This window comes from Primulina eburnea, chromosome 12 (genome assembly GCF_022965805.1).
Source record: "Primulina eburnea isolate SZY01 chromosome 12, ASM2296580v1, whole genome shotgun sequence".
Lineage (NCBI taxonomy): Eukaryota > Viridiplantae > Streptophyta > Magnoliopsida > Lamiales > Gesneriaceae > Primulina > Primulina eburnea.
This window is the reverse complement of record NC_133112.1, coordinates 4,309,033-4,564,621: the sequence shown is the minus strand read 5'-3', so window position 1 is coordinate 4,564,621 and position 255,589 is coordinate 4,309,033. Positions and strand designations below refer to the sequence as shown.

General features: G+C 34.9%; 22 protein-coding genes, 1 long non-coding RNA gene and 2 pseudogenes across 34 annotated transcripts in view; 10 read left to right on the top strand and 15 right to left on the bottom strand.

Annotated features, from left to right (window-relative positions):
- Nucleotides 1-10,051: 10,051 nt before the first annotated feature.
- On the bottom strand, nucleotides 10,052-14,742 carry LOC140808170 (agamous-like MADS-box protein MADS3). Its single transcript, XM_073165218.1, has 8 exons — nucleotides 14,561-14,742; nucleotides 13,742-13,826; nucleotides 11,904-11,965; nucleotides 11,570-11,669; nucleotides 11,205-11,246; nucleotides 10,696-10,737; nucleotides 10,522-10,601; nucleotides 10,052-10,182 (listed from the first exon to the last, which is right to left on the bottom strand). The coding sequence occupies exons 1-8, from the start codon at nucleotides 14,740-14,742 to the stop codon at nucleotides 10,176-10,178; spliced, it is 600 nt and encodes a 199-aa protein (XP_073021319.1). The 3' UTR covers nucleotides 10,052-10,175.
- A 32,694-nt stretch (nucleotides 14,743-47,436) lies between these two features.
- On the bottom strand, nucleotides 47,437-49,588 carry LOC140807621 (transcription factor bHLH118-like). The gene is made up of 3 exons (XM_073164561.1): nucleotides 49,095-49,588; nucleotides 48,357-48,671; nucleotides 47,437-47,868 (listed from the first exon to the last, which is right to left on the bottom strand). Exons 1-3 carry the CDS (start codon nucleotides 49,434-49,436, stop codon nucleotides 47,800-47,802), a joined length of 726 nt encoding a protein of 241 aa, XP_073020662.1. The 5' UTR covers nucleotides 49,437-49,588; the 3' UTR covers nucleotides 47,437-47,799.
- An 8,714-nt stretch (nucleotides 49,589-58,302) lies between these two features.
- On the bottom strand, nucleotides 58,303-65,736 carry LOC140806922 (splicing factor U2af large subunit B-like; annotated as a pseudogene).
- A 4,070-nt stretch (nucleotides 65,737-69,806) lies between these two features.
- On the bottom strand, nucleotides 69,807-71,510 carry LOC140807943 (protein PSK SIMULATOR 1-like; annotated as a pseudogene).
- Nucleotides 71,511-78,531: 7,021 nt separating this feature from the next.
- On the top strand, nucleotides 78,532-83,462 carry LOC140808135 (65-kDa microtubule-associated protein 3-like). 3 transcript variants are annotated; one of them, XM_073165167.1, is made up of 13 exons: nucleotides 78,532-78,673; nucleotides 79,514-79,601; nucleotides 79,731-79,937; nucleotides 80,292-80,543; nucleotides 80,645-80,854; nucleotides 80,972-81,097; nucleotides 81,223-81,373; nucleotides 81,463-81,614; nucleotides 81,701-81,788; nucleotides 81,911-81,984; nucleotides 82,077-82,151; nucleotides 82,329-82,608; nucleotides 82,823-83,462. In XM_073165167.1, the coding sequence occupies exons 2-13, from the start codon at nucleotides 79,536-79,538 to the stop codon at nucleotides 83,275-83,277; spliced, it is 2,136 nt and encodes a 711-aa protein (XP_073021268.1). In that variant the 5' UTR covers nucleotides 78,532-78,673; nucleotides 79,514-79,535; the 3' UTR covers nucleotides 83,278-83,462. The 3 variants fall into 3 exon arrangements, with proteins under 3 accessions (XP_073021268.1, XP_073021267.1, XP_073021266.1); XM_073165166.1 differs by having other exon boundaries at nucleotides 80,942-81,097; nucleotides 81,469-81,614; XM_073165165.1 differs by having other exon boundaries at nucleotides 80,942-81,097.
- Nucleotides 83,463-84,653: 1,191 nt separating this feature from the next.
- LOC140807347 (probable calcium-binding protein CML13) lies at nucleotides 84,654-85,322 on the top strand. Its single transcript, XM_073164160.1, has one exon. The coding sequence runs from the start codon at nucleotides 84,753-84,755 to the stop codon at nucleotides 85,194-85,196; it is 444 nt and encodes a 147-aa protein (XP_073020261.1). The 5' UTR covers nucleotides 84,654-84,752; the 3' UTR covers nucleotides 85,197-85,322.
- A 9,296-nt stretch (nucleotides 85,323-94,618) lies between these two features.
- Nucleotides 94,619-95,807, top strand: LOC140808283 (uncharacterized). Its single transcript, XM_073165363.1, has one exon. The coding sequence runs from the start codon at nucleotides 94,794-94,796 to the stop codon at nucleotides 94,968-94,970; it is 177 nt and encodes a 58-aa protein (XP_073021464.1). The 5' UTR covers nucleotides 94,619-94,793; the 3' UTR covers nucleotides 94,971-95,807.
- A 1,932-nt stretch (nucleotides 95,808-97,739) lies between these two features.
- LOC140806531 (heat shock 22 kDa protein, mitochondrial) lies at nucleotides 97,740-99,136 on the bottom strand. Its single transcript, XM_073163087.1, has 2 exons — nucleotides 98,539-99,136; nucleotides 97,740-98,215 (listed from the first exon to the last, which is right to left on the bottom strand). The coding sequence occupies exons 1-2, from the start codon at nucleotides 98,732-98,734 to the stop codon at nucleotides 97,818-97,820; spliced, it is 594 nt and encodes a 197-aa protein (XP_073019188.1). The 5' UTR covers nucleotides 98,735-99,136; the 3' UTR covers nucleotides 97,740-97,817.
- A 749-nt stretch (nucleotides 99,137-99,885) lies between these two features.
- LOC140806530 (uncharacterized) lies at nucleotides 99,886-103,978 on the bottom strand. The gene is made up of 8 exons (XM_073163085.1): nucleotides 103,743-103,978; nucleotides 103,192-103,320; nucleotides 102,934-102,973; nucleotides 102,154-102,229; nucleotides 101,871-102,071; nucleotides 101,558-101,770; nucleotides 101,066-101,472; nucleotides 99,886-100,971 (listed from the first exon to the last, which is right to left on the bottom strand). The coding sequence occupies exons 1-7, from the start codon at nucleotides 103,783-103,785 to the stop codon at nucleotides 101,107-101,109; spliced, it is 1,068 nt and encodes a 355-aa protein (XP_073019186.1). The 5' UTR covers nucleotides 103,786-103,978; the 3' UTR covers nucleotides 99,886-100,971; nucleotides 101,066-101,106.
- Nucleotides 103,979-106,221: 2,243 nt separating this feature from the next.
- LOC140808385 (octanoyltransferase LIP2, mitochondrial-like) lies at nucleotides 106,222-108,639 on the bottom strand. Of its 5 annotated transcripts, XM_073165499.1 has the most exons (3): nucleotides 108,485-108,613; nucleotides 107,909-108,154; nucleotides 106,222-107,026 (listed from the first exon to the last, which is right to left on the bottom strand). In XM_073165499.1, exons 2-3 carry the CDS (start codon nucleotides 107,981-107,983, stop codon nucleotides 106,319-106,321), a joined length of 783 nt encoding a protein of 260 aa, XP_073021600.1. In that variant the 5' UTR covers nucleotides 107,984-108,154; nucleotides 108,485-108,613; the 3' UTR covers nucleotides 106,222-106,318. The 5 variants fall into 5 exon arrangements, with proteins under 5 accessions (XP_073021600.1, XP_073021603.1, XP_073021599.1 ...); XM_073165502.1 differs by lacking the exon at nucleotides 107,909-108,154 and having other exon boundaries at nucleotides 108,485-108,639; XM_073165498.1 differs by having other exon boundaries at nucleotides 107,909-108,626.
- Nucleotides 108,640-109,710: 1,071 nt separating this feature from the next.
- LOC140806542 (structural maintenance of chromosomes protein 6B-like) lies at nucleotides 109,711-151,184 on the bottom strand. 3 transcript variants are annotated; one of them, XM_073163092.1, is made up of 28 exons: nucleotides 150,841-151,184; nucleotides 150,605-150,710; nucleotides 149,294-149,427; nucleotides 148,678-148,733; nucleotides 146,620-146,706; nucleotides 146,090-146,410; nucleotides 144,186-144,305; nucleotides 143,596-143,730; nucleotides 143,236-143,312; nucleotides 143,061-143,136; nucleotides 142,639-142,713; nucleotides 142,354-142,458; nucleotides 138,090-138,259; nucleotides 137,892-137,994; nucleotides 136,990-137,102; nucleotides 123,241-123,457; nucleotides 119,013-119,144; nucleotides 118,754-118,868; nucleotides 118,583-118,668; nucleotides 118,400-118,495; nucleotides 117,962-118,098; nucleotides 117,778-117,880; nucleotides 117,239-117,318; nucleotides 117,065-117,143; nucleotides 116,871-116,928; nucleotides 110,927-111,024; nucleotides 110,113-110,207; nucleotides 109,711-110,002 (listed from the first exon to the last, which is right to left on the bottom strand). In XM_073163092.1, exons 1-28 carry the CDS (start codon nucleotides 150,995-150,997, stop codon nucleotides 109,945-109,947), a joined length of 3,189 nt encoding a protein of 1,062 aa, XP_073019193.1. In that variant the 5' UTR covers nucleotides 150,998-151,184; the 3' UTR covers nucleotides 109,711-109,944. The 3 variants fall into 3 exon arrangements, 2 of the variants coding, with proteins under 2 accessions (XP_073019193.1, XP_073019194.1); XM_073163093.1 differs by having other exon boundaries at nucleotides 123,241-123,445; nucleotides 150,841-151,183; XR_012112582.1 differs by lacking the exons at nucleotides 109,711-110,002; nucleotides 110,113-110,207; nucleotides 110,927-111,024; nucleotides 116,871-116,928; nucleotides 117,778-117,880 and having other exon boundaries at nucleotides 117,083-117,143.
- LOC140806543 (uncharacterized) lies at nucleotides 111,047-116,770 on the top strand. The gene is made up of 2 exons (XR_012112583.1): nucleotides 111,047-111,605; nucleotides 116,587-116,770. It is a non-coding gene; the product is annotated as an uncharacterized lncRNA (long non-coding RNA).
- A 5,639-nt stretch (nucleotides 151,185-156,823) lies between the features above and the next one.
- Nucleotides 156,824-158,800, bottom strand: LOC140808256 (large ribosomal subunit protein eL15-like). Its single transcript, XM_073165329.1, has 4 exons — nucleotides 158,700-158,800; nucleotides 158,400-158,566; nucleotides 157,612-157,809; nucleotides 156,824-157,363 (listed from the first exon to the last, which is right to left on the bottom strand). Exons 1-4 carry the CDS (start codon nucleotides 158,701-158,703, stop codon nucleotides 157,118-157,120), a joined length of 615 nt encoding a protein of 204 aa, XP_073021430.1. The 5' UTR covers nucleotides 158,704-158,800; the 3' UTR covers nucleotides 156,824-157,117.
- A 4,307-nt stretch (nucleotides 158,801-163,107) lies between these two features.
- Nucleotides 163,108-164,378, bottom strand: LOC140807318 (PLAT domain-containing protein 3-like). Of its 2 annotated transcripts, none has more exons than XM_073164120.1 (2): nucleotides 164,152-164,378; nucleotides 163,108-163,665 (listed from the first exon to the last, which is right to left on the bottom strand). In XM_073164120.1, the coding sequence occupies exons 1-2, from the start codon at nucleotides 164,218-164,220 to the stop codon at nucleotides 163,204-163,206; spliced, it is 531 nt and encodes a 176-aa protein (XP_073020221.1). In that variant the 5' UTR covers nucleotides 164,221-164,378; the 3' UTR covers nucleotides 163,108-163,203. The 2 variants fall into 2 exon arrangements, with proteins under 2 accessions (XP_073020221.1, XP_073020220.1); XM_073164119.1 differs by having other exon boundaries at nucleotides 163,108-163,668; nucleotides 164,152-164,365.
- A 639-nt stretch (nucleotides 164,379-165,017) lies between these two features.
- Nucleotides 165,018-169,015, bottom strand: LOC140807317 (uncharacterized). Its single transcript, XM_073164118.1, has 5 exons — nucleotides 168,760-169,015; nucleotides 167,564-167,705; nucleotides 167,003-167,229; nucleotides 166,198-166,455; nucleotides 165,018-165,482 (listed from the first exon to the last, which is right to left on the bottom strand). The coding sequence occupies exons 1-5, from the start codon at nucleotides 168,964-168,966 to the stop codon at nucleotides 165,168-165,170; spliced, it is 1,149 nt and encodes a 382-aa protein (XP_073020219.1). The 5' UTR covers nucleotides 168,967-169,015; the 3' UTR covers nucleotides 165,018-165,167.
- Nucleotides 169,016-177,076: 8,061 nt separating this feature from the next.
- On the top strand, nucleotides 177,077-184,920 carry LOC140807685 (ceramide kinase-like). Of its 2 annotated transcripts, XM_073164640.1 has the most exons (12): nucleotides 177,077-177,382; nucleotides 178,493-178,654; nucleotides 178,756-178,923; nucleotides 179,098-179,190; nucleotides 179,295-179,387; nucleotides 180,098-180,320; nucleotides 180,495-180,579; nucleotides 181,604-181,753; nucleotides 182,508-182,609; nucleotides 183,343-183,714; nucleotides 184,012-184,078; nucleotides 184,185-184,920. In XM_073164640.1, exons 1-12 carry the CDS (start codon nucleotides 177,206-177,208, stop codon nucleotides 184,320-184,322), a joined length of 1,830 nt encoding a protein of 609 aa, XP_073020741.1. In that variant the 5' UTR covers nucleotides 177,077-177,205; the 3' UTR covers nucleotides 184,323-184,920. The 2 variants fall into 2 exon arrangements, with proteins under 2 accessions (XP_073020741.1, XP_073020742.1); XM_073164641.1 differs by lacking the exon at nucleotides 177,077-177,382 and having other exon boundaries at nucleotides 178,500-178,640; nucleotides 184,185-184,918.
- Nucleotides 184,921-188,776: 3,856 nt separating this feature from the next.
- Nucleotides 188,777-191,456, bottom strand: LOC140808279 (putative kinase-like protein TMKL1). The gene is made up of 2 exons (XM_073165352.1): nucleotides 190,728-191,456; nucleotides 188,777-189,893 (listed from the first exon to the last, which is right to left on the bottom strand). Exons 1-2 carry the CDS (start codon nucleotides 191,233-191,235, stop codon nucleotides 189,304-189,306), a joined length of 1,098 nt encoding a protein of 365 aa, XP_073021453.1. The 5' UTR covers nucleotides 191,236-191,456; the 3' UTR covers nucleotides 188,777-189,303.
- A 7,671-nt stretch (nucleotides 191,457-199,127) lies between these two features.
- Nucleotides 199,128-200,528, bottom strand: LOC140807555 (F-box protein At5g07610-like). The gene has a single exon (XM_073164462.1). The coding sequence runs from the start codon at nucleotides 200,388-200,390 to the stop codon at nucleotides 199,197-199,199; it is 1,194 nt and encodes a 397-aa protein (XP_073020563.1). The 5' UTR covers nucleotides 200,391-200,528; the 3' UTR covers nucleotides 199,128-199,196.
- An 884-nt stretch (nucleotides 200,529-201,412) lies between these two features.
- Nucleotides 201,413-204,197, top strand: LOC140808272 (H/ACA ribonucleoprotein complex subunit 2-like protein). 2 transcript variants are annotated; one of them, XR_012112849.1, is made up of 5 exons: nucleotides 201,413-201,663; nucleotides 201,802-201,871; nucleotides 203,180-203,285; nucleotides 203,838-204,085; nucleotides 204,118-204,197. XR_012112849.1 is itself a non-coding variant. In XM_073165347.1 (4 exons), exons 1-4 carry the CDS (start codon nucleotides 201,528-201,530, stop codon nucleotides 203,997-203,999), a joined length of 474 nt encoding a protein of 157 aa, XP_073021448.1. In that variant the 5' UTR covers nucleotides 201,413-201,527; the 3' UTR covers nucleotides 204,000-204,197. The 2 variants fall into 2 exon arrangements, 1 of the variants encoding a protein (XP_073021448.1); XM_073165347.1 differs by having other exon boundaries at nucleotides 203,838-204,197.
- Nucleotides 204,198-205,271: 1,074 nt separating this feature from the next.
- Nucleotides 205,272-209,989, top strand: LOC140807994 (lipid droplet phospholipase 1-like). Its single transcript, XM_073164984.1, has 10 exons — nucleotides 205,272-205,694; nucleotides 205,997-206,064; nucleotides 206,895-206,965; nucleotides 207,088-207,330; nucleotides 207,844-208,007; nucleotides 208,086-208,141; nucleotides 208,702-208,754; nucleotides 208,833-208,947; nucleotides 209,064-209,161; nucleotides 209,724-209,989. Exons 1-10 carry the CDS (start codon nucleotides 205,552-205,554, stop codon nucleotides 209,793-209,795), a joined length of 1,083 nt encoding a protein of 360 aa, XP_073021085.1. The 5' UTR covers nucleotides 205,272-205,551; the 3' UTR covers nucleotides 209,796-209,989.
- Nucleotides 209,990-217,804: 7,815 nt separating this feature from the next.
- On the bottom strand, nucleotides 217,805-219,454 carry LOC140807852 (flavanone 3-dioxygenase 3-like). Its single transcript, XM_073164812.1, has 3 exons — nucleotides 218,925-219,454; nucleotides 218,468-218,721; nucleotides 217,805-218,385 (listed from the first exon to the last, which is right to left on the bottom strand). Exons 1-3 carry the CDS (start codon nucleotides 219,168-219,170, stop codon nucleotides 217,809-217,811), a joined length of 1,077 nt encoding a protein of 358 aa, XP_073020913.1. The 5' UTR covers nucleotides 219,171-219,454; the 3' UTR covers nucleotides 217,805-217,808.
- A 5,418-nt stretch (nucleotides 219,455-224,872) lies between these two features.
- On the top strand, nucleotides 224,873-226,223 carry LOC140807579 (uncharacterized). Its single transcript, XM_073164492.1, has 3 exons — nucleotides 224,873-225,154; nucleotides 225,295-225,627; nucleotides 225,733-226,223. Exons 1-3 carry the CDS (start codon nucleotides 225,016-225,018, stop codon nucleotides 226,101-226,103), a joined length of 843 nt encoding a protein of 280 aa, XP_073020593.1. The 5' UTR covers nucleotides 224,873-225,015; the 3' UTR covers nucleotides 226,104-226,223.
- Nucleotides 226,224-227,004: 781 nt separating this feature from the next.
- On the top strand, nucleotides 227,005-230,073 carry LOC140807919 (uncharacterized). Its single transcript, XM_073164875.1, has 6 exons — nucleotides 227,005-227,443; nucleotides 227,831-227,939; nucleotides 228,063-228,154; nucleotides 228,419-228,677; nucleotides 229,504-229,647; nucleotides 229,794-230,073. The coding sequence occupies exons 1-6, from the start codon at nucleotides 227,097-227,099 to the stop codon at nucleotides 229,887-229,889; spliced, it is 1,047 nt and encodes a 348-aa protein (XP_073020976.1). The 5' UTR covers nucleotides 227,005-227,096; the 3' UTR covers nucleotides 229,890-230,073.
- An 11,939-nt stretch (nucleotides 230,074-242,012) lies between these two features.
- On the bottom strand, nucleotides 242,013-242,966 carry LOC140807356 (small ribosomal subunit protein eS27y). The gene is made up of 4 exons (XM_073164168.1): nucleotides 242,920-242,966; nucleotides 242,718-242,819; nucleotides 242,616-242,644; nucleotides 242,013-242,404 (listed from the first exon to the last, which is right to left on the bottom strand). Exons 1-4 carry the CDS (start codon nucleotides 242,920-242,922, stop codon nucleotides 242,278-242,280), a joined length of 261 nt encoding a protein of 86 aa, XP_073020269.1. The 5' UTR covers nucleotides 242,923-242,966; the 3' UTR covers nucleotides 242,013-242,277.
- A 12,186-nt stretch (nucleotides 242,967-255,152) lies between these two features.
- The window catches only part of LOC140807692 (probable inactive receptor kinase At5g58300), a 2,456-nt gene continuing 2,019 nt past the window's right edge, over nucleotides 255,153-255,589 (top strand). The window contains exon 1 of the mRNA XM_073164652.1: nucleotides 255,153-255,589. This exon is cut by the window's right edge and continues 1,101 nt beyond it. Coding sequence (XP_073020753.1) covers nucleotides 255,394-255,589 — 196 coding nt within the window. The 5' untranslated portion in view covers nucleotides 255,153-255,393.

The following is a 255,589-nucleotide window of genomic DNA, read 5'->3' as shown; positions in this document are numbered from 1 at the left end:
TATTAATAACACGTCTTTTTCAGATTGAAAATTTGATACAAAGCCTTGAAACACTGCTATTAATTAATAAATGATATTTAAGTATTAAATGTTTCAGATCTGACATTAATATATGATTTTTGAGTAACCTAAAACATATAACAAATTTTGTTATTAATGACACGTATTTTTTTGGATGAAAATTTGGTACAAAACATTGAAAATCTGGTATTGATATATATATTTAAGTATTAAATATTTCAGATTTGACACTAATATATGATTTTTGAGTACCCAAATATGTATAACAAATTTTGTTATTATTGATATGTGTTTTCCTGATGAAAATTTTACAAAATATTAAAAATTTGATATTAATATATGATGTTTCATTAAATTTTTTCAGATCATGTATTTATATATGATATTTGAGCTAACAAGCAAGTTTAGAAAATACTGATAGTAATATAGTTATTTTAATTTTATACTTAAAATTTATCTTTTGTATCAGATCTAAAACAATTTGTTATATATATATATATATATATATATATATTTCATATTTTATGTTTTGTACTGCGTCCGAGTAGCGTAAATTTTTTTTTCGTGAGTCAAAGACCGTAGAGAAAGTTCGTTCGGACAAGGATTACACACATTTAACTATATTATTGGGATTTAAAAACAAGTCTTCCAAAAAAAAAAAATAACACTTCTGATATTTTAAAAAATATCACAAAAATCTATGATAATACATTTATTAACCAATTAAATAACGGCAATCCATCCATATTTCCGATTACTCAAATTCTAAAAATTAATAAAAGACCTCAATTATCCCCTTTAGCTAGTTTTTTGTACCACTCCTTAATCTATGTTTTTGAATTAACAAAAATATAATTTTAAGTTTACTCGTGATTAATGAAAAAATAATAATAATTAGATCAACATGATGGCTGTAATTAAAAGGTAAGAAATTGTTAGCTAGTGATTGCGAGTTTCATTGGTCTTAAAAAAATTAGGCAAAAACTTGTGTGAAACAGTCATACAAATCATATTGTAAGAGACAGATCTTTTATTTGGATCATCTATGAAAATTATTACAATTTATGCTAAGAGTATTACTTTTTATCGTGAATATCGGTAGGATTGACTCGTTTAACAGATAAAGATTTCTGATATCGTCTCACAAGAGACATACTCAAAGAATTAAGACCTTCCCTATGTCTTGTCCGACGAGGTAGGAACCAACCGCACCAGCCACTTCCATTCCTCTGGCTTTTGTTATAGCAACAACAGCTGCCCTACCAATTTCCTTTGCTGCTCCATTTATGATGACCTATTTCCCATAATAATCAAATATATATAAAACCTTAGTTTCTTTTTTAAAAAAATTTAAAAGATGGGGAGGAATATTTTTGTTACCTTGATATTGCTTTGAGTGGGCTGCATCGAGCAAGAAACGTAAGGGGAAATCTTGACATATCTGGGGTTGTTTTTCTTTATTTTGGGGTGAAATCTGCAGCATAATGCAGCCTTGGATTCTCTGATTTTGGGTTTCGAAATTGGGCCAAACAAAGCTCTGAATGGATAAGGGCTCTTCTTTTTTGGTTGTCACTTATGGTTCCATTTTCACCTTCAAAGGTTTTGGGGATAAAAGATTTTAAAAAATCATTCGAGAGATGGATCACTTAATTATAATAATTTGGAATTATAGAAAAACCGAGTTGGAGATGTGGGAGATACGAAAATTTTTGTAAAAAAATTTAAAATAAAATTTTATACATCGCTAATTAAATATAAGACAAAAACTTGTGTGAGACGGTCTCACGGGTCGTATTTTGTGAGACGGATATCTTATTTGGGTTATCCATGAAAAAATATTACTTTTTATGCTAATAGTATTACTTTTTATTGTGAATATCGGTAGGATTTACCCGTCTCACAGATAAAGATTCGTGAGACCGTCTCACAAGAGACCTACTCTAAATATAAAATATTCATTCCATTAAAATTTTATTTTTTAGATTAAAAAACGATATTTTTTAAAAAAAAATTTATATAATGTTAGGTGTATACGTGCGATAATATAAATATCAAAACAAGTTGACGAGGTGGACCAGCCCGAAATCTACCATTAGGAAGGGTGGGGCAGACCACCAAATGGTCAACTCAACCCAACCCGCCTTGGAATGCATGTTAGGCAGGCTTGTCGTCTGCTTAATGGTTTTTTAAAAAAATTGGAAAATAATCTTTAAAAACGCTGAAAATATATGAAATGCCGAGAAAATAAAAAATAAACTTTAATCAAACGGTTCAACAACTATTTAAAAGCAGTGTTCTAAAAAGCCCGCTTAAGCATACTTAAGTTTGAAACTCGACAAAAACGCCCCGTTTCGGAGAAAATCGGTTAAACTGTAGTTTGGTTGAATTAAGCGTAATTAAGGATTAATTAAGTATGCTTAAGAATAATTAATGGCATCTATTTATTTTTTATTATTATTTATTTGAAGTTATGTCTTTTTATTTTAAAATAATAAATCGAGTTTATAATTTAGATGTTTATTTTTAAATTTTAATTATGATTGGACATGCCTGATAACGATTTGACAAATATTTAGTATTTTTAATATGGTTTAGTTGCAAAAACAAACAAAGATTGTAATTTTGAGATTTTTATGCTTTTATAAATATGATAATCACTGCATCAGTTTTAAATTTATCATATTTATGTATTATTTTATCTATTTATGGGTTTGAGATAATTACAATTACACTAAAGATAAAAACGTTTTTTCACGCTTAGGTATATGCTAATCTCGCTTAAGCTTGAAAAGCTTGGAGCTCGACATCCGCGCTTTAGGGGCGCTTCATGCTTTTTAGAACCTTGTTTAAAAACACGATAAGAGATTAAAAATGTATAAAATTAATTAGACAATATATGAAAAAATTTTAAAAATATTACAAAGTTAATTATAAATAAAATTAATTCAAAATAAGTTAAATAAAAATTTAAAAATACAATTTTATAAAAAATTTAAAAAATAAAATATTGTTTTGGCATACCAGCCTGCCCCTCCTTAGCTTGGAACTCAAACGGTTCAACCCGTTTGGCTTGCCTTCAAATGGGTTGAGATGTCCTCAACCCAGCCCGCCCCCATCTTTATGGTGTGGCGGACTAATCGGTCGGGTACAATCCAATTTGATAGTCTATGTGAGATTAGTATTTGAATGATAGAATGAGTGATTTCTTGAGAATTTTTCGTATGTCAAACTACAGACTTTACGCCGTTTGTTCTAGTTGACTATGTAAGTCATAAAAAAGTAACTCTAGATCTTAATGAGTAATATTATCTCTATTGGAGATACGGAAATGGTAAGATTAATATAAAGAATTTGAGACAATACCGACAATTAGACCACCCCTATCTAGAATCATGAGCATAAGAGTCTGACCCATTAATATTCAAATAGGTACACTCTGTACTACGAGTATAAAGAAATAAAATTGCGTCTTGACTATTAATGGGTCAGACTGTTATGCTAATATGTTTTTTTATTAACAACATATACTTTTTTATCTTTTGGAAATGAATCAATGATAGTGAAAATAGTTTTTTTTTTAATCAACTGACCTCTTCAATTTTGGGTTTTTATTCAATAAATTTCAAAACATCAAAAAATACCAACATATCATTAAAAATTACGTACGTGGATCAAATAGGTGAAAATGAAAAACTTATAATATATCAAAATATAAAAATTAATTTAATGGACAAAGATCCTGAATTAAAACTAGTTGATTGTTGTTTTATAGCAAAAAATGAGTATACAAGTTTATGGTAGAAAGCAACCAAAGAATGTATCTGGAATACATCCTTTATTATTCATTGCAATACTCTTTATATAGAGTTAAAAAAACAAAACAGAAACCAAAATATCCTCCTAATATCAATTCAAAATAATTCAAAAATTAATTCCTAAAGACTTGGTCAATTGACCAATTATTCAGCAAATCTTTAACCAAACGTAACTAAGGCACATTTCCAACACTCCTCCTTGCCTTAGTAGCTGCATAGACCTAATTTGTTTCTCAACATTTCAAATCTAGCTTTTGGTAGAGCTTTGGTTAATATATCTGCAACTTGATCTTCATTCTTGCAATAACACAATGTAATTTCACCATTCTTGTGTACTTCTCTTAAATGAAACAACTTGATCTTGAAGTGCTTGGTTTTGCCATGAAAAACAGGATCTTTTGAAATTGCAATTGCAGCTTGGTTATCTACATGAATCTGTGTTGCTTCATTTTGTTCCATGTGTAAGTCTGCAAGTATTTTTCTTATCCAAATTCCTTGATTTACCGTAGCATTGGCTGCTACATATTCGGCCTCTGCTGTACTTTGAGCTATCACATCTTGTTTCCTTGAACACCACGAAAAAAACCCTGATCCAAAGCTGAAACAAAAGCCTGTTGTACTTCGCATATCATCAAGAGAACCTGCCCAATCACTATCAGAAAAACCATGAAGCTTAAAAAACTGACAGTAAGAATATTTGATGCCATAATTTGTTGTGCCTTTGATATATCTTACAATCCTTTTGGCAGCTTGAAATGCACTTCACTAGCACAATTCATGAACCTCGAAAGTAAGCTTACAACAAACATTATTTCTGACCTAGTGGCTGTAAGATACATCAAGCAACCAATCAAGCTTCTATATTTGCTTTCATCAACTTTTTCTGCTCCATCATCTTTGCTAAATTTTTCCTTCTCATTCATTGGTGTGCTGGTGCTTTTGCATTCTTCCATGTGAAATTTATTGAGTTTTTCCCTTGCATACTTCTTTTGATTTATGAAGACTCCATCATGATCTTGCTTCACCTCCATACCCAAAAAATATGACATTAGACCAAGATCTGTCATCTCGAATACTTTGAGCATTTCAACTTTAAATTCTTTTATTGCGTCCTCGTTGTTTCCTGTAACAAGAAGATCATCAACATAAACAGAAACTATAATTAAGTCAGCATTTGTCCCTTTTACATATAATGTAGCTTCACTTGGATTTTTAACAAATCCAAGACTTTGAAGATGTTCATCAATCCTATTGTACCAAGCCCTGGGGGCCTGCTTAAGACCATATAAGGTCTTTTTTAACAAGTAGACCTTCTCCTCCTGTCCCTTGACTTGGAATCCTTCAGGTTGCTCTACGTAAATCTCCTCTTGAAGATAACCATTTAAGAATGCAGATTTTACATCCAACTGATAAATCTTCCATCTTTTTTGTTCAGCCAAAGCAAGCAATATTCTAATTGTATCTAAGCATGCCAATGGTGCAAAAGTTTCTGAAAAATCTACTCCAAACACTTGACTATACCCCTTGACCACAAGTCTGGCTTTGTATTTATTCACACAACCATCTGGATTAAGTTTGGTCCTGTAGACCCATTTGACTCCAATGATCTTTCTGTGTTGAAGCTTATCCACCAACTCCCACGTGTCATTTTTTTCAATCATTTTGAGCTCCTCTTTCATTGCTTCAATCCACTTGTCATCCTTCTTTGCTTCTTTATATTCTGCAGGCTCAAAAATAGCAACGTTACTTCGTTCATAAATATCAGATAAGGATCTTGTACCTCGAACTAGAACATCATCTATGTCATCATCAAAATACTGTGATGGTTCTTCCAATGGCTTCTTCACAGACTCCTCCCAGTTCCATTGTTTATCCTCCATAAATTTGACATCTCTGCTCACGAGAATTTTTCCATTTTGTGGTTGGAAAATTTTATAAGCCTTTGAAGAATCACTGTATCCAATAAAAACTCCTGGTTCAGCCTTTTTATCAAGTTTGTCTCTTTTTACCTGTGGCACATAAGAAAAACAGAGACTACCAAAAATCTTTAGATTCTGTAACTTTGGCTTATAACCAAACCAAGCTTCAAATGGAGTTTTTTCTTGTAAAACTCTTGTAGGCAGCCTATTCAGCAAAAAAACAGCCGTGTTTGCAGCTTCTGCCCACAACTTTTTTGGCAATTCTTTCTCATGCAACAAGCACCTTGTCATTTCCATTATACTTCGATTTTTTCTCTCGCTTACACCATTCTGTTGTGTGGTGTAAGGAGTTGTGAGTTGGTGTTCAATGCCATCTTCCTCGCAGAACTTTTCAAATATGTTATTTGTATATTCTTTCCCATTATCGGACCTTATTTTCTGCATCCTGCAACCACTTTGATTTTCCACCAATGCTTTATATTTCCAAAATATACTAGCAACTTCAGATTTGATTTTGAGGAAGTAAATCCAGCAAAATCTGGTATGATCATCAATAAATATAATGTAATACTTACTACCATTTAAAGATGGCATTTTAAGAGGTCCTCCAACATCTGTGTGTACAAGTTGCAGCTTGTGTGTTGATTTCCATGTTGTTTGAGGAAATGGTTTTCTGGCTTGCTTGCCATATTGACATGACACACAATCAGATAGCTTGTCTTCCAGCAAAGGAACACCTTTCACCAAGTTATGTTTCTGCATATATAGAAGTCCATCGTGGAGGAAATGTCCAAGCTTTTTGTTCCATAATTCTGCATTGCTTTCTGTAATTGAAAATGCTATTTGCTCTTCCTCCAAGAGATTTAAAGCAAAACTTTTTGCTTTCATTTTCACCTTGAACACATCTCTACCTTTTGCATCTTTGATCAAACACCATTTGTCTTCAAATATAACTTTGAAGCCTTTTTTGATTAACTGGCCAACACTAAGCAAATTTTGATTAATATTAGGAACATATAGAACATCAGTAATGTATTTCAAACCTGTTAGACTTTCTATATCCACAGTTCCTTTCCCTTTGATTGGAAGAAATTCACCATTTCCAATTTTTACTTTGGAGGTAATTGTTTTATCAAGCTCTTTGAAGAGCTCTCGGTCACTAGTCATGTGATTTGTGCAACCACTGTCGATCAACCAGGAATCATTAGAATAGCTATTTGATGAGAAACATGTTGCAACAAAGAGTTGCTCATCTTCCTGTTGCTCAGTAGAAGCCTTTGCCTCTTCAGATTGTTGGGACTTACAAACCCTCTCCATATGTCCCACAAACCACATTTTCTGCACTTGACATCAGGCCTCCACCAACACCTCCTTTGAGGATGGTTTGTTTTTTTGCAATATGGACATGTTGGATAGGTTCAATCTTTGTTTTTGCCATCTTTACCTCCTCCTAAACTTTCTGCTTTTGCTTGAAGAGCACCCTCCATTAATTCTTCTCTTCTCATCATTCTCCTTTGCTCTTGAGCTTGTAATGCATTCACCAATTCTACCAAGGAAATGCTTGACAGATCTTTAGATTCTTCTAGCCAAGAAATTTTGGACTCGTATTTTTCAGGCAGAGATACGAGAACTTTTTGCACAATTCGTTCATCAGAAAAATCCTTACCAAGCAGCCTCACCTTATTTACTATACCCAGCAACTTGTTGGAGTATTCTTTGATGGTTTCTGTCTCCCTCATTTTCAGCATTTTAAACTCTCTGATTAGATTGAGTACTTGCATATTTTTGGTTCTTTCATTTCCTTGGTACTCTTTTTTGAGGTAATCCCAAATATTCTTTGCTGACTCCAAGCTCATTATTCTTGTAAAGATAGTGCTCGAAATAACAGAAAATAGGCAGGCTTTAGCTTTGGACTTCTTAGTCTTCCTCTCTTTGTGGATCCTAAGCTGAGTCATCGTAGGATTTTCTGGCAGTGGTTGTACATCATAGTCTTCCTCTATAGCTTCCCAAAGATCTAAGCTTCCAGATATGTTGTCATCTTAATAGCCCAGACTTGATAGTTATCGCCATCAAAAATTGGTGGTGCTATATGGGAGAAACTTGTTTCGGTTTCCATTCTTGAATCTGGGTTATGTGTTTGGATTCACTCCACTCAAAGGTCCCTCAAGAAGAAAGCTCTGATACCATTTTGTTGTTTTATAGCAAAAAAGGAATATACAAGTTTATGGTAGAAAGCAACCAAAGAATGTATCTGGAATATATCCTTTATTATTCATTGCAATACTCTTTATATAGAGTTAAAAAAACAAAACAGAAACAAAAATATCCTCCTAATATCAATTCAAAATAATTCAAAAATTAGTTCCTAAAGACTTGGTCAATTGACCAATTATTCAGCAAATCTTTAACCAAACGTAACTAAGGCACATTTCCAACAAATAGGTGAAAATGAAAAACTTATAATATATCAAAATATAAAAATTAATTTAATGGACAAAGATCCTGAATTAAAACTAGTTGATGCATAAAATCCATTTCCATTAACCTGTAGGTAGCTACAGGTTAGGGTGAAGTGAGTCTTAAACAGACCTGCAGCTGGACATCTGACACTCATAACTGCGAGGTGAGAGGGTGTCGTGCATCGCATTTAAGATGAGATTGAACAAAATTACGCGCGTGTTCTATTTTTTAAGGTAAGATGGTGAAATTCAGTAGCCAGTGAAGATTGTGATGATGGATATTTAACCTGCAGAAAAATCATGCATGTCGTCGTACTGCACGATTAAATAAAAATCGACTTAATTGGTCAGAAGTGGTTCAGAGATAATAATATTCATAGCTGCTGAATCATGCGTAATAATTGTACTGGTTTCATCTAGCTAAAGAAAACGTGTGTTTTGTCTTTTAAAAGCTATTGAAAAATTAAAAGATTTATTCTCTTATGTTAAAAATAAATGATTTTCTACTAAAATATTTCTTTCCATATTTTGTAAAAATAATTAATTAAGCAATCTGATCAAAGTCACAGAACCTCGGTTCTCTGTATATATGTGACACACAAAACGAGAATAATCAAACATATATAGAGAGAGCCTTGTATAAGAAAAGTGAGAGAAAGTTTTAAAATTATTCAAAAGGCGATTGTAGCATTTTTGTACGAGGTTTCTATTGAGTGTTGAAAACATACGAAAACAACACTTGTGAAAGTGTTGTTCTTGTTCCAATTTTCGACACATTTTTTTTGTATTCATTAGTTCGTTTTAAGTCTGATTATTATTTGTTTTAAGATGCAAGTTGCCGAAGAAATTGGGTTTTCATGTCATTTATTGGTTTTGTAAGCTAACTATACGTTTCTAGTGATTATTTTGTACCGAGTTATTGTGCAATTATTTATATTTGTATATAAGACAAAAACTTGTATGAGACGGTCTCACGGGTTGTATTTGTGAGACGGATCTCTTATTTGAGTTATCCATGAAAAAATATTATTTTTTATGCTAAGAGTATTACTTTTATTGTGAATATGAGTAGAGTTAACCCGTCTCACAGATTAAGATCCGTGAGACGGTCTCACATGAGACTCACTCTTGTATATATACAATTATTTCCGAGTTATTTTAAATTAATTTATTTATTTGTGTGATTTACTATTCAGCTGTATGTTAACGTAAAAGGTTACAATATTTGAGACAATATTTATATATGATACACATATATTCAGATGCTTTTGTACTTGCGATCGAAAGATGTCCTACAACTTTACGAGAAAATGAATTATTTACGAAACCACACCTATGTATGTATATATGTGTCCTTTGTGAGTGTTGATCGATCCTTCGAGGATTTAATATTCTTACCATGTAAAACGAAGACATATTTTCCTTCAAAAACATACTAAGAAATAGATTGATTATACGCATGTTTGGGATTGAAGCTTCAAACTCAACCTAAGAAACCTGAAAATTCGATCCTATCAAGTCCATTAATTAGAATATTAATTGTTTTTGCAATATCTTAACTGGTTTTACATTTTTTTTTTTTAATCTTTTGGAAATGATAGTGAAAATAGAATTTTTATAATCAATGACTTCTTCAATTTTGAGTTTTTATTCAAAAAAATTTTCAAAGAATCGAAAAATATCGATTTTGACATCAGAAAATACTAACATATCATTGAAAATAGCGTACTTGTCAGCTGAGATGTCGACCAAAATCACTGAAAATGAAAAATTAATATATCAAAATATGAAAGTTTCATGGACAAAAATCCATGACATGTAAAAATTACGTAGCTAGGAAAACATGAAGAAAAGTTGATAGAAATTAATTAGCAAGTCTTAATGTATTTGGACATCACTTTATTTCAAATAGGTAGTGCCCGATCAACTTCTTCTTCTTTCTTGTTTCATTTGCATCCAAATCAATACCTGTTTCACAAAATGTTATTATATTTTATAGATACTTTTCAAATAAATGAATAATCAATTTAATTTCTTGTGGGAAGATCATTAAATAAACAAAACATAAATTATATAGAGCATAAAATTCCAAATGCAACTTAGGGTGCCGAACCGATATAAAAGTGGTAAATCCCATCATATAAAAAATCCCATCAATTCTCTTCTTAAAAATCCATTCTACTATTTGTAATAACAAAACACACAAAGGGGGAGGATTTTCCAAATCAATATATACAATTCCCAAGTTATTTATCCAACCGATGTGGGACAATTAACAACATTATCGAAGGTAGAAATTAAATTTACCAATTTCCGTGGTTAGCGCGCTGATCCGCATGAGCCTCAACGACCAAATTTTCTTCCCGGAGTCGCATTCCTCTCTCAATCTAGCATTTCACATAAACATTTATAGAATGAGATTAACGCCCCAAAAATCAAACAATTAAATTGAAGAAAATCAATTCAAAATTTATAGATAACCTTCTCTTTAAGCTCTTTATTTTCTTGTTCAAGTTCACTGTCCTGATAACATAGTAAAAACAAAACTATGAGAAAAGAAGCAGTAATTCACACACACGGACAATCAGTTGTGTGTATAACCCTGCCAATCTCTGTGCCAACTAATGAGGTGACACTCATTATATATATATATATATATATATATATATATATATATATATATATATATATATATATATATAGGTGACACTCATTATATAGGTGACACTCATTATATATATATATAGGTGTCACCTATATAATGAGTGTCACCTATATATATATATATATATATATATATATATATATATATATATATATATATATATATATATATATAATTGAGTGTCACCTCATTAGTTGGCACAGAGATTGGCAGGGTTATACACACAACTGATTGTCCGTGTGTGTTTATAGGCCGGAGCTCGACCTCTTACAAGTTATAAAATATAATAACATAGAATATGAGTGTGTGCGAATGCATGTGTTACCAATTTTCGCAAAGCTTCGACCCGTTCCAGCAACTTTTTGCTCTGCATTTAGTTTTAGAATTTTCATTTGCCAATCAATAAAACATTAGAAATGAATAGCATAAAAATAAACTCAAAAGCATTTTTATAAACTAGAAATGTCTTAGGTTGTTTTATTCATGCATACAATATCATATAAAAAAGGATAAAATTAAAAATGAAATTCTCATTAGTAATTTAGACAAAGTAATTCAATTATTTTTACTTGCATGTGAAACAGAACTAATCATGCAAATATAAAAGGAAAAATTGCATTTTTCGTCTTATTTCATTATCTTTTTTCCCTTTTCTAACAAACGATTTATGAACAATAATTTGATACGTACCTTACATTTCCTTGCTTTTGATAGGGCTCCCTCGATTTGCTTCTCAAGATTTCGCAATTTCTTCAAACTAAGGGATCCTAGATCTTCTCCAAGCAAGTGCCTTACACGAACAGCACGCGGAAAATGTACGTATTTAGAGATTCAATATAAAAAATTACACAAATTAACAAGTAGATCAGAAGAATTACAGGAGTATATATCACTCCACCAAGTGTCTGAACTTATGCATTTCATGATAGAACAGAAGAAGAGTCAAATTAAATAAGAAATATGTTGAACGGGTAAAGCATCATAATTATTCTCAAAATTATTATTAACCCTAAGTGATACTGACCTGTTTAGAAGTTGAAGAGATTGATATTTGGCGTTTAACTTCATCGCAGCTTGGTAAATAGACTGCATTTAACATGAAATATTTAAGAAAACCGACCCTTGAGATTTATGGATGATGAAATAATTAACTGTACGTGCAAGAGATATATGTATACATCAAGAAAATGATATATCCATAAATCTTATTTTTATTGTTTGTCAAATAATTAACAGGGTATAATTAGGACATGCTTCCCTATGTAGTCAATGATATAACGCACCATCCGAGCTCGAGTTCGAGCTTGTGTATGTCGCAAAGTTTGCGTTTGGTGCTTTGTAAGTGTAATCTAGACTGCGAGATCTACATTGATTTGTTTGAGCAAATCCATAAGACAATGTATTTCAAATCCCAAAGCCAAATCCTTTGATTCAAACTCAACTTTAGAGTCCAAAAAGTTGCATTAAATTACGAACGGACACCAAAAATATTGATTGAACTATGAACTAAATCCCAAAATTTTGTCAGTTTCATTACATTGCATACAGTTGCAATTTTAATGTATTATCATCTCTCTTTTCCTTGTGTCATAAACATATAATTCATAATACTTCTCGTTTATAGTGCTACTAGTACAACAAAATGGACAGTGGAGCGGTTGGCCAGCAACGAATGTTCTCTATTTAGTCATGATGGAAAAATTGTCGATCCAACTCATTTATTTTATATGATAAGACGACTCAACCGACAACCCATCATTTGGCAAGGGGGTTTGACCGTCATTTTGACATGTCGATAAATTACCAACTCACCTATATTATGTGGTGTGACGAACTGATTCGACATATCTAATTCATTTTAACAACTCTAATTGTCTCTGCCATAAGCAACTACATTATTGACATACTAAGTGAGAGAAAATATCATCTTAAATAAATAGTCTAACTTTTAACCCCAAATTGCATCCAATCATTCAACAACATATTACTTCCTAGTTCGGAACCTACAATAGTTTATTTATTTATTTATGTATATTATACATAAAATATAAAATGGACTTTTTTAGCCATTTTTGAGGATGGAGAATCGAGGGGACAGACCCTGCCAACTGCCATCAATGATTTGTTGGCATACAAATGGATATCTTCCTCTATTTGTAATTGAAAGTTATAGTATTAGATTCTAATTATCTAGATCTTTCTGCTTCGTATATATTTTTAATGCTGCGACCGATAATTTGGTGCGACAACTTGGATTGACGTGACGTTGTTTTTATGGTGGGTTGGCTCTGGAAGCTTCAAGGTTATGTCTATTTATATTTTTATCAGAAAAATTGTAGTTTAAGTCTTGTAAATTGAAAATTTTGAGGTTTAGTGTTTAGGCCTGTAATAATCGATGATTTATTGGCTTCTCTGTAGAAGAAAATTAAAAAAATAAAATCAAACTACTGCATGAAAACCAAAAAAATTGACGAGTTACATGCTTGAAACCCAAACATATCAACTCACGAATAAAAATTGCAATTTTTCCTATTTTTATACTCATACAGTCAGTGGCGGAGCCACATGTAATGAAGTCCGGGTAGCTTAATTTTTTTTAAAAAAATTTATATGTAAATTTTGTATAATTTTGGATTAACATGATATTAGCCCGGATAGATCAATTTAAAATATTAAAAAATTGCAGAGTTTAAAATTTTAGTCCGGGCAGAACCACATTTCTGGCTCCGCCCGTTCATACAGCTATACTTTGCAACAGTAGAATAAGATTTAATGTAGTTAGGTGAGAACAATGACATGCGATATTTGCAAAACACAGATACCAAAGTAAGACATAAATTAATTAGATGAAATAAATTAGACCTGGCTTTGATCATGTTCAGCATCTTCTCTTTCAAATGCATTATTGAAATGAAACTGCCTGTACCTGTCTATAGTATTATGTGTTCTGGTACAAGAAAGGAAAAAACAATGAAAACCCCAAGTCCACAAAGGAAATAAAATATTCATGTAATAAACACAAACTTAAATTTGTCAGTACTTCAAATTACGAATGTTTTTTATACAATCAATAAAATCAATGCGCTTAAGCCATTGTTTCGACATCATAATTAACAGCGACTATAACTTTTGATCGAGACTAGTAATGATCATCCGATACAACGTTTCTGTACTTGCGATCGAAACATGTCCTACAAATTTATGAGAAAATGCATTATTCACGAAACCACACCTATGCATGTATGTGTCCTTTGTGAAGTGTTGATCGATCCTTTGAGGATTTTAATGTACTTACCATGTAAAACGAAGACATATTTTCCTGCAAAAACATACTAAGAAATAGATTGATTATACGCATGTTTTGGATTGGTGGGCTCTGGTTTTTGAATATAATGATTTCTAGTACTACAGATATCTAAATTAATTAGAACTTTTCAAATGGATGGACAGGCCACACAAAATCTACATGCAGTACTCGAAAACTTTTTTGCTATAGCTTTTCCAAAGTTGTTTTCCCACAGCTGGCCCATGTTTTAAATCTTCTTATAATATAGTTTGATTAAAGTTGTCGCTCGAATTCAAACAAAATACTAAGAACAAACGCACACACACATATATACATATATATATATATATATATATATATATATGTATATATAAATAATTCATGAATGCTTATACCCAAGACTTCCGAAGTGAAAAAGCTTGCCCTCACTGGAGAAGATGATCAGAGCAACCTCTGCATCACACAACACTGATAACTCGGAAGCTTTCTTCAACAAACCCTTCTTTCTTTTACCAAACGTCACTTGTCTATTCACCTTGTTGCTTATTCTCTCTAATACAACTTTCCCTCTCCCCATTTCTACCCAATACCCTAAAAATAAAAATTATGTAAGTAGCACATTCCTCATTTCTAGTATATATATATTAAATGAGATTCATCAACTGGATCCATGTTTGAATTAAAAGTAATATTTTTCTACGAATTGAGTCGGATAGGAGATATGTATCATAAATTTACAGGCTAGACAATTTCACGAGATTTTTTGTGATATTAAATAGATGGATGACACCTCTGGTCTTTGTTATTACTGTTTTACCATGGGTAATTGTAAGTTAACTGATATGGGATGAATGCATGATACAGATAATCTAGATAGGTTTTCGTATGGGACGTTGAAGAATCCAAGGGCACACGTTTTCATTTTTGCTTTAATTCTGAAGGAAAATATTAATTGATTTGGGAACCGTTGGCCGAAAATAAATTTTGTGGGCTGTCTTTAATAATGTTTTTTTTACAAGTCTTGAATAATGTTTTTGATAATACTAAAATAATAGGGAGGGCTAGCGCGTCACTATCGTCACCAAAAGAGATGCGTGAGCCAAGGTAATTGTGATCATTCTACAATAATTTGATAATTCATGTGATCGACTTAATTCGTTGATCACAAATGATAGGATATTGCATGTGAATAAATTCCTCGAGCCCTCCTCTTTGATATTCGAAAGGACATAACGGAATGATTTATTTAGGTTGGGCGACACAAGTACACAACTGATTAGGTGGAACAATATGATTAGGTCTCTTATGAGACGGTCTCGCAAATCTTTATCGTTATGAGACGGTTCAATCTTACCGATATTCATAATAAAAATTAATATTATTAACATACAAAATAATATTTTTTCATGGATGACCTAAATAAGATATCTGTCTCACAAAATATGACTCGTGAGACCGTCTCACATAAATTTAATTTTGCCGAACAATATTACATGTATATGTAGCCAAACAAATAATTATAGTAGAATATATACTTGGAAAAAAAATTAATTTGACTAAAAGTTCCAGCTAAGACAGTATTCTATCTTGTTGCATGAAAAATGGGGTTTTAGGCCCAATTAATTTTCGAAAAATAAATCAAATATCGTTCATCCACTAAAAGTGTATATTGACTTGAAAATTGAAATCTATGTTTAATTTAGATATTTTTGGAATATTAATTTGCTCAAAACTGATTGTGGGCGAATGAGAAATTAATTATTTAAGTTAGTCAATAATATATCATTTTGTATATTGAAATAATATTACTTAATTATTTTCAAGTCAAGCTTACTCAAGCCAACCAAGGGAGATCAGGGAGATACAACACATCGATTGAATCCAAATCCACGCCTGCTCTTGATTCCATGTTCACCATCGCGAGGGATGCAATTCGGCAGCCATGTTCAAATTTAACGAATGTTATCTAAGGGACGCATTTAATGGTTGTGATCATCTGGAGAAGCACTGTATAGATCATTGATCTGTATATTGAAGCATGCACCAGATTCAATCACATGAATGAATGTGGATCAAATGGTTGTGACCCATCATATGAGATAATGCAAACTATTTTCATTTGGTTCATGATGAATGCATTTCGATTATAGTTTAATTTATTGTTAAAAATAAAATAATAGATCGAATTTTTGAATTCATATCTTACTTATTTACACTTTAGTTATATAAATTAAAATTAATTTTTAATTTATCCATTATATAGAGTGAACTTTAACACTACAAGAATTTTCAGAATCAACAACACACATACGACAACGGTTTTAGCCAAAACTGTTGTTAAAAAACTTTTTAACAACGGTTTTAGCTAAAACCGTTGTCGTAGATAATTTTTTCAGCAAACGACAACGGTTTTTATACAACCGTTGTCTTTTTGGAATCAAAGACAACGGTTTTTAGGCTCAATGACAACGGTTCTGTAAAACCGTTGACTTTGAACGTTTATGACAACGGTTTCATAAACCGTTGTCTATTAGCGTGTTTTTTGGACAATCGACAACGGTTTTAGAAAAACCGTTGTCTTTTGTGTGTCAAAGACAACGGTTTTTAGGGTCAATGACAATGGTTACAGAACCGTTGTCTTTGAACGTTTATGACAACGGTTTCATAAACCGTTGTCTATTAACGTGTTTTTTGGACAATCGACAACGGTTTTAGAAAAACCGTTGTCGATTGGCGTGGGTTAAAAATAGAACACAACGGTATTAGCGACGGTTTACGTAAAACCGTCGCTAATATTAGCGACGGTAATATATAAACGTCGCTACATTCATTTTTGCGACGGTTTATTTGAAACTGTCGCTAAAGTAAGCAACAGAATCAAGTACACCCGTCGCTAATTTGAAATTAGCGACGCATTATCTATAACCGTCGCAACTATTAGCAACAGTTTTACAAATACCGTCGCGAATATTAGCGACAGTTTTACAAACACCGTCGCCAATTTCAAAAATTCCATCCCGCCTAGCTTCCCCTCCCTTTTCTTTCACCACTATCTATAAATACATGCAAATTCGCTCCATTTTCATCACTTACACGATTTTACAACTTCACAAAACTTAAATTTTACCACTTCATAACACTTAAATTTTTATCTCTTACACGATTTTATCACTTCAAAACAATTAAAATTTTTATCTCTTACACGATATTATCACTTCACGAAACTTAAATTTTTTTATCTCTTACATAATTGTACCAATTAACAAAACAGATTTATTAAATTATTAATTTTTTTTTATTTTCCCGAAAATATTAGCGACGGAATTCATCTAGAAACCGTCGCTACGTAGCGACGGGATTTTACATGAATGCCGTCGCTACCAGTAGCGACAGTTTTGTTAACCGTCGCTAGGTTCAGCGACGGTAAGTAAACTGTCGCTAATGGCAACGGATTTTTGTATGGAGTCCGTCGCAAATATCATTTTACAACCGTTTTCCACCGTTGTCGTTGACGTCTACTACAACGGTTTTCCACCGATGTCTTTGAGCGCACCTTTTAACCACAGGGGCTTTAACAACGGTTTTTTAAGACATACGACAACGGATTTTCACCGTTGTATTTGACGTCTACGACAACAGTTTTTCACCGTTGTGTTTGAGCGTATCCTTTAACCACAAGGGCTTTAACAACGGTTTTTCAAGACATACAACAACGGTTTTTCACCGTTGTATTTGATGTCTACGACAACGGTTGTCGGTGAGCGTACCCTTTAACCACAGGGGCTTTTGCAACGGTTTTTCAAGACATACAACAACGGTTTTTCTCCGTTGTCTTTAGTCTTTTTTTTTGTAGTGTAAACACATCCGAACTTGAATTACATCTTGATTAACACGAAACATTATATAAACATACAAAGACGTGAATTTGAATTTTATGGTTCTGCTTATTTAAAACTACAAAAATACATACATTTGAAATACATATATTTGAAATCCATCCGAAAGAAAAAACAAGACACAAATATCTCCTAATTAATTCTTTTCTTTTTTTAAAAGATTGTGTTTGATAATTTTGGTTTTCAGTTTCTTAAATTCTAGATATGATCTTTATTTTTTGGAAGGGTTAGTTTCCTAATGAAAGAGTAATTTGCTAATTTTGTAAGAATCTATTCAATCCTATCAAGATCGACACAAGTCTATGTATATTGAATAAATGATTACTGCACAAGAGTAGAAATTGCCTGAGAAGCGAGAAGAGCAATACACGAGAATTTTTTTTTGAAGCACTCGCAAAGACGAAGCATAGCTATTTTACTATGTTGTTGTTGCGTGTTATAGACATTTGAAGACAACACTCGTACAAAGTGTTGATTAGATAATTGTTTTCTTGCTCTAAATTTCGCCTACACATATTTGCGTTCTTGTGTTTTAATTATTTTTTTGATTGATATTATAGAATGCAATTTACTTCCTCGATATGTTAAGGAAGATATTTTTTCGTTTCTTTACTAGTATTGATTTTGTAAACTCGATTTTTTTCTAGTGATTATTTTGTCATGAGACATCTCACAAGTTTGTTCACTTGTGCATAAATATATGTATGTTATTTTAATCACACGTGTGTTATATTATTCCACTACATGTTGTCACGAAGTGTTAAAACATCTGAGATAATACTTATCTGATACACACAGTCCTTACCATTCATGTTAAACAAAGATACTTTCACCATGAATCCAAATGCAACCTAAGAGTTTGCTCGTTCTTAAGATTTATTCTTGATTATTTCTTAAAGTTTTGAATCTGCATATTTGTACTCAAAGTCTTCCAATGGTCAGAAAGATTTTTAAACGATCATTTGTATTATCTCCTGACATAATGATTTTGTCAACTTCTTTTCATCGTGCACTGCAGGGACGGATCCAAGAATAAAATTTGGGGGGGGGAGGGGGGGGGCTTGAACTCAATATGATAAGTTATATATTATTAAAAAAAATTTACATTATATCGTTCAACGAAGTTGTGCCCTACGAGATTTTAAAACATAAAATTCATCAATAATAGATTTTACATCAATATGTTTAGCTAAATCTCGTTCAATATAGAGTGTCAAACAATCGGCAAGAAAGTCATCCTCCATTTTATTGCGAAGTGCCGTCTTCACATGCTTCATTGCTGAAAAGGCCCGCTCAGTAGTGGCAGTAGACACAGGTAATGTCAAAACAAGATGAATCAATCTAGTCAACATAACATAAACACTTGACCGTCCACTCTCGGTCAATTGCTGACACAACTCAACAAGTGTAGAAACCTTTAAATTCTGCATCACATCAAGTTTATAATGTATCAATTCATACTCCAAAGCAACAATTTCTTGAGCTGTGAAATCTCCAGGATAAAACTTCTTCGCAAGCTTGCAAATATCATCACTGTTAAATGAGTCAAATGAATTTTTAGGATCTAAAGCTGTACTAAGAGAAAGAAGTTCCACCGATGACTCATTGAACCGAGTATTTAACTCCATCAAAATGAAATCTATTGATGCATTAAAAACATCAAAGTGGTAATGATGTTCTATTGATGTTCCATTTTGAAATAGTTCAAGTTATAATCCTAAACAAGAATAAAATAATTATTAAACAAATAAACAAGTAATAGTCAATCAACAACTCAACAACAAACAATCAAGAAACCACAAATCACGCACAGAGAAGCTATATAAAACAAAATAAAAAATGTATAGCCGATTCTTACATGGATTGTTGCCTTGCCGATGAGCAATTCGATTTCTTCGGGAGTCCGCAATTCTATTCTGTCGCTAAAGGGCTTAGGACTTGGGAGAGAAATTTTGTAGAATTGAGGTAGGGTGGATCAGAGGATATGGGATGAATTTGGTCTCATCCTCGTAAATGGACGGGACTTGATTGGACTAAGACATTCATGTACGACAATTTTTGAAACAACCGTCGCTATTAGCAATGGTTCTTCAAAAAACAGTCGCTAATAGCGACTGTTTGAATTAAAACCGTCGTCGATCACATCGACGACGGTTGCTGAAAAACCGTCGTTAAAAAAAAGTGGGCTGGGCTACAGCCCAGTACAGCCCTTGAATAAATCCGTCTCTGGTGCACTGCATTAATGATCATTAATACCTCTTTGTTTTTTATTGTTTCGACTCTTTTAACTTCTGAAAAGTTGATTGACTCTTGATATTTTAGGAAACATTTTTGTCAATCAGAAGTTGGTAAGATAATGTGCTTCACACTTTATCTGATAGCATTGAACAACTTGAGTTTGTTGTATCTATTTTGATATGCTAGTGTCTGACATGTTGGTTTTCGGTTAGAATTGAAATGTCAGACTCTGAACATTTCTTCGATAGAGCGGTCCATTAAAAACATATTCAATTGATGATCTTATGATGATATCTGCATCTTGAGCTTCTGATTGAATAATAAGCGGTTTGACTTGTCAAATGGCTAGAGTTCTATAATTACATGAGAATGACAGTTGTACTTAAAACACAAGTTACTATACAAGTTCATTGTAAACCAATTATAAACTCATTTTAAATATTTAATTTTTAAGATGTGAGACATGTGTATTAAACCTATCTTAAAACACAAGTTGTATCTTGTTAAACAAAATGTATATACACAAACAGAAAGGGACACGGGAACAGCGAAATATTATTGCGAACAAAAATTAGCACAATGCTTAAAATAACGCAAACCGAGGCCTGTATGAAATACAGTATCCTTAAAACATATTTGTCCCCTCCGGTGTGTGCTGCGAGGATGAACGTGGACGTCTGTTTACCAGGATACAACAGAAAACCAGCAGTACCTTAGCACGAGATACCACGAAGGCGAACTGAAATGTACCTGAATGTTATCACGAGACAGAGTAAGGAGCGGCAGCCGGCGGAAGAGCAGCAGCCGAGACTCAGCAGAACAAGCAAAGCTTCGGAATATTAGAATGTAGGAGAGCGTGTTTTGCTTCGGAATATTAGAATGTAGGAGAGCGTGTCGGGTTTTGCTGAAAGACTTGAGGCTGCCTCTATTTATAGGCACTGAGAAGGACAGTTACGGCTGCCATGCGAAAGGCCAAAGGTCTGGCCAGCTGAAACACCAAAGGCCATTACAGTTGGAACTCCAAAGGCCAACTGAAACTGTTCCATAATTTAATTTTCGAAAATAAAAATAGCAAAAGCCAGGTGAACCTCGGTGGGAAATTTTGCCTTGATCGGTCCAACATTCGACGCGCGCAGGTCGCGCACACAAGTCAAGCCTTTTTCCACTGCAAATCGGGCCCATGATTTGCACCCCCCTGCGCCTGTGCGCGCGAGAGAGAGCATCTTGACCAATCATTGTTACACATCCATAAAGTGCAACTCAATATAAGCTCACCAATGCTATGTTTATTTTCTTATGTGGGATATTTCCCACTTACCAACTATTGAGCATTGCTTGTCCAATTTCCCATTCACAAAATACAAGCCTAATAGGCCTCTTAGTCCAACATATCTTATAAGAGATATTGTTATTTTTCACGATAAACATCGGGTTCAGAAAAATTTCATTTTAAAGTCCAGAATTCATGATGTTACTTTTAAGAAGAAAGTGAAACACTTTATATAACATAATATAAATTGTGTTTAGAAAAAGAAATTGTCTAATTAAGTTTTGCCAACTTTCGACATATGTCATAGTTTCCCCATTTTGCTCCACTCGTCGTCCTTTGAGAAACACTCGATACATATTTTAGGGAACAGACAGATTACAACAAAACATTTAGAAATTATTTAAAACGTCACAAGTAACATTTAAGAGTTGACATTTAAAATACATTACATGTGAAGTCCATCGAATTTATGTGCTCTAGAGATAACAAGAAATGTTCTCTTTTCTTCTAAAAATTCATCCACGGAAAATAAATCGAGCTAATTAATTAGGGATATCTAACAATAATAATTTCATCTTTATTTTCCAGTACTGGTTTTTAAAATACGCAATATATAGCAGTATTTATCAGCAATTATGCTTATTTATTGAGTATTTCTACTGTTGCAAGAAACACGTGCATATAATCAATTATACAATAGTTCCCTTGTGTTTCAATAAATGGCTTGGATTCATCAATATCGAGTTCTAATACACATTGTCAACTTTTGCATAGCAATTTTCGATACCTCCATTAATTTGTGTCGGCTGTTGAAAAGAAAAACATATTAAAATTAAAGTAATAATTAATTAAACATATAAATACACATGTGTAACGGTATCTGTGCTATGCTTCGCTGGTTTTTTTATTAAAAAATTAATGTTTTTAATTTGTTTATCATATAAAAAAAAAATTGGAGAAAGTCTGACAAATAATCTTGGTCAAACGCCATTTGTTAGTGTAGGACCACATGTTTAAATGCCCATAAATTTTGATTGTCGGATTGCTTAAAAAAAATTATAAACAAATAATAATAAAATTAGCAAAAATTATCTCCAAAAAATTAATGAGTTTGGGTAACGTATAACAGTGTTTTCAGAACCGTACGGGACTGGTTGATTCGATTTGTTCAATATTTGTCCGACCGGGTTGACCGATAAAACGGTTTTTGGTCGATATCCGGACCGGATTTATTGAGTTACAATCGAACATTGAATATGAAGATGCAAAAAATACTATAAATAGATAATGCCAAGAAAAGGTTCAAAGAAGGAGAAATGTAACAACTACTTTACTTTACACACTTGAAACCTTCTCGGAAAAGATTTCTGAGCACTTTTAATCTTAACAAAATCTCTACTGCTCAATAACCTGATATCAAATAGCATTCATCGTATCTTCAAGGATTATCAAGGGCTTCTGCAAACCATTGGATCGTTTCTGTTCAAAACATTCGAAGAGTTGTTCGACAGTTTGAATATGATGATTCATTACTCTACTTCATTGGTGTTGTATTAGTTGTTAGACTATGTATATCAACCATTTGAATTTAACTATGAGTTTCAACATAGGCAGTGTACAAGTCTTAAGGTTGATATAGTTGTTACAAAGAGTTATGAAACTAAAGTCTTCTAGTCATGAAATCCTACTTAAGTGGAAGAAAGGGTGACGTAACAGCTTAAGTCTATGAACATCCATAAAATTATTGTGTCATTCCTTTTACTGCATTTACATATATTGTTTACTTGCTATATTTGAGTATATAATCTTCGTAAGAACCATGGGACTGTTTTTCGCACAATCTATGGTCCGGCTTTTTCTTAAGTATTGAGAAAATCAGTTTTTGTAAATGTAACATTATCTAAATCAGACACATTATTTAACAGTGTTGTAGAGAAAGTTTTAAAAGAATTTATTTACTCCTCTTCTAAACTCTAACACGATCCTAACAAGAAGTATCAGATCGATTCATTTCTCAATCTTTGATATACATATACTCAAATAGCATCTTTCAAAAAGATTACAAAGTTCTTTAAAGAAGATTACGACAATTGAAAAATTCATATGCATGCACATTTATCTACACAAGACGATGACATATAGTATATAATCGTCGATGATCAATAAAGATCCTAAAGGCAAATACAGTCGCTGTAGCATCTGAGGGTGCTCCACAGATGGTGGAGAAGCACCGGAACGAATGAACCGCAGAGGATAAGAAAAAAAAACAATCTTGACAATGTGACCAAATATATCCTTTGTAAAACTCTTGATAAAATATGTTTAGTAAAATTAAAACTTGTTCTACAGCTAAAGATACTCAACTTTGTGAGGACCATAATAAGGAGAACAAACTAACCGTAGCTATCCAGAAGTTTGACAATATCAAAATGAAGCCTGAAGAAGTTATAGATTTAGAAAAAAATAAATTTATAAATCATGTTATTAAATTCATATATCACAATAGACCAAGAATTCATATCAAAGGCAATAGAGAATCGATCACCTTATTATTGCCTCAAATGAGAGAAAGGTATAGATTTAGAATATGTGTACCATGTATTTTGTGTTATTCTCTGTGACTCGGGAATTATAACCTTATATAACCTTAGCAGTCTTCGACTCATCATAGAAGACTTAATTTGTAACGTCTTGAAAATTTGAATGTCCATGTGAACCACGTATATGCAAATTATTAAATTTCTTTGGTATTTTATTAAATTTTTTAAAAGCATAAAATACATGTTTATTTTATTAATTATGTGTTTAATTATTTTTATGCATTTTATGCATAATTTATGCATGATAGAATTTAATTTTTAAAGGTTCATGCATTAAAGATTTTAAAGTTGCATTTCGAGCTCGAACGAGGAACGAAGACCGAAGATTTATCAAGAAATTATTTTTATTAAAAGATTAATTTTTATTAATTAATATAAGATGTTTTAAAGGTATTTTTCAAAAATGAGATTTTTGGGTATTTTTAACCGCATGATTTTTATTTTTAACATTACGTAAAAATTTATCGAAACGGGGGTCGTTTCGAGGCTTCGGCTAATATTTTTAAATTCTTTTCAGCACAAAATATTTTTCGGGAGTGCGTTTAGATTTAATGGGCCTATTTTAAGATTGTTGAGCTTAAAACCCTTAATTATTTTATTAAGACCCATTAACCATTTAATCAACCAACTAATTATTATGAAATAAATTTGACAACCGTAACCCCACGCTGTCATATACGTTTCTTGTCTATTCAAATTCCCTCCCCAATCGGTTTTAAAACCCAACCAGCCGACACCATTCAACAATTCCAAATCTCCTCTCGGTTTTATCATCTCCAGCTAGAGTCCATCGGTTTTGGCTTGTTCTTGAGCTTCACCCTCCAAAGGCACGCTTGTATCTCCCTTGCTTCATCATTCATGTTTTAGTACTGATTTGTATGTGTTTATGCATGTAAAACTCTCGGTCCAAGCATGTGTAGGGAAGATCCATGAATTTCATGAGTTTCTTGCATTCTTATAATTGCTACTCACGTTTTGTTTCTGTTTTAAGTGTAAGGGGCTGCGACTTAGGATTGTTTAGAGGCTGAGGGTTGTGTCATAATGGAATCTTGGAGTGAAACTGATCGATAATGTCCTAGGAGGTGAGATCGAAGGGAGATTGGCTGGGATTCGTTCGGTAGGGGCTGCTGTCAGGTCTGAGATGGAATGGTTGGGGTGAGGGCTGAATCAAGGCCAAGATCAGAACCTGGTGGGTCTGAGTCATGGTCCTGGAAGAGGCCATCGCCGCTGAAACCATCGATGATCGACTGCACGCCTTGTCGAATATTGGGTGTTCGGGAGTTGTGTGGAGAGAGAGGTGTGCGGTAGTGTCTTGTGAAGGCTGCATGGGATGGTGTCGTGTATTTAGTGTGATAGGTAGGGCCCCAAGGTGGCAAGGGGAGGGTGGTTTATGGCTGGACACGTGAGGATAGAAAGGAACCATAGCATTTAAGAGGTGAGTGGGGTGTGGAGAAGCAAGGGTACAAGAGAGGGGCCGAGTGGTTGGTTATTTTTTTTGTTTTTTTTTTTCGGAATTCAACCGTGAGTCTTGGGGCTGGAATTGAGGGGTTTCAGGATCTTTATAGTGTTCTTAAGTCATGGTTAAAAGTTAGGAAAATTTAGGTTGAATTTCGAGTCGATTCGGGTTAAAACCGGGACCCCGGTCCAAGTTTTAAAATGAATCGATAAGTTTTGTTTTAGGCTCGAATTTACGTCTAGGGAAGCTTTTAATAATGTTTTGGGATATTTTAAGGAGTTTGGTAAGTTTCGGGTCAATTTTAGAGGTCCAGAGTTGAAACGATAATTTTCGGTTTTCTAGGGGCAAAATGGTCATTTTGCACCCGGGGTGAGATTTTGGTCCTGGAAGCGCCCTGAGCACAAATTCATTACATTTTAAATGTTCAAGCATCATGTTTACGATTTTTACGCAATTATGATAAATAAGGGGCATGCTTGGTGTAAAAGAAAGTCACCGTATGCATATTTTAATAAGTGATGAAAATGATGATATTTTTGAAGGATGTGAATTGGTTGTGACTGACGATGTATATGTATACAATGATATGATTGGAGATATCGTGAGGGAAAAAGCCCCAGAGGGAGCCCGTTTACGGGAAAAGGCCCCAGAGGGACCCAGACGATCGTATTTCCATTGACATGAGATATGATGAGCTGAGGCCCGGGTTCAGTGGGCGGGTAATGTTGTCGCTGATGTCCCCCGCCGTCGGGTACCACGGTTTTTATAGATGGATCCATCGATAGAGCTGATACGAAAGTCACAACTAATAAACTGATTTCAATTAAAAGAAACTTAATTCAATTAAAAGAAAATGTTTAAGTTTATGATGACACGATGAGCTGTCTTGACACGTATATGATGATATGAGATGACATGATTTGACACGATATGATTTTATACGACACGTTTACGTTATGCTTTTAAGTTCATGAAAGATATGTTGAGTATGATATTTTTCACTGTTGTGTGCTATATATATGTACTTGTTATTAACGGTACATGTGTGTTGAGTCTTTAGACTCACTAGGCATGTGTGATGCAGGTGAGCTTGTTATTGAGAGGACTGGAGGTGCTGAACACTGAGTAGACAGACCTGGTGTGGTGACACGACCCGAGGACCACATGTTTTCCGCATTTTGTTTTTATGAGATTTGAGATTATATGAACATTTTTATACGATGGTTTGGATACGCTGCTAATTTTCACAATTTTTACTCGTTTATGTTTACGCACTATTTTTATTGTCAAATACTTAAGATCATTTTCAAATGTTATTTCGAAAATGCGAGCTTTTATTTAAAAAAAAAAATATTTCCGCGCTTTTAAAATTAGTAGATGTTTCAGTTGGTATCAGAGCAAGGTTCCTGTATAGGGTTGTGCCACCGCCAGCTTCTGCCGCTCAATCTTCAAGCCTCAAGTCCGTAAGCTTTTATGATTTAAATATTCTAAATGTTTTTAATGCTATCACCTGCATGTTTACATGATATATGCTTACAATACATGTTTATCGGTCGCTATGTTTTGAATTTTAATGTTTTAAGATTTTTATGCATGTTACGACATAAAATGAGAAATTATATGATTTTCATGCATACTGGTTTTGTGGTGGAATTGGACATGATAAGAATTTTGCTATTGGGCTTTAGGAAAAGTTAGAAATGATTTTACTATATTAATTTTTGGTTAGTAGTACTGATGTTCTACTTGTGGGTCATAAGTTAAACTTTAAAATTATGAATGCTTTTGGGACTTATAGATTTCCTAAGAAATTATTGATGGTTCGTGGATGCTAGTTGAGTTAATTTTGAGGATTTCATGTAAGGAATAATTACTCAAAGACTATGACAATTTTTGGAAGTATAAAAACGTAGAATTTACTTAGGATGCACGCTCTACGTAGTTAGACTTAAGGAGTTGATTGCATGAATTGAGAATTTTAAGAACCTAATTGTAATAACCAATAATTTGATTACCCTAGCACAAAAATAAACTTCTAAGAGACTATTTTTGAATTTACCAAATTTTGGGATTTAATTCTGAGTTTTGAGAATGTTAATGTTTAATGAGGATAAAATCGAAAATATTATGAGGACAAAAATACAAATTTCGAAGAGTTGTAGGGTCAAAAATTTAAATTTGGAGAAATTTAGGGCCAGATTACAATTTTCAAAAATTTTAAGGATTAAATGCGAACTTTTGAGGAACACTTGAGATTTTAAGTTTTTATAGAAATGTAAGACGGGTTATGAGAATTAATTTTGGGTTTAATAAACTTAAGGCTATTGAACCTTGTGTACGAAAAACCTATAAAATGAAGTTGGGAATGTCGAGGACTTATGGGTAATTGTAGAATTTCCGAGATTTAGGAAAAATTTGATGATTTTCGAGGAAATTAAGAATTAATTTTGTAATTTTTAAGAAATTTGGAGACTAGTTTATCAGTAAGTGAGAATCGAACAGTTTAAAAGATAGAAATTTTCGATGATTTAGGCTCGCAGGTATATTTAGAACCTCGAAACATTTGGGTTATAATGTTATAAGGAATGGTAATCAAGGACATTGTAGCATGAATCGATATTGGGCTCGAAAATCTGAGCGTTAGTAGAGTAATGTGTGACAAATTAAGAATTTAAAACTATAGCAATTTAAGGTGAAGTTGATCAGATAGTTAAATTATAAGAATAAACATTGAGTTCGCAAAATTTTGGGAACTTAAGTTTGATGTATCATAAATTTTAATCGTGATCTTAAGAGTTAAAATTATACCTTTGTTGGAATTTAATTTTTCTAGAAAGTTGGATGTGATTGATGGTTAAGATATTTGATAGACGCATGTAAGAGGTGAGGTTGACAACTTGTCTTGAGGAATTTTGAAAGTCATTAAGAAACTTGCTAAGCGGATATGTGTATTGGAATTATTTTATCCAAAGTTATTTGGATTATGTAAGTTTGAATTTCAAATTTATGGGATATCCGTTCATACGAAAATTTTTGGATGAAACAAAAACAAAAAGGGAATTAGTTGTGTACAACATAAGTTATCAATGAATGAATATTAAGATTTTTATCGACTAAGAAATCTAAAATCTTGATATGGGAATTCTAGAATTCTATTGATTATAAGTGAAGTTGATTTACTAGAGTTAGTCCAACACTAACATGGGATAACTTAGTAAGTTTTATACGCTGGAATTAATTAAGTATTGAAGATATGTAAGTATGCGACATTTGTTCTAATGAGAAAAGATCAAGGGTCTTAGGCCTGAACTATATTGTAAATGAGAAGAGAATAGTTTAAGCGTGCAACTTATGTTGGAAAGGTTTTAATATTAGGTGAAAAATCGGTATTGCACATTTTGGGTTTTAAGAATTAACGTACTCGAATTTAAGATGTGCAACGATTTTATATTTGGGATGTACTTATAAATAATTAAGTTAGGTAAGTGGGTGCCGTAAGACAAATATTCGATTCAAGCATCTTATGCTAATATTATTATGGGGTTGAGATAAGGTTTAACTTTTAAGTGTATTACTAAGGATAGAAGTCGATCAATAATTTTTGATGCTAAGGTTTCTCAAGTCAAACTGCATAAATGCTAATATAATAGGTCAATGAACATCATGGGTATATAATAAGAAAATAAGACGCAATAAATTCGGACTGTCATTTCTAATATTGGGAATTTTGAGAAAAGTTGAAATTCGAGGTTATAGAAAAATAGAACTAAGTCACTATAAATTGTTTTAAGTTGCGATTTGTAATCAAGGATTCAATAGGCAATTTAATTAGGATTGAGGAGACGTAAAGAAAACTCAACACTTATTTTATCAGAGTAGCGCAGCGGAAGCGTGGACTAATGAGATTCTAGAATTAAGAATCTAAATTTTTTGTTTATCGAGGGTAAGCGAATTTCGGGGACGAAATTCAATTTAAGAGGGGAAGATTGTAATGTCCCGAAAATTTGAATGTCCATGTGAACCACGTATATGCAAATTATTAAATTTCTTTGGTATTTTATTAAATTCTTTTAAAGCATAAAATACATGTTTATTTTATTAATTATGTGTTTAATTATTTTTATGCATTTTATGCATAATTTATGCATGATAGAATTTAATTTTTAAAGGTTCATGCATTAAAGATTTTTAAGTTGCATTTCGAGCTCGAACGAGGAACGAAGACCGAAGATTTATCAAGAAATTATTTTTATTAAAAGATTAATTTTTATTAATTAATATAAGATGTTTTAAAGGTATTTTTCAAAAATGAGATTTTTGGGTATTTTTAACCGCATGATTTTTATTTTTAACATTACGTAAAAATTTATCGAACCGGGGGTCGTTTCGAGGCTTCGGCTAATATTTTTAAATTCTTTTCAGCACAAAATATTTTTCGGGAGTGCGTTTAGATTTAATGGGCCTATTTTAAGATTGTTGAACTTAAAACCCTAAATAATTTTATTAAGACCCATTAACCATTTAATCAACCAACTAATTATTATGAGATAAATTTGACAACCGTAACCCCACGCTGTCATATACGTTTCTTGTCTATTCAAATTCCCTCCCCAATCGGTTTTAAAACCCAACCAGCCGACACCATTCAACAATTCCAAATCTCCTCTCGGTTTTATCATCTCCAGCTAGAGTCCATCGGTTTTGGCTTGTTCTTGAGCTTCACACTCCAAAGGCACGCTTGTATCTCCCTTGCTGCATCATTCATGTTTTAGTACTGATTTGTATGTGTTTATGCATGTAAAACTCTCGGTCCAAGCATGTGTAGGGAAGATCCATGAATTTCATGAGTTTCTTGCATTCTTATAATTGCTACTCACGTTTTGTTTCTGTTTTAAGTGTAAGGGGCTGCGGCTTAGGATTTTTTAGAGGCTGAGGGTTGTGTCATAATGGAATCTTGGAGTGAAACTGATCGATAATGTCCTAGGAGGCGAGATCGAAGGGAGTTTGGCTGGGATTCGTTCGGTAGGGGCTGCTGTCAGGTCTGAGATGGAATGGTTGGGGTGAGGGCTGAATCAAGGCCAAGATCAGACCCTGGTGGGTCTGAGTCATGGTCCTGGAAGAGGCCATCGCCGCTGGAACCATCGATGATCGACTGCACGCCTTGTGGAATATTGGGTGTTCGGGAGTTGTGTGGAGAGAGAGGTGTGCGGTAGTGTCTTGTGAAGGCTGCATGGGATGGTGTCGTGTATTTAGTGTGATAGGTAGGGCCCCAAGGTGGCAAGGGGAGGGTGGTTTATGGCTGGACACGTGAGGATAGAAAGGAACCATAGCATTTAAGAGGTGAGTGGGGTGTGGAGAAGCAAGGGTACAAGAGAGAGGCCGAGTGGTTGGTTATTTTTTTTGTTTTTTTTCGGAATTCAACCGTGAGTCTTGGGGCTGGAATTGAGGGGTTTAAGGATCTTTATAGTGTTCTTAAGTCATGGTTAAAAGTTAGGAAAATTTAGGTTGAATTTCGAGTCGATTCGGGTTAAAACCGGGACCCCGGTCCAAGTTTTAAAATGAATCGATAAGTTTTGTTTTAGGCTCGAATTTACGTCTAGGGAAGCTTTTAATAATGTTTTGGGATATTTTAAGGAGTTTGGTAAGTTTCGGGTCAATTTTAGAGGTCCAGAGTTGAAACGATAATTTTCGGTTTTCTAGGGGCAAAATGGTCATTTTGCACCCGGGGTGAGATTTTGGTCCTGGAAGCGCCCTGAGCACAAATTCATTACATTTTAAATGTTCAAGCATCATGTTTACGATTTTTACGCAATTATGATAAATAAGGGGCATGCTTTGTTTAAAAGAAAGTTACGCGTATGCATATTTTAATAAGTGATGAAAATGATGATATTTTTGAAGGATGTGAATTGGTTGTGACTGACGATGTATATGTATACAATGATATGATTGGAGATATCGTGAGGGAAAAAGCCCCAGAGGGAGCCCGTTTACGGGAAAAGGCCCCAGAGGGACCCCGACGATCGTATTTCCATTGACATGAGATATGATGAGCTGAGGCCCGGGTTCAGTGGGCGGGTAATGCTGTCGCTGATGTCCCCCGCCGCCGGGTACCACGGTTTTTATAGATGGATCCATCGATAGAGCTGATACGATAGAGCTGATACGAAAGTCACAACTAATAAACTGATTTCAATTAAAAGAAACTTAATTCAATTAAAAGAAAATGTTTAAGTTTATGATGACACGATGAGCTGTCTTGACACGTATATGATGATATGAGATGACATGATTTGACACGACATGATTTTATACGACACGTTTACGTTATGCTTTTAAGTTCATGAAAGATATGTTGAGTATGATATTTTTCACTGATGTGTGCTATGTATATGTACTTGTTATTAACGGTACATGTGTGTTGAGTCTTTAGACTCACTAGGCGTGTGTGATGCAGGTGAGCTTGTTATTGAGAGGACTGGAGGTGCTGAACACTGAGTAGACAGACCTGGTGTGGTGACACGACCCGAGGACCACATGTTTTCCGCATTTTGTTTTTATGAGATTTGAGATTATATGAACATTTTTATACGTTGGTTTGGATAAGCTGCTGATTTTCACAATTTTTACTCGTTTATGTTTACGCACTATTTTTATTGTCAAATACTTAAGATCATTTTCAAATGTTATTTCGAAAATGCGAGCTTTTATTTAAAAAAAATATTTCCGCGCTTTTAAAATTAGTAGATGTTTCATAATTCGGCTATATTTCTATACATAAGTTGGATCATACCAATTTATTTAATACTTTGAAAACTCATAATTAATTATATCACCTTATTGAGTCGTTTATTAGATAGTTTGTCCATGTATAAATAATTAAATTATGTGAGCCCAAAAAATAGTTCCAACGTTAACTTCATATTTTAAACCGAATAGATAACCAAGTTCCACGTGTTGATGCCTGTTAACAAGGACAATTATTGCACGCAAAAAATCATTCTTTCAATAAATGCATTCATTGCAATCTGTGTGAATAAAACATGTGGCATCGACTTTGATATCATTTTTCTGATTGAATATTTGTCATTTTATCAAAAGTTATCTAATATCACATGTCGATCGTTATCCTAGGCGGTGCGATTATAACACCCAAAAACGACTTCTCCAGTGATCGCCACATATTTATTATGTTTTTCTTCTATTTAAACATCATGGTTGAATAAAAATGTAATTTAAAAAATTAGATTTTAAAATAAAAAATTCCATGATTACAATATTAAAAATTATAAGATAAAAATTTTAAAATCAAAAATTAAAGTTTGTTTTAATAGCTTGATTTTAAATTTATTAATTTAAGTAACGATAATAGTTTCTTGCTTTAATGTATAAGCTAATATGAAGTTTCAGAAGTACATCTATTTTTTAAAATTAGTACAAGTTCAGACCAAAAAATAAAAATAAAAATCAGTTTACATTAGTTTATAGTGTTCAACTAAAATTACTTTTAATTGAGTAAAATTGAATTTTTATTCTTTTAACTTGCATATTTTTTATTTTTAGTCAAGTTATTGGTACTTTTAGTTTTAGTTCATTAATTAAGTCAACTGATTTCATTTTCGATTTTAATCATTTTTCATTTGAATTGTGACGTGAAAAAAATTACAAATTAGTAGATCAAGACCGTGAATCAACCGGTAAAAAAACTAAAATTAGTGGGCAGCATAAAAGAAAGTATTAAAAAGAAATTTTTCATCTGATTATTGTCTCTACTGTTGAAATATTATTTAAAATGTGAAAATATTTGTGTTGAAAATGTGAATGTTGAATGTTGAAAAATAGGTGTTGAATATTGAAAATTAGTGTGTGATGATGTAGGTAATGATGTATTTTATTTTTGGATTATGTGTAAAGATTTCCTATAAATAGATCTCTCATTTGTGAAGAAAATCACAATTGAGTAGAGAGAAAAATATTATAAAGTGTGTAGTTTGGTAAATTTTGAGTGTTTGAGATTTTTACTTTTTACCATAAATTTTTACTTTTTCACAACACGTTATCAGCACGAAGTTCTAAAAGTCCTACATATTTTTCCAAGCTCCAAACAGAAGAAAAAGGTAACAAAAGTAATTATATTTATTTTACTGTTATTTGTTTATTGTGTATTTATTTAATATACAATATAATGTTATTATTAGAAATAATAAAAATAAATTTTTCATAAACTTGTTATAAATCCTGGGAGGATGTTAAGACGACATCCCACACTCCCGGCAAGGGATACGACAAGTATAAAAGCCTATAAGGTTTTTAAACAAAATAAATTATGACAGTCGTTATAATATTATGATATGATATATATAATTATTTAAACATGTCTAATATTATATATACCATATTATTACCATAAAATTATACAAATACATACATTTATTCTTTTATTCACCAACGGTCATAAACGGTAACAAAACGGCTAGTTTTTGCCCTATAAATATGATCTCTCAAACTCATTCAATCACCCCAACTTTCTCTTCTTCTCTAAAAATTATTCTTCATCAAATTTTCGGAGAAAAAAAGAAGATGGCTTTCGCAAGGTTATTTTTAATTATTTTAGTTATCATACTCACGAGTCTTGTATTTATCGGAGAATATCCTCCTCGTGTGTTTTCTTTATTTTTACGAATACTTGTACTTGTTGTTTATCCATTACTTTGTATTGCAATATTCATTAACTAATAAAATGCATCTTGATTTTTAGTACCACCATGGCAAACTTGACAAAGCTCGAATTCATCGCTCTTGACATTACTGGGAAAAATTATATGCCATGGACTCTCGATGTAGAAATGCATCTTGAGTCATTAGGTCTAAATGAGACCATAAAAGAAAATGGCATATGCACATCACAAGAAAAGGCAAGAGCCATGATATTTTTGCGTCGACATCTCGACGATGGATTAAAATGTGAATATATGACTGAAAAAGATCCCATGGCTTTATGGAAGGGATTAAAAGAAAGATTCGAACATATAAGGGAAGTTATACTTCCGATCGCTAGGGATGAATGGAATACGTTAAGATTCCAAGACTTTAAAAAAGTCAGCGATTACAACTCGGCGATGTATAGAATAATCTCGCAGTTGAAATTTTGTGGGCACGAGATTACAGAATTGGAAAAGCTTGAGAAAACATTTTCCACTTTTCACGCATCGAATATAACTCTACAACAACAATATAGAGTGCGTGGATTTTTGAGATATTCTGAACTTATCGCCTGTCTCCTTGTGGCGGAAAAGAATAACGAGCTATTAATGAGAAATCATCAGGCACGACCTACTGGTTCAACGGCATTTCCTGAAGCAAATGTCGTAAGCAAAAATGAATTTAAATCTGGCAACCAAAATCAAAGTTATAGACAAGATTTTGGTCGAGGACGAAATCGAGGTCGTGGTCGTGGTCGTGGACGTGGTCGGGGACGTGGAAATAGTCGTGGTCGTGGACGCGGCCGTGGTTTTGAAAATAATCGAGATAGTTACTTCAATAACTCATCTCAAAGGAACGTCCCAAATCATCCACCGAAAAGGCATCAAGAGAACATGAGTGTAAATGAAAATCACTCAAAAAGATTTGAAAGTTCTTGTTTCAGATGCGGTACTCCAGGACATTGGTCCCGTATTTGTCGAGCCCCTGAGCACCTTTGCAAACTTTATAAAGAATCAATAAAGGGGAAAGAAAAGGAGACCAACTTCGCTGAAAACAGTGAACCTTTGAGTAATTCAACTCATTTTGATGCTGGAGATTTTCTGATTGATTTCTCAGACAATGATCAATTTGCGGGTGGAATAAATATGTAAAACATTTTATTTTTCATGTAATTGTATGATAATATTTTATCGTGTGTTATATTTTGGCATATGTATTGTATTGTATTTTTATAAATGTATTGTCAGTAATTTTATTTCATTGCATATTTTTTTGAAGTTCAAATATGGAAAATACTATGAACAAAGATGAAGTTTGCATACCTGATAGTGGTACAACGCACACTATCCTCCGAGATAAAAGATATTTCTTGGAACTAAAACCAACAAAAACAATGGTGAATACAATATCAGGTCCTGTAGACTTGATTAAAGGTTGTGGTAAAGCACAATTTTTGTTACCTAATGGTACAAAATTTTTGATCAATGATGCTTTATATTCACCACAATCGAAAAGAAATTTGTTGAGTTTTAATGATATATATTCCCATGGGTATGATACTCAAACAATGAATGAAGGGAATGAGAAATATATGTGTCTTACCACATATAAATCAAGAAAGAAATATGTAGTTGAAAAACTACCAATGCTACCTACTGGATTGCATTATACATATATAAGTCCAATTGAATCAAACATGGTAGTTGATAATTCTTCAATACTGATCAATTGGCATGATCGATTAGGACATCCTGGTTCAACAATGATGCGAATAATTATAGAAAATACACATGGTCATCCATTGAAAGACCAGAAGATCTTTCAGAATAATAAGTTTCAATGTAAAGCATGTTCTCTCGGAAAACTTATTATAAGACCATCACCAACCAAAATCAAAACTGAATCACCAATGTTTCTTGAACGTATTCAGGGTGATATTTGTGGACCAATCCATCCACCATGTGGACCATTCAGATACTTTATGGTATTGATTGATGCCTCCAGCAGATGGTCACATGTATGTTTATTGTCAACTCGAAATGTTGCATTTGCAAGATTACTTGCTCAAATAATAAAATTGAGGAATCAATTTCCCGATTATACAATCAAGAAAATTAGACTTGATAATGCTGGTGAATTTACTTCCCAGACTTTCAATTATTATTGTATGTCTATGGGAATCATTGTTGAGCATCCTGTTGCTCATGTACATACACAGAATGGATTGGCTGAATCATTGATTAAACGTCTGCAAATGATTGCTAGACCAATGATTATGAAAACAAAGCTCCTTATTTCTATATGGGGACATGCAATTTTACATGCTGCTGCATTAATTCGTATCAGACCAAGTGCATATCATAAATACTCCTCATTGCAGCTTGCATTTGGTAAAGAACCAGACATTTCTCATCTGAGAATTTTTGGATGTATGGTGTATGTGCCTATTGCACCACCACAACGAAAGAAAATGGGACCTCAGAGAAAGGTTGGAATTTATATCGGTTATGATAGTCCATCAATCATTCGATATCTTGAACCTCAGACAGGCGACGTGTTCACAGCACGTTTTGCTGATTGTCATTTTAATGAGGAAATCTTCCCAATGTTAGGGGGAGAACAGAAACATACCGAAAAGGAAATTACATGGTATGTATCATCATTGTTACATATGGATCCAAGAACAAAACAATGTGAAAATGATGTACAACAAATTGTACACTTGCAAAGAATAGCAAATCAAATACCAGATGCATTTGCAGACACAAAAGGGGTAACTAAATCATATATACATGCTGCAAATGCCCCTGCTCGAATTGAAATTCCAAAGAAACAAATTGAAAATACTCATGATGTCATTAAACGCCTGAAGCGTGGAAGGCCAGTCGGTTCCAAGGATAAAAATCCTCGAAAAAGAAAATTCATAGAGAAACACGATGATCACAAAATAGAGAATGATGTTCCTGAAGAAACACATGATGATCACAAAATAGATAATGATGTTCCTGAAGAAACACATGATGATGAAAATATTCTGTCAGAACCACAAACTGACGAGAATCGTGAAATATCTATCAATTACATTAATACTGGAAAAATATGGAACCGAAAAGATATAGAAGAAATTGATGATATATTTTCTTATAATGTGGCAATCGACATCATAAATGATAATGAAGATCATGAACCAAAATCTTTTGGTGAATGTAAAAATCGACAGGATTGGGTAAAATGGAAAGATGCTATCCAGGTTGAATTGGATTCGCTAAATAAACGTAATGTTTTTGGACCAATAGTCCTTACACCTGAAGGTGTAAAACCTGTTGGATACAAATGGGTTTTTATTCGAAAGCGAAATGAGAAAAATGAAATAGTAAGATATAAAGCTCGACTTGTTGCACAAGGTTTTTCTCAAAGGCCTGGAATTGATTATGAAGAAACGTATTCTCCCGTGATGGATGCAATTACGTTTCGGTATTTGATTAGCTTGGCGGTATCTGAAAATTTAGAAATGCGTCTTATGGATGTTGTTACAGCTTACTTATATGGATCACTTGATAGTAATATATATATGAAAATCCCTGAAGGATTTAAGATGCCTGAAGCACAAAGTTCAAAACCCAGGGAATGTTATTCTGTGAAATTACAAAGATCATTATATGGGTTAAAGCAATCAGGTCGAATGTGGTATAATCGACTAAGTGATCACTTGATGAAAAAGGGATATGTAAATAATTCAATATGTCCTTGTGTTTTCATTAAGAAAACAACATCCGGATGCGTAATTATTGCTGTATATGTTGATGATTTAAACATCATTGGAACGAATAAGGAAATTCAAGAAGTTGTGTCATACTTGAAGGAAGAATTTGAAATGAAGGATCTTGGAAAAACCAAGTATTGTCTGGGTTTACAAATTGAACAAAAAGAATGTGGAATGTTTGTTCACCAGACAAATTATACAGAAAAGACCCTTAAACGTTTTAATATGGATAAAGCAAATCCTTTAAGTACTCCAATGGTTGTTAGATCATTAAACATAGAAAAGGATCCATTCCGTCCATGTGAAGATGATGAAGATATTCTTGGTCCAGAAGTACCATATCTAAGTGCTATCGGTGCCCTTATGTACCTTACAAATTGTACAAGGCCTGATATATCTTTTGCCGTAAATCTGTTGGCAAGATTTAGCACATATCCAACAAAGAGACACTGGAACGGAATTAAACATATATTCCGTTATCTACGAGGAACGACAGACTTGGGACTTTTGTATTCAAAAGATGCTAATTCAAGTATGATTGGTTATGCTGATGCTGGATACTTATCTGATCCACATAAGGCACGTTCCCAAACTGGATATGTATTTACTCGTGGAGGCACTGCAATTTCTTGGCGTTCACAGAAACAAACGCTCGTAACTACTTCATCAAATCATGCTGAGATTATTGCACTACATGAAGCAAGTCGTGAATGTGTGTGGTTAAAATCAATGACCCAACATATCCAAATCTCATGCGGATTATCATTCGATGAGAAACCTGTGATACTATATGAAGATAATGCTGCATGTGTTGCTCAAATGAAAGAAGGATACATAAAAAGCGACAGAACTAAACATATTCCTCCTAAGTTCTTCGCATTCACCAAGGAGCTTGAGAAGAATAAATGTATTGATGTTCGTCACATTCAATCAAGTGAAAACTCATCAGATCTCTTCACAAAGGCACTTCCTACGTCAATATTCAGAAAGCACATATATAATATTGGGATGCGCAATCTACGAAATTTGTGAAGAATTGTTCATGTCAACATCAGGGGGAGTTTACGTGACTGCACTCTTTTTCCCTTACTATGGTTTTTATCCCAATGGGTTTTTCCAAGTAAGGTTTTTAACGAGGCAGTACAAAACACGTAATGAAGACATCATCGTATCATGATCATCATCACAAGGGGGAGTGTTGAAATATTATTTAAAATGTGAAAAATATATGTGTTGAAAATGTGAATGTTGAATGTTGAAAAATAGGTGTTGAATATTGAAAATTAGTGTGTGATGATGTAGGTAATGATGTATTTTATTTTTGGATTATGTGTAAAGATTTCCTATAAATAGATCTCTCATTTGTGAAGAAAATTACAATTGAGTACAGAGAAAAATATTATAAAGTGTGTAGTTTGGTAAATTTTGAGTGTTTGAGATTTTTACTTTTTACCATAAATTTTTACTTTTTCACAACATCTACATGTGATATATAAACTTAAATAATAAATACTCAGCATCTTTTTTAATAATAAAATAAGAACATGGTGGGGTGAGGCGGGGTTCCAAGAAAGAGCAAAGTCAAGTGGAAGTAAAGGCCTGCCCGAAATTTCATTAAATTATTGCTGGCAGAGAAGTATAGCATTGAAGCAACATTTTTGAAGAGTCGATGACCTCTTTTATTCATGTATCATAACTGGTATTTTGCATTTGCTATTCTACAAGTATTTAGCATAAGGTACTCGAATTATAATACTAAATCGAATATGGATCCCTCTATCACAGATGAAATTAAAGTTTCGGCCTACGGATCCGCTCGCCTCGCCTCTGGTTCCTAAAAATTATAAAGTATAACCAAACGTGTAACCGAAATCGTATTGTATAATGTGAGGCTCTGCGCAAACAACTTGAAGTAAATAATTAAACTATTTTGTTTGTGTACATTAAGTTTAACTTCAAGAAAACTGCATGGAAACCTATAAAAAAAAGTGTAAAATCTGTACCTAGCATCAAATTAGGTAAGGATATGAACAATTTATTTTTATTACATATAATTGAGAAGGGTAAGTGGATATTATTGATTATTTTTCTTTCCAGTATTTCCTATACATATGGTAACAAAAAATCATTTCACTGGTACATATTTGAATTTAACTCAATCCTAAGATTTAAGTCAAATGAACGGATTGTCCAAATCCACGTATATAAGTCTATCTTATGTGCAACAACATTTGAAGTTGGAGATACATTAATGAAATTGTAGAGCAAATAATAAATAAGATGGATTAAAAAGAAAATATTTTGATGCTACCATACATAAATTGTAGCCACCAAGGACCACAAATAATAAGTAAGACAGGAGGAAAAGAAAATATTTTGATGATACCATGAATTAATTGTATCAACCAAGAACCCCATATATTAAACACCGACTAGATAACGATCAAATTCTAATATTTTTAAATCCCTAATAATTGCATTTTACGAGAATTGAACTTGTGACATTGACTCTAATATCAACTGTTGTACCAGATATTTGTCGTTTTACTAAAAGTTATAGCTGATAACAACAGTGTAACTCCAATTTTTTAAAATCATACAGTAGCTCAAACGTCACCATTCAATCATTCTTTTAATAGGTCAAGAGTCACGAATGATAGCTTTTTTGAATTTTTTTCACTCATAACACGTCTCAATCTTCTCCTCATATGATCCCACGAGTCAAACATGTCGATAACTTGGGAATTACGTTCTTATCTTACTTTGTCCCTGCCACTGTCGATCTAAACACGCTTTGTTTTTGTTATTTTTTTCTACTAATCATAGAAGCTAGTCTGGACAATTCTATATTGATTTTAGTACATAAAATCAAACTGATCAGGAGTATTCATTTTTTTATAGCAGTTAACAATCGTTCTTTTCTTACAATCAAAATTATTATATTTAGAAATCTTGGACTAGTAAGCGGGAGTCTTGGGGGAAAAAACGTGCGTACACGAAAATCGAGAAAATCTAGAAAGCTCGTCTAAGACGTGTGGTGCAACCACCGTGTGCACCCATTTACACAAGATCTTAGAAAGACAAAGAATAATTAGATAAAGAGGTTTTAATCATAAACATATTTATTTATAAGTAAAATTGTACTTTTAATAAAATAAGTTGACATATTTTATACTGTAATATTATGACTTGTAAAAATTTTATTTTTCATCAAGAAAAAAAAACTTGTCAACTAAAAAAAAAATTAGACTTTTTTTCTCGAAACTACTAAATATATTGAATATTGTTTATTTGACAATGATTTACTTTTATTTGGTTCACATTGTGAACATAAAACTATATTACACATACTAAAATCTACCTAAGAAAAAGTAAAGGAAAACCGAAAGATTTTTCCCTTCTATTTTGAAAATTTGAGTGTCATTTTGCTTTATTTTCTCGTTTTAATTTTTGCTTATATGGATTTTAATGCGTAAATATAGGTTTTATTCTCACCATATATATGAACGATGCAAAGAAGCATTGTTGGTAAATAAACAATATTATATGGTTTTAGTGGCTTCGGACAAAAAGAAAAGACTAAAAAACCAAGTCAATTAATGAAAATCATAAGTTATATAATTAAAACCCTAAACATTTCAACTTATAATACTATAATTATGATTTTCCCTTATTTATGAAAGAGAAAATCTAGAAAGCTTATTTAAATCAGAAAATGTGTGTTTTTGACTAATTTTCACATGCTACTTCTAATCAATGTTTTCATGGTACTTTTAATAATCGAACCAGTCGACCATTCAAAAACGGTTCAATCGATTCGACCGGTTAAAACCAGATTTAAAAAAATTAATATTATATTTATTTTATATAATAAATAAAGTAGTGATATATTTATTATTATTACTCTGTAGTTTTTACTAAAATTTTAAACTGAAAAATGAAACAATGTCCAAATAAACATCACATGTCAAATTCAAAAGACAAATGACGGGAAAAATATGTAGGAGAGATAAAATGTAGGAGTAGATCTCTTGTGTGACGGTCTCACGAATCTTTATCTGTGAGACGGGTCAACCCTACTGATATTCACAATAAAAAGTAGTACTCTTAGCATAAAAAGTAACACTTTTTCATGGATGACCCAAATAAGAGATCTGTCTCACAAAATACGACACGTGAGACCGTTTTACACAAGTTTTTACCAAAATGTAGATGAAATTAATTTTTTTTAATGAAATCAAAGACCCGGATGGATAGTATTAATCAACTAGTTTAATCGCTTCATTACGGTTTTAAATGGTTCAATCGTTTTTTTTAACACATATCCAGATCGGTTAGGTCAACGATTTCTAGTTCAACCAGTCCGATTCCAAAAACACGGCTTTGAATCACAATTTGTTAAAGACAGAGTCTAATCTTGAATCACGATTTGACATTTTTCAATATTATGGATCTCATGCATATCTACAAGATATCAAATCTTCGTCACATATGTTAATCTCTACTTTGGTATAATATTGATAAGGTGAAATAAAATAATTATATAACAGAAATTTGTTCGATCCACCTCAATCATTCTAAAAGATTCTTAAGCACAAATTAATGACCCAATTAAGTACAGCTCGATGCTTTTAGAACATAAAACATTTTATTCAACTTGCCCGACGTCTAATCCGCTTTGTTTAGGTATGATAGGATTTACAAGGGAACAAATATTGAGTTACATAACTCGATTTTTGAAATGTTGAACATCGATAAATTAAATCGAGTTTGTTTTTCAAATTAAGCGCAAGAAACTCAAAATAATATTTCGTAAAAACAGATTAAAATTTTTTGATAAACTATTTAAAAGATATGCAAGTTGAATGTGTAAAAATGTTTTGGTTGAAATAATTTATCCAATACTTGATATGCAATATTTTGGTATTTGAAAAACACATAAAATAATTTAACAATTCATCTTAAAAAAAGTATCAATAAGTAAATGCAACAAAATAAAGATGCAACAAATTTGATTGTGGATGTTCAAATAATAACAACTCTTACGTCACTCTTTTTTTCACCTATGATTGTATCACTAGAAAATTTTGATTTATATAACTATTGTACAAACTTATTTGAACTTAAGACTTAATTCTTGCTTAATTGAAATTCATATATAGCACACTCGATTGTATGCCGCAACCTCACAATACGCATAATATTTAACATCTCTTAGGACACCCACAATGGGGTGTTAAATGGGTGTTATAACACCCATTTAACACCCCTCTCCATTGTGAGTGGGCGTTATAACGCCTACTCACAGGAGAGAGTGTATGGGGCGTTCAATTCTTTGAACGCCCCTGTGTCAGTTTATTTTTTAAAAAAAAATTGGACAATTAGCGACGGTTTTTGAAAACCGTCGCTATTATAACGCCCACTCACAGGAGAGAGGGTACGGGGCGTTCAATTCTTTGAACGCCCATGTGTCAGTTTATTTTTTAAAAAAAATTGGACAATTAGCGACGGCTTTTTAGAAACCGTCACTGATTTGCTGACACGCGGGCCCCACGTGTTTTGAATTATTTTAATTATATTTTATATTTTATGAACGCCCCTCTGTCCGGTTATTTTTTTAATAAAATTGGACATTTAGCGGCGGTTTTGAAAAATATGTCGCTATTTGTGACGGATTTCCACAAACTGTCGCTAAACGTTGTTTCCTTATTTAATGTTATTTAATGTATTGGTTTAAAGTAGCCGTTGCAAAGTAGTCGTTGGAATATAGCTGTTGCAAATTTCAATATACATAGACACCTTGTACTATACAATTCTTCATTCTACAAACATACCATTTGGCAAACACATACACTTGAATTTGTTTACTCCATTTGGTACAACGATGAAGGTGACGAACCTGCACAACCCGTCCAAGGCTCAAACCGAGGATTTCATGAATATTTCCGAACAAATTCCGAAATACGTGACACTCATGTGCATCACCAACTTCGTGCCGACTTAGTTGAACATATTTGATCACAATACAACAATAATCCTTGAATTAATATTTTGTATCTTCTCTTAAGTTTAATTTATTTTCTTTTTTTTTATGCAAGTGTTATTTATTATTATATGTTGTACCGTTTTATTTTAGGTTTATAATAAATTTTTAATTTTAAATAAGTGACACTCATAAAATTAAATTATTTTACGTACTAAATATATAAAAACATATTATTATTAATATAAAATAATAATAATTTAAATTTCTTAAAAAATTTGAAACTGAATTTATTTAATTTAAAGTAAGAATAAGATGAATGAGTGGACAACGGGACCTACAAATAATGAGTGTGAATGTTAAAATGAATGTGGGAGAATAGATGTGTTAATGTAATGTGTATGTTGCATGTGGACTCTACGATTTTTGATGAGGTGATGGATGTTATAACACCCACCAATGCGGGAGCTCTTATGTCAAAATTATAAATACAATTTAATTTTTTTGTGTAAAGAGTCATTCATCTTAACTTTGAAGCCCAACTCTGATGTATATGTGTGAGTGATTGTGTGTGAAGATTTAATCTTTAACAGTGTGTGTATATCTCAAATGTATCATCACACTTGAGTTTGATATCATTCTAGCTAATTTCTTCATGTAGGTTGTTAATGCTTTGAATCATCTTCCAAAGCTTGTATTTGATCTTCAAGTTGTGGTATTTATAGTCTCCAACAATGATATGAACATTTGAAACAAGAATATGATAGTTGGGAAAGTTTTTGTACCGCTTCTGATATTGAAATAATCATATTCGTGTTGCTGGTTATTTGCTGACTGCTGGTGAATTTGCGGTGCTGAATTCAGTCTCCTAATTTTGGGCTCTATTGGATGCAACAGCTACTGGTTGTCTGCAGCAGCTACTGGTTAAAGCAGCTACTGGTTTTCAGTAATCATCTCTACTAGTTTGGGCTCTGCTACATTTCGACGTCTACTGCTTTTCAGCTCACAATTTCAGCACTATTGATTTCAATAGTCACGTTTCTTGCTTATAACTCTTGATTTGTTGATATTTGGGCAAACTGATGAACATGAAAGTTGTAGTTCTTTTTGTTATATTTATGTTGAATCAAGAATCCCTCAATTTATATATTGTAGAAGAGCATTATGCTCGAAACATTGTTGCCCCTGAGATTCTGCTCTACTGAATTTGAGTGCCTAAACTATAAATTCGATGCAAATTTTCGTCCTCTTACACTCTAATTCAGACATTGATTTCTAAATATGATTTGTAGCATTTTGAATTAGCTGTTTAACCATTTTGACGGCTGGTAATTTGAGTTATCGAGCTATGAGATATCATCGGAATATTTCAACTCGCCAGAAACTAAGGTTTGTTGAAATTTTGTTTCGACTACCTCTCACTTCCAAATTGAACAAGTAACTACACACTTGAGCAAATATGTCATGTTATAATCAAAATCAAGATTTTCAGCATTGCAAAACCAAAGTAATGTGTATATTATATATATATACACAAAAATATATATTGCAAAAAGGTACATCTATAGATTAAAAATGCAGCTTTAATTTTCTTTAATTTAACTTAGAATTTAGTCTATATATTTAATTTTTTATGTGATTATTGTTTTTTTTGTTGTTAAAGTTAAACATTATCCATGTATCTGTATATTTATTATACTTTTAATTATTTTCTATATGGAATGTTGATTTTGTACTACACGTATCAGTAACACATCGAAAAAAGATTAAAATTACAAAAGAAAAAAAGCATACTAAACTAAAATTTGACAAGAGATTATCAAGATTACAAAGCGACAAATATTTAATGACCGTTTGAAATCGATGGACACGCTTTTGTGGCCGTTGTACAACGGTTGACCCACCGGTCCAGGTCCCGACCGACCCGACGAATCGATTGTTGCATTTCTTTGGTCGACGTAAATTTTGTTTAGATCTATAGTATGATCTATACGAGAAACAAATTTTCTGATTGTGGACTTAATTAGAAGACTTAAAAAGTTCGTAGAGATTTACAAGAAGATATATTACCATCTAAACATCGGGATAGTTGGAGTCAATATTCTTAAACGCCTATGACTCATGACCATTCCTAAAGGGCAATATTTCAAGTTATCTTATATTCATGCCCCTTTTATTGAGGAAGAAAAGGAGATATGAAATGCACACCATATGCTAGTGGAGTGGGAAGCATAATATATGCCATGGTTTTGCATCCACCCGGATTTAGCTTATGTAGTAAGTGTAATCTCCATATTTATGGCAATTCCTGGAAGAATGCGTTGGGAAGTTTTGAAATGGACCTTAAGATATCTGAAAGGTACTTCAAACTTAGGTCTATTGTTTGAAAGACAGGATGAAGCAAGCCAATCAGTGGTTGGATATGTGGATTCTGATTATGCTGGGAATGTGGACTAGGAAGTCGTTGACTGGTTTCATTTTCAGCTTGTATGGGACAACAATGCGTTGGAAAGCTTCACTTCAGTTTGTGGTTGCTTACCCAACAACAGAGGCCAGGTATATAGCACTAACCAAAGCTATTAAAGAGGAAATATGGCTCAAGGGAATTACAGGAGAAATTGTGATAGACTAAAAACAGCTTGTGGTGCATTGTGACAATCAAAGTGCAATCCACCTCACAAAACACCAAATGTTTCAAGAGAGGTGCAAACACATGGATGTAAGGTTGCATTTTTCAAGAGATGTCATAGACAAGGGTGAAGTCAAGGTAGAGAAGATATCTACTAATTAAAATGCTTCAGATGTGTTAACAAAGCTGTTGCCACTGGTCAAGTTCAAGCATTGTTTGAATTTGGTAGTGTTGCGGGCTGGAAATAGTGCACAAAGGAAAGGAGAACAGCCAACTTTGAAGACATGGTGGAGATTGCTGAGAAGTGTCTTTCAATGTTGGCTTTACTATTGGACAAAACAAAGTATAAATAAGACTTGTTGGTTGAATGATCACAACTGGAAGCAAGTGTAACGGACCATATGCGGTTGGAGAAGGTGGAAAGAATATTGTCATGTAGTTAGCTTGAGTCAACAGGTTACTGGATGGACCGGTGTACATATATATAATGGGAGAGTCCAGAAACCCGATATAAGAAGGAAGAAGAACTGCCAGGCTTTCTAGTTTTTCTTCCATATCACAATGTTAAAACAAATTAAACACCTAAACTATAGCATATTAATAGGTAAATGTTTTTCTCAGATTTTAATGTAAATATCATGTTATTTCATGCAAAGGTGCCAAATACAGAAAATAAGATATCATAATAGTATTCAAAATATGATATCTGAGCTGGTTCAGCGACACCAGATGATAGGTATTTCAAATTGTTGTCAAATCTATCTAGTGCTCCATGTATCCATTGAAACAATATTGCACACGTGTTTATGCAAACGGACACAAATCAAACTTTTACAAACATGAACAAAACCTAAGACATGCAGATGAGTTACATACATTATATAATTTCATGGATCAATATCCTAAAGGGTTCTCCACTTTGTCTGATGCAACTAAGTGAAAACCGAGGTAAGTGATCACATGAAAAACGATGCATAAAATTGAACGATCATATGGTATCATCTTCGCGCATTTCATACGGCTCGACAATCTCTCTGAGCAATCCTGGCCTACCATCCACTGAGGTGATTCTTATATCTTCTCATAGTCTACAGAACTAATTGTTTATTACATATACAAGTCTTTCTTGCAAAACGGATGGATCAATGCATGCCGCATGGCTCGACTGCAAATATATGACGATTCTAAACATTAGATGAACTGAAAGACATGAATGGAAAGACAATAGATAAACCAAAAAAGAGCTCAGCTACTCAAATAAAGATCCTTCATGTCATAAGAGTTAAAAAAAGAAAAATCATCAACTATCTAATTGTCTTTGAATTCAGTCAATTATCCTATACTTGATCAAAGGTAATTAAAATTTTAACAGCAATAATAAACGTAAGTTTTCGAGGAAAACAACTGAAGTTGACAGTATTACCTATTTAAAGAAATGAAAACTTGTTGAAGTTTTGAAAAGAAGATACTCATGAATAGGTGGAGAGAAAACGTCATGGAGAACAACTAATTAATTCCATCCAAATATAAGTACTTACTGGCATTTGACTGTGGTGTTATTAATAGTGAGATTAAGAAAGAAAAAAAGGATAGACAAAACCCTTATTCTCGCATAACACATGCTTCAATTCTTGCTAACTTTCGACTTAGTACCTCTGCATGAATTCTGTGAAAGAACTTCCCATTTGTTTTTGTGGTAACCCAAGCAACCACATTGAGCTCCCTCTCCATTAGTTCTACGAACACTGTTGAGATTCGAAACCTATGATTTTTCTTGCAAGCGCTGATCAAGATCTCCACCCCTCTCGTTTCAGCATTTACCATGACAGAATGCATGACATTCTCTGATAAATCCGACAGTTCAGCCTTTAGCTGGTCTCGTCTTAGTTTCAGGTCTTGAATATTCTTTTTCTTTTGTTTTATGAAATTTTCTGCCTCGTGCATGTGATCGGATATTGCACGTTTCCCCTGAAAATAATTACTGTTTTAACAAACATTGGAGGAACTATAAGCCCAGCTAGGCTATGATTTTATTCATATTTCTCACTCCCGTTTTAGATTTTTTTCTGCACCTCCATTAAATATGTTACATGTTGATAGCTGATTTGCCACATATATCATATTTGACTAGATTTTCACGCATGATGAACATCAACTCAGTGTAGTAAAAGGGTGTCAAGTGCAGCAAAGTGATTCAACTAAAACTAGAAACAGTACTCATTGAGAATTCAAAGTTTTCATATATCGCTTCAATTTGAAAATTAATATAGAGGCTAGGGTTTCTGGTTTTGAGCAAAAAATATAGCTTCCCAAGAGAGCTAAAACAAAGTCAAATTTAGAGAAAAAAGTGAACTAAAAAGGGGTTTTAAAATTCTTCAGCTAGCTTTGTACCTTGATGCATTCGAAAGGAAGAATGGTTCGAAGAGTTGCATAAAGATTAGCCATCTCATGCCTCCTTCGCCTTTCAAGATCTCTACGTGGCTCATTTTTCCTAATATTGAGTTCATTATTCTTCTCTGCTTTGCTTTCTTGATCCCCGAACTCTATGAAGCTTTGTTTTCGGGCGGCGATTGTGGTGCTGGATGTGGCCTTGGCCGTGGCGGTGGTGGGATTTATGTTGCATTCAAGAAAAGCTTGATCCGAAATCAAATCATCAAATGATAATTTATCTTCTTGTTGAGAAATAGAATCGACTACAAAAGACAGCTCATCTCCTGATCGTAAATCAAACATCTTTAATTTATCCAAATCTTGATTATTTTCTTGGATTTGAAATGAAGAAGAAGATATGGTGGTTGAGGTGTTGAGATCTCTTCCATGGCTCTCTAATAATGAAACAAGACGACTGCATCCGACATGTGACCCCACGGGCCATTCTTTAACATAAATTTAGGGTTTATTGCAACTACACACGCTGTATGCATCATACGTGTGTGTGTTTCTTTTTTCCTGAATTTGGAGAGATGATTTTGTCAAGCATTATTTCTCGGAGGGTCTCACGGATCCTAATCTGTGAGACGGATCAACCCTACCTATATTCACAGTAGAAAGTAATACTCTTACCATAAAAAATAATATTTTTAAGCATGACCCAAATAAGAGATCTGTCTCACAAATACGACTCGTGAGACCGTCTCACACAAGTTTTGCCTATTTCCCGAGTAGGTCTCTTGTGACACAGTCTCACGAATCTTTATCAGACAGATCAACCCTACTGATATTCACAATAAAAAATAATATTTTTTTATGGATGACTCAAATAAGAGATATGTCTCACAAAATACGACTAATGAGACGGACTCACACAAGTTTTTGTCTTATGTCCCAGCTCAAGAGTTATAGATGAAAACATGTATAAAATATAATATTGAAAATTTGGAATTATCGTGTGTTTTAAGATTTGTTCTGAATTCTCAATTTTCTTTAGTGCAAATATAGATAGATTATATATATAAAAAAATTATCAGTGAAATTTTATTAATACAAGTACACTGCATTATATAAAATAATTTAGGGGCCACATTAAATATATAGTTAATTTCTGAAATTCGAACCTTATGCAGTAAGAAATCAAGAAGGCACAGCGATTAAGAGGCAACATCATATATAGTTATCCTAGTGTGATTTAAAATTAAATATGTATTTTGATGCCCCTAAATTTGGTACACATGTGCGAATCCGAGCAATATCAAAACATTTCATGTCCCACATTCCCTAGCACTATCAAGAGCCCAACCCCATGCTCCCTAACACTATGAGGGACCTTAGCCCACATTCTCTATCACTATCCGGAGTCCTACTCCACAACCCCTTGCACTATCAAGAATCTTAGCCTACCAAGGGGTCGGGAATTCCGAGCCCTGGCGCGATTGAAGGATATGAAGATATTTTCGTTAATAGATAATGGTCTCGATAAATACGGGATTCAGTTAAATCTAATCAAGATTAGGTAAGAGTTCTAGCCGCCATTGAGGTAGAGTCATAATGTTTGAAATCTCCTATCTCAGATAGGACTCTATCTCAGTAGGAGTCATACTCTAACAAAGTAACTAATTTCTTCCTTATATAAATATCATATATGTGCTACGTTTTTACGCTTTCACATTATCTTGCCTACTTCACATTAATATATTTCTTTTTCTCCTTAAGTTTGCTCCTCACACTGACTTAAGTATCGAAAGGATAACGTCGGAAAACTCTCCGGCGTCCCCTATCCTTATTTATGTCTATGCAGAGCTCAGAATTCCAACCCTATGAAGATTTGAAGATTCTCTTTTCAAACCGAACTTGAGATAAAATTTTGATATCATCATATTTTATTGGTTTTATTTTTATTTAAATATTTATTTACAAAAACTATTTCGTTGATCAAGACATGCACTTTTATTATTTTAAATAATCACACATTTCTAATTAATGATTGCAAACAATTAAAAAAAAGTGTGAGTTCCATTTTCTAATGTTATTTATTATTTTTTTACTATGAAAGTATATATTCTTCAACCTTTTTTTCTTGCATCGATCCTTGTCTCGAAAAAAACATAATTTAGTGGCAATCATTGGTGCAAACAAATTAAATAACATATAATTAAAGGTCATCACATGCATGCTGCACGATATAGTTTAAATCTTCCTGTTCATATATACAACTTGGTGAGTTGGTATTTGTTTGCTATCAACAAACACGCGTATATATCCAACCTTAAAATTTAAGGGTCATTATATATATAATCTATCAACCGTTCGCCACAGTATTTGACAAGACCATGCCTATACCTCCTGCATCTTTCACCACTTGACCCTTTTGGACTCGGGGACTGATGCCGCGGTCACAAATCACAATTTTGCTGGACACAGAGAGGATTCAGGGTCCCTTCCAAGTGTTGGTCCCACGTGCGGAATTTGAGATAATAAAACCCGAAAATAAAGAATAAACTGGACACCGAGATTTACGTGAAAAACCCCTAAAAATTATTAGGATAAAAACCACGGGCAAGATGAAAAGAATTCCACTATAATATTTTGTGGTGTACAACTCACTCACTGTATTTCCAAAGAGAACACACACTCTCTTAATACAGGAGAACAAACACCTCACAAATATTATAGAACTAATAGATGAGAGAAAACTCGAATAAGGGATGATTTCAGAATGAAAGGGAGAGCTCTATTTATAGAGCCCCTTGTCCGTGTGAAAACGCGTATTCAAATTCCGTCTGAAATCCCTGCAGCCAACCCACGTTTTAAAATTCAGCTGCACAATTTTTTTGACTCCTGACATGCATTTAATGCATTCAATTGATTGCCGACATTTCTCCCACTTGGAGATTTGATTGATAATCAAACACATAGCCACATATCCTTTCAATCTTGTCATTCCCTGCTGCTTACGTTTCTGCTAGGCCATTTGAGAATCTACACCACTCAAACTTTTCAATGTTCACTAGCTTGGTCAGAAAATCAGATATGTTTTCCCTCGTTTGGATCTTCTGCATATCCACGCTTCCTTCTTCTACTACTTACCGCACCAAATGAAATTGTACTCCAATTTGTTTCGTCCTGGAATGAAAGGCTGGATTCCTTACGATGTGCAAGGCACTCTGACTGTCACAAAACAAATGAACATTCTCTTGTTTGTGCCCGATCTCCTCCAATAACCTTTTAGTCCATATCGCCTCCTTGCAAGCTTGAGTAGCTGCCATATATTCTGCCTCTGTTGTAGATAACGCCACAACTGTCTGCAGTTTTGAAACTCAGCTTACTGCTCCTCCTGCAAGTGTAAACACATAACCAGTAGTATATTTCCTCTTATCAGGATCACCTGCATAATCTGAATCGACATAGCTCTTGAGTGTAAAATCCGATCCTCCATAACATAATGCAGCATTCGAGGTACCCTTAATATATTTAAGGATCCTCTTAACAGTGCTCCAACGCTCTCTTCCAGGATTCGCCATATACCGACTAACTGCTCCCACTGCTTGAGCAATGTCCGGTCTTGTACATATAATGGCGAACATCAAACTTCCCACTGCTGATGCATAAGGTACTCGAGACATCTCCATCCTCTCTGCTTCACTGTTAGGACACATCTCGGAGGATAACTTGAAGTTAACATGAAGAGGGGTCGATATTGGCTTACTATCTTGCATTTTGAAGCGTTGCAAGACTTTCTTCAAATAATTTTTCTGGGAAAGCCAAATCTTTCTGTTACTTCTGTCTCGGTGAACTTGCATCCCTAGAATCTTGTTTACTAGTCCCAAATCCTTCATATTAAATTCTCTAGCCAACTGTGCCTTCAATCATTGGACCTGATGTTTGTTGGGGCCTGCTACCAACATGTCGTCCACATACAACAGAAAAATGATGTAATCATCACCAGACCTCTTGAAATACGTACAAGGGTCTGCACTTAGTCTGTTGTATCCAAGGCTCATGATATAGGAATCAAATCTCTTGTACCAACACCTCGGCGTCTGTTTGAGACCGTACAGAGATTTGTTCAACCTGCAAACCAAGTTCTCTTTGTCTTTTTCCGTAAAACCTTCTGGCTGGAGCATATAGATTTCTTCTTCAAGATCTCCATGAAGAAATTCCGTTTTCACATCTAGCTGTTCTAGATGTATGTCAAACACCGCACACAATGTCAATATTACTCTGATTGTTGTAAGTCGAACCACAGGAGAAAATATCTCATTGAAGTCAATGCCTTCTTTTTGAGCATACCCTTTTACCACCAATCTAGCACGATACCGCTCCACTTGGTTATTGCCATTACGCTTGATCTTATAGACCAATCTGTTTTCAATGTCTTTCCTCCCTCGTGGTAGTGTAACAAGATCCCAAGTTTTATTCTTGTCTAATGCCTTTAATTCTTCTTGCATTGCTATCATCCACAAAGATACATCCGAGCTTTGAGTAGCCTCGTGGAAACTCGATGGCTCACCATCATCTGGTAATAGACAATATGCAATGTTGCTTTCAGTGACATAATCTGAAAGCTAACCTGGTGGTCTTCTGTCTCGAGTTGACTGCCTCACATTAGAAACCTCAGACTCAACATGTTCTTGTTCTTCGTGCTCTGGTACTGCCTCACAAGAAACTTGACATTCGTCCGTCTTATTTTCCACCTGAAAAATAGTAGTTTCTGAATTCGGTGTGCCTTTGTCTCCCTTTACTTTATCTTCCTCGAAGATAACATCCCTGCTGATGACAAGCTTGTGAACAGTAGGATCCCACAAACGAAACCCCTTTACTCCATCAGCATAACCCAAGAAGATACATTTTCTGGATTTCGAATCCAACTTTGATCTTTCTTGCTCATTGTACAGAACGTACACCGGACTTCCAAATGTATGCAAATGAGAATAATCTGTCGGCTTCCCAGTCCACATCTCCATCGGAGTTTTCAGATCAATCGCCACTGAAGGAGAACGATTGATGATATAACAAGCGGTTTTGACTGCTTCTGCCCAAAATGACTTGTCTAGACCCGCAGTCCTCAACATAGCTCTTGTTCTGTCCAACAAGGTTCTGTTCATCCGCTCCGCCACTCCATTCTGTTGAGGTGTGTAAGCCGTCGTGAACTGTCTTTTGATGCCCTCATGTTGACAGCATCAAATTCGTCACTGGTATATTCTCCTCCATTGTCAGTCCTCAAACACTTGATTTTCTTTTCAGAATCAAGTTCAACTCGCGCTTTGAAATCTTTGAAGATCTGGAAAACATCTTATTTCTTCTTGATTGGATACACCCAACATCTCCTAGAGAAATCATCAATGAACGAGACAAAGTATCTCGCTCCTCCTAGGGATACAACCGGTGCTGGCCAAACATCCGAATGAATCAGCTCCAATATGCTTTTGCTCCTGGCAGTAGAAGTGCCAAACTTTAATCTGTGTTGTTTACTGGTAACACAGTGCTCACAAAAGGGTAGTGACACTTTTGTAAGTCCCGGCAGCAGCTTCCGTTCTGAGAAAATTTTCAACCCTCGTTCTGACATATGCCCGAGCTTTTTATGCCATAACACCGTTAATTCTTCTCCTGAACCAATTGATGCAACAGCTAGTTCTGCCTCTTTGTGTGTTTCTCCCAAAAGTACATACAGATTTGCAACAACCTTTTCCGCCTTCATAACCACAAGCGCGCCCTTCACAATTTTCATGATCTCATTCTCGATACAAGTTTTGCACCCGATGTCATACAATTGTCCCAAGGACAAAAGATTTTTCGTCAGTCCTTTCACATGTCGTACCTCCTGTATGGTGCGAATGGTGCCATCAAACATTTTAATTTTGATAGTACCGACCCCAGCGATTTCCAAGGCATGATCATTTTCCATGAATACAGATCCTCCTGAGACTGGTTCATAATGATCAAACCATTCTCTCCGAGACGTCATGTGCCTCGTCGCTCCTGAATCCATAATCCATGTATCACAAAATTTTTGTCTGCCTTCTGCAACAGTTGCCGCTTCGCTGAATAATATTTCACCACTGCCTGAAGTACTGGCCACATTTCCTTGAGAACTTTTATCGATACTCGTACACTCTTTCTTGAAGTTCCCTTTACCGCCACATTTAAAGCAGTAAATATTTTTCTTCTTACTTCTTGACTTTGATCTACCTCGTCTTTGGCTCCCACTGGAGTCACGGTCCATAAATCTTCCTCTTATCATCGGTAAAACCTCTGCTTGCTTCGATGTTACCAACCTATCTTCCTTATTCTTGTGCCGGCTTTCTTCTCCGAGAACCGCAGTTAAGACATCGTCGAATCTTAGAAAGCCCATAAGAATATTGTTGGTAATGTTGATGATAAGTTGATCGTATGAATCTGGTAGACTTTGAAGTAGAAGCTCCGCACGTTCATTTTCCCCTATTTTATGCCCCATGGAAGTAAGTTGGGCAAATAGAGTATTTAGTGTATTGATATGGTCGGTCATCGATGAGGATTCCGCCATCCGAAGAGTATAAAGCTTTTTCTTTAGGAAAATCATGTTGTGTAGCGACTTGACCTCGTACATCTTTGTCGGAGTATGCCAGATAACTTTGGTTGTTTTTATCTCAGAGATACTTGACAAAACTTCGTCAGCTATAGTCAATTGTAAATTGGCAACAGCATTATCATTTATCTCGTTCCACTTTCCATCATCCGCAATCTCCACGGGTCTATCTCCAATAGCCGTCAAGCAATTCTCCTTTCTTAAAACTGCTTGTATCTTTATTTTCCACAGCATAAAATTGCTCCCGTTGAACTTTGCTATCTCGTATCTTCTCGCCATTATGTCTACAACAATTTTAGTAGACCAGACAAAATAATCCCGCCTTAAATAAAAAATCTCAAAAAATCTTTTCTGATGTGGAAGATCAGTCTAGGCTGCAACCACAGAGCATACTCAGAATTTTAAGAAATTTTAAACCAAGGCTCTGATACCACTTGTTGCTCCCACGTGCGGAATTTGAGATAATAAAACCCGAAAATAAAGAATAAACTGGACACCGAGATTTACGTGGAAAACCTCTAAAAATTATTAGGGGTAAAAACCACGAGCAAGATGAAAAGAATTCCACTATAATATTTTGTGGTGTACAACTCACTCACTGTGTTTCCAAAGAGAACACACACTCTCTTAATACAGGAGAACAAACACCTCACAAATATTATAGAACTAATAGATGATAGAAAACTCGAAGAAGGGGTGATTTCAGAATGAAAGGGGAGCTCTATTTATAGAGCCCCTTGTCCGTGTGAATACGCGTTTAAAACACGTATTCAAATTCCGTCTGAAATCCCTGCAGCCAACCCACGTTTTAAAATTCAGCTGCACAATTTTTTTGACTCCCGACATGCATTTAATGCATTCAATTGATTGCCGACACCAAGCACATTGAGCTTGGTGTAAGATTGCTGTAATTATTCCCATGGTATATGAAAGGATACTGCCTTTCCGCGGAAAGGCTTTTTAGTCCTCTGTCCATTGTGCGCGCTGGCTCGAAACACAGATGACCTTTCTCTACGAGCCCCAGAGTGAGCACATTCAATTAACAATGCAACAAATATTACAGCATTAGGTTCAACCCCCATGAGTACAAAATTCGCAAGAGCCTCGTTCCCATGCCCATGAAGTGCTCATGTAGATATCATGGCCATCCACGCGAATACGTCCCTCTTCGGCATTGCCTTGAAAACATCAAACGCTCTTTCAATGCAACCACATTCGCCATACATGTCCACAAAAGCTGTCCCAATTACCATATCACATTCAATACCACTTTCCGCACATTCCTTCATCACAGAAGGGAACGTAATACAATCAGGCAATATATCATCGCGCAGCACCGCTTTATACAAAATCCAGGATTCACGTCATAAGGGGTCATTTATTTTCACCGAATTTGCTCTGATCATCGCATTGTACATAAAAAGACTCGGTTTTGGCACGAGATTGAAGATTTTCTTAGTATAGTGGAGAGAGTGTGGTGCAGAGGAAGAAGAGGAGGCGAGAGACGAGGAAAGATTGATTGGGGGTAAATTCGGCAATATCATGATCTAGAAATGGATTTGATTGATTTTCTTACGTGGTCAAATGTTAGTCTCGGACATCGTGTTCTTGAGATCCAGCAGTTGGGATTGGATCAATTGGCGCCAATCATTTTGCAAAGATTTAATAGAGGCGATATAACATTGGACTTTTGAACTTGATAAAAGTAGGGATGGCAACTTTTCGCACGGGACCCTTGGGGTCCCGTTGGAAAAACCCGAAACGGGAATGGGAATCCATGATTTTTTTGGGTTCGGGGATTTTTATAAATCCCCGATGTAATTCAGAACGGGTATGGGATTAATATCCTCATTCCCGAAATTCCCGAACCCACCCCGAAAATAATATAAATAATAAAATAATAGTATTATTAATATTAATAATATAATAATCATATTATTTTTTAAAATATTAATAATCTTATTATTATTATTAATATTGTATCTAATAATAATAGATAATAGTAATTTTGGTTTGAGAAAATCTTCGAATTCGTCATCGTCTTATCATATTAATATTTTTGAAACGGAGATGGGGACGAAGATAAGAAGTTGATCCCCGAAGTTTCGGGTTTGGGGATTCTCCGAACCCGAAAAAACGGGAATCGGGACGGATATGGGAGTGGGATGTAATTCGAGGATGGAGACGGTAATGGCAAACCCAGCCCCGCCCCATTGCTATCCCTAGATAAAAGAAACAAATTTTATCTATCATCATTTATGTACACACTGAAAAAATCTCATGTTTCCCAATAACATATTTGTATTTTGGCTGTCTTAACTTCTTTCCTCACTCTATTACCCTGAGAGTTCATATTGGTTTGTGGACAACAACACATATCTTGATGCTCCATGCTCGATCAAATGTCATCAACATTAGATTATCTAACTAATACTATGTCTCACGTTAATTTCCTGCACTACTGGCGCCTAAGATCGAGGGAAAACAACCAAAATACGAATTATGATTTTTTAACCTCCGGGATGTCTCATCTCACATTAATTCCACCCTGGAGCCAAAAAGATTGGTAAAACCTAGTACAACAAAAACAAAAGAAAAAGGAAAAACTGTAAGCCCCTTCAATAGAACATAAAACTAAATGAATCGTCAACATCCGGGCATTGTTTAGATCTCCAATATTCTGATTATAGTATGATGCAGAACCGATAATTGATGTCTATCCATCGTAATCTCCCTGGGAAAACTTATCCTCGGGAAGAACGTCGCAACGACAAAATTTGTATCAAATTTTCTCCCATTCAACCCCTGTCGAGCTCTTGCAGCACTTTCAATGTCTTCATACTCCAAGAACACCTACACATAAGAAAATTAACATTGACAGAGGACAATAACCGGGTGGTGAACCATATCTATCACGTTGGGGTCAAAAAAATTTAGGAGCTGGTGGGGAGATATAATACAGTTTAACAATAATAGAAATGGCAGCTAAAATTTGGAACTTCCAACAGACATCTAAAATTTGTAAACATTTTACGTGGGGCTGAATAAACCCCCAAGTCTCCCCAAGATCCACCCATTTTCACATGTGAAAAATAAATATACATCAACGTTAAAGAAATATTTACCGACGAACAAACAGTAATAACTAACCTACCTTTCCCACACCTGATGGCTCCATATTGGGGAGCGGACGAGGGATGATAACATTAACCAATGTTCCTGTACAAGTAATGTCAAAAGCTGATACCAATATAGGATGATATATTTTATAATCAGATACCAGAGATTTCTGTATCTATGTGCTTCTCGCAAATAGATTGACAGTACGACGAAAATTGTAACTAATAGAAATTCAAAGTAATTACCAAACTTTCCACACTCATTTCTCATGTCATACACTATATCTTCATAGTCATCATCATTCTTGAGCTCGTCTGGACTAACCGCTTCTGTTAGGCACACAACCTTGGAAGGTACTAGAGTTGGTTGTAACATGAGTCTCTGTAGAGAAGTTGGAAATTGATAAGAATCACAAGGTTAATCTAGGACTGCAGTTTTAGCAGATAGAAAAATCACAATCATATAAAAAATAACAATAACAAAGGAATAACTTAGGCCTGTCATTTAATATGAATTCAATCCTTTAAATGAATGAAATTTGAAAATGATTGTGTCAAATAGCGATGCTAAACAATGGGGTATAATGGTATATAATGAAAGTTCATACCTGCAATGCTATTTGTTGTTGGGCATGCAACAACACACTTTCCTGCTCAGGTTTCAGTTGTGTCGTACCCTGGTTAGCACGCCTAACAGTAAGTGTTTTGTCGCCCATTTTGATCCCGTTAAGAGCAGCACAGGCAATATCTGTCACTGACAAATCCTGATAAACACAAAATGCATATCCTTTAGAGTTCCCTGTTTCTCTATCTTTCACAAGATCAAAACCCCGAAGCGGTCCAAAGGACTCCAGCAGCTCCCTGATCTGTGATTCTGTGAAATAATATGGTAAACCACCAACAAATACTCGGTCAGGACCCTCGAGCCCACCAGCTGATCCTGGTATCAACCCAACAGCCGCAAGATTCAGATTGGGATTAGGTTGACTCGGGCCAAGAGTGGCAGCCATGGAGGGGTTGTAATCACTAGATCTCCTCACTTTAAGTGGTGCTCCCTTAACAAAACACAAAAAAAAATGTTGCTTTTAGGCTGCTGATACAAAAAAATGCAGCAAAGTACAACACGTCATAAAAAAGGATATGGACGTGGAACCGCTAACGGTAGATTTATATGGTCATAGACACTGAAATCCCGGTAATTTCGCAGTCATAACATCTTAAAAAGTTCAGAGCATATCCATCACCTCAAAAATAATGCCATCCAAAGCCATCGCATTACTAGCCTCTTCAACAGATCTCATCTCCACAAAAGCAAATTTCTTTTCATAGTTAATGTAAACATTCACAACAGCATCTCCTGAAATCAGAAAGGATAGTCAGAACGCCTTCATCATGTTTCCTCTCAGCATAATTGAGTATAATCGTGTGTTGGTTGACCTGGACCAGCAGCATTGCCTCCAATAGCTGACATAACATGATTAAAGAAGGTTCCTACAGTCTGCCATTATAGAAATATAAGTATAAGAAGGAAAAATATGCAGATGAGCATGAGAAGGGGATGAAAGGTGACTAAAAGGTTAAAGAAATCTAATTACTTACTAATAATCCAAATGACAGAAATATATGAAGTAATATTCCATTTTCTCGTGCTTAAAAATGTGCAGCAAAAATTGATATACTCAAATGATTGCATTTTGATAAATACTATTAGAAGCTTTACAAATCAGACAAAAGTGATAAAAATTAAAAATTGAAGATAAGAGCTGGAATCATCTGCTATAGTGAGGTCCAAATCCAACCACTGAATGACAAATGATAATGTTATGGTGGTGGAACCATAATACCTGTTCATTAGCATAAGGGGGCAGCCCTCCAACATAGACACGCCGAGCATGTCTGGTAGCCTGAAAACATATCATTTAGGAAATATCTTTGACAACAAAAATAACAAGAATCAAAACAAATGAATAGAGTAATCAACCTGCTGAGTCATTGCCTGAACAGGCATCATAGGGAGTGCTCCAAACTGCCATGAAATCTAGAATGTCAATCTTTCGAAGATAAGTCACAAAGAAGGAATATGGGAAAAGGTTAAAGAACCTGTCCAGACATCAAAGGTAACATGTTTGGAAACATTCCAGGAATAGCAGAGGTTGTCCCAGGAATTTGAGCTGTGAAGGATGAGACAAGTTACTTTCACACATTAACACAACCTCCTCTTTTCTTCTTATATGTATGATACAAGCAATACGTATCCATTTTATAATATCTTATATTCAATGATTAATCACACTTTTGGCAGATCAGTAACACAACCAAAGAAGCTATAATTGGAAGAAAAGAATTTTCTAACGACTATCAAAAATGCAAATCCTGATAGAAGATGAACGACCTGAATTTTTCTTCCTTGTACATATAAGCTACAGTAGCCGGCTCATTGTCAGCAGAGTGGGGCTAGAAGCCCGACATTGCCTTCTTAGAACATAACATAGTCCATACAAAACAACAAACAAACACCAAACACAACAAGAAAACCAGAAAACCACTCAGATTCAATCACTAAGAAATTAATTAAATTGGAAAATAAGAACAGCCAATAAAGGGACAATTCCCAAAATTGTGATGTTGGAATAAAGGACTAAGTAGGCTTACCAAAAGGAAACCATGTATTTGTACCAACTTTCAACACTATATCAATTGAAAATGGATGTTATCATAATAACAAAATTGTAAAACAGTAGCTTGTGTGTACCTGCTATTGCAGAAGAGACGGCAGAAACATTTGGAAGCAATGAGCCAGGAGGTGCCATGTCGAACCCACTCGTCCTTTTGCTGTGAAGTGGTATAATAAATGGCAACAAACAAGTAAGAGAATGACATTAATTAATGGTTGAGCAAGTTTTTTAGACATAAAAGTACTAACAGTTCTTGTTTATCTAGCATGTAATACCATAGAAAATATAACAGAACAAAATACGATGGAAAATTGGAATCTAGTGGGTATTAACTAATGCTGTCATTCATCATTCTTCACATTCAACACGATCACAAACTGGTCACTCAAAAAAGTCCGTGATTGGCTCTTGCAACCAACTGAAGCATTCCACACCACAAAACTTAAACAATGACCAGTGAGGCTTAGGGATCCAGACAAACTGGACCTAAAAACTAGTATCAATAAGAAATCAGATTATTAAGAGATGACACTCTCTTTCAAAAAATGTGGAGTTTCAGACAAGTAACAAAGACCTGAAGAAAAGGTGCCTCAGAAAAGCACCGCTACCTCATGATTAAAGTAGTAACAACTATAGTGATACCATCCAATACTGAAAACTCTAATTCCCTGCTCTTAGTGATATAAATTTTCTGTTTTATTTGAAGCAACCATGTTTGTACCAACTGAAAAAGAATACAATCCACTATATAGCCTATTCCAACAAACAAATTCCTTAACCAGACACTTTCACTAAAATAGTTGAATATATCATCACATACCTCAATGTCAAAAAGATAAAACAGTGAATCATGGATGTCATCTTGTCAGAAAGTAAGGTTAGCTCAGCTCTATATTTTCAATAAAAAGAGTTTGTAGCACACTCTAAGATTTCAGCATGCTTTGTATCTGCTGTACTTTCATTGTGCCAAAGGCTCAACAAATTTAGTGACTCACTAAGAAACAAGATAAATTTCTGTAATAAACTACCTTTTCGAGCGTGAGCGAGATCGCGACCTTGATCTTTGCTCAGATCTAGACTTTGAACGAGACCTGGACTTGTGACTGTGTTTATCTTCCTTATCCCCGTCATAGTCTCTTCTCCTGGAAGCTCTAAAGTTATTTAAGAATCATAAAATAATACCATCCGAATTTCAACCGATAACAAGCTAGGATACTGAGAGCTTGACACAATTCAAGATAAAGTGAATATGAGATGAGATGCAGCAAAGATGGATGGTGGCTAGCCATCAAACATTACTAATTTACCATATTACAAAAATGTGAAATAAACATAAGAAAACCATGATAAAGGATACACAATTTCCCGTGCTTAAAGTTAGGATGAGATAATAAATAATGGGATGCTGTCGTGAATTCACAATATAAAAGAATAGACAAGAAATAGTTCACCGATCATGGTCTCGCCTTCTATAATAGTCATCATCACCATCACCATCCCGAACTCTGGTCCTCTCCCTTCTCTCACTATGGTCCACATGGTGATCCCTATGATGTCGACCCCGATCCCTCTCTTTATCTCTATCCTTATCCCGATCTCTTTCCCTAGTTCCTTCTCTGTCTCGCTCCCTGTCCCTGTGCCGATGTTTATCGTGACCTCTTTCTCTTTCTTTATCTATGCTTCGGGAATGTTCCCTCTCAAAGTCATTCTGATGGTTGTGAGATTTATGCTGCAAAAAGGTAGCAACAGAGAATGTAGAAACAGAAAAAAAAAAATAAAGTAAAAATTTTTTAAAAAAATAGAAAAAATTTAGAAAAAATAAGGGTTAAACAGTAGTAGTTATATTAGCCCAACATAAAATTTAAACAAAAGCTTAATAAACTAATAGAAAACAACCACAATTACGTAATCAGTTTCTCACATAACTATAGAGCCCCAAGGAGAAATACGCTGCATAAATGCCATAAAACTCATGCACTACGCGCGAGACAATGCACAGGACTTGCAAAGGGAAGATGGGAAGGTGCCCCAAAGCATAATACACTAAAATCTAAATATTTGGAAAGAAAACTGTCAAAATCAAATAACATCATATTTATATTTTACAAAGTACTGCACGATAGTGAGTGACATCAAATAACTTTTGTTGAATTTTACATCTGACTCGCCATTTCTTCATTAAAGATGTGCTTAGTTATGTTCTTGAACCTTTAAAAAGGGTGCCAAGACTCGTGCTTCATGGCCAAGGGCCTCACTAATATGACCATGCCTATGAGCAATTTATCATGGTTAAAACAAGGGCATTGGAAGACATTTGAAGTAAATTTAAGTGCAAGACAACTGATATTAAGAGTGACTAAGTCATTTCGAGGTTTAGATGTAATTGAATATATACACTTATTTTCAGTTTCGGGACTGGTTGTAACACTTGTCTTAGTATTAGTGGGCTGCGTACTTTTTGTAAGGTAATTTTGGTATTATTAGAGGGTGGCTCATTTGAATGACCAAATTGGCTTTAGTTTAAGCCCATTAGAGCTAGCTATGTTAGGGAGTTCATAAATAGGTTATGACTTGGACAATTATCATAATATTGAACCATTTTTTCCTCCAATATTCAAGTGTTTCTTGCCTTGTGAGCATTCCTCACGTTTTTTCCTCTAATGAACTTAGTTATATTCTTGAGCCTTTAAAGGGTACAAAGACTCGAGCTTCATGGTCAAGGGCCTCACTAATATGGTCATGATCATGCCTACAACCAAATTTATCATGGGTAGAACAAGGGCATTGGAAGACATTGGACGTAATTTTAAGTGCAAAAGTGATGATATTAAGAGTGGCTGAGTCATTTTAAGGTCTAGATGTAGTTTAATTTCTATACTGATTTTCAATAACGGGACGGGTTGTAATGCGTGTCTTAGTATTAGTGGGTGTGTTCTTTTTAATGCTTTTTTTTTCAATTATCATACGGTGGGCCATTTAAATGAACGAATTGGCTTTAGTTTAAGCCCAATAGAGCTAGCTATGTCGAGGAGTCCATAAATAGATCACGACTTAGTCAACTTTCATAATATTGAACAATTTTTTCCTCCAATATTCAAGTGTTTCTTGCCTTGTGAGCGTTCCTCGTGTTTCTTTATCCTCATAGATAAAATTAATGAACTTATTAAGGAATTTCATTCCTTGTCACATTCACAGCCAGATGCTGTAGGTTTGTGTCTTGGTCGTGGGCATCGGATCTAGGTTATTTTGTGATACCATGGTTCGTGAATCTTCATAAGCAGCATTTTCAGGATCTAACGTAACAATTGTCAGCTTTAACAGGAAAATGGAAATATGCAATATTCTGATTCCAAAATTTCGGGATAATAGTTTTCCACGTACTTTCTATCATTCAATCAAATGGCCATGTAGTGTCATCAACAATCAACATCTAATTAAATTTCAATCCAATCCTAGCGTTGCTGACCTGTTTGGAGCCTGAACTTGATGAGTGGTACACGCCTGCTGCTTCTAGTGATTCTGCATGTGATGGAGGAATTGAATTTCCATCAATTTCATTACTTGACATCTGCTAAGTAAAAAGATCAAAGAATAATTACTCAGCTATATAGGCATAACTAAAATTCAAGTATAAAGACAAGCAAAATTAAGGAGAAGAAACGCTAATGTAATATGCTTAAATGTACTAAGTTTCTACTTCAATCAGAACACAACCTCTGACCACGTGGAAGCTATAATTCACTCCAAACAACTAGTAATTAAAAAGTCGATAGAAGTTCTTCAGGGGGGAAAGAAAAGTTAATCGAAGTAAACAGGTAGAAATGACCAATTAACCGACTTTCGTTCCTAAATTAAAACTCCGAATTCCAAAATAAGCTCCAAACTAAGAAGATGCGAAGTGGCAGTCGCGGATGCATGTGATATTGCGCGGATTTCATCCCCGAAATGGTTGAAAATATCAGTTCACATGGAAAAAAATAACAAAAATCACATTGATTAATCATAAACCAACAGTGATAGACAAACCCACAAATCGAATGAGAAATAACAGCGTGAAGATAAAAGGGAAACAGAGAACGAGGTAGGTAGTACCTTCGCGAAGAATAACCCGCTGGGAGTGATTGAAAGCTAAGCGCTATACTATTTCCCAAAACCCTAATTTGGTGAAATTAGACCGATGGTAAACGGCATAGTTAACCGAAACGATAAACGGAAAAATAGAGCCCCAAACCATACCAATTAAATATAAGAAAATGCTACATGTATAATTTCTAATTCTCGTATATTATATTATCTTCGTGATCAACTTATTTGAGTGTTCAATTTATCGACATTTTTATATGTGTCAAAAGATTCTTAGAGTGGGTCTCATGTAAGACCGTCTTACGGATTGAGACGGATCTTAATTTGTGTGACGGCTCAACCCTACCGATATTCACAATAAAAAGTAATACTATTAACATAAAGAGTATGTCTCATGTGAGACCGTCACATGGATCATAATCTGTGAGACGGGTCAACCCTACCCATATTCATAATAAAAAGTAATACTCTTAGCATCAAAAGTAATACATTTTCATGGGTGATCCAAATAAAAGATCCGTCTCACAAATACGACCCGTGAGACCGTCGCATACAAGTTTTTGTCTAACATAAAAAGTAATATTTTTTCATGGATGACCCAAATAAAAGATCCGTCACACAAATACGACCCGTGAGTCTCATGTGAAACCGTCTCACGGATCTTAATCTGTGAGACGGGTCAACCCTACCCATGTTCACAATAAAAAGTAATATCATTAGCATAAAAAGTAATATTTTTTCATGGATGACTCAAATAAGAGATCTGTTTCACAAATACGACCCGTGAGACCGTCTCACACAAGTTTTTGTCTTTAAATTGATATACCCTGGCTAATATCATATTATTCTAAAATTATACAAAATTTACCTATAAATTTTTTCAAAAAATATTAGGCCACCCGGGCTAAAGTCCGGGCAAAAGCCCACATAGCTCCGTCACTACTGTTTCACACAAGTTTTTGTCATTATCTCATTCTCTTATTATCACTTATGAGTATAATAAGGAAAAAAATGCAAAATAAAGATTATAAAAAATTACGAAAATATAAAAATATATTATACTAACATTATTATCCAAAAAAAATATCATCAACTATATATTAATAATTTTATAAGTTTCATTCAACTAATATTTCCAAAAAGTATTAATAATTAATATATAGTGAAAAACCATTATATAATTGGATGTTGTAATTCGGTATAGCGGATTCTTAGGCACTCTCTATCTATACCAAAAACCCCATATTCGATTATCATTTATTAATCAGATAAAAAATTCTCTTCATACCATATTTCATTCAAGTGGATATCGTATTTTCCGTCGGGTTCGGAGAAAATTGACATCAAAAATGTGTTTTGATTAGTTAGTTTGTCATTTTAAATGATTTTGTAATCTTATGCAACTCACGTTGTACATGTAAAGTAGCCTTTAAATTAATTAATTATTTTTATAAACTATGAAACTTATATTACCAATACTTGTTGTAGGTAAGTATGTGTTTGGGTAAAACATATAAATAAATATTTAAAAATTTCTTAAATAATTTAGTCAAAGTTGCCTAAAAAGAAGTCAGAACGTACTTGAACCTCATTCACATAGCACTTAAATTTTTTTTAAAATAGTTCAATAAAAAAAATCAAGGTTTAACTAATTCTTGTAGGCAGACACCTAAAATGACAATGAAATCATGTAATTGAACTAAAATCACCTGCCCAAATATAGGAGAAATATTTATTTTTTTAAAAAAAAAAAGAAGAAAGAAAAAAATAAAATTGGTTGTGGATATTGAACTAATTAAACTATCTATGTAATGATGGCATAACGATAAATTGAAAGAGAAACTTGGCGTGATTGTCGGTTATAATATAGTAAAGATTTGTAATTACTTTGTTATAAGTTATAGTTATTGTTTCCATCAGGTATAATCAATGGAGTTTTTGATATCTTCGTATGGATGAAGGATACGCAGAGAAAAAGGGATTTTGAACTCTTCACTATGAATGCTTATGTTATATAGACTAAACGATTCAAACCCGTACAAAACCAAAGAAGTCGTGGAAAAAGGACTTAAAGTGAATAGGAGTGAGGCATTATTCCGAGACTTCCAAGAGGCCCAACGATCGAGCATGGTGGCTGGGCAAATGATAATTCATGGAACTCACCGGATTTATGGTTGGCTGACTTGGCTCCATACTGGATACAACTACCAGAAAGGTTCGACAAATCTATTTGTGATGGTCAAATAAAGAAATTCAAAAATTGGTTCCGATACAAGAGATTTTCTCAAGTGAGGGGTCTCAATTTTAACCTCGTAAAGGAAAAGCAGAACCATAGCCACATAATCAGTCACTTGTTTGGCCAATTAGGAAGAATTTCTCGCTGAAGGCTTCTTCTCCGGACGTCGACTATTTTATTTGATCTATCGCTCGTGAGTACCAAATAGGCAATTGGTCTATTGTCCACTTCTAGTAAACGTGATTGACCTAATTCTGGATCATCTTCTGGAATCGTATAACTGGTCAAAGCCAAGTCTAGACGAGCTGGCCAAAAGGCGCTGGCTTTGCCTCGAAGTCGGTGCACTATAGTTTAATAAGTTAAGACTGGATAGTTGGTTCATCTAATAATGAAAATCATGAACAACTTTGTTATAATAAGAGTGGTATGAAAGCATGAGGGTCCAACCAGTGATAGTTTTCGGGATGAAAATTCGGAAGCCTCCCTCAATCGTTTATGGAGAAATGGTCCGCCTATATAAGAATGAAGATCGCACGAGTAGGGTGAGCAAGATTTCGATTAAACTGAATTAACCGACCGAACCGAGTCAATTCGGAAATTCGGCTTCAAATTAAAAATTCGGTTATATCGATTAATTCGGTTTGTTTATGATTTTCAAAATTTTGAAATCGATTAACCGAATTAACCGATATAATAAATAATATTATTTAATAAATTTTTATTATTTATCAATTTTTATATATATTTTAATTTTTACTTTTAAAATCGATATAATATGTATTAATTGTGTTCAAACAAAACTTATAGATTTGTGATGTGTGTGATTTATATTTTTATGCATTTGTGTGGATTGTATTATTCAAGAAAAATTATATATATAATTAAAGTTAAATCACAATTTTTTTTAAAAAAAACTAATCGATTAATTCGGTAACCAACCGAATTAACCGATTTTAATTAGGTTCGGTTTTCATCGGTTGTGAAAAATAATTCGGTCGGTTCGGTTATGGAGAAATATTTCGGTTCGGTTATGGCTAATTCGGTTCGGTCGGTAACCGAACAGACCGAATGCTCACTCCTACACATAGTGAAACCACTTTAAATCATATTCGACGCGCGACGAACTCCATTGCAGATTCATTGACGCATTTTGCTATTTCTCACCTAACTTTTCTGTTTGGAAGCCTGGTGATTTTTTTTATTGGTTTGTAAATCTTATAATCAAATATATTTCTCGATATCAATAATATTACAAGTTTCGCAAGTAAAAAAAATTAATTATTGTTTCAATAATGTGTGTTTTTTTAAGGAAAAAAAATAGTGATTCAATTATACTAAATATTTTCGTAAGTTGTATAGATAATGAATGGATTATTTTTCGAAGAAAATATCTCTCGTTTCGGTATCTATCTGTTGCCCTATATTTATTTTTCTTTTTATGTGCACATGCATCATGGCAGCGGCCACCACCGAACAGAGAAGGGCCAAACTCAAACTTTTGTCTCAATTTTTCAAAGCACCTGCATTTTCAGGCTGGCCACCATGAAAGTCTAAAAAGATGAGCCACGCTTGATAAAATATAGACAATACATTACAAATTTTGATATTTTGGGCACATAAGTTATAATATTAATATAACAAGAAACCTAATCTGAATGATGATGTAAGCAACCTGCAGCACACTACCAGTCACCACATACCTACAAAACAATCATGCGCGATGGATCAAATTTTAAGTTACGGGTCTTTTGTTTACTTTTACAACATTTAATCCATTCCTGCTTGAATTACATAATTACTTTGTAACCTCGAAGTACAAATCTAGCAAAAACTGAGAGCCCTGATATGCGTGCCCATCAGATTATTTTCACATGGAAACATGGTTTTAGCCCGTGGAATGTACAAAAATCATATCACGATATACAGATCAGGGATAAGAATCAAGACCATCCTCACAGATCTGGAACAAGATTTAAATACAGAGTCCGCTGATGTAATAAGATTGAGTTTAAATCGAATGCCTCGTTTCAAGGCAATATAAAATGACTTCGAAAGTTAACAAGAACCTTGTGAAATCAAGAATTCATTACGGTTCTGAAACATGGATTTTGCATGCATCTCCCTTTCAAACCTCCAAATGTAATTCAGACCAACCAACAGCTCAGTTATGGCAGCTTCAGTCTTTTCTTGATTTGCAAAATACAGAGTTTGCAGCAAAAGAACGTTAGTTTTCAGAACTGAATTCTGCTGCTCAAAGCTCCTTTCACTCTGCCATTTGATCATGTTGTGTGCCAATGGTGATAGCCATTTCAATACCTTCTGCAATGCGTCTCGCCACTCGGCTGCAAGAACCGGATCGCTAGCCGAAAACCCCACCCCTTTTAGTCTAGCCCGTAACAAAAATCGAATGCTATCAGGCAGCATCGAATAGAGATCATCTCGAGCATCGGCACCTACTAGTTGTGGTGACTTGATCATCTTTTCCATCACTATGATCACGTTTGCATAGTGCAGAGCCAGTGCAGCTGCCCCTAACGTGGTGGATGGTGGTTTCAAAATCTTGGAATTGGACACGAAAAATCCGCGAGCTTCGTGAGTATTTGGTGGGTTTTTTGCCAAAGGACCAGATACAAGCGGAAACAAATTGGAATTTTCGAAAGGATACACTAATGCTGAGGTAGAAAGACTACGAGGTAACGAAGCCGTATTGTACCCATGGCCATGGCCAACACCAAAAACAAGCTTGATTCTCGCAAGAACAGGTGAAAATGGATCTTGCCAGCAATTTAGTGACAGTGTCGAAGCTTCTGCACCATAAAGATTTCTCCTTTAGGTACTTAACTTCCTGCCTCTGCCACAAAATCTTCTGCCGTAAATCAATGATTCTCTGCTCTTTAATTCCCGCGTCGTGATCTTTACTGTGCAATGATTTCTGCAACCCATTTTCAAGACCCACAAGTTCATCCATTTCTCTATGCAAAGTGGCGGTAATTGTGACAAATCGTTCCATTTCCTTGATCTTGGACGTCAATTCTTTCGATCCCATAAGCCAGCTATGAGGATCATTACCCGAGTTCGCAAACTCATCGAATAAGCGATCAAAGCATCCGAGGCTCGTGTCCTGGCACTTCTTGCTCACACTCGATACAGATTTCGCGATAATCCTCAGGTTTTCAACCATCTCCGCACATACAAGGCCCAATAAGAACACATCGTCGTTCGATACAATTTTACGAACACCTTCAAGGCATATTGACTCACTGCGGAATCTAGCTGTATTCTCATCCGACAGAGACTCCCATAAATGGAGGATCTTTGACATGATACTCGCAATCTCAAAGGCCAAAACCCCAACGCTAGATTTCTTCATCACGAGCTTGTTTTTCAACGGTGGGGCGACGCGCGCTGAATCAAGGCTATAGGACAGTGTCTTCTTCACCTTGATCAACCATGTTTCAAGAGCCATGAAACCTTATAGCTTAAGCGATATGAACAAACAAAACAAAACAAAAACAAAGATTAGAAATTTACAGTACTATTTCTTCAAGTGGGACGATGGATTTTAGAAGACGAAGAAAGAAAAAGAAATATGGATATGAATTTGGAAGGTGCAGAGGAAAAGATAAGATAATGGAAGAGGAGTTTGGTGAGGTGCATGCAGTGTAAGCATCATGGGATGTTGGCCATCAAAGAAACCTTATCAGAGTAGCTCTCCTCTAAACTCTTTAAAAAAAGTAATCGATCTATAAAAATAATTTTTCCGATCAGATATATATCGCATAAAATTGATTCGTGAAACAGTCTTATATGATCGATTGTGTTAAAATACATTTTTGAACATTTTTAATAACACACAAACTTTTGTGACACGGTCTCATAAAACAATTTGATGAGACTGATCTTCTATTTGAGTCATCCATAAAAAAATATTATTGTTCATTGTAAATATGAACAAAAATAACTCGTCTCACAAATAAAATTTGTCGACCGTCTTATAAAAGACCTACTCTTTTATAAACATATAGGTTACACACATTATTGTCATAATTTGGCTTAAAATATTTAATTAAATACTTATAGTAAAAATAATAATTTCTCAAATTTTAAAGAGAAAGAAAAGCCAAAAAAAAATTCATGTTCCTCCGCTGCAAAAGAAATGTATAATTAATTATCATGAAAAGATAAATACAATTCCTTTTTAAAATTAAAAATATATATATATAACTTGCCTCCACCTCTCATGGAAAGTAGGGATATTTATCTTTTTAAATAAAAAATTTAAAATTTCGGATTGTATTTTCTTTATATATGACAGATTACAACTCAAGAAAAAAGAAAGAAGAAAAAAGTCTTTTTATTCAATAAATAAATAAAGATTAGATCAATGATTTTTATTCGTGAGACGAGTCAACAGTGTTACATTTACAATAAAAAATAATATTTTTTTATAGATGACCCAAAAATAATATTTGTCTCACAAAATTGATCCATAAACCGTCTTACAAAACTTTTTATTGATAAATTAATGTATTCATTCTTTTTTTAAAAAATGAATCAACTAGTCTGAAAGAGAAAGCAATGCCAGAAGACCACATGCACGCTGATGCATTTTCAAGAAATGGGAAACTTTGTCTGATTATTATATGTATGCTGAATCTGTGTGCACTATGCTCAAGTATTTTTATTATTTTTTATTATCATATTAGAATAGATTGACAGATTTTATGCATTATTTAAAAAGTTAGTTGAATAAGTTATCCTGATAAGTCAAATTGATTATTTTTTAGAGTATGGTAGTATTTTGATGCATGCATTGTATTTAATATTTATATAAAGAAATATTTTAGAAATATTAAATTTAACACTGCATAATGATCTAAAAATAAGAAAATCATGGTTAAATTTAACAAAAAAATATATTATTTAAATCTTGACCATATTTCATATCTTGAATGAATGAGCATTCAAATTGAGATGATAACAAGTGCTAAATAACATTAGATCTAAACAAATAAGAGACGGTCTCACATGTCGATCTGATTCATATCTATGGTGAAAAATATTGAATTATTCTCTGTTATCACTTTCTTTTGCATGTAAATTAGGAAATATATTTGCCCCGTTGCGTTGAATATTGAGTTAATTAGGTAATGCTTTGATAAACGTTTTCACATTCGTTGTGTGAAAAAAATTAGGAAATATATTTACCAATAAAAATAGGAAATATATGGTGTATATGTATACACGCATACATGTAATGTTTACGTGATTTATTTATTTTTTAAAAAATTGATCAGTCGATGATTTTAGAAATACAAATTATTGCAAGAGTAGGTTTCTTGTGAGACAGTCTCACAAATCTTTATCTTGATCAACTCTACTAATATTCACAATAAAAAGTAATACTCTTAGCATAAAAAGTAATATTTTTTCATGGATGACCCAAATAGATATATTGTCTAACAAAATACGACCCGTGAAACCTTCTCACACAAATTTTTGACTTATTGTAATGGTACATGTAGATGATATTAGTTAATAAAATTTATCATGAGTGTGTGTCTTGTGAAACGATCTCGCAAATATTTATTCATGAGAGGAGTTAACTATGTTTATATTTACAATAAAAAATAATACTTTTGACATAAAAAATAAAAAAAAATCACGAATGACCTTAATAAAATATTTATCTTATAAAATTACTTCGTGAGATTGTCTCACATAAATTTATTTTAATTATTATATCGGCGCTTGTGATGGAATGAAAAAATTATAAGAATATGTTACGTGGATATAATTTATGTGTTTCTACGGGAAAAGGAACTAAAAAGAATTACGTACGGCTATTTGTGGAAATAAATTTGGATATTCTAACGAAGATTAGGTGGTGGTGGTGGTGCAAATTGAGGCGTATATTCAAGTACATATATAGATTTAAATATTTAATTTAATTGATTAAAAATATTGATTCAATTTGTAGCATAACCCACACCATCTAGAAAATTACATACTAAATCTTTTATGAATTTGCGGGACAAAAACTATATCCCGAGAAATCTCGCTTTTTATGATTGATAATTGAACAATAAATCATATTTTAAATTTATATATCTTATTTATATACAAATTAATTACATATAATAGAATAAGAGTAGGCTCGTTTCTTGTTAGATGATCTCATGAGTCTTTATCTGTGAGATGAGTCAGCTCTATCGATATTCAAAATAAAAATACTACTCAGTAGCATAAAAAGTAATACTTTTTCATGAATGACCTCACAAAATACGACCCGTAAGACCGTCTACACAAGTTTTTACCATAAAATAAATTTCAAACGAATCAATTATTAAATAAATTTAAAATCAATTTTAATGAATATGAAACATTATATAAACATACAAATACTGTACATCTGCTTGTAATTAATTTGATGGTCAACATCAAACAAAGTGCAATCTTCAAAAAAAAAAAAAAAACCCACTAAAATTTGACACATGCAATGTTATGCAACAACAATAGTCCATAAACATCAATCTCGACAAACCCATTAAAATTGTAGTCGCCTCTTTTGAAAAGGGACTGAATGCATTCATTTACATGTCATTTTTGCTACATTAAAGGTCATCGACTATGTTCCCTCGCCATTGACATCAACAGAAATAGTAACTAGATATAAACTGACAAAAAAAAAACGATATACTACATCCATGTATTATGGATAAATTAAGACATCTCTATTTTTTCTCTGGGAAATGTTTAGAATTTTCACTGCTTAGCTTCAATTCGTCTCTGACCATCAAATGATATGTGAATAACACGTCCTCCTCTCTTTGTTCGAAAGAAAGGACGCTTCTGGTTCTGTCGGTTCTTGAAACAATTTTTATCTTGTCCATATTACTATATCTCTAAAGTCAATAATATGACGTGTGAAACTACTTAACTCAATCACTTGCTATATTTACTCTTCAGTTTTATATTGAGCTCTATCATGTACTGCAAGAATCAAAATTGATGGTGCGTTTGAATCGAAAGATTTGAAGATAGCGGTCTAGATACATCAAAACTTTTTGATACTTTTATAGATTCGATGGATTTAGTTTTCTTCCATCCTATTTTGAACATGTTTATTTATCAATGTGATGGATTTCAAATTCGACCAAAAAGCGAGTTATTTGAAAAAAAAAATATCCACCAATCCGAATCGCTCGATCCAAATACGATCATAACATGCAATACTGATCGCTCCATTCAACCCGGGATGGAAAGGGTATATAGTTCAAACCGCAAAAAAGTGATCGTGTGTTTGGTTGGGTGGATTAAATAAGGATAGATTAATAGTCCAATATTTATCGTTAAAATTTTAAGTTGTTTTAATAATCATTTTGACCTGGTTTAAGATCCAATTTTATTAATCAAATAGTTATCCATAAAATTAGATCTTAAACCGGGTCAAAATGATTATTAAAACAACTTAAAATTTTAACGATAAATATTGGACTATTAATCTATCCTTATTTAATCCACCCAACCAAACACACCCTTGGTGTGTAGGAATAAAATGAGATCATATTTTGACCTTCTATGGCATTTGAATAAATGTGAGGCTCAATTTAATGTCAAAATCACAATCAATTTCCCCGTGGAATCTTCTTATCTCGCACTCTTCGTCTTGATGGGAACCCATGTAGAGCAAGTGTTCATTACTAGGATCCCACTTCAAAAGGCACTTTCTTGAAAGAATCTCGCAACTCCAATGTCAAAGTTGTGCTTTGGCACCAAAAATTATTATTTTCTTTTTTTCTCGGGTTTTTTTTTTTTTTTTGGAAAATGTATACATACGAAAGGATAGATATGAATATTGATTTCGAAATATATACTCGTGCAGCGATTTGGATCCGACTGGGGATCGATCATCCATGTGCCTCTCTGTATGTTGCACCACAAGTGAAGGTTGGTTGTCATTGCATTATAAGACAATTTGTCCCAAATATTTAGAATTGGAGTTAGAAACATGTAAAAGATAAAGAAGGTGCATTGAACTCTTTATTGTCACCTGTCTATTAATTGTACACGTCCGCCGGCATTTTGGTGCGAGGTACAATAATTTGATGATTCGCACCAGTGGCGGAGCCTAGATTCACAAGTATCTGAAACTGACTTTTTCTTGTGTTAGACATTAATAAGTTCAGTTAAAATCGAATCGAATGTTCTAAAATCGAATTAACCTAACTTTTTTTCGACAAACTGAACCGACCGAAATTCGCTACGATAACCTAACAAACCAAATAAAAAATCGATTATTTCGGTCAGTAACACAAATAACCGAAATTTTAGATTTTTTTTTAAAATAATCATGCTTTAAATAAAAAGTTACAATATAAAATTTATATTAAATAAATTTAAAATTATTTATTAAAAAATATTTTTAAATTTAGTTTGTTAAGATAACCGAAGTTTTATATTAAAAACTGAAATCGAACCGAACTAACCTATATTCTAAAAAATTTAAACTGAACTTCTGAATAAATCGAATGTATGACCAAATGTTTGTCGTTTTACCAAAATCTATAGGTGGTGATAATAGTGCAACTCAAATATTTTAAATCCCACAGTAGCTCAATTGTCATGGTTTGATTGCTCTATATAGTAGGGACAATTCTGGCACCTCAACACCGAACCGAATTTTCAAATTAATTCATTTTATTTTGGTTGAAATCGATATTTTGTTCACTCATAGACTCTAATCGATGTTTTCGCGTTATTTGTTGATATATGCTCTTTTGGTTTAAAAATAACTTAACAGTTTTTATTTTCTTCATTCTTTGAGTTACTTAACTAGAAAAATTCAATGTTCCTAAAATTTTACAACAAAGAATTAATTTAATACTTATTCAATTTTTGGTCATTATAATAGAAAATCACAAAACAAGTCCAATAATAACTATATATCAATAATCGTCAAACATTGCAACCAATTGATTATTATTCCAAGATCTATAACAATAGATTTTTAGGGTAAAATTTCAAACTCGAAAATTCATATACATCGTAAGATAATATTATTGCAACTCGAATAATCACAAGTAAATATTCAATATAATTTTAGAGTCATTTAATTTTTATCTCAAAATTGCATAATTTCAAAACATACGACAATAAACCAACCAATACACATTAATGAAATATGATTTGTGGAGTTGTTTAATTTGTAATTTTTAAACATGAGACTAAAAAATAAAACTAATAAAAATTTTATTATATTTTTAATATGGACTGAAAAAATTTAAAATTTTAAAATAATAACTTTAAAAAAATAAAATTGGTGGGGCTGGAGCCCACCCTAGCCCAAGGGTGGATCCGTCGCTGATTCGAATGTGAGTAGTTCCATCAAGATATAATTTATTAGATTTTTTTTTTAAAAAAAAAACAAAAATTGGCGCCCAAACAAGATTTGTTCGATAATATCCTTAAAATAGCGACTAACAAGGGTCATTAGAGACGTGTGAAACCTTATATTGCATCACGTTAAAAAATATCGGTAACTCTTTGTCACCATGGAAAAAAATTGGCATCCAGACAAGATTTGTTCGATAATATCCTTATAATAAGTACCTTAATAAGGGTCATCAGAGATGTGGGAGACCTTATATTGCATCACATTAAAAAATATGGGTAACTCTTTGTCACCGTTGGATGAAGTGTCGATGAACCGAAAGTCAAATTTTGTAATCCGGATATAAACGTTAAAACCAAAGTTTATTTGATTCGTTACGAATTATATATGTCAAAATCGAACTAACCGAAAAAATTGAAATTTTATTAAATTAATAATTTTATTTATATTATATATTTTTTTGAGATTATAATATACCATACTAAGAAATTTTTCTGACAAGTGGTACACAATATGTATTTAAATATAATATTTTGAATAAATTTAGTTGATTGTTGTTTATTTAATTTATTTAAATTTTATATTTAAATATTTTACTAAGAAAAAAATAGAATATTATATTTTACAATATATTTATATTAATAATTTAAATAATTATATCAAAATCTAAGTAATCAAACCGTTTTGGTAAAAACTGAACCAAAGCAAAAGAAAATAATCCGGATATCAGATTTTATATTTCTAAAACAAAAAACCTTACCGAACCTTAGCGATCGATAAACAACTCTAATTATGTGCAAGAAAATATACTATGTTAACAACCACCGACAATTTTGAAGCTAAAATAAATAAGAGTGTTTATACTGAAAGATTTAAAATAAAGAGTTTAGAATTTTGGATGGAAGGTTTTTTTTTTTTAATTTGGAAGGAGTTATTCGATTTTAGATAGATCTAAAGAACGAATTTCAAATGATACATAATATATGTTATTTCAAATTCGTATCAATTATCATTACATTTATACATTTTAAAAACGAAAAGTTTTTAAATTCATCGAACATAAAATCATCGAATCAATCAAATCGAAATAGTCAAATAAATAGTTTCAAAATAAAAATATCTAAAATTTATATTATTAAATTTATTCAAAATATAATATAGATCTATTAATCCAAAGACCGCCTGACAACATATTTTAAAATATCATTTACTCTTCAATGACCATTTGTGAGCTGTAACAGTGGCCCCACAATTATTATTTTCCTTATTAAATCACTTCTGCCTTCAAATTTTTGAAAATCTCTTCTTTCCCACCTTAATATAATTTTTTTTTAAAAGAAAAGAAACCCATCTCCCTTACATCTACAACGGTCAGATATCTGGAAACTCCACCTCCCTGACTCCATTCTCCAGAATTGTGGCAATTCAAGAATTTTAATCGCTCCTATAGTTTAATTTTATGGTAAGCTGTTGAATCTGTGTTTAGTTCCTGTTTTTTTTTTTTAATGTCGTTTTTGTTCTGCTGGGAAAGGAAAAAAGTGACGAATGTTGTAAACACGTTAATTTTCGCATAATTTGAAAATTTTGTATTAATTTTTATGAATTAATTCAGACGGGGGTTGTTTTGGGTACGGAGAAGGCCAAGGGTTCATGGTGGTGAATATATGCTTTTTGACCTGGAAAAAATTGAGCTTTAGTTTGTTGAGTAATCAAATTTCACCAGATGCTTTACAGTCGTTAAGTTGAGATGAACTGGGGTAGATAGTCTTTGGTAACATACGCTCTTCTATTAGTGAAATTATCTAGGGCTTTTAATTTAACTTTGAATCATATATATCCGCTTTTGACTCAAGACAAACAGGGTCTAACTTTTTATTAATTTTTACTTGAGTAAATGCCAGCTGAGCAATTGTCACTTCTAACTTACGTTATTCTTGTTTTCATTTTTCTGTTAATTGTCCAGATGAAGGGAATTGGGAGATTATATATATAAAAAAACTAACTAACTAACATCATGCATTTTTTTGTTTCACAACATGGTACATATGATAAAGGCAATTTCAGTTTGCTACTTACATTGCATGGCTTATCAAGGAAATCGTTAAAGAATATTAAGCATTTGGAAATTCCTTGAATCAATAAACTCCGATGCTCATCATCATCTAAATGATGAATTAAAGATTACACAATTCAATTGCATAGAAAATCCTCCAAGACCAAAAGCACTGTTGTATGATTGATAGTGATATAGTATGATATCTATTGTGCTTATGACCTACTAATACATGGCTTCTGCGGGCAGGTATAACCCCTTTAAAATATCTATGGGTCAAAGTAATATACTTTCGCAAATGGAAACATCACGTGGAACTCTACTAAAAGAATTGCAGGTTTACTCGCTGTTAATTTCTCACTTACTTATGGTTCCCATCCTTCCTAATTTCCTTTTATCTACGCGAAATACTGAATTGCCTGCATTTGAGTATTATTATTCAATGCGTTGCTGGTAAACTATTCAGATAATATGGGATGAGGTTGGCAAATCTGATTCTGAAAGGAACAGAATGTTGCTTCAACTTGAACAAGAATGTTTGGAGGTGTACCGAAGAAAAGTAGATCAGGCTAACAAAGATAGATCTCAGCTGAGGCAGGAAATTGCTGATGCTGAAGCTGAGCTTGCTGCAATCTGCTCTGCAATGGGAGAGAGGCCAGTGCACACTAGGCAGGTAAGGCGGCTGAGAACTTATAAGCTCTGGGTCATTCGTGTCATTATTTTTTAATGTCATTGAAACAGTACATGTTTGTTCCTTAGGTTGTGAATGTACAAACAGAGTCATTTAGACGTGTGTGTTACAAGTATTCAGTTTCAACTGTCGAATCACTATTACAGGCAGTCTATAGTATGAGCCCAAATTGACCTCAACCATGAAATTTTGTGACTTGGAAATCATTTCCTGAAAACTAGTTCTTAAGACCGACATGAATATGTTACCCCCCGCAAAGAATAGGTAACTACAGAAAAATAATAAAATTTTGACCCAGGACATTTATCTTACCATTATCTAATGTCTTTTGTTCAGGCTGATCAAAACCCTAGAAGCCTGAAAGCTGAACTCGAAGCCATCCTTCCGCAGATAGAGGAGATGCAGAAAAAGAAATGTGAGAGGAAGAATCAATTTATAGTGGCCTTAGAGGAGCTACATATGATAAAAAATGATATCTGCGGGTCAGAACGGTATACTTTGTGTAATACAGATGTAGATGAAACAGATTTGTGTTCTAGAAAGCTTGAAGAACTGCACAGAGAGCTTAAAGCACTGCAAGAAGAAAAGGTGTCCTTTATAAATACCTTCATCATTTGACTCAGTTTTCTTGTTCTCCTCTGATACTTTTTTGTGCGCGCGCTATTTCTATGTATGTCCTTTGGTTTCAGAGCGTACGATTGAATCAGATTTCAGACCATTTGAACCTTCTATATAGCTTGTGCTCGGTACTTGGTTTAGATTTTAAACAAACTGTGAATGAGATTCACCCAAGTTTAGGAGATTCGGAAAGCGCAAAAAGTATTAGCAATCATACCTTGCAGCAGTTGGAAACTGCTACACAGAGACTGCAAGAACTTAAAATACAGAGACTTCAGCAGGTTTTAGATTTTTGCTTAGCGTTATCCCTTTGAGTTATAGTCTACATCATAGTTTGAAACAATTAGTTGACTGCGTGAAACTAACAGTTAAAAGATCTCGCAACTTCATTACTGGAGCTCTGGAACTTGATGGACACACCCATTGAAGAGCAACAGATATTTCAAAACGTCACTTGTAACATAGTTGCTGCAGAAGAGGAGATAACAGATCCCGAGATGCTTTCTGTCGACTTTATAAATCATGTGAGTCTAGGTTTTTTATTTGGGATTTGTATAAATTAGTATTATTTTCATGGTTCACTTTATTTTTCGATTGAGGGTTGAACTGTATGTTGGTTCTGAAAGTAACTCAATGTTGATTGAGTCAGGTCAAGGCAGAAGTTTCTCGGTTGGAAGAGTTGAAAGCAAGAATATTAACGAATCTTATTTTGAAAAAGAAAGCAGAGCTAGAGGATATTCATAGAAAGACACATCTTATTCAAGAAACAGATGAAGCGATGGATACTGTAATTGAGTCTGGTATTTGTTTTTATGTGCAACACAATTGCAAATTTTTCCTTAAGAAGTATGTTTGCATCCTCATCGTTTAGTTTCTTGATCAATGGAAGGAGCAGTTGATGCCGCTTGTGTACTAGAAAAAATTGAGCTTCAAATATCTAGGGCCAAAGAGGAAGCTCTCAGCAGGAAAGAGATCCTAGAAAAGGTTGAGAAGTGGATTTCTGCATGTGAGGAGGAGAGCTGGCTTGAGGAGTATAATAGGGTTTGTTTCTACAACTTGCTGTTGATTACAAGATGATTTATGACCATTCACTTTCTGAAAACAACTCTTAATTTTGTTCTTCATAGGATGATAACCGCTATAATGCTGGGAGGGGTGCTCATCTTACTTTAAGACGCGCTGAAAAAGCTCGTGTGTTGATCAACAAACTTCCAGGTATAGTTGCACCATGCATTTGTAGAAGAGCCTTCTGTTCTCAGTAGCCCGTACAGTGAAAAGTGCGGGAAATGCATTTTTGAATTTGGTATTGTATTTACAATCGTGTTTTGGTGGAATAGGAATGGTGGATACGTTGGCCTCAAAGACCGTAGAATGGGAAAATGAGAAAGGATTAGATTTTATTTATGATGGTGTAAGTATTATCTTTTATCACCCGTAATTTACTCGTCTATCTTAAGATTTTTTTAGGCAAAATTTATCTTGGTGTTGTCATTTGCTGTCTAGGTTCGCCTTCTTTCTATGCTTGAAGGATATATGGTTCTACGGCAAGAAAAAGAATTAGAGCAAAAAAGACTGAGGGTATGCATAAACCTTTTAAATATTTAATTTATAGCTAAACACCAAAAGTAACTCATGACTTCTCAAGAAAAAGGACGTTATTAATTTATTACCCGTTCACCATCTTTTTCCATCTCCATTACTAAATCTCTCTCACACTGTCACACTTATTTGTGTCTATCAATTTTTTCACATCAGGACCAGAGGAAACTTCAAGGGCAGTTACTGACAGAGCAGGAGGCTCTTTACGGTTCAAAACCAAGCCCAGTGAAGAACCAAAGTGCAAAAAAAGGGTCTAGATTGTCTTATGGGGGCCCAAGCAATAGAAGACTTTCTCTTGGAGGGCCAATGCCACAGACGCATAAACCTGATCTGTCCCTTGCAAAAGCTACTACTATTGCTGCACGCACTTCTAAAAAGAATGAACGTATAAACCTGGACCGTCTTAGAGACAATGGATTTGCAGCTCTGTCTTCCGGTAAAAAAAATTTGCTCTGTTTTCAGGTTGTTTCTCCTTTCAGTTAACATCATGGACATCATGGTGTTGTCTTAAAACGTCAAGATGTGGGAATAAGGTTTTTGAAACTTGGCAAAAAGTTCTACATGGCATTTAGCTCGTGTATGGATGAAATGTATTTGTCAAACACGAAATTCACACGGAGTGTATATATTTGTTTCTTTTTTGATCTCAGGGAGTAGAGGTTTGGACATAGCTGGACTTCCCTTGAAGCTTCATCCTTTCGAAGTATTAAATGCTTGTGAACTTGAGTCACCCATAACACGAAAACCATTCTCTCCCATTTCTTCCACGGATTCATCAAACTCCAATGCAACAAATATGTTGGAAGATCTACACAAAAAACATAGTGAAATGTTGCAGAAGACTCTTCTTACAAGCAACAATACACAGTTCAGTACCCCTCCCAAGATTCTTGCAACAACTCGGGAAGAGAATAGAACTCCCCACACAATGCCAAACCCTGTACCTCCCACACCCTCAACAGTGTCCATTCCAATGCAGACGGGTTTAACACCAGCACTTAAAGACAAATATATTGGAGAAGAGATGGAATATTCGTTTGAGGAGAGGAGAGCGGGATTCATACTGCCCAGACCATTACATCCTATGCCTGTGACACAAGTATGAATTATCGAATCTGATACCGTAAACCATTAAGATCGTGCTCATTCTGCCTTCGATTGTGTCTTGAATCATGTGGTGTTAGGTCATTATATTGTCTTTACGCCACTGTAATAGTCTATGTGCAAATGAGCATGGACTAACACGTTGAATTTGCTCTACTTCTATATCCAAAATGAGTTATTTCAAAAGTTACTGGTCTTTGGATTTTTGGAGAATGCATGTATCATGTATGTTACGGTGAATGGTAAGATTATATTTACTGTATAAAATCTTATATATTTTTCATACGTTAACTTTTCCTCAGTTCATCATCATCTTCTTCTTCTTTGTCAGTGTGTCTTTCTTCTTCAATATTAACCTCATCCATGGCTATGCTGACAGACCATAACTTTTCGTCATCGATTCGATAACCTTTTCATGCGCAGGAGCTGCGTTTTTCTTGAAAATTTCTTCATTGCAAGCGATCGGGAATGGCTAGCTTTCGTTGGCCATGCTGCTTGACAGACGATAATTGATCTTCTTTGCTCACTTTGATCGACTCGTTCCACGAAGAAACAGCATTTTTCTTGAGATTTTCATTGCTGATAATTCTTGGAAAAGGGCTGTTTTCGTTTGATTTTGAGCTGCCACTTACCAGTATAATGCTGATGATGAGGTTGCAGAAACAGAAAACAGCAAGGGAATTTGATGCAGCGAAGGTGAGCAATTCAAATGTGGAAGCCAGCATTTCTGGAGGACACCAGAGAAAATCTTCAAAATATTCAAGTTTCTGGGAATTCAGAGGATGAGAATAAAGAGTTTGGCAGAGAATTTTTGAAAGGAAATATCTGAAAATGGATTAAGATTTAAGCCTTACTGTATGGATGAGAAAATTTGTCTCGGAAGCTATAAAAGTCAAAGGTGTTCATACATGGAATCATTTAATACAATGGATTGAATATAAAATAATCGATGAGGTGTGAGAAAAAGGTTGTTGGTTGAAAGGATTTGGGACCATCCATTACATACAAGTGTCTTGTTTCAACGATCTCACGTATCTTTTTTCGTCGGTCAATTCAAGTTAATCCACCATAAAAGTGGGGATCGTGTTAATAAAATTTTCACCACCAAATGGAGTTGCTAATTTTTTTATGAAATATTAAATCTATTTTTTTTTTTTTTGAATTTCTTTTTCGAATTTTTCCATACTATTGTGTACCACTTATCAGAAACAAACTTATGTATTGGACTCCAGTTAAACCCAGTTCTGATTGGACCAAAGGCCCATTTAGGTATAATGGACTAAAGTTTCCAGTAATAGGGCCCATACCAAAACCCACGTTAATAATTTATTTCCAAACTAGTCCTGAGCTTTTCCTTAATTCATAACAACCCCTCAATTTGAAATACCCAATCCACCAAACAGATGGAAACCAGCGAAGAAAATTACGTTCAGTTACTTTTCAAAGAATATTACGTTCGATTAGGGAGAATTGACGATGGGCAAAAATCTGAACGATGTTCGCGAATCTTCAATGAAGGAAGCCTTCACGCTGTTCGATACAGACGGCGACGGCAAGATTGCGCCGTCGGAGCTGGGGATCTTGATGCGATCTCTCGGCGGAAACCCAACTCAAGCCCAGCTGAAGGCTATAATTTCGGGGGAGAAGCTCAATTCTCCGTTCGATTTCCCTAGATTCCTCGACCTCATGTCCAAGCATTTAAAGCCCGAGCCGTTCGATCGCCAGCTTCGCGACGCGTTCAAAGTGCTCGACAAGGACGGCACTGGGTATGTCGTCGTCTCTGATCTCAGGCACATTTTGACCAATATCGGAGAGAAGCTGGAGCCCGCGGAGTTCGATGAGTGGATTCGCGAGGTGGATGTTGGTTCCGATGGTAAGCTCCGGTACGAGGAATTCATCGCTCGGATGATCGCCAAGTGAAGAGGTCCCGCCCCCTTCTTGCGTATGCCCGATTTCATGATAGCCATTGCTGTTCCTTCTTTGTTTATTCTGTTTTTCGATTGATTTATAAGCTTGCTAATCAAATTGTTACATGTTCTTGACCAATTTATGCGTTCCTTTCTGGGTGAAAAATTGTTGTCGCATGGTAGTGTTAAAAGCATGAAAGGTGATTCCAATTCCTCTTGGTGGAGTTGATTTTACATGTAAAAAATGGTGTCTTTTTGCATTCACTTTAAATTCTGTGGGAAAATAATTTGTACAGATCAAAGACAGATTTACAAGCATTTTAAAGCCTTGGTTTTTCAGTAGAATTCAGAAGTAGAAATGCTTAAACTTATATTTGTTAAATAATATATTTTAATATGGAAAAGTAATAGTTGAATATTTGAATGTTGAAAATAAGAGTTGTAAAGTTAGAAATTTGTGTGTGATGATGTAGGCAATGATGTATTTTATTTTTGGATTATGTGTAATGAAACTCTATAAATAGATCTCTCATTTGTGAAGAAAATCACAATTGAGTAGAGAGAAAAATATTATAAAGTGTGTAGTTTGGTAAATTTTGAGAGTTTGAGATTTTTACTTTTTACCATAAATTTTTACTTTTTCCCAACACGTTATCAGCACGAAGCTCTAAAAGTCCTACATACTATTCCAAGCTCCAAACAGAAGAAAAAGGTAACAAAAGTAATAATATTTATTTTACTGTTATTTATTTATTGTGTATTTATTTAATATACAATATAATGTTATTATTAAAAATAATAAAAATAAATTTTTCATAAAACTTGTTATAAATCCTGGGAGGATGTTAAGACGACATCCCACACTCCCGGTAAGGGATACGACAAGTATAAAAGCCTATACGGTTTTTAAACAAAAAGTAATAATATTTATTTTACTGTTATTTATTTATTGTGTATTTATTTAATATACAATATAATGTTATTATTAGAAATAATAAAAATAAATTTTTCATAAACTTGTTATAAATCCTGGGAGGATGTTAAGACGACATCCCACACTCCCGGTAAGGGATACGACAAGTATAAAAGCCTATAAAGTTTTTAAACAAAATAAATTATGACACTCATTATAATATTATGATATGATATACATAATTATTTAAACATGTCTAATATTATATACATCATATTATTACCATAAAATTATACAAATACATACATTTATTTTTTGTACACCAACGGTCATAAACGGTAACAAACGGCTAGTTTTTGCCCTATAAATATCATCTCACAAACACATTCAATCACTCCAACTTTCTCTTCTTCTCTAAAAATTATTCATCATCAAATTTTTCGAAGAAAAAAGAAGATGGCTTTCTCAAGGATATTTTTAATTATTTTGGTTATCATACTCACGAGTCTTGTATTTATCGGAGAATATCCTCCTCGTGCGTTTTCTTTATTTTTACAAATACTTGTACTTATTGTTTATCCGTTACTTTGTATTGCAATATTTATTAACTAATAAAATGCATCGTAATTTTTTTTAGTACCACCATGTCAAATTTAATAAAGCTCGAATTTATTGCGCTCGACATCACGGGAAAGAATTATATGCCATGGACTCTAGATGTAGAAATGCATCTTGAGTCATTGGATGTAAGCGAGACCATTAAAGAAAATGGCATATGCACGTCACAAGAAAAGGCAAGAGCCATGATATTTTTGCGTCGACATCTCGACGATGGATTGAAATGTGAATATCTGACTGAAAAAAATCCCATGGCTTTGTGGAAGGGATTAAAAGAAATATTTGAACATATAAGGGAAGTTATACTTCCGACCGCCCGGGATGAATGGAACACACTGAGATTCCAAGATTTTAAAAAAGTCAGTGATTACAATTCGGCGATGTATAGAATAATCTCGCAATTAAAATTTTGTGGACATGAGGTCACAGAATCTGAGTTGCTTGAAAAAACATTTTCCACATTTCATGCATCAAATATTACTCTACAGCAACAATATAGAGTACGTGGATTTGCGAGATATTCTGAACTCATCGTCTGTCTTCTTGTGGCGGAAAAGAACAACGAGCTACTAATGAGAAATCATCAGTCCCGACCCACTGGATCAACAGCATTTCCAGAAGTAAATGCTGTAAGTAAAAATGAATTTATACCTGGAAACCAAAATCAATTTCAAAGACAAGATTTTGGTCGAGGTCGAGGTCGAGGTCGTGGACGTGGACATGGACGTGGACGTGGAATTGGTCGTGGTCTTGGACGCGGCCGTGTTTTTGAAAATAATAGAGATAGTTATTTTTATAACTCATCTCAAAAGAGCGTCCCAAACCATCCACAGAAAAGAAATCATGAGAATACAAGTGTTAATGAGAATCACTCAAAAAAGATATGAAAGTTCTTGTTACAGATGTGGTACTCCAGGACATTGGTCCAAAGTTTGTCGAGCCCCTGAGCACCTTTGTAAACTTTATAAAGAATCATTAAAGGGGAAAGAAAAGGAGACCAACTTCACTGAACGCAGTGACCGTTTGAGTGATTCACCTCATCTTGATGCTGGTGATTTTATGAATGATTTCTCTGGAAATGATCAACATGTTGGTGGGATAGAAATGAACAATTTTGATGCTGCAGATTTTCTCAATGATTTTTCTGAAAATGAACAATATAGTGGTAGAATATAAAAGTACAATAATTTGTTTTTCATGTATTCATATAATAATGTTTTATTGTACAATTATGATATGTGTTATATTTATATATGTATTGTCAGTAATTTTATTTCATTGCATATTTTTTTTTGAAGTACAAATATGGAAAATGCTATGAGCAAAGCTGAAGTTTGCATACGCGATAGTGGTACAACGCACACTATCCTCCGAGATAAAAGATATTTCTTGGAACTAAAACCAACAAAAACAACGGTGAACACAATATCAGGTCCTGTAGACTTGATTAAAGGTTGTGGTAAAGCACAATTTTTGTTACCTAATGGTACAAATTTTTTATCAATGATGCTTTATATTCACCACAATCGAAAAGAAATTTGTTGAGTTTTAATGATATATATTCCCATGGGTATGATACTCAAACAATGAATGAAGGGAATGAGAAATATATGTGTCTTATCACATATAAATCAGGAAAGAAATATGTGATTGAAAAACTATCAATGCTCCCTACTGGATTGCATTATACACATATAAGTCCCATTGAATCAAACATGGTAGTTGATAATTCCTCGATATTAACCAATTGACATGATCGATTGGGACATCCTGGTTCAACAATGATGCGAAGAATTATAGAAAATACACATGGTCATCCACTGAAAGACCAGAAGATCTTTCAGAATAATAAGTTTCAATGTAAAGCATGTTCTCTTGGAAAACTTATTATAAGACCATCACCAGTCAAAATCCAAACTGAATCACCAATGTTTCTTGAACGTATTCAGGGTGATATTTGTGGACCAATCCATCCACCATGTGGACCATTCAGATACTTTATGGTATTGATTGATGCCTCCAGCAGATGGTCACATGTATGTTTATTGTCAACTCGAAATGTTGCATTTGCAAGATTACTTGCTCAAATAATAAAATTGAGGAATCAATTTCCCGATTATACAATGAAGAAAATTAGACTTGATAATGCTGGTGAATTTACTTCCCAGACTTTCAATGATTATTGTATGTCTATGGGAATCGTTGTTGAGCATCCTGTTGCTCATGTAAATACACAGAATGGATTGGCTGAATCATTGATTAAACGTCTGCAAATGATTGCTAGACCAATGATTATGAAAACAAAGCTCCCTATTTCTATATGGGGACATGCAATTTTACACGCTACTTCATTAATTCGCATCAGACCAAGTGCATATCATAAATACTCCCCATTGCAGCTTGCATTTGGTAAAGAACCAGACATTTCTCATCTGAGAATTTTTGGATGTATGGTGTATGTGCCTATTGCACCACCACAACGAAAGAAAATGGGACCTCAAAGAAAGGTTGGAATTTATATCGGTTATGATAGTCTATCAATCATTCGATATCTTGAATCTCAGACATGAGATGTGTTCACAGCACGTTTTGATGATTGTCATTTTAATGAGGAAATCTTCCCAATGTTAGGGAGAGAACAAAAACATACCGAAAAAGAAATTACATGGTATGTATCATCATTGTTACATCTGGATCCAAGAACAAAACAATGTGAAAAAGATGTACAACAAATTGTACACTTGCAAAGAATAGCAAATCAAATACCAGATGCATTTGCAGACGCAAAAGGGGTAACTAAATCATATATACATGCTGCAAATGCCCCAGCTCGAATTGAAATTCCAAAGAAACAAATGGAAGATACTCATGATGTCATTAAACGCCTGAAGCGTGGAAGGCCAGTCGGTTCCAAAGATAAAAATCCTCGAAAAAGAAAATTCATAGAGAAACATGATGATCACAAAATAGAGAATGTTGTTCCTGAAGAAACACATGATGATGAAAATGTTCTGTCAGAACCACAAACTGACGAGAATCATGAAATCTCTATCAATTACATTAATACTGGAAAAATATGGAACCGAAAAGATATAGATGAAATTGATGATATATTTTCTTATAATGTGGCAATCGACATCATAAATGATAATGAAGATCATGAACCAAAATTTTTTGGTGAATGTAAAAATCGGCAGGACTGGATAAAATGGAAAGAAGCCATCCAGGTTGAATTGGATTCGCTAAATAAACGTAATGTTTTTGGACCTATAGTCCTTACACCTGAAGGTGTAAAACCTGTTGGATACAAATGGGTTTTTATTCGAAAGCGAAATGAGAAAAATGAAATAGTAAGATATAAAGCTCGACTTGTTGCACAGGGTTTTTCTCAAAGGCCTGGAATTGATTATGAAGAAACGTATTCTCCTGTGATGGATGCAATTACGTTTCGGTATTTGATTAGCTTGGCGGTATCTGAAAATTTAGAAATGCGTCTTATGGATGTTGTTACAGCTTACTTATATGAATCACTTGATAGTAATATATATATGAAAATCCCTGAAGGATTTAAGATGCCTGAAGCACAAAGTTCAAAACCCAGGGAATGTTATTCTGTGAAATTACAAAGATCATTATATGGGTTAAAGCAATCAGGTCGAATGTGGTATGATCGACTAAGTGATCACTTGATGAAAAAGGGATATGTAAATAATTCAATATGCCCTTGTGTTTTCATTAAGAAAACAACATCCGGATGCGTAATTATTGCTGTATATGTTGATGATTTAAACATCATTGGAACGAATAAGAAATTCAAGAAGTTGTGTCATACTTGAAGGAAGAATTTGAAATGAAGGATCTTGGAAAAACCAAGTATTGTCTGGGTTTACAAATTGAACAAAAAAAATGTGGAATGTTTGTTCACCAGACAAATTATACAGAAAAGATCCTTAAACGTTTTAATATGGATAAAGCAAATCCTTTAAGTACTCCAATGGTTGTTAGATCATTAAACATAGAAAAGGATACATTCCGTCCATGTGAAGATGATGAAGATATTCTTGGTCCAGAAGTACCATATCTAAGTGCCATCGGTGCCCTTATGTACCTTACAAATTGTACAAGGCCTGATATATCTTTTGCCGTGAATCTGTTGGCAAGATTTAGCTCATATCCAACAAAGAGACACTGGAACGGAATTAAACATATATTCCGTTATCTACGAGGAACGACAGACTTGGGACTTTTGTATTCAAAAGATGCTAATCCAAGTATAATTGGTTATGCCGATGCTGGATACTTATCTGATCCACACAAGGCACGTTCCCAAACTGGATATGTATTTACTCGTAGAGGCACTGCAATATCTTGGCGTTCACAGAAACAAACGCTCGTAACAACTTCATCAAATCATGCCGAGATTATTGCACTACATGAAGCAAGTCGTGAATATGTGTGATTAAAATCAATGACCCAACATATCCAAATTTCATGCGGATTATCATTTGATGAGAAGCCTGTGATACTATATGAAGATAATGCTGCATGTGTTGCTCAAATGAAAGAAGGATACATAAAAAGCGACAGAACTAAACATATTCCTCCTAAGTTCTTCGCATTCACCAAGGAGCTTGAGAAGAATAAATGTATTGATGTTCGTCACATTCAATCAAGTGAAAACTCATCAGATCTCTTCACAAAGGCACTACCTACGTCAATATTCAGAAAGCACATATATAATATTGGGATGCGCAATCTACGAAATTTGTGAAGAGTTGTTCGTGTCAACATGAGAGGGAGTTCACGTGACTGCACTCTTTTTCCCTTACTATGGTTTTTATCCCAATGGGTTTTTCCTAGTAAGGTTTTTAACGAGACAGTACAAAACACGTAATGAAGACATCATCGTATCATGATCATCATCACAAGGGGGAGTGTTAAATAATATATTTTAATATGGAAAAGTAATAGTTGAATATTTGAATGTTGAAAATAAGAGTTGTAAAGTTAGAAATTTGTGTGTGATGATGTAGGTAATGATGTATTTTATTTTTGGATTATGTGTAATGAAACTCTATAAATAGATCTCTCATTTGTGAAGAAAATCACAATTGAGTAGAGAGAAAAATATTATAAAGTGTGTAGTTTGGTAAATTTTGAGAGTTTGAGATTTTTATTTTTTACCATAAATTTTTACTTTTTCACAACAATATTATTATTCTATGAATTTTCTTCATTATATATATATTTTTTAATTAATTTTTCTAGATATATTATTGTGACAATGTCAATATAAGATTTTGATTGTATTTTATTTATTTATTATTTCAATTTTAAAAAGAACTTTTTAACATAATATGCGTATGAGCCTTATATCAATCGAAAGACTTGATAAAGAAGATTTCTGCACAACCTTCCGAAACGGGGTATGTAAGATTTCATGATGATAACTTGTGGCCACAAAAAGATTACAGATGTTGAAGTTGTATGTAGTTCAGGAAAATCATTTTGAAGATGTGAACTCAATAGAGTTGTGGCACCTACGTCTTTGCCACATAGTCTGCACCAAATCAATAGATTTGTGGCACCTATGTCTTTGCCACACAAGTGAAAATAATCTCACACCTTGTGAGCAAGCAATTTTTGTCCGGCATAAAGCAGGTTCATATGAAACATTGCACGAACTGTTTAGACAAAAAACAAAACAGAATATCATTCAAAAGTTTACCTCCTTGCAGAACCGATAAAAATTATAGATTTGGTGCACTCTCTATGTGGTCCAATGTCGTTGTCATTCGAAGGAGCGATGTATTGGGTAACTTTTATCGATGATCATTCTCGAAAAATTTGGGTATGAACACTAAAACCAAAGACCAAGTTACAGAAACATTCAACAATTTTCTAAAGGTTGTTGAATGACAAACAAGCATAAAACTCAAATGTATTCGATCAGATAATGGAGGATAATACATTGGAATCTTTGATGAGGTATGCAAAAGGATCTGAATCACACATCAAACGATGCCACCAAAGACACCACAACTGAATGGATTATCTGAGAGAATGAATAGAGCTTTAACAGAAAGAGTCAGAAACATGCTCTTAAATGCAAAGCTGACTAAGGAATTTTGGGAACTACTGCATATATATTGAATCACTAATCATGTGTTCCTCTCAATTACAATGTCTCGGAGCAGGTGTGACAAAGTAAAGAAGTTTCCTATAATTATTTATGAGTGTTTAGGTGTGCTCTGAATGGCAAACAAACATAATTTATATCATCGTCATCATAGCACATTCTCGCTAGTTGCGGTATCGGTTACATGAATATTAGTTCTCCAAACTAATCCATTTTATAATCTGTCATATATTCAATCAAAATCTAAGATATCATCTTTAATAACATTTATCCAATAATCTACATCTCTTTCTACTCATTTTATTAACATGTCAATATAAGATATGTCGGATTGGTGCCGTGTTTGGTCTCCTTTTCATATGACCAAACTATTTTACACGCATCTCCCTAATCTTATCTTCTATAAGAGTTACAGCTAAATAGATCATAATCATTTCATTCATAATTCTATCCTTCTGCGTTTATATATAAGTATAAACTTTGACTGATGATACCAACTTGAACTCGTGTGTAAGTCAATGATTATAGTTAATTTGATATTAAAATTTCAAATTTAGAATGAAAATTCGAATCTCGGTTGTAACAAACTTTTTTACCAATTTTTTTTAAAAAACTGAGAAATATGATGACAACATTAAGTAAAAAGAGTCGATTTGAAGTAAAATGGTGTGACCCCTCAGACCTGAAAACGATAGCCTCATCCTCTTGTCTCTTTATATTTCTCCAAATTCCAGCCGTGTTTGCTGCTAATTTGAACCTTAATTCAATGTAAAAGGTGAAAATGGATCTATATTGACTTATATTATAATGGAAGAATAGATTAGCCCTTGTCTGGGAATGCAAATTCAACTTGAAAACACGCTTTCGGTTTAATCGATTGAGCAATTGTTGGTTGAATAGGTAGTTAATTTCGAGTACTAAGTATGATATTTGATTAAATAAGGGATTATATTAACTGATTTTGATGTACTTTAATCTGATATTGTTCTTATAGAAAGTTCATTATATTATTTTATTTAAAATACTGTTGTTTGCACTGTTGATCATAAATATCTATTTTTTATAACGTGCCAATCCACAACTGATACTCTTCGGTTCGCATTAAATAAACTCTTGAACTGACGTATTATATATATCTCTCTTTTTATGTGACCATTGTTTGGTTTGAATGGTATGACATTAGTTAATTATTACATGTTGATTTCATGTAACATTTGACTCAAATTCTACATGTGATATATAATGAATAATATATGATAATCTCTATATTATATATCATTATATATTATTCATCATCTCATCTGACAAAATCAAACCGTTAATTAATACTTAGATTTTAAATCCAAAATACCATCACAACATTATTTTCCATTTCAATTAACGTTCATGATGTTGCTTCTTTTTTTCCCCGCATTGTAGATAATTTAAACAATTTTTCCTGTCAAATTTGAAAATAAGAATAAAGTTAAAATTTAAAAATCGTCAAGTGATGATATTTTTGTTGAGTAAGTCTTTCATAAGACGGTCTCATGGATTTTTACTCGTGAGACGGATCAATTTTGTTTATATTTATAATAAAAATTAATATATTTGACATAAAAAATAATGTTTTTTCGTAGATAGCCCATATGAAATATTTATTTCACAAAAATGACCCATGAGACCGTTTAAGGAGTTTTTGTGATTTTTGTGAATGATTAAAGATTAAAGCAGAATGTAAAATTGAAGTGTGTGTTTAAGTTGATAATCGAAGAGAGTATAAAAGAAAACAAAAAGGAAAACGCTAGCCCAGTTGGCTGAAGTCTCATTTTCCAAAATCGCAAGCAATTTCCTCGCTCCCCTTCCGAGCACTGCAATTCAGAAACCGGAGGCGGGCGACTCTGAGTCGCTGCTCGAAGATCTCGAAAAGTCCTTCCAACTCCTATTTTCTGTTAAGATTGATGGGTATCATAAGGAGGAGCTTCTTCTTCATAGCTGGAACTGCTTGCGGAATCTACCTTGCCCAGAATTACGACGTTCCCAATATCAAGAAGGTCGTCAACGATACCCTTTTCACTGCTAAGAAAGTGGAGGAAAAGTACCGGAAGCCCGGGAAACCGGGCGACGACGCCGTTTAAACAACCCCTACATAGGTTTACACGGGTTTGAGAGATTTGATTAATGATCCACTGGATGATTCTTTTATGAGAAAAAAAATAGTATTGTTTTGTGATTCTGTTTTATGAATTTGATCGACTTCAGCTGTGTCTTGAGTTGTAGGAATGGTAACTGAAGAGAAATTGTTTTGAGTTTTTGTTCAAATTGGTTACCCGACTAAATCGACAAAAGGTTGATGCCATGAATTTTTATCAGCTATATGTGTATATGGAAGAAACTCGTGTAATACACTAATATGATCTTATGATGCGACCTTGCATAATGTGTTGATGAAATGTCACCATGATTTGCAATTGTGTGATGCAAGTGAAAAGTGATGACCATTTTCTAGATTTCTTGGGATAGTCGCTGGTTCGGTAACATTTAGAATACCTGTATAATTTATCCTGTGGGCCAAATGGTCATGTGGTCTTCGTCTGCACAATGCAAGGAAAAAGAGTTTGACTTTTTCTTGATTTATATAGTTATTGTTTTTACAGGTAATGTTCAGAATTCTTGTATAATACACTTGCACTGTATATATTGTTTTTGTCAAATGGCCATAGGGTTTGAATTCGTTTAATGCAATTGCCATTTGTTCATTTATTTGGATAGTGGCCAGTTTTATTGGCACACTCTTATATTAAGTCACACCACCTTCATTAATTAGCATCTTTTTGCAGGTTTGAGTGCAGCTAAACTCTATCAATTTAGGTATTATTTATCAGTTGTGATGTGCCTTTTAGGCTCTATATTTTATTGGATTCATAGCAATGGAAGTCTACTTGATTTGATGAAATGCATCCTGATTAATATTTAAGTTTGCCAGAGTGCATAGAATAATAGAGGAAATGATTTCGAGTTGAATATTTTGTTCCCTATAATCTTCTTATTTTGCTTGTGTAAATTAGTATAGGGTGGGATTTATTGTAGAAAGGATGTGTTTGACATATTAAGGTTCATCTGATGAGAGCAAAGGGAAATTACCGGTGGTGGACATAGATTTTAAGGTTTTCATTCACCTTAAAACAGAGTTGTTAGAAATCCACAAGGTGTACATCGAAACTCTAGGCCGACGGAGGCTCGATCTTTGTGTTTAGATGCAAGCCAAGGTGCAGTTTTCTTTAAAGCGCATGCCTTGGCCGTGAAATACAAGTGTCGGCCTGCTCTGATCTGACTCAAAACTTTTTAAATTGTCTCTCTCAACCGAGTTCACGGAGGGGAAAAAATCTAAGTTCATGGGATCTTCCCAAAGGCTGATCTGAGACAAATTACTCGTGGTTTCGAATGCCAAAAACCCTATTGAGTCAAGAAGGAGAGAACGTCGCGTGTTTTGAACAGAAGTTTGTGAATAAAATTTATCTTCATGTTACCAACAATTCAAATCCTTTTTTCCGTGTTTTAAATAATTAGACAACACTGGATATTCCGGTGATGTTCCTTCTTAAAAATAGCCGACTGTTTGAGATTTTGATATTGATATTAGTTAAGAGCACACACAATATTTCTGTGCATCCCAGTCAAGTCGCTGATAAAACCATTTTTCTAATTAAAATTTTGATATCATAATGATATAAATTCAGGCAGAATAGAGATAAATTCTGGAATTGTTGCAACTGTGTTTTAAGTTTTATGTCGAAAATTTTGGTTTAAGAGCACATATGTAAATTTATAAACTATAGGAAGAGAGCAAATAATTTATGTTGTATGTTCTCCTTATATTATGAATTGTAAACATTTTATAAACTACCATACGAAAGGAACCGAGTAAATTCTATAGCATGTATATTGTGGGTTGAAAAGAAATTATGTCTTTCATTTTCCTCTTAAGTTTTCTTTTGTTCCATGAAAATAGCGTAAAACTTGTTTTTCCTCGAATCTGATATATTGCATGGGTACATGTAGTCCACATCGGTTAATTTCAACATATTTTTTTTTTGATTTAATTGGACTACTTCAATTGGGCAGATCTTGAATCAGCTTGCAAATACCTCTCAAGGCTATAGATGCAAGGCATTTAGGTGCACTTTATCTCACTTGCATCATCCTAATTTTGAATGATGATGACAAGTTAAAAGACAAGGGCATTTAAATGATTCGTAACATGCAAAAGTCAACATGGCTGCGACGACGAAGATTGATTTTCGTATCATAAATGTTTGATTGAATGTTTGAGGCGAATGTGAGTGAAGAATACAATTTTGAATCAGCAGCCCATCTTTTGCCGAACGCGACATCAAAAGCACTGGAGATCTGGATGCAGAGTTGCAATGTCCAGATTGTTGTGTGGGAAGGGAGTTTAGCTCTATTCCTGGGTTTTTCACTCGAGGATAATTGAATGTAATTATGATACAAAGTTTGTCAGTTTGGTGGTTATTCTGTAACATACGTTACTAAAATTGAGACTCTTTTTCTCCGTGAGTTGGTCGGAGCATATATTCATGTTATTAGAAGGGATGTGTTTTAACTTTTGTTCTAAGATGAAAGCCAAGGTGCAGACCCCAATCACTCAAAATCATATTAAATCGCAACTAAGTTCAAGTGAATTCTTAGGAAGGAATCAAGATTGTTGTACCATCTTCATGTTATCACGAAACATTCAAATGTTTGTTTCCTCGAGCAAGTGATAGATTGTCCCCCAATACATGGAGGATTAGGATTGAAATTACATGAATGCTCTATCCGATGGAAATCATTTACACAAATGAACATCATTTATCAAACAAATCAAAGCAGATTCACACAAAAAGTCGAGAAAAGGCAATTTGCATTTCATAGTCTCACAAACAACATTCACTTATGATATATTATTATTATTTATTTATTGCTCACTCAACATTCACATTGAAAACATCAACTCTCTCCTCTTCTTTAATCTTGGGCAGGAAAATCTTGAGAACCCCATTTTTCATCTCGGCTTTGATCTCATTTGTCTTGTACAGTTTCTCAGGAAGATCGATTCTGCTACTGTACCTCTGCATAGTCTCTTCGTCTTCGGACTCTTTCTTGCCCTCGCCTTTGATGATCAGAGTATTCTGCTCCACCGAAACTTTGACCTCCTCCTTGCTCAGACCAGGCATGTCCACACGCAGTTGAAGACCGTCAGCTGTTTCTCTAACGTCCCAGTTCCTTCTTAAGCTAGAAGTTACAGGGGATTCCATAAATTGATCCATCATGTTCAGGATTTGGCTCAGGCTGCTGCGTGGTGAGAATGGGCTGAAAAAGTCTGCATGTGTAGGACGGTTGCTTGTCTTAATTTGATTCCAACGAACACAAGCAAATAAACTGTACCTCACAAACAAACTCAATCGCTCGTATAGTTCAAAAGCTTACTCTATTCACAACAGCTCGTTCCGTCAAATCGACGGAGGATGATATAAGTTTCATTATACCTCCAACTAAATAAAATTAACCACATAATACCTAGAAATGCAGTTCCGCCGAAATCAAGTAAATGAGGCAACAGCAAGACCAAAAAAAAGCAACACGAAACAGAGCTTCCAATACACGTAAAGAGCTCCTCACAATGGCAGAAGAAGGTATAATTACCTGTAAAGGGCGAGAACACGCGGCGATCTAGTCGACGGTCGACATCCAAGTCACGTTCATCGCTGTCGTACTCACGTACGGCGTTAGTGTTGAAGAGTCGTGAGGAGGCGGGCTGAGCCACCGCACACACTGGACGGAGGGACCTCGAGAGGATACCGGAAGAAACGAGCTTCTTCAAGGCTAGCGAAGACGCCATCGCTATGCGGTTGAAAGCTTGGAGAAGAAGAAAACTTGCAAAAGGGATAGCCCGATACAAAGCGAGTGTAGTGCGTGAAGTGAGAGAGGGGCAATGGTGGTCATTTATAGGATGGATGGGAATTGTGTGGAAGTTGCCAGATGCGGGAATTCGTCCAGATGGTTCTGGACTCTCGACTGGATAATTTATGGGCCCATCAACTGTTTAATGGGCCTGTGACTGACGAAGGCCTATTGGGCTTTATTGTTGTCGATATATGATATGGTTGGGCTTTTCCCGGATTTCAACTTTGAAGGCTCTTGGATATTTCACTGATATCTTTTCCAATTTACGATTAAATCTGTGGTTATTTATGATTCACTATCAATCTGCAGAGTAGTTTAGGTTGGGAGAATGGAACACATTTTTTTTATAAAAAATTGATAAGGTTCTTTTTTAATAAAAAATTGATAAGGTTCTGTTAAAAATTGAACATTTTTTTCTATTATTTGAAGGAGATATAACTTTGTCACGCGAACTCAAAATAAATACTAAAACCTTCGTAACTTTCCCCGCTAAGGAAACCCCGAAACCCCTTTCCATTGAGAATATGGATAGATATCTGGCAAAACAAAAGCTTTCACAGTCAATTTTGTAAAATAAATCTTTCATCTCAACCCAATTAATGAATAAATATTACCAAAAAATATTACTTTTCGCTTTAAATATACATCAAATTGATCATTATCACAAAAACTACCTACTTTTCCGCTATAACATAGAAATGACAAATCGTCTCATGAGATACTTACTTTTTCGCTAAGATAACATAGAAAATGTTGGCATTCAAAATTTAAGATGATATAAACATTATAATGATAATATGTCATCTAACTTGAGTTCAATGACTTGGACTACTACAATTCAGTTAACCACTTCGTTTTCATAATTATTTGTGCCACGCGCTATAGACGTTATTTACTCAACTTTAAGCCAAGATGATTAAATTACCTCAGTTGTGAGTCTTCTCCGATGCAAGAACCAGCACGGTTCCTTTTCCCCACCAATGTATCGATATGAGGATATATAACTTCAATGAATAAATAACAGGTAGAGGTTTGCAGTATGAGATTAACTACTAAAAGGGTAAAACAACATTGAAAACCGAAAACGAGATCTTAATACACTTTCATTTCCATGTGATGCATCAAGGTACAAAGGATAACGAAAGCCGAATCTGATGCTTGGTGAATCAACAAACAATCGAGGGAGTATCACATTTTTGTAGAGCACAAACTGCTCGAAACAAGCAGATGTTGCTCTGAGTCAAATAAAAAAACTAAGGTTCTATGCATAAAACACACACACACGCACAGAGGTATCATTATAAAATTATCCCTACAGAACCCTACTTTTCAACCGCAAGAAAACAAATGTTACCAACTGCAGCCCTCTCAACATCCTTGCTCCATAAAAAAGGTCAATAGTAGAATATTCTTAAATAGGAGTATGCTCTCATCCTGGTGGCCTGAATGTTGCTTCTGCTATGAAGAAAACCCATGTATAAATAATAAATAACCTTATGAATTTTTAGATCCACAACGGAGGTGCAGAAAATGAACTCGGAGGAATATGAAGTGTACTTGACCACAACCTGTTGAGTGCCCATCTCAGTAAACTAGAAGTTATTCACAATTGCCGACTAATACTTTCATTGATGTTAGGCCATGTATCAGCACGGCTGAACTAATTAAGTCCATGGACAATAAGTGAAAAACAAGCCAATAAGTGAAACAAATCAGGTAAGAAAAGTTTACCACAGCTGTCCAAGTAAGCAACTATCACAAACAAGTGTTTTGATTGAATAACCAGAGTTACCAAATAGATCGGACTCGAATTTGCACCAGAGCATCTAAATAAACAAAATAGAAAAAGCCAAACTCGTGATAATTAGCATATAGTTAACACGCTGAATAAACCGGCAGGTTACCTCATTTTCGTAAAAACAATTGTTCTCCACAGCAGCAGTGCTATGAACGAACACATGTTATCTGTTCTTAAACTACTTGAGATGAGATGAGTTGATCTCATTCCAACAAGACAATAACAAGCCATGTTTTGAGAGGAAACCACAGTAAACTAAATGGATCGATCGACCCAAAGTGCAACAAAAATAGTCATGACGATAAAGTTATACCTACCTCATTTTTCTCCTCTAATTATATTGATGAAAGGGACACGGTATAGTCTCAATAGAGCTGTGAGAACAAAAAACAAGTTCACTCATAATGACAACCGGAATTTGAGACTCCAAATACATACATTAAATTTGGGGGGCATAAAAATGGCTACCTCTTCAGCATTCAGATTTAGAAAATTATCACTACAATCTTTTAACGGACGCGAATAGGACTCCTGGATGACCTCCTGTTACCATGCCTGGTGGGAGAACGAGACCTGCTTCTGTCACGGTCTCTATATCTTTCTCTGCTTCCTTCCCTTCCATTCCTCGAACTATTGGACTTAAAATCAAATACTCTTCCCCCATCCCGGCTTCCTCTTCCGTTTCTTTCACGAGATCTCTCACGATAACGATCCCGTTCTCGTAGACGATCCCTCTCCCTGTCTCGGTTCCTGTCCCTGTCAGATGAGTCATTTTTGTGTCTGCTCTCATATTCTTTCTCTCGTTTCTTCCTCTGTTCTTCAACTTCTTTCTCCTTTGCCAATCTTTCCTCTTCCCTTGCCTTCTCCTTGGTTCCCTGTTGATTACACATTCACAAAGACTATGGTTATGTCTATGTAACTTTTTTGCATAAGTTGAAACAAGACTGGTATCATACGCACCTTATGCTCAGCCAGAAAGTCACGAACCATGCCGTAGCCCATGTGCTGCTTACCCGTAACATGTGACTGAGTTCTTTCCACAGCATCATTTGCCACCAGAAAGGAACCACATATCTCACATAGAGCCATTTTTTTCTCCTGTGCAGCCAGTAACAGTTTATCCTGCTGTGGTTGCTGAGTCAAAACCGTCTTCTCAATATTCAGTATCTCGACCTGAAAAGCATGGCAATCAAAATCAGCAGGTTTAGACCAGAAACTCTTTTAAAATTGAAGAGGAAATAGCACATAATAAACAGATAAACTTAAAAAGCACCTTTCTCATGAGCGCCTCAGCTTCATCAACCTTCCCTTCCTCACCAAGAGATTCGACTTGTTCAAGTAGGTTTTTTATCTTCTCTTCCAGTATAGACAACTGGTCAGATTTTTCGGCAGAAATCGGAGGTGGAGGAAGGATTTCAACATCTTGTTCAAGGCGTTCGCGACCACGTCTAACTTTTCTATCTAAGTCTGAAACCTAAAAGATAGGATTGATTATGGTAACATCTTGTGAATCTACTGGAACATCGAACTTCAAAAGTGTTAAATTGGAAACTTACCAGTCTTTCACAGAAGTGGGCAAGTTCAGCTTCAAATTTGGAAACATATGAATCATGTCTTGGGGAGTTCTCAAAGCTAATAAGAGAGAAACACGTCTCATCACAATTGTGGAATAAGACCATATGCATGACTAATAAGAAATATAAAAAGAATAACACCAATGCCCATGTATCCAGTCTTTCAGAGTCCTCAAGTTAACAGATTAAATTAGTATCAAAGCATCCATGGACCATCGAATAGCCTCAATATGTAGTTTGAAATGGGAGTGCTGACACAATTATGGCTACAAACACTGAGAAATAACATAGATACACTGAGAAATACAATTACGCCTAGGACACAAAAATAAATATACGATGCCTTGATAACTCATCCACATATTTTTGCAAATAATCCTTCGGTTCAGATTTGTGAAGATAGTAAAATAATAAATTCCAACAAGCAGCTGATATTATACTTCCTGAATACGCCAACATTTTGTGAAATAATTAATCAACTAAGATACCAACAATCATTAAAAATCAAAGAAAAAGAGACAAGGTAAGAACTGCACAAGGATCCCCAGGTTGTTTATGGTAACCAGTTCATATGCACGATTTTACATTTAGAAAAAAAATCAAAAGGACATTTAATTCGTTTGAAATGTCAAAATGAAGAGGTTCAATATCTAACTATTTTCAAGCTATTCTCCACCTTCCTCAAATAAATCTTAGAACTAAGCAAGAGCGTAACTGGAAATTCATAATAGAAAATATTCTAGATCAATAACCGTTCACTACCTTTCCTTCAATTTTGGATCATGAATCTTTGGGCACACCCCTGTCGCAAAAGAAACAAAAATGACTTGTAAGCATACTATGGAACTGAATATAAATACAAGTGTAGAATAGTTGCAGAAATGAAAGGAAAAGCTTCATTTTATTCACCAAGAAACAATAAACAATTCAAATAAAAAATATAGTATTTTGAACAATCTTCAACAGAATTTCCAACTAAAAATTGACATAAAGGGCACGAGGAAATGTTAGAAACTGCACCTAGATCACTACGAGTGTTGACGAACAAATCATGAGGGCAAAATCGAACCATATAGAATCCGCAAACTTCCTTGTCGTCCCAATTAATTTCTCGGTAACCTTTTCTCTCCTCATCTGTCAAATTACGAGCTGCAAAAACCATGGGAAATTGTTGAACTATGAAAAACCATTCAATTAAGCAACCAGAAGTACAGGATAAATAGAAATGGAACATCTAAAAAAAGCACAGTAAAATGTTGGCGTACCGGAAAAAACATGGAATCTGTTTAATGAATATAAGTCGGCCAAAAACAAAGCAACTATGAACCAGACAATCAAGATTCAAATATGTCTACTTAATTAGGAAAATACATTCACGAGAATTCCAGACTTAACGCTCCAATTTGGTTCCTTCGTACGCAACCTACTGCTCTTAAAAAATAATTGAACAAAAAATGTAACAAATTTATCAACAAAAAAAAAAACAGATACTAGAAGCAAAAACTATAAAGATAAAGTCACGTCGAATCGGGATTAGAAACGTTAGGGTTTTAAATGCAGTTGCATCAAACCTGCGCCCATGAGTTCATCAAGCAAAGCTCTCTGAGCATCCATCGTTGAGATTGGAGAAGTTGAGACTTGAAATGCTAATAGAAGCAGCAATAATCGAGAAGATCTACAGAAGGACCCAATCTGAAAACCTAAGATCTTCGGAGGTCTATTGAGGAAAGCAGTGTGTTGCGAGAGAGGATTTCTTCTCACGATTTTCAGCTTAGGTTTTGTTTGATTCCTATAACTCCGTACAAGACACGTGTTAGGAATATATTTTATTTTTATTATGTACTCACGAATCCACACACGCATTACGTGTTTATATAATATTTTATATAATTCATTTGATTTATAATTATAAAAATAATGATTGACTATACTATAATTTTGATATATAAATTAAAAAATAAATAAAAAAGAAAGGAATAAAAAATGATTCCAGTAAAAATTAAACATATAACTTAATGCTTAAAAAACAAAAATTCTATCCACTGAACTACACGTAACTTACATTAAAATTTTAACACCGTATTAATATATATAATTATTACAACAAAACATGACACCAAAAATTAATTACTTTAAATCTCTCAAACTTAATAATATAATAAAAATAATATAGATATATTTAATCATCAGTAGATAGAACAAGTGATCATATATCTTTATCTCAATAGTTAGACCCACACAAAAAGTATTTATGCATTCAATGGATCCACTTGTGTTTTTCGAATGAAATTCAGTACAAAACATTAAAAACGGTCGGAATTTTAACATTTATGTTTTCACTCAAACAGTATGTCAAATATGTCTATACAAGGAGACGTCCATTGTAATATAGGACCTCCACGCCCAAAACCAACTTTTCCACTACAGGATTAATTTAGTCGATCACATTCACTCATCTTCGAAACTTTTTTGTCAATGTTCTTTAATCTAAATAAAATATTTATGTACAGATGTACTCGTCCACTATCTTGAAGTTCACTCACCGATATATTTTTATTTAGATAATTAAATTACGCCTCAATAACAATTCTTTCATTTTTATAATAATTTTAAAAATAAGAATAATAAATAAAATAAAATAAAACAAAATAAAAATCTTAAACAAATTTACCTAATTATCCTATATTTATCTCCATTGTTTCCAAATATATTCTCTCGTTAATGTTATCTTTAAATTCTTATCTTCTAGTTTTTTAAAATACGAACATGTTGAATTTATTTTTAATATCTCGTCTCATTTATTTTTATGAAAACTAGTAAATTACTAATATATATTGAAAAATTTTAGAGTTTGAAATTCGAATACAATTTTAAATACTTAAGCATAACAAATAAATAAAGAATTTGTGATTTTATATACATTTTGTACTCTAGTTTTAATATTTTCAAATTAATTGTAATTATTAAAATATTATTATTTTTACTCGAACATTATAAAATATGTCATAGATTTAATAGCATCTAGAACTTTGATATATCTTATAACTCCTTTGTCTAGGTAATTTATTTCAAAACTAAAGTTTTATTTTTATTGTATTAAATAAATTTTTATAATTACTTTTTTTTTCATTTGTACAGAAATATAATATTAGTTATTATCAACTTTTCTATTTTTTTTAAAAAAATTTGTCCCCCAAATCGAATTTCTGACTCCGTCTCTCATCAGTTGATGTATCGAGGTAGGTATGCCACCATTCTTGAAGATATCAGGAGGTTTACATTGCAACGATCACATCCTCAATCACAGGGGTGATTTGGACAAGAATCCAGGTAAACAAAGAACTTTCTCTTTAAAGATGGCCTATGATTTTCCTTCTCCCACTCAGTAACTTTCTTTTCATCGCTACTGTTCTCATGAATATTTAGCATTTCAAGCAGCTTCTGGTGTTCTTCACTCTCTTGAGCTATTACTTCTTTCGCGGGTTTATATTTGCTGCTAGTAGATTGTTGATACAAAATGCCCCCAACCATGCAAATCAACAACCCCAGTGTTCTCACAAAGGTATTATGGTTTATTTATGTTAGTTTGACTACCGTTACCAATGTGATAGTCAATCTTTAAATAATCAAGAACATGTGTCAAGTGGCTTGATCACGACGGAAGTCACATTAGTTACCTTATTATTATTATTATTAAATGTTTGCATGAAAATAAATAATCTTGAGTTATGTTTTTTTTGACACAATTTAAACTCAAACCCAAATCATATATTCTTATAATCGACTTGAATAGATTGATTTAAGACTAATTAGAATTTAATTATCTCCTTTCATTGCAATTTGCAACGGAGAACACCTATGTCAATGTCTAATCTCGCTCACTTAATTGAATGAACTCCATTTGGTATCAGTAATCTATTTAATCACTTCAGTTCAAAAGAATCAAAACAAGACTTTTAAATATTTAGGCACTAAGTTCGAGCTAGATAAGATATAATGCATATGTGCCTGAATGATTCCATTTAAGTATGAGCAAATTGCATATTCAAATTGAATGTGTAAAGAAATGAATGAGAGCTGTATACATAAAGTAACCAAATACAAGAAGTCGAGAACATAGTGTAAAGATCTATGATAATTTGAATATTCAACTTTCTTGATCAAATGAAACTACAGACGAACTATCTTTCCAAATAATATCAGTGTATCCAAATGTGCTTACAAAACAAGAAATCAACTGCTCATGAATTACTTCATCGGGAGGAAGTACCTGTTTTACTTCGTTTTGCAAAGAAGTGACTTCTTTATCTTCAAGCCCACATGGCACAATGTGCTTGAAGTAGTTCATGTCAGGATCGATGTTGAATGCCAACCCATGAGATGTAATCCCAGAAGATATACGTACTCCGATCGCCCCAATCTTTCTCCCTCCAACCCACACCCCCGTTTCACCTTTTTGTCCAGCACGAGCTTCAACACCGTGTATAGATGCTAACTGAATCATTGTTGTTTCGAGCTTTTCCACGTATTGTCTTGCCCCTAAGCCAATATCTCTCAATGAGATAATTGGATATAAAATGGCCTGGTGAGGACCGTGGAATGTGACATCACCTCCACGTTGTGTATAGTGAAGGTCTGCACCCATGGCTTTCAGTTCAGACTCGGAAACCAATATGTTGTGATCAGTTCGCCTTTTGCCGAGAGTGTATGTAGGGGGATGTTGTAGGGACAGAAGAATATCCGTAACCTTGAGTAGTTTTCTATTGGATGTGAGTTCATCTTGCAGCTTAAGTGCCTCCAAATAATTAACTACACCCATCTTCCACACCCCAAGGCGTCGAGGAGCTTTCATTTCCTGCATGATAGAGAATCAAGATGATGACAAAAACCACAAAAAGCGATCCAATGACCACCACTGGTGTGGGCGGGCACTGAAAATGTGGGGAGTAGAGGGAATAATGACATGTTACAGTAAGTTAAGAGGTTCATTCTTGTTTTGTTTTACTAGCTTGGGCTACGGGCAAGAAGAGAAGGGGCTTTCCTGTAAACGTACATCTCTATGATCATATCTGCGTATATCTTCTTCAATAAAAATTTTCATGGAAACATATTTCTAAATAACATACAATAAAAACAAATTAAACTATGTATAAATCTATAACAAACTTACAATCTGACCGTAGAAGATGTCTATCGCACTGTGCACGCGCAAAAAAAATCAGCTGGAAAACGACATGCACTACAAGCTAACAAAATTCATGATCTTAATTGACACTAAAAAATTTACCAAGAATTGAAACTAAAAAAGTTACCCCAACTCGAAACTAAAATCGCCTAAGAGAGAAAAATTTATCACACAAGGGAAGTGGTGCGGAGAAAAATGGACCGAGTATGCCCATATTTATAGACAATTTGCGACGGTTTCTCAAAACCGTCGCTAATGCGATTTTGCTTAAATCGTCGCTATTTCAAGAATCATCGCTAATTAGCGACGGTTTAAACAAAAACAGTCGCAAAATTAGGCAACATTTTTTACCTAATTTTTTGTAATGGCTGGTGCAAGTAGAGGGTTTCACCAATGGCAACAAATATTGGGACAACCGAGCGGAAAACAATGAATGTGTCGACATTAGCATGTAGAAGTTCACTATTTGTGAATAGGGACAAATAAAATATAAATGCAGCAGGCAAAAAGCGCCACATTGTAAGAAGATTGAGCTTATCGTGTTCTATTGACTTGAGCCAGCCACATATCAATACTCCAGCACCACTGGTCAAGTACTGCAGGCGCTGTTAGAGCTCCACAGCCCATTTATTTATTATGGATAACAACGAAGCAGAATGCAATAACCCGCAGCAATTCCATAAACCGATACTTGCTGCAGCAGGCTGGAATACCAAGTGGATAGAGTTTCAGGAGGAACTGATCGCGCCTCTTAAGTGTTTCCATCTTTAAGATTTTCCACATCGTTAGTCATTTAATCTGAAGATGTAGAGAATGAAAAGCACCTCCTAATTAACTATGAGCTTGAAATTTATCAACGATTACCCCCAAAATCACATATCAGCATGAATTTCATCCTACATTTTTGTGAATATCGTAAAATGAGATTAAAAGCAATTTATCCAGCAATCCTTCAACATTCATCCAAAACATCAATTCAGTCCCCGGCCCAGTTCTCTAGTTATTTCAGAGTCCGCTAACAATCATCTTAAACTGAGTTCTGAATCAATTCACTCCAATATTTCTTTCCAATTCAGTCCATTTCCATTCAGTTTGAGCTATAGATCACAATTTAAGAAGAAAGTGTACCTCAAGAGTCACAACGAAAATGTATTCCGTGTCACGCGCCGCCAAACGTCGATAACTCGTCACCGGAAAAAGGAGACTTGGACGTTGGATCTTCCAGTCAGATGGTGCGCCAAAGTTTTTGGGCAACTGTGCTGGATCTGGTTTATTTACAACAACCCGTCTCACCTATTCCTTATTTCCATTTTAAACCCATACACCCTTAAATTTGCAATTAAATCCCTCCAGTTATATTGCTTCAAGCAAAGGCCAAAACCCTCGTGTTAATTTGCTCTCTCACTATTAAAAATAGTTAGTATTAATATATGTTCTTGACATGAACAAAATCTTATCTATTTATATGAATTATACCAATATTAAATATTCACTTAATCAAGTTATTTTTTTACAAAATATTTATTCATTGGTATTTTCGATGAGAAGTAAATAAAAACGAACTTAAATTTTTTAAAAAATTAATGTAAAGATGGTTGGATACAAAATAAATACCTTTTGAATGTTCAAATTGAACTATACAAAAATTCATATGAGATGGTCTTACATGTCAATTGTGTGAGACAAATATTTTATTTGAGTAATCTATAAAAAATATCACTTTTTTGTGCCAAAATTATGATTTTTTTATTGTAAATATGGACAAAATCGATCACTTCATGAATAAATATATGTGAGATCATCTCACAAAAGACCTACTCATCGAACTATAATGTGTTAGGACTGTCGAGCTTTACTTATAACGTGTATATGCGATTATTTTACTTTGGTAGAGAAGATGTGCAGTTAAGAAAATAGCTAGAGATCAATCCATGGAAGAAGTGATAACTCCATGAAACAAGAAACTTCTTCACCCCTTTCAAAGTGATATATAATATACCAAATGTGAAGAATCTTGTGAGATTGCATCGATAAAAATAAATGATTCTCGTGAGATGGATTTTGTAATCTTGGTGTAAAAACAATTTCTTCATCGGGAAAATCAACTTTCGATACAGTTTCTTAAATACTTTAGCTTTTGCCATTCAAAGATTTATTTTTTTATACTACGAGGTAATGGTAATGCATCATTCTCAGTCCCTTAACTTCCCACCTCACTCTGTGAAAAGTGTAAGAAAGAGTTGTTATTTTAACAAAAATTGTATTCTCTTAATTGTTTTAATTTAGAAACAAGTTAAGATAAACCATAAAGAAGAAACAAGTTAAGACAAACCATAAATAAAAAAGAAACACAATTAGGGGCAATAACAGCACAGGGAGATTGCCCTCTTAAATAATTTCCAAATTTATCGAGTTTTTGTAAAAATCAAGTTTAGAATTCTAATAAATAAATAAAGTCGTCTCTTCTTCAGTTTTCCGGACCTACCAATTAATAAAAGAGTCCGAAATTTGGTATGTTAGTCCCGACATGAAATTTGAGACAGTATGTAAACTACGGCTCAGAACATAACAAAGCAGCCAAATGACAATTATCCGCGAGGCGCTGCCATCTGCTGTTTCTTTATCCTTTCATCGTGTTTCACCATGCTGAATCGAAAAAACAATAATCAGACAATATATATCCATAATAACGGCAGCAATAAAACCATGCACGGCCTTCTACTCGATCAAAAAGTTTTTTCCTAGTAGTTTGTTACCTGATGTCATGAGGAGTAATAAATATCCACTGGGATCCTTGTGCCAAAGCAAAATCCACAATAGCATCTAGACTTATTTTTCTGCTGACGGCATCCTGTGGATCGAACCAAGATAGAAAGTATTGAATTACAGAACCACTTTTTTCCCTGTCCAATGACAAAGAAGCTACATACAAATTACGTAATAGTGGCTGAGTAGTGATACATTGTAGATGCAAGCTGATGTTGCAACGTCATATTTCAACATTTTGAGATAAGATAGTATAACTGTAACTATTAGAAACAATTAAAAAACACCATACTGATATGAAAGGCTTCCAAGTCCATGCAAAGAATCCCTTTTCTCAATATGGAATATCACAAGTGGTTTTACTCTTTGGCAATTGTATAATTGGAGACTACTAGTTCAAATAGTATATGCTTACTTCAGACAATAAAGATTAATCGCACGCCCGGATTGGCAGATTATATGTTAGCAGTGTTAAGGTGAACTATATCAGCATCCTGATCGGTGAGCGGCTCGTTTCATTGCTTTTAGTCATTGTGAAAGGTGATAGCCAGGATTGACATCAATGATGATGAAAAAAAAATATAAACATGAACATGAAGAATAAGATATCATGAACTAAATAGCAAGAAGAGCACCCTCCAGAAAAAAAAAACACAATCCAATTGTTTTTCCCCTCTTAACTGTCAGATTTTTTGTAGTTGTAACACACACAAAGATCTGATCTCCACGTGGTTTTAATGTTTAGAGAAGATAGATTGTTAAACATGCATATAGGAAATTATAGTTTTCAGTCAGAATGCACACCATAAATACATCAAATTCATCCATTGCACGGAATGGGGCTTCTGTCATCTCGTGAAGTGCGAGAGCAAAACACAATGTTGAAAAGGAACGCTCACCACCTGTTCAAACAACAAAGAGCAAAATTACAACACAATTTTCCAGTTGCCAGCTACAGGTAATTTTCTTTCTGCAATATTCTAGTGTGACAACCAGGTTCAAACCCAAGAAATCGTGCTTCGGTACGTAGCATTATTAGGTTCCTTCATAAAATGTGAGAAAACACCACTTCATAAAAAGGCTCAAACTGTCAGTCTACTCTTCACACACATTTATGCAAAATCTCAACTAAAGTAACCAATCACCAACAAAAAAAAATTGCAAACAAAAGCATATCCTTGAGGAAGAGGCCTACCCATGTATCTTTAGCACATTTAGTTTACGCAGGATTCTGAAGTTTTTAAGAACGAATAAAATGCTAGTCCACATATTTGATCTTTATAAAGGATTACATTACAGTCTGAAAGTGATCCTTACAAGTGCGGTAAGGTGCAATGCACTCTTACCTAACTATTTATATTCCAAATTGATCATTGAACCTAGCTGCTCGTTTCTTTATTAGGTGAATGTGGGTTCATTTGACATTTATCACGAGGCCGATTACTTACGGACTTAGAAACTTGAAACAATCAACAGCTTTTATGTAATCTTCTGCTAAGGAGATTGTCGATCATGTCACTAGAAGTTAGGGATTAGAATATTGGTAATCTAGGCTATATTTAGTATGCTTATATTTTATTCTAGGTAAGGTAATAATTCCCATGATTATGGTCTATCAATTAGGGCTAAACTTTAGGAGTCTCTGTGTATATATTTATTCCCTGTATTTAATCAAGAAGTAACAAGAAGATTTCTGAGAATTTCAATCTTCATGGTATCAGAGCTACGGCTCTTCTCTCACAAATCGCAATCTCCTCCCCTATAACCTCATTCTCGTGTAGCCATCCTCAACCATGGTGAAACATGGCCTGGCTACCGAAACCTTAAAATCAGAAACTCCAAACCCTAGCCCCACCGAAAACAATTCCTTTGTCATCACAAGCCACAAATTAAATGGCCACAATTATCTTCAGTGGTCTAAGTCGGTTAAAATGTTTATTTGCGGTAGGGGGAAGGAGGAGTACTTGATGAGCGAGTCGGCCATCCCAGAGAAGACGGATCCAGACTTCAAGAAGTGGAACATCGAGAATCACATGATTATGGCGTGGCTTATCAATTCTATGACAGTGGAAATTGGAGAGAATTTCCTGTTATATGAAACAGCCCTTGAGATGTGGCAGGCCGCAAGGGAAACATACTCTAGCTCAGATAATACCTCAGAGCTATTCGCTGTAGAGTCGGTACTATATGACTTGCGGCAAGGAGATCAGCCAGTCACTCTATATTACAACGCCCTTGTACGACAGTGGCAACAACTCGATGCATTTGAAAGCCATGAATGGAAGTGTGCCGAGGATGGTCAGCGATTCCTCAAAATTCAGGAGCAGAAGAGAACATTCAAGTTCTTACTAGGTCTCAACAAAGACTTAGATGAAGTCCGAGGCAGAATAATGGGTGGAAAGCCACTCATGAACCTGAGAGAAGCATTTGCTGAAGTTCGAAGGGAAGAGAGTAGAAAGCGGGTGATGATGGGCACCCAGAATAACTCGGTCAACGTAGAGGGATCTGCACTTGCATCATACGGTGCACATCCTGCCAGCCAACAGAATACTCGTTCTCAACGCAAAACTCGACCATACTGCGACCACTGTGCCAAACCAGGCCATACAAAAGACACCTGTTGGAAGATTCATGGGAAACCTGCTGATTGGAAGCCTTCCAGACCATTCAATGAGCGAACTGATTGGAAGCCTTCTAGACCATTCAATGAGCGAAATAGCCGAGCAAATTCAGCCACCTCCACGGAAGTCACTTCATTCTCAAAGGAGCAGATCGAAGCCTTACAGAAGGCATTAGCCACCACTCTAACACACCACGATACCACGAGCCAACCTGTCAGTTTGCAGGCAAATAAAGGTAACAAGTATTATGCTTTGTCTACTTGGAATACTCTATCTCGTCATTGGATTATCGACTCAGGAGCATCAGACCATATGACGGGAGACCGGTCCCTGTTTCAAGAATACCAACCAAGCCAAACCCAAGTGACCGTGCGGATTGCTGACGGTTCTAAATCCCGAGTTGCCGGGATGGGAAAAATCTGCCTAACCTCAACTATCACCCTTCAATCTGTATTGCATGTTCCGAAATTAGATTGCAACTTGTTATCAATAAATAAGTTAACATCTGATCATAATTGCTCCGCTGAATTTTTCCAAAATATGTGCATTTTTCAGGAATTGGGATCGAGGAAGATGATTGGCAGTGCTAGGGTGTGCTCAGGACTCTACTTGCTTAACTCAACAACAGAACCCACATCAAACCATGTCACCCTTAGTCAGCCCAATCATAAGTCAACCAATTCCAAGGTTTCAAAGTCTGTTTTAGTTTCTAGAGTCAATAAGGATACTGAAGTCATGTGTTGGCACTATCGTCTAGGACATCCAAGTTTTTATTATCTTGAAAAGTTATTCCCTCAATTGTTTCTGAATAAAAGACCACAACACTTTCATTGTGAAATTTGTCAACTTGCAAAGCACACACGCTCAGTTTATCGAAGCATTCCTTACAATCCATCACAACCCTTCAATTTAATCCATAGTGACATATGGTGAGCATCAAGAATAGCTAATATAAATGGTGCAAAATGGTTTGTCACTTTTATCGATGACCACACTAGGCTCACATGGGTATTTCTCATGAAAGAAAAATCAAAACTTGAAAAAATCTTTCTAGCTTTCGAAGCAATGGTTCAAACTCAGTTTATGACAAAAATCCGGGTACTAAAATCTGACAATGCCAGGGAATATTTCAACCTAATTCTAGGAGACTATTTCTCTAACCATGGGATAGTTCAAATCAGTTCATGTGTAAATACACCCCAACAAAATGGTATAGCCGAACGAAAAAATCGTCACCTATTAGAAGTTGCCCGATCCATTATCTTTTCAACTGGTGTCCCGAAATATTTATGGGGCGAGGCGGTGTTAACTGCTGCCTACCTTATAAATAGAATGCCATCCCGAGTCTTGCAGTTTGCTACGCCATATCAAACCCTAATCAAAACTTATCCCCATGCCGCCATCCTATCCTCCAACTTACCAACAAAAATCTTTGGATGCTCCGCATTTGTTCATATCTATCCACACGACCGTAGCAAACTCGATCCTCGATCCACTAAGTGTGTCTTTATCGGCTATTCTTCCAATAAGAAAGGGTATAAGTGTTTTTGTCCTAGGACTAGAAAGATCTTTAACACTATGGATGTTACTTTTCTCGAAGAGACTCCCTATTTCACCAAAACTGTTCTTCAGGGGGAGAATTCGAGGGAAGTACAGCCTTGGTCTTGGGATTCTCTCCTCACTACTACACCAAATTCCCCACTCCTCATTACTACACCAAATTCCCCACAACCAAATATGCCACCAACTGACTCGAATCCACCTCCTACACTGGTTGATGACCAGGTCCAATCCCCACAACTCCAGCCAGACATACAAGTATACACCCGTCGGCCGAGACCCACTCCAAGAATAAGTGAGCCACTGGCACATCCTACTGCTGACCCGTCATCGAACTCGGTTCCGATTCCAAGCACGGAGCCACACACACTGGAACCTCCACCTCTCGAAGAGTCCGAAGAGTTACCTATTGCTCTACGAAAAGGTACCCGGAATTGCACTAATCATCCAATACAGAGGTTTGTTTCCTATGGTGGTTTGTCACAGAAATACAGGGCTTACATCACAAACCTTGACACGGTACCTATTCCGGGATCAATACAAGAAGCTTTGAAGCACCCGGGATGGACTCAGGCGGTTCAAGAAGAATTGAGGGCCATGGAAAAGAATGACACGTGGACTATCACAGATTTACCTCCTGGGAAGAAAACCGTGAGCTGTAAGTGGTTATTCACCGTGAAATGCAAGGCGGATGGAAGTGTTGAACGGTTAAAGGCCCGACTAGTGGCTCGCGGATTTACTCAATCCTACGGAATCGACTATCAGGAGACATTCGCACATGTAGCTAAACTTAACACCGTGCGAATTCTCTTGTCAGTGGCTGCAAATCAAGATTGGAAGCTACAACAACTTGATATTAAGAATGCATTTCTTAATGGGGAATTGGAGGAAGAAGTGTACATGGAAATTCCAACAGGGCTTACTGTCAATGAGAATAGCAATAAGGTGTATAAGTTGCTGAAATCGATTTATGGGCTGAAACAATCACCAAGGGTATGGTTCGGGAGGTTCTCTACCGTGGTAAAGGAACAAGGGTTTCAGCAATGTCAATCCGATCACACCCTCTTTGTCAAACGGTCTATCGATCATAGAGTTGCCATCCTCATTGTCTACGTGTATGACATTATCTTGACCGGGGACTATAGAGAGGCGATTGTGAATATTAAACAGTCATTGGCTCAGTCATTTGAGGTGAAAGACCTAGGGTTGCTGCGGTACTTCTTGGGTATGGAAGTATCAAGGTCAAAGAAGGGAATTGTTTTGTCACAACGCAAACATGTCTTGGATTTACTCAGTGAGACAGGGATGCTTGGCTGTAAACCATCAAGTACTCCCATGGCAGCTATCAAACCAAATGAAAAAAAAGACGAAGAGATCTTGTCCGATAAAGGGAGGTATCAACGGCTCGTAGGGAGGCTTATTTATTTGTCTCATACACGTCCGGACATCGGGTTTGCAGTGAGTTATGTGAGCCAATTCATGAACTGTCCCACTCAGAAACACATGGACGTCGTATATCGAATTCTTCGATACTTGAAGAAGTGCCCGGGTAAAGGAATCTTATTTGGGAAACATGAAGATAGAAGTGTTGTATTGTATTCCGACGCGGATTGGGCTGGAAGCCACACGGACCGAAGATCAACAACGGGGTATTGTTCATTTGTATGGGGAAATCTTGTAACCTGGAGAAGTAAGAAACAACCGGTGGTCTCCCGAAGCAGTGCAGAAGCTGAACTTAGGGCTCTGGCATTAGCTATTTGTGAAGGAATATGGATACGTCGTGTCTTGGAAGATTTGGGAATAAAACAGGAAGGATCAGTAACCCACAGATGTGACAACCAAGCTACCATTAGCATGGCAAAAGACCCGGTTCATCATGACCGTACAAAACACGTCGAAATAGATCGACATTTCATTGCCGAGAAGCTCAAGAACTCGGAAGTTCAGATCCTCTACACACCTACTCGAGAGCAACTTGCAGATGTTCTCACTAAAGCCGTTCTAGGTCCTAACTTTGATGAAATATGTAACAAGTTGGGCATGTACGATATGTACTACCCAACTTGAGGGGGAGTGTCGATCATGTCACTAGAAGTTAGGGATTAGAATATTGGTAATCTAGGCTATATTTAGTATGCTTATATTTTATTCTAGGTAAGGTAGTAATTCCCATGATTATGGTCTATCAATTAGGGCTAAACTTTAGGAGTCTCTGTGTATATATTTATTCCCTGTATTTAATCAAGAAGTAACAAGAAGATTTCTGAGAATTTCAATCTTCAGAGATGGAAGCCACACATTTCTTTGTGAAGTCGCATGAAACTTAACCAAGATGTTCACTCAGCCATTCAAATACAAACTAGATGGGAAGATGATAATTGAAAGTTTCAACATTTACCACTCCCAACTACAACTCCACATTTACCACCACCTCCAGTAAGAAGACCTCACCCGTAATTCGAAACAAGAGTAAAATGTACAGGACTTCTCCTAAAAAAGAAACAGTAGCATTAATTTCTATTCTTCTTGCCATCAGAAAAGATGAGTGATATACAATAGAGCCGAACCTGAAAGCCCCCTAGTGTCACGTACAGAGCTGGTTGATGCATCTTGAGGCATTTTTACCTGATAAGACAATTAAAAAATTGGGACACTTTTTAGCTCTTAGACCGGTAACCCACTAACTTGTAGCCAATTGATTTTAGGAAAGCAGAGATAACCCTTTGGATTAATAGTAACACGACATATTCAGTCAACTTACCTCCACTGAGAGGGTCTGTTCTTCATAATTAACTCGGATTTGACCGCTGATCCCTTTTTTTTTCAAGTGGCCATTAAATCTAACAGGAAAACTTGGTATTAGAAGCTGGAAAAAAATCACATAGAAAGAGTCTCTTTGGATGAGGAAAAACTGCAAAGATAACACAGGCCCTACTGCCATGTTAACTGGCGCTTCAAAAGAGTTGCATTCCTTTCAAATTTGCTCCACCTCAGCTGTAACGCTTTATCACATGCCTGAAACATAAGCAGGAAACAAAAAATTGAAGGTAGGCCAGGAATAAAATCCAAGTGGAAAATTTGCGAAGTCAATTACCAGAGATCATTATCAATAAAATATCGAGTAATCAAAACAAGGTATCAAGAAACTTAAAGATTCAGATTCATATCTCTATGAGAGAAGGCAAATAAGGAAAACATACTAGATCAAGCAACACTATGAAATTGAGTGACTAGTAAACAACACGAAATAGTCCCACTCCCCCTGTTGGATAGCACATCAAGAACGAATTTGAAAAATATAACAGTTAACATTTCTTTCCATTGCACCAAAACATATTGAGTAAGGAGAGCGATAAAAAATTCAAAAAATAAGGAAGAAACGAGCTTGGTGAAGGATTTTACAGGAGAATAGCCGTCTCTTTGACATCATGCAGATCAAACAAGATAAATGAAGACATTTTCTCTTAAACTCACTTCTAATTTTTCTCGAAAGGCTTTGTAAGTTTGTTGTTTTCTTGATATCCGACGCTCTTTTTTCTCATACAACATTCTAAGATCGTCAATGGATTCTGAAAATCTGCAAAGTTCTTCCAGGTTTATTGTATTTAAAAAATAAAATGAATTAAAATGTTGAAAATAGAATACCTAAAATGTTTACCTCTGGCTCTCACGCTGAAGTTTTTGACTCCACCTTGTCACTTGAGCACTGAGTTGCTCAGGATTGCTATCTTTGCAGCCTCCTAGAGCTTCAATTTCACTTTCAGCGCAGATGATAGACGCTTTGTTACGGTCGTCCTGCAATTTCACCACAAATCAGCACAAGGTTCTTTCTGGAATCATTTAGTCACATGGGTTGTAAAAACATAAACTGTCTCGAAAAAAGGCAATGTGCAGAAAAAAATTAGTGGTTATGTGCAGATGAATTGCTTTAGTTCTGCAATGCATATGTAACCATGCCTGGCAGTAAATTACAATAAGCAGGCCCATATTTCCGAGAATGAAGAAGCTGAACACAAAAGTCATAATTGCAAGCACTCAAGTAACATGATGAAACTTAGAGGGGAGTTATGTTTCCCATGCGAGAATATAAATGCACCTTACAATTCTGTTCAAGTTCCCGATACTTAGCCTCCGCATTTTTTAGGTCGGAAAGGACTCTAGTATTCATCACTTGCTCAAAATGTTTCTTTTTCTGCAGGACACCAAAAACTCTTTAAGTAATTGTGGCCTAAAAATAGAACCAATAAGCAAATGAATGAGCAGGGTTAAAGGGATGAACTGATTCAGCCTCATGTAGAGTGGTCTCAATAGTCATTACTTCCTTCTCTGTTTCTGCTAACGCATCAATTTCTGATTTCGCAGACTCTGCATTGTAAAACAATGCAAATGAGACATGTAAGGATGGGTGATCAATAGAACTCAGTAGGGCATGAGACGATAATGCAATCACCACACAAATTTTCAAATGAAATTCTGAAATCTTTAGCTTTAATAGCTGCTTCATTCACTTCCATCTGAAGCTTTTCTACAAAAATTTCCCTCTCTCTTATCCGATCTTGCAGTTTCTGCCATCATTTCAGACAATGGAACAGTAAAACAAATCACACAATATAGCAATTTGACAGACTTAAAATCTACATTCATGCCAGCTAAAACTTCAGATAGTAGGGTAAACAAACAAATGGTGCAATGAGTTTTGAGCAACAAACAGATATCTCTTGATGAAGCTCGTCCACGGTAGATGAAGGTACAGAAGTTTCTTCTGAAGATATTAACTTTTTGACATCGTGCAGTTCAAATTCCTTTGACCTATAGTCCCGTTCAACATTGATTCGCCTCCTCTGAAAGAATTTAAGCAGTAGATAAGGAAGGGTCAACCAACCATTTTGAAATATCCAATACTAGAATCCCCAATTTGCTGATTCACGTTTATTATTGAAAGATAATTAATTTTGGTATATAAACTGGTATATTATATAAAATAAAGGTAGGTGATTCGCTTGAAATATCAAAGAAATGGTTAAGCAATTCAGAGAAACCACCACAAGGATAGATCACTGGCAATATCAGTTTGAGAAAACTTCTGAAATTTTCATGACAAGTCATAATTGGGTGCAACGAGCAAACACGTGTAAGTAAAACAAGAAATTTTCAAGATACACGTTCTTTATGACCAGTGTTATTTAAAAGTTCCCTATAGAAAACAAAATTGGAAAACAATAAGAAAAACCTTTTAGGGTTCTTTTCACCACCATTGGGGGCAAAGCCCAACCCAAAACTTCCCAACTCTCGAGGCATAGGAATTCGTTTCCTGCTAGCCTCTGTTTGAGTTTGAAGGGCTCTAATGTTCGTTAGGAGTGCAAGGGGATAGTCTCAAGAAAGGAAAGACGAGACGGCAGTCTTATTTAATTAAAGACTTCTTCTACACTGAATTGATATGAACTGTGAACATGATTTAGATCATGTTGATGAGATATGAGACAATAACGTTCCATCAGGGCATCCTAGAATCTAGTTCAGGTAGCACTTTCAGGGGAAATTTATTGATTGGGTTATGGAATGTGTCACAACCTCTTTCTCGATTTCCATCAACGGGCAGCTTCATGGTTTCTTCCAAGGCGCAAGAGGCCTCCGACAAGGTGACCCCTAATGTAATGCCCAAATCATATATATGTATTATTTTATTGGTATTGTATATTAGTATATATATATATGGATACATATTTTGAAAAAAAAAGGATAAATTTCAGTCACGTAATAAATTTTCCATATCCACTAAAAAAAAGAGGCGACTAGGTTCTTTTTTAGCAAAGAGAAAGGTTTTTTTTATTTTGGTTTCAAAATTCAACGATCTTCACGGCATTTCAACCCACAGACGTTAATCTCGATCCATCTAACCCAAAAGTTTAAGACAAATTTGATTCCTTTTCTTTTAAACATCAATAGAATCATATTAATGTGTTTTCGGATGTTGGTATGAACTTTTGATTATTGTTTAACGTATACTATTTATTCGAGTCGAGTTGACAAGAATATGAATATATATATAAATGAGTGAGCTGTTTTTAAGTCCCGGGCAGGGTACTACAGTTCTAGGCAGTGCGCTACAGTTCTGGGCAGTCCCCTACAGTGCTCGGGCAGCTGCTACAGTGCCGGTCAGCGTGGTACAGGGTCCAGGCAGCTTGTTTGCATGTAGTTTAAATTCTTGGGTAGACCGAATTTTAAGATTATAATGAGATTTTTACACAGATTACTTTATATTATGTACGAGTGAAAATTATTTTAACTCTGAACGTCAAATTATATTTTAAAGGAGATTTGTACATTAACTTCATGCTTACGTCCAATGTTTAAATTTTAAGTTGAAGATAAGATTTCTTAATTTGTATTTATGTCAGAAACTTAAATTTATTTTTAGTTATGTCGAAAATGGTATTTTTAAAAGAAAATTTAACTTGTATGAAAATTAGTTTGGTAATTTGATGGTTCTATTGCTTGTGGCCAAAAATGACTGTTACACGGGTTTTGGGTATCAGCCTTCAGCTCGGGATGCCATTACCAATTTACACGGGTTTAGGGTGTTGGTTTGATGATCGGGGATGCCTTTACCAACATGGATCCATGAAAAATGTTTGGCCAAACGACATGAAAGGAAAGTGAAGGAATGAAAGGGGCCATAGTCGGTATTATTTTCTAGTTGCCTTGCATATATATAGACTATTGAATGTTTTATGAGATGTGAAATAAAGGAAAGGTATTGATGGCAAGACAGAAGTTTTACATGTATATATATGATGATATTAAATTAAAATATGACACAAAGAACAAAATGAATGCAAATTATTTTTAATTATATGTATTATTTGTTATGTAAAAAAGATGAACTTGTTGAGTTTTAGACTCACTAGGTTCTATTGGTGCTGGTAACAATGACTGGTGAGGTGATGCTGCTCGAGGGATCTGCAACCAGTACTGGTGAGCACTTGCCCGAGCCTGTCTAATTTTCCGCAAAATTATTTTAGTAGATTATGTTGAAACGGATTCTAAAGTCAGGTTGATGATTAATTTTTATAAAGTGAAAAGTTATATCTACAATTTTTTTTGAATGCACGGGATTTTCAAGTTGCATTATGAAGTAAATTTTTTTATGTGAAGTTACATGTTTATTTATTTAGAGTTTTAATTTCTCATATCTTAAAGAAAAAAAGGAAGTAGCGTCTGCTTTAAAAATAACGGGGCGTTGCATCTTATCTCCCTTCATGTTTGCTATTTGCTCAGAAGGATTGACAAGGAAACTCAACTATCTAGGAAGAGAGCAGAATTATAAACATCATCCCAAATGTTCATTTTTAAATATCACAAATTTGGCCAATGCTGAAGATCTGCTATTTTTTTCTGGGGAAGATGTGGATAGTGTCCGGAAAATTATGATGTGTCACGATGAGTTTGGGCGAACAGCAAGGCTGAGAGCCAACTTACTCAAATCAAAAAATTATTCAGTAGATGTGGATGCTTGGGTTAGATAATAGATATTGCATATTACGGGATTTCAGGTAGCGGTCTTCCCTTTCAGATATCTAAGAATTCCTTTAGCCATTGAAAAGCTTTGTGTCGCCGGTTGTAGTCTTCTGGTGTACATCATATCATAGCGTATTAGAGCAACTTGAGCTCATAAGGGATGTCATTCAAGGGATAGAATGCATCTATCTCAGATTCACCATATTCTTTTTGGTATCATTGACAAAATTTCCTCGTTGTGTAGGAAATTCTTGTAGACAAGTAACCATCCACCGTTTGGCTGGTCTACTTTTTGTGTATCAAAAGACAATGGTGGAATTGGATTACTGAATTTGAGGTTGTGGAACAATGCTCTACTCGCCATGACATTGTGGAATATTCACAAAATGAACGATATCTTATGGATCAAATGGATAAATCAAGTTTTTCTTCGATAGAGAAGTATATAGGACAAAGGTACGTAAGAATGACTCTTGTCTTGTTAGGAAAATCTTTCCTGGCTAGGTGGATGACTCAATAGCGTTGTTGAGTGGTTGGTTTGATGGAAGGAATGATATGTACAAAGCCTAAAGTTTCTATGCCGCAAGTTATGGAAACTGGCCTTGGGAGCCACTGGTGTGGAAGATTTGCCTCATTCCTAAACACAAGTTCTGTGTATGGTTGTTCGCTCATAGGAAGTTTTTGACTAGACAAAGACAGTCTTATGAGGTGGAGAAGAAATGTATTCTTTGGAGTAATTTTAACAAATGTTTTGATCATCCGCTGCCACTTCTCGAATTTTCTTTGGACCAAAATTCTTGTTCATCTTTGAATGAGGTTTTGGGTAATCTATTTTTGTTGGATGTCACATGATTGGTTTGCTCTAGTAGATCCCCGGGGCATACCCAGTGTATTTGTACCCTTTTTTTTTACTATAATGATGTAACCGTTTCATTTAAAAAAAAAAAAAAAGAGAGACACGTCTTTCTTTATGGCTCATTCGATTGGCATTACATTCCTTCTGGTGACATTCCTTCCCGGGACTTGAACATCGCTGAAACTATGACTTGTCGTGGAACATTTCTACCTAAAAGTCACTGACCACTAAATTACGAGTCTCATGACAATGTACTCGATGAAGCCTAAGCAACAGTCTCAAAGCAAAACTACACTGTTTGCTCCCACAGAGTACTCCAGCAGTCAAGCATGATATTCACATAAAATCCTGTGATATATGGAGCCTTTAGCTGCTTTAATTTCATAAGTGTTGGCTCTGTTAGAAGACTAGGCTTGTAAAAATATTATTTGCAGCTAGAGTGTTTTCGATATCAAGTCTCATGGGAAACTAGTTCCACTAGTTTTTCCATGTATAGCATAGTTGTTACAAGAAGTAGTTGGCAGAAAGCATGATGATGAAAGAATTCTCGAGAGGAGGCATACCTTTTGACTGCTTAATTTGTCCTGAAGATTCCTCAGCTCTGTCTCCTTACTTCGTTTTATTCCCCGGCCTTGTAGGATGTGCTCTTTTGCTTCTAATGAATCTTTTTCGAGATTTTTGATCTGATTGTCAAAGGAACCACAAAGGCGACCGGCTCTTATGTTTTTGTTTGGGGGAAGAATAGTCTGGGCTGAACCACGAGAGAACCTGCAATGGAATCTGTGAGATTTATGAAGAGAATGTGTAAGTGAGAATATCTTATTTCACTTTAAATAAAATCTGAATACGGAGTTATACTTATAGAATGCAGAAAACCTAAAGCTAACAACCTAATCTATCCAAATATTTAAATTACAACCAAATGATAAAAGATTTATACATAAAACAACTTATCCGATATGATCTTATCAGATTCTTATAGAATTCTTATCAGATCTTCAACACTCTCCCTCAAGTTGGGTTGTATATGTTGATCACGCCCAACTTAGATACCAGATTGGTCGGTATAAGACCTTAGTTAGAATGTCTGAAACTTGAGCGTGGCTATGGACTTAACAGATTTTCAAAGTCCCTTTCTCGAGTTTTTCACTTATGAAATGACGATCGACTTCAACGTGCTTAGTTCGATCATGATTGACTTCAGTTGGATTGTTCATGAATTAGCCAAAAATAATTATAACAAATCCAATGTCATGTATTGTGTGAGCTAGGTATATCAGTTTGCCCACTAATCTCTGGTATCGTCCTTTGTCGATCATTGGATTTTCCTCATTCTTTCCAAGTTTTGTATTTGGATCCATAGGAGTATCAACAGGCTTGCATCCCAACATCCTAGTATCTTTCAAAAGGTCAAGGACATATTTTCTTTGAGAAATAAAAATACTATGCTTTCAACCGGCCACTTCCATTCCCAAGAAATATTTCAACTACCCTAGATCCTTCATCTCGAATTCTTTTGAGAGTAGTTGCTTGACTAGAGAGATGTCTTCTTCATGGTTCTCAGTAATTTTAATGTCGCTAACATATACGATGATAATAGAAATCCTGTCTAGGTTCGAATGCTTGACAAACATAGTGTGATCTGATTGGCACTGTGTGTATCTACTTTCTTTCAATACTTTCGTTAACTTGTGGAAGCAAGTTCTGGGAGAATGCTTTAAACCATAAAGACATTTCTTTAACCCATAGATTTTATTGGCCGTTGTCTTTGATTCGAATGCAGGTGGAATACACATGTAGATCTCCTCTTCCGGATCCTTATATAAGAAGGCATTTTTGACATCAAGTAGATATAGGGGCCAATCTAGATTTGCAGCAATATATAGGAGTACACGAACCGTATTTAGCATGGCGACAGGTGCAAATGTCTCTTGATAATCAATCTCATATGCTGAGTAAACCCTTTTGCTACTAATCTTGTTTTATATCGTTCAACGCTCCCATCAGCCTTGTGTGCGATTGTGAAAATCCACTTGCAACCAACAGTTCATTTTTCTGGAAGAAGTTCCGTGATCTGCCAAGTGTTATTCTTCTGAAGAGCATGTATTTCGTCAAAAGCTGCCGCCCTCCATTGTGGATGTTCTAGGGCTTCAGTGATGTTTGATGGGACCTGTACTCGGTCTAAATTCACAACAAAAGCTCGATATACAGGAGACAATAGATCAAGAGAGACAATTACTTATAGGATATTGGGTGCACAATCTGATTCATTTTCTTAATGCAATTGGTCTATCATCAATATCATGTGAGTTGGAGATTGGCGTACCTTGATTGTTTTCCAGAAGATCTGGGATTGAGGGAGTGCTCATGGTTTGCTAATTGTGTGTTTGATCTTGAGAAGACTTCCTACGTATATAAACATGATCAAAAGAGAGAATTTGGGAATGATTTGGTGGGATAGTATTTATTGGGTGTAGATCATCAAGATGTATTTGAGGTGGGTGTATAGGATCCAGATTCTGAAGGTCATTAATCACATGTTCCCCCTGAGAGACTCATTGAAGGTGACAATACATCCATGGTATTGTAGAATTTTTTTGTGGTCGAGGAATAACACTTGTACCCCTTTTGATTGGATGAATACCCCAGGAAGATGCATTTAACTGGGGTCAAGTTTGCTTCTATGTTGGGAATGAATATGCATAAACGATGCACACCCAAAGACATGCAATGGAATATTGTGCAGTATGTGTGAGTTAGGACAGATGCTAAGGAGAGATTGAATAGGTGTTTGGAACTTAAGGACCCTAGAAGGCATTCGATTTATGAAGTGCGTGGCTGTGAGGACAACCTCACCCCAGAAATGATGAGGAACATTATGTGTGAACAATAGATGGCGATTTTCCCGTTCTGCGACACCATTTTGTTGAGGTGTATCAACGCAGGAGCTTTGATGAATTATTCCCCGAGTTGTTAGGTAGTCTCCAAGAATTGTGTTAAAGAAGAATGTTTTGGATATCAGTTGAGAATTGTGTATGTATCATAGCGGAGAATGTTTTAAAAACTGTAGACGTCTCACTCTTGTCTTTCATGAGAAAAACCCAAGACAGACGAGTATGATCTTCAACAAATAATAAGAATCATCAAGTGCCCGTAATGTTTTTGACATGAAAAAGACCCCAAATGTCGCTATGTATTAGTGAAAAGGGTTTTGATGGTGTATATGTTTGTGGTTAGAACGATATGCGAGTAAGTTTGAAAAATTGACAAACATCACAATGAGGCAAATGAGAAGTGTTGTTATTCACTAATGATGGAAATAGTTGCTTGAGATACAAAAATTTGGATCATTTAGACGATAGTGCCATAATAAAAATTCGTTATCTCTAAAGGATTGGACTGCGGAAGTATAATGGCCAGAGGCATTGGAAGATAAGGACTCTAAGGGCCTTCATCTTTAATAGGTAGAGACCTGCACAACACTCAGAATTGCCAATCGTCCTCCACGATTCCAGGTCTTGAAAAACACACGAGTCAGTCGAAAAAATTGCAGAGCAATGCAAGTTCTTATTCAAGGCACTGACGGGCAACAAATTACAATGAAGTGCGGGAACGAATAATATGTTATGTGTAGTGACCCGTTCCAGAATCACCTACTAATCAAGAACTAAGCATGCAACTAACTTAATTAATAATAATCAGAGATAATTGCGGAAAAGGCCAACAAACGATAGTTATACAACCCAATCGAAATCCAGAACAACTCGAACTAAAATGAAATATACGGTACAACCATATCGAAAAGAATAGTACTGAAAATTAAACCAACCAGCCACTCACTGTCCTCCTCCTGCTCTTCCTGAGCTGTCCAACCTGAGGCCTGCCCCGTGGGAATGGGGTGTCCAAGATAAACAAAACCGAGGACGTGAGCGATAAGAACGCCCAGTACAAAAGCATGAGTATACAAGCCTATATGAAATGCACATGCTATGATATGATACCAGGGTAGTCAAGAAACAGGAGTAACAAAGGATCTCAAAATGCTCAGTCTAGAGGCGCCAAGTGGATAGTGCCGCGCGGTACTCCTCTGGGTCACTGCATCCACTACAAGAACAGACGTGGACCAAAAATGTCCCGGATCACCGAAGCCCTCCCGACCCGTCGGCCACTGTGTACTCTCGGTGTCCATGCGTCCACAAGACAAGACAGGGCTGAGCGGCCCCACAAGATATAGCTTATCTCGAAAGAGATACAGCTCAACAGTAAAGGCTATCTCGAAGGAGATACGGCTCAACATGAAATGCAACATGCATCATAAAACGTGACATAATAGCATGCATCATATGACATATATCAATGCACCACATAATCATGCAACACATATAAGGATGTATACTCGACCAGGATATCTCGGATACTACTTTCGTACCTCTATCACAGCAATCCTAATCCACTGGAATAACCAGACAACAGGTCTAGTCCAAGCCTATTCATCAAGTGAAAACCATCACTAAAACTTATCTACCAGACTTAACTAGATAATCCTAAGATAATACTGATACAATTCCAAACCTTCGTCCGTAGCTAGCCCACTGATGCCGCTAGCTCCCAACTAGAGCACAGCTCCGCTACAAGACCAGCAGCTCCCCGCTAGTGCCCGAACCTCGGAAAAAGACTAGAATCTCACAGAAACGACTGAAATGCTATGGAACTCTCTGAATTGGCGAGTCACAAATGAAGCCTCGCGCCTCTATTTATAGCTAATGTTCGGACGATCCGAACCATTTCGGAAGCTCCGATCCGACACACTTCGGACGGTCCGAACTCTGATCGGACGATCCGATCCTTGCATGACTTCCACGAGTACAGCCACCTGTCTCGGACGATCCGAACCCCAATCGGATGATCCGAACCTTACCACGTGTCCAGAACCCTTCCACGTGTCCAGCCACCTGTCCCGGACGGTCCGACACTGGCTCGGACGATCCGAACTCATCGGACGATCCGAACTCATCGGACGATCCGAACTTGTTCGGTCCTTCCGATCCCACCGAAAATATAATTAATCCGATAATTAACTCAAATTAGGAATCGGGTTACTACATTCTCCCCCCCTTAAAAGATTTCGTCCTCGAAATCAAGTTTATAGGATGAACAAAATTGAAATAACAACATTGTTATTACATCTCAATTGTTGCCAAACACAACTGATAATTGGATTACAACGGAAAACATGCTTACATCCATAGTACAACTACAGTACAACTCAAAAGAGCTCTGGATGCTCCGAACGCATACGACTCTCTAGCTCCCAAGTGGCTTCTTCAGTGCCTCTACGCTGCCACTGAACTAAGACAAGAGGAATGATCTTATTCCGCAACACCTTATCTTTGCGATCGAGAATCTGAACTGGTCGCTCCACGTAAGACAAATCCGATTCAAGTTGAACTTCAGATGGATGTAAAATATGTGATTCATCTGCCACATATCGTCGCAAAAGGGATACGTGAAACACGTCATGAATCCCAGACAGATACGGAGGTAATGCTAACCTGTAAGCCAAATCTCCCACACATTCCAGAATCTCAAAAGGACCAATAAATCTCGGAGATAGCTTACTCTTGAGACCAAATCTCAAAATCCTGCGAAAAGGCGAAACTCGGAGAAACACTTTCTCACCTGGCTGAAAATAAAGAGGTCGTCGCTTGGTGTTCGCATAACTAGCCTGTCGATCCTGAGCGATCTTAATCCGTTTCTTGATTACTGCAACTTTATCAATAGCCTGCTGGACTAACTCCGGTCCCTCAACATGTCGTTCTCCAACTTCGTCCCAGAATAATGGAGTACGACAACGTCGCCCATACAACGCCTCAAATGGTGCCATACCAATACTACGATGATAGCTGTTGTTGTACGCGAACTCAATCAAAGGCAAATGATCCTGTCAAGCGGGTCCGAAATCCATAACACAAGCTCGCAACATATCCTCAAGTGTACGGATAGTCCTCTCTGTTTGACCGTCGGTCTCTGGATGATAAGCCGTACTCAAACTTAGTGAAGTGCCCAATGCTGACTGGAAACTATCCCAAAATCGTGAGGTAAAACGAGGATCCCTGTCACTAACAATACTGACTGGCACTCCATGCAAACGTACAATCTCTTGAATGTACAAGCGAGCCATCCGATCGAAAGTGAAGTCACGGTTATAAGGCAGAAAATGAGCAGACTTGGTGAGTCGATCCACCACTACCCAAATAGCATCACTATTCCTCGAAGACAATGGCAAGTGAGTAATGAAATCCATCGTGATATGCTCCCACTTCCATTCAGGAATAGGTAGATTCAACAATAATCCTCCAGGTCGACGGTGCTCTGCCTTAACCTGCTGACAAACAAGACACTTGGAAACAAACTGATAAACACTGCGCTTCATCCCTTTCCACCAAAATCGTGTCCTCAAGTCTTTATACATCTTATTGCTTCCTGGATGGACACTCAACTTGCTTCGATGAGCCTGAGACAAGATCTTTTCCCTCAAATTATCATCCTCTGGTACTACAACCCGATTAAACAAACATAGAAGACCATTAGACTGATAATGGAAACCGCTATCTCCACCCGCTAACCGAGCTAATCTCTGAGTCTTCAGATCAGACATCTGAGCATCTCGAATCTGAGCGAACAAAACTGGCTCAGATAAAATGGTAGCAACACGAATGCTCTCCATACCTTTCCGATGTTTGAAGTTAAATCCCAACGAACAACAATCCTGAATAGTACTAATCATAGCACTGGTCTGAAGTGCAGAGGCTCTCACCTTACGACTAAGAGCATCGGCTGTGAGATTCGCAGAGCCTGGATGGTACTTGATCTCGCAGTCATAATCTTTCAGTAGATCCATCCAACGACGTTGTCTCATGTTCAACTCAGCCTGAGTGAACAGATACTTCAGACTCTTGTGATCAGTAAAGATTTCAAACTTAACCCCGTACAAGTAATGACGCCAGATCTTCAGTGCGAACACTATAGCTGCCAACTCTAGATCATGAATAGGGTACTTTTCCTCGTGAGATTTCAACTGCCTGGATGCGTAAGCGATCACATGATCATTCTGCGTCAACACACACCCTAAGCCTTGAAAAGAGGCATCGGTGTAAACACTGAAACCATCAGATCCTGACGGTAACGCCAAAACAGGTGCAGAAGTCAGAAGTCGACGAAGCTCTCTGAAACTATCTTCGCACTCAGATGACCACTCAAATGGAACATCCTTCCGAGTAAGTTGCGTCAAAGGTCTAGCTACCTGGGAGAAATTCACGATGAAGCGACGATAATTCCCGGCCAGACCTAGAAAACTACGGATCTCGGCCACCGTCGTAGGACGTGACCAATTCAGCACTGCTTCAATCTTGTTGGGATCCACAGAAATTCCTTCCTTGGAAATCACATGACCAAGGAATACTACACGATCAATCCAGAACTCGCACTTACTCAGCTTAGCATACAATTGCTTCTCACGAAGAATCTGCAACACAATCTTCAAGTGCTGAATATGCTCTTCCACACTGTGAGAATAAATCAAGATATCGTCGATAAAAACCACAACAAACTGATCTAGAAAATCCCGAAAGACTCGATTCATCAGATCCATGAACACTGCTGGCGCATTCGTCATTCCAAATGGCATAACTAGAAACTCGTAATGCCCATATCGAGTACGAAATGCAGTCTTGGAAATATCATCATCTCTAACTCTCATCTGATGATAACCCGATCGCAAGTCAATCTTGGAGTAAACAGAGGTGCCCTGAAGCTGATCGAACAAATCATCGATACGAGGTAATGGATACTTGTTTTCGATCGTCACACGATTCAGCTGGCGATAATCAATGCACAATCGCATAGATCCATCTTTCTTCTTGACAAACAAGACTGGAGCTCCCCAAGGTGAAACACTTGGGCGAATATAACCTTTATCAAGAAGATCCTGCAATTGCTGCTTCAATTCTCTCATCTCTGACGGAGCAAGACGATAGGGGGCACGAGAAATCGGTGCAGTCCCTGGCATTAACTCAATGCCAAATTCCACCTCTCTAACCGGAGGAAAACCAGGAATCTCATCTGGGAAGACATCAGGAAATTCACAAACCACTGGAATATCCTCTATACCAACACTACCTGTGGACGAATCAATCGCATAGATGAGGTAGCCTTCCCCGCCCGACTCTAAAGCACGACAGGCTTTCAGAGCAGATACCACTGGCATCGGAGGTCGCGCTCCCTCACCATAGAAAAACCAACTAGAGCTCTCAGTCGTACGAAACTGAACAAGCTTCTGGTAACAATCCACGGTAGCTCGGTAGGTAGTCAATAGGTCTATACCTAGAATACAATCAAAATCTTCCATCTCCAAGATCATAAGATTCGCAATCAATTCGTTACCCTCAAAATCTAAGGGACAACCCATCACTAGACGCTTTGCTAACACCGAATGACCCATCGGGGTAGAAACGGAAAGAATGACGTCTAGAGAAACATATGGTAACTTATGACGCTTAACAAATCGTGCAGAAATGAATGAATGTGATGCTCCGGTATCAATAAGAACAAAAGCAGGAATACCGCATAAACAAAAAGTACCTGCTATGACTCTCTCGGTCTCATCTGCAGCCTGATCCTGGTTCAGCGCAAACACCTGACCTTGGGCACGAGGTCGAAGATTCGAACTACCCACTGCCTGACCCTGCCTCCTCTGCTGAACAGTCGTCTGAGATCCAGAACTGGATCCTGCTCCACCTCGGCGACCTCGCAACTGAGGACAATTCTTCTTAATATGCCCCATCTCTCCGCACTGATAACAAGCTCCTGCGGCTGCTCGGCATTGCTCCGATGGATGGTTCTTCCCACAATGCGCACAAGATTCCTTCTTCTTACCAAAACGGAAAACACCGCTAGATCGAGATCCAGATCCAGAAGAAGACGAACCAGATTTTTTGAACGACTGAGATCGAGGCCTCAAAGTACTCGGAGGTCTAGAAGAAAGAATAGCCCTACCACGCTGGAGACTGATCTCTGCCTGGCGACACCGGTTCACTAACCCATCATAAGAAGTAGGATTATCACAGACAGTGACTCGGTCAAAGATCTCCTGGTTAAGACCCTGGAGAAAATGGTCATACTTGGCCTCAGAACTGTCACTGATATGAGGAGCGAAGGGTAACAACTCGAAGAATTTCTGCTGATACTCATCAACAGACATACTCCCCTGCTTAAGATTCAGGAGCTCAATCGTCTTTGCCTGGCGAAGGGCTGGAGGAAAATACAGCTGCATGAAAGCTGCACGGAAATCGGCCCAAGTCACCCTACCCTGGGACTGGACTATCGGCGCAGAAGTCGATCGCCACCACTTGCGCGCACGGCCCTCGAGAAGAAAGCTAAGGGTCTCTATCTTCTGCTCCTCGGTGCACTGAAATGCACGGAAACAACTCTCCATGCGCTCTAACCAGTCCTCAGCATCATCGGGAGTCTCTCCACCGACTAGAGGCTTAGGCCCCATCTGAATAAAACGATGCAAATCAAAACGCCTAGGCCCATCCCGACGATGACGATGCTCACGATGACGCCTATGATCATCCTGGTCGCCCCAACGACCTACACTCCCCTGACTACTCTCATCACCAAAGTGGTCAGCCATCGCTACAAGATAGAATGGGGAAAAATGGTAAAATGGTCAACGAAAATCCCAAAACAGAATCTATATCCCAAAATCGTAAGCATGCTCTGATACCATAAATGTAGTGACCCGTTCCAGAATCACCTACTAATCAAGAACTAAGCATGCAACTAACTTAATTAATAATAATCAGAGATAATTGCGGAAAAGGCCAACAAACGATAGTTATACAACCCAATCGAAATCCAGAACAACTCGAACTAAAATGAAATATACGGTACAACCATATCGAAAAGAATAGTACTGAAAATTAAACCAACCAGCCACTCACTGTCCTCCTCCTGCTCTTCCTGAGCTGTCCAACCTGAGGCCTGCCCCGTGGGAATGGGGTGTCCAAGATAAACAAAACCGAGGACGTGAGCGATAAGAACGCCCAGTACAAAAGCATGAGTATACAAGCCTATATGAAATGCACATGCTATGATATGATACCAGGGTAGTCAAGAAACAGGAGTAACAAAGGATCTCAAAATGCTCAGTCTAGAGGCGCCAAGTGGATAGTGCCGCGCGGTACTCCTCTGGGTCACTGCATCCACTACAAGAACAGACGTGGACCAAAAATGTCCCGGATCACCGAAGCCCTCCCGACCCGTCGGCCACTGTGTACTCTCGGTGTCCATGCGTCCACAAGACAAGACAGGGCTGAGCGGCCCCACAAGATATAGCTTATCTCGAAAGAGATACAGCTCAACAGTAAAGGCTATCTCGAAGGAGATACGGCTCAACATGAAATGCAACATGCATCATAAAACGTGACATAATAGCATGCATCATATGACATATATCAATGCACCACATAATCATGCAACACATATAAGGATGTATACTCGACCAGGATATCTCGGATAGTACTTTCGTACCTCTATCACAGCAATCCTAATCCACTGGAATAACCAGACAACAGGTCTAGTCCAAGCCTATTCATCAAGTGAAAACCATCACTAAAACTTATCTACCAGACTTAACTAGATAATCCTGAGATAATACTGATACAATTCCAAACCTTCGTCCGTCGCTAGCCCACTGATGCCGCTAGCTCCCAACTAGAGCACAGCTCCGCTACAAGACCAGCAGCTCCCCGCTAGTGCCCGAACCTCGGAAAAAGACTAGAATCTCACAGAAACGACTGAAATGCTATGGAACTCTCTGAATTGGCGAGTCACAAATGAAGCCTCGCGCCTCTATTTATAGCTAATGTTCGGACGATCCGAACCATTTCGGAAGCTCCGATCCGGCACACTTCGGACGGTCCGAACTCTGATCGGACGATCCGATCCTTGCATGACTTCCACGAGTACAGCCACCTGTCTCGGACGATCCGAACCCCAATCGGATGATCCGAACCTTACCACGTGTCCAGAACCCTTCCACGTGTCCAGCCACCTGTCCCGGACGGTCCGACACTGGCTCGGACGATCCGAACTCATCGGACGATCCGAACTCATCGGACGATCCGAACTTGTTCGGTCCTTCCGATCCCACCGAAAATATAATTAATCCGATAATTAACTCAAATTAGGAATCGGGTTACTACATTATGTTAGCATAATTCTAGGGATAACCAAATTGAATCCGAACCAAGTACTCTTGTACGAGAACCACCTGTTACTCGAATTGATTGAGAGACCCGTAAGGGGCTGTATGATTTGAACATTTGCAATTGGCTGGACATATGGTCTGTTGCACCAGAATCTATTATCCAGTAACTCGATAAATCAGTGTGTGAAGTAAGAGTAAGGGGAATATCGAGATAACGTTGTGTGCGCGATGTTCTCTTGCTGGTTTCCAATCCACTGGTTTCCCATGTATCTTCCAGCAACTATCGATATTGTGAGTTGATTTCTAGCAGAATTCACACCAAGGCCATCCCGAAATCATTTTTCCTTTTGTGTTGTTTGGAAGCTGTCCATGACGAAATCCTTGGTGGGCCGTAACATTAGTATATGATGAGTTATTTTGGCGTTGAACGACAAGGGCAGAGCTATCAGATGATTGTAGTGATGAGCCCAGCATCACTTTGCGTCGACTTTCCTCCTGGCATACCACTGAGAAAGATGCGCGGAGGTTAGGCAGTGACTTTGTGCTAAGGATTCTACCTCGGATGTCGTCAAAGTTATTATTGAGGCCCATGAGGAACTTGAAGACTCAGTTATTTTTGATAACTGATCTGAACAGCTTCTCGTCTTTGGAGTATTTCCAATCATGCGCTCGGTCAAGTCGATGATTTGCCAATTGCGAGTAAAAGCAAAGAATACTCGGTCACTGTGGAGTCTTCTTGTCGGAGACCGTGTACAGCCAATTCAATTGCAAAGAGCTCAGCCGTATTGTTGCTGCAGGATTAGGATTCACGGGCAGCGTCCCAAATATCCGAGGCAGAAGGATAAAGAAGGAAATTCTCCCCAATCTTAGGGATCATTGAATTGATTAACCACGCCATGACCTGGTTGTTTTTAGCCTTCCATGTCTTGTAGCTTGGATCGGTGGATTCAGGGCGTGTTGCGGAACTCGTGAGGAAGTCTTCTCTCCCTCGGCCGCATATGTACATGAATACGGACTGTGACCAAGGCAAGAAATTCTTGCCATTAAGTTTATGGCAGGTGATTGAGAGGGCCGATGCGCCGCTCACGAGTTGTGGAGTGGGTGTCGGAGTTGTGGATTCAGAAGTGGAGGCCATATCGTATTTCGTCCCGTATTTTGTCATTGATCGGCCGCTAGCTCTGATACCAAGTGAGATTTATGAAGAGAATGTGGAGGTGAGAACCTCTTATTTCATTTTAAATAAAATCTGGATACAGTGATATACTTATAGAATGCAGAAAACCTAATGCTAACAACCTAATCTATCCAAATATTTAAATTACAACCAAAGGATAAAAGATTTAAACATAAAATAACTTGTCCGATATAATCTTATCAGATTCTTATAGAATTCATATCGGATCTTCAATAGGATCCCATTTGGATTAGAGCCGCTACCATATTGGAGCAAATTAAAGAACTCGCATGCAGAGTAAAAAAGAAATTTGAACATTCAGACTGAAAATCATGAAAATACTGTTACACTTCACTAAAACAAAAAGAAGGAAAGGAAAAACACTAAACTTAAAGTTGAAATGATGTATGATGAAAATAAAAAACATTGCATTGACTACAAAGATCAGAAATCTCCAACACTAGCTAAAGAATTGTCAGTCCCTGAACATTATGCTAATTCGAACTCCACTATAAAATATATATTTTGTTATTTTATGATGTCTGCACTCCCAAGGAAAAAAATTGAGCTAAACAAATAAAAAAGGTAACAACTAACAACAGGTTGACCTTGGTTTCTGTGAATGAAAGAACAATGACAAAAATCATAATATTCAACCGTCAGCTGATGGAAGTATGCGAAAAATAATCTGAGGTGTGGATATTGGAGAGTTGAGACGGACCGGCTATTATAGTTGGTGAGTGGTATAAACCAGCTCCTAACTGGTCTAGGCTGAAGGTGCACGGGCGTAACGTCGGCCCCACCTTGCTTGAATCTCTAAACTGGAAATGTGATCCTTCTGTGATGACCGTTATTGATCATCAGGCCACTTAGCGTGTGGAAACAACAATTTTTATACATATTTCTCAATTCTAATTCTCGAATACCATGGAATCTGCCTAGCAACGTCTAGGCTTTAGGCACTAGTCGTAACGCCTAACGAATTTTAAAACTTGCCAATAATTATGGGAGTTTATCTTACATTTTATTTGACACATGAAGTTATATTCCGTTTTACATACATAAAGTTTAACTCATCAAAAGCTTAAATGCATAACGAAGAGATGGTCTTGCAAAACAAGATGATAACGGTAAGGTTCACGCCAATTATGAAACCAAATGAAATTCGGAGTGAATAATTGTTCCATGGATTAGAAAATTTTCTTACTTTGTTCACTGTCTATTTCTACCCCTCAAAGATTATCAAAATAAATAATTATAAATTTTGCATGATGCAACACAACACAAATTTATTCAATACCTTATATGCATTAGCTAACCGAAAACTTAGCAATTCTTAGAATGGTAAGAGTAGGAATAAATTTTCTATTTTCAGGAATAAGGACCTAGTGCATTGGAAATTTTCTAATCTTATACTCACTGCCGAATCACTTAGAATTCAATTGGTTAAGGAAACTAATACTTCAAATTCAGTATGCATTTTTGTCACATGATATGCTCCCAAAACTGGCACACTTGCTGTGCTTTCACCTGTCTTTACCAGATTTCTTCTCTTTTGCCAACTTCTTGACTCTTCCAAGAGCATGATTCTACTGTTGCCTTATCTACTAGACTGATCTCTATATTCTTTTTTCTTATGCTCACTTGTTTCTTTTGTTTTTGTAGAGAGATTTTGACATGATTTCGCACCCATGTATATTCTGTTATCTCTTAATAGTAACTAGAAGGGGTCAATGCCAAGCCCCTCACTCTCTCACTAGGGCAGTGTTCTTTTTAGAAAACTCATCAATACAATCAATAACAGGACTCACGTAATTTTTGGAAGTGTGCAACAGAAAAATAAATGAAGCGCTTAGGTTATCTTACATCTTGTACCCATCAGACGTGTAAACCTCTTTGAGGTTTGATATCCTTTGATCAAAAGCAACTGTTTTACCAGTATCATAATCTTTAACAAGCACTTGTCTTTCACAATGACCCTATAAGAAAAATTGAATATCAAAGGATTTTTGACAATATGTCAAAACAAGAAAAACACAGATCAAAGATGATAACAGTATCGCAAAAAATAAGAGGGGGTTTAAAAGTGCAGACTACATTCTGCAATAACATAAAACAACCATTCATTCAAAACGATCATATTATTGAACACTCTTTCAATCCATGTTGCATGGATACGGGTACGGGTATCGTATCAAATACGATACGTATACGACGATACGACAAATTTTGAAAATACAAGACACGATACGGCTAGGATACGAAAATTATTAAAAAATATATAAATATTATATATATAAATTTAGTATTAAAAATAAAAATTGTAGAGATATAAATATTTATATAAACATATTGTAGAAATATGTATACATATTTATGTAAATATATAAAATATACATTTTCAAAGCAATGATCTAAAAAAAAAACCAAACAAAAAAAATTCAATAATTGATTTTTTTTTTTTTGACGAAACGTATCCGATAAACGTGTCCACTGCTTGTTATCACCGTGTCCGACTGGTCAACTCTAAAAAAGTGAACACAGATTTTGCCGTATCCGACACGCGTATCTCGTATCCGTGTCCAATACTTTTAAGGTGTCCGTGTTACATAGCTTTCAATTTTTAAAATATGCAAAATGATGCAGCATACACGTAACAATTATGTGAAAAAAAAAAGCAATGATAATTTAGATAAGAACCAGGCTATCCACATGAAGAGAGAAAAATTAGTCTAAACAAGGGACCCAAAAGAAAATGCTAACTTTACCACATCAACCAAGACATTGAGCACCGTAGGATTGTCAGAATGCATAATTGAGAATGCAGTGGGATGGCTAGTCTGAGGAAGCATGTGTCTTGGAATATTCATTCTATCAACAGACAAAAATTCAGCTGTTTAATAAGGTTCATCAGCTGAACTTGACTGGCAATTGATTGCATAATGCAAATGTGTCCAGCTTGTTACCTTGGTCTGGCGAAGTCATATATGATGATCTGTAAGTGGTTATAATTTGCTTCCCTAGCACATGCTCTTAAAACACGGGAATCTTTATGATTGGTGACAATGAAGGCATTGAGCAATATGCCCACTGCACTTTCGATAGCCATGGACCACATGTCCCCATGCTCCAATTTCTGCAATTAAGCAAAATCAGGGATCAAGAATGCTTGAGATAGTACTATCTCTAACATAATCACAGCACATATTATATGAATCCCCATGCAAAGACTGACAAATCCAAAGGCAAAATTGGCCAATCTATGAAGCCAAATCTAAGCTGATATCATAAAACATATAAAAGAACTCATAACACCGGTATTGGATTTTAATTCCTTCTACGAATCAATGGATATAATGACTTAACATAACATAGTGAATCATCTAATCATCAAGGGAGATGTAACCAAACTGATTCTATCATAAGGCTAAAACCATAAACAAGGGAATCCAGATTACTTGGAGAAACACAATCCATAATACAAAAAAAGCTCGAGATCCTTAGTTATAGTTTTTAGTGGAAGAAAGATGTGGCGGAAAGGCTATTCTATTGAATGAATTATAATGAAACGATCCATCAGAACATATAGAAGGTTTACACAACAAAAAATACTATCTAATCTAATCTAATTTGAATTTAAACATAAAGGTTAAAATGTTAGCTAAACTACTAACAAATCAAAGAGTTATCTTATCAGTTAATTTATGCATTTTTTTTATAAGAATTGATATTTTATTAAATACTTAATATCTTTTAACTACAATAAGCGGACTAGTAATCCATTCACGACAAAATGATAGACAAGACCCTAGCCCTATGAATAATACACAAGAGCTCAATCTCTCGATAAATCTGATATTGAGACATTTTGAAAGTCTACATGAGCTTTTTTTTTAGAAGAAACTAGATATCATTAATAATTAATCGTTTTACAATACTAGTGGATGAGTAATCTGGAAGAATAAAAAAGACAAGGCATATAAATTCTTAGGCTACAAAATTCATGTCCATACGTATTTCCAATCCCTAATCAAATCAGAAATAGACAAATGTTGTAGCTCTTTAATATTAATAGTCCAACTCGCAACCCTGAACTTGATTGTGTCCCAGAGCTCCTCTGTCGTCTCTGATTCTTCTTGAAATATTCTTTTATTCCTCTCCAACCAAATAGATCAAAGAGTACATTGAACAACAACGTGCCAGAAGTTCAAGAATTTTCTGCTATGTACGCCTCCCGGTTCCATGACGATCATATCAGCCGCCTTCCTCGGTAATACCCACTAAAAGCCCAATTCATGAAAAACTTTTATCCAAATAGATATTTGGATCTTATTTTTTTATGAGCACTCTTCCCTCGTATCTTCAACGTTGTCAAAAAAAATTATTTATCTCTATCAACACAGACCAACACATGTCATGATCCACCACTTTCCAAAAAATCCGTCTCTCTTGCCAAAAAACTATCCAAGATCTGAATCGAATAAATCTTGCGTTCATTTCAGCACACCCAAACCAATTTTAGTTCTTCTAAAGCTCTCACCCACAACCACTCGTGAATGTACAATGAATTAATATTTGATCATGTGTCTCCCTTGTCATTCCGACACAACACACACCAATTTGGGCACAGAGCACGCGGGGAGGTTATCTCTTTTGCATCAACTCCGAGGTCGGAAACTTACCCAGATCCGTTGTCCACGAGAATACTTGAATCTTTTTTGGAACTGGAGCTTTCCAAATAACATTGTAAAATGGAAAAACGGGAAAGCTACTGCTAAAAAATAAAGACTCAAAGAAATATTTGACTCAAAGAAAGATTTGACTGAAAAGAGGCCTGACGTATCCCCACCCACACTCCGACATCATATACCCTTTAAATCAACCTGATCTTATTTAAGTCTCCTAATAGCGCACTCGACTCATACAACTCCTCATCCCTCAAAACCCTCTGAAAATGCAAATCTCATAACAAAAAAGACGATCAGCAAATAAATTAGGCATATTATGAACCAAAGAAAGTTTAAATAAAGACAGATAAAGATCCCAAAAAGAAGAATCCCCAACCACGTATCATCCCAAAACCTCACATTGGTACCTCCTCTAACCATTGTCCTCACTAATTGATGAAAAGTCGGGTAAGATTTAGAAATAAACTTTCATGGCATCTGAACGTCGCGTTTATTGCTAAACCAACATCTCATCCATTATCTTGTAACCCGTATTTACTCAATGTAATCTTCTTCCACAACGTCCCGTCTTCTGCGTAAAACCTCTACCGCAATTTCACCAACATGGCCCTATTCCTCGAACAAATATTCCCAATACCCAACCCCCTCTATTTTTGGGTTAGAACACACACCTGCTCTCAGGCAACCAAATGACTGTGATTCACCATCATCTCCATCCCAAAGAAAATCCTTCATAATCTTCTCCATTGCCTCTGCTATGCCCTTTGGTACCCTAAAAATAGACATGAAACGGGATAGTGATAAGATCTCAATTCAGCGATTCACTACTAGAATTCTTCTTCTGAATCGCTGGATTGGTGAGATTTGGATCGGTATGGATTGGGATGTTTGCGGAGTCGAAAAACGGGATAGTGATAAGATCTCAATTCAGCGATTCACTACTAGAATTCTTCTTCTGAATCGCTGGATGGGGGAAAACCGGTTCTCGTTCAAAGAACGTGACATCCATAGAGATGTAAAACTTGCGGGTGACCGAGAAATATCACTTGCAGCCTTTCTGGTTGGGAGAGTAGGCTAGGAAGACACATTTGATGGCTCGTGGATCAAGTTTACCTCTATATTGGGAGTGGATATGAACAAAGGCTGAGCACCCATAAATTTTGAGAGCGATGTTGCGAATGAAGTAGGTGAGTGTTTGGGTAAAACTAAAGGAAGGCCTGGACAGGGGTTTTGTAGTTAAGGACTCGGGAAGACATTCGGTTAATGAGCTACGTGACCGTAAGTACTGAATAACCCCAAAAATGGCGGGGAACATTATTTGTAAACGACAAGGAACGAGCAACTTCAAGTAGGTTACGGTGTTTCGTCAAGAAACACCGTTTTGTTGTGGGGTTTCAACACAGGAAATTTGGTGAACAATTCCTTGAGTAATCAGGTAATCACCCAAGACAGAGTTGAAGAAATCTTTGGCTCTATCGGTTTGCAAGATCTGTATCTTTGTTGAGAATTGGGGGAGATCATGGTGTTGAAATGTTCACAAATCTGTGAAGTTTCAGTTTTGTCTTTCATTAAGAACACCCAGGAGATACGAGTATGGACATATCCATAAATAACATAAACCAACGAGAGCCCGCGATATTTTTTACATGTAACGGACCCCAAATATAGATGTGGATGAGCGTGAAAGGTAAAGTTGGTTTGTGTGGTTGTGCGTTATGTGGTTCTTGTATGTTTGAACAATTAATAAATATCACAGTCAACAAATTTGGATCCAACAACAAAAAATTCAGGTGTCATAACCTATAATGCCATAGTAGGATATTCCAAGAGAGCTCCATTGAACCAGAACCGAATACTTTGGAACAAGAACCATTTGCTATACGGACAATGTGTGATCCTTGACAAGGAATGTAAGTTCGAAAAGGGGATAAATTTTCAGTCATGTGATCGGATGCACTTGAGGCAATTATCCAATCAATGGATAAATCTCGTTGTGTGGTGTTGGCAAAAGATAGATCACCACTTTGAGTTGTGCTACAAGTGGTAATGTTTGATGGATTTGGTGAAGATTGGGCTTGGCAGAGTGATTTTTGAAGAGACTCCAACTGGGACGAAGTAAAAAGAACTGGTTATGGTGGATTATCCTTAGTGGCAGCGGAATTTGCACGCCTTTCTATAACATTCACTAAAGCAATGAATGTAAAATAAAAACTTGGAATCAGTTTATATATCGGTTTCATGCTAAATATAAACTTGTAGACTTGGCACCCTAGTTTTTCAAAGTTTAGAAATGAAACAGAGGGGGGAAATGAGAGAGTAAGAGAGAATACATGAAAATAAAAAAAGGAAGAAAAGAACCAGGGCCAGAAAATTTGGATTTCATGTCTATCGGTTGACAAAATAACATAACCATAACCATTTGGGACACCATCATATATTTTAATGAGGCGAATGTTCACACTTCACCACAAATACACAAAAGCACTAAATAGGAATGAATTCAAATGGGATGAAGTGTGCAATTCTTTCTCCCATGCATTACCACATGTACACCTATAGGGCCAATAGGTGGGTTACTGAATCGTTGATGATGGCGTTCAACTGCCTGCAAAAGATTGGACACTCGACCTCCTCCAAAAGCAGTAACCTGCAAGAATAAGGTGAATGATTCCAGTAAGCCAGTCTCTAACTTTGAATAAAAAATTTGCCTACAGGAATGGCGGCATTGAAAATATACCAAGTCAACAGTACCCATATATCATTCATAAAAGAGACGTGCACAAAAGAAGATAAAATGAGCACGCTCATTCAAAAGATGTTTATAAACCTTGTTTGTTTGATGCATTTGGAGCTCGCGGATACGAGAAGAAACTTCTCGATGGCTTCGTTCAGCATCTTCAATCTGAAGAATAGATTATCACAATGCATGAATCATGAAGTCCAACTTATTCTATACAAATATACGATATTAAATAAGCTTCAGACAAGGAAAGGTTCTAAGAGGAACAAATATCCAGATACACAACTGAAGCACTAAAATATTCTTCGGAAACTCAATTGCTAAACGAACAGGATATAAAAATAAAACAAAACAGGTTTGCAATAATTGTTCACTTTTTTCCAAAGTAAGATAGTCTATTAAAAATTTCTTGCTTTTATCTTTTTCCTGCTGGTATAGAGTGCACATGTGAAATATCAAATAAAAGATTCAAGTGAAGAACAGGAATCATGAAAATGCCAACGAGATACCTGATTGGAAATTTTTTCAACATCATTTTCTATCATGGTTAGCATTTGTATTATTGCATCCTCCTCTTCTTTCAATCTAGATATAACCACTTCAATCAGATAAAAACAGCAGCAAAGGATGGTGCGTACAAACAACATATCCACATTGCACTTCACTAGAAGTTTGAAATATTACCTTTCCCAGTTAACATTAACTTCATCTAACTTAACTTGGAGAGACCTGAGTCTTTCCTCCATCTCATTTTCTTCCACCTATGGTAAATCAGATATAATGTCATATTTTTGTAGGCCATCATGGTATCAAAGAGGAGAAAGTACAAAATAACAAGCTAAGATGTAATATTAGCTAGCATTAAGGACATATTTCATGCATATTGTCCCACAGCAGAAAAGCATGAACCAACATGAAGGCAGATGATTCCAGCAACACATAGTATTTGGTTGACAGAGGCTCTACATGATCAGTAAAATAATATCGAGCTCAAATTTTCCATTATCATACTAACTAAACAAAAAGTAGGGTAGGTAGATAAACCTGTGTACTTCTAACATGCTGTTCGTGAAAATCATGAATCTGTTGCTCAAGAACTTTGACCTGCTGAACCATCTTCTGAATGTCATTAGTCCTACGCTCTCGTTCGCCTTCTAGTTCAAGCTTCTCCTTCAGAGCCTAAAAATCAAATCTTTAAAGGATTAGGATGAAATTAAAAAGGCTAACGCCGCCACAATTTGGATTTGGGTTGAGCAAAATCGCCAAGTATAATAACAGAGACTATGAGCAGTTTCTCAAGAGATATGATAAAGAACTAGGTGATATAAATAAGGTTTCACAAATCCAACTTGAGATGAAGATATAATTTCCAACCATGGCATATTGACAATTTTCTATAGACTTAGGCCTACAAACCAAAAACACAAACAAAGATTTTCCTTGCCATGAGGCATGAGGGAAGAATAGAAACTGAATAATAGTAAAGAAAATGAATTTAAAAAGGCAGAAAATGAGTTATATTAAACTTTAAAACTAGTGTAATACAGCTAAATCACTGTCCACCATAAGTTATCTAAACAACCAGACAAACTTCTACAGAACTATAAAGTGACGGTAAAGAAAAACCATCATACCATTGAAAGACTTTGTTGCAAATCCTCCTTCATTCTCCTCGCTTCCGAAGTCCTTTCCATGATATTTGCTATTTGAGTTTTCTTGTTTGCCAATTGATCACTGAATTTTTCAATGATAAGCTGCAAATCAAGTAAACTGCTGCTTGTCAGTGGACCAAACCTTTCCATCAGATTCCATGCAGCCTCTCTGCTTGTATTTTTTATTATTTGGCATAAAAATGGGTTCATAAGCAAATCACACTTGGCATTTCATATCTAAGGATATGACCAGTTCCTTAAACATAACTATCTCCGTGAACATAATGTTAAGTATCCTTCTCACAGTAAGTTTGTCCATTGCAAACTCAAGGAGTAAGTCATGGCTGAAATGTAAGAACTCCTATGTAGCACAGATACCCAAAAAAATTGAATTATCGGACACGAATATGGATACGACACGCAAATACGCGTGTCGGATACGGCAAAAGCAGTGTCGTTGGCTTTTTGGAGGTTTGACCAGTCGGATACGTTTTAGACACGACGAGGACACGACATAGATACGACACGTATATGTTTTTTCGGATATGCTTGGGAAAAATTGTAAATATGTAAATGTTTTATGGGTTAACTGCAAAAAAGTTGAAATTTATGAGGTCTAATTGGAAAATATTAAAAGCCCTAAATTTCTAATTGATCTTTTTGTCTTTAATATTCTGATCAGCTCTCTGCTCGGCTCTCATCGTCTTTTCACACTTCTTAACTCTGACTCGTTGCTACACTTTCTGCCGTCGCCGACGCCGAAGCTCGTCGCCTATAAGCCCTAACTTATTGTTTCTGAGAAGGGATCGTCGCATGTAAGCCCTATTTCTGGATTTGGTGTTTTAGGGTTGATGTTTGGAAAAGGAAGCACTCGAAATTTAAGCATTTCTCGATTTCAGAATTAGTCAAGGATTGGAGCTTTATTTGTTGTTGATGTAACGGAGATCCTTTTATCTTTTAAGTAGTTGCAGATAACTTGTCCGCCTTTTGTAACCTTTAACTCCTAATATGATAAATATATATATATATATATATATATATATATATATATATATATTTTGATGATTGTCATATCCTAACCGCATCTGTATCGTATTCGATCCGATACTCGTATCCGTATCTATGCAATATAGAATAACCCGAAAGTTAACAAGAATGGTGTGGTAGACTTGTGGTCCTCCATTTTCCCAATCCAAATACCTATAGCCCCCAGCCAGTAGCTAGCTACCAGTCTCCCTCCCTCGATGCTAAGTCCTACCTCCTGAACCTCCTAACTCAACAAACTGAAGCCATCATAAAATTTTCTCAGCTTCTCCATTCCAACTCCTTGCCACCCCCTAACTAAGCTTCCTTCCAAACACTACCAGAAATCCTCTCACCATAGCATCTGCCAGCCATCTATATCCAATTGCAACACACACTCCAATGATGATAACTAGCACGAAGAGGCTGAAGAACATTGATTAATATGAAATGAATCAACTCCTTAAAAAATGAGAGGATATTTTTTGATTGATTAAGGTTTTTAACTTTAATGATAGACCACAAATAAAAAATAATAAATAAATAAATAAATAAAGCAGCAAACTCATGAAAAAATCAATATGGCTATCATAATGATAAATGTTTTGTACTATAATTGATTGTTACCAAATTTAGAGCATTTAGAGATAGGATAATGTAACAAACAAAAGTAATCCATCAATCTCTACTCAACATGGCCTAAATTTCAGACTAAAAGTTCTTTCAACATTTCTTCCCATAATTTATCATGCTTCAGAGGTTGTAAACAAGATTTATAGTACTATAATTTAATACGCTTAATTAGATACATAGATATAAAAAAACTTCAACAATTCTCAAGAGAGTGCCATAAATCAACTTACATGCTGTTCATCAATTTTTTCTTGACATGTTAGTATCCTTCCTTTCAGCTTCTCAATATTTTTTTGTTGCACATCAAGTTTCCTGTCAGCTTCATATACCCATGACCAAGCGAGTTTCTTCTTCAACAACTGCAGCTGATGCGATATCTCTTCAACAAATTCCATGCATTTGATTTTTTCTTGCAATTCGTCAAGTTCTTTTAATATTGGCCTCAGTGTTTCTTCCAGATGATTGACCAGTGCAGTTGCATCATTTAGCTGTTTTTCAATACCTTTTAATAGGTCATCCACTTGTTGAAGAAGTGTGGCCTTGAAAAAGAACTGAAATTATTGTGTTACTTGTCAGCAAACAATTACACCAACGTCTTATCCACCAAAACATGAGAGAACCCAAACCACTTGTCAGTTGATAAAAAATGAACAGACAAAATTAAGGACAAGCATACTATCAATGAATCATGTATATAGAAAGGTTTGTAAAGTTTAAGCACCTTGAGTTATAATTTGAAAAGCAGATTTAAACTTCCTACCTTAAACTTATCTTTCGCATTCCCCGAATGCAAAAATTCTCTGCTCTTGTCCTGACTCATGATCACGCATGGATTCTCTACATCAATCTGCGCCGCCAAAACATAACACAATTAAAACACATAGGACTAAGAGGAAAGGGAAATAAACCAGAATGGATATTCATGGCAAATCATTAGTAAATAATCTAGAGCAAAACAAATTATAGAACACAGTTTTGCCAACAGCCAACGGAATTACTTATTCGTCCATTCTTAGTGGCAAAAGATATGTTCCAGAAGCAATAACAATTATCACCAGTCAATCACCACATGCATACAAAAGTAAAGGATCCCAGCATGCTCCTTTTATTCCCGTTATTCACTCTATTTGGAGCTCCAAAACACAAATAAAGTCCGAAGAGCATCCCCCTCAAATTTCGATTTTCGTCGATTAGTTGGGGTGGTGATTGAATCCAACCAGCCCAGCCCCCTCATTGTAAAAAAATATATATTATATTTATACATTTTTATATAAAGTAAAATAAAGTGAGAAAATATGATCTTACCCCTCTTCTTCAATTGTTTTTAAATCCCAATTCGTAAATAAGAATTTCAAATTTCCAAATTCCAAATTAATGTCTCAAATCCTGAATCTCTTCTTGTCCCATGCAATCAACCATCTAAAACCAATATAATATTCTTGCTATGATTTTTAGTTCTTAAATATACTAGACTGCTATTATATTTTTTATACTCTTACTACAGTGTTCTTTTACATCCCATTTGTTCGTAAGCATTTCATTGATTATGTACAATCTTCGTTTTTTTGATAAGAAACTAGATAATATTAATAATTAAAGTTTTACAAAGCTAGCGGATGAGTAATCCGCACGAGTACTAGTAACACAACTTGTAAAGTACTAGCCTAGTATCTTCATGCCAATACAAATTTCAAATCCCTAATTAAATCAGAAATAGACAAATGTTGAAAGTCTATAATATTTATTGTCCAACTCGCAACCCTGAACTTTATCTTCTCTCAGACTTCTCTCGTCGTCTCCGAATCCTCTTGAAAAATTCTTTTATTTCTCTCCAACCATATGGACCAAAGCGTACACTGATTATGTCAATCTTCAAATTGGTTTATCATATAATTTTGTAAAATTCAATGTGTTCTGATGCAATATAGCTATGGTTTGATAAGTTTTTTATCGTTTGTCTGTCTTCCTTGAAATTCTAGGAATTTTGTTCCGTTCTGTAAGTGTATTTATATTTTTAACTAGAATAGTCCACTCATGTGGTTTTATTTCATAGGTTTTGAAATGTAAATTACTGGTGATATGTTGTATACTCATATTGTCTAATTTGATTTCAATATTATCAGGAATGATTGGGGACTTTTTGTGAGTTTTCTTTTTCTGTATTCGTTTTAGTTCATAAAGTCAAATAGTTTGCTGACTGGGATAGTAGTATTTGATTTGGTATGAGCATATTGCTCTAATAATTTTTAATTTTCTGTTGCTTTTGTTTTTGACACTTGTATTTTGGAATCTATGAACGATTAACTTAGTTTGCATAGTTTTATTTGATTATTTAATCACCGTTTCAATTGGCTTGTGTAGCATTGACTTTATTTTAAGAAAATTAGTTATGATGATGGTACTAATTCTTTGTAATAAATGTAGTATTTTACTTCTAATTCTTAATTAATTTATTATAAATTAATATTTTTTAATTTTTTTACACTAAAATAAGATTACCGTTAAAAAACCAATTTTCTTATAAATATATGTCAAAAATAGTAAAATATGTTATTCTGCCATTGTTGAGTAAAGCTGAAACACTGTATCTATGCTTTAAAGTTTTTTTCAAATGATCAATAATTTTTTAGGGGGAACTTTTTCCTAGAATCATCATACATAAAAATCCAAGCCGATGTACAAAGGTTTTAACAAAACTATATGGGGAGAGTGAGAGAAAAAGGTTGAGGGGCAGTGACATTCGTAAACGTCACCAATTGAACGAATTCAAAGCAAGCTACTAACTCTTGCAAATATAGAAGAGACTATTAACACTCACATTGAAGTGTTCTATGATCTCACGAAGATCCTCTTTCTTTGAAGCCACCCGTCTTCCTAGAAAGGAATAAACATCAGAAGTTACATTAGAAATGAACCTGTGCAACTGCTTGCAACTAGAATGGTAAAATATAAGGTAAGGGTCCCATAACAAATAAAAACAAACAAGAACCGCAACATTTCAGAACAAAATAAACATGATATAGTACTAGCAACAGATTGATGAATACGGCCCAGACATCAGAAGTCAGAACCTTGAGGGTACTAATGTACTAAAGTGGTGAAATAGAAATGGGTTTATACCTAACTAACAGGACTATATTTACCCAATCGACAAGACATGCTACTTACTTTCTAATAGCGTATATGGAGAAGGGATAGCTTTCAATTACTATTAATTTCGACAACAGGTTACATTGTCACTGCCTATTGTAAATATAAATATGTGTGCGTGTTTGTAAGTTATATACAACAAGAACCATCAAGAAAAGAGGCGATTTTTTAGCACTGGTATGACTTCCTGAAATTGGTGGATGCAGATCCTTCTTCATAAATATAAAGCAGTTTGCTGTCGTAGATATTCAAAGTGAAGAAGATAAAAGTCTTATTGAACAAACCTCGAGAATTTTTTAAAGCAATGGAACTGGTTGATTCTGAGATTCTACGGTCCACAATTATGATGTCTCCATATATTTCTGGCTTAAAAGCATCTTCTCCTTGATTTTTTATCTCAGCTTGAACAACAGCATAGCTGCAAATTAATCAGAGCAAGTAACATCAACCAGAGTCATAAGACAAAACAAAATATGACCTCTAAACTATCGGAATGATTTTAGAAGTGTGCCACTAAACATTCTGGACTTTTTCCTAACTAGTGTAGCTTTCATTTCAGTTAGCTATGTTCAAAAGTCTGCTTGACGAATGTTGATGAAGAACTTGATTTGAAGTGCTAGATCACCCAGGGCCGATAAATGATGGTAACGAAATTAAAAATGAATTAGGAGGCATTCCAAAGAAGAATAGGTCCACGGTGTGGAAGCTATAGAAAACAACAGTGTTCCACAGGTTAAATTCCAAGTTGGTTGATAGCAACACAGAAGAATGTCATTATTCGGTTTCATTTCATATAACAGGGGATGAAAGGAATAGTGGAATAAAATTGCATAAGCTAGGTGGTCTTGAAAGAACAATTGGAAGATAGAACTTCATACTCCAATTAGCGAGTCCACACCATAATATTTGACCCTATAAAATTAGAAATGTTTTTTAATCAAACTAACGTCCTGAAACGGAAACATAGAGCTAAAGTAGTTATCACTCATAGGCACTCATAAACATGCAAATCCCCAATTACAAGTAAACCCACATTTATGACTGCGATTGAAAATAATACCACCTATAGAGACCATCAAAAAATTCAATCCTTGGAGTGGTCAATCCGAGGACTAAAAATATGTCCCAGACCTGTCCTGTGTGCCAGAAATTATCATGTGTGTAACCATTAGAACGGCAGATGTATATATAAGAATGGCATGCCTATATACATTATTAATAAATTTATTCTAAAAATGAGAGGCACCTACCCTCACATCTAGTAAAATTAAAACGAAAAAAAGTTCTTTAAACTCTTGAACTTGACAGAAGCATAACTGAATAAATACATGTGAAATACCTTACTTAAACCAAATAATTCAAAATATCAATCTTCTATGCACTAAACAACTCAAATTTAAAATCAAATTAGTCAATTTAAGTTAAAAGTTAAAGTGTGCCAGTAAAACATAAGCCCAATAAATGCAATTAGCATTTCGTGCAAAACAAAAACACCAAATATCTTCAACATTTCAAAAGAAAAGCTTTTCTACATACAATACCACCTCTCTTAGAATGATTATTAAATAACTTAACATCAACGCACATGAAGATACCTGCAGCCTGTCTTGATAAAATCCTTCAAAGTGTTGGCTCTCTGTGTTCCACGAGCACGGCTCCCGAATGCCACGCATAATGCGGTCAGAATAGCACTCTTGCCACCTATAAATTACAAATTTAATTTTTTTAAAAACGCTCGACTTTTCAATGATTATAAACTTTGCAAGCAATCAAAAATACCGAACAGACGTGTTTGTGTGCGTGAGATAGAGAGTAAAGGGAGAGCGCTTACTTCCGTTTTGGCCGGTTATAAAATTGACCCAATCGCCGAACTCGATTTCCAGATTGCTGTGGCACATAAAATTCTCGAGTCGGATTTTGGATATGATTCCAGCCTGCGAGCGGTTCGGCGGGTGAGTCAGGTCAGAGAAAACCCTAGCATCCGCCATCTGATTTAGCGGTATTTAGGGTCGCAGTTTTACTTAGCCGAGAAGAAGAAGAAGAAGAGGAATAGTCGAGGAGTCAGTACGATCACAGAGCCTTTTCTCACGCTCCCTCTGTTGGCGCGTAGCACGGATACCTTCGGAAGAATGGCGGGACAATTTTGTTAAGGCCATGTTTGGCAAATACTATCAGAATTGGGAGGTTAAATTTAACGTTGTGAGGGCGGCAAAATGGTGCGTGGTTAAATCCCAGCCGTCGAAACTTGGACAGGCCCCGTGCGAATAATGGGCTGAGCCCAAATCGTAGTTGAATACACGTCATGCAGTGTGAGTCTCGTTGAGACCGTCTCACGGATATTAATCTTTGATACGGGTCAATCCTATCCATATTCACATTAAAAAGTAATATTCGTAGCATAAAAAATAATACTTTTTCATGGATAACCCAAATAAGAGATCCGTCTCACAAATACGACTCGTAAGTGTTAAAGTGTTATTATTTAGTTTGAATAATTGCTATTAAGTAGGATAGTTTGTTTTTCATTTGACTCTTTCAAAAGCATCGTTACTTAGTGGCTACTTTTTCTGATTTTCAGTTAATCTTTGTAAGGCTATTTATTAGCCAAAGTTGTTTATCAATAAAGAATTCTTCCTCCAGTTTATTTTGAGTTTAATCCTCACAAGCAATTATTCTCAATATTCTGGTATCAGAGCCAGGTTCTTTGCTCGTGGAAACAAAACAGCAGCTTTTGTGCCTTGCAGCAGCAAGAGAAATGACAACCGAGGGGAACTTTGTGCAACCAGCGATTCCTCGTTTTGATGGTCATTATGATCATTGGAGCATGTTAATGGAGAACTTCTTACGATCCAAGGAGTACTGGAGTCTTGTGGAGACAGGATTTGTCATGCCAGAAAGTGGAGAAGTTTTGACTGAGGCGCAACAAAAAAAGCTTGATGAAATGAAGTTGAAAGACTTGAAGGTAAAAAATTATTTGTTTCAAGCTATTGATCGACCTATCCTAGAAACCATCCTCCACAAGAACACATCCAAACAAATATGGGACTCTATGAAGAAAAAGTATGAGGGAAATGACAGGGTGAAACGATCCATTCTTCAAGCTCTTCGCAAAGAGTTTGAAACTCTTGAGATGAAATCTGGTGAGAGTGTTTCTGATTATTTCTCAAGAGTGATGTCTGTTGTCAATAAGATGAGGGTCCATGGTGAACAAATGAGAGATGTTACTGTAGTTGAAAAAATACTCCGTTCATTGAGTGAAAAATTCAACTATATTGTTTGCTCTATTGAAGAATCAAAGGATATTGATAGCATATCAATTGATGAACTGCAAAGTTCGTTGATTGTTCATGAGCAGAAGTTTAATAGGCACAAAGGAGAAGAGCATGCGCTGAAGGTAACTTCTGAGGAAAGAACAGGAGGACGAGGTCGTGGTCAAGGATCTTTTCGAGAAAGAGGGAGAGGCCGAGGTCGTCATTCCTTCAATAAAGCTGTCGTGGAGTGTTACAAGTGTCACAAGCTTGGACACTTTCAATATGAGTGCCCAAGTTTGGAAAAAGAGGCCAATTATGCTGAACTCGAAGATGAAGAATTGACGTTGTTGATGTCTTACATTGAAGATAATGAAGCCACAAACGATGATGTTTGGTTCCTAGATTCAGGTTGTAGCAACCATATGAGTGGAGATAAAGCCCTTTTCTGCGACTTCGATAGCAAATTTAGGCAGACGGTGAAGTTGGGAAACAACTCAAAGATGATAGTAATGGGGAAAGGTAATATAAGGCTGAAAGTGAATGAATTCAATCATGTAGTCACTGATGTGTATTTTGTGCCTGACTTGAAAAACAATTTATTAAGCATTGGGCAGTTGCAAGAGAAAGGTCTAGCAATTCTTATTCAATATGACAGGTGTAGAATTTATCATCCAGAGAAGGGCTTGATTATTCAAGCAGAAATGACTGCCAATAGAATGTTTATTCTGTCAGCAGCATCACAACCAAAGAAACCAGTTTGTTTTCACTCGGCGGTACAAGATTTATCACATCTTTGGCACTGCAGATATGGACATTTAAGTCACAAAGGCTTGAACATTCTTCAACGCAAAGAAATGGTGCATGGATTGCCAAAGTTTGAAGCTTCAAAAAGTGTGTGCACTGACTGCATGATTGGAAAACAACATAGGGACACAATTCCAAAAAAGGGCACCTGGAGAGCCTTCCAAAAACTTCAACTCATCCATGCCGACATATGTGGCCCGATCACACCTGTCTCAAATAGCAAGAAGAGGTATCTAATTACTTTCATTGATGATTTTAGTCGAAAGACATGGATTTACTTCTTGGTTGAAAAATCTGAAGCTTTAGGTACATTCAAATTTTTTAAAAGTTGTGTTGAGAAAGAAACATGTTCTCATATTAAGTGTTTGCGTACTGATCGTGGAGTGGAGTTCACTTCACAATATTTCAATGATTTTTGTAAAGAAAATGGCGTCAAAAGACAATTGACAGCAGCTTACACTCCGCAACAAAATGGAGTTGCAGAGAGGAAGAATCGAACCATCATGAACATGGTCCGAAGTATGATTTCAGAGAAAAAGATTCCAAAAACATTTTGGCCAGAAGCTGCAAATTGGACAGTATATGTTTTAAATCGAAGTCCTACTCTTGCAGTAAAGAATATGACTCCAGAGGAAGCATGGAGTGGAGTAAAACCTTCAATTGAACATTTTCGGGTATTTGGATGCATCTCACATGTTCATGTACCTGATGCCAAGAGAACCAAGCTTGACGACAAGAGTTTTACTTGTGTGCTGTTAGGACTTAGTGAAGAATCTAAAGCTTACAGGCTCTATGATCCAATTGCCAAAAAGATTGTCGTTAGCAGGGATGTAATTTTTGAAGAAAACAAATATTGGGATTGGGATAAGAGCTATGAAGAACAAGTGGCAACTGTATTGGAATGGGGAGATAATGAGGAAGATGTTGCAATGAATAATGAAGATGAAGTGGAGAACGAAGATGGCAGTAGTACAGAAGAGGTTGAGAATAATGATTCTTCAGGTTCCCGGAATGAAGCAAGTCCACCACACTCTGAAGAAGAAAGAATTAGGAGGCCGCCTTATTGGATGAGGGATTATGAAATGGGTCAAGGTTTGTCTGAAGATGAAGTAGAGACTAATCTAGCTTTGTTTACTGTTTCTGCAGATCCTTTTTCTTTTGAAGAAGCAGTAAAAAGTGCAAAGTGGAGAGCTGCCATGGACTCTGAAATAAATGCCATAGAAAAGAATGATACTTGGGTGCTAACTAATTTACCTACAGGTGCAAAGAAGATTGGTATCAAGTGGGTTTACAAAACAAAGCTTAATGAACATGGGAAGATAGACAAGTACAAGGCACGACTTGTAGCAAAAGGCTATGTGCAAGAACATGGAGTTGATTACACGGAAGTTTTTGCTCCGGTGGCAAGAATGGACACGGTTCGAATGATTATTGCACTTGCAGCTCAAAAAGGTTGGAAAATTTATCAATTAGATGTGAAATCAGCTTTTCTTCATGGAGAGATAAGTGAAGAGGTGTTTGTTGAGCAACCAAGGGGCTATGAGCAGAAGGACAATCTTCATAAAGTATACAAGCTAAAAAAGGCTTTATACGGGCTTAAACAAGCTCCACGAGCTTGGTTTAGTCGTATAGAAGCACATTTTCAGAATGAAGGCTTTGAGAAATGTCACAACGAGCACACTTTGTTCGTCAAAACAAGCAATGAAGATAAAATTTTAATTGTTAGCTTGTATGTTGATGATCTCATTTATACTGGAAATGATGATTCAATGTCTCATGAGTTCAAGAATTCTATGATGCGTGAATTCGATATGACAGATTTGGGAAAGATGAAGTATTTCCTTGGAGTTGAAGTGTTGCAGAGTACTGATGGCATCTATATCAGTCAAAAGAAATATGCTTTAGATGTGTTGAAAAGATTTAGGATGGAGGAGAGCAACTCTGTCCACAATCCAATTGTTCCAGGTTACAAAATCTTCAAAGATGAAAATGGTGTCAAGGTGGATGCAACATTCTTCAAGCAATTGGTAGGAAGTCTCATGTATTTAACGACAACTCGACCTGACTTGATGTTTGTGGTTAACTTAATTAGTAGATACATGGGACAACCAACTGAGCTTCACTAACAGGTTGCAAAAAGGGTGTTAAGATACTTGAGAGGCACAACAAATCTCGGGATATTCTACAAGAAGGGAGGGAACAAAGAATTAATTGCTTTTACTGATAGTGATTATGCTGGTGATTTTGAAGATAGGAAAAGTACATCAGGGTATGTATTTATGTTGAGTTCTGGAGCTGTATCTTGGTCCTCAAAAAAACAACCTATTGTCTCACTCTCCACAACTGAAGCTGAATTCATAGCTGCAGCATCTTGTGCCTGTCAAGCTGTCTGGATGAGGAGGATCTTGGAGAAGCTAAGTCACAAACAAAGTAATTGTACTACTGTGTTTTGTGACAATAGCTCAACAATTAAACTTTCAAAAAATCCTGTAATGCATGGACGAAGTAAACACATAGATGTACGCTTTCACTTTCTGCGTGATCTTACAAGAGAAGGAGTTGTGGAGCTGGTTTATTGTGGCACACAAGATCAAATTGCAGACGTGATGACCAAACCAATCAAGCTGGACTTATTTCTAAAGCTGAGAGAAATGTTGGGTGTTCGTGAAGTTTCTGATGTAAACTAATTGTTGTTAGCAATTAGTTTAAAGGAGGGTGTTAAAGTGTTATTATTTAGTTTGAATAATTGCTATTAAGTAGGATAGTTTGTTTTTCATTTGACTCTTTCAAAAGCATCGTTACTTAGTGGCTACTTTTTCTGATTTTCAGTTAATCTTTGTAAGGCTATTTATTAGCCAAAGTTGTTTATCAATAAAGAATTCTTCCTCCAGTTTATTTTGAGTTTAATCCTCACAAGCAATTATTCTCAATAGTGAGATCGTCTCACACAAATTTTTGTAAGGGAATAACACAAGAGACGGTTTGGCTAGATTATCTAATGTTTACTAAAATGAGTAATATAAATTTAAAAATATATATATATAAGAAGAATATGTAATATGTTGAGATAAAATACGTTGTTTTGATTTGATTTGTATGAATAGGATTAAGAAATAATTTTTTGATGCTGTGTCCAAAATATTTCTATATTTTTTTTATAAAAAGACAAATAATAAGATAAACTATTCAAGTCATAATGCAATTTGTTTCCCAAATCGATCAAGACTGTGTGCGCTTCAAAAAAGTCCAGATTTTGTGTATTATATGTCACTCCAACACTCAAAAGAAGAGTCGTTTGTCGAAGCGTACGACTTCAGATTCGTTTGAAAGCGAGAGATTTTGTCAAAGAAATCAAATTGAGCAAAAGAGAAATCAATATTCCACTTTTTTTTCTCCCCCGGCTTAAGTATTTTGTGGGCCAATGAAAAAACATGAGATAATTAATTTATCGATCATGGGTGATTTGTTTAATTAATTCGTTTCATACACACTCCCAAAAAATAATAATAATAATAACATGAAAATGTTCATAATTTTAATTTTGTTAATGAGCGTACCTAAATATCATTCATCCAAATAAAACGGGTTTCTTAGACTAATATTCGATTATTTCATAATGACATTTGAAAATGGAGTAAAGATATATATTATCCATGAATAATTGAAATTGTTTCCATTAAAATTTTGCTAAATTATACACGAGCTTTACTTTACTATATATCACCATGTACGCTTATGTTTCACTAAAACAAGAAATGGAATTGGCAACAATATCAAGGAGTTCACTGCTTATCATTCAACTGGACCAAATGTCAAAGACACATGTAAACCTATGAATTTTCCTCAGATAAACTACAAATTCTGCCGCGAAGTCTTTAGGAAACACAAATAATAAAAATTAAAAGTAGATAACAGATCAAGCAAGAGCTGCTGCACTCCTAACTGAGAAATGGCTATTAAATAACTGAATAAGATAGAGGGCTTCTTCTCAAGTAGCAAACAACTCTTACCAGCAATTACAAGATTTGCAGAAACCCATAAAAATCATAAAGATCAACGATACCGGCGTAGAGACAGAGTCTGGTTCCTCTTCCAGGTAGCTCTTCTCGAAGGACGAGCTTTGTGATGCAGATGGCCTTTTCCTCGGAGACCCCTGAACTTCTTTCCGGAAGATGTAAGCCCCCGAAGCTCCCTGTGTTTGTGGACAGGATTGCAGATCCAGTTGATCCTTGGGTCTTTCCGGATTGTCGTATGGGCTGGGTCAATCAGAATAACTTCAAAGTACTTGTATGTTGAATCCTACATCATTAGCAGTTAGCACACAATATTGTGCCAGAAACAACTTCGACGATCCTCAAATGACCAACACACTGGCACAAGGATAGAATTCCTCAAGGCTAGTGTGGTCGCACTATGTGGGGCAAAAAGTAATCTCCTAGTATTTGCACAAGCAGATTTTACTTGAGATTTTAGTGCACCATGACGCATCGATACTGTTCCAGAAAACAAAATAAATTAATCTAATTAAATGTTTTTAAAGTGTGAACCTCATTAATCCAATACGAATTCAGAACCCTCAGGCCACCCAGTTTCCTCCCTGCCCTCTCCTCCGCAACAGACCGCTTGCTGCGCTGGAATTTCAGTTGAGTAACACCCTGGTTAGTGGGCTTACCATAGACAATGCCTTTCGGCACTGGCCTCTTCCTTCCACCACGTCTAACACGAACACGGTAGATCACATAACCCTGTAGGCATAACTCAGCCAGATTACACATCGGAAATAAATGATAAAGATATTCATTAATGCTATAATAATAATCAGTAAACTTCAAAAAGGTATCACAGATGAAGTATTCTGATCAGACCTTTAGACAGATGTTGAATTTTTAAAAATCAGACAAGAAGAAAAAAAACAGGCATTAATATCTGCATCACAATCAAAACATTTTGTAACTCCTAGGATCCAAGTGATTAAAAGTCAAAGAAGCGCAACAACTCCTAACCTCAATATTCCTACATTGACGTTAGTTGTTTCTCACAAGACCCGAGAAATGTTAAAAAATTGACAAGACTGAACGCTTTAAAAAAAATAAGAATGCCAACTACAAATCTACTTTTCCTACCCCAAAAACATGCACCTATTTTTAAAAAAAACTTTCAAGTATACACGATTATCACCAATAACATGACACATAAAAGAACAGATCCCATAATTATGATTAGACGAACGTCATCATTGCAAGTTTGCAACAAGCACGCCAGAAATGTAGAATCCTAAGTCAGAGCAAAGACCAAGAGAAACGAGATAAAATAAAGAGAGCAGTCAGATACACACTTGCTTGGCCTTGTAGCCGAGGCGTCTGGCCTTGTCGGGACGCGTGGAATGCGTAACACGTACAACAGCCGGAAGCTGACGGTACTCCCAGCATCTAACTCTCAGCAAGAACCTCATCACATCCGATTGCTTCTTCTTCCACAGCTCCGACACGTAAGTGTAGGCACCTGCAGAAAGACCACAGATAACCCAAATCAATCAGCGTTCCAACCAATTGGAAACCATAAATGTGAAATGCGAAGAGAAACATGATCAACATTAATGGAGGTCTAGGTCCTGGGGTTTTGGGGCTAAACGTACCCATTGCACGGCAGCTGAGCTCGGAGGAAGATGGTGACGACCAGCTGAAATTAGGGTTTAGAGGATAGCTTCGCAGTTGTTGTGGGCTTAGCTGATTGGTGGGCTTAGGGAGTGCTTTATGCTTATTTTAAAAAAAAAAAATCAACTTGTCAATTTACATAAATATCTTTATATTTTTAATTATTAATACGTTTAAAATTGATTAACATCCCTTGATTTCTTTCCCCTAAACCTAATTCCCCGACGCTGAGATCTCATTTTCCTCTCGACTCAATCGACACAACCCTTCTTCAATTTAAGCAAACTCAATCGAACAAATGACTGACAAAAATCTGATAATATTAACGTTTATTTCGATTTATTGTTTCTGTTTCTTCGACTCGCTTGAAGAATAAAGGATCGACCAAGCGCTTAGGTCGACCTAAGCGCTTGCAAATTTTTGTGTTATTTTTGAAACCGACACTAGTAATATTGATGTCAGAATTGCTTCAGATACATATAAATAACTGAAAATTTTGATTTACGGCACAATATGAATTTTGGTCTACTCAACATTTTGCTTACGTCGACCAAACTTTGTTGGGTCGAGACCAAACTTTGGTCTTGGTCGACCCAACAAAGTTTGGTCGACGTAAGCAAAATGTTGGGTCGACCAAAGCGAACAAACAAAGCTTGGTCGACCCAAGCAAAATTTTGCTTGAGTCGACCAAACAATGGTCTACCCAATGTGTTGGGTAGAACCCAAGCACTTTGGTCTACCCAACACATTGGGTAGACCATTGTGTTGGGTAGACCAAAGTTTGGTCGACCCAAAATTTTGCTTGGGTCGACCTAGTGCTTGTTTTTGTATCTGAATTCAGATATTTTTTTGCTTGTAATATATTTGTTTGATAATCATTGATCTTTTAATTATTGGACATTGATCTTTTTAATTTCAATTTAAGTATTTATGATGTAATTTTGTTGTTGGTCAGTTTTTGGGTCGACCATGGTGATTTTTGGGTCGACCATGTTGCTTCTGGGTCGACCTTGTGGATCCATGTTGAACTTTGGGTCGGCCCTGTTGATCTCTGGGTCGACCAAGACTGCTTTTGGGTTGACCTTTTTTCTAACATTTGAATCCATAGATTTGATAAATATAACCGATGATTACTTAATTTTGACATATAATTACACAATTTTGACCAATGTTGCATGTTTTTAACATATGAATCACATAATGATGTTCTATAATTGTAGTAGCCCGAATTCCAAATTGGGTAATTAACGGATTAATGGTGATTAAGAAGGTTTAATGTGTAATTTTGACCGAGTCATGATCGGACGGACCGAAGATGGTTCGGAAGCACCGAAGAGTTCGTAAGGTCCGAAGTGGGTTCGGTGGATCCGACCATTAGGTGTCAAGAGTTGATCGACACGTGGGAGTTCGGACGTTCCGAAGTGTAGGTTCGGTGGATCCGATCATGAGGTGTCAAGAGCAGCTGGACACGTGCATGTTCGGACGGTCCGAAGTGTATGATCGGAGGATCCGATCATGAGCTGTCAAGAGCTGATGGACACGTAGCGTTCGGACGTTCCGAAGTGCTGTTCGGAGGATCCGAACATGGCCTATAAATAGTGGTCGGATTTCCTCATTTTGACTCGCCAATTCAGAGAATTCCATAGCATTTCAGTCGTTTCTGACAGGTTCTAGTCTTGTTCCGAGATTTGGGCACTAGCGGGGAGCTGCTGGTCTTGTAGCAGAGCTGTGCTCTAGTTGGGAGCTAGCGGCATCAGCGGGCTAGCGACGGACGAAGGTTTGGAATTTTATCAGTATTTATCTCAGGATTATCTAGTTAAGTCTGGTAGATAAGTTTAGTGATGGTTTTCACTTGATGAATAGGCTTGGATTAGACCTGTTGTCTGGTGGTTCCAGTGGATTAGGCTTGCTGTGATAGAGGTACGAAAGTACTATCCGAGATATCCTGGTTGAGTATACATTCATATATGTGTTGCATGATTATGTGGTGCATTGATATATGTCATATGATGCATGCTATTATGTCACGTTTATTACTGCACGTTGCATTTCATGTTGAGCCGTATTCTCCTTCGAGATAGCCTTTACTGTTGAGCTGTATCTCTTTCGAGATAAGCTATATCTTGGGGCCGCTCAGCCCTGTCTTGTGGACGCATGGACACCGAGAGTACACAGTGGCCGACGGGTCGGGAGGGCTTCGGTGGTCCGGGACATTTTAGGTCCACGTCTGTCTTGTAGTGGATGCAGTGACCCAGAGGTTGGACCGCGCGGCACTATCCACTTGGCGCCTCTAGACTGAGCATTGTTGAGATCCTTTTGTGACTCCTGTTTCTTGACTACCCCGGTATCATGATCATAGCATGTGCATTTCATATAGGTTTGTATACTCATACTTTTGTACTGGGCGTTCTTATCGCTCACGTCCTCGGTTTTGTTTATTCTTGGACACCCCATTCCCACGGGGCAGGCCTCAGGTTGGACAGCTCAGGAGGAGCAGGAGGAGGACGTTGAGTAGCTGGTTGGTTTAGTTTATCGGTATTGTTTTGATTCGATATGGTTGTATTGGATATTTTATTTTGAGTTATTCTAGACTTCGATTGGGTTGTATAATTATAGTTGTCGACTTTTCCGCTGTTATCTCTGATTATTGTTAATTAAGTTAGTTGCATGCTTAGTTTTTTTGACTAGTAGGTGATTCTGGAACGGGTCACTACAATAATGTTACATGATTATGTTACATGTTATGACATATGAGTCACAATTTCACAACTATATTACATGTTTTTTGACATATGAGCCACAATTTCACAATTATGTTATATGATTTAACATATGAATCACAATTTGACAATTATGTTATATGTTTTAACATATAAATCATAATTTCACAACTATGTTACATGTGTTTTGACATATGAGACACAATTTCACAATTGTGTTATATGTTTTAACATATGAATCATAATTTCACAATTATGTTATATGTTTTAACATATGAATCACAATTATGTTATATGTTTTAACATATGAATCATAATTTTACAAATTTTACAATTATGTTATATATTTTAATATATGAATCACAATTTCATAACTATGTTACATGTTTTAATATATGAATTACAGTTTTCACAATTATGTTACACGTATGAATCACAATTTCACAACCAGCTATGCTACATGTTGTTTTAATATATGAATCACAATTTTACAACTATGTTACATATTTTAACATATAAATCACAATTTCACAAGTATGTTATATAATATTACATGTTTTAACGTATGAATGACATATTTAGGTGGCTCGACACAAAATAGACATTGTTGATTTTGAGTCGACCCTTGTTGCTTTACTTTTGGATCGACTTAAAAGTTGGGTCGACCAAAATTTTGGTCTTGGCATTTGGTCGACCCAAACACCAAGTAATTTCGGTAGACATTTGGGTCTACCCAAATTGCTTGGTCTACCAAAGCAATTTGGGTAGAACAAATTTGGGCTTGGTTTGCTTTGGTCTACTGCGTGGTAGACCAAAGCAATTTGTGGTCTACCCAAATTGAAAAGCTTTGGTCGACCAAAATTTTGATCTAACCAACATCGACCAAATTTTGGTCGACCCAATGATTGTTTTTGTATCTGAGTTCAGATATTTTTAATTGGAGGAAGATGTGTGTCGACTGATAAAAAAGAAAAGAGGAGAATTTATTAAATTAAAAAATTTAATTACAGTTAATATAATAATCAAAAGCCAACTTCTTGTTTATTGTAAATATGGGTAGAATTGACCCGTCTCACAGATTATAATCCGTGAAACGATCTCACATGAGACCGACTCTATTTACAAAACGTCATATTTTTAAATGTACAATTCATCAAATCAATTATAATTTTATAACTATAAATTTTATATATCTCTTTAAACTAATGTAATTAATTACTAATTTTATTGTTAAGTTTTTGTAATACATAGCTGAAAAGATCTATCGAGATATACATATATTTGACGATGTCATTATAACTTTTAACAAAGATATTAGTTATTTATTTATATGATTTTTTTACGAAAATAACTAAAATTTATCAAAAGAACATAATTCTAGGATTAAAATTTATTCAACGAGAGATACATGATTAAAAAGATCAACAACCAATGCATGTCATATTAAAATTGATATTTGCTTAAATTATTTTAAAGATAGACAAAATTGTATTGCAAAGTCAATACATCAAAGAAAAATATTTGACGGCAATATTATTTTTAAATTTTTGAAAGATTTGAAATCTAATTTCTTTGAAAATATGACTTAAATCTCTCCATGTACCTTTTATTTTAGGACACCAAAGTGTAAGATGCACACACACAACAAATCGTGCTGGGAAATAACTCAAAACGGCAAAAATAATTCAGATTATTGATAAAATTATTTGTTCTGTGGATCGTTCGTCCGCATACACGAATAGATGCTTATATCGATCTAAATCAATCATTCCGGACCATACTCAATAGGCCTCTTAACCACATACGGCCCGTTTTTCCAATTGTCTCGATCCGTACACCCGTCGAGAAAAGCCGACAACTCGTAGGGCGGAGCATCGGTGGCAAGCCACTGATACACATAGAAGATGGACTTGCTGCAGCCCTTATGAGGCCCAGTAGAGGTTACCTCAATGTAATCACAGTACCACCCGTGATGGTCCCCTGATCCATCGGAAGTCACGTTTAGCCTGCAAATGGGTGACCCAATGCACGGGCCTAGGCCCGTGAAGATGTCGGTGTTGGCCCGCTCAAAGTACTCGTGTTTTGGGCCCATTATCCCCCAATTCCGGAGATTTGAAATCCAAACCGAATTGCCGGTTGAATCGCCCAAAGTGACGGAGATTTTGGCGTCAGTTCCTGCCTTTATGACCGATCCGGTTTGAACGCTCAGCGTGTACACACATTCATTCTGCTAAATGCAACACAAGATTATTCTTTTATACATGCAAGAAACATCAGACACAAATGTTTCAAATTCGGAATACCGCGCCGGGGTTCGAGACACGATTGTAACCAAATCATCTCTCAACTCAAAAAAAAAAAAAAAAATTAGAGGACATGACAACAAGGTTACCTAACCAAAACATGGTTAGAACAACATTTACTAATTGATTGAAAATCGCATTGTTATAGTTTGAAAACATTTTTAGCTCACAAACATACATTTTGCAGATATAGAAGATCCACCTCTAATCATCATAAATGGCTCAGACATCAAATTCTGTTTTTCAAACAAAAAAATGCTTCGTTTTCTTTCCCTGGATCTAAAGACAGCCCAGATTGATATCCAACATCATATATCATTCATGATCATCTTCCAATACAAAGGATCAACAATTAAATGATATATATATATATATATAAAAGAAATTATAAGAATTAATGTAGCACTTACAGACGAGGCAGCAGCACATGAGAAGACGAGAAGGAGCAGCACAAATGGGAAGAGTTGGGGAGTAGTCATCTTTTAAGATAGTGGTGGTGATTTCTATTGTATTTGCAGAGTAATTTATAAGCATGGAGATCAGAACACGACTCCAACTAATGGGAGCCTAGCTCGTGAACTAGTAATTTAGGCACCATCGATGCCTGGATACTCCAATGGCTCGAGTTTCAGTAGTATAGGATTTCAATTTAATTTGAAGTTTTATTTTTGTTTTATTTTTAAAATAAAAGGATTGTTTGAAAAGTGGGTTTTGAGAAAAAATATTGGTATGTTATGAAATACTGAAGTATTTCAAAGTTTGGCTCTTATGACTAAGAATTTTAGTGTATAGTATTTTTTTTTTGAGACGATCTCACGTATAATTTTTCGTGAGAGAATGAACATGATTCTTACTTAATGTGAAAAGTAATATTTTAGTATAAAAAATAATATTTTTTTTATGAATCGATCGAATTAGAAATATGTCTCACAAAATTAACTTGTGATATTTTATTACATTAGCTTTTGTGTAATATACATGTGTCATGTGTGGCACAAAAAATCAATTTTTAATTTAGATATTTAATGAACATGACATGATGAATTATATGTCTGTTATTTATCCATTGTCCCGACCCGACCTACAACGGTGGGCCAAAGACTTATCTGTGGTTGCAAGAATTTAATTACATGTAAAAATCGACGACTCGAGTGCTAATTATATTATGTAGAATTGGCTGTACAAAAAAAATCGTTGCAAATATTTTCCAGTATATCGGTGTCGACAAAAATTTGAGCAAATTGTTATTTGCAAGCAGGCCTCCGGGGAGTTGTAATCAGACATAAACAAATATTTTATTTTATGGCCCAAAAACAAGAGGCAACACGTTCATGATATTCTGTTATAAATCCAAATATCAGGTAACAAGCAGTAGGACTCAACACGAGAAAGTTGTACAATGCTTGGTGACTCGATCTATTTCCAATCAACATCCATCGGGTACAAGCACGACAGATCCTGTAGTTTTTCGGCTCTCAAGATCAGAATGTGCTTGTGCTGCCTGGGATAAAGGGTAAGTATGATTTATACGAACACGTAGTACGCCTGAGACTACGTTGGCAAAGACTTCTCCAGCAGCTTCGAGCAGTTGGTCTCGAGTAACATTGTAGTGCATCAGTGTAGGCCTTGTCAAGAAAAGAGATTTAGCTGCAAGAGCCGACAAAGGCACTGGATCTGGGGTACCTGATGCCTGCCCAAAGCTGACCATGTATCCAGCTAATTTCAAGCATGCCAATGAGCCCTGATTACATAACACGACATTAGATTCTACCAGGGAAAAATAAGTTCCAACGAGATTTATGCACGGTCTTGTGCTGCAGTAGCACAGGCTTTTAAAAACCAAAGATCTTTAGTAGTGTTTATTCAGGTTCAAGAATCTGGTAAACTTTGACCGAGTGATCATGGCATGTGATGCTACAGAAGTAAAAAACATGAAGAAAGGGAGATATGACCTTGATTAACCTTACTCCATAGAAATATTGTATCTCTTAACGAAGTTTATGCTAATGCAAACTGCAAAGGAGAACCCCCAAACCAAATGCATGATACGTGTTCAAAACTCCAGATACATAATATCGATTCATCTTCCAAGTTCCAGGGGCATGAATTCGCATGTGCATAATAACCATGGCCTTAGAAACTAAATCCAGAATCCAGCTGAAGAAATGAGGGTTAATTTTGGAGAGAGGTGAGTGATCACAATATCAAGAACTGCTCATGTTTGGAATGCCTGGATCGTGGGTGTAAACCTTTTTGTTTGATTAAGATTGAAGTAAAAAAGGGCCTTAAACACCCGGACTTGGCCAAGTCCATGAATCGTACTCAACTTTATCAAAAGTGAAATGCATTCTAACTCACATTTATCACCTGCGACCCAAACAAATTTCAGCGACCACATATTCCTCTATGAACCGTTCTAGTATTTCAATCTACAACTAAGAACGCACGCCCTTTACCTCAAAAGTGTCTTTTCCAACCGAATCGTAGACAACCTCAACACCTTTCCCAGATGTAATCTCTTGGATACGGGTAACAAAATCTTCATCCTTGTACACTATGGTATGGTGACACCCATCTTCTTTTGCTTGAGCCGCCTTCTCTTTAGTTGAGACAGCTCCAATTACTGTGGCGCCACATGCATTTGCCCATTGGCACAACAGAGACCCCACTCCACCAGCAGCTGCATGAACGAGGACTGTGTGTCCCAGTTCAACCTGTAAAAAACATGAGGAACACCAGATAAAAACAGAAAATCTGCATAACAAGGGATAAAATAAGTGCTGGTCTTATAAAAAACATAAAATCATGCAACTTGTAATTGTATCACTCAAGCATATCACGCCTCTCGAATAATGCCAGAACAAAATTAAGGCAAAGCTGCAACAAATGTTTATCAGATAATTGGTACCAACCAACGTAATAAGTAAAAAACACAAGAATACAAGATTGCATCTGGCTGCAAGGATTGTGCTATGAATTCTATGTTTTTAATAAATGACGAATTTATCCCAACATTTAAGATGTACATATGTCTCGATGGAGTGAAAAACAAGAATTTCAAATCTTTATAGCACACAAATTAATTTTTTTTTCTTTAAAAAAATTTAAACCATTTGATGGATCAAAAAATAAGAATTTCAAATGCATAATCGAATCTATTGATGAGAAAATACCATAAAAAAAATTCAGCATCCACTTCTTGCCTAAATACCAGATAACAAACTAAAAGCTTTGGCAATGATAATCTATAGAACGACTTACTTTGAAGCATCGTCGGACAAGAAACTGAGCAGTCATTCCCTTGAGCATGATGGACGCTGCAGTGGTGGGATCAATAGAAGGAGGCACCGGAACCACTTTGTCCGCGGGAAGAATCTGTTCCTCTGCATAAGAACCCATTGGATTACCAGCATAAGCGACAAGATCTCCGACTTTTCTACCGGTAAGTCCGGGTCCAACAGCAGTCACAACGCCAACACCTTCCATACCTATCATCAAACATTTTAAGATAACTTGGAGCTTAAAATCCATAATTCAGGAGCAGGTTCTGACGATAAATGATTATCTGTGTTGTTAATGCATTTTCTTCCATGAAAACAAAATGAAAGTTTGGGAACGCTGTAGCTGTTTCAAATAGGAACAAAAAGCTAAAACCACTGATTATGTTAACAATTACAGAGTATCTTGCCAAGTAAGGGGTCAAAAGGTCATTTCACTAACTGTACCAATCTGTAGTGATTAATATTTGTATCAAACAAATTCTTATAAAAAATATATATTCATGTCAGCCTATAATAGTAAAGAGAGGAGACTGAATTGGACCTGGGGTGAAGGGTAATGTTGAAGCCTTGTAAACCCCTTTTCGAAAATAAACATCAATGAAGTTAACACCAATGGCCTTATTTTTCACTTTAATTTCTCCATTCTTCGGTTCACCTATTTCCACATCTTCCCATTTGAGGACCTATCATCCAATATTAACAGCAGTAAAATGTAGCATTTTATAAACTCTACTCCACATCAATACTATCAAAGATCAGTATTCGTTCTACCATACAAATAAACCCTTTGCACTAACAAAAATTGGGTCCTTCTAATTGAAAATGGTAACCAGGAGTCACTCGAATTTGAGTTCAATGTTGCTGATTCAATTTCAACCTACAACTTCCAAGCCACACAACATAACTAACTTTAAGTCGCATCTTAGTCACTGGCAGAATTTAAACCTCATAGGTGCAACATACTGCAAAGGCAGGCTAGATCCACCTCAGATGAAAAAGACCTCCTGCTCAGCTACATATACCTACACCAGTAATTGAACCCAGACCCCTATGGTGATAAACATAAAACATCCCTTATTTTTTAAATTGTAGATTAAGGTACATATGTGGTTGCGTCATCTAATTCTATGTAGTGATTGGAGACAAACAAGGGAAAATGCGGTCTTGAAATCACGTTGAGAAAACAAAAATAGACATCATGGCATCATTTTTTTTTTTAAAAAAAAATTCCATAACTATTAAAACACCAGGTGTTTCAGCAACCCTTAGAAAATGACTCCAACAAGTGAAATAGGCAGACCATCTTTTCCAAACAAAATGATTTCAGTTCACGCCTAACATGAAATGTAATTCCCGAACTCCAAACATTTTACGCTAAAAAAGACACCCTCGAGCCACTTCCGAGATGAACTGTTCCAACTTCCAAGAACCACAAACTCAGCCACTTCGAATGAGAACTGCATCAGATTTCCTTGTGCAGCGATCGCCCACCGATGAACGGACAAATTCTCAGTTTAGCTCCAAATCACACTCTATCGGCCCTTCTCCCCCCTCGAACTAGGGACCTCTAAGAAATTGTTCCGACTGTTCTCTTCCACAAAAGCCAAGAAACCAATTTTCACGAAGCACATACTCAGTCCAAACACAGAGACAGTGTCCCAGTACAACAAACTATAAATATGATAAAATTTAAAGCAAACCAAGACGAAAGAAAGGAAGAAAAAAAGGGACACATACCTCGGGTCCACCTAACTCATGAACCCTGATGGCTTTCACCATTTTAGATGCTGTAGTTGCAGAGACGGAGAGGCCTCTCGTTTGTGTCTTGAATGCAAAGGGAGAGGTTTGGGGAAGGATCTCCGTTAGCCGATTAAGTGAAGATCTTGCAAGAAAACGAGTATCTAAAAGGTCGAGCGATTGGCGAACTGTGGCAGCCTGACCCATGTATGCATTTCACCGGATTGCACTTGTCAACGTGATTTGTTTGACAATCTGATTAGTCCAAAATAAAAATACAAAGCCAAATATATTTATTTCAATTCATGAAACAATCAAAAAATGAATGCAAATTCGAATCACTTTGACGCAAAATTAAATCAATGAAAAACATATTTTCTGTAGTTCTACATTTTTTGTTTCATTCGGGAGAGGTTATTTTTAATTAGATATGAAACCCAATATTTTGTGTGAAATCCATTCTTTTTTCACATACAAAATAATATTTGAGTCGAAAGATATTATCTTTTGTAATCCTACATATTTCATTGTATATAATGTAAATAATATAATATGATTTTGGATGGTATTTGTTTTATTTGGTTTATCAGCATTTTGTTAGTTTATTCTTGAATAAAACTTATTATTCTTGTTTATCCCAAAAAAAATATTATTATTATTTGCATTTTTTTGTTGGGCCAAACAAGAAAAATATTTTTTTTATTACATGAGAACTCAGTCAAGGGGAGAGTTTGAACGATGAAGTTGGTTAATTTTTTTTTAAAAAAATTTTTTAAAATGACTTTCAAATATTAAAAAATATAAAAATTAACAAAAAATATTAAAAAATCTTCAAACTCTAGTTTCATTTAGTTTTTGCTATTTTGTTTATCAAAAGTTAGTTTAAGCTCCTTGTTTTATTTAAAAAAAAATTAAATCATCTTTATCCTATTTTTGAGTACGTGGCGTTGTTAAACATATCGAGTATGCCTAAAGACATATGATTACGCAAAGCTTTCATCATACATACTATGAATATGAGGGTTTATATATATATATATATATATATATATATATATATATATATATATATATATATATATACACGTCAAAGAGGTAATATATATATATATATATATTTTACCTCTTTGACGGGAATACCACCGAGTTTTATCCACCGAGTTTTATATATTGCTCCTCACAGCCTAACCATGCAGTCGCGACAGATGGTTCCTGATGTATATCCATTCAACAACACTTAGCACAACCATGTATTGTTTCATATCTCATGGTGTATAGTTAAGAAATTTAATTTTGAAAATAATACATGAGATGTGGCAATAAGCCTTGATTCTTTTATTTAAACACGCAACATATTGTTACATAGTAACCTCCAATAGATAAAAAGAAACATGTTTAACTACTTATAGTAGCTCGAATTACAATACACGTAAAATGAAAATATTACAAAAATTTTTTGAAAGAAAAATGAAGAGGTTGAATGATGTCTTCATCTTCTGTATGTCCTGATATATATAGAAGTCTTGGTGGATATGAACTGGACTTCAAACTTGTTAATTGCTTTGCTAGTTGTGGCTGAAAACATCTTTTAGTTGGTGTAACACTAGTTAGTGGTCTATCATGTTGTGGTGGTTGAATGGTTCGTTCTCCATTAATGGAGTTGTTATATCACATGCCTTCTTTACATTTATCAGGAAATCTTTGCTTTTATATGGTCCCCGGGAAGAAGTGACTTGTGTGAACCTTCACAACTTGGTCTTGTCTTTGCATTAAGTTTTTATCTAGATCTGGCAAAAAATCTTTCCCGAATTCTGACTCTTTCTGGTTCAGGAATTCTGGACATATTTTTTCTAATCATCTTCCCACATGAACCATATTGCAAACTTTCCGACGAGTTTTTTTTTACTCCCGACATCTTGTTGTACCACAAAATATTTATTTTATTTTCAAATATTTCTACGCAAAACTTGTAGTTTTTTTTATCACAGTATTTAACATAAAGACCCATTTACAGAATTTTGATAACACTTAAATGAAAAATTGACTTTGTCCATATTTGTAAGACATACTCATCATCTTCATGCTTGTCTAGTGGAGATATCGTCGTCAGTGAGTGATGAAATAATAAGTGTTTCATTCTTCGGAAGATCCTTTATGACTTCTGAATGTTCATGTCTGATCTTCTCAACTTGATGAATTAAAATGCTTCATGTGATAATTTCTTAGTTGGTTCTGGTGTATCATTGAAAAAGTAAAGCTACAAAATATCTTATCTTGACAAATAATCATTATTTATCCATGTTTCATGAAAAACTTTCTAGATCCATTTTGGTAGTATTGAGATTTTTGTTAGGCTTGTTAATGTAATATAAACTGAGACAAATGCCACAAATTAATATTATGCATTCACCTCCTTGGGATAGGAATTTTTTTCATCTATATCCTATGATACTTTTTTGCTATATCAACTCAGATTGTAGCTGAGTTTATACATATTTTTGTTTTCAATTTCTCTCAGTTATGTCGATATACCTGACATGAAAAAACTATAAACTCGTTAGCACCCACCTTATTTTTTTCTTTTTCAGTTTGAGGTCTAATGTTTATATATCCCTCTTCAATCTCCGATGTGAAGAGTTGCCTTGAAGGCTCGAGATTAGGATCCAGAGCTTCAATTTTTGCTTTGGCTGATTGATCTAAAGATGATCTCAACTTAGCACTCGTGATAAGGGTGCTTGAATCCCTTGCTCTATGAATAGAGATCTGTACTCGAAAAATCTCCATTTGAGAAACCAATGGCTTCTCAATATCTTGAAGGATTAGCTTTTGCAATACAGGTCATAATTGAGTATAAGCATGTAAACTTGTTGCAGCCCACCCGTAACTTTTGTATTTAAGGCAAACTTATTGAACTCGTTTGAAGCATTTGAATAAGTTCCCTCACATACCTCTATATTTTAATGATAATATCGACATTAGCGTTGTCAATCTATTGTTGAGAAATTTGCAATAATATTTTAATGAGATTTAATAATAACAATATCAAAAATATAATTTTTATACAAATCATGTTATCTCAATAATCTAGCCTTCTCGTATTTAGATTCAATTATATTTTTCAAAAAAGTTTTTACTTGTGTATCATCAACTTTTAAGGTAAATTTTTTTGTAAGTATTTCGTTGATATAGCATCTTACGATTTCTAATTCTAATAATAGTCAACTGCAATACTTGCATGTTTGTTATGTTTATTTTCCTATAAGACTAGTATTTTTTTTTACACATCCTCAACTAAATTCTCTAAATATTTAGCATGTCATCTATATTTTTAGATGCTATAAAAACATCATTAGTATAACCAAATAAATTTAAAATAATATTTAAATAGATTATTCATCTTTTTTTGAAATATATGTGATGAATTAGTCGATTTATTTTTATTAATTTTTTAATAATTAAGAATTAATATGAGTTTTTTTTCCACCATGATTTCTTGCAAGAAAACAATGACTGATGTATGATAACATTCCTGATTTAATTAAACTAATGCCTAAATGTTCTTTGATATTAATTTGTATATCATTTTGATAAATTATGTTAATTGGGATAAGCTTACATCTATGATCTAACAAACTCATATTCTTTATCTTCCTTAATTTTAAAGGTGGCTTCGAGTTGGTTCCTTTTCCACCATGCAAAGAGATATTCATTGTAGTTTTATTTGATCATTTCTTGACATATTTTACGGATACTTTTGATTCAAACTTCTACATCCTTCTAGTATAGATCTATTTTGAAGAATTCTATTTCTTCCGATTGGACAGTTTGATATACTCTTAATTAAAGAATTGTTTCTCCAAATCGTATAGAATTTCAGAAGTTTTCCTTCATCATCATGTTTTCTGCGAAACTGGATTGTCGATTTTCTGTAAAATATATATCATCGTCTCTGGACTATGATTTTACAATCACGTATTGTTGTGAACACTAATATTCTAATTATTATTTTCTTGTATATAAGATTTAAACATTTGAAATAAATTATTTCCTAGCAAAATGTATGATCATGTATCATAAAAAAAATCGGTGGTGTTTTCACCTTGTATCAAGGTTTTTGTCCAGCACTTCGATTGATATTTTGATATAATGTTACAGTTTGGCTGGAATCTCAATATGTCAGCTTGTAAGCAATTTTTGGGTAAATTACTCTTATAATTTTTCTGCACATAGATTCCTTGAGATTATTCCTAGTATTGAATTTTGAAGACATTACATTCGTTTATTGCATATAACAATATTAATAAGTGAATCGATTCTTTATTTTATCATAATCTGGATTGCTCCGATATAAATCTAAGACATGGTTCGTGCTACTTATATCTAGTGTTTTTGCAATTCCTCCTTAATTTCTTTACAAGTAATTAATTGCATCTATCTGGTTTTATTTAAGTTCCAGATTGTCATTTCTTTTTTAGAGACTTTATAGATTCAATGATGCTTTCTGTTTCTTAGACCACGATTTCCTAAGAACTTTTATACATGTCCAGCAGAGAATCCTTGATACATCTGTAGGCTAATATCTTCCCTCGTGATCTTCTTAACCATGTTATGAGATTTTTTGGCTGGCTAAAGAAACTAGACAAGTCTTTTCATGTTTCGTGTCGAAACACCTCGTCTTCAATAAGATTTTGATTATGTTCCATCAAATTCTCCCTGACTCGATATTTCTTCTTCTTCATATATAGTCTCGTTTGAAGGAATATCTTTAAAATAGTATACTTGGACTAGATCTTGGAAATAAACCACTTATTCAAAACTCGGAGTTGGTTCGAATCGTTTTATTCACTTTCTGTCATTTAATGGATACTTGGTCGAAATATAGCATCTTGCTCCACATGTCCAGCAATTACAATATTTAAAACTCTCACTAGCTGATATCTGAGCTATTTTGAGAGTTTTATTTGTTGGTATACAAATTCGTGCTTTGAGATGAGTTCAATGTATGAGATGTCATCCTACTTCTTGATGATCCACTTTTTCCTCCAAATTTGTAATATCTGGCTTTTTGTCTAGACCATATTGTTTTTGGTTTCTAAGAATTACTTCTACTTCTTTTACTTCTGGCATAAGGATGTGATTTAAAGCTCTTCTTTTTCTAGCTTTGTGGCTTACTTCTTATGATTTTTGGAAGATGATTTTTTTATAACATAAAGGAGTACATTTATTAATATCCCTTAATTATTTGTAATTCTTTTGTAATGATGTCATATGAAATATTATGCCATTTTTTCTTTCAGAAAAGATGTCATTTGTGCCAAAATATCTGGATTTACAAGGACATATTCCCTAATTGGCATTTCTCTCCATAAACTTGGTATTTTGGTGAATAAAATTAGCATTGATATATTTTTTTGACCCCTGAATTATATCCATCCACCAAACATATGTCATGTCAAGACTATTGAGCATGTTCTGATAAATTGTGCTTTAAATATGGTAATCATTCTCTCAGCTATCTCACTAAGCGATTCTTCGGCTAGGACTGACTTTCTGGTTTTTGCCGAAGTTATGTACTAGACGATTTTATCTAATCACATCAAACTCATTTCTAAAACTTTAATGAATCATTATTTGTTAAGATCAAATGTTCATGTTGCGATTCTCATAGCCATTGTCCATTCATCAATGATATCTTTCCTTTTTTAAAAATCATGTATATCAAAGTTAAGTATAACCACATAAGAATGTACTAGTTCTAAAACAGACTTCCCATAAAGGTGTTTGGTGTAATGGAACTTGATTTTTCTTTGACCTTGTTCTCGCTAAGTGTGTTTCTCCACCTATATGAAAATCTGTTTGAGGTCCTTTTAAATTTTTTTTTTGATGAGATCTCACCATTTCCTGTGGTGGTTCATGGGAAGATGACCAATTTATCGAAGGAGGTTCACTATCTTTTGTATTCATCATCAAATCTACAACTTTAAAATTTGCAAAAAGCTCTGTAAGGTCTTGAAAATATTTTAGACCAATCCTTTCTATAATTGTCATAAGCTTAATTTCTTTTTTTTTTTTTTGATACAATTTTAATCATATTGATCATTTTCTTCGCCGGTCAAAGGTTTTGACATTACATTGGCTTTATTTTTTTTAGTGTAATAAGGGTTAAATGACAAATGATGATGATAATATTCTTCTGAGATCTTTTTATTAGAACTTGATTGTTGTTCTAGAGTTTAGATTCTTGTTTGAATATCTTTTAATGTTCCCATAATTTTTTTTTTGTTTTTCAACGATTTCCTCAATTTTGTGTGATATATGATATAGCTGATTGTCATAGTTATGTACGTCTTTTGGATCTTTTTAAGATCTCTAGAGAGTTTAGAGAAATATGTGATTTTATTAAAACTTTGTTGTTGTTCTAGAGTTTAGATTCTTGTTTGAATATCCTTTAATGTTCTCATAATTTCTTTTTGTTTTTCAATGATTTCCTCAATTTTATGTGATATATGATATATCTTATTGTCATAGTTATGTACCATCTTTTGGATCTTTTTAAGATCTTTAGAGAGTTCAGAGAAATCTAATATTAGATTTGTTTCTCTTTGCTTATAATGTCTGACCTTTGTTAACTCTTCATATAGATATTTCAAAGTATTGGAATAACTCATGTAAATATTTAATATCGAACATATGTCCGAATCCATATTTTTTTAGAAAAATCGTCTCTTCGAACATTTAATTATATAATAATAATAATATTATTATTTTATATTTGAAATAATTTTAAATCGATTTCGATGGATTTGGATACTATTTCTAGGTAAGTTATAAAATTATGTACACTTCTTATCATTTTGTCATTGAGACGAACTAAAATTTTTTATAATCTATATATATAAGCAGAGTTTTTGTCAAAATAGGAAAGTTCTCGCCAAAATATCATTTCTAAAAAAAGAAAGATATATAATGAATATTGAAATATGTGTACTACAATAAATGATCACTTCAATTATTGTTTGCATTGATTATATCAGTTCATTTAATTCAATTTTTAATTTAATTAATTTTTATATTAATTCAAATATAATTTACGTATTATATGTTTTTTATTTTTTTTATTCAAATTGAGACAAAACTCTATTGAAAACTTAACTACATTAAAAATTTTACATTGCTTATATCAATCAATTTAATTAAAAATTGTATAAATAAATTTAAAATACAAATGATTGTAATGTTCAGTATCACTCATGAAGTAAATTATTCAAAAATATATTTTGTTATTTTCAGTAATTTCCTATCCAAATTACTTACTAAAAAAGAAATAAAATATTTAATAGTTTATTTAATTTTTCTAAAAATAAAATTGATTGAGTGTTAAAAGTTATCACTATAACAAGGTTTTCCTATGGACATTAAATTATCATTTAATAATCATAAATTTTTTTATCCCAAATGCATATTATTTCGAAATTACCTTAACTTGAAAAAATTAATGCATTGTAATTTTCTTCCAAAACCATATGTATATTGTATATCTTGAATTGTCTTATTTAAATTCAAATAAGAGAGCACAAGAAAATTAAAAGAGATAGATTCAAAAGAGTTTCAAATGGATATTGAATTACTCTCGATAAACATATATATTACCCTCAGGGGCAATCATTGTCACATGTAGGACTTTTTTTTAAGGACCCTGTTTTTAGTCATGATCAATTGTACGTTGTTGTGTCCAGAGTTACGAATCATAAGAGTGTAAAAATTTTGATATGTCATAGTGATAACAACCCAAAAATTTCAACTACAAATGTTGTATTTAAGGAAGTTTTTCAAAATTTGTAATTTGTTTTTGTTTTCTAATTGTATGATCTATAATCCATTTAGTTTATTTATATTTTAATTTAAATTATTTATTGAAATTAAAACCACATTAAAAGTTTGTATCATGTTTATCATTTTATTTTGTTACAAGTATTATTTTCTACATCGTACATAAATTTATATGTGAAAACAATATAATTGATAGACACATTATGTCATTCATTATTTAATACAAACGTGATATTAATTTTCAGGCGAAATACGAAAATGACTATTTTATTCAGTGTTTCATTGTTAAGATCTATATACATATGAAAACAATAAACATTTCATTTTGATAAAAAATCACGTTAAAAAGAAAATAAACAAATTATCATACATAATAATTTTAATAATCAATTAGATAAAATAATTATCCGTGCATCGTATGGTTGAAAAACTAGTAGATAAAATTGAATAGAAGATATTTCTAAATGAGTAAAAATGGAGAAGGTTAGATTTTAAATTTGTGGTCAAAGTGTATTTAGTTAAATAAATTCCTCAGCTTCCTGCTTGTCCCGTAGATTTGATCGAGATTATCTTGGAATTCGGCCTCCGAGATTCGGATTTTTGCATCTAATCATTAATGGAACGTAATGAGAATGTGTCAATGGATGAAAATCCTCATCCGAATGCACTGTTTAATGATGCATGTAAAGATTCTATCTTGAGCACGAAGCTTTTCTTAGATTATGTTGGGGAGGTGGTTCTCACCCTTAATTCAGACGGGCTGTCATGGAAATTAACGGAATCTGTACATAATGTAAGCAATTCCTGATTTTTCCTCGTCTTTCAATGATGCGGTGTTTCAGATTTTGCTTGATTTTTGCGTATTCCTAATTGTTTTTTTTAATCCACGAGCTGGTGCTTTCAAGAAATTAAATCCTTAACGGGAGTATGATTAGGTTTTATCTTGTTTTCTTTATGTTGGTGGGAGTTATTATTTGATCATGATGTTGATTCTGGTGAAGCTTTCTTCTTCTTCTTCTTATTATTTCGTTTTTTGGTTCATCTTTTTACCATATTATTTCAGTCTGCCTAATCTTGTCTTAGCCAAATGATTTTATTTGATGCATACGGCCTACGGGTTTATCCAGTGCCACTTGATTTTGACCTGCTACAAATTTATTCCAAGTCATCAATATCCAATTCATAAACCAATATGCGAAATGCTGGTGTTATTTTTTATAGATCAAGCTCACAGTTTATTTTGAGGTCATCTATCTAGTTCGATGAAGAATGTACTAATAACGGGATTTTTTGATAAATGGAAGCTCACATTGTAAAACTGCTGATACGCTGATAAAGGTCTTCATTCTCTTATATTTGTGATGAGATTTGATAAAGGTCTTTCATTCTCTTATATTTGTGATGAGATTTGGTTTCATAGTGTTCAAAAGGCTATTCTTTTGGGTCACAATGGAACTCTTTCATCGTGTCATTTAGAGAGGATGAGAAAAAGGCATGCATTATATACTTGTGGGGCCAGGAGCCAAATTAATATTAAAAATATTTAGCCGATTCATTACAACTTTAGGTTATGAGTAAATCAGCTGGGCTATAATTGCACGCTTCAAGAACAATAAGTTCATCGGTGAAATTAAGATTGCTGCAAAAGAGACCGATTTACATTAAAATTTTCTTACAAGGTGTTGATGTTTATATAACATATTTTTACCAATGCTAATCACTGATGTGAAAGTCTTCCAGTTACCTCTTAAACTCTATCTTTGATTATGAAAACTGCACTACCAATTTTCAGTTTACCTAAGTGCCAGAATTTGTGTGATACATGATACTTCTATATTACGTTGAGTGTCTCTCCCAACTTGTTAAAGGATTGGTTTTTAAAGTTTTTTTTGCATCACGCCAGGAGGAAGATAAATTCTCCTGCTTGCGCCTGAAGCTTGTTCCAAATACTGAGGCAGAGTTTAAGTTTTCTGATGTTTATGCTGCTAACTTCATCGATTGGGGTTTGGTGCACGAATCTGTTCTAGCCAGTGCGAAAGGATTCAGTTCAGGTCATTCATTCAAGGTTACATACCTGATTGCACTCACCATCTCAATCCGCTAAACTTGCCATTTCTGTCCATATATTTGTTCTGTGAACTTGTGACAGTCTCTTTTATTTTACAGATGTACAGATTTATGGTTCATGTTGTCCAAAAGTCAAATAACCATTCCTCTATTTGGACTCCATCGCGTTACTCTTTTGGTCATGAGAATTTGGAGGTCTGTAAGGTTTGGGTTAATCAGATTAATTGTTATCTACACATGGAGCGCTGTCGACCTAAGAGTTTATTGGTATGTTGCATTTATGGGTGCCAATTAATTGAAGATGTCCGTTATATCTATCTTTTTTTACACAACGGTTTCTTGAGACTTGAGAGCATAAGTTGTTTTTTTAGATTTTTTTCCTGCAAGCTGAATGGTAAACTAGCAGAATAATTTGTCTGGACTTCGGTTTCTATTGATTAGGTTTTTGTTCACCCAAAGAGTGGCAAAGGAAATGGATGTAGGATTTGGGAAGCGGTAGTACCATTGTTTTCACAGGCCAAAGTGAAAACAAAGGTAAAATTGTAGTTTTTCCAACTTGCTTTTAAGTTTTAAACTCATCTCCAATAAATTATATAACATGTCCCTTTTTTCCCTTCACATTTTTGCTTGTTCAACAGGTAATAGTGACAGAAAGGGCAGGACATGCACGTGATTTGTTGACCTCGATTTCTGATGTGGAGCTTAGGTTATATGATGGTGTTATAGCTGTTGTAAGCAGTTCTGTATTTCCTTGTGCATTTTCAAATATTGAGGACTATGAAACACAAGTATCTCATTTTGAGGAAGGTGTTAATATTTGTCATGGTAACATCATAATTTCTGCATTTTATTATTTTCACTCTCAGCGGCTGTTGTAAGAATCTAGAACCTAGTTCCTTTAAGTGTTTAATCAACGTGTCTTTAATTTGGACAAAATTAATAAGCAAAAAAGGCTACATTTTTAAGTGCATTAATTTTTTTATTTAATTTGCACCAAGTCAATTGTCCAAAGTATTATTCCCAGTTTACTATCGTGAATTAAAGTATTAGATCGAATCACAACTGAAACATTCAGTGCACATACAGCCGGATCTCTACTCTTGTAGCACCTTTATGAAATGTCAACTACAGAAAATTTGGTGACGGAACTTTCGTTTGAGATTTTTCTATACCATGCTTGGATCGTCACATGCTATATTCCTAATGTTAAGTAACTTTAGTTTCTCCTGAATGTGCATTTTCCACAGTTTTGCACTGCTTAACCAGACCAATATCTTGCTCAATTTCCGCATCGCGTATGCTTTTCTCGATGATAACTTTAAAAAAAAATTTCAGTTAATTTGTAGATTAAGTTCTGTATGAGCTTTTTTTATTTTCTTATTTTCAATTAATTTGTTGGTTCTTATTTTTGATTGATTTTTTCCTTTTCACATGTTTCTAGGGCGGGGATGGATTTTTCAATGAAATTCTGAATGGTCTTCTATTACCAAGACATAAAGCTCCATACCCACCGGCTCCTGGGGATTTCATACCTGCCATTTCAAGTGAGTCCAATCTCTCGATTCATAGAGAACGAACCAATGTAGAGCCTAGTGACGATAAAGAAGATCAGTCGCCCCTTCTTACAGGATTGGAACATAATGGACCTCTATCCAGCCAATGTGGTATATTGAATATTAGATCTTATCTTCACCAGTTTATTATCCGTTCTTATTAAGTAATATGTTGCCGAATATACTTAAAAATTGAGCCTTCTTTTAATGTGCACTTGTGGTTGTTGCAAACGACTAATTTTGGTGATAGGTTGTCTCGCTGACTGATACTTATCCTTTATACAGGACCAGAACCCGAGTTCTATTTTCCTAGTGAAGAATTTAGATTTGGGATCATCCCCGCTGGATCTACTGATGCCATTGTAATTTGGTACTTTAACTGTTCTTCTGTTTTTACTCGTGAGGAATACACGGTTAACATGCCTTGGTATTCGGAGGTCACAGGAATCAGTGGTTCTTGGCTGCATTTCTGCTAAAATTTATGTGCACATTTATCTATATGAACTTTTGTTACCTTGTTAACATTGACTTTCTTTAGGATACGGACTTTTGTTCGAATATAGAGCATAATCTTAACTTGGTCATATGTGACATGTAGTCAAATTGTGTATGAAAATGTTGATATGACATCTTTTATTCATAGTTCAAGGCCCTAAGCTTTTGTTTGGTCGTAGATCTCTATATCCACAATGGATTATGCATAAAGAGGGAACCTTTTGTAAATTGTGAATTTTATTCTGAAAAGATCAAAGTTCCATAGAATTAATATGGACTTTAAGTTGATGTTCTTCGTAACTTATATTTGCCTGATTGCTAGAAACAGGCTTCTTTTTTTTTTTTTTTTTTTTGAGGAATAGCATAAATTAATTTAGTTATTGCATGTTGAGCTTATGACATCAATAGTCAGTCGTTAAGTTTTCCTATTATTTTGGTGGTTATGTCTTGGGATGCTTTTTTCAGATTATGGATTATTGAAATTTTATCTGTGTTATGCTTTTTGACACATTTGTAATTAGATACCTGTTTTTGAAAAACTCACTATGGCACCAGAAAGGCCCTCTTGTACTTGTGGGACACTGGGTCTTCTCCAACATTAGCACCGGGATGAAGTTTTTTAATTAATGAATGTCTGCCATTAATTCTTAAAAGGATAATCTGTTTGCTGCAGAAAATGGAATTGGCTGGTATCACATATAAGATAAATCAGATATTTCACTCTAGAACATCATCCCCCCCCCCCCCCCCCCCCCCCCCCAAATCTCCCCCAAATGCTTTCTGAATTCTAAAAATAACTTTTAATGCTTTCGAAGTTCTGAATTTGCATGCATATATCATCATCCTGGCTTGTGCATTATATTGGGCATGATGATTGTAAATCGGTTTTGCATTTGCAGTACAACTGGGGCTCGAGACCCTGTAACATCAGCATTGCATATCATCCTTGGAAAAAGGGTGCACATTGATATAGCTCAAGTTGTAAGATGGAAAATGACAAATGCATCAAATGATGAACCCTGTGTACGCTATGCAGCTTCTTTTGCTGGGTAATTTTATAGCTTTTACTCTTCTATTAGTTGTACCTGCGATTTTGTTTATCTATTGTCTGTCCAGTTATTATCTTTGTATTTTGCATGGAAGTTTCATGCCAAATAACGGACAAATCATGTCCACTGTATATTAGATTTTTCTTGGCATTTAATGGACATGAAGATGCAACTTTTGACCATTTGCTAGAATATAAAATTACTTCCGCACTACTTCTACAATGTACTTCTGTCTAGTAATCAAACTCTTTGGTTGGCATTGGTTCTGATATTTCAAAGGAATATGACATCTTTCTATTTTCTATGACCCTTGACAATGTTTTACAACCTGTTTATCTTGACACAAATAACCCTGCTTTATGAATCATCAATTCTGTTGTGATGTGGAATGATACGTCAAACCATTTTGCAGTTGCAATGAGAGTGTTATTTGGCTGCAAAATTTCATAGTGCATTCTTAGATTCACAAAATTGTCTTTGAAATCTAGATTTTCTGGCCATTGTTAAAGCATCTTATTACCTTCTCGAAATGAAAAGCTGCCAGTCTACTTTAGATAATTCCTAATATACTTCTTCGATATACAGTAAATTCAATATTCCTCTGGTTCTTGTAGGATAAACACCAAGTCGATTAATAATTAATGAATTTATTGGTCTTGATTAATGCCCAGTTTCCTATTCATGCGACGAGAACGAGAATTGTGGAACAAAATACTCGTCGTGCACGGTGATAAATTTTGTGGTTGTTTGTTAGGTATGGTTTCTATGGAGATGTCATAACAGAGAGCGAAAAGTATCGGTGGATGGGACCTAAGAGATATGATTATGCTGGAACAAAGGTGTTCCTTCAGCACAGGTAAATAATCTATCGGCAATGTTATTTGATTTGCTGAGAAAGAGCTGCCCGAGTCAATTTTAAGTTTTCCTCATTTACTCTATTTAGACATGTGGGGATTATGGTGATGAGACTTCTATTTAATGATTGTGCTTACAAAACAAAAACCTGACAAATGACAATAGATCTGGAAGCCCTTTTCTTTGACTTACGCTCCGTTGCTAAAAACTTTTCCCACATTGCCCTTTTAATTTCTTCTACCAATTTCAAGATCATATGACGGAGTGTTTAAGTAATTCGCTAGGTTTTGTAAGGGTAACACAGTTTTGAAACGGAGGGAGTATTCAACTATTAACTCAAATATATGAAGTTTTTGGTTTTTTTTTCCTCAGTGAAACTAGTTCTTACAGAATCTGTTGTACATTAAGCTTGCCAACGTTGAGAAATTACTCTGCCAGATATGAAGTACTAGAACTTTTCAAGATCTTATCTTAGGGTTAAAAGGGGCAGAGTACAAGAATTTTTCCCAGCCTTTTCCCAGGAGGAGATGATATACGGAAATATTGTTTAATGTAACAGTATCTAACGAGAATTTTTCATCTACTTAACCAAGATAATCACTCTTGATATTTGATATTCCCGTATGTTGTGATGCTCTGAACCATTTATTAGCATTATTTGATTTTATGATCCTTGAATTTTATAGGTATTTTTAGATAGTTTAATTTAATTATCTACGTTTATTATATTTAAGGTCTTATGAGGCTGAAGTGAATTATTTAGAAGTTGAATCAGAAAAAAGTGGCTCGAGTGTTGAAACCAATGCTCAAGGTAGTAGAACGCTTTGGCAATTTCGTCGAAAACGTGAGCGGATGAGTTGTCGTGCGAACTGCACAGTTTGTAATGAAACAACCAATAAAAGTATGATTGGATGCTCGAGTTTGGCTACTAACTTAGAAGGATTGAGATGGTCGAAATCCAAAGGACATTTTCTTAGTGTGGGTGCTGCTGTAATCTCTTGCCGCAATGAAAAGGCGCCAGATGGTTTGGTTGCTGATGCCCACCTTTCTGATGGGTTCTTGCATCTCATATTGATTAAAGACTGCCCTCACCCTTCTTATCTATGGTAATTTTCTCTCTTTGTGAAAATTGCTTTACCTCGAGTGTGAGCATGCATCACATTCCCTTCCTATGTAGACACTTGACTTTGAAGTTGTGGCACACCAAGGCGGGTGCAGCATTAGTCGCCCAAACCGGAAATATACTCAAATTTTGTAACATAACTTGAAACTTGAGTTCTTGAGTTTCAGGAGACCGCAGTGTACACAATTCCTCACTAAATTAAGGATTTACAGCATTTAAGTAGAAGAAACACTATTACATCAATACAGCACTTATTTATTTATCACATAAATGTATGCAGGCATCTAATTCAGCTTACCAGAAAAGGTGGAAAACCCCTGGATTTTAACTTCGTCGAACACCATAAAGTATGTCTCCAATATTTTCTGTCTTTTTCTTACATCATAGCGACGGATGCACGGGAAATCATATTTTTTCATACTCAACACTGAGTTTGCGGTGTTTTGTGAGCAGACTCCGGCTTTCACATTCACATCTTTCGGAAAGGAGGGCGTATGGAATGTGGATGGCGAGCTCTTTCATGCGCATAAGCTATCAGCTCAAGTTTTCCGAGGTCTTGTTAGCTTATTTGGAACCGGTCCTGACGCATAAACGGGACTATTTTGAGTCATTAAATATCACATGACAACTCTTCAGTGACATGACAACTGTTCATATAGTAGTTGAGTAATAGAGATTCTAAAGGATGTACATGAACGCGATCAAAGGGATTTCGGGAATCATATGCGATTCGCCCTTAATTGTAAGGAGCAATAGTTCTGGGTCGTATGAACTCTTGCCCCCTTTCTAGCCTGCAGCAGAGTATTTGTCAGATGCTGACTTTTTTGAAATGGCTAGGAAAATTTGATCCATCCGAGAGGGCAAGAAGTTTTGCTAGCTTTGTAAACTTTACAGTTCTGAGGAAGGCATTCATCGGCGTCAACCTGTCGCCTGTAATGGCATGACCGACCGACCTGGGAAGTACACAAAAATTTGGAGATAATTCTGGTTATATATGAAATGACTCCGGGGATGTGTCTTTACACTTGACAGAAATATTAGATTCTTTTCGTGTTAACGAGCCAAAAAACCTCATAATTTACTTTGTTTCTGAAACCTTAATCATTTATACATATGCTTGTGTATTGTGTTGGAGTAGTGGACAAGTTCTTGCTTTCATGTCAAATTTAAATGCGATTTAAAAAATTGTATTTGATAGACCACTATCACCTACTTTATGACAGTATAGGTAAATTATAAGCTAAACAGACATGTAATAAAATTTTTAAATATCAATATTTTTTCAGTTATCAATTAATGTTACAGAGATTTTAAAATAATTAGGTGATTCATTTGATCAGCAGTTAGTTACTATGACCAAACAACAGACCAGATTTCACCACCTGCCAACTTATCATCAGTAATCTTTACATGAATGGAAGAAGGGTGTAGTGTGATTAACTATGCATCATGATTTAATTATGGAATGATTATGTGTTAATCTAAGTCACTACATCGTAAAAAATAAAATTAAAATAACTTAACTTTTATGAACAAAACTGCCATAAAATATAAAATAAATTCTCATTCTATGGCACACCAAAGAATTGGAGTGTTATCCAAACAAAGGTGTGGGGCTGATGCCAAAGGAAGGGTGGATGATTCACACAGTAGAATTTGACAACGAAAACTCTCCTCCAATTGAAAAAACATGGTGGTATATAACATACACAGACAAACAGTATATGAACTGAAAAAGTAAATGTCCTTACAGTTTAAACAAGTCAGCGCATGACAATAAATCCCTGAATAATATGTATTGCATATTTATTTCATTATGGTGGAAAGGTGCTTTTTTGTTTCATGTATGATCCTGTTTGCAATTGCAGGAGGTAACGTGTGACCCTTGTGTTGCCGCGGATGGACATGCATAAAACGCGATAGAGGCATGGCTCGAGGAGAAAGACACATCCCCTGTTACTAATCTGCCACTGTTACACAAGATCCTTATTCCAGTTATATCATCCTTTCTTAAATTATGGATTTGGAAGTCAAGAAAAACATCTACTTAAAAGCAATTAAGTTCCCACAGATTTTCTGATTTTTGTAAATTCGACTAGAGTCTTGGATCCCTCCATCAATTTCCTCAGTTGTACTTGTATATGAAGAAGTGAGAACGTTTGACCACTGTTAGATACTACAGTAGTTACGAAAGTGTTTGCCAATTTTACCATTTTTGTATTAGCGAAACTAACAAATAACAGAATGACTGAACCAAGTTCATAAAGACAAAGCTATACAATATGAGCATCATATATGTAAAACAAAAACCAAAACGAGGCCTGTAGCAAGTACGGTATGTGTTTCGAGGATGTAACTGGACATTTGTTTCTTAAGATACAATGGACAGACCCGTAGTAATGTTGTACAAATCATCAACGAAAACAGAAGTGCAGGACCGTGGGAGAAATTGGCATATAGTTGTAAAAGGTGGCATAGATTAGCTAGGCGATTTTTGTCTTGATCAGTCCGACTCACCTAGGTCGCGCTCGTACGTTTACACACAATTCAAGCATTTTCAAGTTCAAATCGGGCACATGATTTGCACCTCGCGCCTACGTGCGTGAGAGAGATTCTTGATCAATCATTCTTATACTTATAAGAAGTGTGACACAATATAAGCTCACACGTACAACTTTATTTTTTTTATGTGGGACAAATCCATAATTGTTTAATTTTTTCATCCACGTATGGAAAGTTCATTAACACACACAATCCAAAATATTACATATACATATAATCCAACAGTTGTACGTTTACGAAGTTGGATTTATGCCAATAACTGTACATCTCTCACTTTGTTATTATTTTTTGTGCGTGACATTTTTTTGTCTCGTTTTGTCGTGTGCAATACCATGCGGCATACAGGTAAATGCTTTTATAAAATTGAATTAAGTTAAATTAATTTTAGATATAACGGATGTTGCATTGGGAGATATATTTTTCATGGTATATAAGTAGTATATGTATTTCGTTCGTGACATATATATTTAATTCAAGGTATTGAAAATATTTGGCCCGATATGAATTTGAAATCAATTACAAATAATTTTTTGAAATTGAAAGGAAGCAAAAAACTAATGAAATCCAAAAGCTTCCTGTTAATGTGCGTATGAAATGGATCGCATTGTAACTACTCTCCAACGTATTTTATCGATCTCAAAAGAAAAAGTGTTTTTTGTACAAATCGTATCAAGCTTTTATACATTTGCTAACTAATGTTGTTGACTAAGTATTGAAACTAAGTTGCTCTATTTGACTAAGTATTCAAAACACGTTTTTGGTTGGTTTAGTTGGTAATGTGTGACATCCCCCTCAAGCTCGGAGTAAGTTCAGCATGCCGAGCTTGGATATTAAGACATGATGCTGATCATATCCCAGTGCCTTCGTGAAGATATCGGCAGGTTGAACGTGGGTTTAAATATGTGATGTGGCAATGGTGTGATCCTTAATCTTCTCACGAATGAAATGACAATCAATATCGATATGTTTTGTGCGTTCATGATATAATGGATTGGCAGCGATGTGAATGGCGGCTTGATTGTCACAGTGAAGTAAAGTTGGAGTATCTAATTGTAGTCCCATGTCACCGAGGAGGCCGCGTAACCACACAATTTCACAAGTTGTGGAAGCCATGGACCTGTATTCAGCCTCCGCCGAAGAGCGAGAGATTGTGTTTTGTTTCTTGGACTTCCAAGAAATTGGTGAGCCACCAAGTGTAACAATATAACCAGAAACTGATTTGCGGCTCATTGGGCAGGAAGCCCCATCTGAATCAAAGTAGGCATAGAGACGAAAATCACAAGAAGAGGAGAAGAAAATACCCATGCCCGGAGAGCCTTTAATGTAGCTAACGATCCTTTCAGCAGCACGCAAGTGGGAAGTCTTGGGGGCCTGCGTGAATTGACTAAGGTAGTGCACTGCAAAACAAATGTCTGGACGAGTGATTGTGAGATAAATGAGGCGTCCAATAAGTCGTTAATACACAGTAGGATCAGCTATAGCCGAGTCAGGAATTGGAGAAGTGCATGTAGAAGCAAAGCTTTGGTCAAATGCAGGTGTGGTTAACTTGAGATGTTGTTCCATAGGAGTAGAATAAGGCTTACAACTAGCCATGCCAACATCAGAAATTAACTCAAGGGCATATTTGCGCTGGTTTAAACAGATACCATGTTTTGATCTAGCCACTTCAAGACCTAAAAAATATTTGAGAGTGCCCAAATCTTTAATCGCAAAATGGGAGTGAAGATAAGTCTTCAATGCTTCAATAGAAATGTAATCATTCCCTGATATAACGATGTCATCGACATAAACTAATAGAATGGTAATAAGGGCAGCTTGGCGCTTAATGAAAAGTGAATGATTATGTTAAGATTGGAACTTGGACATAACTCAACCCCAAAAGCTAGCTCAAGGGGGGAGAATTGTCCAAGACCATATATATAACTCCCAAGTATTTTATCCTACCAATGTGGGACAACTAACACACCCCCCTCACGCCCAGAAATGAACATCTGGAGCGTGAAGTTTACAATTGACCCAATTATGGACAGATTGAGTGTCTCAACTATGGGCAAACACACACCTCTCACGCTCAGGAATGAACATCTGGAGCGTGGAGTTTACAAATGACCCAATTATGGACAGAACGGGTGGCCTAATTATAGGTAGACCAACACATAACGGTGAAACTCGGGCTCTGATACCATGTTAATGTACATATTAAATGGATCGCATTGTAACTGCTCTCCAACGTATTTTATTGATAAAAAAAAAAAAGTGTTTTTTGTACAAAGTGTATCAAGGTTTTATACCTTTGCTAACTAATGCTGTTGACTAAGTATTGAAACTAAGTTGCTCTATTGACTAAGTATTCAAAACACGTTTTTGGTTGGTTTAGTTGGTACTGTGTGACACTTCCGAATAAGTATTAATAAGATCAAGATTATGGTGAAGATTCTATGGTGCTATAACTGGGAAAATAGGTGTGTGCTAAATCATTCATTGATGGAACCAAGATTCTAATATCTCATAAGTTTTGTAAGAATTACTGTGTTTTTCCCTAATTCATCAAATAACATATCAATTCTGATCAAAATATATCTGACTCGAACTAATTTAAGACTAAATTTGTATGTCTAATACATGAAGACAGGTAAAAATCTGAACTGTTTTAGTAACAGGATCTCCATCTTAATGACAACCTTGCCTTTGCCAAGTCTTCATGCTAAACTCAATCCAAGTCACTTTCCAACAATCCAAATCGGCTCGAACTATCTTTGATCGCGTTCTAATCATCTGATTCTACAACCGTACTTCATTCACTTTTCATGTACATAGATGAATGACACATTAGTAAAATAATTCTTAATTTATTTTCGAGATATTTGCCATTCATCCATGTACATGAAACAAATGTAAGACAATAAGTAGAACAGAAGATCTGAACTGAAATTGTATCAATGATCATCGGATCAGTCAAAACCACGACCAAATAAAATGTTTCACGGACAGAACCAACATTGCTGGGTGCTTACTGCAAGATTTCTTCTAGCTTGTTGAGGACTTCCTTTATGTCCGGTCGGAGGAGACGCGAGGGCGAACAACAAGACATTGCGAGTTGAAAAAACCCAAGAATACAATGTTCGACAACTACCCTTTGATCATTGCTTAGGCCAAGAAGAAAGTCAGGATGATACAACTCCATGATACGGTCATCAAGAATGGCACTTCTCATAGCACTCGGTAAATAAAAGTCTTGATCAGGGTTAGGGTTATCATCCACCGGTTCCTTTCCAGTCAGTAACTCGAGAAGTATGACCCCAAAACTGTATACATCGCTCTCTTGGCAGACATCTTTCATTTTAATCAACTCGGGGGCTTTATACCCCTGAAATGCAGAAGCTTCAAGCATTTGCCGAGCAGCAGTTGGATTCAAAAGATTGTATAGGCCAAAATCCGAAATGTATGGCCGGTAATGGCTATCCAATAGTATATTCTTTGACTTGAGGTTTCCATGGATAATGGCCTTTTCAGAAGACGTATGAAGATGATGAATCCCTCTAGCAATCCCTATGGCGATTTTGCTTATGATGGGCCATTTGTGAGCCTCGCCGTTACTATCTGCCCATGTTCGGCAGTTATTAGTACACCAAAGTCAAGTATGTTGAAAATATGGGAAGCAAGAAAAGGAAAAAATGAAAAAAGAAGCAATCACACACTAATAATGAGCTAAGAATCTCGAAACGTTATAAACACGTGCAAGGGTAGAAAATATGGAGACAGAGAAAAATATAAACTACTTCCACCAGAACTACTCAGCAGTCTTCTCTACTTATCAATGTTCCAACAGCTAAAACTAACATCAGATAAATTCAAATCAGTTGATAATGAATTTCGATAGCTATAAATGCCGTTAGCGGATAGCTAATGAAAATAGAATCTTGCTCACTTGACAAATTAGAAAGAATTAACCTTGAATCAGTGAGTAACTGAGGACCATGCCAATCATCCTACATATGCTTCGACACAAAAAATTAAGAAACATCTAAACCAATATCAAATACAGAAAATTCCGATGCGAGCATGATATTCGTCCCTCAAAACAAATCTTTGTTCTTTCAAGCTATACTTCTCTTTTAAACATCCGGTTGCCTCTAACCATGAGTCCATATCAATGAATACTGACATTATTTTCATTTCTTCAAAGTAAAACCACTAGAAAACCCTTTTAAGCAATGTAAGAGTAAACAAATACGATAAATTTCTCTTTTGAAGAAATTTGCTTCTTAAAGGTAAAATCAATTACTCATGGCATTTCATAAACTGAACCCAGAAATCAAACACAGATATTTCAGAATCACGCACAACCCGATAGATCCACAATCTATCACCATATTCATGAAGCATTAACCAGAATAATTTTACGCAAAATGGGCCAAATTTCCAGAATTTTACCTCTGATAAATTGAGCCAAATTTCCAGAACCAAAAAATGGATGAACCATCAATTTCTCCCCTCTGGACCCTGCATAAAATGCATTCAAAGGTACCAAATTCGGATGCCTAACAGACCCCAAAAACTCAACAATCGGTACAACATCTTTCATCCTCAGAGTACAAGTAGGCCTCAAGAATCTGAGCAGCAATGTGGGCGTATTTGAATTGACCAAACTAGCCCGGTACAGAGTCCCATAACTAGATTTTCCTATAACCTCACCAGGGGCATCAAGAATTTCCTGTACAATTAGATCTTTCCCACCTTGAAACTTAATCAAATCCTCTGTATTCGCCACCCCATCTACTTCTTTACAATCAAAAGCTGCTTCTATATCTCTTGTACCACTTATTTCTTTTCTCTTCTTCTTCCTCCTCCTCCTCCTACAAATGATAGCGAAAACAAGAATTGTGAAGAAAGTTAGTGACGCTAGTCCTATGATTAAGATCAACTCAAGCTTATGTTCCATTTTCTCATGAGAACGGCGATGGTTCTTCTGGAGATCTTTTTTGGGGGTCAAGATAGGAGCTTTATGGTGTTTCTACGAAAAATATGAATGCCCCAAGATCTCGAACTGGTGTTGGAATCTGAAATTCAAAATGTGAAAGTGAAATCCGAGGTAATCCCAAGAAATTGTTTAAATCCTCCTCATATTGTTCGTGCGTACGTGTGTGAGTGGGTGGGGGAAGAGAGAGATACTACCAATATATGGGATTATTTATCCAGCGAAAGTTGTTCCTATATTCGCTGTTCATCAACTCCCCCCACTCGTTTTCTCATTTATTTATTGAGCACATCTCGTTAATTTTTATCCGTGAGATATGTTATATGCGAAAGTTGTTCCTATATTCGTTGTTTATCAACTCCATCATTGATTTTTATCCGTGAGACAGGTCATATAACAATGTTATATATATGTATATATATATCTAAACGATATCTAGGGTAATATAAGTAGTCTCGGTCAAGGTTCTAAAATACGTCAAGCGCTCCGAAGTGCGGATGTCGAGTTCTAAGCTTTTAAAGTTTAAACGAGATTATCGTAGGTTTAAGCGTGAAAAAACGTTTTTTATATTTAGTATAATTGTAATTATCTCAAACCAATAAATACATAAAATAATACATAAATATGATAAATTTAAGTATGATGCATTAATTCTCATATTTATAAAAACATAAAAATCTTAAAATTTCAATCTTTATTTGTTTTTGCAACTAGACCACATTACAAAATACTAAATATTTATCAAGTCATTATCAAACATGCTTAATCAAAATTAAAATTTAAAAATAAACATCAAATTATAAACCTAATTTATTATTTTAAAACAAAAGACATATCTTCAAAATAAAAAAATTTAAAAATAAATAGATGATATGAATTATGTTTAAGCACACTTAATTAAACGTCTTAATTACACTTAATTTGGTCAACTACATTTTAACCGCTTTTTTCGCTTTTCTTCGAAGGGTTGCTTTTTTGTCGAGCTTCAAGCTCTGCTTAAGAACACTGGTTTTGGTTCATATATCACTTGTGCGAGCACTCATTAGATTATTTAGAAAAATTATCAATCCCCAAATGTAAAAAAATAAAATAAAATTGTGCGCATAAAAATGATAACTCGAGAATTATTCTAATCGTTTCCTCGTTGGAAGTATAGGGTTCTTGTGAGATGATCTCATAAATATTTATTTGTGAGACACGTCAACTATGTCTATATTTACAATAAAAGTAATACTTTTGACATAACAATAATATTTTTTCTTGAGTGATCCAAATAAAATATCTATCTCATAAAATTTACTCATTAGACCCTCTCACAAGATTTTTGTATCATTGAAAACGTATCATCTATAAGGCAAAAACTTGTGTGAGACGGTCTCACGGGTCGTATCTGTGAGACGGATCTCTTATTTGGGCCACCCATGCAAAAGTATTACTTTTTATGCTAAAAATATTACTTGTTATTGTGAATATGGATAGGGTTGACCCGTCTCACAGATTATGATCCGTGAGACGGTCTCACATAAGACCTACTCCATCTATAAATAGTCAAATTTGCAAGAGTGCTTATTCCATCTTTTCTGTAGTACAAAATGGTTGGATCAATTAAATAAAATTGAGTCTTATTTAGATAAAATAAAAATAGTTGAGTGTATTTATTTTGTAAGAAATTAAATAATACGGAATTATAAATTATGTTCCAAAACTTAGGGGAATAAAGAAGATTAAGCACGTGGTCCGGATTCATTAAGTGTCTCTCAATTTCTGGCGAAGAAAAAAGTAACCATGTCCTTCTCCAATATATCCATGTTTTTAAGTGAACATAAATGTATGATTCTGAAAATAAATATTTATTTTTAATAACAATGACTTATTTGTTCATGTTTACTTTATATGAAAGATTCTTCATATTGCATTTAATTACTACAAATGTTTGCATGTTTCATAATTGGCTAGAATCAATCAATTAATGCTCCGTCTATAAAATTTAAAAATAACCAAAAATTAGCAACATATGGGGGAAGAAAGCAAGAACTAACTAACTAACTATATATATATATATATATATATATATATATATATATATATATATATATATATATATATATATACACTGGTTACTCTGCACATGCGTTACGTGTGTATATAATCTTTTTTTCATTATCGAAATATTAAAGTGAAATTTGACAAATTATAGAGAGACTAAATTGATATTTAAATGGTTGGAATTAAAAATAAAAGTTTTGTCTTGAATTTTTTTTATAAAAAAACGAAAGTGTAATATTAGTATCATATAAGGATAAAACTGGAAAAAAAAATTGATGTCCTCTCTAGGTAATTATTATCATGTCCTCACACTTAATAATATAATATATATATATATATATAATAATATATATATATATATATATATATATATATATATATATATATATATATATATATATATAACTTCTAATTGATTTAACTTTGATCAGAAAAAGTAAATTAAAAGTGCAATGAGTAAAAAAACACAGATCACCAACGACTTAAATATTTAACTAATTTTGTTAAAGTTTAATATATTTTTTTAGAAAAATAACATTCATCGCATGTGCATTTAGCCATTAGTAAATACATCCTTATGTTTATATATATATATATATATATATATATATATATATATATATATATATATATATATATATAGGACATGATAGTTATCATCTACGAAGGACGTCAACTGTTTCTTCCAACTTTACCTTATGTGGTAATAATTAATATCAAACTTTTGTTTTTCGTTTTTTTTTTTAAATTTCAACACATTTTTATTTATTATTCTTTTTCAACAATTCAAATATCAATTTAGTTTCTCCATAATTTGTCAAATTATATATATATAAACGATCAAAATTCCAAAATTAATCTTAAAAATATTTTTAAAAATGAAAAATATCATAATAGATTTATATTATGATTTTCACATTTTTAAATTTTTCCGCAACTTCATTTGTATTTATTATTTATTTAATTATTTTAACCAACATCAATTTTTTATACAGCTTACTAAAATTGTATTCTTAAATTTTATTTTAACAATTAAATATATATCTTCTTTTCACGTCTTACTTTTTCTGCTAGTTAGTTGTTATTATCCGTAAACAACGTGACAAAATGTCTCAATCATTTGGCAAATTAAAATTAAGTCATTAAATTTAAAAAATTCCTAAGAAACAAGTGGTAGCATCTAACGTTTGTCGTTTTATTAAAAAATATAATTTGTGATAGCACTGTAACTATAACTAAGTTTCAAATTTCGAGTGCTATCGTAACAGAGATAATTATTACATCTGATTCAATTAATGACACAAATAATAGGTAGACTTTTTTCTCACTTTATTTGCACATACCAAAAAATGCAATCCCTTACCCCACGTGTCATTTGGAGCAAAAAGTGAAACAAATTTTTGGCCAAAAAAATTATCCTTGCATATAGAGAAAGTGTCTTTTGTTTGGACAGGCTCTCAATTTGAGTTTGTGTACTCGTTATTTTCTTATTTTATTTTATTAGATATTATTATTAATAATAAATTTATATATAAATTTAAAAATATTTTTAATTGGAAATGTGTACATATTTTTCATATTATGAATTTTAAAGATGTTACTTACAAGTCGCCAATGAATTTTAAGAATAATGGGAATTCCTGAATTTTTCAAAACTAAAATTTAGTAATATAATTTGGTTGGTAATGAGCACATGCAAGAAACAGACATACCATATCTTCAATTCTGTTAAAATATATGAGATTAAGGCAGGGGCTCATTGGTTCTCACTTGTACTCCTCATGAAAACGGCAAGAATTCTATCCTTCCCCCACCCCTAGATTAGAGTTTCAAAAAAAAAAAAAAAAAAACTCTGTTAAAATATATTAAATATCAGCGTCATGTTTAATTTCCAATAATCCTAATATTGGAAAGACACAATAATTAAAATATGTCTAAAGTCAAAAATATATATATGAACTTTCTTAAAAAATGTGGGAGATCTATATGATCTAATGATATTCAAATGGAGAGAGAAATACTCTCGATGTGACATAAACTGTAAGGACCGTGTATCGTATTATCATAAATCTTATGTTGATTATCGATAATTCGTGAAATTGTTATGTGATTATGTATAGGATGTATATCTTGACACTGAAAATGAGAAAATAAGTATTGGATATGAATTGGCGTTGTAAGAGCTCGAGTGGAAAAGCCGGAAGCCAATATAGTACAAAAATCAATATTTGTATAGAACGTGTGGCGCCCGGGCGGTAGAAAATGACCGCCCAAGCGCCAGAAGATATGAAATTTGTGTTCGAGCAGAAAGTTCCGTTCCCGAGTGGTAACTTTTGACCGCTCGAGCGCGACACAAATACAACTCGGGGGCAGAACATCTCGCGCTCGGGCGCGAGAATTCTACCGCCCGAGCGCCGAAGCGGTGGGGATAAGAATAAAATTTTCGTTCATTTCTTTCTTTCATTCCTTACCGTAGGTTCGAGAGAATTGAGAGGAAATCGATTTCCTTCGTCTGAATCGACTTCGAAACGCTGTCCAAACGCGGAACAAATTATATATTTTTGATCGTTGCGTCGAGGGCTTCTGACTGAGCTAAATTTCTTCTGGTTCCAACAGCTCTAAATATCAAAGTGCTGGAATATCATGTATTTGAAGTTGAAATTCCTATATGTAGTAGAATAACCGACAAGAAACTCGTATTCGAAGTCGGAATTGAATTATGTACTGAATTGGATTTGATATGAATTTTTGAAGTTTTAAATGATATTTGAAACTCATATTAATGATTTTAGATTATGTTATTGATTGGAATGTGTATGTTATTGATGTAGATAAAGTATTATACCGATATCTTCAGGCTACATCAACTGGAACGAAGAATCGAGGTATGTTGCGACCGGGTAACATACGACAAGTATCTATATTATATGATATATGTTTGACTGATTGGATTGAGAATATGTGTCTATATGCCTTATTTGTTGAGCTATATGGCATGCATGACATTGTGATTTGAATATCGATGTATAAAATAAATGTTTTGTTAACACACATTGTTTGATGCATACATCGATACATGACATGCACGTTGAGCTATGATCCTTAGATATCCTGATATGATTTGATTGGATTCTGAGGTTTGTGAACACAATGCTATGTTTGGTATTACACAACCCTTAAAACATAGACATTTGTGGCCCCGACGATTGATTTGAGATTTGTGATTTCATGACGCTTCGTCGACGCTATCATACATGTATCCCTTATTGAGGCCGGTGTGCCAGCTCGATCATTGATTTGATAGCGATTCGTTTTATTCTGACATGTACTCAGTGGATGTGCATATTACCTGATACCTCCACGACATACATGCATTGCATACCATATATCATTATTTAGATACTTGTGGTATATATGATGGTTGTTCCATACAGAGCTTTGCTCACCCCCAAGGGGGGCTGTTGTTGTCTTTGTCTGTAGACAATGTCAAGTACTCCAGGATATCAGGAGGCCGAAGAGGGTACTTCTGGAGGAAGTCTCAGTTTGGGATGAGGTTTTATGTTTTGTTTCTTAGTATATATGTATATGTATCTATATACCGGGGCATGTCCCGAAGATAGGAGTTGTTTGTATATGATTGTCTTTGATTACGTGTGTACATGTTTATAATGTGAGATGAAATACTATTTTTAGTATTTAAATAAAATGATTTGGGCTCATTCTAAAGAAAAATTTAAACTCGTTTTCTGCTGTAATCAACTAACCCTAATCTGATTGTGTTGTAATAATGATTAGGAGCTAAAAACCCCACACAAACCAACTCACTATTATTAAGGACATCATGGATAAATGATAACTACCAAGAACAACAAATAATAAAGTAGGACAACTCCCAAATAAATTGTGTGTAGCCACTTTTATTAACACACACACACAATTCATGAAATGTAAAGGATTGCACTTATTAAGATACCTCAACCTCATTATGGAATTTTGTATAATTTCATCACTTAGTTCTGCTGTAGCACATGTATTTATTACTTGTTATTGATGTTTTAAAACAATAGTAAACCATTAAAATTAGGTTTTAAGAATACTGTCGTAATTTTTTTATGAATAATATCAGAAATACACACAATATATCGTTACAACGATATTTACAATCATTATATCATTATATTTTGTATTCAATATATGACGTGATTTTGACACAGTCAGTCCTATTTATTGGCTCAAAATTCGTGGCCCTTCTATTGTGTTTATATATATAAGAGGCCCCCACAAAAAAAAAATAAATTAATAAACTAACAGAGAGTTAATAATTTGGGTCCCAAGAGCCCATAACAATTTGACATATCCACATGGAAAACTAAATGCAGAAACCCTTTTATTACATGAATCCAACAACTTTCATCATACATCGATGCCCATGTTTTAATTAGTTCAGACAAAAACTCGGTATCGTGAATTAATTTTATGAGATATATTTTTTATCAGATTCAATTTATGAAAAAATATCTACGGAAGCCTACTCGTTAGTCTATACCACGCAATTGAGCCCCCGAGTTTGTTATGCGAATACTCTACTCTAATAATGTATTTGATACAATTCGATGAATTCGATTGTTTTCATCATCATACAATATTAAATATTGTTATTCAAAACTTTAGAAGCTAAATTTTAAACGACCCACTCAAAATATTTTTTTTATCCCATTTTCAATACCATATCTTTTTTTATTTCCTGAAAATTCTTCTGTGCCATTAGTATTTGATGTTGGAGGATTTTTATCTACAAGATATATTTCCAAATTGTTAATCAAAAAACAAGTAATCCCGAAAGTACAACTCCGAAAATGTGAAAACTTGTGAGACAGATCTATTAGTAGGATCATCCATGAAAAAGTATTGTTTTTTGTACTAAGGCTACATTTGGTTAGAAAGATAGGATAAACTAATGATTATTATGTAAATGATTAAAAAAATGATTGTGATAGAAATGTAATATATTATGTAAAATAGTATTATGTTTGGTATGATTTTTAAGAATGAGATAATTTTGAATTTTTTGATGAAATGACGAAATTGCCTTTTTCTTTATTTTTTTCTTTACACCGGCGACGGCCGGCGGTGGTCCGGCGACAGCCCGGCAAGGGAGGTGCTCCGACGGCCGGAGGTGGTCGACCGGAATCGACGGTGGCGACCGACCGGAATCGGCGGCGGCGGTCGGCCGGAATCGGAGGCGGCTGTCGGCCGGAAGTGGCGTCGGCGGTCAGCGGCGGCGGCGGTCGACGATTGACGTCGGCGGTGGGCGGTCGGTGGAAGGAAGTGGTAGTGAGTTTGGATTTAAGAGATGTGTAAAATTGGAAAAACAGATGGATTAAGAGTGAGATAAATAATCCTAGGGGGTGAGGATGTATTATTTTAACCTACTTAATATAACCTAATCATTCATAGGAGGAATTGACTTGATTAAATAAAAATCGTATCAAACGCTTGATTAGGTGGGTTTATAAATCATAAACCCACCCAATCACCCAAACCAAACGCCCCCTAAGAGTATTAATTTTTATTGTGAATATCGGTAAGGTTGATCCGTCTCATAGATAAATATTCGTGAGACCGTCTACTCCTCCGAAAAACCTAGATGTGCTTGATCAAATAAATTGATTAAACCAATTGATGATCAACTGATTTCGAACTTAAATCACATTGTATGCATTCAAATATGTTGTTACACAAATATCGCGATCCCACGATGGAGTCATTTAAAATACAACAAATAACGAGTAATGTAAATTATATGCATGTCATATTTTATGAACAAATTTTATACGTGAAACGGAGCGTGGATAACACAAATTGAATTCAACGTATATCTAAACACAACATAGAGATTCCATGTATTGAAATCCATTTGTACCAGAAAACCTCAAGCAATCTTCAACCTCAGCACCCTCGAACTCATGCAACATTTCAAAAGTCTTGGAATCAAGATTGAACCTTAAAACTTTCCCCGGAATCTGCAAAACCAAGAACGAATTGCCCCCTTCCTCATCCGCAACAAGCGAAAATATCGAAAAAGCGTAGTAACACCAGTCCGTAGGAACATATCCATCCCTGATCATCCCCGGATAAACAGCAACAACTGGTGCAAGATCGACCTGGTACTTGACAAACCACTCAGAGTGATCCTTCTTCATCTCGTACACGTCGAACCCAATATTCGACCCACGAATATCCATGTAATACAAGTGCCCACAAGATTCTCCGAAGTAAAAATTGTCTCTCCAATCCCAGCCGTGCGGGATTGGCGGCATCTGCATTGTCTCCAATGCCTGATTCTCAATATCGAAATATAAAGAATCTCCTATCCCCGTATTGATCCAATGAATTGCGCCATTGAAATAGACACCATTTTCGAAATTGGCCTCTGCCGTGAAGGGTTCGCTGCATATTCTCCAAGGACCTGTGTTGGATGAGTAACTTTCGATTTGGTATCGGTATTCATCGGTTTCGAATCCTCGGATGCAGACAACTGTGTAATGAGGAGACTTTGTAGGATCAAAAGCCAAGCTCATCCCACGAATTTGATTCGAAATCCCTGTTCTCGGTTCCAAATTTGGAAGCGTGGAAAAGTTCTTGGTGGTTGGATTGTAAACGTAATATTTCAGATTACGTACCCGGGCCCAAGAGCTGCAACAGAGCAGCAAGCCATTGCAAGATTGCAAAATTCTGATGCCGGAAGGGTCTTTGGTGAAGTTAAGCTTATTGAACGGCGAGTTCCTTGATTTTTGGTTGGAAAAAGGTACAAATTCGAAGCTTTCGTCGGTCCGAAATCCAGAACAGGGCAAGAAAAGTCCGATGGCTGGATTGGGATCTGGGTTCCGGAGATAACAGAATTCAGGATTTGTGATCAGAGAGTGCCATTTCTTGGATACTAGTTTGAAACGGATGAGTGATTTGATGGGAAGACGAAGTAAAATTTCGACCAACAGATCGTGGATTGAAGCAACAATATGAGCTGATCCAGCCTCATCTGTCGTTTTGGAAAGCTTGATTTTTGTTTTCATGATTTTTGTGTATTTGATTTAGAGGTTCACGACTTATTTTAAATCAATCGAAAGATTTCCGAAGAAGCCGCCCGTAAAATAATTTTTCCTTTGACTCATGATTGATGCAAAGACTCTTGCAGAAGAAGCTTTAATAAAAGTATTCAGCAACTCAATGAAATAGATAATTTGATTTTAGACTTAACATTTGTTTTTGTTTTTTTTTTGTTTTGTTTTTATGTATTTATATTTATTTATTTTGAATATTATATAATTATTGAAAAATATCAAAGTTCTAAAAAAAGTGAAGTTCCAAAGCGTGAATGTCGAGCTTCAAATTTTTCAAACTTAAACAAGATTAGCACATGCTTAAGCGTGAAAAACGTTTTTTATTTTTAGTATAATTATAATTATTTAAATCAATAAATAAATAAAATAATACATAAATACTATAAATTTAAGTTTGATGCATTATTTATAAATACATAAAAATCTCAAAATTACAATCTTTCTTTGTTTTTATAACTAGACCACATTAAAAAATTCTAAATATTTATCAAATCATTATCAGACATGCATAATCATAATTAAAATTAAAAAATAAACATCTAAATTATGAATCTAATTTATTATTTTAAAATAAAAAGCATACTCTCAAAATAAAAAATTTAAAAATAAATAGATACGATTAATTGTGTTTAAACATATTTAATTAAATGTTTTAATTATACTTAATTCGATCAAATTAAAATTTAATTGCTTTTCTCTTAAGCAGACATTGTTGTCCAACTTCAAGTTTAAACGAATTTTTTAGAAGACCGAAAAATATTATATGACAGTGTGTCAAAAGAATATGGAGTGAGTCTCATGTGAGACCGTCTCACGGATCTTAATCTGTGAGACGGATCAACCCAACTCATATTCACACAAAAAGTAGTATTCTTAGTATAAAAAGTAATATTTTTTCATGGATGACCCAAATAAGAAATCCGTCTCACAAATATGATCCGTGAGACCGTCTCACACAAATTTTTGTCAAGAATACGTGGGGTGACCCATGCCCAGAGCTTCAATTTGTCCTGGTTCCCCTAAAACCCCAATCTTCGCCCATCCCATAAACCCTAAATTGCGACACTCTTTTCCGCAATAACGGGAGCAATGGGAAGCGACACCGAGACGGAGAAATCGCAACAGAAGGAGAGGGAGAAGAAGAAGCTGATGGCACTAGCTCCCATCGCCAAACCACTCGCTGGCAAGAAGCTCTGCAAACGCACCCTCAAACTTGTCCGCAGAGGTTCTCATTTACATTTGATAACAGTACATTTCACACGTGTTTGAATCATGTCAGTGATTTATTTTTATTTCTGTTTGGGTTATGTTTATTTATTGAATCAGTAAATTTTGCGTGTATTTTATAATTAATAAATTTCAGCCGCGGAGCACAAGTGCTTGAAGAGAGGCGTTAAGGAGGTCGTAAAAAGTATCCGCCGTGGCAACAAAGGGTATAGTCATACAATGATGAGTTTGTTGTGCTATTTTCGTTGATATCATCCCCATTGTATGTTTGATATTTGCTTATGTTTGTTATATGTTGATTCGGATTGCCCATTACCATCAACATTGAAGGAATTCTGGCATATGATTATTCACTGCGTTTTTTGGTCTTTATTGTTGGAAATGAATAGAAGAATTTTTGAAGATGAAAACGATTCAGCTGAACAAGTATGAGAAAAAGTAAAATTCAGGATTGCAACATGGACGACGAGATTACAAGAATTTAGTCATTTATGCATAAATGATGTAGTTAGAGATTTGAAGTTCGTATTGCCAGGTCAATAGTTTCATCGGTGGTTCAGATTAGGTTATGTTAGCAAAGGAGTTAGTTCACCGCGGATTACTTATCAGCGTTTTATTGTAACTCAAAATTATTATTATATCAAAATAGTCTTTAATAAAAAAAAAATGTAATAATATGATCACGGCAGTGATCAGCAATGAGTATAAGTAGTACTTACATGTTTTGATATTTCTTTTGGAACGGTTAAGTTAGCTAGTTGACATACAATTTACACAAGAAAGAAAGTGAAGCATTAGATAATTGATCTTAAAAACTAGATCAAACCCGTTTGAGTGGCTCATTGACCATGACAAATATATTTACACGAGGATTGAAGTTTGAGATTTGTGTCAAGGGTTGTAGTTTGAAAAGGATTTGCAATGTTAATTTTGACGAAATATATTTGGCATACTGAGCAATTTAGTCAATGGACCTCTTGATTAATGGAGGAGTATAGCTACTAGCTGTTGAGTTACATTGTTCTGTGTGATTTAAACTAATTCTTCTCCTTTCTTGCGCAAAATTTTGGAAATTTGTAAGATAAGTTTTTTATGACGACTTGGTAAGAAAAAATGGCCGATTTTTGGAGCTTCGTAGAGCTGATAAAATGAAAATTACTTTAGGCCTTAGAGATCTGTACCCTTCTTGAGTGATGGTCGATGGGTTTTAGAATCTTTAGAACATTTATTTTAATCCCTAATGCAGATGTGGCAGAGCTGGATTCTGTCATCCGCATTGCTGGATTTGTCATTTTGGTTTTCCAGATGGTTTTTGGCTTAAGGTGGGGAAGGGGGTGTGGAAGAGGAGGATGATAGTATGCTCAAGAGCCAATCGTTACTTTTTAAATGAACTCTTTTGGTTAAAAATTTGTATGGTTGGCCCAATCTAAAAATGGATTTTCCAGAATTTGCCTTGTACACGACTTAACACAATCTTGATACCTATCTTACTTTTATAATTGTATTGATGGCAGGTTATGTGTTATAGCTGGGAACATATCACCTATTGACGTCATCACCCATGTTCCAATCTTATGTGAAGAAGCCAATATACCTTACGTATATGTTCCATCAAAGGAAGTAAGCGTGTCTTGTTCACTCCCCCTCACCACCTATTACAATGTTAGAATTATATGGATTAAAATTGTGGATATAGTTGATGTATGAATTAGTTTATGATGTCTGCATGGAAAAATGACTATTTGATTGACAAGAAACTGGAGGTGGAAAACTCTTTCTACGAACAATTCCTGCACGAAGTTGCTTGTTCAGCAGATACAGCGGAAATAAACTAGCATGTGTTAAAGTCTAAAGATCTGTTGGTTGTTCCCTCATGGTGTTTGTCTGAAAAATATGGAATTGAATTAATTTTTATCCAAACATGTGAAAAGGTTGATGAGAAACTGTGACAAATGGGGACGCTTACCAACATACATCAAATTTCAGACAAAGTTTGTTCAAGAACAGTTACCTGTCGTTGTTTTCTATTCCATGCATGATATTTTTCACTGTATTCGATATCTGAAACTTCTCAATGAACATGGCAATCAAGTACTGCTTCAGTTATTTTCATTATCAGCCATCAAAACACCTTGATTGACAGAATTGGAAACGACCGACACCTTGTTTTAGGACCTTGCAAATGCCGGAGCCACCAAGAGGCCAACTTGTTGTGTGCTGGTACTAACAAAGCCTACAAAAGGGGAACTTGGCCAGGAGGAACAAGAGAAACTGAAGGGAGACTACGACCAAGTTGCGTCAGAAGTATCTGAATTGGCTAACTCGATGTTTTGAAGCTCCAGGCGTCGCACATTTTGGAGTTAGTCTGTAGTTTAAATCTCTCAACCGTCAGCCTCATTTAGCTGGTATATCAATCTCAAGTTTTTCTGATGAGAGAGTTTATTCAAGTTAGTGTTCACTGGACTGTTGGGTTAAAATTGTTCACCAACTATGCGCACGAGTTTTCCCAGTCAGTATTTCTGATGTATCTTTTTTCTTCTTCGCATGACAATTACTTCTTTTCGTGATGTGATTTCTCTACACCTCGTGACACAGAAATGAAATTTGGAATTCAGTTGTTTTAAAAATTATTATTAAAAAATATAGAATTCCATGCATACATGCACGTACCATTCAAAGTAGATTTTATTGTTCGTTAAATAAGTTAATATAATTCTTTGGAGAAATTATAAATTAAATTATAATCTCTCTCCTCTTACTCTACTATCTCAATCTTCGCTATAGGACACCGCCCCATAATCCATTAAGGTTGATACGAACCACCTTTTTATCAAAAAACCTCACCATCAACCTTAGATTGGTTACTATGTGACATTGTCTCCAAATTGTCTACACATTTTTATATTATATTAGTCCATCGACACATACGTTACATGTACATAGAATATAAATATTATTCGTAATTGGAATTTATGTTTGTAAATTTGAATATATTTATAATCTTTGTTCAATGCTAGGATCATGAGATAGTGCGAATTTTGTTTTTAGAGGTTTTGAGTGAATAATTTTAATTTTTTGCGCCTTATTTATTAAACATCTAGGAAAAATGGTAATGACAAATTTGGACATCTATTAAAATTATGAAATATAGTTATTCTAAAATCGAATCGTCCATAATTTTTTTGAGCTGATTCGATAAATATTTGACTCGATAAACTTTTTTCGAACAAAATTCGAACCAAAATTATTATTTTTCAATAGTTTGTGAGTAGTTATTTAGATTTAAAGATTTTGAACCGAACTTCAACTATTTTTCGAGGAAAAAAAATTTTGAGTTTCGAACTCAAACTACTTTATTCGAGTCGAATTCAAACATTAAATTTTAATTATATTATTCAAACCTTAAGTTTTAGTAATATTCAATTCGATTATACTCATTTACACCTTTATTACTTTTAACCCCGTCACAAAAAAATAGGGTAATAGTGAGTTTTTTTTAGACGAAATGTTAGATAATTAAAAAATAATTTGTTAGAACCCCGAGAAATACGTGTACACTTTGTAGTTTGTAAGAATAAGAAAATCGAGGCCACTCTCCCTTCCTGTTGTTGCAATGCCACCCCGACGCCACGCCATGCCACGCCACGTCTCCAAACTTGCCCAAGTTGTTTGTCCCCCATTGCCACCTCTCTTTCCTCAGATCGTACTTTTTTTTGTTAAACTCTCGGATCAAACTTTCCACAATCATTAAATAACTTTAAAAATCTCCATTTGGGCATTTGTCAGTTTCAACACCTTTAATTTAATTGGTTTTGCTGGTGAAATTATATCCGTGAACTTATTTTTATACTGAATTTGAGAGTTGCTTTGAGGGATCCAATCCAAAATGGAAAGGGTTGAAGTCGGGAAAGACGGTGTCGTGTGGTCGACGGGAGAGGAGGATGGCGGGGAAGATGTGTTTGCTTGCAAGGAATCTGATGCTTTGGCCGCTGATCATCTTGTTGTTATGGTCCACGGTATTCTTGGAAGGTGAATTCCTGTATATTTTGCTCTTTTTTTCCTTGTGCACATTTTTCTTTGGTGATCGTTATAGCTTAGGATTCTTTACAGTTTGTTTGCGTGCTATCTGTTTTGCTATCCCCCACCTCCCTCTTTTGATTTTCAAATTTGTTTAGTTCGGTTTATTCAGTGTGAAAGACCGAATTTTTTGACCAATTAATTTTTTTTTTGTTGATGTTGTGTTGTGTGTGTGTGTGTGGTGGGAATATTCAGCGTGAAAGATTAATTTTCTCAAGATGTATCCTCCGGTTGTTCCATATATGTTATCGCAGTGCCTCAGATTGGAAATATGGCGCCGAGCAATTTGTGAAGTTGCTTCCTGACAAAGTTTATGTTCACTGTAAGTGGTAAATTCTGTATGTTAATCACTACTTGCGATTTGAATTCTATGTCTGAAATTAAAAGGAATCCACCTCATCTGATCTTTTGTGACTATATTTAGGAAAATGCTCAAGTGGTTTAAGTGGCATCTGATCCTCCTAGGTTGTTCATCTAATATTTAAAGTGCAACACCTCATCTGTTCCCCACCCTCAGTGGTTTTAGTGGCATCTGATCCTCATCCTCCTATGTTGTTCATTCTATACTGTCACAAAATGGGATTAACGTACTAAATTTTTTTCAACTGTTGTTAAAAAAGACGAATTTTTGCACAGATACTTGCCAGAATTTTAGCCTTTATCTCCAGTCATGGTTAGGACATATGAGGGTTATGAAAAAATTGTATTGCTCCCTCTTTTTCCCAGTCTTGGTCCACTATGATTTATGAGTTACCAAACCAAAGGCAACATGCAAAGATAGGGTGCTGGTTTTGCCACAAACTTACCTGCCCTTCATTTTGCTAAGATCAATTGAGCATGGGCTACAGAATTCCTTATGTTGGAATTGTTTTGTTCATTCTGCAATATAATGAAATAAGCTGTTTTCTAATCTCCTAGCTGTAGCATATTCAACGGTGGCAATTATAGGTTCTGTAACTACAGAAGTGTAACTAACCTTTAATTGAAATTCTTTGTTTTTTTTTCAGAAGACAGTTTAGTTTCGAAAGGAAACAATTAAGAATAAATCACATCTATTTAGCCTGCTAAGACCTAATAGACCTAATTATACTCTACAGCTGTGTAAAAGTGTCTTGTTTGTCTGCTTATCACCGGATCATCATTGACTTGTAGGCAGTGAAAGAAATATGGCTATGCTAACACTAGATGGCGTGGATGTAATGGGTGAGCGACTGGCTGAGGAGGTATACTCAGTTGTAGGCTGTATTTTTTTCCTGCCTTTTGTTCCGTGTAGTATTTATAGATGTAATCTGTGGATTTTGAATGTCTACCATCACTTTGGTTTATACATCGACCTGCCATTTAGGTCCTCGAAGTAATCGATAGGAAGCCTGGATTGAAGAAAATCTCATTCGTTGCACATTCTGTTGGGGGGCTTGTGGCCAGATTTGCTATTGGGAAATTATACAGACCTTCTAAAGGTGGTAGCACAGAACAAGTGTCCACCAATGAATGTAAAGAAGACTCGAAGGGTCTAATCGCAGATTTGGAACCTGTGAACTTTATCACTGTAGCTACCCCTCATCTTGGTTCTAGGGGTAATAAGCAGGTAAAGTTCTTATTTTTTGCTACATTTATTCTCCGTAGCTCAATATTAATATGCCAAATATTAGCTGAAACTTTGGATGATGGATATGTAATGCAAATGACTCAAGTGACACTAACAGGCGTATTCACGTAAGAATTTTAGGGGCTGATAGATTGTATTAAATTTATTCATCAAACCACATTGTAGTTGTTAGACTGATGAAAAGTTCATTGATTTGCTCTTCATGTTTGTTTTCAGCTTTGAAATACAAATTTGTGGCTCACCGCTCACATACCCTGCATATTGAAAAATTGGCAAGTAAATTAAACATCCGAAAATTGACATGGGGTGACAGGGATGTTTGTCGTTATATCTTTAAGTATGATCAATCTGTAAGGTATATAGAAACATGGGGAGCAAGGTTAAGAGTTTTTTTCTATTCATCTCCAGGATTCGGAATATTCTGAATAGCAACCCAAATCTTATTTGTGTCACCCTATGCATTCTGCATGATCTGATCTTCTCCTATTTCAGGTACCATTCCTTTTTGGTGTATCTGCATTTGAGAAAGTTGCTGGCCTTGTCATTCACTTGATATTCAGGAGAACAGGCAGACACCTGTTTCTCACAGATGATGATGAAGGAAAGCCTCCTTTGCTAAGGCGTATGACTGAAGATAATGGAGAATGTCAGTTCATGTAGGTTTCCCATCTGGTTTAAGATTGTTATTCCTATTTTAATTGAGTGCCTTACAGTAATTCAACTCGTTCATGTAGGTCTGCTTTACGATCTTTTCGACGCCGGGTGGCATATTCAAACGTTGGCTATGATCGTATCCTTGATATTGATTATTGCATATCATCTTTTTTCTTTGTTGATTACACTGGTCAATAGTTGTACGAAAATTTTATTAGTGACGAAGCAACTCAAATATTTTACAGTGTACGAAGGTTCAAGAGGCATGTATGAGCCGCTCGAACAACAATTATTGGTCCAACAATTCCCTCCAAGCGATCTCACCAATTTGTGACTCTTGAAAATTGGAAACATGATTTGGCCTTGATGTTATATTATAAACCCCTAGGCCAAAATTCAAGCTCATAGGAGTTGACACAATCAATAGTTTTATATTTAACATGTCTCAACGTTTGTAAGAAGGAACTTATGATTATACACTGGGGTTATAACATTCAATAAGTTGTTCGGGCACTGAGCAACAAAGGGCATCCGAAATCAAATGAATGAATATATGGGGCTTTCCGCTATAGGGATTTTGGACCTTTGGCCACATGGGTGTGATACTTATATTTAACAAGATAACATCCCTCCCTTTGTGTAGATTACACTGTTCAATATTTATATGTACTCGTCTCCTTGACAAATAATGCTTAGATATCGTGGGCTGGAGAACTTCATCAATTCGACGCACCAGTGAACTTCCTGAGGTGGTATTTTCTTTAACACGCAAATGTGATCTTGGTATTGTTTCCAGTCACTTGACGAGCCATGTTTTGTTTTTCCAGTGGGAAGATTCCATAGATGACAAATATCCCCATGTTGTGTATGAGGAGCACTGCAAAGCATGTGATGTGCCTCGGGAATATACGAAAGAAGATGATGGTTTGGACGAGCTGGAAGGTTTGTAACTCTCTTCATTATATCTTTGTTCGTGTAAGTTGGTGTTTTAGTATATTGGCGAGCTTATGTTTTGAGTCATGTTAAAAGTTATCTTATTCTTGCCGTCTATGATGCAGAAGAACTATTAAATGGCCTATCCCGCCTGTCATGGGAGAAAGTAGATGTTAGCTTCCACAGCAGCAGACTGAGATTCGCTGCTCATAGTGTTATTCAGGTGTTGCTCTCATTCTCTTTTTCCACGTCCTTGGAGTTCTTTTTTCCTCGTTAGATAATTTTTTTATAGAATATGAATATCTATTTAATATTGATTCAAATTAAGTGACATTCAATTTTAAATCCTTTTATTCTTGAGGAGCTAAATTAAGCATGCACTCCTCTAGGCTCAAGTTGAGTACAATAATTTCACGGCCGTATGCTGATTCATCTCTCCTACAGTTATTTTTTTCCGGAATCTTGTCAGTAGTTAAAATTCTCGTTGTGTCGCTTTGAGATCTGAACCCAACTCCATTGCATTTCGCTCCTTCCTTTTTTCCCTTTCATAATGTGCTTGGTCTCAGTTCCCTCGATTTCACATCTTCTAACTAGTGTAATTGTTCAACCAACAACTGTTTATCATCATCTGCGACTTTTGGTACATTCACAGACACCATGCATTATTTCCAACTGCTATCATATATTGATTCAATTTAGGAGTTCTGTAGCACTTTTATGCGATCTTCGTTCTGCCTTCATTCTTGCCGGTTGCCACTCACTTTCGCCATGTCTACGATTTACAGGTCAAGGATCCGTACATGCACTCCGAAGGTGCTGACGTTGTACAACATTTGATCGATCATTTTCTTTTATAGAAGCTCAATAACACGAAGGTACATTATACAGTTGGGATTCGAAAAGGATGACTTGTAATTTCAGTGGTACAAGTACTGATCTTGGCCTTTCTGGGATGTTATCATGTTTATTAATTGATCATGAGAATTTTCTGTGTTCATGATCTGTATGTATTGCAAGCCATTAATTCATATGGTCTTCAATTTTAACCATCTCTCTCGGTGCTTCCCATTTTGTTGCCTTTTCCAAATTACATGTATGTATATTGATATTGATCTGGTGTGTCGTCCATGTATGTATGTGTATGAGAAACATTCTTTTAAAGCCTAAGGATCCCTTGCCCGACCACGGTGAGGCTCAGGTCCGAATTCAAGTAACAGTGTGAGATGTTTGTTGGGTAAATCTTCACCTATGGCGAGTAGGACGAAGTCGAATAAAAGCTATCAAATTTATTTATAATTTGAGGAGGAAGTCTTGCTGAAATCGACAAGTTCTTCAAGCATATTTTGCGAAGAAAAAAAAAACTATATTCAAGTCAGTAATTCCCACAAGTAGTAGATATATACGGTCCAAGTAAAAGTCATACCGGGCGATTTGGCAATGGAACTTGGAGTCGCTTAGATTAACTCGAAAATATATTATTACCATTTTCTGAATCGTACTTATTAGATATTTGAAATTTTATGAAGTGTCGGATGAATAACACCTCTCTTCTCCTCTTCCGGCTGGTATTCTACGGCGGAGGTTTTTCAAGAACAAAGAAAAAAGGTATGTAATTTGAGCTCCATTTCTGATCACGCTTCTTTTCTCCTCTTCTGGCCGGTATTATCCGGCGGCCCAGATTTGCCGGCTTCCATCGGAAAGTTAAGAATCGCTTTCCTACCCCTCATCTTGAACGCAGCACTGTCATACGCCCTTGCAGCGTCAATCTCATTTTCGTAAGTCCCCAACCAGACCCGACAGCTATTCCGGGCAGGGTCACGGATCTCCGCCGCGTACTTCCCCCATGGCCGCCTCCGCACCCCTCTGTAACTCTTTCCAACAGGCCTAAGGGGGGTGGTTTCGGCGACTTCCTCCACCGCCCTGGATATTGTTATCTTGTCTGGTGTTGCCTCAGCCTCAAATAAATCAGAGGGGCGTTTGAAATATCGAGAAATGAGGGAGTCGGGTTGGTCTAGACCCGAAGCCAACTCCGGGACAGGAGAAGTGAAGTCGATCGGGTCCAGGTCGGAAGTGCATTCTCCGAGGAGGTGTTGGCGTATGAGGTCCAACGTTAACGAGGAATCTGATGTTGTCATGAACAAGAATTTGGCAACGAAACGTCAACCGACATATAAACTATATATATATATATATATATATATATATATATATATATATATATATATATATGTATACACATCACAGCTTACCATGTATACATCTCTGCAATCTGCATGATACATGTTGCAAATTAAATTAAGTTAAGTTAAATTAAATTATATATATAAATACTAGTAGATATCGTTGCACCTATCAAAATTTAATATATCAATAAAATATAGGTCTAGTCAGTTAATATGCTGGGTAGTCTTGATTTAAAATTTCATCCCATATACGGCATTTTAGAAAATAAAAAATACAGAGAAAATTGTAATATATTAATTACATCTCTAACTATCAAATTTCATGTTAATTTAGGTAAAAAATTGTGTTAGACAGTTTTACAGGTATCACATACGTATATTTTATTTGGGTCATCCATGAAAAGCTATTACTTTTTATGCTAAGAATATTACTTTTTATTGTGAATATCGATAGGATCACCCGTCTTATAGATAAAGATATGTGAGACCGTCTCACAAGAGACTTGCTCGTTAATTTATTACAAATTCCTTGGCCAATTAATCTTTTTAAAAATAAATATCCAAATATCCAATACCTCACGAATTAAACAAAAAATGGTGAAAATTTTTATAAATGAATTACCTTGATATTGTGGATTAAATTTTGGTTTACATATTGTCATTTCATGTAATCTAATTATGCACCCCATGTTACCGAAAAAACATTAAATATTTAAAACAAGATTAAGGTAACGATAATTTTAGCTCATCTGACATCAAGATCTCAAGTTTAAAATAATTTGTCGAGTTTAAGATCTAATTGTAACAATATCTTCCGTCAACTAAAAAAACAAGATTAAAATGATCGCAAATATTATTTTATTTGGTGATATTTAAATTTCCATAATAAAAAAAATATGCATGAAATAAGCATGTAGTTTCGGATGGATGCATGAATGTGTCCGGGGTCGAATTTCCAAGATTATTCTTCTATGGTCCATTCAATAATGCTGTTTGGTTCTTGTTTTATTTCTACATTGACGAATAATATTATATATATATATATATATATATATATATATATCTTTACACTTTTTACTGTGATATGTATATAATAACTCGTTTATTTATAATGTATAAATTATTATTTGAAAATTTCATCTTTATTTATTTTATAAAACAACATAATATATATACATATATATACACATGGCTTTCATCAAAATTAATTTCATATCTCGATTAAATTTGTTATTGGTGATACTCCATAAGAGCTCGAGTCATTGATGACCCGATACAATAATTAGATAGCCCAAACCATGGTCAATGTGCAGAGTGCTGTCTTCAGCCGCCGGGCAGGAAGATGCCCGGGCTCTACTCCCCGGGCAACCAGAAGCCCAGGCTCTCATGTAAACTCCCGGATGATTTCTACTCGGGTTACCTCGAGAAGTGCACCATACTCGAGTGTGATTAGTAGGAGTTGTTTAATTTGTCAGAGCAACATAGGTTTGGCGTGTTTTAGAAGTCATCAAACAAGTATGGACAGCCGAGTTGCTATACTTAGCAAATAGGCATCGAAAACAAGATATCTATCACATTTTCCTTCCTATAAATAACATGTATATTTCTAATCCGGAAATTTTCTACTCTCAAGAACACCTATGTTCTCACATATATTGCTTGTATTATTCATGTCTTACCTGCTGACTTTAGCATCGGGCGCCCATTAACGAGTTCCTTTCTTGTTTACTTTCACTCAATTTTCTAAACATTTAATTATCATCATTATCCGGTGGATTGCTCACGTATATCACACCCGATTCACCCAATTACTTGAATCAAAGTGCTTCACGGAAAGGTCACAAGGAAATAATTTTTAAATAATTTCGAAACCCAATTCAAGTTGAAAAATGAGAAGCAGCAGTAACTGTACGTAGCTGTCGCAAAGTTTGACAAATTGATGTCAATAATGAATCACTGATTTCAATTCCCTCTTAAGACTGCAATTGCTTCGTCGACTTAATCAATGAAATTTTCTGTTGCATCGGATTGAGCAGAACATTGGAAATGAGACGAGTTGACTCGATCATGCTGTCGGAACATATGATTTTACGTGTGGGGTTATACAATGAATAATTTGTATGTCATTAGATTAACCCTTCGGACATTATTCTAAAGGGACCATAGCAAAACAAGATCCAAATATATATATTAGTACATGTCATTTTCCCAGAATTGCGCTGCATGTTTTATGGATGGAGAGAATTTAGACATTGAAAGTTTTTGAGATTGAGTTAGTTTCAAGTACTCTCAATTGAACTCAGGTTCCACCGCTCTGTGTCGGGTCATCCGTCCTGTCCATAGTTTGATCATTTGTAAATTGCACGCTCCAAATGTTCATTTCTGAGCGTGAGGGGGTTCCATCAGTGTCCACATCTCTCTCAATCGTCAATACTTCCGATCTTTGCGGCTATCGAACTCCCTCTCGGATCAATATCTACATTGGTTGCAAACCAAATTGATTGTAATAAAATATCATTTTATTACATCATTTTAATTTTTTTTTTATTGCTAATTACATTATATTAAATTTTATTTTAAGTTTGACATAATTCATAAGTCGTTGAGGAAAATATATATATATTTACCATATGATTCTATATTATGAAACAATAAACATGCAACTTGTGGAGTAAACGATACAAGGTTGAGTAAAAATATTAAAATGTAATTACCGGGATATGAAGAACCCGAAGAATAAATGCACAAAGGAGGAGAACAAATGGTCTGACATGAACTGCGTTTTCCGAAAATTTAATTAACTCGAGCTCCTTCTTGGCCGTCTCCGAAAGAGGCTCGTACACCGGAAGCTTGCTCGCCTCCAAGGACAATGCCCGCCCTGAGAGCTTCTGATGCCTTCAATGGAGGGAGGGGAGAACACCTCTATATGACAAAGTCATTGACAAATCGACTATATCTAAAACAAAGTCTCCACCTTCAAGATGTTGCCTGAGAAGTCCCTGGAAGATCATACAGATGGACTCGAAAATATCGACATAAAGATAGAGGATGAAGTCAAGGTTTACTGTTGTTGAGATCTCTGCCCAATGAATATCAGAATATGGCTGACACATTATATCATTGGAAGAGAAACCTTGTCTCTGGAGGAAGTACAACCAGCGCTGGTATTTAAGGAATTAAAGAATAAATCTGACATCAAAGAAGAAGAATATATCGGGAGAAGGGTCATGGCTCAAGGAAGAACAGAAAAGAGTGAAACAAATAAGAATAAAGTTCAGTCCCAGATCTAAGTCAAAAACTAAAAAGAAATGCTCTTGTGTCATAAAAAAGGCATTTCAAGAAACATTGTCCTGATAGGAAGAAATTAAACAATGAGAAACAATCTGAATCAGGAGATGCAGATTTATGAAACAATCTGTCATTCAGAATTGACAAGATACTGTGTTATAATACTTCAGCATAAATGACTTGCGTTGAAATGCGGTTGGAGTTTTGCTGTTATACTTGTGCACTTCATTTCTTATTTGGTCCGGTCAAATGACAGATGATCTCCACATCTTGAGTGACTTTATCGAGCAGTCAGAAAGCCTGTAAATACAAAAGATAAGCAGTTGGATCCTGAAACAACTTGATAATATTATTTTATCAATCAGCAAAATTTAAGGTAATAAAAATATTCTAACACGCTCATATATACACAAACACACATATATATAATTAGCCTATTTTACAAAATATAATTTCTTAACATTCGTATTTACACACTTGGTAGCAAAAGCAAGCCCAAGTTCACTCGAACAAAATAATCCCACAATTCTCTACTAGGCAAACAATGCCACCTAATTTTATTTTAAAAACATATTTTACACATGCTTGAATCGATCACAAAACAACAATTAAAAAAAACCCAATCAAACTAAAGAAATAGATAAAGAAAAAGAAAGACAAAAAAAAAAAAGGCCAACCAATTAACTTGATGGTTGAATAACTGATTCTTCTTGAAATAAAAAAGTTACAAACGGGCTGGGTGTTGGGGAATTACCCCGAAGCGATACCGATCACGATGATAATATAGTGCCGAAAAATTTGCGGAATAAAATAATCAACAAGGACACAAAGATTTACGTGGTTCACCCAAGATAGGCTACGTCCACGGAGCTACTGCAAATCTTTTATAACCGAAGAAATATTACAACAAGTGTACACAATGATACACTAAATATCTCGCACTCCCAACCCGAGTATAACCGAGAAAATATTTTCTCTAACTCACACAAGAGAACAAAAAAAAAAACTCTCTTTTTTTTTCTCTCTAATACGAAGCTTTGTAATTGCTTCTGGGATGAATTTTCAATACGAATTATGCTCGTATTTATAGGCGAGTTTTCCCGTGTAAACACAAGGAATGCATTTATTCCTCTGCCGGCCACCATTCAACCTTTTCAAATTTGACATGTTTTGGCGAAATGCATTTTGGCAAAATGCATTGCATACAATTAAATGTAGCGGCCCACTCACCTAACATTTCTCCCACTTGAAGACTTGATTTCAATCACGTCTTCACATCATCATTGCAGCAGCTCATATCTCTTTATTTATACTTGCAGTCCAACTGAAGTTGAACACAACTTCAGTTTGTCAATGGTTACTGTCTTTGTGAGCATATCGGCTGGATTCTTACTTCCAGGAATCTTTTCCAGCATCAAGATTCCATCTTCCAGCACTGATCTGATGAAATGGTACCTCACCTGTATATGCTTTGTCCTAGCATGATAAACAAGATTTTTTGCTAAATGAATAGCACTCTGACTGTCACAGTGTAACGTGCTATCTTCAAGCTTCTGACCCAATTCTTCCAGAAAGGATCTCAACCATATCATCTCCTTGCTAGCTTCTGTAACTGCAACATACTCAGCCTCAGTAGTCGAAAGCGCAACAATCTTTTGCAGCTTAGACACCCAGCTTACAACTGTACCACCTAATGTGAACACATATCCAGTAGTACTTTTCCTGCCATCCAGGTCACCACCCATATCGGCATCGACAAAACCCTGTAAGCCCAATTTTGACCTCCTGAAGCATAAAGAACAACTAGCAGTACCTTTCAAATACCTGAGAATCCACTTAACTGCTTCTCAGTGTTGCTTTCCTGGATAATAGCAGAGCATCATGTACCTCCTCAGTAACAACATTAGCGTCGTTCCTTGTTGATTTGCAATTCCTTTTCAGGTGACCAGTCTCACCACAGCTCCAGCACTTCAAATTCTTTTCAAAGTTGCTTTTGTCTTTTCCATTTCTTGACTTGGACCTACCGCGCCATCGGTTAGAATTCTTTTCGCTACTCCTGCCCCTTCCTCTGTTCTCGAGATTTAGAGCAGATCTCGATGATGTTCCTTCGCCCGAATCCATCCTGCGAACTTCTTCAGCAAGAATTTGATCCCTGACATCATTGAATTGTAGCTTTCTTTTTCCAACAGAGTTGCTAACCGCTGCCCGCATTGGTTCCCAAATATTTGGTAAAGACGCCAAAAGAATAAGTGCACGAATCTCATCATCAAAATTAATTTCAACCGATGTTAGTTGAGAAACAATCGTGTTGAATTCATTGATGTGTTTAGCCACCGAAGCACCTTCTCCCATCTTCAAGTTGAATAACTTCTTCATGAGATGCACTTTGTTGTTAGCTGATGGCTTCTCGTACATGTCCGATAAAATGGACATCATCTCTTCTGTGGTTTGTGCCTCCGCCACGTTATGCGCCACGTTCTTTGTTAGGGTCAATCGTATGACACCTAAAACCTGTCGGTCAAGGAGCTCCCAATCATCATCCTCCATCTTTTCCGGTTTCTTTCCTGATAGAGGTTGATGCAGCTTCTTACTGTACATATAATCTCTTATCTGTAACCGCCAGAACGAAAAATCTGTTCCGTCAAACTTGTTGATTCCCGGTCCCGATCCATCATCTCCGGCCATCACTTCTCTAGCTTTAGCAAAAAATCTAAAAAATCTTTTCTGATGTGGAAGATCAGACAAAGCTGTAACCACAGAGCATACTCAGAATTCTTAAGAATTTTCACAACAAGGCTCTGATACCAGTTGTTGGGGAATTACCCCGAAGCGATACCGATCACGATGATAATATAGTGCCGAAAAATTTGCGGAATAAAATAATCAACAAGGACACAAAGATTTACGTGGTTCACCCAAGATAGGCTACGTCCACGGAGCTACTGCAAATCTTTTATAACCGAAGAAATATTACAACAAGTGTACACAATGATACACTAAATATCTCGCACTCCCAACCCGAGTATAACCGAGAAAATATTTTCTCTAACTCACACAAGAGAACAAAAAAAAAACTCTCTTTTTTTTTCTCTCTAATACGAAGCTTTGTAATTGCTTCTGGGATGAATTTTCAATACGAATTATGCTCGTATTTATAGGCGAGTTTTCCCGTGTAAACACAAGGAATGCATTTATTCCTCTGCCGGCCACCATTCAACTTTTTCAAATTTGACACGTTTTGGCGAAATGCATTTTGGCAAAATGCATTGCATACAATTAAATGTAGCGGCCCACTCACCTAACACTGGGTCCTATGTCCCTGGCCAAAGCAACAAACAGGCAGGACAGTACCCCTGAAGGACTCTATTTTCTGGAGTAGTAGAGAGAGCCGGGCCCGGTCTATGGATTAATCTTGAGCGAATCCAGGAAACTGGTGCCTTCTCCAAGTTCATTCTTGGAAGCAAAATTCAAGAAGTCCCTGAAGCTGCTTCTCCTGTAATTCTCTTGATTCTCCTCATTCACAAGCTCTCTAGCAACCTCCATCTTCACATCCATCCCCAAACTATGAAGACTGGCCATCGAAATCCGCGTCCCTTCGCCTCGAACCGTGACCCTGTGCACCACGCTCTTGTACCTCCCGTTGCTCAAAACCTCGAGATGGTCACCAACATTGACCTGAAGGGCAGTGTGAATGACCGGTACCGCCCTCCACGACCCGTCCACCGAGTCCAGGATTTGTAGACCTGGTGAATCCTGGTGGAGTATTGTTAAGCAGCTGTAATCTGAGTGTTGGGGAATGCCTAATGAAAGCCGTGGCTGTGGGCAAGGTGGGTAGCAATTTATGGTCATCACTTGCATCCCTTGATCGAGTTTCGGGGTTAAGTATGTCGGGCCTAATCCAAGGCTCTCTGTGATGACACCCATTATTTTCAGGGCTAGCTTTTGTATTTCCACGACATATTCTCCAATCTTTTCCCTAGAGTGATCAGTATATCAACAATCATATCTGACGTAAAGAGAAGAAGATGCTTTGTTTGTGATGATGATATATATAGCACCTGTAGAGAGGTGGATTTTGAGGCCACAATCCAATCCAATCTTGAAGAGGATGCGCGTAATGTTTGAGGAAAGCCCTCCAGGACTGGGCCTGGTCCCCCGCACAAACATCCTTAAAACTTGTGCTGTATCTTACCGGCCTGTGGATATCAGGGGACAAGAATTTGGCCTTTTCCCGAGTCGGCAAATTAAAGAAATCCGACGCCACGGATAAGGCCCCGTCAAGTATTTGTTGGGATATCCCATGATTTATAACCTACGAATTCACATTCAAGAAGTTGACAAAAATAATAATTACATAGAAAAAAATATAATAAATTTTATAGGTACCCTTTTGCGATATACTTTCTCCTGATAAATGAAGCCTGTTTTATTCCTATAAATAGTAGTCATAAATGTGTATTCTACGTCCTAAAACGAAAACGTATTTTCACAAATATGAGAAAAGATTCGACTCACTTGAAAGAAACCAAAACGAAGACAAGCATTTGCAATCTGTTCCACAAGAATGGGTCTTCGCATTGGATTGCACATCCCATCCAAGTTTATGAGAGGAACATGATCTTCAGAGCATTCAGACACACTTTCATTACTCTTCCTCATCTTTCCGATCAAGCTTGCTTTCAAGAAATGGATGAAGCCCACTTTCCAATTAGGGAAATTAATAGGCAAACAAGTTGCTGAAATGCTATGTATCAGGACCATGATGGGAAATCAATAAATAAATACGATTGTATTGTTGTATCAATTTAAATAAAAGAAGACAAAAACGACCTTTATCAATTCCCGAGGCCCACCCTCGTTAATTCAATGCACATAGTGCTTTGGTGTGCGTACATATTGAAATATAATTTAGTTGATTTGCAATGAATGGAGACATAGTTGTGTTCTGTTCGGCGGTCTGCGTTGACATCAGGGTGCCATGCATCTGTCAAGAAAGTCATTTGGACAAGGCCTTTCACTGCTGGATCGTGCACCCAGTTCAACCTCATGCATGGTTGGGATTGGGTGGACCGAGGATGACAGTATAAGACTGATACTCGTATTAATCTATGGAAATTTTTGTTAAAAAAATTAGAACTTTTTCTTCTAATTTAGATTGGATAGTCATCTTAAAAATTTAAAATTTTAGGAGCCATGCAGTTTGTAAGATGTAATACAATGCTTTTTTTTTTTTGTTTGGATTGAAAATGTATAATCGGTCCAGGTTCATCTTGATTCTTGAAGACGACAAATTTCACCTTTATTGGCATTTAAAAAATTGGCAACTTGGTGACTCTCGTAAACAAACACCCCATATGCGAGATGTTCGCTATCTTACAATACTAGTTGCAGAAAGATAATGTTGAATAAGGTACGGGGATTGAAGTCCCTGAAAAATATATATATATAATTTTGATATTTTGTCAACTTTCACGTCGATTTATGAGGCAAGACGAGACGAGTCTACTGAATGTAAAATTTGAATATGCTTCACCCCATTTATAGGTGCAGTGAGTAGACATCATATCAAAACTATCTGTATATACGTGCCCACAAGTATGTTGGAAATAATTAATAATCCTTTTCTCAAAAATGTAAAACCAATTTCGTCCGCCAACATTGTTATCAAACAATAGGGTCGGTTTAATTTCAAATAACAGTTATACAAATAAAAATTAAAAAATAAGCTAAAACTGGCCTCACGGCATGCCAAGAGAATCAGAGTTGAAGAAGAAAAGCCGTGCATATTAAAAGGGTCAATTTAATTTTTGCTCTATTGGTTTCAGCCATTTCGCAGCGGCATGCCAAGAACTGACCGCGATCCATTAATATTCTTGGCCGCGATCCATTAATATGATCTGTAGCGCGTAGGACGCCTAAACCTTGGAGCCCTTCTGCACGAGATAAAGTTGATAAAAGCATTCTGGTCAGAAACAAGTGATGGCACGAACACGCAGATCAAATGAAGCAATTCTACCACTCCATAAACTCCTGTCCTATCCTGAGTTTCTTTTCTCCTGATACGTGAGTAGATGAATGGTAAAAAAATTTAACTTATTTTAAGTATATGCGAAACAAGAAATGGATAAAAATCGCGACAGAAAGATTCGAGCACAATTTCTGCCCCTAAAACCCAAAATTAAAGTGATTGTTCTTTTTTATGGCAGTAACAAAGAAGATAGATAATTGCATTTTCATTAGTGTGTGAACGAAAGGATCTTGTACTGTGAATTGAAGACACAAAGCTAGAGTAAATGACTGTTGGAAGATCTATGATGGTGACGGCGGCTGTGATTACTACGACTAAAGCTTGATAGAGAAGGAAACGAATGATAACATGACAGTCAGAAACTCAACCTGAAGACATAATTCACAAACCTAGAATAAAAAAAACAATAATACTAACCCATAACCACAAGGAAGGAAGACGGGATAACAAGGCATGAAAAGCATTCTTGATCCAAAATATGGATTTGGACGCCTTCCTCGATATTGCTTCATTCCTTGAACATTTGTTGGTTTAGCAGATACCTGACAAATACCGAAACATATTAGTGTCAGGATTTGTAAAGTTCGTTTGCCACAATGTCCAGATCAAGATCTTGATAGTGTTGACGCATGCAATTCTAATTCATTTAGCAGTACGGCATTTTGAATAGCCTCAATCTCCACAAATTCTAAATAAGCAAAACCTTTGGGTTGACCAAACTTATCCGTCAAAATGGTGGCCCTCTTTACTGTCCCGAAAGACTGAAAATGCTGCTGCACTTCCTCAGGTGTGCATGCATAGCCCACATAGACTTGGATAGAGAGCAATTCAGTGAAGAGGTGAACCATACATTTGTACACCCATAGAACACAGGAATCTGACAAACATTCACTCACATGATTACAGAAATACATTTTTTGTGGTAAAGCATATATATGAAATGGTAATTTCCGACCTGCTGGCTGGTAAATACTACACTTTCCTGTTGCACCAAAATTATTAAAGATCCAGCAATGCACAAGAAGCAGATTCCAAATAAATTCATACTGATGATAATATCAGCCTGCAGACTCTAGAGGAAAAAAAAACTACGCCAGTATAACGTAGTGAGAAACTCAGAACTGAAGCAAATGCATGAAAACTGAAGCAGATGATCCAATAACAATAAGTAAATTTATAAATACAATCCATCAAAGCTTTGTGATTTGAAAAAGGATCATATCAAGAAATTCAGCTATGTTAGCCCTTGCAACAACCCAGTCACGTCGATGGGAAAATGATAATCGGGGGAAAAAGTTCAAAAGTCTGAAGTACAAGAAAGAAGTCATGCTTTAGTTCAGTTAAGTAAAATATTTCTCAGTTCTAAGACATTTATGTGACCAGATTTTCCTTGCATTACATACCTTCCTAAGGGATGCAAGCTAATGGTAAAGAGCAAACTGGCTACTTTTACAATATAATGAAAAATCAATGGAGTGACAAAATTCAATCACAGAATCACACAACTTATATTACCAACTTATATAGAGCAAGAATCCACTTCCTCTTTTTCAGCCTGAATAGCAGAGACACCAGCTGGATCTTCTCACGTACAACACAAAAAATATGATGATTTCGTTCAGAATGATTATAAAAGCAGCTCATTTCACAACATAAAAAACATGAAAAAAAAATAAAGTGACAGAACACATGAAAAGGCTCCTTTCAAAGAAAAGAAAAAAAAAACACATGAAAAGGCTAAAAAATATTTCAACAAATTGCATAAAATTCCATTGTATTAGATAAAAACAACCCAGTTCATGCTCTTGCATATCCCCTTCCTCATTATTCTGGCAAATGATTAATCCTCTAATTCGTTAATGGATTATGTCAGTGACCTCATTTAGCCAATCAAACGTTGTTCGGTAAAGAATTTCCCTAACATTTCCAATGGTAACAGAGTCCCCTCCATCAACAAACTTAATCAAGTACAAAAAGATAGAGATATCACTAATTATGGCCGTCATTTATATCATTTCTCCATCCTAATTCTTCAGTTTCATACAAGATTAGTTGCTTTTTTTCACTTGAAACTTTGTGTATTCACAATTTATCTTATGAGTTGATCTTTTACAGCATATTTGTCATACTAACATGTTACAAATCATAGATCTTGGAGAACTTATAAGAAAAGATCTCATTGAAGTTTTTTTTTAAATAATTATTTTCAAAAGTGTACACTTTTGCTCTTATAATATCAATCCCCAAAATTATAATGTTCAATTGTTTGCCAGGGATGTGAGTTTCAGCTTGCATTTACGTAGTGAATAGAAACCAAACAAAGTAAAATATAGCAATTAAACAAATCTCCATGTCACATTTCAATCAAAGTAATTTTCATCAAGTTTCATTTTCAATCGTTCTTTATTTGCTCTTGCATTGATTGTCCATTTGATCCTCTGATTGATTCCTTTTATTGGAATACCTAATGTATTTTGCTTCTTTATGGATTCAGCATATAATAGTATGACACAACCGCCGTGAAGCCAAGGGCATGATTTTGATGATGCATGTTCATCTCCTTTATGTACACATCATCAAAATCTTGGTTACATTTTTCAATAGGTAATATTTCAGCTTAGCATTCAGTTTGGGTATAATGTTGATTTTTTTGGTTTCAGTATGCCCGACTACAAACATGATAATTGCCTGACTAAAATTGCAAATAGAGGGTGACAGTTGACAATAGGTAACTATCTTTGACACCATCGATATAAAAGAAGAATTCATAGTAGAGGTGGAGACACACACAATGCATATGTATAATCCGTAGATTCTCTTAAAAAAATAATATATCAACAAAGTTCTATGATAAAAGGGGAAAAAAAAGTAAGAGTCAAAAAGATGGATGGGATAGAGGTATCCTGAGAAGAAATGGTAGAGGATAAATTGAATAAATGATAATTAGCACATGCATAATGTGGTAGTGAAAGTAATTTATTCTAATACAATACTCTTACTTTCCAATTATTGATAAATGGTTGTACATTTTAGGACCAAAATAATTTTTCAAAACAGATCTCTTACTCAATAAATTTATGCTTTGACAATAACAAGCATAATATGATTCTTAATCATAAGTATATGAGACAATCAGCGTATGATCACTCATTACAGAGACAAAATGTCAAAATCACACAACCAACATCTAATGTAAAAAAAATTCACGCTATCAAAACAAACACGCTTGTTCTCCGTTGAACATTGTTCATTTTGCATTCCGTTTCAGTGCATTATGAATAAACCATTTCAAATCAGCATGAAGTTGTCTCAAACTATAATTTGCTATCCAGTAGTAATCATGTGTCTATCATTGTATCCTATTTGAAATTAATGAAAACTAATATTAAACTGCAAAAAGGAAATCCTTAAATGCAAAAAAACCTTTGCATCTATCTTCAAAAAAATCAAATTTAAAAAAATTCAACAATGCCCGCTATCGTTCTCCTTCCAGTCATTATCTCAGATAGTTAGCACCTCTACATGTCCCATATCAAAAAGTCATCCTGTCTTTAGATTTTGTGAACAAATCAAATACAAATCCATCCTGTTGGACAAATCATCATCCCAAACTCAAATCTTTCGAAAACATTCACCCATAAGGTAAAATCTTTTTAAACCAAATCCATGTACAAGATCAAATTGAGTTTAAAAAAGAAACCTTGTGCAGCACCCATCTCTTTCTCAACTTTTGCTTGCATTTCGCGTAGTGCGCCGTGCGCCAGCTTCTTCCTCAATTTCTCGCAGTCCCTTCTTCATACTCTCTGACTCCTGTAAAATTAGACCCAGTATTAGGAATATAAAAAAATGGGAAAAAACACCTTTATTTCATACAAACATAATAAGCACCACAAACAAACGCAGAGGTGCCTCAGCTTTGGGGTCTGCGGCGGCCTGGTTCTCAGCTGATTGCTCCAAATCCGTTTCCATGTAAGCGTCCCCGGGCAATTCGCCGCCGTACGCATCGTCGTCTAATTCGTGGGACTCCTTCTGCTCCATTCCAATCCTCCGTTATTCCTGCAGCTTAGTTTTTGTGAAGTGAAATTGGGATAGCAAAAATTATCATACCTTTTAGGTACTCAAAAAGGTATTCCAATTCTGAAAAGGAAGAGGATGAGAGTATGAGACAGAAGAAAGGGAATAAGACGATCGTTACGTCTCCAGCATTGCAGTCTTACGGACCAGTCTGTGCACCGCTTAGGCGGGTTCACCTTTGAGTATTTGACTCTTCGGACTATCAAAATTGTTTTGGATTGCCATTGAATTTATGTGAAACAAAATACGATTTCTGAAATAAATTTTTGCTATAATTTAGTTCTTAAATAAAATGTATCAATTTTTTTAAATAAAAATAATAAAAGAAAGTGAAATGGAATTGAAAGACAAAAGTATGGAATTTTAAATTGAAGGAGCATAAAGCAAGGTAGCCTTCTCCCGATCTGAAGTAGAAAACATCTTTTTGTCTACTTTATTCCCTTGCCAAGTAAAGAACAAACCTATTACCACATTTCTCAGCTTCTGAGGGGAAAGCTCGCAGAAATGGCGAAAACTTGGATCGAAATCAGCCTGATTTCCGCCCGGGGATTGCGGCGCACGTCCTCTTTGTGGAAGCTGCAGTGGTTCGCCGTCGGATGGATTGATCCAGACAACAAATATTGCACCAAGATCGATGCTTCAGGTTAGTAGTGGAGCCACGTTTTATATCTTGATATCTTGTTAATTAATGGGAAATTTTGTGAGAATCTTATGGGAAAAGAACACTTCGCTTGATTAGCTATAATTTGAGCTGTACTCTGCTGCATTTTGAACTATAAAAAGGCACTGGTAATCCCGTATGGAATACCAAATTCACGACGGCGATTGATCATCCAAAAGACGGATCGGGTTTCCAGGATTTGGTACTTCACGTTGAAGTTCGCAGCCGGGAGCCAATCTTTCTTGGAGAGAGGCTTCAGGGAACTGCCACAGTTGTGTTGAAAGAGTTTCTGGAGAAGTATAATGTTGGTGAATCTGATGCGATTTCAAAGCCCGTCGAGGAAATCGGGAGCTTCCAGCTGAGGAAAAGGAATTCGAATAAATGTCGAGGGTTTGTTGATGTTTCGATTAGGGTTTCTGAAGAAAGGGAAGAGCATGCAGGTTCATCGACTTCAGGTAATTTGTATTTATTTTCTTGAAAAAAACATGTTCAATCGTACATACACACTGGAATATTTATATAAGTTCACTTCTATGATTAATTTTCCTAGTCAAAACCAGGTGGCCATCAAGATTTCGGTGGAATTAACCTTAATATTGGCCCCGCACCTTCACAAAACCACCCCTCCTTTGGTGGACAAAACCACGCTACCACTGGCGGAGCCACCTATCCTCCGCCTCCAACACAGCCGCCAAATGTCGGATATAGGCCGGCCATGCCCATGTCCCCGTTTCCTCCAAGAACTGAGATTAATTCACAGCTGAGTTTCGCAAGCATGGCTTCTTCAGTTTCACCTCAAGGGCGAACTGGACCTGGATTTGGAACCGGACTAGGGGCCGGAGCATTGGCGGCCGGGGCTGTGATCTTCGGTGACGATTTCTTGTCGGGGTTCAGTCATCTTGGCGATTTACGAAGTGCTAGACTTAATTAATTTCCACTGATCCTCTCATTTGGCAGCTTGTTTCTTCTAGTTACTTATGTGTATTCCTGTCTACGAGCAAGATGACGCTTCGATATTTATCTTCAATTCAGACTTAAAAAACTTAGCAAGGAGGTATCATTATATTTAAACGAAGTTCAAAATATAATAATAAAAAATAGTGAGAAATTATAATGTAATTTTAATATATGAATTAAAAAATAAATAAAGTGTATAAAAAGACTCAATTAAGAATTGAACCTATATCTTGAAATTTAAAAAACAAAGATCTGAACTACTAACATTTTATTAATATATAATTATTAAAACAGATCATGAAATCAATAATTAATTATTTTAAGTGTCTCAAATTTAATGATTTAGTATATATATATATCTATTAAATTAATTTATTCTATACATATTACAAAATCCAAGGCTATGATAAGAACAAAGAATTTATAATGGTTCGTAATTATTTGTTGGAAGATGTGATTAAAAAAAATTAATTTAAATAAATGAATAACCTCTAGTATCATATTTTGATATTTTTCTAGTTGTAAGAAGATATCATTTTATTGATCAATTTTGTTATATAAATATCTGTTACTCAAATCAAGAAAAATACTATTTTTTATGTTAAAAAAAATTCGATAAATTTGACTTGTTTTTCACATATATAAATAAGAGCACAAACTTGTGTGAGACGGTCTCACATATCGTATTTGTAAGACAAATCTCTTATTTGAGTTATACTTGAAAAATTATTATTTTTTATGTTAAGAATATTATTTTTTATTGTAGATATTGATTATGTGAAACGATCCTGATATCAAATCATAACCAGTTATTTTCTCAATAATTAAAATTTAAAGGAACCGATTTCGATTAAAATAGATTTCTACAAGTCGGCGGAATCATTTGGGAGTAGAAGGGATTTAATTTTAATTCCGACAGAGTAAAATTTATAGATATTCGTGGTATTATTTTGGTTTAAGACGAACAATGGAAGCTTTACTGTGTAGAAAAATCGGCGACCCAACTGTCGAGCCTGATGGCGCGGAGAATTCGGCGCTTACTATTTCTACGGGGCACCCGATTCCACAGCTCAACTCGCCGACGGCGGTTCGAATCCGAGTCAGAGCAACGAGCTTAAACTTCGCGAATTACCTTCAAATCTTAGGCCAATATCAAGAGAAGCCCCCGCTTCCCTTCATTCCGGGCTCCGATTACTCGGGAACCGTTGATATTGTGGGGCCCAGTGTAACTAAGTTCAAAATTGGTGACCCCGTTTGCTCTTTCACTGGCCTCGGCTCTTTCGCCCAATTCATCGTCGCCGATGAATCCGAATTGTAACCACTTTACTATCTCGTTTATCGTGCCGGAATAGTCGTATTATTTCAAATCTAGCATATATATGTTTGTATATATTTGTCAGATGTTATGGTTCTGTTTGGAAAAAAGAAAGTTTGCTTGTTAAAGATTTGTTCTTGATTAAATCGCCCGTTAAGGAAATCAGTTTGAGGATTGGTCCAGTCTGTTGGAATGGTGAAACTTAAATTTAAATAAACCTGAAGATTTTATTTATGAGGGGTTCTAGGCGCCACTGATTTGATTTACCTGTAGATATCTGCTATGTGAAATAACTATTTGAATGCTGAGCGTGATTGAAGATAAACATTTGTGAGCCTTATGATTAGCTTAGACTCGATGTAAATTTGATTTAACTTCCGCTGCAGATATCTAGTGCCCGAAGGATGCGACTTGGTTGCTGCTGGAGCTCTACCGGTAGCATATGGAACATCTCATGTGGCACTTGTTCATAGAGCTCAACTGCAGGCTGGACAGGTAGAATATGGTGGTAACTTTTTGTGCCCTGAAAACATTGTGCTGAAAATTGCTATTCATTTATAAATATCAATATAATTATTTATTTATTTATTTTGTAATGTAATTGTGATGAAAATGTAGGTCTTGCTGGTTCTCGGTGCGGCAGGGGGAGTTGGAGTTTCTGCGGTGCAAATTGGCAAGGTCTGTGGTGCCACTGTTATCGCCATTGCTAGGTAGCTCATTACTAATTTCATATTATGCTAGTAGTTACTGCTTATTAAAATTTGAAGTTAAAAGAGGGCATAGCTGGATTGGGGCGACTTAAGAATAATGTAGATAATAAAACTCACATTTTTTTAAAAAGTTAAAAGTGAAATTTGGAGATGTCTTCTTTAGAAAGTTAACTGCCATTCTCCCCACTGGGTCTGTCCCAAAGTAAAAAATTTCACATGATGGAGACTACCTTATTTTTATTCATTGGCGCTATCATCTGGCAGGGGAGAAGAGAAGGTACAATTTCTGAAGTCATTAGGTGTGGATCATGCTGTTGATTTGAGCAAAGAAAACGTCACTGAGAGTGTCAAGGGATTTCTGAAGGCAAGGAAGCTGAAAGGGATCGATGTTTTGTATGATCCAGTTGGAGGCAAACTGACGAAAGAAACCTTGAAGTTGTTGAGCTGGGGAGCAAATATCTTGGTTATTGGGTTTGCAAGTGGAGAAGTTCCCGTAATCCCCGCAAATATTGCACTTGTTAAGGTACTGCTGCATTTAAAGGATACACAATCTAAGACATTCACCTTTTTTCTTGTTTCTTTGAAGATAATCCAAATTTTTAGTTCTAATTGTTGTTTGGATATCCTGTTTATAGATGGCCGACACATATTACTGAAAAAGATAAAAATTGTCTAACATGTCCAAAACTTTTATATATGAACACGAAATAGAAAAAACTCAGTGGTAATGATAGGAAATGGATATGTTATTGGTGTTGTGTGAACATGGAAGGAATTGATTTTCTTTTATTGTTTTCAGGACCCTATCTTTCACTATTACATGTTGATGACTTGATGTTTGATATTTTCTTTAAATTATCTGGCAAGCTAATTGTTATTTATTTATTTATTGCTTTGACCCGAACACTGCAGTCTGCACTGCATCAATCATGACGCTTGAACTTTGAGTTTCCAATTTACTTATTGTATCAAATATAAGTTGTGGAAAGTTTTTGAAACATTTTCAGGTAATGATCTGAGCTCCATAATCCAACAATATGTGTTTTAGCTATCAAGTTTGTGTGTAGCATGTCCATGACTTCCACATGTCTATGATTTTACCCAAATTACATACTAGCAGTAATCAGAAGCCAAGTCAAGATCGACCCTATTTCAGCGCAAATAATGATCTTGATTGAGGAAAATGCTGTACTCGAACTCGACCCATGTGTGTATCAAGCTTTGACAAGGCGCTTGTCTTAAAACTTTGCTTTGGTCTAGTTAAACCTCAATATAATTTGAATCTAATATCTAAGACTTGTTGTATGGTCTTCTCTTGTTTTTTGTATTGAAGACATTTTTTTCTTCAGAATTGGACCGTTCATGGGCTCTACTGGGGAAGCTATAGAATTCATCGACCCCAGGTTCTCGAAGATTCATTGAAGGAGCTGCTATCTTGGTTGGCTAGGGGACTAATTACGATCAAGATTTCTCATACTCTCAGGCTGAGGGAGGTGAGATCTTTTTGGACTCAAAACTATCTTCTAGGCTGAATCAAACGTGTCATCCAGGATGGTCATAGAAGATAGTATAAATTTTTTAGGAGGAAGAACAAATCTGATTAATTATGGCTCAAGTAATTTTATCGGGTTTTTTACAGGCAAATCTTGCTTTCGCAGCCCTTAAGGATAGGAAAGCGATTGGGAAGGTGTTGATTGAGTTCAGTGATGTGAAAGATACAAGGGCTAAGCTTTAATCGTTATTTGCTTCGGACATACCGATGCTGTGGACAAGATCTTAGTGGCATTTGTCCGAGTGGTTGATGATGAAACTTTTCCTGTGAAGTTAAACGGGTCTTGAATTTTAAAATAGTTTTAATGTGGTGAAACTTAATAAACAAAAATAAATAAATGAAAGCATAATCTCTTACTATTTATTAAGTTTGGACACAGTAGAGCCAAAAGATTTAGTGTCATTGTCCCTTTTTTTTTAAATTCATTATTCAAAATTATGGTTAAGTTTTTCACTAATTTTTATAATTATGGTATGACTCTTATTTAAATATAATCAAATAAAAATGCAATATGTAAAAATTATTAATGGGGGTACCATGACTGTTATTATTCAAAAAAAAAAAAAAAAAAATATATATATATATATATATATATATATATATATATATATATATATATATATATATATATATATATATATATATATATATATATATATCTTAGTAGCCTTGCCACCATTTATGGGTTAAATTCTCTTTTTAATCTATGTTATATTCGGTGTGTTGTATCTTATATGTTAATATAACAAAATCAATTATGATATCACCTCATTCAATTATAATTATTTCAAATTACAATATGAATTTTCATTAATTTTTACAATAATGATATTTATATACTATATTATTAAGATTCTATATAATGTAGACAAAAGTTTGGTGTCATGACCTCTTTTGTTTTTGCTTTTTTCCTTTTTATTTTTTAAAATATATCATTTCAAAATTTCTTTTTAATACCTAGCTATATAGTCTCTCGTTATTTTTCATAATTATGGCATGTCTTTATTTAAATATAATCAATTTAAATTGCAACATATAAATATTCGTGTGTGTGTGTGTGTGTGAATATACAATTCTCTATCCATACATACAGAAACACCATATAACTCTGTAATTTTTTTATTTGTTATTTCAAATTTGCATTTCAGTCGTTGGTATTTTTTATAAATATAATATGACTTTATTTAAAAATAATCAATTGAAACTGCAACCTATCATAATTTCATATATATAAAAAGGGTGAAACTATTTGATCAAAAATCTTGATTTTCAAAAATCTAGTTGGAGTTAAAGCCATAATCCAATTATTACAACAAAAATCTTGATTTTCAAAAAGGGTGAAACGATTTGATAAAAAATGAAGGGTGAAACCATTTAGAGCTCCCCAGGATGTTTATGTTGGTAATATGACTACCAACACTGAGTAGTATCGAATTATACACATGATTTACGCAACCAAATGCGTTCATAGGTTCTTAGTGAATTATACACATGATTTACGCTTGAATTATACACATGATTTACGCTTGAATTGATTTATTTGATATATTAATTATTGAATTATACACATGATTTACGCTTGAATTGATTTATTTGATATATTAATTATTGAAAAGTTCATAGGTTCTTGGATAGATGAGATATTAGTAATATCAACTCCACTTATTTAAAATTTCATGACTTGCTTGATAGATAAATTCAAAATAGATTTTAAATTATAATCACACGAAATTATACAATTTCAAAAACAATTTGTTGTAATGAATTTCAAATCATAAATCAACTATTTAATCAAAAAAATAATGTTTCTTCAAATGAAATCCATTCATGCAAACACAATTTTGACAAGTGGATGATGCCCCCCAACTCATCCTTGGCAACAGTACCATGGAACAAGATAACAGAGAGATAAAAAAAATAAAAAAATAAAAAAGGCACAATTAAAGCTCCAAGACCAGATAAAGTGTTGCAATTTAATGAAAAAAGTCGCCACTAAGTGGGAATCTTGTACCAAATAAATAAGATTTAGACAGCTAAAAGTTTCATTATGGGACCGTCCTACATGAAAAGAAACTGCGTTAAATGATTACTTTATACAACAAAATGGGACAAAGGTCGGATCTTGAAGAAATCTGCCCTTGTACTTTGTACACTTTCACTAAAAGTAAGCAAATTTTCCGAATCCAACTCCAACTAGATCTTGTATGATCTATCAAAAAAGAGAGAGTATTACTTTCAGATGGTTAAAATATTAAAAAGATTTCCATGGAGAGACCGAGGAAAGATTTTAAGATGCATACTTCTACATTAAAATCACCAAGGACACCAACTGCTACCAAATCATAATCATCGAACATCGCTTAAGATTATATACTTTACATTTGATATCATAGAACAGAAGCTGATGTAAGATCACTTCGCGACAACTGCTCGTGTCAGCTCCAAGCTAGATCCAACGAAGGAAGAGTTATGTTAGAAGAAAGAAAAAAGAGCACACACTTTGGTTAGCAAATAGTCGCGCATATACAATGTTAATTAATAAAATCGATGAAATTAGTAAGAAGTCCTTTAGTTACTAAACCGGAATTTACCTAGCTTTTCGTCTTACATCAACCATAGCAGGCAGTTTCTGCATTGTGTGATGATGTTGTGAAAAGGGGGATGAAGTTGGTTCACAATGACTGTGACGAAGAAAAAATATTCACTGGATAAAAACAATTACCTATACATACATACAAATATATATATATATATATATATATATATATATATATATATATAGCAATAAGAGACCACGCAGCAATCGACATCTAACAATATTTCTATACATGGCTAGAAATAAACCCTGAGGATGAAGGGTAGGAGAAAATCACGGGCAAATTCAAAAATATAACCCATTTTCTTGAACGCGAGATGAATGGTGACATGATTAAAATGAAGGCAACGGCCAAAGGAGCTCCCTTCAGTCCAAGCAAAGAGGGAGAGGAACGTAAAACTATCTCCCGCATCATTCATTCAATCACATAGTAGTAAAAAATGAAGTCATATTCTACTAAGCAGTCAAATGAATGAGTCGGCAGCTAATTCCGCCCCCAAAACTCGCCCATGAGTGGGCTGAAGGAAGCTCTCTTACACCATTTCTCAATGCAATACTGTCTCACACAACTAAATAACCCAATCACATTAACTCTTTAAAGAACACAAAAAATGCTAAACCGTCGGAATCAGGACACACACATCGACCCTCGAAAACGAACACCCAAATTCTTTAGCAGACAACAAATACTAAATAGTATGAGAAAACCAAGCAATAGGAAGGGGTGTGGTGTATGAGCACCCCATAGCTTAATTTAATTTCATTCTTTTAGCATGTGCATGAATAATTAGAGATAATTCTAAAACCATTTCAAAAAAAAATTCCAACAGTGATCGGGGGATGGTTTTCTGCGAGGAAAAACTTAAAATTTTTCACTTGTAACATTTTCAAGAATATATACAAGTTCTCCCACTCCAGAACCACCCGTCATCACACATCATGCACAAACATTTCAGCACACAATACCACTTTATTAATGGCAAAACAATATTAACACAGAAAATTGAACAACCATCTGAAATATTTAATTTTTAAGCAAATTTTATAAAACGAATAGATCAAAGAAATGATCGAAAAGTGGAGCAAATCCCAGATATTTTAACACGTAAAATTTCTATTATACTACATACATGGGTGTATTATGTGTATGTGACTCTCTGAAGAAACCAAACAAAAGACAGAAATAAATCCATACGCCATCGTTAAATAAACAGGAACAACTGTTGTAAATCTTGAATAACACCCATTTCAAAACAAAAAAACTTCACACAGACACATGTATAACATATATACTTCCATTAATGAAATTAAATACTCTTACCCTTTCAAGATTGATGAAACTAAGCGTGAATTCATATTCCAACTAGGAGAACAATTTTTTATTCACAAACCCTAATCTTATGAAATAATTAAAAAATAAAGAGGACATGAAATGAAATCCAGTTAAGTGAATATTAATTATGTCAAGACTAGCTGCAAAACTGCGGGAGGGGGACAGCAAAATAGTGGGTTTCAACTTTCCATTACATAAATAATCAGGATATTAAGATAGATCTCGAAGAACAAATAAAGGGTTCATTTAAATTTTAACCAAAAACCCCATAAAGTTGTGCCAATATAAAAATCCGGCAGAAAATATTATAACAACAAAAACCACAAACCACAGAGTTAACAATCAGCAAGAAAGGGATGCTGGAGTTGTATGCAGTGAAACCCTAACTCTATTTTCTTTTGATTCTCGATGAACCCATTGAAGGAACTCACTCCTAGTCTCCTACACTTCTGCAAAATGAAAAACTTAGGCAAATATAAAGAAAATGCAAGGACAAGGTAGAAGGTGGGACAGCTGATTCACTGTTTGTTTTCTAGTGAATAATGGTTATAAAATAAGATAAATATGACTACAGAAACATATAAAAAACTTAGGGTATCGCATAAAAACGGGAAGAACGGTGAGTAGCTACAGATGAATTCAAAGGGGAAGATGAAGGGTCACTTTCGTCATGAGAATCAGAGAAGGGGAAAGCGACTCCGGACATTTTTCACGCTTACACACAGAGAGAGGGTGCGGATTCTGTTTTTTTTAAGATTATTGTTACACGTTGTACCTATATTTATTTTGGTGCATTTATGTAGGGTGATATATAGTGCAGAATGTGCAGTAAAATTGGGGTTAAAAGGGTAACGAAAAAGCAAGTGGACTTGTATCATATCTCTCTCTCTGGAGAGCACTCGAGTGGAAAGATGGATTGAGACACTAATATTACACAGTAACTGACAGATGAGAGGTAAAATCTCACCATTTAATGTAGACAGCACGAAGCAACATTTCATCCATCTCACCACTACAATAATGGTAAAAGTCTCATTGGTTTGATGTACATTAAATTAATCTTTTCAAAAACATGAAATTTTGGTGTGAGTTTAAATATTCCACATAAAAGATTTTTTATATTTTTGTGAATACTAGGATGGATAAAAAAATCTTTGAAAAATGAAGAAGATATAAAGTTATAAGTGGTCAAACTCTATTTGAAGTAATAATATCATTTTACCAATTAAACTTGCTATAATGTAGGAAGATTATATATTATATCAGGTTTAGCATCCATCATTCATTTGTTGTGAGCTTTGGAGCCTGAATGATCCATCTATGTTGAAACTATGTGGAGCATAAAATCTCCTTATATACAGACCCGTACTTGTGTTGAATGAGGTTTTAAATGAAAATTGAAAGATGGGTCCTCTTGTTGCAGTAATAAATATGAAATTCAATTTGCAAATAATAAATATACAAATAAATACATAAATATATCAAAACCAATATATTACATTAATAACAACTCAATAAATATTTAAAATAACTACATAACTACTACTCGTCTAGTTTTTTAGAGGCGAAAATATTTATTAAATCTTTGTAATCCAATTGTCGGACCATTTTTTTCTCAATTCACAACATAGTTAGCTCATTTAGTCTATCTTGCGACATTGTTGATTGAAGATAATTCTTGTAGAAACTACACTTTCAGTCTCTACGATTGTAGAAACTACAAAATTAAAGAATTTTTTGAATCGAAATAACAAACCACAAAATGAAATGACAAAGAAATCTCAAAAAACAATGAATCTCATCTTTCAATTGTCCACACATTCAAGCTCTGTTCACAATTTATTTTATTTTCTTAGACTATGTACTTATTAATTACACAAGTCGCACATTAAATTTATATAAGACTCATAATTCAATTATAACCCATTAGAAAACTTAAATAATGCGATGTGTGCTTTAGTTATATATTTAATTAATATGATCTCTAAGACATTACAGTACCCATATCGCATGTAAATTTCATTTTCAGTGCCTCTTATTGGAGCCCTTATTGGGCCGGGCTCTGACAACCACTTGGTTAGCCTCATAAAAGGTCCGGCTCTGCCTATATATATTCGCTAATGATGTATTGTGACATGGATAAATCAAATAATGGATTCCTAAAATTCAAACCGAATTGTCGTATACGATTAAGTTTCAAACTTTTTGTAAGTTATGTTTTTGATTAAAACATAATGCACAATTTCGGACGGCTTTAGGCGAGCATGCGTTAAATAAACAAGTGAAAACCAAGAAATAATTAAATACATTTTCTAACATAAACTTAAGCAATATGATAGAATAATAAATACGACACCAATTTTTTTTCAAAAAGAAAACAACATGCATAAACAAATTTGATAATTCTATAATATTTTTTCATTAAAGTTGATTCGATAAGTTAGGACGATTTTTGGGAAAATTTGATCCCCCTACTAACTATATTTCACTTGATTTTATGATATATTGCATATTTGCATTAGCCACTAGTCCGGAGAGGTTCTGTTTCATCTAATATTGTTCAATTTTGATTAGCATATTTATTCAGGAAAATTGCACAACTAGTTCTGTAATTTTACGTTTTTCTGATTTTAGTTATTTATATTATGAAATTTCAATTTTTGTCCTCTATCTTCACATTTCTTGTAGATTTTATCGTTTGTCGACGTGGTGCTGATGTGTATAGTGTCACGTTAGCATTCACAATACCAAATGACTAAAATTATTAAAAATTGAAATATACATTACCTAAATTAAAATCTAACAAAATAAATTATCGAAATTGCAAAGAAATATACATATCAGACCAAAAATTCAAATTTTTTCTTTATTCTTCGAACGTAATGAAACATAAATTTGATTGACACTTATGTTTCAGGAGTATAATTTAAGACCCTAGTTCTAAGTTAGTGTTTATGTATCTCAAGTATCCTAAGAACCTCATAGTAAGTAGGGATATAAACGAATCAAGCCGCTCGTGCGTTATTTTGCGTTCGACTTAGTAAAAAGCTTGTTCAAATCATTCGTTAAGCTTACCGCGATCCAGGCACGATAATTGTATTGAGTCGAACTCGAGCTTAAGGATATTCGACTCGTAAGCTCGCGAGCTCGAGCTTAGCACTTTTATGTTGTTCAAGATTGAGATCAACTATTTTGTTGAGCCTTGAGTATACAATAATAACTTATATTGTCTCAAATCGAAATTTGAATGCTAGTGACGTGATTAAAAGAGTATATAAAATGAGATGTATATCCCCTCAAATTCTCATATCTTATTCAGTCCTATGCCTAATATTAATGCTTGACAAACTTGTTTAACGAGCTAAGCTCAAACAAGACTCGTTAAACAAGATAAAAGAACTATTAATGGGTCAAGCTCGAGCTATTCGTGAACTAAATAATTTTAAAAACGAACCGATTTCAAGGCTCATGATAAAATCAAGCTCGAGCTTATATATATTTTAAATGAGCCGAGCTCGAACATGATACTATCGGACTCGACTCAACTCAGCTCGACTTGTTTACATCCTAATAGTAAGCAATAATCGCTGCTCGCCTTTGCCGTCACATGAATTTGGCGAGATCAAAACAACCATGACCCGAAGGTTCTTATCGGTATTATTTAATGATTAATTAGGGGTTCCCAATGTATGTATATGCTAGACTTTTATTATTATTATGATGGAGGATAGAGGTTTTTGCTAGGTATTCTCCATATTAATGTTAATTAAATGTTCAAAAATTGTTTCACAGTTGCAAAGGTACTATAACAATTTGCAATTTATTAATAATTAAAAAAATTGATGGTTTGATCACATTTCTTGTTTGATCTTACGTATGATTTCACCAATTATGGAATCGAAATTAAGAAATTTTACAATGACAACCCGCGATTCCATAAAACTCACCAATGTCAAAATGCATTCCACATATGGATTATTGCATTTTTCGAATGGCAAAGTTTGCTTTCATTAAAATCTGCTTAATCTTGCAAATTACTACATAGTAAGATTTGGCATATATACCGGGGCGGAGCTACATATGCTCTTGTACCTGGACTGGCCCAATTTTTTTAAAAAAATTTATGCGTAAATTTTGTATAATTTTGAAATAATATGATATTAGTTAAAATATTAAAATATTCTAGAGTTTAAAATTATAGCCCGAACAGAGTCATATTTCTGACTCCACCAATACATATATACATACATACATATATGCACCAAAAACATGTATATATAGCAGAGAATCGTGAATGGTGCATGTGATGACAAATATAAAAAGATTTCGCAATAGACACCTTTGGATATTTGTGCCTCCACTCCACTTTGGCATGTTTGCTCCTTTACATACAAAACTTTCCAGTTTCGATGATATGTCACACTAAAAGTAGATTTTGCATGCATTGTCATCTGATTTTAAAAAAAAAAAAAATAGATAAATTTATATATATAAAAATTGGGGAAGACTGAGAAAAAGAGCAGATATTCTTGACAAGTTTTTGTTCATTTGTCGTCAAAAGATGTGAGGTTGGTTAACAGAATTCTACTCGGGTCTGTGCGATGTTTCTGTGTGTCCAATATATGTGAACGGACTTAATAATTATTGATGTAGTGACGCACGCGTGCTTGCAAGTAAGCTATATGTGATTTGCATTAAAATTAACACTTTATTAATATATATAATTATTAAAATATATAATGACATCAAAATTTAGTTACTCTTAACATCTCAAACTTAATAATATAGTATAGATATTAAAAAAAAAAATATGAGATTAAATTAATATTACAATGTATATTTAATAAATTGAATAATTATAGGTTTTAAAAATTCAGTCAGTATGCTATCCCATTAGAACACGTATCCAGACAATATTAAATTCTTGGAAATTGTAATTGCTTATTAAAATTATATCGGTGTGGTTGGGAAGAGATGACGTTAAAATGTTGACCAACGTTTAGAGCACATTTTTATTTCAATTTCCAACAAACTATTTTTAATTGTAATTTGTAAAGTACTTTTTCGATTATGATATTCCAAAATTTATTTTAAAAAATTTGGAAAAACGAACATAATATAATATTAAAGTGCCCTTCAAGGTTCACGGCTGATCTTTAAAACGTGGGATATGTAATTGTTTTGGTAATCCATAAATACAAAAATATATAAAGGGCAATGAGATAATATATCGCTCGAAAATAATGTATAATTTATAAATCCATTTTTCAAAATAATTTTATTGGAAGCCTTCAATTATTGAAATAATTTGGATAAATTCAATCATTCTGGCCAATGCATAATCGCTTGCATGCTGAGGCGGAGGTACATGGGCTTGTACCTAGGTTTTAGCCCCAGTGGTTCAATTTTTTTGAAAAAATTTATAGGTAAATCTTGTATAATTTTAGAAAAATATGATATTAGTCCAGGTATATCAATTTAAAATATTAAAAATTCTAGAGATTAAAATTGTAGTTCATAGCTCCGCCACTTGTGGCATGATGTCTCGACTCTCGCCACTTTGACAATGCTCATACTAGAATCCATACAACCGTTGAGACAAAAATATTAGTAGATTATTTTGTTTGATATATTTGTTTATACGGATATTACAAAATATTGCATGGATACGCATAAATTTGATTTGATTGTCATATATTACAAAAATACATATTATTTAAAACTCTACACATATAAATAAAAGTTTCATAACCCCAATCAAAGTTTTATGTACAATGATTTATGTTAGTCGTGTATTTTTTCTCTCAAAGACTATACTGACTCGAGCGTCGAAATCACTTTGACTTTGAGCAAAATCATCTCACTTTTCTTTGATGCACGACTAGTATTTAACCCGTGCATATTATTAAAAATCAGTGAAAATTAATAGATATTTAAATTGGAAAAAATTATATAGTTAAAAAAAATAAAAATAAAAACTATTTTTCGCTAATTTTAAAAAACTTTTTAAAATATAACGCATGTCGATTAATTTTTTGCTAATAATCACTATCATACATTAACTCTTTCAAATTATGGAAATCTCGAATTACATGTATTGTGTGTCAAACATTTCTGATTATTGAGGGTAATATACATATTTGTAATTTAATGTTCATTTGAAACTCTTTTGAATCTATCTCTTTTAATTTTTTTTGTGCTATCTTATTTGAATTTTTAAGAAGACAATTCAAGATATACAATATACATATGGTTTTGGAAGAAACCTGCAACGCATTAATTCTTTCAAATTAAGGTAATTTCGAAACAATATGTATTTGAGATAAAAAATTTATGATTATTAAATGGTAAATTAATGTTTATTGGAAAACTTTGTTGTAGTGATAACTTTTGACACTCAACAAATTTTATTTATAGAAAAATTAAATAAACTAATTAAATATTGTATTTCTTTTTTAGTAAGTAATTTAAACAGAAAATTACTTAAAATATAAAATTTTATTTTTGAATGATTACCTCATGACACTGAACATTGCAATAATTTGTATTTTAAATTTATTTATACAATTTTTAATTAAACTAATTGATATAATCCATACAAAATTTTTAATATAATTTATGTTTTCAATAGAGTTTAGTTTTAGTTTAAGTAAAAAAAAACATATAATACATAAATTACATTTGAATTAATATAAAAATTAAATAAATTCAAAATTAAATTAAATTGATATAATCAATACAAACAATAATTGATGTGATCATTTATTGCAGTACACATATAACAATATTTATTATAAATCTTTTTTAAAAAATTACATTTTGCCGAAAAATTACTATTTTTAGCCAAAACTATATATATATTATAATTTTGGATGGTTCGATTTCATTACTCTGAAGAAAGGCAAAAACTTGTGTGAGACGGTCTCACGGATTTTAATCTATGAGACGGATATCTTATTTGGATAATCCATGAAAAAGTATTACTTTTTATGCTAAGAGTATTACTTTTTATTGTGAATATGGGTAGGGTTGACCCGTCTCACGGATTAAGATCCGTGAGACGGTCTCACATAAGACTCACTCCTGAAGAAATTGGTTCAAATAATTGATTCAAAGTTTTTTTTTTGGATGTGATTTTTTTCATCTTTGTTTAATTGTATCATAGATAAAAATAAATCTACTGGAAAATAGCATACTATTTTTACTTAATTCAACTACAAAAAATGAATAAAAATTCCCAAATAAACAAGATTTATTAACAATACGATAATTTCCTCCCATTAACTGCTGCTAGCAGCATACAGGAAAGATACATAGCTCACTAGAGGTCAATCATAACCATTTTATAATAATTTCCGTAGGCTATAAATTTAATTTAAAGCACGTAAACAAGGATACAATATATCACGAATATTCAAAACATACGATCAGAAAGATAATGTGTATTTTGGGGATTAAGAAAGGATTGGAAATTTGGTATTATTTCAAATCCAACTTAACTATGATTTCATTTAGATAATTAAATTAAAACCATAAATATAAAACCATTCGAACAATAAAATTAATTTGAAATATCAATATCATAATATACCAAGGTAAATGATGTGATGGGGCATTATTATGCTTCATGCTACTTTCAAAACCCTGCATGGGCTATGAGCCCCATTTCTTGAATTTGAACTAAACATACTGTGGGGATCTTTGGAACACAAACAAGCAAGGTCCAGGCAGTATCCTTGAGTCAAGAACTACATTCATTTATCAAAGAATGCTGTTTCATACATAAATCTGTGTCATCTACACATGTAGAGCATTACTGTGTCGAGATTTCTGAAAATCATGAAACTAACACCAAAAGCGACGGTCTAAAAAGCAAGATGCTGTCTGGTTAGCTCACTTGTTACCCTCTAAGCTCACACTGAGGGGGACATAAAGCTAAACAGACGGAGACAAGCTTATCAATGAAGCATTCAGCAATATGACAACCTTATACGATTCAATTGAGCCGAAATTTTTCACATCCTCGGTTCAATCCATCAAATCATGCTGCCTTGATAGCACATACAAACTTATTTCGATCTATCATCTACAAAAGCAATCGTCTAATTAATTAAATTTGAAAATCTACTTTACATCAGCAATTGATGATATAACCTCGGATCTCGCTAAAATGACATTTGACTCGATCTAAACCATAATTCAGTAATTTACTAACACAAAAAGGAATTTCCTGCTTGATTGTAGGACAGAAATTATAGTAAATGGAAGTACTGGAAATTAATTTTATTAAAAGGTTACCAGGGACATAAAAACTTTACCCAAAATTCGAGCCAAAGGGGAAATGCCGATTAAATAAACAAAAATTCAACCGCCCATATAACATCAATCACTAGAACATCATAGTGACACAGAAATATCAACTCACAATCAAAACATGAAGTTTCATACAAAATTGAAAAGTTAATCACTACAGGTGGGGTATTCAGTAAAACAGCCATCTTCAATTAGTTTGATAAATCTTAGCAAAACAAATTCATATAAAGTCTAATAGCCATTAAAAACTCGCTTCATTTACTCAACCAACCATAGGAATCACTTTCACTAGTTGCAAGAACGAAAACGGATGGCGTATCATGGTTCTTTCAATCACCCTTTCTCCGGAAGGAACAGCCCTCGGTGAGCCTAGCACGCCCTCCGGTGGGTTGACACAACACCGTCTGGCAGTTACCGCACACGACAACAGTTTGTGAATGGCTAAACACAGTGGTTCTGAAAAAACACACCGAGGAAAAACACACGGTAAAATTCTTAAAATCAAACATAATCTGGATATATGAAAATTCAAAAATAAAGATTGAGGAAAGTATAAAAAAAACTGAACACAACACTGCATAGAGAAAAATCGGATCTTTCGTCCATCAAATTGAAAAAATATTGAAATCCGATACTAAGAAAACATAATTTAAAGCGGGGTACTTACATATTAAAGCAACCCTGACACTTCACATCCTACAATTGAAAAATCAATAAATTTAAAACTAACAAGTACGGGAAATTGGAAACAAAAGATTAAATAGGGTACCATGAAGAATGAATTTGGCGACTGGACGAGACGCTTTAGCTTATGCTTCCTCTTTTCAAGTTCCGCCGGAGGATTCAGCAAATCGATGTCGTTTGAAAGAACCTGCCACAGCCACATAAATCGATCAATCACAACATCAATCAAACCAACAGAAAACAAAGCTACAATTCATAAAACTTTGTGGAGTTTTCCAGCGAGTCACCATTTTGTCGGCAATGGGGAGTAAGCAATGTGGCGGAGGCAAAGGGAAAGAATGAATTCTAGGGTTAGGTTTTCCTCGATGTTATATACGTGTATGGAAAATAAGTATGGGCCGTTAGATACTTGGGCTCACATCTGGACCATCCATTGATTTAAGTTTGTCCTCTCCAAAATATTTCTATCAAATAAAATAAATTATAAGTAGTTAAAAGTTTGATTTAAAAATATATAAGATTGGTTGACGAAAATCTTTTTGAGTAAGTATTTAAATAAATAAAAAAAATTAATGATGTTTCTCTAATCTCTTGTCGATATATGCTAAGTTAATTTCCGTTAAAAATATTTATGACAATGATGATATTATTATCATTGATGTTTAATTTATTTACGAGTAGGTGGTTTCCTGTGAAACGAGTCAACTCTACCGATATTCACAATCTGTGAGACGGGTCAACCCTACCCATATTCACAATAAAAAGTAATACTCTTAGCATAAAAAGTAATACTTTTTCATGGATTATCCAAATAAAGATCCGTCTCACAAAATACGACCCGTGAGACCGTCTCACACAAGTTTTTGCCTATAATATATACACAACCCAGTAATCTCGGTCCGGTCCATTATGGTAACATGTCTAGCAATTTGTGGTGTTTGGTATATACTTATGAGTATTTTTTCAAGAAAAATAACATCAACGTATGTATATGCTTAAATCGTCCTAAAAATGTATAAATGATTCTAAACTTCAAATTTATTCGATATTGCATAATCTATCATTTAACAAACTTATATATGAATGTACTATCTTTAGCTGCGTTTGGTTGGATGATAAAATAAACTAATGATTAGTATATGTAAATGATAAAGAAAATTATTGTCGTAGAAATGTAATATATGGTGTAAAATAATATTATGTTTGGTAAGATTTTTAAGTGTAGGATAATTTTGAATTTTTTGTTGTTCTTTTTTTTTCTTCTTCCACTCCGACGGCGCCGACAGTCTGACGACGGTGGTGGGCCGACAGTCCAGCGGTAGTCCGGAGGCGACGGCGGTCCGGAGGCTGGGTTCCGGCTACGGCGGTGGTCCAGCGGTGGTATGGCGGCCGAGGTTGTTCAATCTTGGTGAAGAAGGAAGGATAAAATTAGAAAGAGAGTAGGAATAGATGAAAGATTAATAATGTTACGGAGTAAGGATGTATTATTTAATCACACGTAATACAACCTAATCATTTATAGAAAGAATTGAGTTGATTAAATAAAAATCATATGAAACGTAAGATAAAGTGTGATAAAATAATCTATCCTACTTAATCAGCCAAACCAAATACAGCCTTAGTTAACTAGTGTATCCTTGTACCAACTATATTTATTTATATACCCTTTTCTCCTTAAATATGTTGATATTTATCATAAAAATCAATATAAACAAAATAAAACTAATGGAAAACTTTATAGGGGAAAAACTGTTTAAATCTAATTACACTTTATAGCTAAAATTATGAGAAAGTAGTTTTTTATTTCACCTGTTCAAATTTGTGTTTTGATTCACTTAATTTTCAAATTTTGATTTTGATATACTAACTTTTAGTGTTTGACTATTTTTCTCTTATCGTTGACGTAACACCAACACATTATTGATATAACCAAAATAGTCAAAAATTTAAAATTAATGTATGATCAATATGACCAAAAAATGGTCATGAATTTTTTTAGAATACTAATTGGAAGAAACAAGACAAACAAAAAAAAAACAAAAAACGACATGGAAGTTACAAGACTAAAAATGCAAAATCACATTAACATGATCAAATATAGAAGAAAAAAACATGCAAGTTACTAGACAAGAAACGCAAATACATTGTTAACAAGACCAATTTTTTTTTTTTAAAAAAACAAAATAGATTATTGTATTTTTGCCATTCGCCTAAAGCCTTAGTTTTTCTGGGACAATTTCATGCAGTGTATTTCAAACATGCTATTATTTCCAAGTTTTGATCTGCTTCAAAGAGTCCTGCTTATTACAAAGATAGGGGATAATGTCATCGAGGTGACTTGAAATTCTTTTCTTGTCATTTTTCTTTTGAGTTATATATGTTGGATGAGTTTTGTGTGGGCATATTGATGATGCTGATTTAATTACCGGATCCGTATTTTTTTTAGGTAGCTGATATCTTACTTATGTGGGCACTACCATCACCTCATTTTAACGGGTAAGATCTTGTCACACATACAATTTCCAAAAAAAAAAAAAAATGCGTCCTATATATAGATACGCAAATATTTGACATCTATCTTATTATACGAGTAATGCCCACATGAGTAGAATGAAATAAACTCTTTTTTTATAATTTTTTTAATTCGGAGACTTATGATAATAGTAGTTTATATATATATATAAAATTGTAACTAATAATTCGATGGGTTGTTACTCGATGTATAATTAATAGGTAAAAAATAGCCTCCAAATTATTGTTACAAATAAATAAAAGAAAAAATTATTTTTTAGCGATTTGGACCTGAGCTGCCCATTTATAAATTTGAAGGGCCAATGGCCCGATAAAATGCCACACTGGCCCAAAATGCATATCGGTCGGATGTAAGGAAAAAGTATTGTTTTTTTTTTGTTATTGAAAATATTGAATTGTTGTTTAATTCGTTTTGGTGTACCCAAATATGAAGAAGACAAAAAATTACGTGAGACGATTTTATGAGTTGTATTTTGTGAGACATATATCTTATTTGGATTCTATTAAAAAATATTATTTTTTTATTGTGAATATCGGTAGGGTTGACCCGTTTCACAGATAAAGATGTTTAAGACCGTCTCACAATAGAACTACTCATATACGAAATGTCTCATGAAATATTATTATAAATTATATAATTAATTATGATTTCTAGCATATTATTTTATAATTTTAAATTTTTTATGCATATATATATATATATATATATATATATATATATATATATATATATATATATATATATATATTTCCATATAATCTAACTACCTAGCCCGAAATCTGCCATTAGTGCATTCTTGACCGATAGCACATGCACATGTTGGTCAAAATTATCTTTATCTATATACATAAAAGTAGAGTTTTTGCCAAAAATAGTAATTTCTCGCCAAAATGTCATTTCTATAAAAGGAAATATTTATCATCAATATTGAAATATGTGCACTGCAATAAATGATCAATTCAATTATTGTTTGCATTGATTATATCAATTCATTTAATTCAATTTAGAATTTAATTAATTTTTATATTAATTCAAATGTAATTTATGTATTAAATATTTTTTTATTTTTTTACTCAAATTAAAACTAAACTATATTGAACACGTAAACTATATTAAAAAATTTTGCATTAATTATATCAATCAGTTTAAGTAAAAACTATATAAATAAATTTAAAATAAAAATGATTACATTATTCAGTATCACTAATGAAGTAAATCATCCAAAAATAAATTTTGCTATTTTAAATAATTTATTTCTCCAAATACTTACTAAAAAAGAAATACTATATTTAATTAGTTTATTTAAATTTTATAAAAATAAAATTGGTTGAATGTTAAAAATTATCATTACAACAAAGTATTCCAAATGAACATTAATGTACTATTTAGTAATCATAAATATTTTATCCCAAATACATATTATTTCGAAATTACCTTAATTTTAAAGAATTATTGCATTGTAGTTTTCTTTCCAAATCATATGTATATTGTATATCTTGATTTGTCTTCTTTAAAATTCAAATAAGATAGCACAATAAAATTAAAAGAGATAGATTCAAAAGAATTTCAAATGAACATTAAATTACTTTCGATACACATGTATATTACCCTCAATAATCAGAAATGTTTGACACTCAATGCATGCAATTCGGGATTTCCATAATTTGAAAGAGTTAATGTATGTTGTAATTCTGTCAAAAGCATCCAATGTATACTTTTTGTCCCTTGAGATGTCTTATTTGAATTTTAAATTATAAATAATGCAATATCGCATATTATATTAGAAACCAATTTTATTAAAATTTATCTTATTAAATTTATCAATTCCAAAATTGAATTCTGAAATAGCTCTTTTTTTCAGCACCATATATGAGTTAAATCCTTTCAAGATGTAATGTTCGTTTAAAGTTAGATTTGTTCGTTGTTATGAAATACCTACATATGGGAACAACGAGACATTAAGTTTGAAATCTATCTTTCATGATCAAGAAATAAAAAATATTATTCTTCTATTTATAAAAAAATTTAATTATTATTTATTACTGATGTGATAATTTTCTTTTATATTACAAAGTTCACGGATACATGATAGTATAATGTCCCGTAATGGAATGATTAAACAAATTCTAAAGAAAGCAAACATCTTATTAGAAGACACCTTTTAAAATTTGTTGACATTATTTTGGAATACACATAGTAAATGTTAATAAAATAAATTTTCTGATTTATACATAATCTACTTATGATCAAATGTTTCATTTTTCTTTCGGAGTAATAGGTTGTTGTGTATATTACGAAGAGATTTTGTGAATTAAATCACAACACATTTGGATAAAGATATTGATGAAAAAATTATTGTTATAATTCAAATGCATATGTCAAACACGTGTCATGTCACAAAATTGTTTGTGAATGTGGATTTAGACGAAATTACTGAATTTTTAAAAAAGTAATTTTTATTAATTTTATTGAATGTGATTTAAAAATATTTTCTTATCACATGTTAAAAAATAATAATATATAACTTCTCGAAAAGTAAATAATTAAATATGTATTAAGGTTGATTGTCGACATCAATACACTAAACACGATAAACATCATGTTATTGCCTTAGACTAACACGATCTAAAATTTTGATATATGATAGTGATTATTATCCAAAAAAATTAATCGACATGCGTTGTATATAAGAAAATTTTTAAAAGTAGATAAAAAATAGTTTTTATTTTTATTTTTTATAATTGTATTATTTTTTAAAATTTAAATATCTATTCATTTTTTAATAAGTTTTAATAATATCATCCGTGCATCGCACAGGTTAAATACTAGTTTTTATAATAATTAAGTTTGGTATTTTTATATTAATTAACTTTGGAGTCATAATCAATTTTTTAAAAGATCAATAATATTCATGTAAAAATATAAATACTCTATTTTTATTTTATAAAAAATAAAAAAATCTGGTTTAGTAAATATTTGTATTCTCTTATAACTTTTTTTTATCTTTATTCAAAAATTAGATTTTTATATGATTATATCATTTTTAATATAAAAATTTATCATAAGAAAACATTAAATTAAAAATAACAAAAAAAAAAAACTCAACACAAAAAATATCACATATAAGCATGCATTGCGTGCACTTTTGCGTCACAAAAACTGATAATGAGATTCTCTCACGGAAAAATTTTGTGAGACAGATCTCACATACGATCCATCCTATGAATAATTTAACTTTTTACTCTAAGTATAAATAAGATCGATCCGTCTCACGAATATAGATCTTAAAAAAATCCACCTAATTTTTTCTTCTTTCTTATGAACAATAAGTGGAGCAACATAATTGTGGTGCATAATGAGTCATTAATGAAATGCATCGCTGGGCTCTTAGACTTCCCTTTATGCCAAGTATTACCGTTGGATTTCAAATTTCCACATTTATTGGTATTATAATTATGTAGCTCAAGATACATAATTTCATTTGATTCAGATACATACTATTTACAAACAAACCAAAAGGTGATATTCCAAAGGTTTTTCGAGAAACCCTTCGTTGGGTTAAGGATAATTCGGCCACAAAAGCTTGATTTCTCAGAGATTTTTTCATCAAAAATTTGGCTTTTTTGGTCCGTAAGTTTACCCTTAGTTCTTAAACTTTTTTTAAAATTATTATTTGTTGTCCAATGCAGCAGTACTTTCAGGTTCATCTGGCGATGGCTAATTTTTTAGATGAATAATTTTCCTTTGTGAAATATTTTGATTGGAGTTGGATGAATAATCCTATAAACATAATATAATTTTGTAATAAAAGAATATACAATTCTTAAAGATGTCAAATTCAAGTTACAACTAAATTTTATGTTTTGTTTTTGCAGCAGAGTGTTGTGTTGGGATATCAGGGAAATAAACGAGGTAACATCGCAGCGGAACATCATAAGTGATATCAACAATAAATAAGATGGACACCAATATTTATAGTGGTTCACCCCAAGATTGGGCTACGTCCACTCTAAACCTCTCAAGGAGATCACTTCTTTATTAATAACAAAGAAGACAAGAGAATTGAGAATACAAAGTATTTCACTCAGAACACTCTGATTTTAACACTCACTTTCTCTCCACTAATCCTATTCCTTCCAAGGATAAACACTCCTTAAGAAATCTCACACTAAATCCTTTATCTCACTTCTACACTTATGATTGTAGATGAGAGGATTTGTGTTTTTGGTGTGATTTTGGAATGAAGAATGGGTGGGTATTTATAGGTAAAGTTTAGGGAAAAAACAAAAATAAAAACATCATGGCTTACCTCATAATTTTTGACTAATCAACACATGTGTTTATAATTCAAAAATGAGTTTCTTTGAATTCAATTTAGGTGGCTTTGAATTCAAATATTTGTGGCTTGATTATTTAGCAATTCTCCCCCTCAAGCCCATTTTGTGAATTCGATCAAACCTGCAACAGTTCTACAGTATTCCAACTTCCATTTCGGCAATGTCTTGGTCATCATATCAGATCCATTTTCATCCGTGTGAATCTTCTCAAGCTTCAACAACTTATTCTCCAATACATCTCGTATCCAATGATAACGAACATCGATATGCTTTGATCTTGAATGCATTGAAGGATTCTTTCCAAGATGAATTGCACTCTGACTGTCACAGAACAATTTGTATTGATCTTGCACAAACCTTAATTCCTCCAAAAACCCTTTCATCCATAACATTTCCTTGCATGCCTCAGTTGCTGCAATGAACTCCGCTTCAGTGGTTGATAATGCTACACACTTTTGCAACTTTGACTGCCATGACACAGCTCCCCCTGCAAACGTAATCAGGTATCCTGATGTGGATTTTCGGGAGTCAACATCTCCTGCCATATCTGCATCTGTGTAGCCTACAAGCTCAAGTCTGGATCCTCCAAAACTCAATCTATGTTTAGAGGTTCCCCGTAGATATCTGAATATCCATTTTACTGCAGCCCAATGTTCCTTTCCCGGTTTTGAAAGGAATCTACTCACTACACCTACTGAATGAGCTAAATCCGGCCGAGTACATACCATGGCATACATCAGACTTCCAACAGCTGAAGCATATGGAACACTTTTCATTTCTTCTTCCTCATCCTCTGTAATAGGACTCTGCTTTGAGTTCAACTTGAAGTGGTTGGCAAGAGGACATCCAACCGCTTTGGCCTGGTCCATGTTGAACCTCTGAAGTACTTTCTCAATATACTTCTCCTGCGACAACCAGGTCTTCTTGGCATACCTGTCTCGATGGATTTCTATGCCAATAATTCTTTTTGCTGGCCCCAAGTCTTTCATTGAAAAAATCTTGCTTAGTTGCTTCTTTAGGCCTTTGATTTCAGAAGCATCTTTGCCAACAATCAACATATCATCTACATAGAGTAGAAGCACCATCAAATCATCATCAGAGGTATCTTTGACAAACACACAATGGTCTGCAGTGGTTTTCTTGAATCCCTGTTGAGTTATCACCGATTCAAACTTCTTGTACCACTGTCTTGGTGCTTGCTTGAGACCGTACAAACTCTTCTTTAATCTGCACATGAGGTCCTCTTTCCCCTTCTCTTCAAACCCCTCTGGTTGCTCCATGTAGATTTCTTCCTCCAAATCCCCATGAAGGAATGCGGTCTTGACATCCATTTGTTCCACCTCCAGATCAAGCTCAGCTGCTAACCCTAGCACAATCCGGATGGATGTCATCTTCACCACAGGTGAAAATATTTCGTCAAAGTCGACCCCGTGTTTCTGTCCGAAACCTTTGACGACAATCCTAGCTTTGAATCTTGGTTGACTACTGTGTTCTTCGTGCTTCAATCTGAACACCCACTTATTCTTCAAAGCTTTCTTGCCTTTCGGCAACTTCACCAGCTCAAACGTCTCATTATCATGCAATGATTGCATTTCTTCTTGCATAGCCTCCATCCACTTATCCTTGTGTTCACTGGTAATAGCTTCCTCGAAGCTCTCTGGTTCTCCCCCGTCAGTTAGCAGGATATATTCATTTGAAGAATATCTGGTTGAGGGTCGCACTTCTCTTCCAGAACGTGTGGTCATTGTACCACGAGAACTTTCTGCTGGTGGTTCACTGTGAACACGAATCTCATCATCATCTTCATGATCGTTCTGCAATTCTTCATCTTCAACCGGTTGTGGATTTACCGTTGAAGGCCACCATTCCAGATCTTGTTCAGATCCAGAATTCTCCTTTTCCGCAGTCTCCAAGAATTCATTCTCCTGAAATATGGCATCACGACTTCTTATAGGTTTTTTGAGATCTGTATTGTAAAACTTGTAACCAAGTTGATCCTCGCCATAGCCTATAAATATGCACTTTCTTGTTTTGACATCCAACTTCTGTCTTTCATCCTTTGGTATATGAACATAAGTAACACAGCCAAATACCCGCAAATGATTATAGGAAACTTCTTTGCCTTGCCACACCTGCTCTGGGACATCATAATTGAGAGGAACACAAGGTGAACGATTCAATATATATGCAGCAGCAACCACGGCCTCACCCCAAAATTCCTTAGTCAGCTTTGCATGTGAGAGCATGCTTCTGACTCTTTCTGCCAAAGTTCTATTCATCCTCTCAGCTAATCCGTTGAGTTGTGGTGTCTTTGGTGGTGTTGTTTGATGTCTGATTCCGTTCTTTTTGCATATCTCATCAAAGGATCCAATGTATTCTCCTCCATTATCCGTTCGAATACATTTGAGTTTAATGCATGTTTGCCGTTCAACCAAGTTTAGAAAATTGTTGAATGTTTCCGCAACTTGGTCCTTGGTTTTGAGTGTCCACACCCAAATTTTCCGAGAATGATCATCGATAAAAGTTACCCAGTACCTCGCTCCTCCGAGCGACAATGGCATCAGACCACATAGATCTGAGTGCACCAGATCTAGAATTTTTTCTGCTCTGCTAGGAGGTGAACTTTTGAATGATATCCTGTTTTGCTTTCCGGCTAAGCAGTTTGTGCATTGTTTCATATGAACCTGCTTTATACCGGGCAGAACTTGCTTGCTCACAAGGCGTGTAAGATTCTTTTCACTTATGTGACCAAGACGTCGGTGCCACAACTCTGTTGAGTTTTCTTCCCCTGCGTAGTTCACTCCTTCAGAATGATTTTCCTGAACTACATATAGCTTTGACATCTTTAATCCCTTTGCCACCACAAGTGATCCTCTTGAAATCTTACATACCCCATTTCGGAAGGTTGTACAGAAACCTTCTTCATCGAGTCTTTCGACTGATATCAGACTCAGGCGCATATCTGGCACATGCCTGACGTCTTTCAGGATCAGTGTAGAGCCATCCACGGTAGTCAAGCTCACATCTCCTTTTCCCACGACTCTGGATAAGTCGTTATTCCCCATCCTCACCACACCAAAGTCTTCTTGTGTGTAGGATGTAAAGCATTCTCTTCGAGATGTGACGTGGACTGTTGCTCCACTATCGATCACCCAACTAGTTACTTGAGTTGCCAAATTTACGGACTCCTGCTCTAGCTCGTGAACAACATTGAATTCATCAATGGCGTTTGTTTGCTCATCGTCGGTTTCATGTTTGTTTTTCGGTTGCCGACAATATTTTTTAATATGTCCGTTTTCTCCACAGCGATAACACTTTATGTTGGCATATCTCCCTGAGGACTTGCTTCTTCTTGGCTTCTGATTTGTGTTTTTCTTGATCTTGCTTCTCCCCCTTGACTCAGCAGCCAAAACATCTGACTGTGAGGTAGAGGATCCTTGAGATCTCCGCCTCATCTCTTCATTCAAGATGCCACTCTTGATGAAGTCCATACTCACGGCTCCTCCTGGTGCTGTGTTCGTGAGTGATACCTTCAGAGTCTCCCAAGACTCTGGCAATGAAGCTAGCACAATCAGAGCTATCACCTCGTCATCAAGTTTTATGCTCATACTTGATAACTGCTCCACGAATCCTTGAATCTCGTTCAGATGATCTGCGACCAGAGTTCCTTCTTTGTATCGAACCTGGACAAGCTTGCTCAAATAGAACAATTTGTTGTTACCACTTTTGGAGGCATATAGTGTCTCCAACTTTGTCCAAAGTGTACGAGCATGTGTCTCGTTAGAGATGTGATTATACACGTTGTCATCGACAAATTGTCGGATGTACCCGCAGACTTGCTCGTGCTCGAAGTTCCATTCAGCATCTGATTTATCATCTGGTTTAGACTCGCTGAACACCGGTAGGTGCATCTTGGTGACGAATAGAAGATCTTTCATCTTACTTTTCCAAAGTTGATAATTAGAGCCATTAAGACTAATCATCTTGCTTGTGCGTACCTCCATCTTTTGTGAATGCTACCAACGAATAATCGTCAAAGCCTGAACACAAAAGAACCACTTCCCTAATACTGTCTAGAAAGCCTTTTCTGATGTGGAAGTTCAGACTAAGCTGCAACCACAGAGCATACGAGGACTTCCTATAGTATTTGAGAATCTAGCTCTGATACCAGTTGTTGGGATATCAGGGAAATAAACGAGGTAACATCGCAGCGGAACATCATAAGTGATATCAACAATAAATAAGATGGACACCAATATTTATAGTGGTTCACCCCAAGATTGGGCTACGTCCACTCTAAACCTCTCAAGGAGATCACTTCTTTATTAATAACAAAGAAGACAAGAGAATTGAGAATACAAAGTATTTCACTCAGAACACTCTGATTTTAACACTCACTTTCTCTCCACTAATCCTATTCCTTCCAAGGATAAACACTCCTTAAGAAATCTCACACTAAATCCTTTATCTCACTTCTACACTTATGATTGTAGATGAGAGGATTTGTGTTTTTGGTGTGATTTTGGAATGAAGAATGGGTGGGTATTTATAGGTAAAGTTTAGGGAAAAAAACAAAATAAAAACATCATGGCTTACCTCATAATTTTTGACTAATCAACACATGTGTTTATAATTCAAAAATGAGTTTCTTTGAATTCAATTTAGGTGGCTTTGAATTCAAATATTTGTGGCTTGATTATTTAGCATGTTGTTCCTCTTTAGTATACACTATACAACAAAGTTAGACCCAAACTTTTGCTTTTTGCTTTTACTTTTGCTTTGTTGTGAATCTTTTTTAATCACTTTAGATTGGATACTTAATTCTATCTCAACTTTTTCAAAACATGGTTACAATTAAGTATTAAATTTCTAATGCAATTTTAAAGATAAAAAGATTTGGCAGTGTAATAAAGTAAGGCACTACTTGCTTTTCCACTATGGAAAAAAAGTCAAATCAAGAATATTTTGCTTTTTTTTGCTTTTTTCGATTTTGGTTACATAAAGTTCCTAGCTACAAATTATCTTACAACTCAACCAATTCCTATTTAGTTGTTTTTTTTTTACATATTTCTTCGCTATGAAGTTTTCTTAGTGGGCAACTTTTCGCCTGAATATTTGTTTAAAAATTATATTTCATCTTATTTACGTAAAAAACGATAAGTTTGTTCACTTCTTTAAACAAAACTTGAAAATAATTTCATAAAAACTTGTAAATATTAATGTTAAAAGATATATTTTATTCAATCAAATTGTGGAACATTTGCCTCGACAAAATAGATGTTTGTTGGTGTCTTTTAGTAAATTTTATTTATTTTTTTGGCTTGAGTATTTTTTGCACCCTAATAAAGGGTGGACCCTTTAGTTTTGCTCTAAGTTTGTGGCCTGTGGGACTTTTTTTTTAATGAAAATTTTGAGTGTGTGGAGATTTTGTTCAAGTATCTTAAATTATTTTGAATCCAAACTGTGTTTAAAAGAAACTTAGTCTACTTAATATTTAGTAAACTGATGCAAAGTTTTTCGATTATATGGAAAAATGGAACAATATGTTTTGGCTTTTTCACGAAAAAATATGAAAACAAAACTTTCTTGCTAAGATTGCAAGACATTAGCATTATAATTCATAATTGGAATCTTATGCATTTAGCTCTCATGTTGCTACCTTTTTGTTAACATGATGTCACTGTCTTTTAACCAAATCAATCATAGTACCTTCTGAAATATTAAATCGAAGGAGATAAATTCAAATTCATTTCAAGTATTATATGGCAGATCTGATCATGTTATATTTGTTGATGTTACTGTTTTTCATTTCGTTTACATGTTCATTTTCTTGATGTTTCTGAACTTGACGTTGTTAAAAACTGAAGGTTGGCATATCTGCGAGTTGTGCTATGCCAAGAATTGGCAAGAAACCAGGAGTCAAACTTGAAAACTTGTATTACCTGCGTCTATCCTCTCTGAAACTTCAAATGAAACTCCGGTTTGGAACGGCTGTGAATCTTTTGCTGTTACTTGTGATTTCGGCAGTGGCGAGTTCTGATCTTAACTCGGACAAAAAGGCTTTGCTTCAGTTTGCTGCTTCTGTAC

What these genes read in the sequence shown, in the direction of transcription:
- LOC140808170 (XM_073165218.1), bottom strand. Translation starts at nt 14,742, where the DNA reads ATGGGGAGAGGGAAAGTTGTATTAGAGAGAATAAGCAACAAGGTGAAT. An exon ending in CTGAACATGATCAAAGCCAG is followed by an intron (nt 11,966 to 13,741) that starts GTCTAATTTATT and finishes TGTTAAATGCAG; the next exon opens with TCTATTTACCAAGCTGCGAT. An exon ending in TCTCTTCAACTTCTAAACAG is followed by an intron (nt 11,670 to 11,903) that starts GTCAGTATCACT and finishes TGTTCGTGTAAG; the next exon opens with GCACTTGCTTGGAGAAGATC.
- LOC140807621 (XM_073164561.1), bottom strand. Translation starts at nt 49,436, where the DNA reads ATGTTTGATTTACGATCAGGAGATGAGCTGTCTTTTGTAGTCGATTCT. An exon ending in TTCCTTTCGAATGCATCAAG is followed by an intron (nt 48,672 to 49,094) that starts GTACAAAGCTAG and finishes AATTATTTTCAG; the next exon opens with GGGAAACGTGCAATATCCGA. An exon ending in TTCACAGAATTCATGCAGAG is followed by an intron (nt 47,869 to 48,356) that starts GTACTAAGTCGA and finishes ATATATTTGCAG; the next exon opens with TCGAGCCATGCGGCATGCAT.
- LOC140808135 (XM_073165165.1), top strand. Translation starts at nt 79,536, where the DNA reads ATGGGTCAAAGTAATATACTTTCGCAAATGGAAACATCACGTGGAACT. An exon ending in GGCCAGTGCACACTAGGCAG is followed by an intron (nt 79,938 to 80,291) that starts GTAAGGCGGCTG and finishes TCTTTTGTTCAG; the next exon opens with GCTGATCAAAACCCTAGAAG. An exon ending in GTTGATCAACAAACTTCCAG is followed by an intron (nt 81,789 to 81,910) that starts GTATAGTTGCAC and finishes TTGGTGGAATAG; the next exon opens with GAATGGTGGATACGTTGGCC.
- LOC140807347 (XM_073164160.1), top strand. Translation starts at nt 84,753, where the DNA reads ATGGGCAAAAATCTGAACGATGTTCGCGAATCTTCAATGAAGGAAGCC.
- LOC140808283 (XM_073165363.1), top strand. Translation starts at nt 94,794, where the DNA reads ATGGGTATCATAAGGAGGAGCTTCTTCTTCATAGCTGGAACTGCTTGC.
- LOC140806531 (XM_073163087.1), bottom strand. Translation starts at nt 98,734, where the DNA reads ATGGCGTCTTCGCTAGCCTTGAAGAAGCTCGTTTCTTCCGGTATCCTC. An exon ending in CGTGTTCTCGCCCTTTACAG is followed by an intron (nt 98,216 to 98,538) that starts GTAATTATACCT and finishes CTACACATGCAG; the next exon opens with ACTTTTTCAGCCCATTCTCA.
- LOC140806530 (XM_073163085.1), bottom strand. Translation starts at nt 103,785, where the DNA reads ATGGATGCTCAGAGAGCTTTGCTTGATGAACTCATGGGCGCAG. An exon ending in CCCACTTCTGTGAAAGACTG is followed by an intron (nt 102,072 to 102,153) that starts GTAAGTTTCCAA and finishes CCTATCTTTTAG; the next exon opens with GTTTCAGACTTAGATAGAAA. An exon ending in ACTTTCTGGCTGAGCATAAG is followed by an intron (nt 101,473 to 101,557) that starts GTGCGTATGATA and finishes TGTAATCAACAG; the next exon opens with GGAACCAAGGAGAAGGCAAG.
- LOC140808385 (XM_073165498.1), bottom strand. Translation starts at nt 107,983, where the DNA reads ATGGGCTGTGGAGCTCTAACAGCGCCTGCAGTACTTGACCAGTGGTGC. An exon ending in TTGATATGTGGCTGGCTCAA is followed by an intron (nt 107,027 to 107,908) that starts GTCAATAGAACA and finishes TCTATCATGCAG; the next exon opens with GAAATGAAAGCTCCTCGACG.
- LOC140806542 (XM_073163092.1), bottom strand. Translation starts at nt 150,997, where the DNA reads ATGGCGGATGCTAGGGTTTTCTCTGACCTGACTCACCCGCCGAACCGC. An exon ending in TTGAAAAAATTTCCAATCAG is followed by an intron (nt 142,714 to 143,060) that starts GTATCTCGTTGG and finishes TCTATTCTTCAG; the next exon opens with ATTGAAGATGCTGAACGAAG. An exon ending in ATTACTCCTCATGACATCAG is followed by an intron (nt 110,003 to 110,112) that starts GTAACAAACTAC and finishes TTTTCGATTCAG; the next exon opens with CATGGTGAAACACGATGAAA.
- LOC140808256 (XM_073165329.1), bottom strand. An exon ending in TCGGCTACAAGGCCAAGCAA is followed by an intron (nt 157,810 to 158,399) that starts GTGTGTATCTGA and finishes TTATGCCTACAG; the next exon opens with GGTTATGTGATCTACCGTGT. An exon ending in ATTCGTATTGGATTAATGAG is followed by an intron (nt 157,364 to 157,611) that starts GTTCACACTTTA and finishes CTAATGATGTAG; the next exon opens with GATTCAACATACAAGTACTT.
- LOC140807318 (XM_073164119.1), bottom strand. Translation starts at nt 164,220, where the DNA reads ATGACTACTCCCCAACTCTTCCCATTTGTGCTGCTCCTTCTCGTCTTC. An exon ending in CATGTGCTGCTGCCTCGTCT is followed by an intron (nt 163,669 to 164,151) that starts GTAAGTGCTACA and finishes TGTTGCATTTAG; the next exon opens with CAGAATGAATGTGTGTACAC.
- LOC140807317 (XM_073164118.1), bottom strand. Translation starts at nt 168,966, where the DNA reads ATGGGTCAGGCTGCCACAGTTCGCCAATCGCTCGACCTTTTAGATACT. An exon ending in ATGAGTTAGGTGGACCCGAG is followed by an intron (nt 167,706 to 168,759) that starts GTATGTGTCCCT and finishes ATTGGATGATAG; the next exon opens with GTCCTCAAATGGGAAGATGT. An exon ending in TTGGAAAAGACACTTTTGAG is followed by an intron (nt 165,483 to 166,197) that starts GTAAAGGGCGTG and finishes TTATGTAATCAG; the next exon opens with GGCTCATTGGCATGCTTGAA.
- LOC140807685 (XM_073164640.1), top strand. Translation starts at nt 177,206, where the DNA reads ATGGAACGTAATGAGAATGTGTCAATGGATGAAAATCCTCATCCGAAT. An exon ending in AAGGTGTTCCTTCAGCACAG is followed by an intron (nt 182,610 to 183,342) that starts GTAAATAATCTA and finishes ATTATATTTAAG; the next exon opens with GTCTTATGAGGCTGAAGTGA. An exon ending in CCTCACCCTTCTTATCTATG is followed by an intron (nt 183,715 to 184,011) that starts GTAATTTTCTCT and finishes AAATGTATGCAG; the next exon opens with GCATCTAATTCAGCTTACCA.
- LOC140808279 (XM_073165352.1), bottom strand. Translation starts at nt 191,235, where the DNA reads ATGGAACATAAGCTTGAGTTGATCTTAATCATAGGACTAGCGTCACTA. An exon ending in TTTGGCTCAATTTATCAGAG is followed by an intron (nt 189,894 to 190,727) that starts GTAAAATTCTGG and finishes GAACATGGGCAG; the next exon opens with ATAGTAACGGCGAGGCTCAC.
- LOC140807555 (XM_073164462.1), bottom strand. Translation starts at nt 200,390, where the DNA reads ATGAAAACAAAAATCAAGCTTTCCAAAACGACAGATGAGGCTGGATCA.
- LOC140808272 (XM_073165347.1), top strand. Translation starts at nt 201,528, where the DNA reads ATGGGAAGCGACACCGAGACGGAGAAATCGCAACAGAAGGAGAGGGAG. An exon ending in CCTCAAACTTGTCCGCAGAG is followed by an intron (nt 201,664 to 201,801) that starts GTTCTCATTTAC and finishes AATAAATTTCAG; the next exon opens with CCGCGGAGCACAAGTGCTTG. An exon ending in ATCCGCCGTGGCAACAAAGG is followed by an intron (nt 201,872 to 203,179) that starts GTATAGTCATAC and finishes TATTGATGGCAG; the next exon opens with GTTATGTGTTATAGCTGGGA.
- LOC140807994 (XM_073164984.1), top strand. Translation starts at nt 205,552, where the DNA reads ATGGAAAGGGTTGAAGTCGGGAAAGACGGTGTCGTGTGGTCGACGGGA. An exon ending in TGACAAAGTTTATGTTCACT is followed by an intron (nt 206,065 to 206,894) that starts GTAAGTGGTAAA and finishes ATTGACTTGTAG; the next exon opens with GCAGTGAAAGAAATATGGCT. An exon ending in AATGGAGAATGTCAGTTCAT is followed by an intron (nt 208,008 to 208,085) that starts GTAGGTTTCCCA and finishes TCGTTCATGTAG; the next exon opens with GTCTGCTTTACGATCTTTTC.
- LOC140807852 (XM_073164812.1), bottom strand. Translation starts at nt 219,170, where the DNA reads ATGGTCCTGATACATAGCATTTCAGCAACTTGTTTGCCTATTAATTTC. An exon ending in TTCGTTTTGGTTTCTTTCAA is followed by an intron (nt 218,722 to 218,924) that starts GTGAGTCGAATC and finishes GTGAATTCGTAG; the next exon opens with GTTATAAATCATGGGATATC. An exon ending in CAAAATCCACCTCTCTACAG is followed by an intron (nt 218,386 to 218,467) that starts GTGCTATATATA and finishes TGATCACTCTAG; the next exon opens with GGAAAAGATTGGAGAATATG.
- LOC140807579 (XM_073164492.1), top strand. Translation starts at nt 225,016, where the DNA reads ATGGCGAAAACTTGGATCGAAATCAGCCTGATTTCCGCCCGGGGATTG. An exon ending in CACCAAGATCGATGCTTCAG is followed by an intron (nt 225,155 to 225,294) that starts GTTAGTAGTGGA and finishes AACTATAAAAAG; the next exon opens with GCACTGGTAATCCCGTATGG. An exon ending in TGCAGGTTCATCGACTTCAG is followed by an intron (nt 225,628 to 225,732) that starts GTAATTTGTATT and finishes AGTCAAAACCAG; the next exon opens with GTGGCCATCAAGATTTCGGT.
- LOC140807919 (XM_073164875.1), top strand. Translation starts at nt 227,097, where the DNA reads ATGGAAGCTTTACTGTGTAGAAAAATCGGCGACCCAACTGTCGAGCCT. An exon ending in GTCGCCGATGAATCCGAATT is followed by an intron (nt 227,444 to 227,830) that starts GTAACCACTTTA and finishes CTTCCGCTGCAG; the next exon opens with ATATCTAGTGCCCGAAGGAT. An exon ending in ACTGTTATCGCCATTGCTAG is followed by an intron (nt 228,155 to 228,418) that starts GTAGCTCATTAC and finishes ATCATCTGGCAG; the next exon opens with GGGAGAAGAGAAGGTACAAT.
- LOC140807356 (XM_073164168.1), bottom strand. An exon ending in CGCCAAATTCATTCTTCATG is followed by an intron (nt 242,645 to 242,717) that starts GTACCCTATTTA and finishes TTTCAATTGTAG; the next exon opens with GATGTGAAGTGTCAGGGTTG. An exon ending in TGTCAGGGTTGCTTTAATAT is followed by an intron (nt 242,405 to 242,615) that starts GTAAGTACCCCG and finishes GTGTTTTTTCAG; the next exon opens with AACCACTGTGTTTAGCCATT.